The following is a 282,586-nucleotide window of genomic DNA, read 5'->3' as shown; positions in this document are numbered from 1 at the left end:
TTTCCAAGTCTCCTTTGATTGTGTTTCTTGCCAGATCTTCAGTGGCACCCGGCACTGGTTTTGGCTGGGATACGGTTAATTTTCTTCCCAGTAGCTGGTATGGGGCTGCGTTTTGGATTTGTGCTGGAAACGGTGTTGATAATATAGAGATGTTCTCGTTATCACTGAGCAGTGATTACATGGAGTCGAGGCCTTTTCTGCTCCTCGCCCCACCCCAGCGAGTGGCTGGGGGTGCACAAGGACTTGGAGGGGGGGAGCACGGCCGGGACAGCTGCCCCCGCTGGCCCAAGGGATATTCCATACCATACGGCGTCATGCTCAGCATATAAAGCTGGGGGAAGGTTGGCCGGGGGGGACCGCTGCTCAGGGACAGGCTGGGCATCGGTTGGTTGGTGAGGAGCAATTGTTTTCATTTGCATCACTTGTCTGTCTTGGGTTTTATTTCCTTCTCTCTGTTATTTTCCTTTTCATTACAATTTTTTATTATTATAATCATCATCATTATTATAATTATCATTATTTGATTTTATTTCAATTATTAACCCACGAGTTTTCTCATGTTAACCCTTCCAGTTCTCTTTCCCCCATCCTGCTGGGGGGATGTGAGCGAGCGGCCGCGTGGGGCTGAGCTGCCGCCTGGGGTTCAACCACGGCAGCCGCTGGCTGTCAGGGACAAGGTGCTCTTGGCGCGTATTCTACTGATCCAAACTGGAAACTCATCGGCGGAACTGGGCCCACAGCCATGTGGTAGAAGAGAGAACAAACCTACAAGAAAGTGGCATTTTTTTAATCTCAGTAACTGGATTTCTGACTTCCACCTGAAGGTAGCTTCTAAGCTACATCTGGCATAGCTTTTTGGAGAGGTACAGATTGCTGTGGTGCATTCCGTGTTCATTTTAGGAGCATTTCGTGTAGCCTGGGGATGTGCACTTTTCCAATTTCAGACCCGGTCTTCACAAATTTAATACTTGAAAAACTCATTTTCACAATTAAAGCTCAGGGTTTAAATTTAGTTCTAGTTATTAATGTTCGCTGTCTGTTTCTTTGGTATTGCTCAGGATTTTTAAGTTAAACAAAATCTTTGTTGTAACAATCCATACATAGTTGGTATTAAAACATCATCAGCTATAGAAGAGTAGTCTGGTAAAGAAGAGATGAAAATAGTCTCTCTGCACCCAGGTTGCCCACAGAAATGTGTAGTTTTTAAAATGATGGGAAATAATTATCTGCGTCAACAAATCGTCAAAACCGAATTGCATAGCGCTGCTTAACGTGCCATTTAAAAGAAGCGTATCTGAATCAGGTTATTTTTTAAACACTAATCTTTGTCTTTCTACTAACAAGTAGGCATGTTTGTATTATGAGTAATAATTCACAGCATTTATGTTTGTAATTTTGTGAAAATTCAGAGATCCTTGGGACATACAATGAATGGGTGTAATAGCCAGGAAACATTCCCTCCGTTTCTGGTTTATGTCACCTTTTACATTAAGAATTGCCTATTTTGTACAGCCCCCCATTGTCAAAAACCACTAACTAGGACACTTCAGCTGAACGTTAATTAAATTCTTAACAAATGTTTGTAGGATCCAGATAGCACCGATTGTTCCCTGCAGGTTCTCTGTGTAGGTGAAATAGAACCATTCGGCATTAAAAAAAAGAAAAAAAAGAAGAAAAAAAAAAGGTTTAACGCGCAAGGCTGCGCGGGAATTTTTCGGTGAATTCCGCTTTACCTGCACGCTTTGCAGCCGGGAGAAGCCATGCCGTGTTCTGGGGCGACGCGCTCCAGCTTAACGCCCCGGCAAGCGAGCAGCGAGAGCAGGAACGGCGGGGGGGCTCTGGGCAGGGCCGCTCGGCTCGGGGCGGGGGGGGCTCACCTGATCGGCCCCCCGGGGCCTATGTCCCCCGTACCCAACGGGTTGCGGGTTGTCTGTGAGGAGGAGCCGGGCTCGGCCCCGGCCCCCGGGGGGGTGACGGACCGGCCTCTCACGGTGAGGTGGAGCGGGCGGGGCGGGCCGGGCCGAGGCGGGGCCGTGGCCAGCACCGTCCGGCGGCGGCGCGGGCGCTGCGGGGCCGCTGAGGGGAGCGGGCTCTGCCCGGGGCCGCTGAGGGGAGCGGCGGCGGGGGCCCCGCTGCTCCCCGGTCGGGGTTTGTCAGCGGGAGAAGGCGCCGGCCGAAGCGGCGAGACATGACCACCGCGGCGTAACTTCGGCTGCCGGTTAAGACTGCGGGAATGAAGCGATATAGGTCGGTGAATTTACTTTCTCTTTTTTCTTTTTTCTTTTTTCTTTTTTTTTTCCTTTTCCTTTCCGCTTGTTTCTTAAATTTAGGTTTCTAGACAGCGGCGGGGCTGGGGGCCCCTCCCCGCTTCCCTCCCTCCCTTCCCTGCCGGCCGGCTTGGCGGGACGCTGCCTTCCACCCGTGGCCGGTCCGTGGGGGCGAAGCGCTCGTTCCCCCGGCGGGAGCGGGGAAAGGGGCGAGTGGGGATGTCACACGTGAAAACCAGGTGCCTGTTGCTGAAATACGCCCCGGGAACGGAACGCAGTTGCCTGGTCCTTTGGAAAGCTGATCTGTGGTGAGTGTGGTCTTCTGCCTCACGGGCCAGCTCTGGAAAGGACCAGGCAACTTTGGAGGTGGTTGGGATGTATCAAAAGCAGACTTTGTTGTTGTTGTTGTTTGGTTTTGTCTTGAGGCTTAGTGTCTGAAGCAAAAGAAATCTCCGTGACTGTGGGTTCTGAGTCACTGATGCTGCAGAAGCCATTCTAGTCCGTTCTGATAGAAGAGCACTTTGGAAATTTAATGTTAATTATTGACACAGCGTTTATAGAGCCCTTAACGGCCAAGTGTGGCTATAATATGACGGAGCTTTAAGTGCCAGATAATTACAGGAGCTAAGCTTACAGCTGCATGTAAGGAAAAACAAATGTATGTTCATCAGGGACAAACAATGAGGGAGGGTGTTTATTAAAGACGCTTTTCTCTATTGCTGACTTAAGTTTCATAAATATTTCTGATTTTAAGTCTCTCGAATTGCGCGTCACGAGTGTACGCAAACTTCAGTGCTGCAGGCAACGCTGTGGTGGTGGAGATGCAGAGGAAATGCAACTGCGGTGCTGCTGGATCCCCTGCCTTCTGTCACTGGTGAAGGGAACCTGTCTTGGAGCAGGGTTGGATGTGTGTGGAATGAGGGGCTAGTTTCAGTACCATCAAGAGAAATTGTACCGTCTCCCAAACTCTCTGGCGTTTTGGAGGTTTTGCTGGTGAGTTTCAGAAGAGAGGCTCCATCAGCAGGCTCGGAGCCTGGTTTTGGAGCTGTGCTTTCTTGGCCAAGAGCCGCGCAGGAGTGAGACCAGGGTAGCTCTGCTGCTCCTTCTACTGTACCGAGCGCGTGGGGAGATAGGCAGCTTGGGTTGCCTTGGGTCAAGCTTTGGTATTAGAAAGGAAAATTGTCCAATGCAAGTCATATTCATTGCTATTTCATAGGTTCCATTTACTCAGAACTCTTTATTAATAATAACATTTACTAATATACTGAGTGACAAACAAATGCAATGAAATTCCATGCCCAAGAGGGCTGACCAAGAACCACTGGTTTTGCCAAAACTAACAGGACTGGAAAGCCCTCGGCACCCTTAAAGAGCGGGCTAGAAGGTGCTGTGCGTAGGCATTATTACTAAAATATTTTTATGCTTTATAGAGATCTTTAAAATATTTAAAAACAGCTGTAGTGGAGTGCTTGCAAAGGGACAGTTTGTATGCTTGTGGTATTATGTTCCTGTTTCCCATTAACTAGCAGCTGTTGTTTTTTTGGGAGGGTGGGAATAAGGAAAATTTAAAAAAGAACTTCAGACCCTGTATGTGTGTGGAGTACATTACTGGAGGAAAATATGAGACCCTGGCAACTGAGTTTCTATAAATTTCTGTAGGCTTTGAAATTGCTTGTTGGAAATCATTAATATGTAAGGTGCTGATCTTGCAACATTTGCTCATCTAATCTCTTTGTCCCTGTAAAAGCGGGTGAGAATTTTACAGTTGAGTTTAGCAGTGTCAGGGTTGTGCTACTCCGCTGGGTCCGGGGCAGGTTGTAGAGACTTGGCACTCTTAGTCACCAGTGCCCCCCTCTGTTCACTGGTGTTCAAACTGGACAGGTGGACCCACCTCATACTGCAGCCTTATTTTCTCATCAACCCTTTTTTTGTAGTTCAGAAAGGAGACATGCAGAAATGTAAGTTGTCAAGACAAGAAGCTGAGAGGGGGAAAAAAAAAAAAAAAAGGCAGCTCCAGAAGGAAAAAGAAAACTTTCAGTGCATGTTCCGTGCCCAGCGAACAGGTGTTTGTGGATCACCAACCGTGCTTGCTTCAGGCTGTGCTGAAAAAGTTGATGCAGCAGCAAAGTTGATGGTTTCAGAACACAGGGTCTTAAGATAGATGCATTAAAATGGGCCCCGATTCCTTCCATTTGTATGGATACTTCCCCAGCCAGGCGTAAAACCATTTGTCCTTGCTGTGTTAACTTACTCTGTCTGGGCTAGAGCTATAGTTACAAGTTTTAATTATTGTCCTTTATTTGACTTCCTGTTGCCTGTAACTGTTCTTATAAAACTTGTATTCTTTCTTACAATGAAGTAAGGAATTCTGGTAAGTTCAATATTCTCGCTAGAAAAAATATTGGGTAGTCCTGTCTGGTACGTTCATCTTGTCCTGGGGGTTATCTGCAGATATCTCTTTTTTGCCCAATTCCTGTGTAAAGTTTACACAAGCGGTACTGAACTTTGAACAGAAAAGGAGCTAATGCTGGTGACATGTAGCTTGTGTGGCTTTTTGATCATGTACAGCACTATTTTTTGTTCATGAATATTGTTGGAACCAGGATTGAAAAATAACACCTTTGTAAAAATCAGCCTAGATCGATGTAATAGAAACAGGAAAGGAGGATGTCTTGAGCTGCTCTGAACTATACTTTTGCCTTCTGGTCCAGATATTGTTAATTATGGTTAAACTAGTGCTGATATCAGAATCTCTATGATTGCTCTATGTGGACACTTATATGGCAGCAAGAAGTGAAAATGCTTTTATCTTCAGTAGAGTATGTAATTATAACTTTCCTTCTTTGAGGTGTATGTGGTTCTGGGGATCTGCAGTTGCTTTCCATGCAGTCTACGGTAGGTATCACATCAGTGAAACCAACACTGAAGCTGCTGTTAGCACGATTTAACTATTTGTCTTCTTCCTTCCAGGAACAAATTAGAGATGGTGTGTCACATTCTGCTTTGATATAGTACAATGAAATACGTACAGTTACCAAAATAGTGGTTCTTTCCTTCAAATATTTAGGAGCAATCGGGCTAAGATGCCCGAGTGACAGCTTTTACTTCTTGCAGTGCGTATGGTGGGAGGGCAGGTGATGGGCCATAACTTTATGGATCATTTAGAGCTTTTGATGGTGGACGTATTTTACTAGTTTTGACAGCGAGAGCTTTAAAGCATTTTCAATAACATCCATGACATATGGATAACTTTATAAGCCTTTGAAATATATGTCTGGTTTTCTTGTACAACATATGGAAGTGATCTCTGCCGGTTTCCTACTGAGAAGTGGTTGAGCTATGAACAGCGAATTTTTGTTGCACCTGTAAAAGATGAACATGGACTGTTTTTCATTAAACCATATGTTTAATAGTATGAATAGTGTACGCTTATGTCAAGTAAATTATTTTAAAAGGTTTTTTTTTTCTTCTTTCAGTCAGAAACTTGGAAAAAAAACTAGGTAACTTTGATCATAGGCTTTTGGAAATAATCCCAGCCTGTATCGTTGTGAAATGATAGACTTAATAGAAGGTTGTAGCTAGATAATTCCTCTGGCCTTCGTGGCTCACCTATTAAGAACTAGACTAATGGAAGAAGTACAGGTAAGGTTGGCCTCCTAACAGCTGTGCTGAGAGGCAAATTTTCCTCTGAAGTAGTGGTTGTGAAGCACTGCCTTTGAAATTTTGAGCTTTCCTCTTTAATTGCTCAAAATGTAGCTTAAAATGTACTCTGATTATAACCTGGGTGAATGGGGAGAAAAGTGGATGGGACTGACTCATCTTGCAGACCAGAATGAAGATGGTCTGTGCTGAAGAAATGGCTTGGCTCCGGCTCCAGCCCCAGCTAAATTTGCAAGGGCTTTCCTTATGGGGGAGCTTGCAAGGAGACGAGAATACTGAAATCCTGTAACATCGCTGCTCAGTTGTCTGCTGCTCCAGGTAGACAGCTATGCCTATGGAATTGCTTTTGCTTTAAGCCATGGTCAAGGTTTAAAGCAGCGTCAGGGTCACTGGGTGATCATATCAAAGTTTCTGGTGAGGACAAAAGGGAGAGGAGGCATAGCTCTGAGCAGAGGGTGACTTTCCTTATTGTAACCAAATTCTTTGGGTTTATTAGAAGCTACTGGTTCTTCTGCGGGCTCACCCTCTTCTTGAGGTGCTGCCCTGGGCAAGACAAGGGGGATATACTCAGGCTGTGCACTGATAGGAGTGGTAAAAACCAGGAAGGAATTACTCTGTTGTCTGATCTCCAGTGTCCGCATACGCTTTCCTTCAGGCTGCAGAGCCGACTGCCGTGTAGCCAGTACAGAGACTCTCCCACCGCAGTAGTCTGTACGTATCATACAGTGTGTGTGGATGCATAGTACAGTACCTGCACCCCCAAACTGAAAGGCCAGAGGATTACACAGCATTGGCACCAGTTCTGTTGGCAACATAGATGTTCTCAAGGAAATTGTTCTCAGAAATATTTAAGGAATGAGAATACTTTGGGGGGACTCCCCAAATCTTTTTTTTTGCCCCAGCATTCTCTGTCTGACTTGATATGTAAATTTTACTAATCATCCAGTTCTGGTTAACTACAAAGGCAACCAAACTCCTTATGTTTTCCTCTGATATTCTCTGCTGAGTCCTCTTTAAAATATAAAAATGCCTATATTTGGGGTTTAACAGAGTTTATGTGACTATAGGATGAAAATCAAAAAGAACAAAGTATCTCAAATGAAAGAACAGTATTGAAATATTGCTATAAAGTGCAGTGAAGTCTTCACTGTTGAAACGGGTGCCCGCGGGTTTTTGTCTATGCTGCACTTTGAAAATTGAGTATCTCTTGGGCGTTTTCATTGTTCGGATTTGTAGTGCCTTTCAGATGAGCAAACCTAGAAGGTGAACTATGATCAGCAAAAGCCTGGATAAATGAGGTACTATATAGTTGTAATGATGAAAGAAGAGCCTTATTAGTATTTAATTGATGTTCTAAGCAATGTGGTTTTTTGTTTTTGTTTTTTTTTTCTCAAATGACATTCTGATTTTGTTCTTCCTTTCTGCTTACAAAGGTGTGAGTATCAAATTAACTGACGTGCACCAAAATGGAACCCTAATGAAATAACAGGCTGATAATTATCAGCTCTCAGTTACTTTTTCTATATGTTTTTCAGATCAGCTCTACAAAACAAGATGTATCAGCAAATCATTCTGACCATGTTTGTGCTATTGGGTAAGTTACTACAAAAATAAGTTGGAAATTATGTGGAATGAGGAATAATCACCACTTCTGTTTTTCAGTGGTGTTTCAAGTCATGCCACTGGATTAGTATCTTATGACAACAGGCAACTAGAATATACAAAGGACCCGATGTTATCATTGTGCGGAATTGAAATGTTGACACTCTCGGGGTCATGCCTATGTGTCTTATCCCAAAAAGCAGTGCAACTGACTTTTAAGATGAGGAAACATCAGTAGAAAGTATGTGGCAAGTCAAGACACGTTCAAATAAATGCCCCAGTCAAAAGTTGAGAAGATAGAAGTTCATGGGCAATTTGTTTTGTTCCCCTAATAGGTCCAAAAGTGGAAGGGAAAATCTGGTTCCCTCAGAACTGCAAAGTTTCTGGTTAGTTCGGTGTAGCCAGGGTGTCGCTTTGAGTTTGAGCTCTCCTTTTTTCGGTAGCTGACATTCCTGCTTTCATGTGCACAGTCCTGTGAAAGGGTGCTCAATTAACTGCAAATGTTGAATATAATAAACTGGCTTTCTAATTGGGAAATGTCTGTAACAATATTGGTGTATGGTGTTCAGGGACAGCTGGTATTTGGCTTTCATTTTTTTTTATTAAAATAAGAACTATTTAAAGACTTTCGGTCATGATGCTTAGGGAGAAAGCAGATGCTGTAATCCAATGAAATTAGCTTCAAAATTTGTGTTGTCTTGTATCTTCACAAAAGATGAATAAATCATTAGATTTCCGTATCTTTTCTATATACGTATACATCTTTATCTACATATGTACCTTTATCTGCTTAGTATCAAACATTGCGTTGTTGACGTTCTTCTTTTAAATACCTTACGTAATCTAACCGATCTGTACCTTTTAATCAGAAAACCTGGGTGTGTCGGGGAGTCTTCGTTAGGCCTCAGAGCAGTTTGTCACTGTCTGATGGCCTGCAATGACTGGAAGTCAGTGTATCTATTGAGTAGCCACCTTGGCCTGTTTCCAAATAAACTAATAGCCGCGGCTGGCATCTTTGTAGCCCTGTTAACCCTGACATGAAGCAAGCCGCTATTTGAGGGACAGAACTGTAAGTGATGGTCTGTGTCACGGGCAAACTGCTGCATTTGTACCAGGAAAACATTCTTAATGCCCGTTAATAAAGCGCAGCATGCATTTGAGAGCCATAGCAATCCTATGCTGAATGTTCTGTATTGTAATGCAGTATCTTTTTTTAACACTTCTGCAGAAGCGGTACGTAGCTGCGCACATTTTGACTTTATAGGATTTAATTAATCCTGTGAGATCGTCTGGTGTGATGTGCGAGGGGGGAGTCTATTTTTTAGGAAAAGAGATGACTGGCAGGAATCTCTGCCCACCCTGCGATTGTCCCTGTGAATTGAGTAGTACGTTAGTTATCTGTCCTGCTTCATAGGCAGTCATGTCACTTACTCATTTGTCCTTTTTTTAATCATGTATTATGGACTAATAGTCTGTTCGGTCAGCTGAATCCTCCGCATGGAGCCAGGAGGCCTAATGAAGCTGATATTTACAGAGGCACAAACTCGGTTAAATGAGAGACGAGGAAAGAGCAGAACCCTTCAGGAGTCTGGCACGACAAAATCTGTGTAAAGAGAAAACAAAACACTTTAACACACTGCACAGTAACACAGTGTCTGCTTTTAAGGTAGCATGCACCTACTTTTTTAAAAAGCTTTCATTTTGTGTTTTTATATTATTTAGCTTATGCTTATGTGCTCTTAATCAAACAGTGCTAGAGAAATTCTATTTTTTTTATTTTAGCTATTGCAAGGCATAGAGCATGAATTAATTTCTATCTAATGAACTGCTTAAAATATTTATGCCCTTACTGAGCGAAAAGCTAAATGCAAAGTGCACAAATGACCCACATGCCTTTCTGTAACTAGAGCTTTAATCTTTGAAATTCATGCAGTGTTTTACAGTAAGCTATTTCCAAAACCGACATGCTTATCATTCTCAAAATCGTTGTTAGCGTAATTCAAGCTATGACTTACCAACAAGAGCTACAAATGTGGTCAGAGTGATTTTATTTTGAAGAGTCTAAGTCTGATGGAAAAGATTATTCTTTTCGTACATCTCATTTCCCAAATAATGCCCTGGGGTTGCATAGTTACGTCCAGTGGTGTATTCTGGTAATAGTATTCTTTGGTATTTAACAGTTACAGTGTGACTATTTGTTATATTTACAAGGGGATTATTTTTTCTACAGTAGCGGAGCTGTGTTATAAGAGCTGGATTGCAAGTTTCCCAGCACTGCAGGGGGAGATGAAACTCATACCTGTATAGTCTGTGGACTTGGATTTAGGATTCACTGTATTTTGAATTAATATAAGCCAATTTGCCCCAAAGAGATGCTTCCCCTACAGTCTTGGTCTTGACCTGTTTCAAGAGGTTGAGAAAACATAACGTTAGGTGTAGTGACTCTGGGGGAGAGGCTGGCATCTGTCAGTTGTGACACCAGTGCAGAGGGAATGTTTTTAGTAATTTTGCCTCCAACTCAGAACAGCCCCTGGAAGCAGTCTGATTTTTATGTAATGAATTTGTTTCTGTATAACATCGGCCACTCTCTTTTCATTGTCAAGTAATACGAACTTTTTCTTTCATTTCTGAGATCTTTGCCTTTGTGTTTGCAGACCTTCTTCAAATGGCAGTTGCCCACTGTATGGTCCATCAGATTCCTCCCAGGAACTTTACGTTACCCTGTATGCTGCTGAATGAGACGTTTCTGAGTCCTTTCTCTGCTGGCGTTGTAGAGAGCTGGTCTGGTTTGAGGAGAGCACCCGAAACCAAGCCTTCCTTGCTAATGAATGAAGAAAGCTTTCTATGTTGCCTTTGGAGTGATAACAACATTGATTGTTCTTTGTACAGAGCAAGCATGCAAGCAAGGAAGTTTATTCCTTCAGAAATAAGTATCTCTGCTTCTCAGGAAATAGGTAAGTTTTCCATTCAAGGGCATAAGAAGCTGCTACTTCAAAAAATGATTGGGGTTGTTTTGTTGTTTAGAGGGCAGGTGGGTGGTTGTATTAATGCGTATTTGTTTTTTATCCAGAGCAGACAACATAGTATGGTAAAATCCTTCTTCACAGAAGTTTGTAGTGGAAGGCAAAAGAAATTGTGTAGCACAGATTCAAAGGTGAAAAAAAATAGCTGGCTGTCTCTCTAGGGGAATGCTGAATAAAAATGTAGCACTGTGTATGAGGATATAAGCCCGGATCTTCAAAGGTGTTTAGATGCTGTGAGAAATATTTAAAATATTTTTGTGGATATGGGCTTCAAACTCCCTCAGGAGGCGGGAGAGATGGAGAGCAAGTGCCATCTTTTCTGCCTGGATTGTGATGCCTTAGTAAATCTCTCTCCATGGATTAGATTGAATTCTTTTTTCCTAGGCTGTTTTCTCCTCCTGTAAACCGCAGTCTCTGAGCGGCATACTGGCCTGCTGGCATACTGCTGTCAATGGCAGGAATCTCGTTGACCTCAGTAGAGTAGAATTTCATTTTACAAGAACTGTCCCATGGAACAAATAAATCTCTGTTAAAGACTGCCACACTAAATTTGCTGCTGTTGTGTATGCAGTGCAGCTGCGTATGTGTGCACAAAGTGTGCGCAGTACAGCCACATAGACGCTGTACCGGTTAACAGTAGCAAAACCTTCAGCCAGCAGCAGCTTAATTTCTTTCTTCCCCTTGCGGCCTTGTCTGAAAGCCAAGTAAAATACATTCCTCCTTTAGTAATTAGGACACAGCAGTATCACATAGGTTGTTAGCCTTTTAAGTGTTGAAGGGCATATATTGGTGTCCAACTCAGCAAGAATTATTCACAATCGTTTGCACGCTTGGGCTCCAATCTCACCTTGTCCTCTCTTTGGCTGAATTTCATCCTGGCTCTTTAGTTGGGTTGTTTGTTTGGGGTTTTTTGTTTGTTTTTGTTTTGGTGGGGTTTTTTTGTTGTGGTTTTAATATAGTTCAGAAATGTTTAATCTGTTTCTTTTGTTTAGATTCAAATTGGAACATTGAATGTTGGATTGAAGGCAAGTTGGACCTGTTAGTTTGTAGCCTGCAGTTTGTGAAGTTGCACTTGAGAGCCAACTTGAAGGTTAATCTTTTATATGCTGTGTAAGTACAGACTCTGTTAAATCTGTCACTGTTAGCATTAGAAATCTGAAAGCATTTTCTAAAACATCAACACTGGTCTCTCAAGCTTGCACACAGCGGTAGCATTAGCTTCGCAACCAGATGATATGTTATGTACCTTTGTCTCAGCTAAAAGTAGTCTTGGACAGTATGGAACGTTTACGATTCTGTCTTTGAATGAGAAGTGGTTGGACTGGAGAGTCCCCTTCCTCTGTCCTTTCCATGTTTCTTAAAGTGCTTTAATGAAATTAGCGTTGACTTACTGAAATATCTTTGCTGTGACAATTGCTTAATGTTAAAGGTGTTGGTTCTGCCTTTTTAATGCTTTTGACCATCATGTTCTCTCTCTTGAAGTAATTATGTTACGTAACATTTAATAGAATGCCAAATGCTACTCTAATCACATTGTTGCCTCTGAAAGGCACCTGCCTGTGCGGTTGCTACCGCGGTGAATATTCTCTGGAATGGTAATAGATGGTAATCCTGACTGTGGGCTGGGCAGGTCTGGTATACATGACCTGCCTGATTTCATCCTAAAAAGGTCTATTTGGTTCCACTTCTGAAAGCACACTGGTTTGGGTTTTTTTTTCTGTGTTACTGACAGCTTGGAAGGAATGGCATGAACACAAAGACTTAATTTCTGTAGGAAACAGTCTAAACACAAATAGTTGAATTAGCTGAATTTACAGGTGATGACTTCTACTTAAAAAGCCAGAACTGGATGACAGATAATCACTTGCCACAAATTATCCCTGTAGTCGGGGTTGAAAGCAAGTGTATTAACTGGTAGTAAACATGGTTGTTTAGTTGACATAATACTTTAAAGCTGGAATCAGATTTTGAGTGGGTTCCCATTGCCAGTGTTCCTTATGACTTTGATTTCTGAAATACCATTACGTGTGTGTTTGTGGGAGAAGTTCTGCCTCTGTTCCATCCAGTCTCAAGTGCAATAGAAAAATCTTTGCCGGTAATCCTAGTGTAGTAATCGCTATATTGAATTTTTTGGGTATGCCTAACATCCGTGGAACAACAGATTCAAGTCCCAGCTGGAATGAAGAGGTTCTTTGTATTGCAAAGGGAATTCAGTAAGTGTCGTGCAATTTATGAGAGCAGGCCCTATAGACTCACTAGAGTCCTTGTGGCATTTCTGTACTTGATTACTTTTTGCTGCAAAGGCGAGATGCAGTGCAGTCCCTGACATTGGAGAACTTGTTTCACTCTCCAGATTTCATATTAGTATTTTTCTTGTAGGGTCCCTATGTTCAGGGGGAACAGCTAGCAAAGCATTTCAGATTTTAGTAAGGCGACAGCTTTCCCTGTTGGCTTGCCGATACCTTAACATTTTATTCACATGAGCCAAAATACCTTGAAAACGTTCCCAGTTTTAAAAATATGCATTCCTGGCATGTGTTACTCCCTGGGAGTCTGGAGATCAAGCCAGAATTCTCACATATAGGACAGGCAATGTACAATAATAATGACCTAGAAGAACCTACAGCAAAAAAGCTTGGGTCCTCAGCAGCTTTTAAAATTTTCAGCATTAAAGAAGTATCCTCTTATTTTACACATTCACAGTTTGCCTGCTTGTAAATGATATCAAGTTGCTTTGAATAGAAAATGTTCTGTTCTGTCCAAAACAGTGCTATGACAGTATTCTGTAAGAGGCTCAAGCAAGGGTAATAACAAGGCTTTTACCTTCCCTAGCAGCATGTCTTTGGGAGGAGAAAGATTATTCTGAAACTTAATTAGACAAATTAGGTTAATTGTCTACCAAAAGTGAATGATCTTTCCAGTTGTATGTATTCTAGGAATGCTGTAAACCCTGATGGTTAATTACATTAACTGAAATCACTTAGCCTTAAGGATCCTTTTGTAGTGACACAGATGAATGCTCCCTATTTAATTTTGGGCACTGATTATAATTTGCCCTTTCAGCAGATGGTGATGTATAGGATGTACTCATATTTCTGACCTATTTGAAGTACCTGTGAGGCTCTCCTTTAGTTCTGGGCCTAGGCTCCCATGTTTTTAAGGATAAATCATGCAATTTGCCTCAAGACTGGTGGTTTAGTTGAATGCATTGGTTATACCTTGAGCCTTCTTCAGCTGGAGAACATTAACCGTTCATTAGAGGCTTATCCTCTCCTGAGCTAAGCAGCCATCAGAGGTTCTGCAGTGTAAAGGGGCAGTTTGTTCAAATAAGTATGTCCTCGAGCTACTATATATCAAATACATTGAGATATAATTATTGAAAATCCTTAGAACCCCAGACAACCTTGCTCTGTCAATTCCTAATCAAGGTAGCACTTGCACAAATACAGTATATAGAAATATTGAAAGCAGAGTTAAAGTGCTGACCTTATTTCTGATATGCCTCAACATAGCTACCTAAATGTGATGATGTACCTTTCCTTGAATCAGAGGAATTGTAGAAGTTCATGTATCTCTTCCTAAAACAATGTTGACCTTTTGGTTTTGGTTAGGTGTTCCAGTTGCAAAGAATTGTTTAAATTCAGTAAAGACATTCTGCAACTTCTAATTTAAAGTCTAAAAGTTCACCACAGGGTCACAGATTAATTTAGCATAAATAACAACACCTTCTGAAGTAAGGTTGAATTGTGCATGAAAATACAAAACATTTAGGAGGTGTTAACTTACGTTGTTGACTTAAAGAACTATCTGTGCACAGCTGAGAAGTGCAGTGTTTGGAGAGGAGAAGAAAAGCAAGCTTTGGACACGTGCCCTTGCTGCAATGTTAATTACTTCTGTGGTTCAGGGCATGCAGTATTTATTCCCCCCCCCCCTTCTGCACTGTGTTATGCTTTAGTCCCATGTTTCCAGCTTAAAGTCACATTGCCTTTGCACACTCTCCCTCCCTTCTCTGCCAGCCATTAAAACTTAAGTCCAGTTCACTAGTTTTCTGTTGAATCTCAGAGGTGGGCTCCAGCTCTGAGCTCCAGTGGGCTTCAGAGAAGTTCATATGCTTAGTACCTATCTGGTTTTTACTTACCTCTCTGTGCCAAGGCAAACCTCTCCAATTCCAGCAGCCAGCACTATAAAACCGAATGGGGACATAGTATATACTCACATATTTTATAAGCCCTCTGTCTTTCCTTCCTTTCCCCCTCCAATTTGGATGCAGCTTAGATCTGCTCGCTGTTGCATGATGTAAAGTGCTTGTTGAACCAGGATTTATAGCTTCTCTCAGCGTGCTGCAAGTCTGATGGAAAACTGCAGGTTTTAACAGCCCGTTGCTTTAAGTTTACCCAAAATTTCTCTTCTCATTCTACTGAATGAAGGCACTGAGCTCTTCTGAACTTGTGAGGGCTTTGTAAGCATCAGCCCCTCTAAAGTCCATAGCTACACTTTGGGAACAATGGTTATTCTGTGACTGGATCCATCTGCAGCCAAACTGAAGATGACAGGCTGCTTATGCAATCCCAGGCTGCGGCAGTTCTCCAAAATACTTTGGCTTTCCGTTGTTTTGCTTGTAGTCAGGTCTCGTACATTTAGCCCAGGCTTGGCAATTTCGAATAAGTTGATGTGGGGGCCCCTCGTGACCACGTCCTCTGTTAATCTGTTCTTTTATCCCAAACTCAATTTTGTGAGAGAGTCCCTGTGTCTTGCCAGTTCATGGAAATGCAAAGCTCATTACCCTGTTCTTTAGCACCAGGATATCTTCCTCCAGGCGCGGACGTGGCATCTGATAACGTACCTTGCTCTTTCCCCTTGCCTTGCCCGAGTTGCCTGCAGAGGTACTGCCTGTAAGAGGAGTCTGCAGCACAGAAGCGAGATACTGGTAATTCAATTCTCTGTCACAAGAGGTGGAATGAAGCCATAGGGTTTTCCTCCAGTTACCCTTGCATTCCTACGTACAGCATTTTATACAGTAAACAAATGAAAAGGTGTGTGCAGTGGGAGCAGGGAGAAATAACAACCTGTGCCTCTTGACTCTGAAATAAGTGGCCTTTGAAACACAGTACTGGCACAACACAACATGGGGAGGAGCCCTCTAGCATTTTTTTGCCCTGTACATGGGTCATCTTCTGGGTGCAAATGAGCTCAATTTGGTTACAAATTGAAGTAATTATTTTGAATGTTTAGGAGAAAGATGGGGCGTGCTGGTGTGGTGGTCACTGCTTTCCGGATAGATCAGATTAAAGACATGGTTTGATGAAAAGACTACATTCTTATGGATCAATTGTGGGGTTTTTGAGACTAATAAAATCTGTGAGCAACAATAGAAGGCAGAGGAACTTAAAGGAAGATTCTGCAAAGTCTTTAAAAGGAAATTGAGGAGAAAGAAGTGGAACCACAACTATAAAAACAAAAATATTCCAAGTAATTTAGAAGTGGTGTGTCTGCCAGATACCATCAGCATAAGGTTCCATAATTCTTGTATCCTAAAGTCTATGAGTCCTGGTAAAAATTATTTTAGGAATGTCAGTATTGACAAACTATAAGACTAATAAACTACATATGCATATGAACCTGCATAGCTTAGGGGATCATTACTGCAAAGTACAAGTGCTATGAGGGCATAGTGTTATTGAAAATCCTTGTGTTACCAGCTGCAAAGAGTATCCTAAAAACAAGGTGGATGCATAATGTGTGTGTGTTGATCAGTGAACGATGAGGGTAGTGGGGCCCTGATTCAAGGAGATCCATGTGTGCACATTGCCCTGAGGAGAAGGACTTCGGGGTGTTGGTGGACGAGAAGCTCAACATGACCCAGCAATGTGTGCTTGCAGCCCAGAAAGCCAACCGTGTCCTGGGCTGCATCAAAAGCAGGATGACCAGCAGGTCGAGGGGGGGGATTCTGCCCCTCCACTCCCCTCTGGTGAGACCCCCCTGCAGTGCTGCGTCCAGCTCGGGGGTCCCCAGGACAAGAAGGACATGGAGCTGGTGGAGCGAGTCCAGAGGAGGCCGCGGAGATGATGCGAGGGCTGGAGCACCTCTGCTATGGAGCCAGGCTGAGAGAGTTGGGCTTGTTCAGCCTGGAGAAGAGAAGGCTGCGGGGAGACCTTAGAGCCCCTTCCAGTCCCTGCAGGGGCTCCAGGAAAGCTGGAGAGGGGCTGGTGACAAGGGCAGGGAGTGACAGGCCAAGGGGAATGGCCTGAAGCTGCAGGAGGGGAGATGGAGATGGGATGGGAGGCAGAAATCCTTCCCTGTGAGGGTGCTGAGGCCCTGGCACAGGGTGCCCAGAGAAGCTGTGGCTGCCCCTGGCTCCCTGGCAGTGTTGAAGGGCAGGTTGGATGGGGCTTTGGGCAACCTGGGCTAGTGGAGGGTGTCCCTGCCCATGGCAGGGGTTGGCACTGGATGGGCTGGGAGGTCCCTTCCAACCCAAACCAGTCTGGGGTTCTGTGATTGGGGGTTCCCTCGCAGTCCCAGTCAGCATCATTTGCACATGCTCTTCCCTGTAATTCATCAGCCCTTTGTTCACTTCCAAATTCTCCTCAGTTTCTGACCTTTTCTTTTTTAAGTAGGGCAGATTACGGTAAGGTGATCAGTGAATCATGCCCATTTCCCCTGTGCTCTGCAGCGATTAAATGTACTAGATCCCAAATTGACTAAAAACAAAGCAGAAAATCTTGTCCTTTCTTCTCCTCCAACGTTTAGTTCTTTCCCCTCCCTGAATTCAAGTGTTACAATGAGTCATACCAACTATAAAACTATTTAAAACTTCTACAGAAAGGTTCTTACTCTATTCACTTCAATTTCTTTCTCTGAATTAGTAAAACAAACCCCTTACTATACAGAAATAATTCCAAAATTACTTCAGAACAATTCAAAACATAAGCTTTTATTGTAAGGATGAAATGTCAAAAGCAGGAAAGAATCCAGGAGGGTTTAACTGTCAGATTTTGTCTTGGCTTTTCTGCTGTGAGAAGTTTGGCCACAAAGCATTGAGACTATTAAATTCAGTACCTTAAGGAGGCCCGTGGCACTGAATACCTGCAGTACACCATAAACCTGGTAAATCTGTGTTTGAAAGAGCCTGAAGAATATCTGTGGAATAGAAATGAGAAGGAAGAATACTTTGGGAACTGCTGGTTGCTCTCAGAATAGAAGCAGCTTTGTGCCCACTTGTGCTATATTTATTTCATAAATCGAGAATAGTTTGACTAAAGTCAATAGAGATTGAAAACATTTATAAGAGTAATCATACACATGAGAATTGCTCTAAAAAATGCCTTTAAAACATACTTTAAAAGCATCTGTGTACTAAATCATACACATGAGAATTGCTCTAAAAAATGCCTTTAAAACATACTTTAAAAGCATCTGTGTACTAATGTGTACATGGGAAACAGTATGGGTCTTCTTCATGCTGCTTCTTGAAGTTGACCCAAGGAAAATGTTATATTTTAGAGATAGAAACTAAATGTGATGGCCTGTATTTCAGTATGAATGTGCATAAATTTTTTGTATGTTTTATACATTTGTTAGCATCAAGAGATGTAACGCATGACTACTTGTATCAGTATATGCTACTTTGTCATTTATTTGAAGTCTATTGAAATATTACTAGAAAATCTGATTAAACTGTTCATGAAACATATATTATGCCCATGCAGCTATTAGTTGTTTTAAACTTCAAAAGTTTATCTTAGACCATACAATTTTTGCAGTGGATTATGCAATCAGAAGCTGTGTATGTTAAACTCTCAAGGAAGGAATGTTAATAGAAAGAAAATAAAGGCAAAAAATACCCCTTGAAATGAAATCTGAACATTCAGTCAAAAATAGTCCCATGAGCTTTACTCTGAGAAGCAATAAAAGCAAAATGCAGTAAGTTACTTAATAAATACTTTCCACGAACCTGTCCAAGACAATAGTAGCAATGCATGTGAATAAATAATTTGCTTTCCTAGGAAACATCAGACACGCTAATAGACAAACATGCTGTGCATAAACATAATTAAAGCCTTATCTTGGAATTAACTGCACAAAGGTAAGACAGGTATCTATTTTTTTTCAAATCCTATAAGTTGTTGAAAATGAGTACTAAAATGTGTTCTGATGGTGGAGTTCTTTAGCCTTTTGTTATTCCAAAACTTGGTGTTGATTATTATATTACTTGTAATGCTTAATTGTAGCAGAAGCTGGAAGGAATGATAAATTGTTTAGATTTTATTTCGGTGCCTCATGAATAGGAATCAGAACATAATCTCCATGGGGGTGGCAGAGGGCTGCAAATTAGTCCACTGTAAAGTAAACTAACTTCGTGTGCCTAAGAAGTATCTAGTAGTAGTTACCATCAGGAATCGGAAACTAGTCTGACTAAACTACAGGTGTCATACTGTAACACATCTGTTTTAAAGTCAAACCTTAGGAATATTTTCATGAAATCATCTTAACTACTTGGAAACCATTTAAAAAGGGAGAAGCAGCAAACTGAAAACAATTGGTTACAATTAGTGCCTTTTTTACTTTTTTCATTAATTTTTTTTTTTTTTTGGTAAATAAACCTTATCCAGATGGACAAACCTGCTCTATTGAGATAGAGTATACAAAGAAATACCGGTTTGTTTTGGTTTATGGTTTTGGTTTTTTCCCCTGTAGAACAGAGCTGTCGCTGGGAGATGTACCTACGAGCTCTCTGAAGGGGACTGTCATGGTTGCTCGGTGTGACTGTAGTGAGTATGACAAGTGCGAGTGCTGCGTGCCTTCTCTGAGACTCAACTACACTTACATCATGTGGCTGAAGATGACGATGGGTGTAACGCCTCTGTGGTCACCTTTGATGTCAGTCAAGCCCATAGACATAGGTAAGTTTGACCTACGTTTTAAACCTTTTTTCATGGAGAACAGCAGCCGGATGTCTCTTGGGGAGAAGGAGGGCGCAGGCAGAACAGGCAAAGGCTCCCTGGGGCCGTCTCACTTGCTCAGGGTGGTGCTGTACGCGTTTTTTAGCCACCTAACGCCTGTCTGGGCTCCACTGCAAAACCGTACTGAGCAAAGGCCAGGCTGTCAACAGACGTGAGCTTTGGACCGCTCTGTGCCCAAGTCTGGAGCAGTGGTGGAGCTTATTTGTCTATGTTTATTGCTGAGGACTTAAATTTAAAAGTGAGTGGAAAAAAAGCTGTTCCTAAAGTTACTTAGCAAATAAAACTACCTCTTTTCTCAGGCAGCTCTGTTGTCCTGATGCTTTCTTCCTTACCACACAGTTCCAGCATTTTCCAAGTTGGAAAACATTCCTCTGTATGTAATCAAGTTAAAACTGTACTGACATTATGAATTTGATATGTGTTGCTATCCAGTATGCACAGTTGCTGCAGATCTTGGCAAATTTTGAAAAGGCAGGGACTCTGGCAGCTGTGGGGAACAAAATAGACGTTTTATGAACTTCTTTTGAACTGATGTGCTTTGCAGACAGAATCAGTTAAAAGTCTCTGGGTGGGCTAGTTCTGAAGATGACAGGTTGAGTGTATCATCATGCTGCTTTTAATGCATGCTGCAGGAAAAAACTAAAAATTCAGAGTTGCATCTGCCAGTGTTTAAAATGACATAATTAGTTTGTTCTGCTTAATGAAGTATATTTTTAAAATGCATAATATTAATATATGTTCTGCCAAGATTTAGCTCAATTAAAAATTATTTTGAAAGTAAAATTATGAATACTTGTGTAATGTAGAGTTGTACTTGCTTATAGATGATACTAGTAGAACAGGTGGCATTGGTAGAACAAACATCATTGTATTTTAAGGTTCATGAAAGTGTGATGTAGAAGTTACTGACTTTTGTTTTAAAAGCTATGCCTCCTCCCAAATCATTTCCTGCTGGTCTTTGTTAATTGCTTTGAGATGGTGTGTAAGTAAGATCTGACTTAGTGTAGTGAATCTATGATGAAAATAATAACAGGTTTTTGGTAAACTGAGTGAGATTCCAGTAATACCACTTAAATGAGACACCTTGAGGAGCTGAGAGATCAATGAAAGGCCATTTTATATTTAATCTGGTGTTGATAGAGGCAGACTCTCACTTGAGTGGACCCCAGGGGAGTTGCAGGAGGTTCTGGGTAAGACTAATGTGTTGTGTGAGCGTATGGTTCAACTGATAGGAGACAATTCTTCTGGTTCTCTGTGGCACTAGCTAAGGGCTGCTGGAAAAGGCTGGGAACATCCAGTGCAGAAGTGAACGTGTGCCCACTGCCTAAGGCCCTTGGAAATGTTTCCTCTTCAGCTTTGGCACGTGCTGTTTACTCTGCAGTGGTTTTTAACGGGGTGTTACTCTTGCACAGGAGAAACTCAGAGCTGTGAATGAGGACAAGGTAAACCAAAAGACACTGTGCTTACACAGTGATTTGAAAAGGTCTCAGTAACAGGTAGAAGTAGGATCTAGGTGCCTTGCCTTTGTTCGAGGAAGAGTGAATGTAATCCTAATCATCATTCTAAATTGCCCATCCATTTCCCTCTCCAGAAAGTTCTCTTCATCCTTGTGGGAAATTTCTGAAACCCTCCATTTTCACTTTGCCCTATTGTAGCTCTCCTGGAGACCTTTCATAGACATAATCACTCTGGAAAGGGATGGGAATATTTAGAAAATCTTTGTGTACAATATGAGGACATTATCTTCTGTCTCTTAAGGAGCCAAGCAAATTGCTTTGCTCAGCACTTCCATCCTTGTCAATCCTCTTTTCAGTAAAACAGGTCAGTTAGTGCTTGGTTACTGGGAATAATCCCAAGGCAAGAAATTCATGTGGTTTTAAGGCAAATGTTAGGTCAAACAGCATGTCCTGATAAATAATTGTATGACAGTGCCAGGGTGCACTTTTCCAGTGGTATTACACAACATTACTCTGTCATACATTAGCTGTAGAGCAGTTCTTGAAAACTGAACTTAAATAAAAGGTGTGAAAGAGACTTCTGAATCAGTAAAAACCTATTACTGCCAGCAGTCACAGGCAGTACAGTTAGTGGAAAAATTGTCAATTAATTTGTCCACAGTAAAGCCTGAACCTCCTTTGAACCTGCACCCAGAAATGACAGAGAAAGGTCAAGTGAAGATCTGCTGGTCTGACCCTGTGCTGATGCCCTACCCGCTTCAGTATGAAGTGAAGATCTCCGCAAATTCAGGTCAACGTGGTTGGCAGGTGCGTCAGCTCTACTTGCTTTGTTTTACGATGGAGCAGTGCAGGTCGGTGGGTCTCTTCCAGATCTCAGGATTTCTTACCACCCTCCTTGTCCTCAGGCAGTGGCTCTGTTGAGTTGAGCCACATGGCTGGTCTGGTGGAGCTGGGCCCAGCATACTGGTTTCTCCTGAGCTGGTGTGTCCAGAAGACCCTGGTAAACGTCAGCAGAGTGTGTGGTAAAGCTGGCACGCTGGGCTTTACATCTGTTACACAATGATGAAAGACCTGTCTCCTGTTGGGTCTTACAAACAAACTCCCATCTTTCTTTTTGGATGAAATGCTAGATTCTGTGAAGTCTAAAGGCAAAGCTTTCTCCTTTCAGCAAACCCCAAATTCTGTGATACATGGGTATATGTTTAATATGTACAGCTTTTATTAGTGAATTGTTTTTTCTGTTGCTACTACGCAACTGACTCTGGAGTACAAAGCAACTGTTAATTAGCAGTCCATAATGAAATAACATGTTTTCCACAGAGGTATGCAACCTCTACCATATTGAAATGTGCAGTAAATTTAAAGAAGAAAGCTTTTTTTACCCAACTTGCTACCTAAAAACTACTCTCTAGATGATTTGTTTTGGTTCCCTCTGTCTCTTTCTTTTTCATGTTTCATTATACAACAATAATGGCTTCTGATAATCCAACAGATGGTTCAAGTTGCTCTAGAAACCTCACTGGCCATAGACAATACACTACTTGATTCTTCATACTCAGTTCAAGTGCGGTGCAGGAATCGTCATGGTCCGGGGTTCTGGAGTGACTGGAGCACACCGTACAACCTCAGCTTGGGAGGTAGGTCATGTGCAGCCACTTGCGGGCAGTACGTGCTCTTTTGGAATAGAACAGGTTTCCCAGTTTTTTGGTAGAACGTATTTGAGAGCATATGTTATCCAGGGAGGTACAGCATGCATGAGTTGGGCTGAAAATGCCCGTGGAAGTTCTTTCTCCTTCTGCTTCTCTTTCTGCATGGCTTTGTCTGAGATTCTGCTCTTTCCTTCGGACAAGACGTAGAATAAAAGAGTTCTCGACTAGTGCATGTAGACCGCACAGTCAGTTCCATGACGCCTCCTTGCCTGGCCCGGTTGCTTGCTTACGAAGCACCTGTTCAGACCCAAAAAAAGCGCTTTTTCTCAATAGTTTTTCCATTTCAAAAGACAGTTGGCAGTGTTTAACCTCCACTGAATACCAGATTTTTCCTCTAATGCTTTCTCTAACTTTTACTTTAGCGTGAGGCTTCGTAGCGGAAGTAAAAGCATGGAACACAGTTTGGGGTTTGTAGATTTAACATCCATCTTGTTTTGTACTGCTGAGCCCCATTCATGAACTGCGTAATAGCCCCAGTCAGCCAGTTTTGCTGCATGTGGCTTTAGTGTTAAGTGTATAATCTTATATACTGTCATCAGTTTAGCACCCAAATAGGGCGAGTTCCTGACATGTCACTCTCCTGGACTTCTGATTTAACGAGGTCCCTTGTATCAGCATAGCTCCTGCTAAAATGATAGAACATAATGGCTCTTTATTTCATGGTCAGAATACATAGGAAGGGAAAGAAATTTTGTTTGGCAAATCCTTGGTCAGTTATCAGGATTGCTGATTTGCTTTGCAGATTGAGTTGTTTTGATCAGCCAAAAGAATTCACGATTTTTTGCGTTGTATTTTTCCACGCTCTGCTTATGGTTAACTGGAAATGTTTTCATTGCTGTTGTCACAGGTTTCCTCTGAATTATTACTTGACAGTACTGCTGCTTTACCTAGGCACATACATGTATGCCTGCTTACTGTATACACGCACACACACACACAAAGAGGTGCAGTAGACACTGTCAGCTTATTTTTTATTAATCCTGTTATGGGATATGTAATTGTATTATACATCTCATTGGCAAAATAATCCCGTTGTGACAAACCTGATGGCAGTGTAGAGGGATTAATTCCTCCACTGCAGGAAGCTCACATTGGCATTTTCTCCCAATGGCCAATGTTAGTATGAGCCGATGGAGGAACAGCGGGGCGAGCAGCAAAGCAGCCGGTACAGAACGCTGCCTTGCTTTCAGGGGGGCACGTTAACACTGGAAGAGTAAATGCTGAAATCAGGCAGTTGTATTTTTGTACTTTTTGAGGCTGAGCTTATACACATTTAAATGCTTTGCAAAATCAGTGTCTTTATGCCTAAGTGAATTGCTTACTGTGTCACTGCTACCAGCTACACTGCTGAGATTGTAAAACAAGTTTTTGAGACACTAATCTCCTGCTGACTTCAATAGGAGCAGGATTAGTAACTACTGGAAAGCTTGATTTTTTTTTTTTTAAATGTTTTTTAAATTTATTTTTTTTCAATCCCTTCTCCCCCAGTTCTAAATAGCAATTCTCTCAAAATCTGTGTTCCAGTATTACAGCAATGCTTCAGCTAACATACGATTTCAACATCCTTACAGGGTTCAAAGGGTTAGATTGTTTGGGTTTGGGAAAAAAACATCGCTCTTCTCTTATTTGGATCTTCACTCACTTTTACCTGAGGACAGTTTTATGATTTTAAAATTTGCGGTGTACGTGTCTGTGACCAGTTACAGAAGCTAACCCTTTCTAGATCACACGTACTTGTTGCAGTTTTTAAATAGGTTGACCTGATGCCTTAAAAAAGTGGGCTGAGTAAAAAGCAGCGGTGTTCATGTAATTTTCCAAAATTTAATTTACAGGAGCCCGTATGATTCTCTGTTTCCCATGTGCTGCTGTGTATTGCTTTCACTGTACTCTCCGGTGATTTTCTGCTCATTTAATTCCTGTTTGCCTGGGGATATTAAAGATAATTTTTATCAGAATTTACAAACGTCAGTTATGGAAGGAGACAGTCAAAGGCTTGTTTCCGCCCCTCACCACTATAGTTGTTAATACTAATTAAGAAGTAGGAAATTTAGAAATACAACTGAATGATAATAATAATATTTTCTATTGACATATGCTTTTAGGTTTTTTTTTTGTTCAGATTCTAATCTCAATGGCTTTTTTTTCCTTTTTTCCCCCTTCTGTGTAGCTGAAGTCCTGTACTTCCCTCCTAAGATACTGACCAGTGTTGGTTCTAATGTTTCCTTTCATTGCATCTATAAAAACAAAACCAAGATTGTAGTATCCAAGAAGATTGTTTGGTGGCTGAATTTAGCAGAAGAAATCCCAGAAAGTCAGTATACACTTGTGAATGATCGCGTAAGCAAAGTTACTCTTTTCAACTTGAAAGCAACAAAACCTAGAGGAAGTTTCTTCTATAACGCATTATACTGTTGTCATCAAAATAGGGAATGTCATCATAGATACGCTGAATTATATGTAGTAGGTAAGATTCCAGATGATTTTAAATTATAATTTTGGTGCATTTTTAATAGTAAGGTCAGAATATTTCCATTTTAAACTCCAGTTAGCTTTTATTGAGCAGTTATGACTTGTAATGCATGGTTTTTTTGTATAAACAATTATATCTTTACTAATAAACTTTCAATGTGTTTTAATTAGATGTGAATATTAATATCACATGTGAAACGGATGGGTACTTAACTAAAATGACTTGCAGATGGTCTGCAAACCCAAACACATTGCTCCTGGGGAGTTCCTTGCAGTTAAGATACTCTAGGTATGTATAGCTTTTAATGTGCTCTTTATGCTTGGAAAGGGTTGCTTTGGAAATACTATTATAGCAAAGAATTCCGAATAGATGTAATTGTAAACCATGCTCAGTTTCTGTAAGCTGGACTTTGCCTCAGCTGGAACTCCAGAGGTATTAACTACGTGCGCAGAAAGAGGACCATAGGTACCCGAGTATGTAACATTTACAATGTCTTTCAGCGTTTGTAAAACCTGTAGATGCTGTTTGGAAAGCAGATGTGTTTGCATCTATGAGGTATAAAAATTATTCCTCTAGTTGCTCATATCTACAAATTGTAAGGAAATAATGAAAAAACCCACCTTCACAGTGAGAGTGACTGAGCACTGGAGCAGTGGCCCAGAGAGGCTGTAGAATCTCTGTCCTTGGAGACTTTGAGATCTCGACTGGACAGGACCCTGGGCAACTTCATCTGACTTTGAATTTAACCCTGCTTTGAGTTGGAGGTAGGACTTGAGCCCTCTTGAGGTCTCCATTCAATCTTTGATTTTTCTGTAATTCTGTATCTTTTTTTTCTATACACAGACGGTAGATAAGAATGCAGGGATGGAATTTAATTCATTCCAGATGAAAAAATCTTGCTTATAAAGAGAGAATCAAATCTTAGTTCATAAAGGGAACACTGCTTTATGAAGGTAGCATCTTTGGTGGCTAAAGCAATTCTCAGTTTTCATGGTTTTGGTCAGGTGTTTTGGCCTAGTTTGTGTTCAGAGAGTTGGTTTAATTTTGTCTGTCTTTTGGTCAGAGCAGAACTGGGGTGTGGTGTGGAGCAAACGTTATTGTTTGCAAAATAGAAAACTGATTATTAAATCAGTGGTATGATCGTCCTTATCTTCATTCATGTGCACAAATATTGGCTGTGATAGTATGGTTATATTATGAAACTTAAAAAAATCCCTTTGAGTTACTAATACTTGAAAGTTTCCTAGAACTGTGTTAGTCTTTATATAAACAAGATAGACAGACAACCCTTCCTGAGAAAAAAAAATCTTTAGTTTTACTGCTCTGTTGGACTGGATATGCAAAAGTTGTGGCAAACAAGCTTAAATCAGCCCTGAGGGCTTAATCCTTTGGAAAGCTGGGCTGTCTTCTCTGTTGGAGGTGGATTGAAGTTTGAACTATCATGGTACCAAGGTGAATATTTCTCAGGATTTTGTGGACTAAAGTAATAGCTGGAATGCTTGAGATTTCAAGTGGAGGCTTTTAGGGCAGGATTAGTGACTAGCTGACTGCTAAGGTAGGTTTTATTTCAACTATCTTCACAAATATGAATATAATGAGTGTCCTGCTGAGCAGGAAGCTTGAAATAAAAACCATGCTGCTCTTGGCATGTGTTTTATTCCCACTTTTTCACTCTTCAGGTTTAGCTAAAAATGTTGTTTTCTAATACGAAGTGATAATCTGTACCTTTGTTACAGTGTTCCTGCTAGATCAAAGAGTGAACATTAATACAGACTGAAAATGCTTCCCAGCTGCTAGAATTTATTGTGATCTTTCTTTTCATTCTTTTTTTTGGTTGTTGTTTTTGGTTTGGTAACAGTAAGGTCTGAAAGGGGGGAAGGGGAAATCATGAGGGACCACATGAATGTACTGACTACCAAAAACTTGAAGCATAAGATGTTTAAAAATTTTATAGTTATGAAAACACATTTGCATAAGATTTTATTGCGTATTGGGAACTAAAATACAAAATGAACTCAGATGTTTACAAGCTGGAAACCAAATGAAAAGGTCGGGTTTTTTGATTGCCCGAGCTTGATTGTATGAGGCACCATAAAGACGCCGGAGTTGCTGATACTTGCTTAGACGTAGACAAGTCCACAGGATGAAAGTTGGAAGTTAGATGTGTCGCATCGATATCAGGCACGTCAGGTGTTCCAGGAGCACGCAGCCATTCTTCTTAGTTACTGATGCAATCCCATTTTACAGATGAAATCCAATGCTCTGTAGTAATGTGGTGTGATAGCATTGCTGTTGGTGTTTTGTTTTGGTTGGGTTGTTACTACATCTTCCTCTACAGTCAGTGCTGCCAACAGAAACAGCACAGAAATGATCATCCTGTAAAAACAGAGAATGCTAAGCGAAACCTTCAAAGCACAAGGCGAGAGTTTAATCGGTGTTAGCTGTATTGACAGGAAGAGGAGAGATTCAGCTACGTGTAACTTTTGTGGTTCAGTTGAATAACCAGTACCCTATCTGGCCACTCTCACCACGCGTCTGAGCTGTGCAGAAGCTTAGGAGAAATTGGAAAACTTTCCTTTCCATCACTGAAAAGACATCCAGTGCCATTTTATCCCGAGTCCAGGTCTCCTCACTTCTGTTGCCAGATGCGATACCGATTACATGCGGGGTTTTAATACCACCCTCCAGAATTGATATTTTGTATGGGATTTCCATCTCCTGGAGACTGTACGTGTCTCATTGGTCCACGTGGCAGCCTTCCCCTGGACGCCAGTCGGTATTTTGAAAGCCATATTCTTGGCTGGAGATCTGCCTTGCTATGTCTATTGCTAATACATAGCACTCAAGTAACATGATTTATGAGTATTTGGAGATGCCTGATCTTGTCGTACCTGTTTCTTCCTGTTGTTAGTCTCTTATCAAAAGGTTTTACACTGGGGAGGGCCTTCACGTCCTGCTTTTTTCAGGCTAAGAGCCAAAGCTTTGAGGAGTAAGACTGCAGTGTTATTTATCCATTTAGTGCAGATTCAAGTTCGAGATCTGTCCAAATAATCATCAAAAACCCCAGTGTTCCAGTGGCACCATTTGCTTTAATTGCCTTCAGAGTTCTATTTTACTGATGCCATGAGCAGCTTCTAGTTGCAGTGTATTAACTGAATGGTTTTTTTTTTCCTCTCTTAAGGAGCAGAATTTATTGTTCTGACTTTCCAAGTACTTCTCCAAAATCAGAGGTGAAAGAATGCCGTTTACAGAAGAATCATTCTTATGAGTGCACATTTCAGCCTATTTTTCTTTTATCTGGATATACCATGTGGATAGAGTTTAAGCACTTACTAGGAACACTTGAGTCCTCACCAACTTGTGTCGTTCCAGCAGATGTGGGTAGGTCAAGATTCGTGCACGTCTTTCTTCACTTGTGACCTTGGATTTCATTCCTTATATGGTGTAGGTAAAGTACTTCTTCATAGCATTTTAAATAAATTCGATTGTGGAAAGAACATAAAAACATAAGAGCTTTGATATTCTCTTCTAAAAGACATTGAATTAAGTGTTATTTCCATACATTTTGCTTGGCACAGGAGCAGATTGTAACTGCAGCTAATACCTATAAAATGAAACATCCAGTTTTGCATGTTTAACCTCTCAGGTGCTTTGCAAAGACATCTGCAGAAAATGCAAGTATTGTATTTTAAAAGGCAGTCTCATTTTTAAGGTTCTGGGTTATCTAATTTTTCTGAAGTCTTCAATTAGTTGTTAAGTTTATACTTTGATACAGTGTAGCACTATATATTACTTACACAGTTATATATTTGTTTAAAATCATAGGGACTGTTCATGCTCTTGCATGCTTTTGCAAAGTTTCTTTTGTGACATTATAGAGCACTTAAATTTGTGTATAAGCAAGAGGCAGGAACAGTGAGTGTTTTCAAACACTGCAAAATGTGCAAAGCACGTCTTATCTGGTCTATGACTCAGAGCGTTCATTGGACTGGGTATTTTTTGGACACAAATGTGAACATATGTAGAGAGAATACATGGCAGCTAAACCACAGAAGTGCTACATGAAATAAAGCAGAATAATAAAATACATCTATTATGTGTGTGGGGAAGCATGCATACAGAGAACATAAATGAAACCAAACTACCCTTTGCATTTCAAAGTTTATAAATAGAGTAAGCAAAAAAAAAAAAAATCAGTGCATTATAGCAAAGTGGAGTACGGGAATTATTATTATTACTATTATTACTATTAATTTGGTGGCCTTGTGGTTTTCATGGTTGCTCCCGTCTAGCTCAGAGAGGGCTGTCTGTGCCTTTTTGACAAGCAATTTTGTTGATTATCAGAGAACTCTTGGGAGCCTTGGGCATCAGAAAGGAGGGTGGCGTGAGGGACGGCGGGTGGAGACCCTGCGCTTCTGCTGCTTGGACAGTTTGCCAGGAGAACCTGGCAGCTGGTCAGCACGGCAGCCGTAGTGTTGGTCGGTGTCAGGCACGCCTGTGCTCGCACTTGGCAGTGCTCTCTTGGGGAAAGGTGGTGGCTTTAGACGATGCTGTCCAGCGAGGGATTCGAGCAGAAGTTTGGAAGTCTGAATTATTCAAGTCATCGCTTTAAATAAAAAGCAATGAATAGAATTGACCTACGCTGGATGAAAGGTGTTCTGTATCATAGTAAAATAAAACATACTTATTCTAGCACCACCCCGAATTTAAAGCTTATTTCATTTTTTTGCTATTGTTTTCTCTTCACTCACCATCTGATTTGTCAAAACAAGTTTATTGTAACTTTGTTTTGTTAATAAACTGGGGCTTTGTGACATTTATGTGCAGTCTGCTGGAGAAGCTCAATTTTGGTGGAATTTCCTATTAGTAAAATAAAAAAATCACGTAGTACTGCCATTAATCATTACATAATGTCTGTCACTGTCCTTGATAGGAGCTGCCTTTCTGGGCCATGTGTGCCGCCGCTTTCCACAGCGGTGCACCCCATTAGTGCCAGGCTGCGTCTTTTGCTGTCTGTACCTGGGGAGGTCCCGGGTGCTGGCACCAATATAAGCTATTGTTGTTTAAATTAAAATGAAATGTACTGAAACTTGCCCAAGGATTTTTTTTTTTTAAATAAAATGTTTATTCTGTAAGAAACTTTGATTTTGATATTTCAACTTAAGATTTTTTTTCTTTTTTTGGTGATTTTTAGCTTGGGTCAAAATTGGAATGAATTTCCCGTTAGACAAACATTGCCTTTGTCAGTCAGCAGTACTTTTGTCTGCAGCGAATGGGCCAGCCTGGAGTGGTGAATTGTTATGTTTGCGTTACAGTCCAGCTTGACTTGGAGTAGCAGAGGCCCCAGTGTGTTACCTGCCACCCTCAGGACAGGAGTAAACCACGATGACTGGGTTTAATGAGAAATGTCACTGCAGACATTATCATAATTTTTTTTTCTTTCCATTTTCTAGTGAAGCCGCTTCCTCCCTCCAATGTTAAAGCAGAAATCACCAGGAACGTTGGGCTGCTGAACGTGAGCTGGACAAACCCAGTATTTACCAACAATGATCTGAAATTTCAGATTCGGTATGCTGTGAACAGGAAAGAAATTACATGGGAGGTATTGTCTGTTTTAATTATCTAGATCGAAGCATGAATTGTTGCAGTGTCGTCATTTAGTGCATTAGCTCGGTGTTGTGGAATTTGTGGCGTGCAGTGAGTCATGGTTTTAAGCATTTGTATTATCCAGAAAAAAGCATATGACTGATTAGGCCGCTTTCTCATTGGATTCATTTTCAGGAGTTTTGACTGTAACAGATGCCTAAACAGACTTCTGTTCTTACTGTAAATAATTTGACTTCCGTTACAGCTCTATGAAGTTTCAAATGCACCAACAAGATCAGCTGTGATAAAAGTTCAGAAGCTTTGTGTCGAGTACGTTGTTCAGGTCCGGTGCAGAGAACTGGATGGATCAGGCTACTGGAGCAACTGGAGCAGATCAGCCTACACACTTGTAAAAGATATCAGAGGTACCTGGGCTTTCCAAGCGCGCTCTGATGGTCTGTCCGGTTTCAGACTGAGGTGTGACACTGTTCTTTCAAAACTGTCTAATATTGCAGCTCCTGTACAAGGCCCTGAATTTTGGAGAATTATTATTGAAGATCCTGTGAGGAGGCAGAAGAATGTTACCCTCTTGTGGAAGGTGAGAACGATTACATTTTGGTCTTTTCCTTTGATCCAAAACCCATTGGTAGAATTGCCAAAAAGGGAGTGTGGTAAGGACGTGCTGCCCCGGGAGGCAAACTTGGGTTGTCACTGTTTATGGGACTTCGTACGCAAGGCACTTGGGCCGTGACTTCCTTTGTGTTCCTGCCTCTTGCTTGGCTCATACTAGAGGCAAGTAGAGATTGCTGGTGAATGTTGGAATACTGTGATAGAGCGGGAGATGGTTCTGCCGCCTTTGCTCTGTCAGCCTGTTGCACTTTGCTCCCTTCCGTTGCAGTCACTTCCCCCCTTCTGTTTTTATTCTCTTTAATAATCTGTCCTGCAGCTAGCTGGCACATGTCAAGCTGGTTTTGTACCCTACTCACTACTGAGTTTATAATAATGTAGTAGGACAACACCTTTCCTAGCGCTGTGTGGTTGCTCTGGATAGTTGAGCGGCCGGTGAGGCTCAGCACGGACGCACGCTGCCCACAGGGATGTTGCCAGGCTTAGGACGCTCACAGGCCAGCCTTTGGAAGCGAGCTGAGTTTTGCACAGTGGACCCGTCTGAGGTCAAATTGTTCTTGCCTAGGTCCAGTTGCATGCACTGCAGCCGTGTGGAACTGCAGGTGGGGCTGCACCGCTCCCGTGTGGAACATAAGCTCTTCTATTTGTTTATCCTGTTATTCCCAAAGTCTTACAGTCCTTGGTGCTTTAGGAGAGCCCTCAGATCTCTGCGCAGGCTGCAAGCCTCCTTGCTTATGTGCAGGGACCAGACCTGCTGTCTGAGCTGTGCTAAGGCAGCTGAAGCGTCGATGCTGCGTGACGTTCACGGCAGCCTACACTTCGAGTGTTGGTTATACAACTGCTACGAAACAGAGACTTAAAATGCAATTTGGTCTAAAACTCAGAAAAACAGACTAAGATGGAATCAAAGACTGTAAGTTTTAATGAGATGCAGTCTTCAGCTGCCAAGTTCTGCTGACCAAGATCTCAGAGCAGAATGTGCCACCGAGTCCTAGACAGCTGCCTGTATAAACACCACCGCAACTGCCTGTGGGCTGGGCAAAGCTACGGTAAAAGGTTAATGCGGGACAGAGGAAGAAAGTACACCAGAAGCTGCCCACCCCTGTTTGCCCACGGTTAGTATGCAAACAGTCGTCTGTTCTGGTTTTTCAATCCTGAAAAATACTAACATAGACCTGTGAGTTACTAGAGGAGTCTGAGAATTTGTGTTTCCTTGTCCCTCCCTGCCCTCCCTTCACTGGAAAGATTGTGAGTAACTGTGTCAGCTTGCAGAGAGAGAAGCAATTCAGTCTTTAAATGGATACAGTGCCTTTGCGAGAAGGACAGTAGCCAGTCTGTAGAATATCTTTATTGGGTCATGTTTTCTTAAAATTGGAACAGTGCCTTCTGCCCAAATAACAATTGCTTTTGAAATCAAAGACTGAGAAATTAATTAATGCCAATGTTTGCTGCAGCCACTGACGAAGAATCACTCATTGTGCAGTGTGAGCCGATATGTTATAAAGCATCAGACATCAGGAAACACCACGTGGTCAGAGTATGTTGATAATGGCACTACCTGTTCATTTCCATGGACTGAGCACACACATACCATTACAGTTTTAGCCATGAATTCAATTGGAGTTTCTTCAATTAATTTTAATTTAACTCTGTCACAGCAAATCAGCACAGGTAAGAACACCAATTAGTAACCATTGTGAGATGTGCAAAATGCTAGGAATCCTTGTGATGCTTTTGGACAAAGCTTTCTTTGTAATAAAATTCCCTTGGTTAGAATTAGAAATGTTTTGTGATGGTATGTTCAGCTGTGTATGGGAGACATATTCTGTATCTCGCCAACAGAACTATTTGAAAAATGAAATTTCCATCGCATGAAAATCTCAGTGATCTTTTGGTTGGGAAGAGAGTTGTCTTTAACTGGGCTGTCTTGTTCCCACTAACAGAATATAAAGTAATTAATCAAAGAAAAATAAAATCTTACTGTAGAACTGATCTTTCATCTGCTTTGTCCTGGGAACACCCAACATTCCTGCTGGGGAATGTGGTGTTGTTTCCAACATGAAATACGGTCTTGTTTCTCTGGCTGCTCACCTGACGGGCTGCCAGAGTACATAGTTTTCAGAGGTTTGGCTTTACTTCCTAGGCAGCCTTTTCATTGATTCGGCTGCACGCTGCTTTATTAATAACATTTTCATTAATAAAATGAAGGCTATTGCTTTTGAATACTTCAATTGTGTAACATTCCTATGCAAATCAATGCTGTGGAAACATTACTGCTGTCTATTCTTGGAACTTTCCTGCTGTAATGCAATTTTTAAAGCATTTTTATGGATAAAATGCTTTCTGATATTGTGTGTAAGCGTATTCTGGAAACCCTGTGGTTGGTAGCAGATGTAACGGGAAGTGTTTGACTGGATTGTTATCTTGGTGTATTACTTAAAGAGATTCAATAGGATTTAGCTTACAAAACTCTCAATGCGTGCTTTACTAGCTAAGTGTTGACAGTTTAGTAGTTGTTGATAATTTTTTGGTTAAGGAGTGATAATTAAGGAGGTGCAGGTGAGAATCAGGATACTTGATTGATGTCTGCTAAGAAACTTGATCTATTTAGTGTTGGGGACTAGTTGGTGTAAACCAAGCTTTGCTGGCTTAGAAATACATTTGCCTATGTGAACTAAAGATCAGGCTTTATTATATAGAAGATAAAAATGAAATCGGTAAATGATAAAGTGCTGAAAACATAGCAGTCGTTCATGTGCATGTAGTTTATAGTATTCACCTCTGCTGCTAACCCAGCTCTCATCTCGCCTCCGAGCTCATGTAATTCACGGCTGTTTTCTCCTTGTTCTGCCAGTGAACGTTGTGCAGTCGCTTAGCGCGTACCCAGTGAACAGCACTTGTGTGATTTTGATTTGGACGCTTTCACCTCAAATATATGTGATAACATCTTTTATTATTGAATGGAAGAACCTTAACAAAGAAGAGGAGATGAAATGGGTGCGAGTTCCTCCAAATATTAGTAAATATTATATTTATGGTGAGTGTGCACTTAAAAATATAATACACTATGTTAATCCTTATGGAACAGAAAAATGTAGCATTACTGAGCTCTCGGATTGCTTTTTCCTCCCCTCTCTGTTTCTGATGGCTTTCATGGTAAGGACCGGGAGAGCAGTTCTTGATTATATCATTGGAGGACTGACTGTAAAGGATTGACTCTTGCATTAATAATCAGGTTAACAAAGAATGAAGCTCAGGAGTACGTTCTTTTTTTGACAATACAATAAAATTAATTCTGGAATATTGACTACACCAGCTAATTATCTAAGTTAATATATGCATTCTGTTTGCATTTTGGCTTTAATCTTAGACACGTTTACAGTAGCTCCAAAAAGGTGTTAATTCCATGTCAGAATAATGCTAGATTATCCATATAGATTAATAGTTTTATTCCTCTGATATTAAAGTATGTATCTATAAAAGATGGCTTTCATTATTACTCTCTCTGGGCTGATCTGAACTCTGATACATGACCAGAGCGTCTGTGGAGGTAATTGTTTAAAAGCAGGATAATAGTTTTGATTCAAAAGGCTGATTTCCTCTTTCCAGATCACTTTATTCTGATTGAGAAGTACCAGTTCACCGTGTACCCTGTGTTTGCTGGAGGAGTTGGCAAATCCAGAGCAACGGATCACTTTACCAGAGGTGACTTACAGCATCATTCTCCATGTTACTTTATGAAATAGGAGCTTGTAAAAATAAAATTTAAATGCAGGAGAAGTCTGTATCTCACCAGAAAAAAATGTCAGTAATAAAGTAATTGTAATATAACTCTAAACAGTGATTTAGACTTCAGTTGTTTTAATTTGAAAACTCTTTGTGGGGTTAGTTGAGTGAGGGACCTGAATTCCCATGCATCGCACTTAATAGCTGAGAGCCTGGGTCCTGTGATTCTTCACTCTCCAGGTCTGGACTATTCTCTTATCTAATGTGCTCTGATTTAATTTCTTAATAGCAAGGGGGTGGAGGAGTCACCTCAGTATTTAAAATAATTCCTTCCTTTTTGTCTGTCTGTTCTTAAGGTAAAGGTTTGTTAATATAATGTAACGGGGAATGGCCTGAAGCTGCAGGAGGGGAGATGGAGATGGGATGGGAGGCAGAAATCCTTCCCCGTGAGGGTGCTGAGGCCCTGGCACAGGGTGCCCCGAGAAGCTGTGGCTGCCCCTGGCTCCCTGGCAGTGTTGAAGGGCAGGTTGGATGGGGCTTTGGGCAACCTGGGCTAGTGGAGGGTGTCCCTGCCCATGGCAGGGGTGGCACTGGATGGGCTGGGAGGTCCCTTCACACCCAAAACAGTCTGGGATTTCATGTGCAATAAAACTGTTTATCAAGGGTTTTTGTGTTTGAGCTGTTGCTTCTACTGTTTGTTATTTTCCTATTGCAAACCATTTGTTCACAGACAAATTACTGCATTATTATCTGACTTCCTTTTGTTTCCAGGTGAATATGAAAATGAGAATAATGCCAGCCTCTACGTGGTTCTGCCAATAGTTATTTCAACTTCAGTTTTGTTGCTTGGAGCGTTGCTGGTTTCGCACCAAAGGTAGGTTGTTCATTGCCACGTAAGCCCCAGGAGGCCTTTACGAGCGGGTGATGCAGCTTCGATGCTGCCTGTCTGCTGAACCAGTGGGCAGGTCTCCCTGGGGAAAGCGAGGAATTATTTATATCGTGTATTTGATGTACTGTACTGAAAGGCAGTGGAATAGAGCACCAAGAATTAAAGTGTCTTGAGTGCGCAGGCTCGTTTCCCTGTGAAAGGCAGACCGTTGTCCTTTTGGGTCTGGTGTCCTTGCAGTAAGCTGAGGATCAGCGCTGTTCGCTTTCACTGGGAAGTATCGCTGCAGCCTGCACCTCTTACTCCTTACATCTACAGAGTGATTTGTGGGCAAGTTAACGAGCGTCACATGCTTTGAATTTGTAAAGCACTCCAAGTTCCACATTTTAATTGTCATTACAAACTAAGGTCTGAAGTAAAATCTAATTGGGAAAAAAAAAAAAAAATCCCTCTGAGTTTTCTGCGAGGTGGGTTGGGGTCATATTCAGCAAAGACTGCCTGTACCTGTTTTATTTTGCAAAAGTGCCACCTTCTTATCTCACTTCTTTCTTTTCTTCTATTAAATTTTGGCCATCTATAATATCCAAAATGATTGTTTCATTGTCATGGTGTTCTGGATAAATAAAATTGCAGAGATTCCTTTTCTGATATAGCAAAGGTGAATGACGACAGTATGGAATATACGAGAACAGTACCAACTCCTGAATTTACCTAATATTTCAGAATGAAGAAACTGTTTTGGGAAGATGTTCCAAACCCCAAGAATTGCTCCTGGGCGCAAGGAGTTAATTTTCAGAAGGTGTGTATTTCCCTGGCGATGCCTCTTCCCCCGCCCCAGGGCTCTGACTGCTGTTTGCCGAGTGCTGAGCTCTACCTGTGGGTTAGACCAGACCCTTCCTGAACTGCTGAACAAGCAACTCGGCGCCTCTGAAGTTAGCGACACAGCGGTTCTCACAGCTGCAGAAAGCAAATATCGGGAAATGGGCCAGGACCAGAGACCGACACCTCTTTTGAACGTAGCGGGTGTTTAAATTTCAGGGCAATTAGCAGATCAGTTGCAGAATGCCTTAGGCGTAATGCTCGTGCGCCTCAGCGGGTGCCACGTGTGCATCAAAGGCCAAATTCTTTGCTGGGGTGAACCGCCTTCCCGTTTGGCGTGTGGATCGGGAGCTGTGACGGGATGAACTGCGACAAGGAAGAGTCTTTACGCTGGCTTGGCCAGTTTGCACCAGCAAAGTCTCTCATGGTGCCGCAGTTTGACAGTGTGTCATCATTGAGGCAATAATCTAAATTCAGGCCTGTTATTTCTAAAAGAAAGAGTGTCTAACGGCAGAAGATTTTTCAGGTATTTAATTTGTGTTCCCAGTGAAGGTTTCTTTTCTCATCGTTTATTTTATTTCATTTTATTTAAACAGAGAATGGACATTCTTTGAAGTCTAATCATGGTCACTGCCTGCTGAACCATTGGGCCAGCTCCCAGGCTTCCTTTTACAGAGTTGTTACAAGATTTTTCTATTTATATGCAGAAGACAGGAAGCACAGATACAATACAATGCTGATTTGTTTAAATATAATGAATCCTGGAAGTAGCTCTGTTAAAAATCTAAAATGCCCTCGCAGGAATTAGGAACAAGTGCCGTGTTACAGACCAAAACCTGGTTTGTCACTTGCCCAGGCAGCAGCACTTACTTTAGATTTGGTGGATTTAACTTTTGTTTATTGCCCTGCTGACTCAAGGCTGTGACTGGCAAAGGGCTGAATACTTTCAAGCCCTGGCTTTCGAAAGGAGTTGAAAGAGCCCAGCCCTTCCCAGCATGCAGCCGTGGAAGCAGAGACATCAGACTGCTTTGGGATTTATCCAGCTTGAGTGCAAGATCTGCCCAGTTATTGACTTCACTTGAAAGTGGGTTTTAATTCTAATTGAGTATTTGCTTTAATTGAGAGCTAGCTTGGGAGTTTCCACTGACTCCAGGCACATTGAAGGGATCAAGTCTCTTATTTGCACAAGTCCTTGGTTGGCCCATTACGGTCTTTCGAACTTTTTAATGGAGTTGGGTGCAGCAGCAGCTCAGAGAATGCAGAAACTGGGTGTGTGTTGTGCCTTACTGGTTTTTTTTTTGTTTGTTTGCTTGCTTGCTTTTTCCTGAAAATACTGATGTGCATGTTATTTATATGGCTTCTTCATTTGTTATCATTTGAACATGCAGCCACATCAGTGCAGATGCCTGAATAATCTCTAACATTAGATCTGTGTTTGACAAAAGAAGCCAGAAATCCTTAAGGAAAACTTGATTTCGGTGGCGTTAGGGCAGTTTCTGCTTATTTTTTTTCCTTATAATTTTTTGTGTCTTTTTAATGCGCTAAAGTCCATATTTCTCTGATGCGCCGTGCTGTGTGTTCCAAAGTTAAACGAAGCTCCTGGAAATCCTTCTGTTGGGGAAGGTGCAGTCATGGTCAGGTGAAGAGCGGGGGCTCTCCAGCCTCGTGGCAGCAGTCACGCCACTTGGCATTAGCAGAGCCTGCGCCTCTGGCTTGCTATAGAAAGCTGAAGTGCGTTTTAATTGAGCAGGTCATTAAATCCCAGACCAGTCTGACATGTCTGCTTCCAGGGCTGCATCCTGGGAAGGGCTGGGCTCCTTGGATAGCTGCTAATTGCAGGAGTATCCGTTGCACTGGTGCGCCTGTATTTTCTATTTAATCTTTTCATCTATAGCAAAAGGAGCTCGTGACAATCCTCGCTGCCTCCAATTGCAACGGTGTATGAAATTTGCGTATTGGATTTAGCACATTGGAAATGATTCTCCTTGCCGACTGGTAGAGCTGAAATAAGTGTATTAAAGGTGATGAAGTTTTACGTAGGAAAGGAGGGTAAAGCCGCGACCCTGCTGTTGCTGCGTTGTATTCATATGCCTTGTTCCATAATTGATGGCAAAGAAACGATGCATGCACGTATGAAAGAAATTGAAGTTTGACAGCTCGTGATGCAGCAGAAAGCATGTCCCCTCAGCACGTTGTACTGATCTTACCAGGAATTGTTGCTTCATGTTAATTGCACTGAAGGTGCACTGCCTGTCCTCGGCTTAGCATGATCATCTCTCGCTCACCTCATGCGTGTCCAAGACCAGAAATTGTGTTGTGTTTAGGGCCAAATCCTCCTTTTCCATGTGTGCATGAAATTTCCAGTGGAAGAAGCAGTGTACAGTACTTGTCTGGGATTTTCCCTTAGTTGTGATAAGCATTGATTACACAAATAGCCTATATACCGCTACCGGAAAGTTCTGATCTCTTTCTGATGACGTTAGATGTAGAACTCCTGTCTTGTCCTGGTACATATCAACATCAAATCCTTGAGTTTACATCTGATCATTACTTTGTATATTCAGTGTTGCACATTTGGTACTCCAGAACTGCACTTACAGAGTATTATTTTATCCCAATGGTATGGCTCACAGCAGCAAGATGTTAAAATTGTAATCTGAAACAGGCAAGTCTTGCACTTAGACTCCGTCTTGCAAGCCTTTACATGTATGCATAATGTCAAAATCATAAAAATTCCTCTTATTTGCTCAATAAAATAGTAAATAAAAATTTAAAAAAGCCTTAGGGACCTAATGTTGGAGAAATGAGTTAAGCACAGCTACAGGTATTTTACAGGGAAATTGATGTTCATCTTGCAAACACTCATGCAATTCTAAATTACCCTACTATGTCCACGGGGTTATTTGCAATATATAAAGTTAAATTTATGTGAATGTCAAAATCTGGTCATGGCAGAATTAGGCCAATAGCATATTTTGATTTATCTGTGTTTAGCAACTAGAGTGCAAAAGCCATTTCCACTTTAGCCTGTCATGGGCGTGGAAACCGGCTGAGAGCTCGGGGCAGCCTGGTGCTTTTGAGACAAATAGAACCTAAAACCTGGAGGGAACAGGAGAGCAGAACACGACCTTGCTTGAAGTGATGCCTTGGGGTTTTGGATCTCGTTTCATCTGGTCAGCAGAGTTTGGGAACTGCTGACCTGAGACTATGAGTTTTCTCCTGAGTTTTATGGAACTACTTTGCCTGTTGTTTAACACAGTTTGTGCCAAGTTATACCACACGTGCATACTCTGGGGAAATACAGCACTATACTCCTGGCTTACTCTGTAATTGCTGATGTGCTGTAGTTTCACATTTGCCCAGGACGTTGGATTATGCATTGTTTTTGATTAAACAGCTGACGTTTTAATAAGTGATGTGTCTGAGTTGACAGATGGTGCCCTTTGCCAAACAACATACCTGTCTTTGAATGTGATGTGTATATAAATACAAACCGCCTCTGTTCAGGATAAACCAGCCGCTGGCTGTAGAAGGGCAGGTGCATCAGGAGGAAACATGGTTTTTTGGTTGTTCAAAAGATAATACGTGTCTCCCGTGGGCGATACATGCTGAACAGCCTGCTTTGGCACAGCGGTGCCTGTGCTCCGGTGCAGCTCTCAGCAAACCTGTGAGAGGGAAGACAGCTTTCATCGGGCAAGATAAGTTACGATGATTATGGCTTGATGTATACAGTGTAGTAGCAGCCTACAGCCCATTCCGATAGCCGGTTAATTTAATCTGTGGTTATTGACGTTATTTTGAAGGCTAGGCAAGATTCCGGTGCGCAGGTTGGTTTCAGCGTGGGAAGGTGATGGATTTGTGTGGGGCGAGCACCGAAGCAGTTAGAAACCAGCCTGGAGCTTTGCCGCGAGGGCACAGGCGTTACTGATAGCTAGTCCAGACTAAAGTCGTAGCCTAAGATATGCGAGTTAGTATATGCTTTTCTGTAATTGTATACTAGTCGAAGTATTTTGACATGTTCCTAGTTGTTTTGGCAGCTTTCCTGCTGTAAAATATGGTTTGCTAATATACACAAAGTCTGTTTTTATCTATTTGTTTTGTCTTGAATTCATTAGGAAATACATGTTTTTCAAGTGAATCTCCCTTTGTAGCTAGGAGTTCCAGGTCTGCTGTTCTGTCGGTTCATGCTGTTGTGTATTTCACATGCATATATATTAGGTGGTAGTAAAGCATACATTTCTTCAAAATAAATGTGTGTTTCTCTTCATGCAGTTCAAACATACAGCTGCTACTCAGATGGGAATGCTCCAAAAGTACTACGGAAAGGCTGAATTTGACCCTAAATAATACAGTCCTAGCAGGGAAAGTTACTGTAGTTGACATGTAAATGATAAAGACTGGTTTTTATACAATCTAAATAAAAAAGCCAAGGAAATCTAAGGGCAGAAGACCTTTGCCTTGCCATGCACTTGCGAGTGTCTTTAACAGTACGCGCGTGTTTGTTAATGTTGACGCGAACGGGACCGTTCAGCCGCTCCTGTTTCAGCTTGAACGATGCGCTGCCTTGGCTGGAGCACTCAGCACTGCACGGAGCGCTTGCTTTGCCGCACTTGACACACAAACCGGTTCTTGCTTTTTTGTCTTGTCCCTCCATCTTTACCTACGCACAGACAAAAGAGAAACTGTGTTTTAGAGGATTTTCAACATATACTCTTACTAGAACTATGGGGTTTTAGTCTGTGATTCGTAAAACCTGTAGCTTCATACTGAAATAAAGCTATTAAATAAGAGATGAGCATTAAAATATATCTTTTTTTCTAGCCTGAAACTTTTGAGCATCTTTTTATCAAGCACCCTGAAGCAATGTCATTTGAGCCTCTTCTTCTGGAGCCAGAAATAGTGCTGGAAGACATCAGTGTTACTAGAGCCTTGAAAAAAGAAGACACACAAGATTTTTTAGTAATGGATTCAATGTTTACAAAACTGCCAGACCCTGAACACGACTCTGCGTGCTCGAGCAGCCATTTCAATAGTAGCAGCTTCTCTGAGAGCTCCCGTGATGACCAAATCAGTGGAGAAACGACAAGGCAGTCCGATATAAAATACGCTACTATTATCAGTAACTCCAGATCTGGGCTTTACGACCAGAAGGTGAATCTGAGAAGTTGTTTCGATAGCTGCTGCTTAGCTGAAGATTCCCGAGTTACAGGCACCTTCTCAGGTGGCTCCTGGGAGGTGGGAAATGGGACGTTCCTCATCCTGCCTGACCCGCCGGGCAGGCAGCCCAGCGCGACTCTTTCCCTTTCCCTTGTTTCTTCAGAGGGATTTTCAGAGCCTTCAGATCAGGATGACACTTTCGCAGATGGAGATAGTCCTGAGCGGAGCCTGTGTTACCTGGGGATAACATCGTTGGAAAAAAGAGAAAGTGACATTTTTTTAACAGAAAGTTCCGGCGTGATGTGTCAGTTCCATACGACCGATCTACTCAAAGATGTGGGGTTTCTTCAGCACACTCCTCCTAATTTAAATGCATTTATCCAAAGTAGCCTTAAGTATAAAGCCGTTGTGCCATACGTGCCGCAGTTTCAGATGACTGCTGCCAAGGTGCAAGAGACCACAGAGAAAAACTCTTCAGCCGTCACACCATAATTTAATACTCTTAATGTTGGGTTTTTTCAGGTGTTGCTACGTTCCCGTTTTTCCCTCTCCTGACTTATCCCAGGAGCTCTCCTGTTTTGAAGCTGGGTAACTGGTTCTATATTTGAGTGCCGGGATTTTAGCAGGAAGAAATTCCATTTCTTGTCAAACAGGACCACAGTTTCCACGGGGGTGAGCGCAGGGTGTCCCTTGGCAGTACAGACCCATACGCACATTTCTTCTCTCTCTTCGGGAGCGAAGTATCTCTTCTCTTCCGACACGCCGGCAAACTGCGTTCAAAGAGCTTCTTCTTGGTTTAGGGTTTGTTTGGGGACTGCAAGAGCGAGATAGGAAGGAGTGGCCCAAACGTACATTGAAATATGTACGGGTGTGGTGTTTAGAAAGGAGTGGCCCAAACGTACATTGAAATATGTACGGGTGTGGTGTTTTGCGGGGGGAAAGCTCCAGTGTGTCACTTTGCTGGGAATGATTTGGGACACTGGAGTGCTACAGACCAAGCGGGCCTGGATGCGGTGCGGCCACCGGACTCAGAAAGAGTGCCGGGTTATGATGCATCGGTGTCCGCTTGGCCTGGTGGTACGTGGATGTGCTGGACAAACGCCAAATATATTTGTTGGGCTTTTTTGTCTCCAAAATCCTGATGTATTTATTGCTTAACTGACAGCTGTGTTAAATTGAGCCTGGGAATACACACATGGGCCACGTGAAAGAGCAGTCGCAACGCTGTAGTTCAGTTGTTGAGAGGGACACCCTGAGCAGTGATGTACTTGGAAGTAAAATGTCCATGCTTTTGTTGTTGAACGTGAGATTCTAGTACAAACGGTCCTGCCGTAAAACTAACGTCTGCTCCAACCCCCTTTCAGAAGAACCCGCAGTAGAAAAGCATCGGTTTGGTCCGAGGATCCTGTATTTTCGATCCTGTGTCTGTGCAGACTCGGAGAAGTCAGTTTGCCGTCACAAGCCCTGCTCCGCTCAGCTGAAACGCTTCAGGTGGGAGGAAAATGAGATCTTGCATCTCAGCTGTATCTTCTGGGATAAGCAGGCAAGGAAACCCACACTTGCAAGCCAAATATATTTTTTCTACTTCATAGTTAGTAAATATTTTTGTATACGTGCCTTTTCAAAGAACTATTTTGAGGAGCTAAGGAAGATGAATATATTGTGTATTCCAAAGCTAAATTTATGTAAAACTTACATAGGCAATTAAAAGGGCAAAACCCAGCAACAATAGTAAAAGTTAGGAGAGGTGTGGAAACACTTTAATACATTAGTGATAAGGAATCCTACGGAGGAGAAGGGACCAAAGCAAGTATTTATCTGCACTTTGAATTTAAGTCAAGCTTTACAAAAAACCGACCGCTTTTTCTCAACCGAGCTGCTAACCTGGCTCTTGCTGGGTCTCCCCGTTTCTGGATGTTGAACACGACCCAAATCTAATGTACTTGTTTCACAAATACTGTGTATGGCAGGGGGAATTAAAACATGTTTCATGTAAGTATCCAAAGTATGTCACTTGAAAATGTGATTGAAGGCTGCAAGGACAAACCTGAAGTCTTGAAAAGATTCCTGCGGAGTTCCGGGGCTAAAGCTGTGATAAGTGCTCAGGTGAATGCCAAACCTAGAATTAATCTGAAAAAAGAAATTCACTCCCGCCAGCGCATGAACTTGGTGTGGCACATCATCCTTGGAGTGCCCCGGGAACGCATTTGGGTCTTGGATTCTGCCTCTCCTGACAATTTGGTCACCAGATTCAGCACGCCCCGATACGGAAGGCTGAAGACGGGGGAGGCCAGTGTGGGTCTGCCGCCCCTCAAACCCGCCCCGGGCATCCCTCACGTGGTGCAGCGGAATTTGGGGTGGAAGACCTAGATTAGATCGACGTTCTCTTCCCGTTCACCTCTGCACCCCAGGCTCTGTGAACTGTTGACGTGCAGTTTTGTGACAGCTGCCGTAGCGCAACCGTGTCAGCTGCCGTTCGGAGGAGAGCCTCCCCTCCCGCTGGCCCTGCAGCTCTCCCCTCTGCTGGAACTAATTCCTGTTGGGAAGGGGAAAGGGCAGCGCAGTTTTCTGTAGAAGGGAATAATAAACGCATGGTTCATCATGAGGTTTCGGCTTCTTTAATTACCGTGTCCAGACAAATTCTTTAGTTGCGTTTGAAGATTGTCTTTCTCAAGAAATGAAAAGCTCACATTGATTTTATCATGCAAAGTCCTCATCCGGTAACTCTGCAAGGAGAGGAGGCCGAGTGACCCCGTGAAGCTTTCCTGGGAACACGGGGAAAGGCTGGAGCTGATCTGTCCCCGCTGTGCGGGGCTCTGCCGTGCTCCGAGCGGGCGGCAGCAGAGCGTTTGCAGCCCGGGCTCCCTGTGATGCCTGCGCTGTGCCAGAGGGTCATCTCTTAAAGTGCAGAACACCTTCCCTCGAGGGAAGCTGGTGCCAGCCTGTCCTCCACGGGAGCCCCTCTGCCACCCCCATCAATGGCCAGAGCAAGTGGTGCTCCTTAGAAAAACAAACCCATGTGGTGGTTACAAAAATCCCTGCTGACAGCGTAAGAAATACTGCAAATATGAGCTGATCTGCTTCAGCCGTAAGAAAAGATTTTAAGAATAATTACTGTAGATCCAAGCAATTTAATCCTTTAGTGTAGGTGTGCCTTTTCTGAACAACCTCCACCCCCTGTCTCCAACCCCGGAGTTCTGGGGAGCGCAGGTAAACCAGGGCCCTGACGCACAGCGAAGGGGAGGCCGCTGCCGTACAAGCTTAGTCAATAAATGCTTCCTAACCCTGGCGCTCAGGCGTGTTTTCATCCCCATCAAACGGACGTTCAGTCCTGCTCTTCACCTTTCTTCCCTGTTGTGTAAAGCCAAAATGTGCGTGTCCTGGCCCCAGCACCTGCTGCCCCTGCCCTCGGCTCCGCTTGCGTTTTCAGCTCCGGCCGCTCCTGGGGGCAGCGTCTGCCTGTGGGGGAGGAAATCGAGAGCTGATGCCAGTGACCACCTTCCTTTCTCGCTGTTATTTTGACTTTGTCTGTTTAACAAAGCTGAGCATTTCCCAGCCAGGTGAGATCACAGTGCTGCCTTGTCGGTGGCTTCGTGCCTGGCGCTCCGTGTCACGAGAGGGGCTGGAGCAGCAGGCGCCTGGCCGGCCATGTGACTCAAGCAGCTGGTCTTACGTCAGGGTTGGATGTCGGTTGTTGGAGACCTGGGGCTCAGTTCCCCCTGGATGTTCTGGAGACACGCTCCGCCTGCTGCAACGGAGCTTTGTGAGTTCAAGCACCGATTTTTAAGAGCAGATACATCATTAAGTACACAGGAACTCTAAATGCTATACAGCAATGACATCTGCAAGCACAACCCTCTTTCAGGCACGTTTCTTATGAAAGACATTTAAATATGCTATTGCACACTTAGAATTAAAGTCGTCAGAGGAGAAGAACTTGCGTATTTACCCCCCCCAAGGAAGATTTTTGCTGACAAGCGGGACTGCCGCAGCCGGAACAGGAGCTCCCACTCACATCGAAATGACCGTCTGCTGAGGCAGTGGGTGCCGAGGGACCGGCGAAGGGCTGGAAGGAGAGGGTCACCCTCGGGAGCTGGGTACCTGAAACTGCCCGAAACAGAACGGAGCCGGGAGTCCAGGCTCGGTGCCTCTCCTGGCTCCCCACCACACGTTGGCAAGAGACCCGGGAAGCCCCCGCCAAGAAACGGAGATACCAGGGAAGAGGATGAGGCTGTGATCTGCATTGGCGGCAGAGGGCTGCTGGGGCAAAGCGGGTTTCAGCTCATGACCTTCGTCAGGCCCAAGCCCTGGTGTGACGTGGTCCCCTCCAGCCAGAGCTGCTCCTGGGCTGGCTGCCTGGGAGAGCTGATGGGCCCCAGCGAGGGAAGGGAAACGCATTTCGGAGTCCCAAGAGCACCGTGCCACTGTGAACGCAGGGCTTGGCTGTGGGGGTAACCCACACAGTTTCCGTTTGCTTCTAGTAGTGCAACAGTTAATGGTTCCCCGTAAACATACAGATGCCTTTGCTACAAATAATTCGGTGTTAATTCCCAGTAAACTTGGTCATTTTGCAGAGAGATGGGGTTATTTTTATTCTTATTTTTTTCTTGGCCATGGCTCCATACCCAACAGGAAAGGCCTTTTCAGTTTAAACTGGCCAAGCAATGAGGAGGAACCATGTGCAGCTTCTGAAGTACACATTAAGCCCTAATATTAAGCTCTTGCAAATTAATTTTGAAGAGCATTCAGGAGTATAGCTCATTTATCTAAGAAAATTAATCAAATGTGTCATTATTCCCTTTACATGTCACTTAGTTGAATGTCCTTTTTTTTTTTTTTTAACCTGCAATTGATGTTCGAAGCAGGAAGAAGCTGGTTTTCACATTTTGTACACGTGTAGGTTGTCTTTGAGCAATCAGCCTTGGGTTTGAAAGTCTGCAGTAAATTGGGATTTGTGGCTTTTTCCCCCCCCCCTTGCATAAACTGTGAACTGATTTCTGTATGTGGCTTTTACTTCTGGAGCATTTACGGTAATTATTTCCCGCTGATGAGAGTGTAACCTGAAACACCGCTTTCCTAACAGCGTCAGAGTAATTTTGTAATTAGGTTTGTGAATAAAATGTCCGTTGTCGGTGTTCCTGTTGACTAGGTGTTTGCCTGTTGTGGCCAGCCTTTGCCTAGCGTGGGAGCCAGCGGTCTGCGAGAGGCAGTCCTGCCACCCAGAATTCCCCACCCATGCACTCCATCACTGACGTGTTTGGGTTTTGGGTATTTTTTTTTTAAAATTGGGAAAATCTTCAGGGTTTCACTTTGCAGTTTGCTGGAACCGGAGCTTGCAGAGGCCAGAGTTGCTGTCTAACGCATGATTTCTATCGGCTGGCTCTTGAAATGTGACATACTGTTGCCCTGCAGTGCCCCACGCTGCGCAGCCGGACGCGGGGCAGAGCTCAGAGGAACCGGGGCGTTGGCTGGGATGGAAGAGCTCACGGGTCTTTTCCAACCCAATTCTATCAGTCCATGATCTGGCTCATTTGTCGCACACACACCCCCCACACCCCTCCCCGGTCCTTCTGCATCTGTGCTCGCAGGCACAGGACTAACTGGTGTACAAAGCAGATTTCTCGTCCGCGTCCCTGCCTGAATCCCTCCATCGTTAGTGCAGCTGGCGCAGCCCACGTAACCTGCTCGGTGGCTGCTCTGGGTTCTGGCATCTCCCTCCCTGCGTTGAGTGGACTGTTCTCCTGTGATGAGGCGCTGCAAGGTGTCTGTTCCTTTGAGCTGACAAGGTATCGCTGTGAGCAGCTGGTGAGCGGCTCCCTCGGCCCACAGTCACAGAGTTCAGGTTGATTTGGGACAGAAATGGCAACGCAAAGCCCTCGAGCACCCTGAAAAGCCACCGAGTCCCCATGTCCCCTTGCCTGTCCTTCACCCGAGGAGCCGTTGCCACATGCCAGTCGCTGCCCGGCGTGGGGCTGCGTGGGGAAGGAGCCCCTGCACCCCCACCCCAAATTATTTTCCTTTACAAGCCCCTGGCCGTTTCTTTGCCCTGCGCACTCTTTCTTTGCCCTGCTGCCGTGTCCTTGTGGGCAGAGCCTGGGGGGGCACGCCGGGCAGGATCAGCCCGGGCAGCACCTCCCTGCCCCAGGAAGCATGGGGATCAATGGATCACCGATGTCCGGACATGTAAGGAAAAGCCCTGTGACAAGCAGGATTTGCAGCTGGATGCTGGAGGGGAAGAGGGACCAATGGAGGACCATGGAGACATGGAAAGTTGTTTTTTTCCATAGCTTTTTCAATAGCTTGTTGTGGGCCAGTGGGGTTTTTTGCCTTTAAATAAACACAGAAGAGGTAAAATTACCTCTTCAGGTATTTCTTTTATAGCCACTGTCTCCCTGACAGCCCCAGGGAGAGGACTGACACCCACACCTCCCTCCTCTGCATCACCTGCTGCTGTGCTCGCCCAGCGCAGCGCCCGGGGAACCTGCTCTGAACTAGGTAGCCAGTGGGTAGACGGGTGGGGAGGCAGGGCAGACGGGACGCGCTCCTTTTTTGTGTGTCTGTGTAAAAAAATAACAACCAACCCAATGTGTGTGCTGGGGGAGAAGTCATTTTTGGGGATTTCTGGATGGAGGTTTCTGTCCCCTGGGAAGTTAGGCAAATTAACCTGCGGGTACCAGGGGAGACCTCCCCACCCCTCGCTGAGCATCCCCGTGTCTCTCCGAGACCCAGGGGCCAATACTTTCTGTTGCTGCTACCGGTGAGATCTGTTCTGTCCTGTTGGATCTCAGTGTGCCAGCTCAGTGAGTGTTTTATGATAATAACACAAAACTACTTCCATCTAATAAAATCACTGGCCTCATAGGACAATCCAAGAGCCTTTAGCCCGTCAGTGAGCTACTAGCCCCCCAAATCTGTGCAGGGCAGGAGAGACCCCGTTTCTCTCTGTCTGCAAGAGCTTAGCAGCTCCATTGTACAACCTGGTCTCCCACCGAACGCGTGCTCGGGGGTGGAGGAGTGCCTGACACACTGGACAGGCTGGAGGAACAACGGGAACCTTGTGAAGTTCACAAAGACGACTGTAAAGTCCTGCACTGGGGAGGAATCATCCCCAGCACAGGCGGGAAAGCAGCTCTGCAGAGAAGGCCCTGGGCGTCCCAGGGGACACCGAGCTGATGGTGAGCCATCTGTGCGCTCCCGGGGCAAAGAAATCCCCTGGCACCCTGGGCTGCATTCAGAGCACTGCCAGCGGGTCGAGGGAGGTGATTTAAAAATACAGAAGTGATTGTGTTCCCTATCGCAGAAAAAGTAATTAAAATGCAAGTTTCTGCTGTGAACTTCTGCAAGAGCAAGGATCCCATTCCTCCAATCTTCCTTCTGCTGGGAAAGCAACAGGAATTAGTTTTGTCAAGGCTTGAATGAAATCCATCGGCCCCGGTGTGCGTACAGATTTTTCCGACACGCAACAATAAACCGCTGAGGTTTCAGCCCTTGACCCGGCGGCCAGATGCTGCTGTTCACAAAGCCTTGGTGGCAGCTCTGCGGCTCTCACAATAGAGCCCTGCGCCACTGGCACACAGCCCCAGGAAGACCAAAAGGACCCACAAAAATAATTTCCTTTCAAGAAGAGCCAAACTGGAAATATGCAGCACCCTTGCGGATGGAAAACCGCTTGGTTTTGGCAGGTGTCATTCTGTTCGCTAATTATCCTAAACAAAAGAAAAGTGAATTGTCTGTGTGAGATTCTAATTAATTACCACCCATCAGGAGCTTCTTATGCAAGAGCTGTCATCAGCAGAGCAGGGAAAGGCACTGAGAAACTCTCACTGGGAGATCTGAAAATCAGTCTTGATGGTTTATGAAACAACGCAGTGTCCTGCTGTTAGGGAATGAATGGAAAAACAAATGGTGACGAGAGCTGGAGGAAAGGAGATCCAGGGGGGGCTTTTAATGTTGATGAAAAGCCTCGGACAGTGGGTGTCCGGGCTGTGTGGAGCCTGCGTATGATAAAGGTCACAGCAGCGCACACCTCTGTATTTCAGCTGTAATTACAGTGCCTTGTCTCGCCTTTCTTACCACCAGCAACGCACAGCACCTCTTTGCATAGTCCTAGGCGGGTCCTTTCTGAATGCAAACGACGCTCATTTCCTATCCCTGAAAATGACTTTTAAAACATCCATTTACGTCTTTAAACCTGAGCGCAGCATTAAGGACAGATAACAAACGCAAAACTTTCTGGTGCTGCTTTTACAAAGCTGCTTCTCAGCAGAGAAACTCATTTCAATATTGAAACCAACAGCTTGTCGGCTGTGTCACTTTGTGAGGAAGAATGGATGTGATGGGAGAGCCAAGGAACAGATTCACTGTTAATTCTCCCAAATCAATGCTGGCAAAAAGCGGTGTGGGGAGACTTACACATAGGTGGGCACGAGACACAGCGCAGGCTGGAACTTGTGCTGGAAAGAAACATTCAGAGACTTATTTCAAGCTTCAAATGATGATTAAAGATCTGGGCCAGAAGAGCCTGGCAGTGAAATAATTATTTAGTCTTCTGCCTGCCTAATGTCAAAAGCGAGTTGCAGAGACCTGATGCTGTTTTGCTAGAACAGCTTGCCATCCCTCTGCTTTCAGTTGTGTGGCCGTGAAAACACCAGCTGAAGAGCTGTGCAGCCGCTGCTTCTAAGTGGGGACCAACTTGTTGCTCCGCTCTGGGACCAGGAGAGTGTCCTGCTGGGGGCTCGGGCCTGCCGCGCACCATTCCGCACTCTCCGGCAATTTCTTCTGGCTGGAGCAGGAGAAAAGATGGCCACAGAGAGATTTCTTCCTCCAACCGTATCTGAGAGATGTTTGCTGGATTTCTTTTTGGTTTTGATCCATAGGATTTTGAAATCCACTCTGAAAATACAAGCGACATTTTATTTGCATCTTGTCTTATAACTGTGGGTCCCTTTTGCTCTTTTTCCGATCAGCTGGATATGAAAATAGATGTGGAATTAGGAGTCCTGTCCTTATCGCTCTATGATGACTAACATCCAATTTCCTATCTGGGGTTTTAATAGATTGCTCTCTAAACCACTTGGAGCTATCTAGCTGAAGCAGCCGCTCCTACATTGTTGCATTAGCAAGGTTAAAACTGCACGAGCTTTTGCAGAGATCTAAATTCAGCATATCTGAAGATTTATTTCAGCGCCAATGCTGCTTTGTGACACCTTCACGGTGCTGCCCAGAATCAGCGAGTAGCGACAGCGACCAGAAACACAAGCCAGGCAAGCGTCGGTGGTGGATGAGAAGGGCCAAATGCCAGCAAGAAGCGAGCTCTTCACAGCCTGCCCGGCTGTCATGAGCAAAGGAAGGAACAATTCTGCTCTGATGATGATGAAGCAGATAGATAGCATGGGTTTGGAAGAACAGATGTTGCCCCATGTTTTCTAAGCTGATCATGCACGTTCAGCATCCATTGCTAAAACCCTCCATCCTGTTTCCTCCATCACCAGCAGATAAACCAGCTGGCCCGGCACTTAGCACTCCGCTTCGCCACTGTTAAATCTACGGGAAAACACAGGGGGTCTTCAGAGAGCAAATATTTCCACTGCTGCCACGTACGTTAGCAAAACAAATCATTAGAATGGAGTTTAATGCACACCACTTGGATCACAACCTGAATCTTGTCTTGCCTGCCATTAAAGTGGTCAGAGATACAGCTGACATTCATTGCTCTAAACAAGCTGTTTACTTCATCTTCTCGTGTTCTAACTTCTTCTTCTTGGATCAGTTATTGTCAGGCTAAAACATAGAAGGTCTTCTTGTTTTAAAAATTTGCTCTATTTTTTGTAGGCAAAATGTAGTGTGTGAAAGACAGTGGGACTTTTCTTGCCAATTTGGGATCCTTTTTCATACTCCAAAAAAAAAAAAATCACAGGATTAGGGTCTAAAGTCTAAATGGGTATTGCTTTGGTATGTTTTTAGAGAGCTGACATTAATTAACTGAGCCTAGTAAATTATTTGTTTTGTAAAATGGGTTACAGAGCTGTACCCTGACTGAATTAGACACATTTTTGGACATGATTTTCTAAATCTAGTGAAAAACCTAACTGCAAACAAGAAAGCTAAGTAAGACCTTATCTTTGTAAGCCTCCTTCCATGGAGAAAAATTACTTCCCCGTGCATTTACCAGATTAACCCTACAGACGTGTAGCTGCCCCCTTTAGCCAGCGTGTTAGAGCCGGAGCACTTGTTCAGGCTTGCTTGCTGTGCTGACACAGAGCAGTCACCCAAGAGAAGGCGGCTGGGCTACAGCGGCTGACGCTGCTGTGCAGACGCTGCGTGCCCACACGTGCCGGCGGCTGTGGGTTATCGAGGGCTTCACACGTTTGTGCACGAGATGCAGCTTACCTGGTCTGCGCTCTGGATGTGTGAGTTTGTGTGTGCATGTGTGTGTGTGCACACTACAGGCAATGGCAATAAAACTTTGTACTGTAGAGCAAGCTGGAGATGAGCTGCCGAAAAGGAGTGAAGGAAAACACCTTGTGAAGAATGTTGGGTGATAGTGATGGGTGCTGGCAGTCTGCATACAGCACTGAACAAGCCAGAGGACATGGGTTACAGCTACAACTGTTCTGAGTCCTATTTACAATGTATAGTGACCTGGAAGAGAAAAAGCAGAAGGTTGGCTCAAATCATCAAAAGACTATGATTCCTAAGGAGAATGATGTCATCAGTCAAGATGAACAACTGGGAGAAGGGACGAGAACCGTGGGAACACTAATAGCCAGGATAAAGGGACATGTTCGCCCTGCTGCTGAATTTCTCTCAAGAAAAACACTGCGATGTACAAATGGAATTGTAGCCCTTACCAGGCAGTTCAGAGCCATCCATCCTTCAGGGCTGACCAAAACACATCGAGAGCTGAAGGAAAGAAGTGTGACGTGGTAGGGACCTGCCATCTATGTCTAGTCCACCGTAGGGACTTCCAAGACACAGTGTCACAGGCCAGTTTACAGACATTTGTCTAGACTCAGACTTGCAGATCAAGACCAGAAAAAGGTGAGGTCCATGTTAGAACCAAACAGACAGAAATCTCATAAAATGCAATAGCTGGGGTTTTTTTGATCACTTTAAATGCTTTCTCCTAAGCAGCTGTAAGGAAATAGTATGCAGAATAGATTATTTGGATGAGCATATATCCAGCTTGGGTGGGTGATTTGCAAATATCCTGCCAGAAAAACTACAGCGTGAAGAGAATCATGGAATAATGGAGGTGGGCAGGGACTTCTGGAGATTGTCTAGTCCAAGCCGCTGCTCAAAGCAGGGTCAGCTATGGCAGGCTGCCCAGGACGGCGTCCAGTTGGGTTTTGATAGCTGAACAAGTCTAAGGTATAATTTGCAAAAGCATTATTTTCCTCTGTGGAGAATGGGTTGTGCAGGACTCATCATTGGGATTTCCACAGTTGATGTGGGAAGAGGAAGGCCCGCTGAGCGAATGGCTTAAACCTTCATTGAAATTTGTGGTTGTAAGTATCTGTTAAGGATAAATGATCTTAAACCTGGATTTCATAGTAGTGTTGAGCCTTTAATATTTGTTTTAAACTAAACCTATTTTCCTGTTCCATGTTTAATTAAGTGGCTGGATTACTGGCACTTTATGAAATCAAGCATCTCCCAACAGATGAAGAATGCTAGTTTTAATGTCAGGACTTAATTTCTTGTATTTGTTGCATGTATTACTTGTAATCAGATCGGTTTATTCGATGGAACTTTAGCTGGTTTCTTCATAAAATACAAGGACTTTCCAGCCTTAGCTGTTATGTAAGACGAGAGCTGAAAAATATTGTTAGCGGCTATTTTTTCACAGAATTCATCAACATCTAGCCAACAGACTAGCCCTCCCTCCTACAGTTTTATAAACAGGGCTGGATGCATCAACACTTGGGTTTTAGGCTGCCAGCCAGTAAGCCCTCATGGTGAGGATCAGAATTATTCACCAGCAGGTTTCTCTGCAAGTGTCAGCTGTGACCCTGACCACCACTTTCCACTTTGACCCTCTCAGGGATTTAGATATTCATAAAAGGCTCAGTCGAATGAATCAGCTCTGTGTCTGACAGCCCTGTCAACTAATATTGGGTGGCTGAGGGGGAGGAAGAGGAGTGAAGTGCATGTACTGAGCAGTGTACACAGCCGAGGCTGCGGAGAAGCTACAGCGCACTAGCTACGTGACATAAGCTCCTTCCTTTCCAAATACTTTGCCTGAAAGAAACAGCCTTGTCCTGTCCTCCCTGCTAAAACCAATGCCTGATCCCTTGGGGGCAGGGTTAAGGCAGTATCTTTTGAGACCGTTATGAAAGCTCTCGAACCCTGAACAGAATCAACAGGAACACACAGCTTTTCCAAAACAGGGCATAAAATAATCCACCTTCCTGCTGGTATTTTTTCTGCTCTGTTACATATATTTTACATGGCTTCCAGCACTTCCCAGCTAATGTCTGTGATGATGCCCCAGGGCTCAGAATTCCCCCTGATGCCCGGCCTGCCCCTTACAGCCCGATCTACAGAGAGAAATCTGAGCCACCTCAGCCTCACATCCCACGAAGTGCTGCCATGTTACTTCTGCTTGCTGTTGTCTTTAACCAAAATATTCTGTTTTTCAAACTTATTTCAGAAGGAGAAATCATCCATGGAATTATCCTCATTGGCTTTAGACTATGACAAAACCTTTCATGCCACCACCACTTCCCATCTCCTGACATTCTGACAGCTGCAAACTACACTTGCATACTGGTTTATAAATGAGAAATTCTCACGGTTGCATACCATCCTCGGCTTTGCTTTGGGGTTGCGTAGAAGTAGGCTATGTTTAAAAACTCAACTGCATTTTAGAAGATTTTAAAATTAGTAAAATGAGCTTCAGTGGTCTAGTAAGCAACTGCCCTTCTCATACGGAAAGGTAGCTGATCTTTTCTAGGGAAGCTAGTCTGTTAGGTGGTGGGGCTGCCTGGATTGCTGTATTTATCCATTTCCACGCTTGATTTGGGAATCAATAGCAGTCTTCTCATCCATTCATGAGAGCGAAAAGACTTATTAACAGCCTCCCAAATGAACTTTTGAAGGCACAGGAAATACATCCTTCATAGCACAGCTGTTTCATGCATTTCTCACAACTAATAACACTACAAGGAAGCTAAGCAGGGACGGAGTGCCTGCCCTGCACCTCATCCCTCGTTGCTCAGTCTATCTTCTCTCAGCTCTTGAAAGCAAAACCAACAGTTCTCCTACTTCTGGTATTAAACATGGAGGGTAAATTTCATTGCCTGATCACAGGAGCACAGACAGCATCTGTTATACCCCATTTCACTCCCCTCTATTTGATATATATGAGCTTCTTCAGCTATTTCAGCTGCAGAGGAAGGACAGAGATGGGAGCACAAACATTCATTAATTCTGCCCAATGAATTAATTCATTGATCTCTTACAGTATTCAGGGCATTTGTTTCCTTCCTCTATTTCCACACTGTCCTATTAATTTCCTAGCAGTCTGCAGCCTCCCGAATTCCTTTTTCTGGTACCAAGGCCTTTATGGAAAAGGAGAGGAAATGACAAAGCCATTTGTCATGTAACCAAAGGGTTACATGAACTGAGTGCATAGAGGAAAGAAGACAATTGTGGGGAGAGGTACCGGCTGCCCTGTTTGGTGTTGGCAGTACCAAGAAATTTCCTCCTGATCCTCTCTGAAGAGGAAATGGGGGGGGGGGCAAGCAGAAACAAACCAAGAACAAACCCAAAAGATTGTGCAAAATACCACAAACCAGCAACCAATGGAAGTTCTGGGACAGCACTGCCTGTTGGGGGAGTGGTGGAGGGCATAGGAACTGCAGGACCCGGGAAACCTTTCTGCCAGTGGTATCCTTCATGGTGCAACCCCAACTAGCTCACCAGCAAGGAAGAGATTGGGGAGGGAAGTAATTTCACCTTAGAGACAGAAAAATTTGCCTTTTTCTTTTGGCAGTGAACAACTGTGTTCCACTTTGCTTCCCCTTATTTTTAGCATCGCTAATATCAGCCATCCTCATTCAAAACACATTTGCTTTTACTCACATTCTATTTTAATAGGAAACATATCTTCTTTTTATTGTTTTGACAGTACCTCACTGAAGCCATTTATTCTATTCTGTACAAGCTCTCCTACCACATTTATCGCCAAGGTATCTGAGTGCATTAAGCAAAATGACTAACATCTGCCAGGTTGGTTTTTTTTCTCTCAGTCTCCTCAGGGAAAAAAAAAAAGATGCAATAGTGTCCTATTTTGGTAAGTGAGACTTTTTCCACATCTTCTTTTGCATATACATTGCTCTATTTTTTTATAGTAGAGAAAGCAAAGCCCAAGAAATGTACACTTCACATGGAGCAATAATTGGCAGCACATTTATTAATGATATTTACTTCTTGGTTCACTCCATATCCTCAGATTTTATCCCGAGATGTTTCTACTTCCCAGCCACAAAGCTGTCCCATCCCTCCACTGACCGGCAGTAATGAAGGTGGCAGCAATACTCCTCATCCTACTGGGCAGCCTTTTGGCTACGGTGGGCTAGCAGTGTGGAGGATTAGGAAGGTGAGAACCCTGCACTTGATTCTGTTTTACGGGGAACTCGAGTAGAGTCCAGGATGGTTTCCAGTGCTGCTGAGGTGATTTCTGCAATGTCCTGTGTACTAGCTGGAGTTTCTGAAGTGCTGTGAGCTTCCTTCCCAGGTGCATTACACTGCTGTACTTCAACTGAGAGGTGGTGAAGGCATGAATAATTGCAGTCAAGTCATGCACCAGGAAGGGACGGAAATGGTAAGAAGTCACCTGGAGATGATGAAAAGCATTACTCAGACTGGTAAGTGAGAGCTCGGTGTTAACAATGCATCCAGAAATAGTCCCGAATTACTGCCTGGACTGACCACTCGTGCATCACCTCCACACTGTTGGCACTTGAGTGTTTATCGCCAGAGGCCTGTCCACTGACTGGTGCAGGAGCCCGTAAGGGAAAGGTCCAGCAGTGGAGGAACACTGCCAGTAAAACTGTTTCATCTCTACGCCTTGGCCTAAATTTGTGCTGAGCTGTGAATATTAGCTTCAGAGAGATGCACTTGGAGGTGGCCTTTGGGCAGCTTCTCTGAGGACTCTCACAGGAACAGGGAGGTTTGGCCATGAACAGATAAACTGATGTGCCACATGTGGGAATCTTCAGGATTTGCCTGACTACTGTGTGTTTGAGAGGTAAATAGATGTCTGTGGGGAATGACAAAGGCATCGATCATGGTCAGTGTCACTTACAACCTTTTCACAAGGCTGGCAAGGTATCAGCCAGATTTATGGGTATTAAGTCCTTCAGGATGTTTAGAGCTTCTTGATAATGAAAAATTTGTGCTCATGAATGGTATTTGGTAAATATTAGTACAGCAGTGTAAGAACAGTAAGCTTTGCAGCTTTCAGGATTCAGTTCTAGCGCAGATTATGAGCACTCAGGATCGGTGGAGTATCTTAATGCCACGGACGACTTCTTGAAGTTGACTTGGCAGATTCAGCGGAGGAAGAGAAGAGTAACGCAGCCTGTGATACGATCACAGTGTGAGCTCTATGGAGTTTCTTAATTTCATCTTCCCTGTATCAGCCTTTGCTATCAGAATTCGAGTTTCCAATAGGACGTCAGAAAGCCAGAGAGCTGTGAAGAGAGAAGGATCGTTGGAGTCTGCTGCTGCAAGCTAACATGCAGCAGTAACAACCAGGTCCTCCTCCTGTCAGGGTGAAGCACCGCTGCCTGTTATTAGGCTTCGGAACTTTGTGAATTGTTGACTGAATCAAGATTACTGATATTTCTTGTTGCCAGGGAGTTACAAGATAGCATGTGCTGCCTGAAGGCTGTGGGGGACTAAGAGCAAGATTTTAATTTTCTTGGCCTTGTAGTCTAGAAGATAAGGGTTTCTTTTAGCCATTTGAGAATTTTGTGTCCTGCCACAACTTATATATGGTCAGTACTTACAGTTCAGAGACAACACTCCTAAATACGCCACACCCAACAATCAATGATTTACCTGGACCTAAACCACAGAGATTAAATCTAGAATCTAGGGAAGGGTTGCTAAGCCTGACCTCACTGTAAAGTTTCACAAAGTTTAACACCCTCGCACACCAGACTTGTTGAGGAGTATTAGTTGTTTAATGTAAGTAAATAGGTTTTAATTAGAATAAATTACTTAGGATTATAATAGAGCTTGATTTGTGCTGTTTGCTTCAGCACAGCAAATGAGCGGACAGATTTGCTGAAGCCTTTAGGCCGTGATAGAGGTATTTTTCTCAGTAATTTTCCTAACAGCTAGTACAGTGCTGTGTTTAGTCTTTAGCATGGGAAAGTATTTTGGTATCACACTAATGTCTTGGTAGTGTTTTTTCCAAGTCTGGGACTCTTCAGTTCTCCATGTTTCACCAGCAAGGGCAGGTGCGCAAGGAGTCTAAACCAGAAGATAAGGAGGCTCCAACCTTCGGGGAAAACTGCGGAAATTGCAAGTCAACAAGATAAGAGCCTGCCTGCCTGGACACAGAAGAAGAATCCAATTAGATATTAGAAGACCCCAGACCAAAAATCACCATTGGACTAAAGGACAGGTGGACAGCGCATGAGGGGCGGGTGTATGGGACCCAAGCGTGTAACTGCCCCGGGATTTGTTCTGGGTCCCTCTCTTTGGAGGCACCCAGCCCGGGCTGATCCTGCTGCTGCACCTTGCAGTTGAATTAATTATTGTATAAAATCGATGCCTGAGACTCTGCTGCAGGAAACCTAGGGGCAAGCCAGAAGAAGGAGGAAGCGCGTCCAAGTGTGTGTGTGTGTGTGTGTGTGCATGCGTGCGCGTGTGTGTCTGTGTGTGCGTGTGTGTGCGTCCAACACCATGAACGCTGTGTGAACGCATGGGCAGCAGCTACTCCTTTAACAAGACTCTTGAACTGATTTCTTACATGTCACTGTCTGACCAAGGCAGCAGACAGAGGAGCAGCAGAGGGAATCACCTTGTTTCCTACTCACTGTTCCTGCACACTATTGAAACACTACAAATGGTTTTGCAGCCCAAATTTTGTAAAAAGTATTGGCATACTTTGAGAGGCCTAGAAAAAACCCTGCAAAAATGTTAGAAGAGTGAAGAAAATGTCATGTATAATGAATTTGAAGAGTTTGATCTACTTGGCTTATCAAAAAGTAGATTAAGCAGTGACTTGATCATTATGTAAAATACTGTAAGTTCTTGGTTTAGGAGGGGAGGGCATAAGAACCACTGTTAGAAAGCTGAAGTCAGACAAGTTCAAATCGGAGTGTTAAGTACATATTTTACTGTTGTCAGTGAGCAACCAGAGGAATAGCCTGCTAAGCGGTGACTTCTCTGTCCCAGGCTGGGTGACTTTGGAGGATGAGCTTTAGTCAAATATACAATACTGAGCAGGAGGCACCTAGTGAAATCTAATGGCCTATGAAGTACAGATGGTCAGACTAGATCTGGTGCTGGTCTAGCTTGCGTCTTTTGGAGGCACTTAGGACCTGTGTGCCTTATTCTTTCCCAAAAGCACATCCTTCACACAAAAATGAAGGTGTTCCTTACCTAAGGGTGAGGTTTGGGGCAGGGAAATTTGGGGCAGTGTACGGGCCACCCCAGCGCTTTCAGACCTACAGTGCCATCCTGACCAGGGCTCGCAGAGGCTCACAGCTCCGTCTCAAGCAGGGCTCCTGCGCACGCTGCCACACAGCCTGTTTGGGCCACTGTTGCTTTGCTCAGGGGTGAGCTATCACCGAACAGCTGCTTACTAAAGTGGTATGGCACCAGGTGGCCTTCCTCTGCACGGACTGGAGATGGTCACAGCCTACCCGATAGCTCCTGTTTCTGCCAAAACTCAGCCGGAGCCTCTGTTTCCCCAGTGTCTCTTGCTTTTGCACGAGACAACAAAGTTCAGCTACTGTGACCAAACATAAGCATCCTTAGTTCCACATCCAACCATGACATTTGGAAGAGTTGCCCAAGACAGTGGTGCATATTTTTCTTTTATGGGACTTCGGACTTGACGGCCTAGTAAATGCCTAATAGTGGTATTTTATTGGCAAAGGAAAGGATGAGGTGGTAAGTTATAATGGTGCAAAACATTCTAGAGAAATGCTTTTCAGTTGCTTTAAAAATTGTGGCAGTACAGCATCATGTATTCATGGAGGTTTCATGCCTTTCTTCCGTACCCTTGTTTGCAATATGACGTAATGAAAGAAATACAGCATACACCCGAAATCATTATTTGAATTACAACTGTTAGCAGCTTTACACTTTTTTTACGCTACACATACAGAAACAAATTTGCCCTTATTTGGGAGAGAGGGAAAAATTGAACTTTTGTTGATAATTAGTTTTATATTTTGTGTATGCTAAAAAACAACTTCTACATATTATAGAAATCTATCAAGCAGTTATTAACTCTCAGTTTTACCACAATGTAACTGAATAGCTATATAGATGATTTTTTTTCCTCTTTATGATTATGTGGTACAAAACTTTCATTCAATATTGTTCTTTTAAACTGCACTGCATAAAGACTGGTTTATCAAGATCTGGTATGGTCTGTACTGTGGGATACTAGGCTATGGGATGGTACTCGAGCAAGAATTACAACACAGCAGCCTTCTGTTTGGTTTTCAAGGGCTGTAGTCATTAATCCTTGGAAAAAATCAAGGGTCTATGTGTCATCCACAAATAGCGAGTTTAACTTCTAATTCAAAAGGTTTCATAATGAATACATTTTATTTTTGTATTCTGGATTCAGAGGTTTTGGGAGTTGGAGCGGGTTCTTTAAGCTTTTCAAATGCTGTTCCTCAACCGTGAAGACTAGAAACTTCCTCTTTTAAAACATGAACCAAGTTCTTCACAACATTACTCCAGAAACTTGGCCTTTGATAAAGACATGAAACACCCAAAGATCTCGCATCACTGTTAGGATCAAACAGAAGTTCCTACCGTAATGAAACCATATAAAATGAGTTATCCTTACCTTCCACATCATGGGTGTTTGGGGTTGGCGTGACGACCACCTTTAGCATACAGATGTGAGCCACTTTCCCATTGCACCTTTAATGTAAGCAGCTGCTTGTTTGCCAGCCTGGCCAAGCTCCGCTGGCGTGGCTTCCCGCGCTGTACAGTTGTGCATACCTTCCAGGGGACCGGTGGTGCCTCTGCCACGGCCACGCTGGGGTGTCCTCTGCTCCACGCCTTAGGCTGCTGAGGGCAATGTTTCCTCAGGCAAGTCCTCAAAGTGCCATGAGCTGCTTCCTCTCCTGCTCTGCCCCTACGGATGCAACGATACATTGGCTTTCTGCTTTATTGCTGCGTAACTTGTGGCAGACCTTCTCTCAAAGCTCACCTTTGCCCAGCAGGGTTGTTGGCCAAGCCCGGCTAGAGAGGCCCGAAGGCTGTGGGTGCCGCCTCACCGATGGCTGCCCGTCCCAGAGGGCTGAGGTGGGGGGGACACCCTCATGGCTCCCGCGGCGGGCGGTGCTGGGCCTGGGCTCCCGCCCAGGACAGGGCCGAAAGCCCCGGAGGGCCCCCTAGGGCTGTGTCCGTCCGTCCCCCCCCGCTCCCCTCCCCGTGGCCGCTGCGGCTCTGCTTGGCCGCAGCTCCTACCCGCCTCAAGGCCGGCCCGGCCCGCCACTGCTCGCCCCTCACGCCGCCCCCGCTCGGCGGGCGGGAAGCGGGGCGCTGAGGCGAGCCCGCCCCGCGCCCACAGGGGAAGGCGCCGCTCTCTCCCGGCAGCGCGGGGAAGGGAGCGGAGCGGGGCGCAGCCGAGCTGAGCTGAGCCGAGCCGAGCCGAGCCGCCGGCGCAGCCCTGGCAGGTGGTGGCCCCGATAGCTCCGCCGCGCTAAGCTGCTGCCGCCGTTCCCTGCTCGCACCCCGCTGCCATTGCCGGCGCCGGCTGGGGAGAGCGGCGGAGCCATGGAGCGCTGAGGAGCGGCGGCGAGCGGGGCTGACGGAGAACCGCGCCGCCGCGGGGAGAAGAGCACGGCCCCCGGAGACGACGCCGGGTTGCCGGCGAAGGTAAGCGCTCCTCGGCTGCCTGCCCGCCGCTCCGGCCCGGGGCGGCACCGACGCTCGGCAGCCGCCTGCGCCTCGCCGCCGCTCGCCTCCCCCGACCGCCGCCCGGGGCCGGGTTTCTGTCAGCCCCCGGCGCGGGAGGGACGGGGAGAGGGCCGTCGCCCTCCGGGGCTCCGTTGGCCGCCCTGCCCTGGGGTGCCGGTGCCGGAGGGCGTCGGGGTGCCGGAGGGCTGGGACCCGTTCCGTGCCCGCGGTTAGGCAGGGTGCGCGGCGCCGCCACCTGCGCGCAGCAGGTTCGATTGAGGAAAACATCTTAGTCACTTGTGGGTTGTTTCGGTGGTTTCAGTAAGTTTTGTCGTATTGAATCACATGGCAGTAAGAACTGATAGTTAATAAAAAAAAAGGGAGGGGGGGAGAGTTGGTTTTCCAAAGAGCGAAGATGTACTTTAATTGTTTTGGGTTTTTCAAATTATTTTCTTGCATTTTTTCTTAATTTCTGTTGGAATTATTGATTTTATTTTGGACCTTTTAAGACTGTCTTGGTGCAGCATCACGTTTCATTTAAGCATGGGTCCAGCAGTCGTATTGTCCCCGCGCGCTGGGCTGGGGGCTTGCGGTGCCATGCCTGCGCCTCCGAACCGGCTCAGACACTGCTGTACCCCCAAAGCGATCTGCAGCCGCGGGTCCTTGTCCCTTCTCATCGGGTCAGCCCTCCCAACCTTAATTTCTCCGTGACATTTTCCCTTCTAGGCTTTACAGCTATGCATCATGTTCGCTAACACGTGGTTTGAGTCAGTTTGGTTTATCTGATTCTCCTTTTCTCAGTTCGGTGCCTGATGGGAGTTGGGAGTTTGGAGAGGATCTGGAAGTTGAGTGTTTCCTCTGCGTAGCTCCACATCAGCAACACCTGCCTGCGAGCCCTTGGGGAGAGAGCAGAGAGGGGTGCTCCTTCTACCTCCGTGGGTGAAGGCTGAGGAGTGATAAATGGGCTCTGATGTGCAATGAGCTATTTACAGTAGATCCCTTGGGGTGGGACGTAGGCACCGAGGTAAGGAGTTGTTTTGTGTGGTGCTCGGCATCTGCCGCAATAGGAAATATCCCAAGAGGTCACTAACACTGAAGAGAGAATTCCCGATAGATTTGTCAATTTTCTTAACAGCAGAATTCGTACAATGCTTTTTATTTTTCTTCTGAAATTCTGATGTCCAGAGGAAGCAGCAGTGAATAAGCTGAATAATTACATTTGCATGTTTTAAATCCAATGAGACGGAGAACTTTTTATACCACTTTGAGAGAGATGCTGGTGTGCTGTGTTGCTCACTGTCGGCTCCAGAGATGGTGGCCAGATTGTAAACAAATCTCCGATTTATAAATCATCTAGAATCTAAAGCTCTTCAGTACAAAGGGTGCTTTTCCAGCACACTATTAAGTACACTGGCTGCATATACCAGATTATTCATTGTAATTATCCATTTCTCTTGTCATCTAATCTATTTTAATATGTTTCCATGTGCCTGCTCAGGTACTCCAGGTACCTTATTTTATCTTACTTTATTCTCATCTTTAGGCACTTTAGATTCCAGTAAGCCATTTTTAATGTAATGCTTACATGTGAACCTGAAGTAAAATACAAGATTCAACCTTGTTGGCTGCTTCTTCCAAAAACATATTGAGGTTGAATTTGCATCCAGGTGCAAAAATTCAAGTGAAGTCTACTCTGTGTCATGGAGATAAGTGATTTACCAAATCCTGATCCCATGCTATTTTGATATTTGTAGGTAGGACCCTTTTCTCCCTTTCTGGTAGTAAATAGGGTGCTACCTTCTGTGAGTACAGCCTCTCCTCTTCATAGCCAGGTTGCAAAAACTCTTCATTGATCTTTGTGCCTTCTGGTTACTGCAGTTTCCTTTGCACCAGTATGTGCCCTTTGTATATTTGATGAAAATCTCACTGTCCAAACCGTTTTGCATATCTATTGGTCTGACCATGCTGAACTAATCTTTAGATTCTCCTTCTGCATCCTGTCGTGCTGCTCTGAAGTACCGTGAAAGTCCTGTAGAGAGTTACACAGCTTTGTTCATCATCTTTCCTCTCACTTTTCCAGGCGCTCACCAGTCCCTCCGTTTGCCCGGTGCTGGCAGCTTTGTGTCCCAGACCTTCCTGTTCTTGCCCAACCACCCCTGCACTTACTTCCCAGCTCTTACCACCTCGTGTGGAGGCCTCTTTTTATTCAGCATTCACATCCTCACTCAAGAGTCTGACTTACCTATCAGGAAGTTTATAACAGGTTAGCTGACTAATCGTCTCCTGTGAACAGTAGTCTTGTTTAAAAAAAGTCATTACAATCAACTGCCTTGAATTTCGATATTTGAAATGGATAGCCGTGGATAGATTTGTAAAATCCTTCCTAAAATCGCAATTTTAAGCACTGACAAGTTGGACCGGTTGGGATGATTTGTTTTACCCAAACAACCCTGCCCTGGAGCAATCCCGCGGTACAAGCTGTCCTGGTATAGATGTGGGTAGTTCTTACACATTGAGGAAAAATAGTGTCAAAACAGTGCCTACAGACACCTTTATTTGTTTAAATTAAATACCTGTTATGCAGCAAATAAAGCATGTAAGTCTTTACACTAGTTCTATCAGTAAACGAAATTGTATAATTATGGCAGTAGGATAAATATAGCCTTAGCAGATGGAAAAAACCAACTAGAAAGGCGTAGAACAAATGACGATCTGAAAGAACTCCCCTAAACTTGAAGGCTATTGCAAATGAATGTGTGTCTACATACATTAAATATTGCTTCTAAAGCAAAAGGATATTAATCTGATGTTACTACTCATGCTCTGGTGGTTCCCCCCCCCCCCCCTTGCATTTGCCTTAGTTTAAAGAATTAAAATAATTTGTCAGCTTCACTTTCAGATTCTTACTGCTGCAATGTTTTGGTTTCAGGCAATGCAGAGGAATGGTTATTTAGCTGTTTTAGGTAAAACATTTTAGCTGAATTCCTTTAATTATGAAAATAGTTTTCAGCTTTAAAAACTTGTTTTTATTAAAAAAAAAGAACAAATTCATAGTATCACGTTGCTTGCTAAAGACATGTACGAAAGGCTTGCTTCTCTTTTCTGTTAGTGCTGTTCCATGAGTGTGAAATGCCTTTGATTCTGTTCATCTGTAAGCCCTACATGCCCTCACACCTCAAGTAGTTTAAGAGTATACCCCTTAGGTTAACATTTAGAGAGAGTATGATGAATGGTGTGGAGAAGGTAAGTTAAGAACCTTTTTCCTGGTCATAGAATATAAGAACAAGTAGGCATGCAGTGAAATTATAAAAAAAATTAAGTTAGTACTCTTGAATTTTTCAATTAGATGTAGAATTGGACTGAGGGACTATTTGCCAGAGTGTTCCTGAAGCACAGAACTTGGCTAGATCGAAAATAATTTCTGTAAATCACAGAAGTATTCAGAAGTATGAAAAACTTTGTGAATACTAGAAAGACAATTTTGGAGAGCTGTAGGAAAGCCGTAAATGTTTATCCTTCATAACTTAAGCCAGTCTCTGAGAAATAAGGCTTGGAGGAAACTTCTAAGAGAGCAGATTATTCTACTTCTGCCTACAGTGGAATTTCTTGCACTTTCTGTTGAAGCATCTGGCGTTACTGTCAGTGATGAGAAAATAGATTAGTGGATGAGTGGATGATGATGGATTAGATCTGTGGCTATTCAGATGCTTAAAAAGTGTAATTCTGTAAGTGCACATGTGCATTCTGCGTTTGGCACTTTCTCATGTTTGTGCACTTAACGATACACTTTATTTTATTAATAAGTCAGGGGAAGAAGATCCAGAAATTCTTCTGTAGTTGTCTTTGCTTCTCCCTTTTCTTTCTGGCTGTGTGGGTTTTTTGCGTGTATCATTTGTGGGATTTTTTTCCTCCCCTCCGTTATCTCTCTTTCCTGAATGTTCTCTCCTCTTTGGAAGCCAAGCAAAGAGTGTTATATATATTTTTGCCAATAGGGAATGAGGAGGCAAGTGGAACCAAAAGCTCTGTCATGAGCTTTGTGCACGTGATGGCATTTGACTGCCTCCTTCCACCTATGTCTTCTCTTATCACGTGCTGAGAGGTGGCCAGCAGGCAGAGAGAGGGCAGGGAAGATGTCCCATTATGGGGGGAGGCATTACCAGGTCTAATACATTTCCATGAGGGCAGCCAGAGTTGCTTACCGTCGGTACAGGAGCCGTGAAACCAGGCTGTGAAAAACCGAGATGTAGGATTGGGAGGGGTCTGTGCAGGTTCAGGGCCTGGAAGAAGTAAGGACAATCTTGGTGGTACTGCAAATTTAGGTTGGGAATTTGGAGGGTGTAGATGGTGTAGGTGTTGTGTAGAGTGAGTTATTTTATATAGAAGAAAAGGTAGCTTATTTAGGGTAGAATTATAAAGCTTGGTACTTTATGGGCTGAACATCTTTACTGTTAAATTGTTAAAGAGTTGAGAGACAGATAAGAGTTGGTGCTAGCACAAACAAATGGTTTATGATGGGCTGTTGGACAGTGAAATGAGGCTGGATTGGGTTTGGCATTTGGGCTCTGGATGACGTGGGTGGGTGATACGGAGTTACTGTTGGCTTATGTGAAGTTGCAGTAGGCTCTGGTGGGGTGGAGGTAGCTGAGAGCTCGGAGCAACATGGCATAAAAAGCCACTGGAAAAGGGATGAGATCTGTCATGAGCTTAGGTGGTTTTCCCCGCATGTAGAAATGCTACATGTAGTAGTATGACTAAAATTAGGGTTAGGGATTGGCAAGCTGTGTGTTGATGACTGTTTCTGTAACACCAATAAGGGCTGATACTAATGGGGAAATTTCTTGAAGGACCAGTCTTAACTAGATGGTGGTTAAGGCCACAGATAGGGCTAGGGTTGAGTTTCTGAGCTTGGATTTGGGAATGGGAGCAGCTAACACACTAATGCTGAATTATGGTCCTTAAACTTGGAGCCAAGTAGGCAAATGTCTTTTGATGGGCTCTGAAGATGGGCAGCCTTGCTGAGCTGGAGTTAAGATCCACCTATGCTTAGGTGTTTCCTGTTAGGCAGTCACCCTGGCCAGCGGCAGTATAGAGACTGCTTTCCTGTCCCAGCAAGTGGAGCCAGCTCTAAGGTTTTACAGCCTTCACTCCGTGAAGGATTCCAGCCAACCCTTGCTGTAGCCATACTGACCCTTCCTTGCCAGCAAACCAAGCCACTTGTCCCTTGTCTCACTGGCTTTAGTCTTAAGAATAAACATAGATATTCCTTTCAGAGACTTAAGTCACAGGTTTAACTAGAGCGGACGTACTCCCGTGGGCCGTTCACTATCCAACGTTAAACATAGTGTGTCAGCCCCTTTGGTGCCCTACACCGCAGGTTCCTTCAAACCAGGCTGTGGAGGCTGTCTTGGGGAAGCTAGAGCCTGAGGAACGTCCTGTCCGGGCTCTTACGGGAAAGATGAGCTTGATCAAAAAGAGCGGCAAGCTTTTTGTATCATTGAAGACATTAATTCCTTATTATTAGTCTTCAGAGGTATTTTCCCCACTCTTTGCATTCCATTCTCCGAAAATGAAAGCACTAAGCTGACCGAGTCTTTTCAAGTTTCTTTTTATAATCAAAACACTAGTTAATTCAGAGGACCTTTCCTCAGGTGGTTGATTTTGCTGTTGGTTGACCAAGAAATCTTAGACCAGTTCTGTTTTCCTGTGGGCTGTAGGTAATTTGATGAAATACTGGTATTTCAGCCTATGATGTACTTTATCGTATGTTAAATGAGTTTCTGGTAACAGAAAAGCAGTGGAAGCCACCAGAATCCTTTGCAATGCATCAGAGAAGTTGAGGTGACTGAATTTCTTGGAGTTTCTTGGAGTGTCATGAGTGATGCCTGGGAACCATGGAAAACCTCCTCAGCCATTTTGCATTATGTCTACGCTTCAATGGGAGCACAAGCACGCAAACTATCAGATGGCATTTTTGAGAAATACTTTGAATGTCATTTGCAGAAATACGCTTCATTTGCAAACAGCTGCCTGTTGAGAACATTAAACTGACCTGACTTAGCTGCTAAATGGTTAATGTGTGCTCATTCGCTCTCTAATTATTTGCAGCCCAGCTGATAATACCCTACTTTTGACCTGATGATAAGCAGCAGATTTTGCAGGGAACAGCAGCTATTTGTGGTAAAATGTGTGCTTTCCAAGCATGAAGTGTTAGCGAGCGGCAGCAGAACTAGCATGACCGCAGTTAATAGATAACAGGTAGTAAGGGGTTGACTAAAAGGGTAACCAAGCAGCAGGAGCTAATACCTTTTTTATCAAATATTTTTCAACTTGCACTAACTAGGACAGGGATTGTTGGTGTGATGTTTGCAATGAAAGAATTATTTTGCACAAGATAGTCAAGGTGTGTGTTGTAAAAGAACGCACAGGGCAGAAGCTCTGTTCTACAAGTAAAGGAGTAGGAAGAGAGAAAAGGGGAGAGAGAGATCATCTAAAATAAATTCAAGGAAACGATGTGGTCTTGAAGACTACAGAGAGCTGGGCAAGTACAGCAAAGTGGGGAGCAGGTAGGGGGGGTGGCTTTTAAGTCATGTCTGGAAGAGAAGTCATCTCCTAAACTCAGAAGGAAACCTGACCTATTGGCAACATTTTAGAGACAATATTCTGCTGAGGTTGTTACGTGTTTTTTACGGACAAAGATACCTGAGGGAAGCTGCAAAAGATTGCTAGAGGGAGAGCTCAATGCCAGGATTTTCTCCTCAGTATTCTTTCAGATGTTTTCCTTTTATAACAGTGTTTCTAAACTTGTAAACAAGAAGTTGACCCTTTCCTTTGCTGGAATAAATAAACATGATATTTTCATTTTTTGTTTTTGCCTGGGGTCCCGAGTGAACTCAGGTGCCACTGACACACACAAGAACCAAGTTTCTTCTGGAAACTAATCCAAATGAAGTCTGGGAGTTGTTGGAGCCGCAGTGCTTTCTCACTGACCTGTAAGGATCAATTTTGGGATGTAAACCATGAAATGTCAAGAAAAAAGGGGAGAAATTTCCCTTGATGGGGGAGAACCTTCTCTAACCTTGTTGCTAAACAAAGCTTAACATTTGAGTCATGCAGATTGATGTGGATCGGATGTTTTCTGCCTGCAAGATGGTCACCAAGTGAAAAACTACTTCAGAGCATTGGTTGAAGGAACAGTACTATGCTCAGGTTGGAAAATAAATTCTTGCGATTGATTTTTGTTTCATTCATGCTTTTGTAATTCAGTAATTGCTCGAGGAAGCAATAGATCGCATCCCACTTGAAGAAACAGTACCAAAAAAATCTTCTGAAATTGCCAGAGCACTTGTTAAATGTGAAAGATAAATCTGGAGCGGAGCTCCTTGCAACAGGGATACTTTCAAGAGTGCTTATAAATAGTGAAAACAGGAGCTTCAGGAAGAGAGGAATCCGTACTGATTAATCCTCGGTAGTAACCATTTCTGAAACTACATGCCCAAATAAGAAACAGAAAATGATCCAACCTCACAAGAGCTCTTGAGAAGAAAATAAGTATAAAACATATGGAAACCTTCAGGGTGAAGCTGCTCTGTTTGATGGGATTCTGTTCAAAGAAAATCATATTCTCAGGATGCACAGTGTGCTCAGGAATACTAATCATCAATCTCACAGCGCCTGTGTGGTGCAAGAGCTAAACCCACTATTGCCTATTTTGGTCATTCCACTTGAAGAAAAGGCATCCGTGTATAACATTTGCAGTCGCTGTAGGCTTCAGCTTGGAAAATTGTCGCTGAAAATGCACAAGATTCTCTATCTTTCATCTGAGAATGGCTAGTGGTGTTTTGGGTTCACAGTAACACTAGCCGTGCTTGGGCGTGAGATGACGACCGTTTGGAAGCAAGGTGTGAACTGTTATTTTGAGAGCTGGGATTCAGATCACCGCTTCTGCCACAAGTGCTCCTCGTCCCACTGGAGAAAACTCTCAGCGTACCTAGGGTATATCTTTTGGGATCCTCAAAGGAGAGCAGGAAACGTATCCCAGCATTCTGGTCCTTGAGAGTGCTGGAAGCTTCTCTGGGAGCCTTAGTGGTGAGGTACAGTGCAAGAAGAACAGGGTTGGGGGGTCAGATTGGGTGTAGCAGCATCCTTGCCTGCTAACCCCGAGGGTTTCATGACAGATTCTTGCTTGAGACAACCCCAAAAGACGTACATCATCGAGAAGCCCTAGGCAAATGGTCTACTCCTATCACAACAATTAATATTCTGCCGTGATGGTTCTTAGGATAACCCTTCCCCACTGTTTTTCCCCAGATATGCAGGGTTGGGAGAAGTTGCATATGCCTCAGTTTTTTGGGTGGTTTTTTTTTTCTTTGTTTCTTTTCTCTGTCTCAATTTTGCATTTCCTTTCTAGAATCCATTCAGAAATTTCTATTATAACCCCTCTTACTGCACTTTCCTGATGAATTATGTATATATATAACTTACAGACCTTTGGATGAAAACCATTAACATAAGAGAAATACTTGGATAAGCAGGATGATTTAGAAGCCCAGCACTCTTACAAAGCTGGTGATCGTCTTTTCGCATTCTGAGCTTTTCATTTGCTTTCACCTGTAAGTGAATTGGGCTTGTATGCTTTTTCATGTTTTTCATTCATTTTTATTCATTTCTGTAATTTTTGGAGGAGTCACAGGACCATTTTTTTTTTCCAAGCTGCTTGTGGGTCACTGATAATTCAAATATAAATTGAAGATTTTAAATGCCTTTTCTCAGAAAGGCAAGAACAAGGCAGTGTTCAAATGAAGTCAGGCATAAGAACTATAAAAATAAATATTTGTTTACCTGATGGTTAGTTTTCTTCTGGAGCCTATTGGCATGTTCACAGAAAAACATATTTTTTAAAAAAGGAAAAATAATCAGGTCACAGGCGAGTAGCTAACTAGAAGGGAGTAGAAAGATACATTCTTTAGCATCTTTGCTTGTTTCTTAATTGTCCACTATCAGTGTAAAAACTATTTTATACAAGTACTAGTCTACAAGACTAGTAGTCTCTACAAGACTAGTACTGTTCTGGTGCCAGGCTCCTGTCATGTAACATAGTTGTAATGAAATTAATTCCTCAATTCAGTTACGTGTAGTAAAAGTTAGGAAGTACTTGGTAAGCAAAAGATAAGGTATTTATTTAGACTCATGTAAAAATAGAGAAACTTTGTGATAAAAAAATAGTAACTTAGCCCTAAGCAAACCCTTATTGACTTTGTGCACATCAGTAGAAATCTCTGATGGATTTTTCTAGATTAAATATTGCTTCTCCTCTTTGACCTGAGGTATTACTGTTGTGGAGTTTGCTTGTTGCTCTTATTACCAGGAGGAATTGATTCTAGATGCTTTTTTTTTTTTTTTTGTGAGCACCGTTGTTTTATAAATAAAAAATAAACATATAAACATTATAAAATTAAAAAAAAACAACCCCAAGCAGGAGACATCTTCCAGACTCCTCTCCATGGAGTGGCTGATGCTTCCACTCACCTCTTCACCAGCAGAAACGCACGTGCTCCTCTTCTGCTTCACCTTAGGGTAGCAGTAGTGATATTTCTCCTGTAGCACTCATCTTTTAGGAAACTCCTTTTCTGTGCTGGGGTTGAATGCATCAGAGAAAGCATTTGCAACCAGCCTCCCAGTGCCCTTCTTCCTTCCCATAATGTGCTGTACGATTAGACTGCAATAAGGTGCAATCCCTGGAGTAGCTACTGCTTTTTCCATTTTAGTCTGCAGAGATGTCTAATTGCTTCTTTATTAGGTAGGTCTTGTGGCTGCTTAATGGATCAAAGACCTGGATGTTGGTAGGCACCAGCGCCCGCTTTCCAGTATAACAATGTAAAACCAGTAAGGAAATGGTGAACTGAAATGGAAGCCTCTACATCAGAGCTGCAGTGCTGTCAGGTCCAGGCTCAACTTTTTAAAGTTCACCTGCATGGAGTAAGCTGGGCAGTTGCAGAGCTTTGACTTTAAGAGGTGGATCACAGCCAGGTAAACAGGGTGGATCCGTATGGCGATGCAAGTGGGCGATGGCCCACGGAGGCATCTGTACGTCGCCTGGTTCAGAAGGCGACATGCCACACCTGTAGCACTTTTAACTTCTGTCCACTTCTGTGCACTGAGCAGTCCAGGGGATCCTTCCAGTCTGCAGGTTAGCTCTCGATTTGGGAAAACACAAGTGATAGTTATAAAACCATCTTAAGGTCCGTGTGCTTCTTCTCATAGCCTTGGCAGTCCCATCTCCAGTACTTCAGGATAAACACATGTGCATTTGGTAATTATTCCCGTCATTGATCCTGCACACATTCATTCTATTTCTACAGGTTTTCTTCAAGAAAGCGTATGCTTTTCAGGACACCAAACCTCCTTTGCTTTTCATTATTGATATTGTGTCTTTGGGACCAAACAAGCTGCACCTGGATTAACACCGTGCACTCGTGTGGCGCGCACAGCTGCTTCATCCTGGGTTTTTGCCTCAGACACACACTTACAGTATTGTTTTAAGTATGGTTACAGTGATAGGTTTTAAAAGGGTATTTGTAGGTGTCTAACAATGGTACTTTATAATCAGAGTAATTAAATTAGTAGAAATTAGTCGTTTGAAATTAAAAAATTGCAGCATAAATTGTTCGCCCTGTGTTCTCATAGTTATCATTGCATACTTGGTGACTAAAATGTCATGCATGTTTTTACACTGTAAATATAAGCAACTATTATTATAATTTCCATGATTTTTTTTTAAATTTAAAATAGCTGGAGAAGATTTTTTTCCCCGTTGGAAGTCTGTAGGATCAGATCATCTTTGCTTTTTCTGCAGAGGAGGGGGAAAGGAGTGTTCTCCATATGTCTGTGGGGTTAAAATTATCCTGAGCACTGTGTGCCTGTGGTTCTGCAGATGAATGCAGTTCCACACTCTACAGCTAAAATGGATAATCTAAATGGAGAAAGTAGTGGGAATGTTTCATTCCAGTGTTGTTCAGGCTGTAGGAAGTTCAGGTTCTCCATTGCACCCAGGTGTCTCCATACTTATGGTTTGTCCCTTTTAAGAGGACTTCTTTTTCTTTAAGTAAGCAGTAGACATTTTTCCCCAAATAAGCGTATAATGTGATATTGTAATTTTAATTGCTGAACTCCCTGAGTATCTGCCCAAACTTCTATCGCAGAGACCTGCAGTCATTTGTCTCCCAAGCCAGGTTAACTGAGTCGGGTGCTGAGACACCTCTGCTGCGGGAGGGACGCAGCGTGTGGCTCCCCTTGCTCCAAGCTGCGGAGGAAGGAAAATAGCCAACAGCTAACGCGTGCCCCTGGACGGACATACGGCAATATATACTGAACGCTGACATGCTGCAAGTGCCCCTCTACAGACCCCCACTGACTGATTTTCAGTCTTTTCCAGCCTGTCGCCCTCAAAACGGCTGGCAGTCATCTTGTGGCGTGCCAGGGTCCCACTGTCCTTCAGAAGAGGAAGGGATTTGGTGTTTGGAGCCTTTCTATGTTAATTAAACACTTTGCAGGTCTGAAGTGGCAGGAGGCCGGTGCAGGTTAATGCCAGGCTGGGGAAACTTGTCCGCTCTCCCCGTCCTGTGGCGCTGCTGAGGGAAGCAAAGTCTTTGTTTTTCTCCTCCGTTTCTGTGCTGGTGGGTAGAGGTGGTAGTTCTGATCTCCGACTCTGAAGCTGAAACAAGTAAAAATGAAGGGGGCTAATTCCGCACACCGCAACGCTGTTGGGCCTTGGGATTTGCCTCGAGTTTCTTGCATTTTCCTCCCATTTCCAGCAGCAGAGGTCTGCCTGTTCATACCCTGAGGCTGTAAAATGTAGACCTAATAAATTAGATTCTGGCTGTTTCTGTGCTTGGGCTCTCAGTAGTTTTGCTTGCAAAGTGCTCAGTCTTTCTCTTCTGGGATGTATTATAAATGCCACTTTCAGCCAGGTTACAAGCTGTTCTGTGCACCATGTTTACTGTAGAAAAACAGCTGAGGGTACATCTTTCACAGATTTATTTTGGGCATCTTATTTGGTTTCAGGAAAAAACAATTTCCTTCTATTCTGAGTTCTCAAAGGAAGGAATATGAGCATTTCCTTATCTCAGTGGAAGGAGATTTATGGGGGGGAGCACCTGAGTGTTGGAGCGAGTTAAGAATGTAAAAGCTTTTTGAAAGGAGAAGAGAAGCTATCATATAGTGCCTCCCCCCAAATCCTGTATGAACAGATTAACCTGAATGTAATTAATAACATCAAGAAGAAATCCATTAAGTTGTTATAGTAACTGGGAAGCTAAGGTTTAAAATGTATGATCTGAGTGACTCAGCTCTGGGGGAAGGGATCTGAAAGCCCACATATGGAGAGCTGGCAGCATCCTATTCCCTGGTCTCGTCTCTGTCCATGCCTGGGGAAGCTCCGCTCCAGGCATGTTGCATGGTTAAGACTCTCACCAAACCCTGAGAGAAGGATCTGCCGCAAAAAATGCGCGTTGTTTTCCTGTGGTGTATCTGCGTGACGATTAATGCTTGTCTCTCCAGCGTGTCTGGTGATCCTTGAAGAAAGTTGGCAAAACTCACCCGAAATAAGTTGTAGTGGTGGCAGTGCTAGGGCTTTCTGTGAGGCTCTTTCATGATGGGTAATGCGGAATCTGTGGGTTCTTGTGTCCTGCAGAGTAGCACCACCTTGTTTCTGGAGGTCCCCTGGAAAGAGGATATCTGCTGAGGTTTCAAAAAAGGGAATTTGTTTCCCATAAATTACTTGGGATTTGCTTATAGATCTAGAAAGAGGTGCATTACTTTCTTTGACCTCGTGGAAAATACTTGTGTTGAGTGAATGTGGGAAAGGATTGTTGTTTTTGCACATGTACATACTTTCACTATTGGCACTCCGTGTTTTTTCAGGATGCAGCTGCTATCAGAATGGTACATAAACATTTACCCACCCCTCTGCAAGTGTTAATGTCAGGTAATGGCATGGGGTGTCTGAAGAAGAGAGTGCAGAAATCTGGGATGCTTCTTTCAGCCTGCTGTGAAGATGTTTTTTGCTGTTGTAATCTGGTTGGTTCTTAGTATGTAATTCTGCATCCAGAATTAATAATAAACCTTTGAAATAGCAAAGGCCTGCTGTTTCTCAGTGTAATTCTCATGACTGTGTGTAGCTTCTGCCTTAGGAACAATGCAGTTTTTGTTGAGCTATTGATTGCATAACGGCAAGCTCTAAACCTAGAAGTAATTTGGTAGTGTAATGGTCTATGGTGATCTTAGAGTATCTAGACAATATATAGAGCTTTATCGCATCTTGTTCAGCTAAAAAAAAGCTAGTAAAAAAGCTCGTCACTTTATATAAGAATTTGGATTTATTTTAAAAAAATCCGCAGGTCAGAGGCTGTGTTGGACAACCTGTGTAGACGTCTCGGTATGTGTTTGGTCTGATTTATCAGCTGGCCTAGTGTTGCAGTTACTTCAGGTATACGTGGAATTCACGTGCTGTAGGTAGACATTCATTTCTGATGAAATGTAAGGGTAGCCCAGTGTTTAATTTTTGGTCCAAACTTAACATTTTGTCTATCAGCAATGAAGGTGAAAAGTAATCGGGGTCCTTTTAGTCAATAGAAATGTTTATTAAGAGAAGAAAAATGCACGTATATTTAACCGTACAAAAGTTGCAAGTGAGTGTGTGGTTGTACTAAAGGCCCCAAGGAAATACTCTGCTACTTGTGTAACTCGGGATTCTTTCATCTCTCTACTGGGGTGACGACAACAAGGTGTAAGGCTGATTTTGTTTTCTTTTTTATCGTTACATTCTCCAAACTGTAAGAAAGATGTTGATATATTGCTTTAGATTTTGCAGGGAGAGTAATCCCTGTTGTAAAATCCATCTAATAATTTAATACTGCTGTTTTACTATGGGAATACAGGTGCCCTTTAGCTTTTCAGTCAGGTAACCCTGAAAGATGAGAGTTGTAAAACCCCTCTGTACTGTTTATGCATTGGGGATTCATGTAGCTGGGTGGTAATTTAATGATTTGGTAGGGCCATAGTAAGTCATATATCCTCTTAATCTGCTATTCAGCTTTGACAATCCTCACCTTTATTTTCATCCAGTAATTTATAGAAATGAAAGAAAACATGCAAGCAGCCCTAAGTCAGATTTTTTTCTTAACTGACTTAAAATTCTTGTTAGCCGTGAGTGGTGCGAACGCTCCTGGTTACCCGACGGTGCTATAAAAAGTTGGTGCGTTTGATGATTTTTTCCATACTGGAGAGGTGAGCGCGGAGCGCACGTTGCCATGGCCGTCACGGCGTTGCATGGCTGAGACAGGACTGCAGTAGCTCCGCAGAGAGGCATCGTGTCCGCACGCAGACGCTGGACGATCCAGGCAGCCTTGACAAGCTTCTCTGATGCTCAGCGCAGCAGGGCTGCCGTGCCAGTGGGAGTTTTGTTCTGGAGAGCGGCAGCGGCAGCAAGGTCGGGTCTCCAGTGAGTGATCTTGCTCGTGGGAGAAGAATATAGGACGGGCACAACATTTTTTTTTTTTTTTTTTTTTCTTGAAAGCTGGTATTTCTTCTGCCCAGATGAAAAGTCTGCTTTGCCATCCAAAAGAGCGCATTTTTTTTTTTGTCTGAATAAAGCACGTCACACAAACAAAATGGGAAACCTTGCAGAAATGTTAGGCCACTCTTGTGGCTTACAACATTTTGTAGGCTGATATCTTGTGGCATAAAAAGGTCATTTTGTGTCTACATCATGCTGTTGTTTTGACTTTTTTGCATCGGAACAAACAAAAGCATCATATCCTTCCACCCTTAACATAAGGTTATTTTGAAAGAATGCTGTACTGATAATACCTAAATATTTTATTTCTGGAAAAAAGATACATGAGGTAGTATGTAATCATCTCTGGTCAATAGAATTACCTGTTGTAAAAAGAACTCAAATATTTAAAATACATTCTTTTGCTTCATTGCTGCAAATGTGGGGAACTGCCTTTTACCACCAAGTTTTCAAATCTTACTAGAAGACCCATATTAATTGCAGTTACTAGCCTCTTTAGTAGTAGTTGAATATCTCTTACTTTGTAGGCCAGAGGTTATTGAAATGGTACCAGTTATTGCATTTATAGATACAAATGTTGAGTTTTGACACCAAGACTCCATTTTCAGTTGCTGTGATTTCCCCGAGTTACTGTGCAGAGCAGTTGTCATCCTCTTGGAGAGGCTGGATCCAACCAGGTTGGCATTCCTCCGACCGTCCTTTGAACAACCAGGGACTCTCATACATCCCTCTGTTTTGCAATTTCCAGTTTTGCGATTCCCTTTGCAACTTCAGCGTTGAATAACTTGGACAGAAGAGCCAGAAATTTCCCGGTGGCGCGCACCAAAGAACCGTGACACGAAGCTCGTCCCTGTGCGATGGTACGTGCTCTGAAGCACGGGGATGCTGCAAGTAGAGGTTACTGAACAGGGTGCTCCTCATTAATTGCACTCTTTGAAGTGACTGAATTTGATCAAAACTTTCTAAAGTATGCATGCAGCATGAGGCAGACACTGAGCGTTGGAAGTGTCACCCCACATAATTAAAGGTTTGAAGAGTTTTAAATAACTGGAAAAAAAATTACAATGAGGAGTTTGAGGAAAATGCTGGTGTTACCACTTTCACGGAACGTAATAGCACTTGATTTCTGAGGAAATTGCAGTGTGATCTAAAGTATTGTTTCATTTAAAAAAAAAAAAAATTGCTGAACATTTCAGCCTGAAATCTAGAATAATGCAAATATTTACCCAACAAGCAAAATATCAGATATTGAAGGAACAAAATAGCAGTAGTATAAAGAAACAGTAACATCTGTTTTGGCTAAAAGAAAAATCCTGGAATAAGAAAGCTTAAATGTTCTCTTAAATCAGGCTTTTTCTAAATCTCTTGTTATAAATTAGTTTTTCAGCATACAAAAATGTTGTCATAGATGCCTCTTAAAATATATGAAGTAAAATATTTTAATGGCAGTGATCTTAGCTAGTCATTGGTAGAAAACATCTGCACATTTGAAAAATCCCAGAGGCCTTTCCTTTAATCTTAATTTATTTTATTTTATTTTTAATTTTTTTGTGCAATGGACAGACAGAAATTTCATTCTGGAAATTGCTAGTATGGAAGAAAAAGTGGAATAAATCAGGTTTGTAGTTGACCATGCTAAGCTAATGCAGTCATGTCCTCTTTAATACTCCGGATGCCATGCTTTGCCTTTGCAGATGAGATGTGAAATTTAATTTTTAGTTACTCTGTTTCTGTATGAAAAGAGGACTTTCTGAAAAGCAGAGCCATTTGATGAACCACTTATCCTCCAAAGTGAGAGCGTTACAACAGGTGCTTTTAGGCATGAATTTTGGAATGGGGTTGACTTCTCCTGACAAGCCTCAGATCCTACATTTATGGAATTTCCTTAGTTCTAATAGAACAATTAAGTTCTTTTTGAATCCTTAGAATGTAACTGGATTTTGATAGTATATAGGGGAGTTAGGCAAAGAACAGGAGTTAAGAAGAGATTGTCTTTTCTAGTCTGTGCATACACAGCTTGTGTACTCTTTCCTGGGTGCTCTTGTGCCATGGTAAGCGTAGCTGGTTCTCCGTCGTTTTTCTGGCTCTGCTTTGACTCAGAAGCGATTTTGAGTCACTCACTTTTTTTTTTTTTTCCCCTGTGCATTTTTTCTGTGCTTAAGGCTGAGCACACTTTGAGGTCTGTGGGTGAAAAGTGGTGTAATGATTTTAAACGTATCCAAAACCTAGGTAGGAGATGCTGAGACAACAGTTAGCTTTACTGTTGATACATGGCTGGTTTTTTTATTATGTGAGTTGCTGTGCATGTTCCAGTATATTTTATAAAATTTTTGAGACAATGCACTGTAGCACGGAATGATTTTTCCTGTATTCAATAATAGAGTAAGAGCAGCTACTGCTGCACAAAATCTGTGATTTAAAAAAATAAATCCATCTTATTTCACTAACAAAAATGATGCTGCAGACAGGCAGCATTGTAAGAAACAGTATTATTATCGTGTGTGGCTAGATGCTGTTACCCTAGAGGTAACCTCATTTTGTACTCATTTAACAGTGCGGAGAGGTCTCTCCCAGCCTCTTCCTTCTCCTTCCTTGGACTCCTTACAGGATTGTCTTTGATGAGTAGTCTAGGATGCACGATTTATGGAAGTGCAATGTATCAGCTGCAGAATCCTTCTTCCCGGTGAGGAGAGGACACGGGGGGCAGGAGAACAACGGCAGCAGCTGGTTGCCTTGGCACGGAGCATCCTTTTTCCTTTTTGTTTATTTTCTGTGCGTGGCTGTGGTCAGAGAAGCTAGTTACCTGATCTGTGGAAGCATTTACCCTAATTGGCCATGGAATAGGTTTTGCCTCCGGCAATGGAATTGTTTTGTTGGGTGGTGTTTCGAGCTGGGCTGTGAGATGAGCAGGACCTGTCTGAGCGGGACTGTCTGGTACAGAAAACCACCGTGCCTCATCGCCGAGAGCTCTGTCCCCGGCTGCCCACTTGTGCCTTCTGTTTGAAGATGCTGCTGGATATCAAATCGTGCTTGTTCAGCCCCTCGTCTCCCACTTTATAAGCCATTGGCAAATAAGACAGAACAACGAGAAAGGTTATGGGAGACTTAAGGGAGATTCTTGTTAATTTTTATGGGATTTTTACCTGCCTAAACAGTACAAGAAAAAAAAAGAGGAGGCTGCGTGCCTGATGGGAGGGACTGAGGTGGTGCCTGGCTGGTTGCAGGGAAGGCTTCTGGAGCAGCGTGGAAATGGCATTTCTAGCAAGACTCTTGTTTGCGTGGAGCCTCGCCAGAAGGAGCCACCTTGGCCGCAGCGTCGCACCCCAACTTCTCCCCTCGCCTGTGGACCTCACTGGCCAGGCACGGCTGGTTGGCAGGTCAGAGATCTGGGCAAAGCACTGGCTCCGGCATGTGGGGTGAGCTTCTGCCCTGCAGATGCAAGGCACAGATGCAGCGGTGATAAAACGAGTAGCTAAGCCCGTCTCTTGCGTAACAGGCAGGATTTGAGGAGTCTGCTGTTCACTGGGCGGTTGCATTTCTGTAGGTGCTTTGAACGTTCTCCTTCAGCCTCTTGCTCTGCAGCTGATGTACAGTTAAGACTTCTTTTGTGGATCCCCTCCTTTGCGGGTCTCGGCTAGCTTTATTTTCGTTCTCCACGGACCTCTTGCAATTCTGATTTTGCATTTCATCTTTCCCCGCTATTCTTCAGTGTTTTTTTCAAAGGGAAAAATTGGCAAGGTTAGGAACGGTCCTCTTACGAGAGTTCTGGAGGACGTGTTCTTCTGAGGATGCTCTTTATTTGTAGGCTTGACTGTCTACTTCTGTGCTTAGGATCGTTGTGTTGGTTGCTTCACAGCTCCAGTATTTAAAAAAAAAAAAAAAAGGGAAAAAACTTCTTGTGGGCTGTTTGAACTTGGCTCTTTCCATAAAACTGTAGGGGAAAGAGAAATCTGAAGATTTTAGAACTTTTCCTCTTGGATTAGAGCAGTGTCTGGGTGAGTTAGGAAGGTAAGAAGTAAATCAGTGGCACGAGGGAAGTGCCGCATTAGCCGGCGGTGACACAGTAAGGTTCCCCCTGCTGCTTATCCAGCACATGCTAATCCTGCCTGATCTGCAGCGTGTCCGTTATCTGTGTACACCAGCAAGGCTTAGTGCTTTCTGCTCCCTTCCCTATAAACAACACAGGGGGTACAGCAAGTCTATTTTTTACCTACCAGTCTAAAGGGGGAAAATTTGCATTACGTGCGTTTTCTGTCGCACTGTTTTTTGTTGTATTTTTAAACTGAAGTGTTGGGGTTTTTTTAAAGCATAATTAATAATTGTTCTTTGTTCTCTGAATGCTGTTCAGCTCTGCTCTGAGTAGTGGGAGGCTCTGCTAGTCATTTGCACATGGAACAAGAAAGGTATAAATTGCATCTTTTAATAGTATGCTTCACTTTCCGAAGTAATTACCTTGAAAATCCTGTATCTGCTGGTAGGCAGCATTATTAAACTGGATCCTTTGTTGCTGTCAGAACTGATTTTTAAATTAATTGCATTTGATCACAACAGTGGACAGACTGCTATAGAAATAGAAGATTTAAAAATCATTAACATAGTAAAGAAAACAGAATAGTGCTTTCTGCGATTCTTTCTTCTGCCCAGACTATTAACATTTGCCTGAAAGTTTCCTGAAAAAAATATGGTCATATTTTCTCAGCAATAATAGTAAAAAATATTGCTTGTATTTCACGGGAGCTCTGCAGAACATGTTAGGCCTAATGACAGCAAGCAATGTAATGATAGGTTCAAATCCGGATTGATTTTCCTATCGTAACTGAAATAAATGAAGAGCAATGACAACCTGATTGTACCCTCTGCTGGAAATCAAAAAGTTACTGGAATTTCTGCAATAGACCGACTTGTTATTCTCAGCTTAAATGATTAGGTTGCCAGAGAAAAGATGAGTCTTTGCAATCCTCCTAATCTTGGCGGTATCTCAGTAAGAAACCTCCTCATGGAAGTGAAGACACTGTTTTAATGAGGGTAATTTACCCAGTCGCAAGATGGGAAGAGAGAGTTTGTTGGTTCTTTTAAAGTTTTTTATTTGACCCTGCACAACTTTGACAGAACTTTCTCAAATATGTACAAGGCGTATAATATGTACAAATATGTACAAAGAGTATAGCGTTCACCCTCTGTAATAAAAGAATTGGTTTAATTTATATCGTAGATAAATTTGCAACATTAATACATCGCACAGATGCCCAATAGCTTAAAACCAGCAAACTAATTTAGACTTGGTTTGCATACTCAGCCTTTAATTCACAGGTTGGCAATTATGAGAAAGCTTAAAGCAGCCTTGGAAGAGGACAAACTGAAGTAGTCGCTTCTCTAGTTGGATGATATCAGTAGATCCTTCTCACATAAACTTGGTTTATGTGAGAACTGCAGTGATAAGAAATAAAGCTCGTTTTACCTCTCAGGGCAAATCCTTCTTTTCTGAGTCTGTTTATGTAAGTTGCAAGCATTTGTCCTAACAGATGCCTTTGTTTTTATTTTGTGTAGTGCTCTGAAATATTCTCAGCATTTTATGAAAATTATAATGGATTGACTTTTCTGAGGAGGAGTGAGTTTCTTGGAGCTGCTATAAGCTCTGCAGACCAGTTTAGTTGTTGCTGTTCACGAGAAATAGGAAAAGACCACTGAAAAACCCAACTTTTTGCTCTCTAGATAAGTAGAGAAAAGGGCTGTTTGGGACATTCTTAGGTATGTGTTTCTGGGAGGCTGTGTCCAAGCAGCTGCACGTAATAGTAGTCACAGGGCTGAAAGTTTAGGGCTCAATACAGAAAAAATAGTAGCCTAGTGCCTAAATTGGTGGAAGGGGAAAAAGTACAGTTAATTCTTCCATGGCTCCTGACTTTTGTGTACGTGTGATGCAAAAATAAAATGGTAGAATTCCTGAGACTCTTTTTTCAGGGGAAAGTAATTCTGCAGAAACATTTGCCCGATATTTCTTTGAAGTTTTATTAGTTGTGTGTACAGCTTGTAAACATCCTGCCGGGTTGTTCCTGCTGTAGGGGTACAGCTCCAGTACCGGCGGTGCTGCTGCCATGCTGTGCACCAGTTGGCCATGACCTCCATTTCCATTTCTGTAAGCAAGCTGACCTTCTTAGCAATTCGAGGACGAAGAATTGCTCGCACATTTTGAAGTTGCTAGTTTTCTCTAAGGTGAAATACAAAACCATCACTGTTCAGGTACCGATTGCTATTTATACCTCAACTTGCCTTTGACCAATGTTAAATCCAGGTAGGGTTTATTTTTCTTACAAGGAACGGTATGCAATTTCTAAGCCTGAAGTAAGAGCCTGTGTGTTTTGTCTGGGAGAGCTACACCCAAGATTATAACTTTTTTTTTTTTAATTTGGTGACTGTCACCTGTCTGAGTATATACTTCACCCTGCGAAGTTCCGATGATCTTCAAGGAGAATCAAGTCAGCTCACAAATGATGCAATTATCTGTGTGATCAGATAATCTCCTTCATCCCAGCTCTTTCCTTAGTAAAGCTTCTCTAGTAATTCACCATTAGGGTTTCTGTTTTTATCTCTGATCATCTTCAGGTTCTGCAGAACCTGGAAGGATCAGCATTCTGTTGCTAGGAAAAATCCTGCCCCAGAAATGTGTGTCGTGGCCCTGGCAGCGCTGCTGGCAGTTGGGAACAAACAGGTATGGTACTGCAGAACATGCTGTATTATCGGAGTTTCACCAGGGTTTTTTTCTGCTAACTCTCAATCTTTGTGTCTTGCCTTCTTGAAAAGTGGGAGGAAATGAATTTAGAATATGAAAGCAGCCAGATAAACAGCTCTGCTTGCCAAAACCTTTTGTTAATCCAAAGAACTAGCACCGCGTGAACCTCAAAAATGTAATCCTCCTGGCTCTGCCTTGTCTGTGTTTCGTCGGGGAAGGGAGTATCTCTAAGGGTGCGAGGGTTAATCTGCTTGTCTCGTAACCCTGTGGCTTTAAACCTGCCCATGCAGAAGCCAAAATGTGTGGGAAAACAGCGACATTGTGAAGTTTATGTCTTGTGTTCTAAATCTTACCAGAACTTGCACGTTAAGATGCATTTTAAGAATTTCTTTAAATAGTGGATTTCACACGGGATGAGTTGAATAGCTATTTTTGAAAAAGTGTGTAGGAAAAGCCGGCTTTATCACACGCATCCATGTAGTTTTACCCTCACCGCTGCCAGTTGCCAGTTTTGAACCCTGTTAATTCATACCTTCGCTATAAGGCTTTATCCCTCTGAAATTGCTGGAGCGTTTACTGTCGTTTCTGAAAAACACGGTCATTGAACACAAAAAACTTCAGGTGGAAGAACTAGGTCAGCTTGGTGTAAAAAGAAATCTCATACCCTCCCAAGAATATATTCCAGCAGAGTGGATTAGACCCAGCTGCAGCACTGAAAGAGTATTTTTCTTTGTAGTCTAATATCCAATGCAAAACCTTGCTGCTTTTAGGCACCCACACTGAACCAGTCTGCTGGGATATAGTTTCTTGTTCGGGAATTTGGGTAGTGGAGAGAAACTCTTTGCTTGTAACAAAAGATTGCATGAAATAGCAATTGTGCTTGGGAAAAATTTTCCAGTAAGCCTCTCTGTGGTGTTTTTGTTTGGGTTTTTTTCCCTAGATGTTCGTCCCAGGTGTCAGATCTTTTATGTAAAAACACAAGAAAAGAGTGACTCAGATTTTAACAGTAATTTAGTCATGACTAACGGAAGCCTTACATTTTCTTGGTAGGCTCTTCAGAAACGGAATCCAAATTGAACAAAATATGTTTTTTACAATTATTCATGTTCTGGTTAAACTTAACTTTGACAAATTGATAAATATTTATAAAGGAAAGGAAGTTGAGGTATAAGAGGACTCAGGCTTCCACAGAAAAGATCTGTTAGTCAGTCTGGTCCATCTCTCCATGTCTCATCTCTTAGTGTCGGTTCTGATTCTAAAGTTCAGTAAAATTTAGGAGACGCCCTTGAACTCTCGTTCTTTCAGATTTTTTTCCCCCAGAGATTTTTTCCTGGATTTATGTGTGTGTTCATTTACTTTATTATGTAGTTACTTTATTTATGTCGGTTTGTGAACTGACATATCTTCAGGAGGGAGATGCATTTTTTAGTCCCGCTGTGGGGTGTGCCGCAGTGTGAGCTCGATTGCGTTGGGCATCACAAAGTCTGCACAGCAGGACAGTAATGCACGTCTCAAACTTGTCCTTTACTAAGCACCAGTCTGTACTTTATTAAACTCAAATCTGTAGTCTGCTTAGTTCTGCTGCTTATGCAACTGCTTCTTTCTTTTGTTCGTTCTATGAATTTTGTCTACATATTACAGCAGAATATGTATTTATTTCTGGCAGCAAATATTACTCCCAGTCTGTGCGTACATACCACTGTTATGGTCTTCTCTACCTGCATAATATCTGGGACAGTATCATCTAATTTTCTGTCTGCTGTCAGTTTTGGATTCTTTTTATAATAGGGCTTTTTAGTTCCTCCTAATTGTTGAAGATTGAAATTGTTAAACTTATTCTAGAATTTTATTCTGATACTGTAGTATGACTTTTATGCTGCTAATAGGGTAATGTAGTGGTTTAACCTGGCCGGCAGCTAAACCACCCGCACAGCCGTTTGCTCACTGCCCCCACGGTGGGATGGGGGAGAGAAACGGGGAAGAAAAAGTAAAACTCGTGGCTTGAGATAAAGACAGTCTAATAGGACAGAAAAGAAAGAGAATAATAATGATGATAAAAGAGTATACATCACAAGTGATGCACAGCACAGTTGCTCACCCCTCGCAGACCACCAATGCCCAGGTAGTTCCTGAGCCATGGTCCCAGCCCGCAGGCAGCTTCCCCTCAGTTATATATGGAGTGTGACGCCACATGGTATGGACTATGCCTTTGGGCAGTCGGGGTCAGTGTCCCGGCCGTGTCCCCTCCCAGCTCCTTGTGCACCCCCGGGCTCCTCACTGGCGGGGCAGGGGGAGAAGCCAAAAAGTCCTTGACTCTGTGTAAACACTGCCTAGCAACAACCAGAACATCAGTGTGTTATCCACAGTATTCTCATCCCAAATCCAAAACACAGCACTATACCCGCTGCTAGAAGAAAATTAACTCTATCCCAGCTGAAACCAGGACAGGTAATGACTCTTGGACACAAGAGGGAAATTTTTCACAGTGAGAATAATCAGCCGTTGGAATATCTCCCCAGGGAAGTGGTGGATTCCCCAACATCGGACGCTTTTAAGATTCAGCTGGGCAGGGTGCTGGGCCATCATGTCTAGATCGTGCGTTTGCCAAGAACAGTTGGACCGGGTGATCCCTGAGGTCTCTTCCAACCTATTTTCTGTGATTCTATGACTTTTTTCACTACTAGCCTGCTCATCTGATTGTAATATGCTAGACCAAAAGCTAGGTAAGGTTTGCAGAGAGAAGTAACGTTGCCACACAACCATGCTGCCAAGCATCTGGTTTTTAATAGCCATTTCACTGCTGTAATATCTAAACCCACCCCGATTGCTTAGCTGGTCACACATGTGGCAGTTGTCGTAAGAGGAGGGGTTTTGATCAGGCCATAAATCTGTTTTTCTCACCGGCCTGGCTCTGGTGACAGCCAGCGATGGATGCCGAGAGCAGAGCGAGCCTGGGGGGAGGCGTTGCAGAGTGCTGTTTGTTGTCTTCTGTCCTTTGCTCCTGGACAGTCCTGTTCATCCTTTCCTGGAGGGAAGCTGTTTAGGTGCTTTAGAAGACAAATCCCTCTGCTCTTTTCCAATGCTGCTTCACACAGGATGAAGCGTACAGCCCTATGTGCTGGCACTTGTGCTGGAATGGCAGTGAGTTATGTCTGGCATGGATCTGAGCACTCCAAATGCTTTGGCTGGCGATGAAGGGATAGATGTGTGTTGGATGTATGAACCCGAAGGAAATGCAAACAACTGGAGGTGCCTGTGCCACAGCCAGAACTGCAGGCAGACTCAGCTACAGTGCTGGCATGGTGCGTTAGTGTTCTGTTTGAGTTTGGTTTGTTCTCCTTCTCTCTTTTTTTTTTTTTTTTTTTCTTTTTTCCCCAGTCATCTGGGTTAGAGGGAAGCAGTTTCGTTACAGCACTTCTCTTGTGCGGGGAAGAGCAGAGGAGCAGTTAGCTCCTGGAGACTGTGATGCCCTTAGACCTCTGTATTCAGACCCTATGCCTGAGAGTCAGTGTGGCTTTTTTTCTTTAAGCTTTTTTGATTTAAATAGGTAGAGGTGCAAGCTAAATAGCATTTAACCTGGACATGACGGTATTAAACTGAATCTGAAGTCTTGATGGCACAGTTGTGTGGTGGCTGTAAGCCAAGCCCAGCTGCCGCGCTTGAGCGTTCAGACTTCTGAATTTACTGTGGGGTGGGAACCGAAGAACAGGTCTGTAAACCCAGCAGTTGCTGCGTGAGATGGCTTTCAGTGCCTGCTGCCGGGGTTTGGAACCTCCCAGTAAAAGTGAATAGTGCAGGCTGCCTGCTTTCTGGGACCCTGACTGCTGGTAGTGGCAGGGAAGAGAATGAAGTGCCTAATTTTGATGCCACGTCTGTTCCTCATCGGCTGGATAGATCACCAGGGTCTGGCAGCCCTTTTTTGCAGGCAATCTGAATTGCTTACTGCTCTCCTGAACTTGAACTGCATGAACAGCGGGTCTGAATCCAGTTCAAAATCCCTGATTTCTCAGAGTCCTGTTAGAGGTCTAACATCACCAAGCCTGAAACCATTGCACAGCTTTTCGTGGTGGCTTGAGCACCAAAGTTTGAGCAGTGGCCCTTCAGCAATCTTCTACCCCAAAGATAATCCTTCCAAACGGGAGAAAAATCGTCAGCACACCAAAAGCGGCACTCCAGCTCTACCTGTTCTTTGGGGAAAGAAAAGAAAAAACCCACAACCCTCAGTCTTCTCTCTATATAATCATGAAGCTTTTTTTTACGAGCGCTGAATCCACAGCGAGAAGGAGTAGAACTCCAAGGGGGCTGTTCCATGTGCTGGTTTCCCCTGCTGCTGCAGCTGCTCGCCTGTGTTTCCTTCCCCGTAGCACTCCGCGCGGTTCAAAGCGGCTGCAGTGTCACCCTCTACAGAGGGCTGTAATTTAGTGGCTGAAGTGGTGTGTGCGTGCCAGTGTAATAATAAATAATGTTTGTGAGTTATGATTAGATCTTAGAGTCGCATACATATGCAATTCTTTATTTCTGCGAGAGCCAGCTCAAGCCGCTCCTGGGGACCTTCTGTACTGTACCTCTGAAAACAGCTCATTTAAAGAAAAATTCTCTGCAAGTAGAACCTGTTAGCTTTGATCCCATATTACTAGATGTGTTTCAGGGCTTGCTTAGATTGCAGAGCCTTGTGAATACCGGTTACTTTTAACATGATTTTACTAAATATTGAATTGTCCGTTCACTAAGAGAGAGCTACACTTGCATAACATCTGCTGCCAAGTGTTTTATGAAAATAGACAGTAAGTTATAACTCAGCTGTGATGTTAGCAGTTAGCTCCATAGTTTGTTATCAAAAGCAGTTTGTTATTCAAAAATACAATTTTTTTTTTTCAGATTGCCTGTCTGAAGAAATTGGATTGAACAACAAGAGTTTTTTATAACAAGGTGCACTTTAATCTCAATAATGAAGAAAAGCAGAAGTGTCATGACGGTAACTGCAGATGAGGTAAGTTTCTTCATGTTTTATTTTCCCTAGTACTGCATGAAAACGAGAGAAGAAGTTAGTTTTGTCTTATTGTATCAGCTGGTTTTGCTTTGGTTACTCAATGATTTGCTTAGAGTTGTTTGCAGCTCATATAATAAGCAGAAAATAAGCCCTGCACATTTAAAACCAAACAAAGCAACCCCCACACCATGAGAAGTTTTGGGGAGTCTTATGCAGAGCATATACATTACTGTTCTTGGGTCAGGGTACTGCTGGCAGGCAGCGGGGAGCATTTCCGTGCCTTACAAAGCTCCGTACTGGATCCCAGCTTTGCATGCGTTGTACTTGTGTACTTACAAGTGTTTCAACATCTCTCCCCACGCTGTCATTGCTGAAGACCTAATGTGATGATGCATGTGTTACTCCATTACTACACTTGCTAATCATCATCATAATCCCCTATTAATTAAACTCCAGTTCCCATTCTCTGGAGAAATGTATCAGTTTGTAATGATGACTTGATAACCCCAGCCGTAATTGTCTTGTTTGTCACAGCTGAGGCTCACCAGAAATGGAAAACCACGTGAAATGTATATGAAAATACAGTGGAGGAGTAGAACCTAACAGTGTATCCTATAGCCCTCCTTCAATAAATGTTTCTTTTACACCCTTAGGCCACGTGTTGCACTGCTTTGTAGTCGGTTTGCCTGAGCACGGTGCTGGGTCCGCTCAGTCCTTGCTGATTTTCGTGAAAGCAGGCGTCTGAAATCTGACGGGAAGCTAGAAAACTCTGCTGTACACTTCTTAAATAATAACAAAAGAAGTAAATGGTCTTACAGAGATTATTAACAAAGGCAATTTAAGTCAGATCTTCATATAGAAAGCAGGCTTTCCTTTCTGGGGTTCCTAGGAGTATCACAGACCTGATTTTGTGCTGTGAAAGAGTAGGGTTTGGATCACTGAAGATCTCCAGTGTATTTTTGGAAACACAGTGTGCCAAATATTTTACACTTCTATCTAGGTCATTATGATGTTGATGCCTTATTAACTTCATGGATCTGCACCAGCATGCCTTATAGCGCTTCAGGCTATATGCAAGGAGTAAATTAGCTGTGGGCCTTGTTGTTTCCTGTCTGGATGCTTCACGTGGTTGTGGGACGGGCAAGGAAGTGGGGAAGGCTGAGAAAACTGGTAGTATGCCTTTTTCCCATCAGTTTTGTTTTTCATTCCCATGTTGAGATTCCTTGCTGAGATGAGAGAGTAGATGGTACCACAGAGTTGTTTACTTTCATAGTCTCATGGTGATGGAGAACATACTTTCCATTAGATACTATGAGACAATGGAGGACTCATCCTACTTTGCAGTTGTTCATGAAGGACCTAATAACTAATCATGGAAAATTAAACCACTCCATTTCTTAAGTCACTCAGTGCTGGCTGGGAGAGCGCAGTGGTAGCAGTTTGTAGGGAAGGTGAACCAAGGGATGTGAGGAGGGCTTGGAAAGGTCTGCGAAGGGTGGAGAGAGCAGGACAGAGATCAAAATTCAGGAGAGGGTAGAAGAAGAGGAAGAGTGTAGAGAGGTTGCCATAGATATATATACTGATTATAATAACCCTCCAGCTTCTACTGGTAGCTCATCACACGCAATAGAGAAATATTCTCATTTATATTGGACAATTATATTTGGCTAGCTACATTGTCTGAGTAAGAGCAAAACTGACAACCCTCTTGCAGTGCTGTTCCGCTGTGGGAGAACTTCTGGCTTGAGTTTGAGAAGACTGACGACCAGTTCTGTAATCGTGGTGATGTTTTTAAATGAAAATCTGTATAAACCAGAAGAGGAAAAACTGTTTCAACTGATCAAAACCTTTTTTGGAGACTGTTTCTGTTAGGAACGGCAGACATAGGGTAGGGTAGCCTAGCTGGGAGTTCTTCTCACTCTCTCTTGGATAATTCAGGATGTGTCTAAGTCCAGTATTCTTGGCACCTTTCTTTGCCTGGTGATTCATCAAAAAAAGTAGCAAACCAGTATGTTTGTGCTGTGGAGATGAATGATGCTTAAGATGAATGTTGACGGGAATGATCTGTGAAAAAGTTCAAAATATTAAAAGTTTAACATATCACTGAAGTGACCTGGATTATTGAAGCGTTCAATTGGATTAGAATTAGCTGTTGAATTTAGCTTTGACAAGTTATGAATGAATTTTCAAGTTCATTCATAACTTGATAAAATAACAATACAGCGCAGTCAGACTCTGCCAAGACTTCATCATACAATTATCTTTTGTGAGTAGCTATGACTGTAGAACAACAATTGAAACTGTTTTATCCACATGGAGGAAGGCATCTCTTTGCAGAACTTCATTGGCTTTTCTGTCTTTGCAGAATGCTCTGGACTACCTGGAGTGTGGGCTGAGTAAGTCCTACAGTACTTCCAGCCATGCTCTGGGCATAGACCTCTGGAGAGGAAGAAGATGTTGTTCTGGTAATTTGCAGTTGCCACCACTATCCCAAAGACAAACAGAAAAAGCAAGGACACCCGACAGAGACGTTGTCTGTAGACCAACAACTCTGCCTTTGTTGACACCTCCAAGTATTGCAATCACCACTTACCAAGACTGGTAGGTTATTTCCCTTTGTTACGAATCTCACATGGTTGGGTTTTTTAGGGGGTTTTGTTATTTTCTGGTGTTGGGTGGGGTTTGTTTTGGATTATTTTGGTTTATTTGTAAGGCACTAGATAATTATCTTGTATATACTAACCAGTTTCGTTGATATCTATCAGCTGATGTGTGAGGGATGTAATTTTACAAAGTAATTGCCGTTTTTTAAAATTCTACCTCTGTTAAAACCTCTTCTGTCCACTTTTTTTGTGCATCTTCATTAAACTCTGGTGTTGTAAATTCTGATCTCGGACAGGGGATTTGTGTTACTAGCTTTCCACTCGCAGAAGAGTTCAGAGACGGTGGTAGACTCTTCTACAACAGATTGAGGAAAAAGGCTTTAGCTCTCAGGCTATTTCCTGTCCAAGCGTTAGAAGAAAGGCTTGGAAAAGTGTTTGAATCTGATGTTAACCTCAAGAAAAGTCCCAAAGAAGCTATCAGGGAGCTGATTAAAATGGGGTTGCTAAGAGGTGAGTTCCAAAACAAACTGAATGCTAAGTGTCAAACCAAGGAAGTTCATCTAAAGGGAGGAGAGGAAAACAAAGCCCTGAGTGTTCTTGTGTTGGAATTGCAATGGTAGATTTTAATGGCAAAATAAGGTTAGATGTCCAACTTGCCGTATGAATCCTGAAATGGCATTATGATGCATCCTTAAAACCTCTGCTCTCAACTTCAGATTTCACTGGTGCTTTGGATTCTAGTTTTTAAATGCTCCACTCTTAATTTCATTTGCTGGCTGCAAGACGTGTTCACGTCATTATTCTCAAGTCTCAATCTGGTTTTAGCTTCTGTTTAGCTTTTCTTCAGAGCTGGTGTTTCAGTTTGCATTTGAACAATTGTAGAGGACATCCTAAACTAATTTGTTAGAGTCCTTTAAAAACAGTTTTCCTTTTGAAAATACGATTTTTAAACTGCACTTGAGATAGATGAGATACAGAAATCAAAGAAGAATTAGCAGGGGCTTTTGTTCAATATTTGCATTTAATTGCTGTGGATAAATTTAACAAAATAAGTTATCTAATTTGAGATGGATTGTAAATTTTGACAATTAAAGGGTTGGTTTACCTTTTATGAGCATTCTAAGAATGTTCCCTTTTGTGTATGTGCAGCAATTTGTAATATTGTCTTGACTGCAAGACAACCGAGAGCCTATTCATAAGGTGTGCTTTTCAGAATGAATTAGTTCTGGTCTTTGCTTATACCTTCATATGCGATTTAGGAAAACGCAAGGAATTGCAATGGATTTATCGTTAGTTTCCCTTGTAACACAAGGGGGCATTGCCGCTCCTCTCTTCCGTTATAGCAGACTGTGCACGCGTATTGCGTCGCACAGCGTGTATTTTTCTTGAACAGTATGCCAGTCAAAGAGAAAACACTTATAACTGATACTCAGGTTGCTGTTATTTCTCTGTTGCTGTTAATCTCTTATAAGTGAGCAGTTACCCTCCGACTGCTCAGTTTCCCTTGAATCTATCCTATGTGTTCACAGCCATATAGCAAGGTGGGTGTTACACAGGCATCTTTGCACCCCCTCACCTTTCTGACCTGGGCACCAGGTAGATTGCTCTGACAAAATTGGTCTAATCTTTCGCATTTTCTGTTTAAGTTCTAGTCATCAAGGGCTTTTGACTAGGTTAGCGCTGTTCTCTACCCCATGCCAGGCAGCTCCTCACCGACGCAATTTCCAGTTACTCAGAGCCTGACCGTGCTCTCAGGGAGCAGAGTCGTGCTCGAGATGTTCTGCGTAGGAGCAGTGCAAGCTGGATCTGGTCCCCAAGCTCTTTGGGCTCCTACATTGTGGTTCATTTCTGCATGAAATATACCCCGGAGGCAGGTTATATTTGTGTAAGCCCGGTACGTGCCGTTGTGTTGAAACAGCTTTGGAATGATATGAGCATTAAGAGACTCAGTGAGCGGACAATAAAGTGATAGGAAAATTTCAGTGTAGATAAATACAAAGTGATATATCTGAGCATGAAAGAATTGTAGCTGCAAAACAATGTTACTACTCAGGAGCGAGATCCTGGATATAGGATAGAAGTCCAATAAAGTTGCAAGTTCAGTGCTTGTTAATGGTCAAAAAAGCAAATTAATTGTTAAAGATTTGAAGGAAAAGAATATAGAGGATAAAACATAGAACATGAGGAAGCCATGGTTGAAACCCATTACACGGTCAAATGTTGGATATAGTGTACAGTTTTGGTCCTTCCTCTCAAAAAAGGGTATAGCAGAACTAAAAAGAGGTAAAGGCCTCTAAGATGGTCAAACACATGGAACAGCTTCTGCGTGGGGATTGAGGAAGGAGGCTGGAACTTGTCAGCATGGAGAAGACAGTTGAGGAAGGGGATAGGACTGAGATCTTGCCAGTGGTATGAAGATGTAGTTGATCTGTTGCTTATTGTCTCTTCCAGGATGAGAACAAGGGGCCATCAAATGAATTGGTACGGCAGACGTGAAGCAAGTGCAAGGAGGTGGTGGTTCCTTGCACAATTTCTAATTACGCTGTGGAACTTTGTGCCGTAGGGTACTGTAGATGCTAGGAGTTTGAGCAGGCTCAAGGGAAAGCCTAACAGATCCTAGGAGGAGTAATCTGTTGTGGTTTCCTTCTGAATACGTAAAACCCATCTCTTGTTCAGCTTCTGAGCTGCAAGTTGTCTAGGACTGGGAAAATATTTGAGGGGTAGTATCAGATAAGTTTGCCTTCTGTTCCTTTCTGTCCTGTGCTTTTAGTCTCGTGGGATCATGGGCCAGATGTACCATTGGCCTGACCAGTAAGACCATTCTTACATTCTTAGTCTGTTTTGTTGGGTTTTTTCCCACCTCACTTTATGGGTATCTTTCCCTGAAGCTTTAACGAAAATGCTGAAGCCACAGGCAGAAAATTAATGTGTGTTAAGCAATTGGTGGGGGGGAAGAAAAAGGCTTTAAATGTAGGGAGCCTAATGCCATTAAACAGTGTAAATCTCAGACTGGGAGAGGAAAGAGGATTTTCCTTGTGAAGAGAGTAAACAACTCTTAGTTTCATAAGATTATAGGGTAATTCAGACTGGAAGGGACCTCACTAAATTTATTCCCTCGACTCAGCTTCAGGACACAGACCTATCCTGACCTCTGTTTATGTTCCAGGTAGACAGTCTTGCTGTAGCTGGTACAAGATCAAGTTCATTGTTACTGTTACGGCAGCAAAGCATCCAAAAGGAAGCTCTCTACTGAAACTTAAATGTAAATGGCCCTGGTCTAAGGTATTTGGGATCCACACAACTAAAATGCAGAAATAATGAAAGGTCCAGATTTAGGTTTTCTGTAAGATAAACAATCATAACTCTTATGCATCCAAAATAAATTGTTTAACATTCACTTAGTATGGTTTTTTTCCCCCTGAGGGTTCGTAGAGTTGTAGCTTGGAGACGCTTTCTGCAAGAGATCAGTAGGACTCATCCAGAAGCGTGTAGGTTTACCTGAGCTTTCGTTAATCTATTTCTGTGCATATGAAATCCCGAAGACAGATGTGAAACACCTCGTTATTATTACATGAAACATGATTTCTAGAAATAATGTCTTTATTTCATTTGTCTAGTGTGCATAGTAGCTGTCGTTATTTTTTATTGTGAATTTTTAATTACTATGATTGTGAAAGAGCTTCCTAGGGATATCATGATGATAGTGAACTTTTCATGCTGATATACAAATTCCTCATTACACTGTTATATTTAGTGTATCCTCATGAACGCATATGGAACTTCTATAAGGGACATTGTCTATTTTACTAGGGCAGGTAGGGTGGGAGTGAGGGTTTCCATGGGCGTTTCACACAGAACAAAGAAGTCATTTCAGTTTGGGGTTTTGTTTCCTACTTGTGAGAGCCATTGTAGTCTGTGTAGAAATTTATCATCTTACCCAGAAAAACGATAACGAAGTTTCTGGAGAGGCAGGGCTAAATCAAAACCCGATCACCGGAGGATTGCTCTGAGCTGTAAGGTGCAAAAGCTCTGCCTCTGTTGTGGTTATTTCTCCTTTCTCCTCTTAACTTGATTAAATCCCTGGGGAAACTCTCACTGGGTGTCTTCGGGGTGTGCATTCTGCTGAGCCATTCTTCCAGTTTTCCCATTTCCTGTTAGCACAAAATCTCTGCTATACACTTGTTATTTATTTTTTTATTTTTCTTGTGTTGGACTACGGTTTCACTTTCTTCTGGATGGTTTATTTAGGCTTACTCACTCCATTGGTCCCAAGCATTTCACTGCGTGCTCTGTATTGAGCAAAACACCAAATGGCAAATATCTCTGTTACGAAATGAGATTTCTAAGCTGAAATCCTGGAAGAGAGTTTACATATAATAATATATCTGTGGATCTTTCTGGAGCAATTTAGGAGATGCCACATCTGTGAAATACAGTGCTTCCCGCTACTACCTATGCATATTGCACAGCTCTTTGCAAAACCTTACCTATCAATGGCGAATATAGTCAGATTATATTACAGCAGCTTCAGTACTTTGTTTTCATTTAAAAATATTGTTCATTATTAGTTAGGTGAAATTTGCTTCTATCATCACGGAAATGGTACAAAAATCAAGCTGCAGCGTCCGCGCTGTGCTGCAGGCTGTGTGCTAAGAATACACAGATCGGGGAAATTTGGCTGTTCCTGGGATTGCAGTAACTGTGGTTTGAAGAAAAGAATAACAGAGTTCAAATACAGAACATATTAGTTGGGAGGGGTAGAGGAAGGTAAGCCTGTTCCTTCTGTAAGCAGATTTTCTGCAACATTTTTTCAGAAATCACCTTAAATTTACCTTCCAGTGGTAATACAAAAGGAAGAACCGTGAGAGGGTGAGCCATGACTTATATAAATATTTTAACTTAAGGTACATGGGAACCTAAAAAATAAAGCTGCTCCTGAGTTATTGTTTTTTTCTTATTGAAACTGTGGTTTATTGAGACTGCTGCTGTTCTGACAAGATCTGTGACCAGCAAAGAAATAATGGGCAGGCTGACACCAAAACAAGAATTCTAAGCTGGCTGTGATGTAATAATATTTTGTGTGAAAATGGCAAGGCAGTGCACATAGGAAATAGCTTTCATGAATTGTGCAAGGGAAGAGGTATATGGGATATAGATCTTCAAGTGGCAATCAGAATGCAGAAGTCTTATAAGCTTCTTTTGCACAAATTTTGTCCGTATTTTCATAAAAGTTGTTAAAACGTTTTCCACAATCCTGCTTCATATTTTATAACTAAAGCTTTGTGATAAGAAATCCAGGCAAGAGGGAAGATTGAGGGTGTGAAGAATATATTTGTAGCTACACTTGCAGCATCCAAAATAGTTCTCTCATCCTATTTTTTGATACTTCCCAGCTCCTGGGTTAGGCTTGACAGCTAACTTCTGATTTACACCATTTCTACACATTTGACTCAAGTCTGTGGAGACTTTGTGACAGTTTTGCATCAAGTTTCTATGTTGAAACAAAAATAAGTTCTGTGATAAGTCCCAAAGTGTAAGGAAATAGAAGCCTTAAGAATTCTACGAAGAGTTGATGTGGTTAATATTAAATTTAGCAAGGAGTGCACTTTTTCAGGGCATAGAGATTCTGTTAAACATTTAGACTCGGGTGTTAAATGCTGTATTGAAATATGTGTGTTGCTAATTGTCCAGTGCAAAAGCTACCTTGCTCTTCTGCGAGAGCGAAATGAGAACTCACTAGGTTTGAAGGGATCTGTCTGCTAACAGAGGTCATTGCTATTTGAGTCACATTCTTGCCACTTACTAAAAAAAAAATTAACCATTAGTCTGTGTTTACTTTTTAAGATTATTTTTTTACAAACCGTAGTGTTTTGTGTGTCTGTGAGCTTGCCGTATTATTGCCAGTCATTTGTCGGTGACCGGGTCTATAGCTTGTTTACTTCTGAAAGAATTCTGTTGTGCAGGTTGGAATCTAAAAAGGAAATATTAAGGGATTTATCCTATTTTCCATGATCATCTGAAAATCTTCCTGAAGTCGGGGCATGCAAAGAAGGATGTGTGAGTGCATTAAAGTTATGCTTGTAGTACTGCACGTTGTTCTCCAGATGGTGATCGTGGGCAGCAAATTAGATGCAACATGAAAAACAAAACAACAACAACAACAAATCAGTTTAATTTTGGGCAACTGAGTCTGAGACCAAACCTTCGGCAGAAATGGTGACTTCAGCGAGGGGCAGCTCGTAGCCATCGTGAAGCTGTTAGACTGGTAGTAATTAATTGAGGGATAGATAGAGAAGTTAGAACGATCCAGGCGATGGAGATTTGCATGGAGGATTAAAAAGGATAATAAAACTGTAGTCAGGCTTGTAAACTAAGCAGAAGGTAATATACCCGGTCATTCCTTTACATATTTGAAATCTGTAAATCCCATGGAATGAAAGGAAATATTTAGGGTAATAGGAAGCTTAAGTAGGAACAGTGGGATAAAAACCAGAATTTCAGAAGGAGTAATGCTGTTTTGGAGAAGCGTGGGGCTTTTTGGTTTGTTTTTTTTTTCTTTTTAAATGTTGTTTCAGACTGTGGGATAATACCATGTGAAATAGGTTGAAGTCTTCTTTCTTAAGTCATTTCAAATTCAACGAGATAAGAACTCAAGAAATATGCTGCAAGCTTGGAATAGAAAAAATATAGATGAGTTGGCTTCCCATATGATGTGAAAAATAAAAACCTAGGAGGAAAAACCCAAAACTTAAAAACAAATTTTTGATTTTTATGCCTATATTTAAAATATTTACATCACAGAATGGTTGAAGTTGGAAGGAATCTCTGGACATCATCTGGTCCAAAATGTTTATTATCACATGGATTTTTGTTGTAATAAAGCAGGATCAATTATTTTGATTGAATGTGCTTCCTGTATTTCAGAAGTCTGTACCACGTTTCTGTGGGGCATATACTTGCCTCGAAAAAGGAGGTCAACTGTTTTCGTCATAACATCTCATATATTCTATGGGGAAAATAGTTTTTAATTACACTGTGCTGTTTCTGGAAAATGTATATGATAGCTTAGTTTTGAAAATCAGACTTAATAAGATTTGTCCTAAGCTTCCTAATAATATGAAAGATGTGGCGAGTACTGAGGAGCGTTAGATCTGCAAACAGTCCTGCAGGATTTTGTCTGCTCGGTGATTTTTGTTCTTCAGTAGGTAGAAATATTGTCTGGTCCATTTAGGGATGGTTCATTCCTGGTGCTGAACACTGGAATTGGTAGGAGCTTGGAGTGCTGGGGAAACCCTCAAGATAGCCTCTGAAGAGCTGAAAATGTTCTGTTGTGATGTAGTTCTTACGTTGTCTACAGCTGGAGCGTAAAAATGACAGAACGAAGTTCACTAAGGCTTAAGTCTGTCTGAGCTTGCCAAGGTGGGAGGCAGGGGCTGCTTGTCTAGTATGGGAAGAGGAAATTCATTGAATTTGTTGTCTTTGATTCCCCCCCCCCCCAGCTTGATTGTAACACCTCACAGAGATGTGGAGGAGGAAATGTAGATAGTGAGATAATTTAGGGAAACGTCTTCTCTACAGTTTTGCTACTTTCTCCCTTAGTAAGATGTTTCCACCAGAAAATATCCCATCCTCGCTGACTTGGTTGGGGGGGGTGGCGGTTCTTCCTGGCCAGGAACTATGTAGAGTAGAGGATCGGTCCAACAAAACACCCCTAAACCATGATGCTGTGTCGGGACTCACAGTTAGCCTGCCCCTCTGGTTTGTGGGGTCACTGGTGGACACCCGTCCCCGTCTGAAATTACGCCACAAATCCTGGAGATCTGCTTATAAAAATAAATCACAAGAATTGCTCATAATGGGAAAAAATGGTGGGCAAGTCAAATATATAGGGATCATTGCTTGCTCGTTTTATACATAGTCGGTACAAGTGCAAACCCATCTAAAAAGACGCTGCTGCAGAGATAATTTGTGCTCTGAGTTATCACTGAAGTTATTTTCTCAGCTAAAAATATACAGATAAGTGTTTTGTCTGCCTATATTTAGACATTGCCTGTTGCTGTCAGTTTTTGAAGCTCTTGGATCTTCTTGGTTGGAATATTTTTTTATTTTTATGTTTTCTAGAAGGCCTAGTTAGAATAACTATGGTTTGTGTGTAGTGTAGCTGGTATAGAGGAATTTTAAGAAGAAACATAATGTTGGATTAGTCATAGGTTTTGAATTTAAAATGTCATCATTTTATAAATGTCTTTTTGTACACAATTTGTATTTTGTTATTGCAATATAATCTTTTTCTTAGTTTGCATTTATTTGATTCGTTGGATTTTAGTCTGCTTATGTGCTCAAAATGATAGCATCCCTTTTTCTCTATGAATTGCAAGGTAAGCCCAGTAATTTTATTGAAGATGATCCTGAAGTTTGGTGCTGCAAGATTTGCCCAGAGATACTAGTCATTCAAAACAGAGGTAGCTCTAGGCACACAAAAAAGGCTTTTAATGATTCAATTATAATTATATACCTTGATCCAGAATGAAATAAGACAGCTGGAAATGTATCTAGAATGGAAAGAAATGAGTCACTGTTAATTAGCAAAAGACAATGAAGCTTCTGAAATATTATGTTCAAACTTCATCCTCCCAAGAATATAAAATAAATGGAGATTATGGAAATACAGTTGATATAAAAGCTGAATCAGACAAGAATTTGACAGAACTTTCTTTTATCTTTAAAATTCTGACTAATGATAACTTCTGAAAGGAAAAATCAAACCCAGTTTGCTTGGCTACCTGGAGAACTACCTTCTAGCTCTCGGCTGATCCATGGCATGCACTCAACCAAGTCCACTTACAGATCACACTTACAAATACTTGTATCCAAGCTACTGAATCTGTTTACTGCCAACACTCCATTATCTCCGATCTGCTGTGAGCGGTTCCTTGGAGTGGCAAGTCTCCCTTGAGATGGCGGTACTTCTGTTGTCAGGACGTAACCAGTCAAACTATTCACTCTGCCAGTGATGTGCCTTGTGTTTGTGACTGGTGACTTCTGTCTGTGGATGTAGGAAATGTGTCCTGGATGATTCCTCTTGGTTTGTGTTTGCCAGAACATCTCCAAGATAACTGGAAATCAACTCCTCCAAGTGCTCACTAATCTCGCTGAATTCCTTGTGGTCCATATCCGCACTGGTGGGTGTCCTTTAGACCTTCTCATACATTTTTTCGTTAGCTACGTCGTGACTTCCAGGAATCTTTTTAACTTATTTTTTGTATCAATTCCTTCCTGGGTCCTTTGAACAGAGAACCTGATACCATTGAGAGTGTCATCGGAAAGGATTAGAGAGCCGTTGTCTTCTGCTGCTGGCCTCAGTCACGTTCTGCAGGTTCTCACCCAACTGCTGCTCTGGGAGGCTTGTTACCCATCACTGGACACTCTTTCCATTAAGAAAAACATGAGACTTCCTACGTACTCGGACAGGCTAAAGCCACCTCCTCTCTTTAACCCTGTTTTTGTTGGCACTGGCACTGCACTGGTCTCTAGGTTTTTGGCTCTGAATTTATTCCTCTAATCGGGCCGTAACGCACAAAGCTGAATGTGAATTCTGACGACTGCGCACAATGCATTTTGTATTGCTTCCTAGCGCCAAAACACGAGGCACTTGGCAAAGCTGGAGGTTACAGCCATGCTGGTCAACAGTCAATGTAGTGAGCTTTACCTGTCTGTGTTGTTTTTTAGGGAAAATAGCTATAAATAAAAGCACATTGTAAACCTGATACTGTTTAATTTGAGAGAGCTGCTAAGGTGTAGATGATCTGAAACACAAAGTAATTGAAATAACTTGTATGGAAACTGGAATGATGTTTTGTCAGTCAACTGCTGCAGAACTAAAAATCTGGAAGAGCAAGAGTAAAATACAAGAACAAAGTAGACTCAGGTAAATAATGAAGTTTTCTGTTCCTGTTCAGTTATCAGAGGCGAGGCCAATAACAGAGAAACATTTTTGGTCATGAAAAAGATTTAAATCCTTTCTTTGAAAGCAGGAAGAGGGTTGTCCAAGGCTAAGCAGTCATTTTTGTACCTTTTTCATTGCTCATGTGGGTGGAGATGTTGCCAACCAAACCAAACTGTAGTTTTTCAGAAGAGCTTATGGCAGGATGCAGAAATGACCTGACAAAGTGGGTGCCTGAATTGGTTCCATAGGATTTTCTGTTATCAGTAAGAACTTTGCTCTGACAGAGCAATAGTGATTTTTTTTTTCCATACTATTCATTGTATTATGTCATTTTCATTCTCGTTACATGGAAATTACAGACAGTAACATTTGTTTGTGTTTTGTATTTAACGAGGAGGTTACCTGTGACTGAATTACAGCGGTGATACTGGCCAGGAGCTATGGTGCCCATAGCCTGTCCAGGCAAATATCTTTTTGAAGACTCCTTCATACTACGTCTTTGTAGTAGCATAGAGCCTTTTCTCATCACATCGGGTGTAAAAGATGTGTGAAATCATAAAACTTCTATGCATTGGCTTCTCTTTTCTCTCAAGTGCCCACAAAGGTCTCTGCCTATGAAGAATAAGTTGGCTTATGGAATTAATTTCTAAAATATTAATCTATAGCTCTGAAATGAGAATAGAATCGCAAGTAATACAGATTGGTCTGACATATGTGATTACTCACTATGGATAATATAGAAGGCATTTAAATGTTCTCTGAGAAATACTCTAAATCCAGCACAATCAAAGTTGCTAGGGAAATTACCACTATGAATAAGGTATCTTACATCATGCCCTGAGGGCTTATAGTATATAAATTTACTGCCTCATATGTACCTACTAGGAGATAACAACGTAAATACCTGCCAGAAAAAAAATGGCATTGTAGCATGATACGAAATTGTACTTTTTTGTTTAAATACTAAAAAGTGCAAGGAACTCAGATAAATTGTGTCTCTGTCTTTCTGTGTTGTGGTTTGGTACAGAAACAAATGTGCCAGATCCTGTTTAGGACTAAAGGGCAGGTGAAAGGCACCAGGCTTACTGTTACTGCTGACTTCTTCATCCATGTTCTGAATGCAAATAATTTTTCTGTGACAAAGGAGACCTTGTAGTGCTCTGCTCAAGTGGTACAATGACCTGGTTGACGTAGATGAGTAATTCAGTGTGAACAGTCGAGCGTCCAAGCCACTCAAAACTCTCAAGGTATCTTTCTTAAAGATGGAGTACATTTATTTGTGACTAATCTGAGAAGTATTCTGGTTCTTCTTGACCTTGTTAGAAGTACTAGATGTTTTAAAGACCTATGAAATCATATAGAGAGGCTGCAATTGTTGGGTGCTAAGCCAAAAACTAATATACAAGCTGCTTATTGAATGAGAAATGGCCTGTTTGAAAGCAACTGAAATGGAAAGCTAATGAAATGGGAAAAGCTCAAAAGGTTGCCTTTTATACAGGATGGGCCCTGTTCAACCTTTGCTGAGCTCATAGATGTGGGTAGTTTCTCTGTGCTGATGTCTTGACTCTGAAATAAAAAAGGATGGACTTTTCCGGTTGTTTCTTTCTTTTGCAATTGGCTCAGCTCTTACACTGCAAACCGAAGGGTTGCTAGGTGCTGTGGTTCTGTCTTCTGTGGCCATTTATAGCGCTCCAAAACGTCGCTTCAAAGGCCTATACAAGAATTATTGGTGTCTGCCCTTCAGAAAATTTCAGAGGCCCCTAAATCTGTGGGGATGGAGATACAGACTATGCCATTTTAAACTAGAAAAACTTTGTCTTCCAGTGGTAATATAAATTGCAGTGAATTGTTGTTGTTATTTCTTTTGCCTCTCTAATGTGGGAAATTTGTCATGCAAACCAGTAATTAGGGATGTATTTCTGCCTCTCATTCATCATCTCAATTCTGGAAACTTTCAGGAAAGTATAAGAAAAATCCTCAAACATGTCATTTAAAGTTTTCTGTCATGGAGCTCTAGCTTGTGAGGCAGCAGTCATTGCAATTGAGCAAAGGCAGGCATCTTTTTTTTTAATTTATTTTTATTTTTACTTAAAAAGATACAAACCAAACACCAAAAAGCCTCCCACTTCTGAGCCAAAGAGACTTTGCCGCATTGGGCTTTGCTCAGCCGTCTATTAAAGAAGAGATTATTAAGGGAGAGTCGAAGAAGTTTACTGTATCAGCATCTCTTCACAGCTTCCAGATAATAGTTCTTTGCTGTTACATTTATATTATTTTTAAGCACTAGGTTTGTACTGCATGTTTGGGGAGTTTGATCACTGGACTGTGTTGTGGCTTTTCTTTATTGTGTTGTAGGAAGATGTGGCTGATCAAATGCATCTCAAATTAGAATGGTGAATTCTTATTATTCAGGCTAAATTACTATTTTAAAGCATCAGAATTTGATATGGTGGTTTAAAAATGTTAAACATAGGTATATGTTTAAGTAGAGGCTATCATCAGATTTGCTCCTACTCTGATGGAGATAAAAGTAAATTTGGGACTAGGATGGGATAGAACTAACTAATACTGATTCTGCCTCTAGTGTAACCACTGGAATGGACATAGCGTGCCTCTTGGTCGTGATAGAAAGGAAATAAAGAAGGCATGAAGTATGTATTTTATCATTTCCTCTCGTGTCAATCTCTTCAGCTTATACTCTTTACCATCTTTTCCCTTTTTTTCCGCTTCTGTTGTGTCTAGAGAACTAACTCCATCACTGGAAAGACTTAAGTTCACCACAAACACATTCTTATGTGTAACACTGGCTGTACAGCTTTTTTTTTTTTTTATTTTCTTGGAATCTTTTCCAGGTTTTAGCAATGCTGCATCCAGCTCTTCCTTTTGCATCAGTCACCTTCCCAGCTTTTTCTTGCCAGCCATTGCTCTGACTTAAAGCCTTAGCTGTCGTTTGCTATCCTTACATTTTCATCCACAGTGACTTCTATTTTTCATGTTGGAGCGCTATTGTTTGGCATCTGTTTTCCTGGCCACTTACCTTTCTACAGCTTCCAGTTCACTGATATGTTTTTTTGTCTTGCTCTGAGTTTCCTCCTAGACATTTCTCTTTAGTTTGATTCACTTACCTCCCCCTCGCATCTTTGCCTGTCTCCCATTGCCTGGGTTGCTCTTGTTTGTTCTCAGTGCTGGCTCATCTCGGCAATTACATCTTCTGCCTTAGGTGTTGAGCTGGAGATCACATCCATGTCAGTCCTGTGACATTTCCACCGAAAATTTATTCCCTCCTCTACTGCAATCATTTTAACTGAGTTCTTTTCCAGTACAAGTGACTATTCCCATATTCTTGACTCGCTCTTCTACCTTCTCATTTCCTCTGCTTTCTCTATTCACATGTCTTTATTGGTTTAGTTTAAGAGAAAATTGTCATTTTATAGCTTTTTTTCTCCCTTACCTTGGTTTACTTTTCCCCTTTTCCTCAAAATCTTGTTCTTCTGTCCTTTCATAAAAACAGACGTTCCTCAACTGCTCTGTTCCTCTAAACCCATCACATGCTTCAATGACCCAATTCTAATTCCAATTTCTAGTCTCCTGCGTGATCACTCCTACTCTCATCAACCTTTTTCTTTTATAAAGGAAATATGATTTAGCTGACCTGTTAGATGGGGACGGTGATTTCACTGTCTCCTACTTAGGATCACATTGCCCGTTCCTCTCTCTCTGAGCTAATGGAGCTAATGGGCTTCTAGAGTTTCTCTTCTGGAAGTCCGTCACAGATCCTCTCCCAACCCTTCTTCTACCCTGTACGTTTGGCAGAAATCCAGATGTTAAGTATGGAATCTCAATGCTGTTGAGATTCCATAATGTCACTGGCCCAATAGGTCTTTTTACATCAAATGTATTCAAATCATAGTCTAAAAGAAAGATACTGGCTTCTGAGAGTCAGATGAAGTCCTTCCCTTGTGTATCATCAACTACTAATAAAGGTTCCAGAGATGGCCAGCTCTCCTGAGTGACCTTTACAGTCTGTGTTTGCAGAGATGCCTGACTTAAACCAAGCAAACACTGACATGTATGGGGGACCATCAGAGTCCTTCCAGGGCTAACAAGTACAAAGGAACTGGCTCTATTGCTTCGGGAGCATATATTACATATATACATTTAGACAGCAAATGGCTTGAACAGCAATTAAAAATATGCAGGGAGGATCTGTGTTTTATATTTTATAATGATTGGCACACATCATAGTCTTAACTTTCAATTTGTTTAAAAGCTTGAAAAAGATCTTTATTTTTGCTTTTAAAGACAGAATACTTAAAAGCCAGAATTTCTGAAAAGGAGACTCTGTACTTACTAAAAATATGTTTCCCCTAGGTTTCCTTCCTTTGAAAAGAAAGTAAAACTAGTACTGGCAAACTGCAATCCTTTGAAACAATTCTTCTAATTAATTTACTGTCAGGTTAGCATTATGTTTTTGGGATGCCTTGCTAATGTGTATGGATGGAACAGTGACCTAAGTAACAGAGGGCAGCTTCCTAACTGTTTTTATCTAAATGTGCTTCTAGAGAGTGTACTGTATGGAAGAATTATCCAATTACTCTGCCACCAACCGAAAGTGCTGCGAAAAGTCAACTAACCACTCTTCCTTTCCTACTGAAGCATGCAGGACATTTCACAGTTGCCTCTTCCCTGGCATTTTATTTTATCCTGGCAATTATGACTTAGAAACAGGTAAATAATAGTGCTGCTGTAAGGAAAAAGTATGTATTCTTGTTGCTTAGCAATTGCTCTCAACACAATGAAGATCAGCCTCTGATGAGGAATTGTGTGCTTGAAAATATTGTTTTCCACCTGTATTGGTTATTCTAATAAAATATATTAAAATATATCAAAACCTTCTGCAATCCTAGGCACTTTGGTAAGGTAGGAAGCTTGTATGAAAACTCCCTCCAAGCATATTTAAACTTTCGAAAATTTCCCTAATTGTCCTTGTTCTTCCAAGCAGTTTTATTTTCCTGCCAGCACTACCAGGCCCTTTAATCATCTTCTTCCCCTCCTCACCTCTTCCTTCGTATTACTGGCCTCTTTTCTGATGAGCTGAAATTATATATTACTCTTGGACTACTGATCCTATTGCACACAATAATCTGTAATGATAGCCAAATTATTGTATTACACTGTGTTACTGGGACATTATAGAAATTCAGGTTACAGTGAGATACCTTTTGACCATTTTTGCTTGTATATTAAGGGAACTTCAGTAAACTGAGCCTTGTTACCCGGTAATCTCTCCTGGTGCTCTGGTACCCTAGGTGTTCTGTCTACCATTGCCTCCTCTTGCTGACGGTAACCTCAGCAAGGATAGCAAAATTCATTTTTCAGAATTATTGCCAAGTTTGTTCTGATACCAAGCTTTCCTGCCAGTTAGCTCAAGTCACTCGAGATGTTCTTGTTTTCACCTCTTCTTGGCTTATCCTGGAGTAAAGCAGCATGTCTTGACAGAATTCCAGTACTATAAATCCGTAGAGACTACATAGGCATTAGCTGCACGGTCCTCTGTGTGTGCAACATCAGAAGTTGACAGCATGAAGGATGATAGCTGAAACAAAGAGATGTTCTACAGCCTTTTCAGGTAACCATTAGCTCCCATCGCCACCAAGATCTGGAAGATATTTAACAGAAGAAATACCCTGTGCTAGTGGTCAGCCTTCAAAATACTGTGGGGTTGTGTACCAGGCAACTAGTGTCCCAGACCTCAGCTTGGAGAAGTACCTGCAGCGCCCAAAGCAGTGGGTGGCACTTTGTCTTTTCATTCTTTAGGCTTCCACAAGGGAGAGTGGAGGCTTGCTTCCCCCCACAGTCTCCTTTTCCCATCTCATTAGTTTAGTCTTTCTTGCATTTCTTTGCTCCATCAACAACCTTTGTACATCTTACCACAGTACCTTCTGCAGGCTGTGGGGCTGACATCTCGTTACTAATTTATGAATGTCCAAATAATGAGCAGCACTCCCTTAATGGACACTGATTCTGAAACATCTCTGAATCCAGGTAAAGAAAGTACGTACTCAGTACGAGCAGCATGCCGTTATACAGCATGTTTTATTGCAGAGTGCTTTTAAAAGGTGAGTTTCCCTTTATTCTCCCTGCCATTTAATAGCTTTATGAAAAGGCATGGAAATACTGCTTCTCTAATATCGGATGTATTCTCACAAAGCCCCTCCAATATCCCATTTTGCTTCCTGGTGAGTTAGAAAGTTCATTTTTTCTCTTTGGAATTCCAGATTCTAAGCATTCGTGTGGATTTTATTTCTCATTCAGCATAGCTCTCAAGCTTCCCTTTGTCTTTCACCGGCTGTCAGTACAGTCGAGATGTAGAATAACAGATCACAGTCTAACACGTCATAATTCCTAAAGCATTAAATGTGCCTGTTCTGCTACTGCGTGAACCTCTCAGTATCAGATAACACTGCCATTTCCAGTATCCTTAGGTTAGGCTCAGGCAGGTGTCTCTACTTTTTTTTCTTAAAAAAAATAAGAATTGTGAATGGTGAAGAGCATCGCAGCAGGTTAGGTAGAATGTCCCCTGTAGTCTCAGCTATAGGGAAGCTCTCTGTAGCCGGCCTTTGGCTTGAAGATGAGGAAGGCGCGCTAATGTTTTTGTAAAGTGTTTTGGGATATATGGAATGTAGAGGGAGCGATGGGGATTCGTTGTGTAATTCATGCCTATACTGTGCAATCAGCCTCTTGCATGTAGATCAGAGCACTTTCACTGTCGGCTAGCTGAGTATACTCTGTCCTGTCTCCTCCTTTAAAAAGAATTATTCTATTTATGTTTAAGGTCACCTACTTTTGACCAGTTAAAAGATGCTCTGCCACTCCCTGTAGTATTGAGTAGGTTTAGTGTCAGCATTGAATCTTGGAATCTCTTCTTTAACTTCCTTGCCTGGATTTTTTTTTTTTTTTTTTTTTAGCATTACAAGTGTAGAAGTTGGTTTCATGCTGTTTATGTCCAGAGAAAAATCTTGGGTTTTGTGTTTCTAAATACATATATTGCTTAAATCAATGTGAATTAATTTACACTGTCTTTGCAGGGAAGTGCCAGGACCCCATCCTTTGGTGTTTCCCTCTATTTTCTCTCCCTGTGCTGGCTTCTCCAGCGCTGGCTGCTGGGTCGGGGCTGTGCAGTTATTTTGCCCTTTGACCACACGTAGACCCCAGGACAGCTAAGCCTGCTGCTTCAGCAGTCTTCGGCTTCATCTGTGGGGTGTGCATTCTTGCACACTTTGTTCTCACAAAATATTATTCCTTGCTTTTTCATTTATTTTTTTTTTTTTTCCTACTAGACGTTTTCTTCCTGGCCCACCCCGAGTGCTGCGCACATCTCTATCAGAGCCAGCGCTGCTGCCGTCCCGGGGGTCGCTCCGGGTGTGCCCGGGATGCACTCGGCGATGCCCAGGAACAATGTCATGGTGTTAGACGGCTCGTTAAAATTTCATGAGAATCCGACACGCTCATAACACAAGACAGAGCTGAACAGAGTCCACTTGTCAAAATAATATCGAGCCAATAAGCATGTCATGGGTGGAGCTACTGCAGTACGGGTAAAACTAATTCTGAATGAAGACCTTTTTATTAAACATACCTGAATGAATCAGTTACTTGGCCTGTGACAGGCTGGGGAATTCCTTGATTTTATTAGTGCACACTGAAAAATCCAGTGTTTTTCTGTTAAGTCTGTGTAGCCAAAATGCTATAGGAAAGGGATTGATCGGGAGCCGGCTGTTATGAATTTTTCATGAGCTGGTGTGCGGGGCTGAATGGCTCCGGCGCGCGTCGGTGTGTAGCTGGCAGGCAAGCCGCATCCACACAGAGGCTGCTGACACAGAAACACTTTGGCGCATTTTCAGAGGGAGAGCTGGGCTGATAAAGGGTTTTCTGACAGCCCTGGCTTATCGTCCTTCGATTTATGCTGCTGTTGCTTCAGGCAGCCTTTCCATTTGGAGCCCAGCCTTGCGAATGAGCGGGGTAACCTCTGCCGATTTATCAGCGTTTTTAATCTGCGGCGATGTCTGCGTGATGTGTTTTTGTTACGTTTTCTGAATGGTGTGAGAGCTCACATAACGTCTAAGCTATGACAGCAAAAGATTCTTCTAGGGAACTTGCTACTCCAGAGTCAGAGATTTACATAAGGACTTTCAAAGAACAAATGCATTTAGAGCTCGAGCTTCCCAAGCTGCCTGGGAACAGACCTACGTCTCCAAAAATTTCTCCTCGCAGTTCACCGAGGAACTCTCCATGCTTTTTCAGAAAGTTGCTCGTGAATAAAAGCATCCGCCAGCGTCGTCGCTTTACGGTGGCACATACATGGTAAGATCTGCTGGGTATCAGTGCGGGTTTACAAAACAGTGTGCGTAGCTGTGGTTTTAACAGGGAAAAATGAGCTGAGATTCATTCACAGTACTCCCTGCGAGTGTTAAATGACTAGAGCAGAAGGCAGCCAAAGTATGTATAATGCAGTGCCTCGACAATTGTCATTCAGCTTCTGTTCTCCGGAATAAATCCAGCCCATTATTCATGTGTGCCATGGTTAATCTCTGCTGAACAAAGGCAGCAGCCGGTAACTTTCCCAGGCGTTATGTTGTTGTAGGTAGAACACACGAATTGATTTCAGAACCTTCAAGACATGTATTGTTTTTTTTCTTTGCCCCTGTCAGCTCCAACTGCAGATGACAGCACAGCACAGACCGGGCGATTTGGGCAGGGTACTTTTGGGGTTAAAATGCTGGAAAGGGCTTTAACTTCACTGTCAGGAGCTTTTAAATAGTTTTTACTGGCTGCAAATATCCCTTCTTTCAGTCATTTTTTTAAGGAAATTCTGGCTACGAGTCGTCTTTTCTCTCCCTTCAAATTACTAACCCCAAATAGTCAATTTGCATGCCATTACAGTTGATTGTGAGCTGCCTCTGACTGTCAGTTATCCTGGTTAAGCCATGCCATAAACAGTAATCAAAATACATACTTCAGGAAAACCTATGAGAATCTCATTGGTTCATTTTCTAAATTTACTCTATATGGGTCTCGTATGGTCCACCTTTTAAATTCCAGAAGTCTCTGTAAATATGCACTAGTTGACTGTGGGAATGAAACCAGAAAACTTTCAGTAAAGTGAATATTTTTAAACCCTGCTCACACATAGCCACATCCGTTACTTCCCTATTCCATGGATTGAGTCGGAGGAGAGAGGATGAGGCTGTCCCATTTGTGTCTCTGTGGGCCACTTGTCTTGGGGTATCTGAAATACCCATCCTTGTCTGCTACTTTAAAAAATAGAACATGATTTTAAGATGGTTTATTTGAGTAATGCTGAAATATTTCAAAGCTGTATTTACTTCTGAAGTGATTTACTAATTGCTTAGAGTGGATTAGGAGCTCTTACAGTTGTTCTGTGCTGTTACACAGTAAGAAAAATAAGAGGAAAACCTGTAAACTTTGATACCGGGGGGAATTGTACTGAGTAGGACTGGGATAACTGACTTTTAAATTTTTTAGACACAGTTTGAAATGCATATGGGGTGTAGCAGCATTCAGTTCAAATTACTGTTCAGAATTCTAGAATCATGCAGACTTTTCTTTTTTTTTTTTTTTGTTTTAATCCAAGCAGTAATAACAGCCACCCAAACTGGTTCCATGCTGTAACGGTTTCGGTATGTTCTTTAGCTTCCTCTAGAATTTTAATTGGTTGTAGTCAGTAGTATTTAGGTTTATACACACTAATTCCCATGGACATCTGTCATATCTCTCAGCATCGAAACAGTGGGGTGCTGCTCATCTTACCCCCACTAGCATGTTTTGAGAAATGCGTACTGTGGAAAGACGGTACTGCTGGGAATTAGTAGGGCAGAATGTGGTCAGACTTAACACAGGCTATGTGTATTGTTTGGTGAAAAAAAAAATCTATATGCACACACACGTATTTATAGATGCCACTAATTATCTCTACATGAATCAACTTGTAAAGGAGGTGGGATTACTCTAGGTTCATTTTTTTTTTAATGGAGAGATGGAAGGTTCTCATACTCTTTCCATTTTTTAAAAGTTTTTAATATCAGGTGGTTATGAACTGCACAGAAGTGTTTTAACCTTAGGTAAGAAGGGAACTGTTGTAGAAATGAAGAAAATCACCCTTGCAGGGTCAGGTTTCCAGAGTGTATGAGCTTGAGTACATGTTTAATGCAGTCAAAACATACAGCACATCCAGACATATTTTCAATTTGCTTTAGCATGTTCTAAAACAGGGGGGAATTTAAACTATTGAAGTGTGATACAACATTTCCTTAGAATGTCTGTACAGCTGTTATACGTGTGTTGTAGCTGGTATACTTTCAGCTATGTAACCGCATTTGCTTATTAGTTGGAAATTTGTTGTGCAATGCATGAAAACATCATCACCTGTGGTAAGCAAAAATGCCACTTACGTAAGGTGCTCTTTTGTCTGCAGCTGGGAAGTAGTGTCTGGGTAGCAAAGGTATTACCTCAGGAGTAAATGTACAAGAAATATCAACTGTACAGTAATATTAAGCAAGGAAATTAATTCATGCTGCGGGATATCGTATAATCTGTAACTTTGATAGCCTCGTAAACAGTAAAATTCCTCAGTTTGGGGGTTAGTGGCATAGTAAATTATGATCTTTCACCACCTTTATCATCATTGCTAATGTTGCTACTTGATAAATCTTCTGTTCACTCTTCTGTGCCCCTTATTTTCGGTTTTCTGTCTTCCCTTGCTCTTCTCCTTTCCTGTTTAACTAGTTGCCTTTTCTAGGTATTTTCCTTCTTTTATAACTGAATACATTTCAGCTTCTTTCTCCTGATTATGCTGATGAAATCTCTGTTATCACCAGTCTTCTCCAATATGCAGCCATCAGATCTTATCCAAAAAGATGAAGGGGAAAAAAAATTCAGATTTTTTTTTTAAAAAATAAGGCCATGACTCAAATGCTTCTGTACTCGGAACCTTTCTTTTCCTCAGGATCCTTTTCTCACAGCAGTTTGTGACTGACATGGCAGCACAGTTACCTTCAAACATCTGTCAAGCTGATCCCTTCCTGCTCCAAACCCCTTAAACAGTTTTCCATGGCTGCTGTTGCTGTGTCCAGTCTTCAAATACCTCATTCGCATAAAATAACAGCACCAAAACTCTTAAGCCTTCGGTCTTTTTCCTCCCCTAGAATCCACAAAAGTCTCCTTCTTTTCTTGCATCTAGCATCTTGTCCTGGAGATCCTGAAAGCCCATGTCCTATTTCTTCCTTTCCGATAGTTCCCTTTGTATCAGTTGCATTTTGGGGCTTTTATGAGGAGAAGAGCAGGCAGTAGGTGACATCACTTCATACCTAGTAGCCATCTCAATTTTGAACATGCAGTGCAACCTCATTGTAGAGTTTCCTCTGCAGTCAGTGGAGAGAGGACAGCATCTACAGAAGACCGGGAGATACGTGGTCCACAGCGCTTTCTCGTGCGACCCAGTGCTAACACAGGAACAGCACATTCCTTCTCCACCGCTCACGGTCTGTTCTCCCTTGCCCTGGCCTTAGCCTGAGGACTTTCAAAGCAATAGTTTTAAAAATAAGTGTTCTTTTCTACACGTCTGCCATCTTATTTTTGGTCAAGTGATACTTTTAATGTCATTGGGATTACACCCAAAACAAGGTCCTTCTCAGCAACATCTTGCAAGATCCTGAATGTCTGCTAAAAACCAGATATTAGTGCACGCTGCTGCTTATAATACAATTTTATTCAAATATTTACCTTAAAGGTTTTAGGTAGTTCTTCAATAACATTTATACAAGCTAGATCACTTAGTTGCTTAATGTATAGACAGTCATTGGCTATATTGTGTAGTTTTTTAATGAAGTGATTTCTAGGATATGATGTTTATTGTAGCTCTTAACCAAGACTTTTGTGGTTTTTTTTTTCAATTTAATTCACATTCAGCTTTCATGTAGTGGTTTTAAGCCGTTTTTTTCTTTATACCTGTTATCTATTTTATAAAGAACATAAAGGATGGAACAGAAATGGTATACTAGTAAACATTGCTCTGTTTTTTCTTTTGGTTACCCTTTAATGCAGTTGAAACACAGACACATCTTTGCTTTTTAAAATAGAATGTAAAATGTAAATCAGATGCTAGCCTTAATTTTTTGAAAACATGATCTGTTTTCATTACACAGTAATCTTCAGTGGTGAAATTTAGTAAGTTAAATAGTATGGCACAATCCAGTCAGAGGGGTAGCATTTGAGTTTTTTCCAAGCCTGGTGAATAACAACCGATCTCTTTAATTACTTGAAGCTGCACAATGTACTGTAGGCAAATCAAAGCTATCAAAAGATGTCACGTTTTATTTTGCTTTCTGATCGTTTGTGCTTCTAGAACCAAATAAGAAAGACTTACCTGGTGGCAACCCACACTTGGAATAGTGTTTCAGAAAATTCCATTTTTGGAGGCTGCCTGTATACTTCAACTTGCTGAGGATAACAGAAATTTATACAATCCATTAATTTCTCCAGTGATTTGGTCATAGTATGGTGGTGTGTCCAAGTCGCAGGACAGACCTCATGCCAGGGAGTGGTGCTCCTGGTGGGACCTTGTCCCGGTTGGAGGCCCTTCAGCACCAAACCCTACCGCATCCAGCTGCAGTGGGGTGGGCTCTGCCCTGTGCCGGCACCCCGTGCACCAGGGCCCCTCATCTGAGACCTCCTGGCCACCTTCGTCTCACACTTGGGCTAGAGGAACTGACTTTTGCTTTGAGAGAAAGCTAGTGCCTCTCACCGTAGGCTGTCTCCCTGGAGGTACCATATGATAGGCTTTTGGACCCGTTTCAACTCTGCTATATATATAGCGGGATGCATTTCCATAGTTCCAGCGTTGAATAACACACTTGTCTTTACTTCCATGAGCTGGTCTGTTTGTGTTTCTCACTGAGTGTTGATGTGATTTCAAGCTTTTTTGCCTTTTTTTTTTTTTATTTTTGAGAAATGGAATGATTCTCTTGCTTTCTGGAGATTCTCTTTCTAACCGTGTCTGTTATTGGACACACTGTGTTGCTCAGTTATCTACTGAAACTCTTAGGAGAAACAATCTGAAGTGAGTAGGGAGAAGGATGGGGAAAACCCAGAAAGTTCCCCTCTTTTTTCTTTGCTGAATACCTTCTCCCCTCTGTCCTGAGGAGAGTTCCTGAGCACTAGCAGCGAGTGGCGGGAAGGGTTCCCAAAGACGTGAAGATGGGGAGGGGAGACTTCTTCAGACAACAGAAATCAGCTCACCCGGCAAATGCAGAACCAGCTGTGTAATCTTTACATCTGTTCTGACTGTGTATCTTGCCTCTCAACCCTGTCTGCAACTGCAGAGGACAGAAAGCAGAAACGTCTTTCATCCCACAGCCTCTTATGTGGGGGAACACGGTGTTAAAATACTCAGCAGTTCTTAAAGATTCAAGCAAAATACAACAGATTAACAATGATAATTTGATTGTGATAGATTCAGCCATTTCTCTGAGAGGAGGAGATAGAAAGGGAGTGGATCTGTTCTCAGAGAATTAAACACTATTTCTGGAATTTGTAATACCTTTAAGTAAGTTTTTAATGTTTACAGTGTGCTGTAATTAATGCTAATCTATGAGGAATATAGATTCGGAGAGATTTCATGGCTTACTGTGATGGCTGAGACCTGCCTAGAGAATCCATGCCCTCCAACTCTCATACACAGGCTTAACTATCAAGTTAATGTTTTCTGTACCAGAATGGTTTCTTAAGGAAGCTTTACTGTCAAATGTAGCTTTGTTGAAAGCTATGTTGATGTGTGAAACTCACCATTGTGATAGCATCTACAGATTTGTGCTGTATGTTTCCAGGATGTACAGTTTGCTGCTTACGTGCTTGAGTTGGTTGCCAGGACAGACTGATAAACCACGAATGTGTCTGCCACATAATTTATGCAGTGTAGATTAGCTTCACTGCAGATCTATACGTTCTCTGCTCCACCATTGGGTTTTTTTTAAATCTTTTTCAGCTTTTTTCTTTCTGAATAACCACGGCAAGCTCTCCTCAATGTTCTCCGTGTTTTACTTGTATTGCCCGACATTACCTTCTGAGAACATCACAGGGGTTCCACAACGACGGCGTGTTTCTGTGCCGCACGACGTGAGTTTGGGGGTAGTTTGACAAGTTGAGTTTGTAGGTTCTTCCATAAAGATCATAGTATGGGCATTCTGTGATAGTCCAAAAATTAGTTCAGGTTAAAACATGGATGATGTTCTTGGTGGAGGTGAATTAAAGCAGTGCCACAGAAAATGCTCTGCTGATTCTGTGATGGGTGGATTTGCAAACATGGATTTGGAGAAGTAGAAAGAAGAGAGCAGATTTGGGAAGCTAAATGTGAAAATTACAGTTGCTCTCAATTTGCTGTTGGTCTACCTGAATGGGTATAATATCCAAAATGTAAATAACAAACCTGAACTCTGCTCATGGGCTGCTGTGACTTTTACAAAGTGTATGAATCAACAGGCGGCATTGTTTGACATGCCTGAGTTCCTGCCTCAGCACAATATAAGACTATAACTGGTAACAAATAATAGACATTTCTGTAATGTATGGAAATAGTGACACACAAGCATAATGCTAAAGTAAAACAAGAGTGGTGGTGCAACAGCAGCTGATAATGTTTTGGGGTAAAATATTGCCATAGCTACCCAGAGAAAAAATTATAAATATGAAATATGGTTTTATTTTCCAAGAACTACGTGCCTAGATCCAATCTCTTCTTTCAGATAAACCTCTACCACTGGAAGCACTCGAAGAAAACTTAAAATTAAGTTTTTAAGTTTCTCAAAATTTTTTGTTTTCTCAACACTACAAATAGATATTGCTGAGGGTCAGAGCAGATATTAATAAAAGAATAAGACCCTGGAGAAACAACAATATATTAGCTGATATATTTTCTTCTTATGGTAAAAAAACCTGTTGGTTTTTTTTTTTTTTTTTTGTGTTGGACAAAGCACGTGATCAATCTGGTAGTATTTCCTGATAAACATAGACCTTCCTCGTGGTGTGGTAGGCTGTAGCATACTCACATTTTCCATGTCGCTAGGATGGTGCACTTAAATAGGAATCAGGTTTGACCCAAGTTGCTTTGAGTTTTGACTCTTTCCAATAAAACTGATTGACAAAAGTGTAGGAAGAACCTGGAGTAAGGTGGCTGACAAGAGTGTGTAGATTCAAGTCAGCCATTGAATGAGATGAGGAGGGAGGAGAGACATGCAGATGGGAGGAGGGAGCAGTGCTGAGGCACCAAAAATGTGCAGCTCAAGGTATTTTTTGACATTACAAACAAGATCAGAGTAGGAAAGAGAACTGTTTCAAAACTTCCCAGTGGTGCCGAGAGCCTTGTGTCGCTTCAGAGATGGAGCCCTACCGGGAATGGTGGAGTTGAGATGGATGGCCAGAGTTGGGCAAGGGGGTCACATCTGCAGGGCTGGACTGACCGACCCTGCTGCAGTCGTCTCTCAGCAGCTCCGCTCTGCAGCAGCAGCCTCCAGCTGGCTTTGCTGTCAGTGGCAGAGACAGCACTGGCAACAAGGATTTATTTCTTTTTTATTTTTTTTTAATTGCCATAATCATCTGCTACATTAGGAGGCTGCCTACTTCGCTGCTCTCTAGAACTTGTATGGACTGGAAAAGGAGAGCTTTTATGGGTAGAATTAGGATGCCCGCACTCACTAGAGCTGAATTTACCTTTATATATTCAATGCAACATTGTGTAAAGACCTTCTGCTTTTTTTTTTTCCTAAGCCAGCAAGTTGCATTTTATTATGACAGAGCAATTTATTGCAGCTTTCTCCACAACAGATTTAAATGCTATGAAGGCAAAACATCTGCACGGCAGTTAATGGAATTAAATGGGAACCATTTTATCAGTTTGCCCTGAATCAATCTGTGCTCATGTGGAGAAAGAGGGTTTTGTTGCACTTCCAGTAGCTCCATGTGTCCAGCATTATGTAATTCAGTTATTGCTAGGATGATGATTTTTCATGGTGCAGTTGTGTACGGTGTATGATGCATCGTGACGCAGACCTCAGAAAAGGAGTCTTACTCTGAACAGAAAGGTACTGCATACCTGTAGGTACTTACATATTCATATACTCAATAATTTCCATTTTGTTGCATATTTGTCTTGGTACAGGAGCTTCGTCTTGGTACAGGAACTTCTTGGATTCCTGTTTTATTGATTTCTGACATAGCTAGCTATCTAGACATTGGCCTGGAAAAGCAAGCACGTACAAGCTGAAAGCATACCTCCTGAAAGGAAACATAAGGAGACGTTAATCTCATTTTATCAGTAAAAGAAATCAATTGATTTTTCTCTCAGCTCAGGCATAGCTTTTACACTGATACAGGTTGATAAAGTGCAAGTGCAACAAAAATGTTTCAGAAATTACCTTCTTTTATGATGTTAGCATGTAGTTTTTACCATAGTATCATAGTACTGATTGTATATTCTTAAAATGTGCAGAATGTAGTTTGTAAATTAACAGTTGCTTGCTGCCTTTTCAATATATAAAGAACCGTATAAAGAGCTATCTGAAAATGAGAAACCTTTTGTGCTGCTACTTCATTTCAAAAGGCTTTAATGAACCCCGCTGACATTGTATGTATGCAGGTAATAATTGTATAATGATGGATGACCTCATTAGGTTAGAGGGAAAGTTTTCTTTCATAACAATAATGCAAAATCAGCTCTTCCATTTTATTGGATTCCTTATTGCTGAGATAATTGGAGAGTCTGAACCTGTGCTGAGCTCAGTGCCACAGAAATGAGGTCTAAGGGAACTCGGCAACGTTCAGAAAGCATTCAGTCCTTGTAGGTTCAAGGGTATTTTCAGATCTCTGTTCCTTAAAATGGTATATTAAGTCAAATTACGTATTATTGATTAAAGTTAATGTTTATCAGAGACCTAATCATCCAGTTATGACTGAAGTTCTGCTTGTCAGGTGCTGTGTACTGCAACATTTCTCTTTTTTTGAGCACAGAAGACAAGATGGGAGGGAAAAGGGTTACCGACATGAACAAGTTAAAAGCGTCCTATCCTATATTGCTTAGATAAGCAATCCTCTTGCTTATCTAGGGGTTATTTTATTTTGTATTTTTTCTGAGGGGGATGGGGAAAGAATGAGAAACAATCAAATATGACATGTGGAAACTCAAGAAGAGGTTGACATGGGGCACAGAGCCAAGACAAAGAAGGGAATGGGAGAGGAAGAAGAGCTGCACAGGAGGAACTGGACAGCACACTAATCCTGCGGGAAACGGTTTCCAGATGACTCTGCATCGATTCTAATTGACACAATCACTGTTTGTCACTGGCATGTCAGGCTGTCCTTTGGCAGTTACCGCTCCGACAGCCAGCTGCTGGAATTAAAGAGCAATGCCGTTGGAAGAGGTGAGTCTTTGAAGACCTGAGCTTGAGTCCTTCTCAGCCTTCCAAATCTGACCGTCACCTCTGAAACTCCCTTCAGATTCAGGCTTTCGGGGAAGTTTTGTCTGTTTCAGTCAGGTGAGGACCTGAGGTTAGTAACCTACGTGCTTATTGCCTCCAGGGTCTTTGCATCTGCAGGTGGTTGTGAATACCTGATGAATACACTGCCAGTCTCAAGGTGGCTGCTAATACAGCCATCTACTTTTCAGTTAGACTTCAGTGCCAGCTTTCTAATCTCGATTAAACCATCCTTAAGAGATTTGAATTCGTGTTTCCCGAAGACTCGCAAACATATATGCAGGCTATTACTGTTCAAATGTTGCAAAAAGCAACGTGGGGACTAATTTACCTAGCTAGGAAAATAAAATCAAGTAAATACAGGTCCTGATGCTATTTGTACAACGTTGTAAAGCTTCTGGGAAAATAAGCAATGTTCACAATGTGAGACACCTCTGTTCCTAACCCTACCTTATCTTCAAAAACTAGGATTTTATCCTGAAAAATCCAAGTTCCTGTGAATTTTCATATCAATAGCATTTGCTTCTAAGAGGCTTAGGTAGCGTGCTCTGGCAGAAATACTTGCTTAAGACATAGAGGCCCATGTTGTTGAGAAGCTGTGCTGGAGAGCCTTAGAAGCATCTGCTTCTGGTGGCTCAGTGCTGTAGCTCTCCCCAGGCACTTGGTGCAGCATTTAGAGTTCCTTCGCTGCCCAATATTGTAGAGGTATGTTATAATACTGGTGATTTCCTGTGAATAGGCTAAAAGCACAGAGTAGGTAATACAACTTTTCTGACCTAGATAGCTCTGTCTGCATTGGCATCTCTTCTTGCAGCTTCAGATAACCTTAGATTAGTAGATTTTACTCATCTGGGCATATGCATTTCTATGGGATTCCCTTACCTCACAACCTGGAATGTGTTCCTGTGTCTACCAAAGACTGTTCATATTGCAGCTTTCACAGAAACAGAAATAGCAGTGTAATGACCATGAATATGAGTAGACTGAGTTAGAGACTGTCATAAAATCAAGCTGTTCTTCTGCACCACAGATGGAGACACCTCTCTGCTGATGGGTAAATGGCATGGCACTCAGTGTGAGATTTGCACCGTTTCTATTAATGGCTGAGCGACTGGGAGTCCCACTGCAGGAGTTCATACACAAGTGTTTGATCAGCTGAGGATCTAGTTCCTGTACGTTAACACGTGAATGCTCGTTTAAGAGGTTCTCGGCCCATTTGCCTTATTCTGTCCCCTCTCAGGCAAGTTAGATGGGTAGGAAATCAGAATATTTGTATAAAAAACAGACGAGACACCTACTGCTAGGGATGCTCATTTTCTGTAAGTATTCAGTTATTACAATCATGAGCACTTTCAGAAGGGCTTGATTTCCTGAGGGCTTCACAGCTATAGAGCTCCTGGCATCCTTCTTGTGCATCCTTTATGGTATGCAGCACCAAAGGGACCGGTGTCTTCGCTGAGTCCCAGCCGTCGGACTGGGCTGGGGCTGCCTGGATGCTGTGTCTCTCCAGCCATGCTGCCTTCCTCAGTTGCTACTACTGTGGTAATTTACTCTGCAATCATGTGTTCGGCTCTGTCCTTATCCCAGTTGCCTGAGTTCTGTTTTTGGGAGGGGTGGATGTGGGATCACAAGAGTGTTGTGCTTTCCAGTTTGAAGCAGAGAGTTTTGAGTTATCCCATTGCGTGGGTGGACTGTAGTACTCTGGAGAAGAACTGGGTTTGCTCCTGGTTATCAGAGTAAGCGGATAGCATTCCTTATTTAAGTATTTCTTTAGTGGTTGACTTAAGCAGGGAAGTTTTCAAAGCAAGTAGTAATTATACACATCTCTTAACTACAATCACTATAAATTAATGATGGCAAGCCACAGCCACTCTTAACTTTTGAGATGTGAATATCAGTCTGTTTTCCAAAGCTATCTCTTCCCCCTTAGGGAATGTGTCCTTTTAGATCTAGTCAAGGTCTGCATCATCAGACTGGATCCCCTTAAACTATTCTGCTGAGCTGCTGGAGGTCAGAGGTGGAGCAGGAAAACAAATGGCTCTTGTGTTGTCCCTTCAGTCTTTGTAGACTGGGCCTTCCGCCATTGTTGGGCTTGCTGCTTACTTTTCCAATGGTTTGCTGTTAGATTAAACCAATGTGTACATTCAGTAAACATACTCATCAAGAGGTCACAGTGTATTCATAAATTCTTACAAGACAGCCCTTTTTATTTGATACTGAGCTCCTTCAGTTCCAGATTAAATTGATGGAAGCTGCAAATGTTGCATATTTCTGAATCATAGCCTCTAAGACATTAATTACATATTTTTGCTCTCAAAGGCAACTGGTAACAAATGATAAATGATGGCCTTACCACAAAAAACCTCACACCTCAAACGCCCCAAATCCCCAAAGAACTCCATTGTCATTTAACTGGTGTTTGCAAGACAAATATCCTTAAATGTTGAGAAGAATGCGTGAGGAGCAATCCTCAAGAGATCTCTTCACCTTCGTATTGGTAATGAGATGCAGGTGATTACATTGGCATTGTGGTAAAGAAGGATCAACAGAGAGAAGGTGGTACGGGATGGAGAAGGTAACACTGGAAGATGCACATGGAAGAAGAAGTTGGTGTAATGAGAAGACCCCACTTCGTACCAACATGATCTTGAAATGGGCTTCTCTGGAGTACAGTATCATGACAATCTCTGGGAGTCTAGGATCTTGTAGTCAGCTGCTGCCTTTTCTTCTAGCTCACAGAAGTGTTAGGGTATCATCTCCATAGACGTAAGGATGTGTTCTCCCACCCTCTGCCTACAACAAAAACACCTTCTTAAATCACCAAGACCTAAGGCTTTGCCCTGTTTTCAAGAAGGGATTGCTGAAAATCTGCACTTACTGTACTTGAAACCTGCCTCCATAAGGGGAAAAAAAAATCTTTAAATGTCAGACTTTGCTATTTTTACAGCATATCCCAGAAAGCAGCTCTTGCGTTGCTGCATGCCTTCACAGTTGTGATACACTGCATCCCCGCCGCAGACAATTATTACCATTTGTCTTGTACTTGTCAGTTGTTATTTTACAATGAAAAAAAATTTTGTAACAAGTTGTAAATGTTTTCAGTTGGTCAGCCTGTTGTGAGCTGAATGTGAATCTTCTTCGACTGTGTTTGGAAGGCATTGAAGGTTTTTTTGAGAATAGTCTGTGTACTTTGAGTTGGAATTTCATTTACTCAAATTCTGGAAACCAGGACTCTGCAGGAGGCTAAGAAAAAACATCAGAACTCTGCTCTGTAGGATAGAGATATTTTCTGATAGGTTGTTTTATTGTATTTGGAGCATATTTGTATTTTTTAGGTTTCACATAATATTAACCACTAACAATATTTGACAGCGTACTCCCTTTGTAGCGTACTCGCTCAAAATAGCCTCAAGGTGGACTTGAGAAATGGGTTTGGTTTTAATGGTTGGTTAAAATAATTTAGAATTAATTAAAAGGACTTAAATGGATGTTATTTCAGAAAGTGAAATTTGAAAAATATTATGAATTAAGATCACGGATCTATTCTGTAATAATAGATGTGGAAGAAATTACAAATTCTCCCTGTGGCCTGAGATGACAATTGCGTTTCTGTGTCAGAGTATTCCTGTCGATCCTGATCTGGATCACTCACTCGCTCACCATCACCTCTATCACTTGACCGGTCATCATTCAGGCTCAAATATCAGACCTGGCTTTTGACTCAAGTCTTTTGCCTTATTCTCTCGCTTGTTAGGTAAATCTCAAGAGAACGATAAAATTGAGAAACCATGATCTTGCTTCTGTGCTGAGGGGCTGGGAGATGAGGCAAGAGAACGTGGCAGGAGACAGTCAAGCGCCATGTTGAAGGTCGTGTTATTAACTGAGTAAATAATGAGCATGGAAGCGAGCTCAAAAATGTAAAAAATTTTAAAAACTCATTTAAAGTTGCGTGCATGACAATATAAGGCAAATATTCACAGATCTTCAAGTGATGCAATTTAGCAGTCACATTGGTCAAAATTTGCAAAGCCAAGAGCATAGCATTAAGTTTTGAAGTTGTTCCTGAATTAAGTGACTAGACATTCGAAAACGCTGTGACCAGGAGAGCAGCTCACCCCCAAGCTGGGGAAAGTTGGAGCAGTCAACCTGGAGGCTTAAGTTCTAGGCATTTAGTTGGTTGGTTGTTTTTTTATTTATTTAGTGATTTTCATCCAAACACACTATTTCAGTGTTAAAAATCTAATTTCCAAGTTGTTAAAGATAAAACTGCTCTCATAAGAAAGGTCGTGGTTAATTTCTGATTTCTCTTGTTAATGTGTTATGAAGGTAAAGAGAAATAAATTCAAATTATTTCAAGACTTTAGGGAAAATATTTCATAGGTAATAAACACCACAGGTTTGTTCATTCAAATGTACTGGGGCGGCAACTGATTTCTTGGTGAAAGAGCAATTGCTCGTTGTAAATGAGTGGCAGCAGTCATTGTCAAATCCAATTTTTTTTTTCTTTGTAAACTGAACGGTCCTGGGTAGTAGTGATACAAACTTGAAATGGCATTGCCTGAGGCAAATAATACCCTGTCTAATGTATTTGATTTTGCAAAGATAACAAGCTGAGTTACATTTTTGCTTTCACTTATATTAATGGTTCAAGGAAAGGGAAGCTAAGAAACTGAAACAGATTATTAAATCTGCCTTTTATCGTGGTATCACTTAAGGTAAAAGCTAGTGATGCCTTAAGGAATCTTTTGGAAAAAAAAAATGTAGTATTTAGTGCTATATAGAGAAAAATAGAATATATAATGGATTTTTGTTAGATTTACAGCAACAGGGAGTTTTGGTAGAGCATTTGGTTAAATACCTAATGAATAATTCAAGGTCATTAATTTATGAACCTTGTCATATAGACTAAAAGCCAACTTTCAGGGCCTTAGACAAAGAGAATAAATACACAGCGTTTAGCTAAACAACCACCAAACGGGGAAGTTAGTGTGGTGGGAGAGGATGCTGTGATAAGCTTATGAACCTTTGAAGGGCATCAGCTCTGGGCTGAAAGGAGGAATGATTTAGTTCTGATGATAGATTTACTTTTTTTTAATAGTCAATATTAAAATCTCTCACCAGAAGCGGTAAGCCTGTTATCTTGATAAAACACTAAGTTATATGAGCAGAAGCAGTTCGATATAAGCACACAGGTGGACTTCAGGGCCTTCACGGCTATACTCTCTAATTCTGTGAAATGGTTTTGTTGAACCCAGTATCTATCTGATGCATTTTTGATGCTGTACTTCTGCCAGACGTGATACGGAACTGGAAAACAAAGGGGAGGATGTCTCCCTGATGAGCTTGCAGTCTTAATTAACAAGACTTAACAAAAACAATTACCACAGATAAAGGTTAAAAAGAGATAGGAGAAATAAAAGTAAATCTCAAATAGGGAGAAGAATTAAAGCAGAGACATTAATGTTCAAGAATACTTTGCCTCCACTGAGAACAGCAGACATTAACGCAACTGCTTTTCAGAGCTGCAAACGGCCTATTTTCATCCTGGATCTCTCCATCTACATGTGCAGGAATTAAAATTTTGGATTTCGAAGCCAAATAAAGAATTTCAGAGACTTATAGAACAGTTCATTGTAACATATGTCACCTTTCCAAGCAGACACATTTTGAAGGCATTTGCGGTTTAAAGTAATACAGAAATCTCTAAAAACAGGAGTATGTTGCAATTGGAAATAACTTTTTATTTTTCATTTCGGTACGACCCTAGTGCAGGCTATTATCTGATATTCCCCATTTGACATGAAGGCCCTGGGCTGGGAATCTTGGAGCTTGTAACAATGGAGTAGATATGCCTACTCTAAGGCAGAACTGTTCCAAAAATTGCAGGTAATTTTTGTCTGAGTGAAAAGAAATAGCAATGATCACTTAAAGTTTCAGAGCTGTTCAGCACCCTTCAGTCGGCTTTTTCTTGTGGCAGATATATCCTTCTAGTAACTTGCTGTTGATGTGTGCTGGTACATGATTTTGGGGTACACCTTTGTTTGTTTGTTTGTTTATTTACAAGAGGCAAAAGAGATGTGGGGTTTTGGGGCGTTTTTTTGATGGTAATCTGGTCTTTTATAGGGCTTATTGAGTCTGTTAGGATCTAGGAACCAGGAAATTGTAATGGTGAGAATTTTGTGATGTTGAAAAATTGATCTCTGCACCTTCTTGCAGCTGAAGTGGGTTTGGCTTCGTGCACTGAAGTTAAATTGATGTGATAACTGTGACTGGTTTTGTCACCAATAATTCTTGCCTTGAGCAGGATATTAAAAAGGGCAAATGAATTAAAACCAGAACTGCTACTGACTACGCATTTTATTTTACTTTCTTAATGTTAAATTAATTGTTGACAGAGATTATTTGGGTAGATCGCTTTTGTGCCACAGTTTAAATTAAGCCATTGTGGTATTACTTAGCATGCAGAAAAGATCCTCCCAAATTTTGAAAAGGTCACTGCTGTTAATCATTTCAGGAAGGCAATAAAATATTCTAGTAATGACTCAACTGAAAGGAATAAGCAAGATTAAAAACTTCTTAGTGCTTAATAAGTGTAAGTGTGATATAACGGAGCATACCGAAGAGAAGCCTTTAGTGTAATAATAGTTATTTATTGTATTTTTTGAATGTCTAGCCCATGTTTAATTGTATTGTGTATATACCCAATGATCATCTATTTGTTATTGAGCATTATATCCCGCACAAGCTAAACAATGCTCCGACGACGCACTCGGCATACTCTGTGCTCGCAGTCTACAGGGCAAGAGGAACTCCTCATCCAGCGCAGATCCTGCCCAAAAAAGTGTGTGGTTTCCTGTTCTTATAACCTGCTCAGCTGTGAGGTACACGGATGAGTATTCCTGTGGGTCAGGAATAAATTCTCCCTAGTGTCAGAGCTTCAGCTCCTTGATGGGCTATTCATATTTTACTAAATATTGTGGTCTAGAAGCTTCTTCTAATTGCCTACACTTTTATTCTGCATTTCATCCCATTATTCATAGCAATGCTTTTATCTTTTACCAATCTAATATGTTTTTTCCTTCTTGTATTAATACCTGGAAACAAATGTTGACAATCAGCATAACTGTATTAACTATAACGTGCCTGAAAGATGAGTGTTTTCTTATTTTAATCTTTATACTAATCCCACAGGGCCTTTTATGCTTGTTTTCTATTTCCTTTCAAACCTATCTAGTTTCTCTCTAGCACACGCTGTGATTTCAGGTGTCAGTATTTCTTATTCTATGCCTGGAATATCCCTATTGTACTATTTTTTTCTGATAAATGAGGGAATTTTTAGTGTTTTAGACATACAATCTAAAGATCCAATTTTATCCGAGTGTCCTGCTGTTCTTGCATCTCTCGGGCTAATGCATTTTCCTGTAGACAGTTTGTTTAGCTGAGGTTTTAATCAGCTGTAGTATCTATTTTTTTGTTCCTGCTTTTACCAATCTGTACCTTGTAGGGAATGTATGAATTGGCATTCAAGCTGAGGTGGAATATATTGACTTCATGTTTCTAATCTTGCATTTAATTTTAGAAACATAGGAGACACCTTCCTATCTTTAAATATTTTTTAAGATACTGGCTAGCTTTTTAGCTTTTAAAACATTTTTTTTTCATTCCACTGCAGTAATCCTTTCCTGAACTGGTTGGGTTGAGCCGTTTTGATTGGTGTGACATGTGGGGGCCTCCTGCTGCTATACTTGGATTTACATTATATGCAGAAGATTAATCTCCAGGTCATCAAGTTTAAGTCTTCTGAGGACAGACCAAGAGGAATTTTCTGTACTGAATGTTTCTGAGTTGCTGTTTGTACAGAAAGTGCCTCACCAGCATCCGGATAGTTCTCCTTCCTCTTCACCCCTGTCTTTTGATTTGCAGTAGTCGGTCGTTGTATGCGAACGCCGGCCTGCACGGGACAAGGCTGTGGCGTTTTGGTGTCCCACTGGGAAGCGGTAGCGTTGGTCTGCGCTGCCGATGGAGAGCAGCAGGAATGGAAGTGGCTCTTCACCCCTGTGGGACTTCATCTTGCAGCTTGGAGCGTGGTCAGTGGATATCGTGGTTGGGTCTGAGGAGCAGAGTTATCACTCGGGTTCACGCTTTGGTACTTGGGGGGTGTGGGTGATTTCAGGGCCTTGGAGACCAGAGGTGAGACCTTTAGTCCCTCCAGAAGGTCAGTGTGGAGCGGGTGCTAGTGGCAGACCAGCTCTGTGTCCAGAGGGACATCGGCAAGAGGAGATGTGCTGATGGCAGGAGGAAAGAGCCAGCCATTTTGTACATAAAGCGTCAGGTTTACTTCTCTAATTTGGAAGCAGCACTGCTTCTGCTTCTCTAGCCTGAGAGCCCCTCCTGTGCAGTGTGTCAGAGTCCGTCTGCCAGAAGAGCCCGTCGCTGGCCCGTGCCTCTGCACCAGCCCCAGCACCGTTCCTGCTCCCCGTCAGACCGCTTGTGCTGCTGCGATCAAACGCGGGCTCTCCGTCACGGCTGAGATGCTGTGGGCTGGCTCTGCAAGGCACCGTGAGACACCCCGGCTACTCTCCTGCAACATCATTTTTAAGGTTACAGTAATTAATCTACAAATTCTCCTGTAGCCAGGGTAAGTCCCAGAACGCGAGAGGCAGCGTTGCTCTGGGACGTGTGCATCTGCAGGAGCATGTGTTTTGACAACTCCCGTATGCTGCCACCTACATAAGGAAATGTAATTTCTGCCTGATCAGCCTTAATCCTTCCTCGGTGAGAACGCTAATGTTTCACAAGGCGCTTTACTATTGACCAATCTTCCACCACTTCATACATCATCGTTCCAGATCTGTCATCTTCTTCCTAGGGTCTGTTGATATATTTACAGGATTGAAGCCTCTGCTATTCCCGACGCACCAGTACCGCGTATGTTTTCCAGGAATGTTTAAGCGGCAGCGTGTCGGAGGGGGGCTCGGGAAGCTCTTTGGAGAGGGAGGCTCTTTGGAGAGCAGGAAACCATCCTCTGGGGAGTACCTGAGGAATACAGGTTGTCTCCTCATCCATCCCCTTCTCCCGCACTGAAGGTTTCATTTGGCCATCACCAAGAGATTATCCCAAAGTACAAATCAGATTCATGAGAAGAGATTAAATTTACTTTTTTTTTTTTAAGCTGAATTCATCCCAGGTTTTGTTTGTGGGTCTGCTTTTTTCTTTTTTATTGGCAGACCAGTATTGCAGGGCACCATGCTGTGATTGAAGCAGTAGTAGGCCGAATCCAGTAGTTACATCAATTGCTGTTTAGGTTCATGTTCTATTTTTAATTGGTCTTTTGTCCCTTAATAAGCTATCTGTTGTCCTGTGGATCACACTGTTAAGTAGTGCAGTGTGTATACTTTATTTCTTCATTCTCAAAATATCTGTGTATAAACAGCCATGGTTAAAACCACAGTCCCTGACAGAGCACCAATGGATTGTGGAGAGCTGGATTTTATGAGTTTTGGAAAACAATTTGCTTTTCAGTACAAGGAGTCCTTCAGTTAATGCATTAACTTTTAAGGGCTGAAAATACTGATAGAGTGTCCAGATGGAGTATAAGTGAAAATTGTTTCAGTTTTCTTGTTGAAATAAGAATTGGAAATTTGGCAGGTCCAAAATGTGACTTGGTGTATGATTGTGGGCAGTTGATGATCTCCGGTAAAAATGAGGCTGAAAAACAGAAGGTTGCACCATAAACCACAATTCTTTGTTCTGCTTCCAACACAAATTAGCCAAACTGCTGCCTTGTTTTGCTCGGGTTGTTTTTGGTGCCTGGTGGTATGCTTTTAACAGCACAGCATGCGAGGTAACTTGCAGTTTCCATGATGTTTTTTATTTGTACATTTTTTCTTTCGGAGGTTCATAGTCATCCCATAAATTCTTTTCTGGATTTTAGTAGTTTTTCATTAACGGAATTAATACGTATTGCAGATACAAATCATTCATATCTGTATAACTTGTTTTAGTGAATGTTGCGGTCAGGATTTATGGGCATCAAGCATACCTAGTTTGTTGACCTCCAGTCAAAACCATGGAAGAAAGATTTGGTGGAAGCTCACTTTGGCATAACCACAATTAGCAATTTCCACCAGGCTCCAGTGTAAATTAATTCACCATACACGATGATGAAAGAGGGGGGGGGATGCGAGTACAGTGTATTGGAGACTTCTGCCTCATCTTGGCTGCTGACGGACATCCAGCGTAGGGGATTTCCTCTCTCGCCCTCCTCGGTGGAGTGACCATCTCGTTGTTGGTTTATGGCTGCCTTGGGACTGCAGGATTTGCAGATACCAGGCGAGGAAAGACTTGTCTTGATGCAGCGCTCTGCAGAACTGGCTGCTCTCTCTGCTGGGTGAAGTTGGTTGTGTGGAACATCCAATGTCACCCAGTGTCACCTTCTCTGGCCAAGGAGGAACTGACACTCTGACAAATCCTGATGAGTCTCCATTGCCCACCCCAAAGTGGCGGGGCATTCTGGAAGCAGAGAGTCACGAGAGATTTTTTTATTATTATTATTATTATTATTTAAATGTATTCATGGATGATTTTTTTCCCTTTGAGAAGCATGACTGTTCAGATGATTCACCATTGTGTTCTTGTAGGAATTTCAGCACCACAGAATAAGCAATCACAATAGCATTGCACTCGTGTTGCAGCCTGTTTACTTGAGAAAATATTCATAACACAAATTGTAATTCATTAATCCGTATGCATCTTCTCAACTATAATTGTTACATTAATTTTAGAATTTTTTAACCAATTTCATGGCTATGATCTGTGTGTCAGGTCCGTGTATAGACATCACACTTGAAGAACACTTCCACTGGAAAGCTTGTACTTTTACTGAAAAGCTGAGCTACTTTAGTATTAGAATTATTGATATTAGGCCAACAGAGTGGATAGATACTTTTGCCTACAGCACTAGAAGCATATTGTTTTGTGCATTGTAATCTGTTACAATAATAATTTTCTTGTTCTTGCAACACATATTTCTGTTTGGCTGGCTGAGCAATATTTTTACTTGTAATCTCTATGTCCAGAAGGGCAAATATAACATCAGAGAAGCCTGGGGAAACATCCTCGGCGCAAATCACTTGCATTTTCACATGTTAACAGAATTTTACTGTGAGAAAGTGTGGTAGACAGAAAGAAGCAAGGTAAGATATTCATCAAAGGTGTTAGCTTTTGTGGTTGTTTTTAATCTATATATAGAATAGCAACAAAGCAAAGAGTTGCATTTCTAGCAGTCATCCTAGTGGTCTGGAGATGGCCAATGCAGTGTTGTCAGATTGAAAGCTGAGTAATGACTGATGCTTTTTTCAGACTTTAAATAATACTGTTCTGAGAAAACGAGTCAGTTATGAGATACTCTGCCCTACCACAAGTAGTGACGTTATTGCTGCAGGTTTGTGTCCGGTTCAGGGACCTCACTTCAAGCAGAATAATTTGAGAAAATCTGAAAGAAAACGGCAGAAATAGCAAACATTACCTATCCGGAAAGATTAAAATTTGGTATTATTTACTCTAGAGGCAATTACTTTCTTTTAGTTACATAAAAAGTTTCAGGAGAAGGAGTCTTCTTTCCGTGACTGCTGCAGATAATGAGCAAGTCCTACAGCGGGGTTGATTATCAGGGTATAGGCATTCAGACCAGCTTTGGTGGAAGGATGACGAAGAACTGAACGTGCCTGGGCAAGCTCTAAGGTCTTCGTCGCTGGAAGAGCTGAGTCGTTTGTGGAATGCAGCTGGAAGGTTTTGGATTTAGTTGAACTTTGGACTGTGGGAAGAGACCAGATGGCTTCCTGAAGTCCTTCACAGGAATGTCTTTCTGCTCTGCTCATAAAAGAGGTATGCTAGATGTTCAAGGGAACTTCCCTGACAGCAGGGAAAGAGATCTTCTGTGACAATGTAATATGTATAGTAAAATAACAGGACTGAACACAAAAGAATATCTTAAAAAATACTACTCAGTTATCTGCTTAAACTCCCTTTTTTATGCAGGCATGTAGGTGAATACAAATCTCATTCTACTACATAAAACCTAGAGAAATGAGACATCTGGTAACACGACTGCTGTGTGACGATGTTCTCCGCTCTAAGTCATCACACGAAGCCTCCCACCTTTTGCCTGTTCGATGTACGTTGGTACAAATGGCTGTAGGGTGTAAAGGCTGCGTCTGCACTGCAAAGAAGCTGGCAAGGGTATATAATGCAGTGAAAAAGGAGGGTTGTAGCGTTCACATTACTGCTTTGACCTAAGGTCTTTTCCTTAAAAATCTCTGTTGGAGGCACCGCTGGCCTTGCAGTTACCCTGCGCTCAGTACAGTGGCTTCTATATAATTGTAATTAAAGCATATCCCTCCGTACTCCCTGTGAAGGCGTAGGTCACCTTACATATGCATCTGGTGTTTGGAGCCATAGGTCAGAGTGGAAAATAATTGCTGGAAAGATTGATGATTGCAGTTACGTAAGACAGTGCAGGTCACGCCCCTGCGGTGGTGTTAAACGTGTTGGAGATGTTACCAGGATAACCCTCCCATCCTCAATGTGACTGTTCCCTCACTGTGCAAATCTCAAATCCCCTGGGTCTCTCCAGTGGGCTCATTTTATTTGTTGGGGGTTTTCCCCTTTTTACATAGAGGTGCTGCTGTGAGCTCTCCTGCCTCCCTTCTCCAAATATTTATCATCTGTATTGTTGGAAAAGTTGTGTTCCATTAGCAGCCCCTCCACGATGTGCATCCTCTCTCCCTGATGAGACCAAAGTCCTCTCTCCAGAGGAAAGAGATGATCTGTGAATTATTTTTTTTTAAGTGTAGATCCTTAATTAGAGAGGCAAAAAAGAAAACATACTTGAACAAGACAGTGCAACATCTGCTGTGGACTAACAGCAGTGAAACTGTTATCAGCTTTTTAGGTTTTCCATAAGAAAAAAATATTATTCTTCTGCAACAGGCAGAGGTACGCAGACTGACTTAGTTTGGTCTTTAAGGTCTGCCACCTTAACGGTTATAGGGAAAGCTATGGTTGATACAGTCCAGTTTAGTTCACGTTAGCAAATAATGATAACAGGAGGCTCAGTAAGAGCAAATCTGGAGACAAAACCAGTGGTGAGGAACCAGTGTCCGCAGACATTTGTGCTCAGGGTTCCATAAACCGAGTGTCCGTTAGGGGTTGGAGAGCCCTGGGTGCACCTGAGGTGTACCTTCCAGTTTGGTGTCAGCTGAGAAGCTCCAGTTTGTGTACCTCAAGGCTGCCTCAGATCGCAGCCAAAACACTGTTAATGGGAGAGTTGCTTCACAAGTCCACTTCTGGTGTGAACGGGATCAGGAGTGTGCACACACACCTGGTGACACCCGTTGTTGGACATTGATTGTGGTCCCTTCCAGCAGAAGATACATTTATCTTCTGCTTCAAGCAGTAGTGGTAGAAACCACAGGACCTGGTTGTCCAAGTGGGGCCAGTGGGTATCCGTGTGCCTTGCGTGGTGGTGTCCACCATCCGTATGTCTTCTTCCTCACTTACAATTAATGGGAAGGGTTTTTTGCACGATACAGAATGTGGAAAGTAGTGTCGCAAATTGCCTTTATACTCTCACCTCAAGAATAATAACTGAAATAAAAATAAGATGAGGTAGTTGGCTACAGATCCACTGCTGCCTGGTTCCTGTGGCAGTTCATCAAGGGCCCATGGAAACAATACAGTCCGTATTTCGTGGCTGATGCAACCACCTTTAGATTGGGTGAATGAGAGTGAGGAGGAGCAGAGGGTCTGGTGGAAGCCTGTATACGTGGAAATGCTTGTCACTGCGTCTGTAGAAGCATACAGAGAGGAGGAAAAGCCACGGAGTAGTGAGGCATGAAAGGGATGCTGTGGTTAATGTAGAGCATGGCATGTACCATTATTTAAAAAAACCAAACCAAAACTAAAAAGGTCCCCCAAAGAGGAAATCTTCCTAATAGTCTTCTGCCCCCTAAATTACATCCAGGTTGTTTATGTAACAGAAATGGATTTTTTTTAAAAAACCCATTGTAACTCTGTCTTGCCTAGCGCTTTAGTGAGAATGAAATTGCTTTATTCAAATTATTTAAATAATGTCCTGTGAAATCCTGATAATTATTATTTAAATACATATTTTTAATTGAGTTGAGAAACTGGCGAGTGGTACAGCTCTCCCACAGGAGTTTTCACCTATTTTCATTATTGGTGAATGATTTTGGTTATTGCCTCTATCCCCAAATCTCATTCGCATCCGACCGTAGAGATGAAAATACTGTTAGGAGTGCAGTGGCTGTTTCTATATAATCTCATTGAGAATCTGAATAATACGCATTTATATTCTGTTCTGTTTACCATCCATGCCAGAAGGTAATTTTTTTTTTTCATTCTTTTTTTCGCTGCTGTTGTTTCAGAGAATGTGCAGTCGGTTAGGGACTTACGTACGGCTGAAAGTCTGGCCTTCCGACATCAAAAACCACCAAGATTTTCACGGGCAGGATTTCACTTCATAGTTGTCTTTCTGACTAAAGTATAAATCTTTGTATCGTTAATTCTTGGGTCTCTTCTTGTCTTACAGAATGGAATAAAAGGCTGCTCTTTCTGTTAGCCAGGAACACGTTGTACAAGGTGAATTATAATTTTGCAGGTAATCCCTTACTCTGATGCCAGCTGTTCTGGACAGAATTGGATATACCTACCCAGGGTTTGAAATACAGCAACGTTACATCCTTAATAAGCTTTTATTTTGCTTATAATGCATCTTATGTGGCAATTGGCAGCCTGGATGAATGCATCCGCTTAGGTACCAGCCTCAGTAGTGTATTTCTTGATTGTTTTATTTTTAATTCAGTAGAACTTGTACTGTGAACCCCAATCAAGCCATCCTTCTTTTGTATCGGTGGCACTCATGTGCTACATATTTTATTATGAACATTATTTTCTGTCACTTAGGTTAGTAGCTGCTTTGCTTCATGTGACATGTTGTATGTTCCCTCACGTAGGATTTTGTTCAGTAAGATGAAGTCATGCAATTTTAACGAAGAAATTATATTTATTTTTTAATTAATTAAGTTGTGAAAGTCACCTAACATTTTCAAGGATTAAAATGAAGATTATTTCTTTTAGCTGTCAGCATCTCTTCTTACAAGCCTCTAAATGTCATTTATGTTATGCAGAATTGTAAGGATATAGTATAGCCCTCTAATCAGAGGGCCACCTGATGGAAAGGGTTGCCACGCGAGGGTGCTTACCCTTGGCAAGGCAGTGTTTGGTGGGGGTGCTCTTCATAAAGAAGCCTTGCGTGGGGTGCAGGTGCCCGCAGTCAAGGGGAAGGGAGACGCGTCTCTCGGAAGCAAAGGTGCGCCTTGACGTCATTCCCAGCTCCAGTGGTTTCCCTAAGTACGTCAGCGCAGCACAGGGGACAGACGAACGAGCGTCAAATAATCATCTCCTCTGCGGTGGGTACTGCTTCAGTGCAATTAACCTTCTGATTTCACGTTCAGGATGAGATGACCTAATGAATTTATAGATGGAGAGAATTCTGCCCTGTTCCTGGGAGATTCTGCTTTGCTTCGAAGCATGATTGAGCGCTATCGAATTGCTGTCCCAGTAACGGGAACCCTTTCTGCTCTGCTCTGTCCTTGTGTCTTTGCTGGTTGTGAATGGAGATCCTTATTTCTAAACAAATTCCATCATTTTCAGACTGGCAGGATCCTGTTGCCTGCATATGTAGTAAAGTTTAATGCAAACAAATCACGAACATTAGCAAATGGTTGCATATTTCTCTGGGTTAGCAATAACGAGAACTAATTCAGGGTATTTGTTTGTATTGGAGAATAAATTATGATTTGTTCCCTTTCACCGGAGTGGATTCTCTATTGGGAGCAATTTCTGAACGTCCCTTTCTTCATTAAGCAATAATTCTTTACCGTGGGCATAGGGAGAATGCTTAAGACACCTAAAACCACATACACACAAAAAAGGATTTTTAGTGTTATTTGTAGTGCTTTAGAAGAGAGAGCACTGGGAGCTTTGACCTTTAAATATACATTTGGTCCCTTTTTGATATTTAAATTGAAACAGTGTTCTTCCTTTTCATCTCCTTCAGACTTCACAATAGTTTTGTGAGGCATTTAAATGAAAGCTTGAATGGCTTTGAATTTTGCATATGCTGACAAAGAAATTGAGAGAGAATGTGGAAACGATGCTCACAACAGAGGCAGGCAGCGTTGAGGTCTGCAGCCGCAAATAAACCAGGGAAGTCTGACGTAATTTGGGACGGTGAAGGTTTAGAGAGAAGTTACAAGGGAAAGGTACTGAAACTTGGCTAAAATACGAAACAGGGTCGAGTTGGGTCAAATAAGCAGTAAGAAGGATGTTAAAAATTTGGATTTTCTGTGTTCTGTAGTCATGCAGACACCAAACGAGGTGCCAGCACCCAGGTACTGTTAAAATGCAAGTGCTGTGCGAAATAAATACTGCCTTCTCTGTCGAGTTATCCCGAGGAGCGTAGCGCGTACAGGGAAAACATCCTTGCTGTTGGGGGCCTGGAATCAGCAGGGGGTAACAAAGGAAAAGAAATGCCTACCAGTAGAGAATAATTCTTTTTTAAAAAAGTATTTCTTCAAGTGGAAATTTCCGTTCTGTCGTGCAGTTTGATGTGTTTGTGTGCTCTCACTTTCAAGTCAGTTTAGTGAAATGCCAGAAGTTCTTCAAACACTGAAAGCAGCAGGAGTTACTCCTCTTTAATCATCAGAAATCAGTAGATGGTACCTTGTGGTAAGACTTAAAGTCTAACAGCATTAATTTCTGGCAGGTATTCTCCTTGCATAATATCTGATCCTGCTGGAATCTTAAAATACGGTTTTTTTAGTAACTGTTGAGGTTTAGAGTGAGGAAGGTAGCAATGTTAAGATGTTTCATCTTCAGTGAATCTGACTTTTTTTGGGTTTATTTCAGTAGAAAGTGTTGCTTTCCTCATTGCATACCCTAATTTACTGATAAACATGAAATCACAAAAGGAAAAAAAAAAAGTTCTTAAAAAATCTTGGAAAACTTTCAAGTCAAGTAAATATACCCATGTAGGTCATGAATCCAATTTGCAGGTAGGAGCAAAGCCCAGCAGCGTTGCAGCACCGACCAGGCGTTAAGAGTCTTGCTGTTGGGAACCTGCTCCCTCCAGCGAGGCTGTCCTTGCCCGCCTTGCGCTCCTAATTCAGATGGACTCAAAGGATCTCGTGATGTACTTACTTCAAGTATGTCAAGTTCTGGTGGCTGTCTGCAAGTTTGAAATTCAAGCAGATTTTAACAGAAATTGAGGGGTTTTTCTTTGGGCTTGTTTTTCTTTGGGCTATCATGCCAAAGCATGAGCATCTTTGAACGCTAACATGTGCCAGGCTTTCAGCTGGTTGATTAAAAAAAAAAACAAAAACAAAAACAAAAAAGGAGGGAGAAGGCAAAAACCAGCAGAAAACAAACTGGCGTGGATTTTGCCGTTTTCAAACTTATTTTTAAAATAATTGGGTTTAACTCTGTTGATACTGTGTCAGAGGGGGTGGCCAGACTTACAGAAGTATATTCAGTCACAAGTCATTCGCCATCAATCTGCCAGTTTTAATGGCATTTAATGGCTGTCAGGTGCTCATCGTTTTAAGAATAGTGGTGGAGGGAAAAATGGTAGTCTGATAATGGGAAAGCAACCATTATGTCAAGAAAATGTTTGAAATTCTTCAATTTAATTACTGCCTTCTACCATGAAAGACACAGGTGGGTGTCATTAACTCAAAAATAACCCCCCAAAAAACAATCCAACCTAAAGCAACCTCCTCTTCAATTCTGGTTTGAAAACAGAGAATAGTGAAATTACAGTAGTAATTGGTAATGCTAAAAATGAGAAAATCGCATGATAAGGAAAAGATTGACCAGAGTAATCTTCTTCTCGGGAAGGACCAACAGGTAACAGAAAAGGGGATATCGATGAAATTCAAATGAAGACTTGAAATTGCAGACAAGAGGCAAGATATAAGCAAATATTGTGGGGAAAAACATACTGCGAAGCCCAGCTGATGAGATTTCTCCCTGAATAAGGTTTACTTAGAATCATAGAATCATAGACTGGTTTGGGTGGGCAGGGACCTCCCAGCCCATCCAGTGCCACCCCTGCCATGGGCAGGGACACCCTCCACTAGCCCAGGTTGCCCAAAGCCCCATCCAACCTGCCCTTCAACACTGCCAGGGAGCCAGGGGCAGCCACAGCTTCTCTGGGCACCCTGTGCCAGGGCCTCAGCACCCTCACAGGGAAGGATTTCTGCCTCCCATCCCATCTCCATCTCCCCTCCTGCAGCTTCAGGCCATTCCCCTTGGCCTGTCACTCCCTGCCCTTGTCACCAGCCCCTCTCCAGCTTTCCTGGAGCCCCTGCAGGGACTGGAAGGGGCTCTAAGGTCTCCCTGCAGCCTTCTCTTCTCCAGGCTGAACCACCCCAACTCTCTCAGCCTGTCCTCATACTTATCTGTCATTATACTTATCTGTACTCAAAATCCTGTATTTGGTTATTAAGCTCAGTGATGTTTTGGCGACATGAAAAATTAGTTGCTTTGTATTTGTAAATGGGGAAAAACAGTATGTGAACAGGCTTAAATTACACCTCTCAGGAGAAAAGGTTCAAAGACCTCTCCGAGAGCCTACGGAGATTACTGAGTGTCCATGCAGCCAGGAATATTGCTTGCTTGTTCTTTGTTGCATGAAATAGGGACTTTGAAAAATTACAGAATAATAAGCACAGCTCGGAGTCAGCTAAGGAGCCTTCGCAAGTGCTGACTAACTTTTTTAATAAGCAAAGACCATTAAAATATAATGAGGAAATGAGGGTTGTGTACCAGTACATCCTGTTGTTAAATAATCCTGTACTGAGCAGCACTGCTCGGTGCAAATTTACCTTCGATTCCTGCCCGTGCCGGTAAAACAACGACCGGCTGCAGCCCCCCCCCCGCCCCGCACTGCTCGTAGCATCCCTGCGCGCCGGCTGGATGCGGGCGTTCGCCCCACGAGCCGGGGGCCGGTCCCCCATGGCACGGAGCGGGGGGGAGGGAGGTGGCGGCGGCTCAGCTGTTGCCAGCGAGCTGTTTTATCGGCGGGGAGAGGCGAGAGCGATGCTTTATGCGGCATTGTTGTAACCATGACACTAAGGACGTCATCCCGTGAAAATAGCAGTTGGAACATTTGTGGAACAAAGCTGAAGCGGCTCCGCTTTTCCGTGCGAGGGGTCCTTTAGCCGAGCGATGCCATATGCGTACTGTTCATTTACATTTAGATTAACTATCCACTCTCAGCTACTTTCTGGCTTTTTAAAAACACGCTAAGAATTAAGATTGGAATTGCAAACCAATCCACAGGCTTGAGGAATCGTTTTAGTTTTCAGAAAGGGGATTCTCTTACTTGCAGAGGAACGTTGTGCGTTACGGGGGTGAGCAGGCTGCTCCCAGTGCTGCCGGGTGCTGGCGGAGGGGTGGTGGGACAGGAGGGGGGTGGGATGGGACCCGGCACGTTCCTTCCCAGCATTGCTTTGAGTGGCAACTCTGCTGATTCAACAACCTTGCGCTTGGTCCTACCCTCAACTGAATAAAAGTGATGAAAGCCAGGGCTGGCTGTGCTGGAAGGGAGAAGCGTTAGTGGGCTGGAAATGCTCCTCAAGTGATTGTTATGGTTGTGTCGAACCCAGAGCGAGCCTGTAAATAAAAACACAGGGGAAGGGAGGGCAGCAGATGTAAAAACAGCCTAAAGGTAGAACAAAGGGATGAAGTCATGCCAGCAAAGAGGGAAGCACGTTGAGGGGAAGGACAAAGGGATGGAGGCTGGAGGAGGAGCGAGGAAGGAGGGAGACAAAGCAGGGCAGGGGGTCAGCGCGGCTGACGTCACGCGCCGGCACTGCCGCAGCCGCCGGCACCGGGCTCTGGTGCTGCGGCCTGACGTTCCTCCTCTTTCCCCATCTCTCCTGTCAGTGCTTCATGCTGCAGCAGCACGGTTTTGTGTCTAAAAGCTGGGAAGAGGGAGGAAACACTAAGCCGACCCCCGTGAAGTCCCTCCACTCGTGAGAACGCAGGCCATCACGCTCTGCGGAGCTGCCGTCGCCTCTCAGGGCAGAGCAGGGCTGAAGGCACGCTCCTCTTCTTCTTCGGCCACCTCCATGCCACGGCTGTGCTATTTTCCACCTGGGAGAGTCGAACAGAAAGTAGAGATTGCACCTGAGGGTTTTCATGCGTGTTAGCGTGCTGGTCTATTAGAGGTTGTTACACTCACAATTGAAATTTTTTTGTTTGTTTTGTTTATACCAAGACCTGTCAGTTCTGTTTGTTTCCCCTGGAGTGGTATGAAAAAAAGAATGGGATTGTAAAGGAATCATCACATTTGTAATGCTAGAAAAGTAAATCCTTCTTGGTTTATAATGGAGTTGTTTGACAGGAGGCCGTATGCAACAAGGCATGAGAAAGAAAGGTGAATAATTCCCAAGGAATCCCAGGGTGCTTCCAGGCTGACGCCGCCTCCCTGGAGATTTGCAGGATCTGCATCCCTCTTGCAAGGAATAGGGTTTTTCCCAGGAAAATTAAAAGTTTACCAATGATTAACAAAATCAGTGAACAGGAAGGTGAAATGCTATTTTGGACACTTGACCTGCTTTTTGAAAAAAATGAGTTATTTAGGCTCATAGATAAATATTATTAATCGAAATCTTTCCTGCTTTAAATAAATTGTCAGATTGTAAAGTTGATGTTAAGCATTTTTGTCTCCAGTATGTAGTGAGAGAAAAATGAGCTGCAAGTTTTGAATAATTTTCAGACTTTTTTTGTATTGAGAGAAATAGAGGAAAATTTTACTTGACTTCAGGGAATAAATTCAGCAGAAATGCGCCAGAAATTAAGATTTCTTTTAATTCCTGTGGGCTTTTCAACTCTAGAAACTGGATGTCTTGTATTAAATGTTCAGGGTTGTGTAATGATTTGCACGCTGCCTTTTAAGCTAAAGGTGTGTTTTCTTCCATTGGACGTATGTTGAGAAAATAGAGTAAATCGTGCGAGGAGCTCTATACCACGTTCTACAAGGCTGCTTCCAGTGCGAATCTCCCAGCTGAAAGACGCGTTTGGATAAGTTTTTCCTAGTGCACTTGAGGGCTTCCATGTCATCTCCAGTAGTTCAAAGCCCCACTTGCTAACTCTTCCTTGAGTGATAGGTCTGACTCATCTTCATCTTTAGCTTACTCATACTTAATATTGAAGCCGTCTTCAAAGGAAGGAGATCGAGAAAATTTTTTCACTGCTGGCAACACCCACAACAAAGACTTGAGTCAATATATTCAACACAAAATAATTGACATAAAAGGAATCAAAATGTTATTTGGCAAAAGGCATTTCAACCTGAAAAGGAAGGTAAATCCCTTAACTAACAGCACAACCAAGACAGCATTGCCAAAAACAATCGATCAGCTGCATCAAAGGCACTGCCAGTGCTCTTGTTCTGTGTCCTCGGATCAAAGTTTCCTCTATCCATAAATTATCTTCACTACAAATCGTTGATGAGTTTTCCATCAACTCCCTCGCACTCTGCAAAACCCTGAAGGTGATGTTCGGAGTGAACCGCAGGGAGGAAGCAGGAAGAGGAGACAGAAGGAATGAGCTCACCGAGCAACTTTCTGAGAGCAAAATAAGTGGCTGCTACATCGATTCTGGTCTGTGGGTCGCTCTAATGCATCCTGGCATTTGTATTCTGTATTATTGTCCAAAGCAATTACTTTCAGTCCTGTTGCAATCCGACAGGAGGCTGTTAGAGTAAGGAACGTCCTCGGCACAACTCTAATGTGTTTGAGGTCCTTGTTTTGAGTGCCAGGACATAAAATGGTGGAAATGCCTTGATGACGTCCTTGTCATCAGGACTTTGGAGCAAGTCCAAACCTCAGAAGTTTTCTGAGCTGCTGACATTGTTTAACTGTATCTAGATTAGATATGGTATTTAATAAAGATAGCAGTTCTTCATATTTAGCTTTTAGATTAACATCTTGGGTTGGAAGTTTCTCTTATTTTCTCTCAGTGTTGTATATGTCCAGTCTAGGTTTTCAGCTAGGACAAGCCCTTCACCAAAATATGATGTATTCATATGAGTTGATCGAGGGAGGGGATTCTGCCCCTCCACTCCCCTCTGGTGAGACCCCCCTGCAATGCTGCATCCAGCTCTGGGGTCCCCAGGACAAGAAGGACGTGGAGCTGGTGGAGCGAGTCCAGAGGAGGCTGCGGAGATGATCCGAGGGCTGGAGCACCTCTGCTGTAGAGCCAGGCTGAGAGAGTTGGGCTTGTTCAGCCTGGAGAAGAGAAGGCTGCGGGGAGACCTTAGAGCCCCTTCCAGTCCCTGCAGGGGCTCCAGGAAAGCTGGAGAGGGGCTGGTGCCAAGGGCAGGGAGGGACAGGCCAAGGGGAATGGCCTGAAGCTGCAGGAGCGGAGATGGAGATGGGATGGGAGGCAGAAATCCTTCCCTGTGAGGGTGCTGAGGCCCTGGCACAGGGTGCCCCGAGAAGCTGTGGCTGCCCCTGGCTCCCTGGCAGTGTTGAAGGGCAGGTTGGATGGGGCTTTGGGCAACCTGGGCTAGTGGAGGGTGTCCCTGCCCATGGCAGGGGTGGCACTGGATGGGCTGGGAGGTCCCTGCCCACCCAAACCAGTCTGGGGTTCTGTGATTCTATGTTGAGCGTTTCCCACGACTTGAGGCACAACAGCAAAGTCAGTAATCTTCACCTTACTCTACACAATGTGCTGTCATCGTGCTGACTGTTTTCACACAAAGGCTGATTTTCCAGTGGGATAAGAAAAGTATTTATTACTATTATATATGCCTATACAGCTGCATGCCATTTGTCATCAATTCTTAAACTATGTTTTTACTAGTGCATGCCCGTCAGTATGGTACATGTGTGCAGCCATGTTTCTCCTCATTTCTGGTATCTAGAAGCTTTCAAAAAGAGCTATATTTATTAAAATTATTTCCCAAGGATATGTTGAAGTATGATTTGTACTACTCCATCTGCTACCTGAGGAGGAGGAAGAGAAATGGGCTTTAATAATGAGAACTTTAAGAAGACAAGCATACGTAGTTCAGAATTTTTGGTTGGGCTTTTTTTTTTTAATATTGTTTCGACCTGTCAAAGTTGGGCCAAAAATATTAGGGTTCTCAGTAAAAAAGGGGAACATCTCTCTAAATGAACCCAAACAAGATCACGTTAATATAAAACAGGGCCTACTGAAATAGCTTGCCGTGGTAGATTCTGTCATCTAAGTGAAGTTTGACAGGAGTTCTTCCCTCTTAAATCATCAATTTAAGATAAAACCATACTGTTGCTTGGCTGGCTTTTTAAGTGTAACATGATTGTATAAATTTGTAAAAATGGAACAACTGGGGGCTTCCAGCACTGGTACAAAACTATCACACTGTGCTATTTTTATTGCATTTCTAAGTGGAGTGAAGCGCACAGCTATACCGAGTATTTATTTTTTGTTACGGAACAGACCCATTGGGTATTTTTATTTGTTTTTTACAGCTGTAGTTTTTCTCTGGATTCCACCTTTCAGAAAAAGTTGACTTTGGATGAGGTCGCACACAGCAAATTGCATCTCCGCCGTGCTCTCTCCTCTCCCTTCTTCTCATCAAAGAACTAGTGCTTGCCATCTCAAAGTTTCCAGTTTTTTCCTTCCCTCCTCTGGATTTGATGCAGAAACTTCTGAGTTTCTTTAAAGCTTTTTAAATGAATTTTTCATCATAAATAAATCACGCAGAAGAGTAAATTTTCATTTCGATTGCAAGAATTTAGAATGAAAGGATTTAATTTTAGAATGAAACGGTACGAGGGAAGGACACCTGCATGTTTGTTGGGCTCTATAGCGCATTGGGGGCTATTAAACATTTAAAGGTCAATTTTGCTGCCATCAAAGCCAATGGCAGAATCAGTGGGAGCAGGATCAGGCCTGTAGCGGGGTAGAATATGACTCCTTTAGTGCACTATCCCTTCCAAATATAGGAAATACCACAGTGCTACTGTCACGGTATTTTAACGGGTTTCTTTTACATATTTAACCTGTTCCAACCTTTATTTTTAAGGATTCACGCACTCTCTGCATCCTGACCCGTAGGCACTAAACCAACTAAACATCAATGTTTCATTCCAATTCCTAGAGTATTTAAATGACTTTTGAAAATAACTTTGCCATAAATAATTCAAGTCCTAGAATATACTTGGTTAAATAGAGATTTTGTGTTTTTGTAATATATGTGAAATATGTGTTTTCATTGCTTTTATATGTTTAGCATTTTTACAAACTCCCTACGTTTATGGAAGAGTTTCCAGTTGCCAGCCGTGGGACTTGGTACTTTCCTTCTTTGTGCCTGCGTGACGAAGAGTTCCTTCCCAAAGTAGTCAGTAGAGTTACAGGGTTTTTTTAAATATAAGTATAGATATATAGATAAATATATATATATGTGTATATAGGTTTTTATGTAACATATAAAATACTGAACTGGAAAACAACTCGAAGTATTTCCACTTTGCACCAACGCCAGGTTGCAACTGTTTCAGAAAAGATGGTTCTCAATCACAGAAGCAGTTGAGAAAACAAATCGTGTACCATTTTTAGCGTATTGTCTCAAGAGACTGGCTCATAAAATGTGCATGAAGCTAGCCGTGAAAATGGCTTACAATTTTCCTCCTGCCCGCATCTTTTTTTGGTCCCAGCGTTGTGTTCTGCACGTTGCAGGAAGAGTTCAAAAGGGTCAGCCCGTACAGCAGGCTACACCGTAACACGGCGCTGGCTGATGTATTGGACTTGGCAGCTCCGTGTCTTCAGGGGTTCCTCGGTAACTTCATCGTTGCGGCAGGCGACCTGTTGTTAAAGCAGAATTAGCCTTTTTCTGCACCTTTAGGATTCTCCCGTTGAAGCTTCCCTCGCCTTTGCATTTTTACAGGTTAGCTATTGATTTAAAACATTCGTCGTCGTTTTAAAGGGATGTAAAACGCAGAGCGACTGGCGCCCTGCTTGACGCATAGGGTCAAACATGTCCTTGCACCTACCTACCATCTCTTGGAGAGGTGGCACCGAGGGCTCCTTTGGCTCATACAGACACATTATTGACTTTCCTCTAACGTGCTTTAGTCGGAGATAGCCGGCCCGTGATTTGCGTGGTTCGTGGTTCAGAGGGGACGTGAATGCTGTCTGGGTGCTCCCTCCTGTGCCTCTGCACTCTGGCTGGCAACTGAGAGCTGGTGATGCCACCGGTGATGCCACCAAGCAATCCCTGGTGTGACCTCACGTTAGCGTAGGGTTTAAACCTCTGGGCTCCTTTGGGGAATTTTGTGTAATGCAGAATATTACTTAACCAAATAGATCCTGTCTACTCTTCTCCCCACCGCGTATGCTGTGTTTTTTCTTTTTCTTTTTTTCATGATTAAAAAAAAAAATTAAGACGTAGTGTTGAGGCTCAGGTTTCTGTGCCCTCCTTCCCTGACAGCAATGGGCTGAGCTCTTTTCAGAGCAGAATGAGCCAACGCACGCCAACAAACGTAAACTTTGGCTGGTGAAATAAATTTGACCGTTTTTTTTTGTTTGTAGAGAAGGATCCAGCCAACCTGGAGTTTCAGAGCTGCGGCAGTTTTATGGCAGAGGTTTGTGAAGGGAGCGCTGATACAGTTCCTACCGCCATGGGAACAGCTCTTGTATAATGCTTTTTAATCCACAGTAATCAAGTACATAATCAACATAATTAATTTCTATACTGTTGCTCTCTCGGTTCACATGGAAAGCTATCAGAAATTGCTAAATTGGTCCTAATTCGGGGGGAGTATTTTCCTTAAGTATTCCAGGTAATTTCCTTTTTAGCTAGCTGCTAATTGCTAATCTTTATATTGATGAAATTTGCTTTACCTGATGTTACCTTTACCCTAGTGCTTTGAGATGCGGCTCTGTGGAAATACTGCTTTGGGAGGGATGTCTCTTTCTTTGCAAAAGGCAGTAAAATTCCTAGCTCCAGTTTTTAATGGACAGGACAGTAAGTCGAGGCCAGGATGAAAAATTTAAAACCAGAAAAGAATTTTACTGAAGATCTGACTTTACGTGGCCATGTCGGAGGACCTTCTCACTGCTAACTGGAGCTGAAATACTGACCTGTGGGAAGCATGGAGTTTGCATTGTCATTTCGTTTTATTGTTTGTTTTAGTTGAACGATAATGAACATTTAAATGATCATTTCTGGAAGTTAATGACTGAAATAAAGGACTGAGGGCTGTTCTCTGCGGTGCCCCACGGGTGATACGCAGCATTTCTGTGTGTCGCCTGGATGAACAGGTTGGATGCGGGTCCAGTGCGGAAATAAAACCCTCCTCTCCCCCAACTCTGTGTTTGTTTATTTTGTCACTAATGGTTCGTCCTTTGCCGTTTCTTTTGTCCCCGATGTTCTGGGCTGGCACCTCGTTCTTGTCCCTGTGCATATCCCATGGGAAATCAGCTCTGAGGGCTCCCCGGATTATTTTTCTCGGTTTGCTGAACTCGGCTGCACAGAATTGAGCCCAGCGCTGGGCAGAACCGACTTTGCATCCTCATCCTCCGATTCCCTACGAAACTTCACCTAAACTGTGAACTCCAGCTGGGTTAATCACAAATTTTTAAACTCTTTTCATCAAGACAAAGGAGCGTGTTCTGCTGTCACTGTTGCAGACACAGTCTGTGTTTCCCAAGTTGTTTTGGTTTTGCTTTTATACATTCCTATTATACTGAAAAGGGGGATTATTATAGTTGCAATTTCCATGGAAACAATTACCATAAAGTATTGATCGACCAAGATAGATTAGTAAGCACAAAAGGATAGAGGTTGTCTCTATGGAAACATGGACATTTAGAGCTTTTTTTTTTTCCCCTTAAGAAAACAACTATTGTTTCTTTCCCTTGAACAAGTTTCTAATCCAGTTTAAAATCTCTTTTTAGTTTTAATTAAAATCGCTTATGTAATCGATCCTGTGTTTTAGTATCATTCATTTTCTTCTTATCTCAAGAAAATCTCTGAAATAGACCTTTTTTTTTAAAAAAGAGGACTTACATCATTTGCACAGCATTTTTTCATATTAAAAAGCAGCTGAAATGTATTGTTAATTGTTAATGAAAAACAGGTCAACAGAATAGGCCATTTGCTTCTGAAAGTTAGCATTGAGTAGGGTTTTGTGTTAACGGGCTAACAAAGGAATAACTAACCTGTTAGTACTTTGAGTGGCGCGGGGAGCTGAGCGTTCAGGGGGGTGTGTTGTAGCTGGCTTTGTTAGCTGCTGGTCATCGCGGCTCCCGCCGTCAGGTCCAGGTGAGCGGCTGTATCCAGTTCCCATACGAGATGGAACTGAAATACTTCACGCTGAGAAGCAGGCCCTCCTCGTTTTCTAGCAGAAGTCGATCGCATTCCTCCCAGTGGCTGCAGTGACTTGAGTTCTTCTGGTTTGGGTTGGCACCAACGTGAGTCTCCTGTCAAGTCCTGTCTTCTTTAGTAAGAGCTGAAGTTGGACTCCTCCTTCCAGTATAAAATATATAGTTACTCATCTTGAGAATACGTAGCACTTGAGTAGCTGGAGATTTTTTTAGTCACTTATTAAATTCCTCTAGCGAAATGAAATGAGAATGGGGCCCGTCGTTGTTTTGTAAATAGTTTTGATGCTCAGACCTCCAGTGGCAATATTTATTTCTTTCAGCAAAGAGCAGTTTCGTTAAGCTTTATTCTATGTATTTTACTGCTTGTATTTGCTTTTTTAAATTTTTCTGTAAGTCAGTTTTTGATGATGCTGCAACTGTCGGGCACTTTCTGTTGTGAAACCATCGCTCCCGTGCAGATTTACCCGTCCTCTGCCTGGGGTACGGGTGCGGGTTTGGGAGCGGCTCATCCAGGACGGCTTACATACGCCTCTGCTCCTGATCTGGAGCTTAGCGTGTAGAAATAGGTCTTAGCACCGTGGAGATGGGACTTGAAAATAGGTGGCAAAGGAAGACAAAAAGGAGGAGAACTTGTAGAGTGACCTGACAAACAAGCGAATTACGTCATTTTATTCTTTGCTGTTTACCCCCACTAAAGCATTAAGGAAATCTTACTCTTTTCCTTTCCCCTACGGGGAAAGCCGTATGAAGAGATCGGTATTGCTGCTACTAAACTTGCTGGTACAATAGTCGTACTCTCTGCTTTTTAAGAAGTGGAATATAAAGCATGTCGTTTGCCCGCGTTCTCCCGTTTGTTGTAGTATGGCTGCTTAATGCCGTGGGAGAGGTGCCCGCCGTGTCCACGCTCGCTCTTTGCTAATTAAATTGGAGAGGACGGCTCTGTTTCAATGGCTATCTTTTGACTTGAGCAGACATAAAACGTTCGATGAGCAAACCCGTTCTTAGGGGATGTCATTTGCCTGGCCCACTGAAAGGAGAAGTGTCGTCGTGACGGGAGACGCGGCAGCGTCCTCTGAGGGACACGTGTTTTGCCGGGTACGAAGGGAACATGTTGTCATCGTACTGAGTTACGTGGTCAGGGGTTCTTGTCTCAAGCCTAATGGACATGACGTGAAGCTAGAGCCTCATGGGGTCGTTAATTGATGGCTAATTCCCAGCAACTGTGGAGCCGTGTGCTATGCAAGCGTCATTCTGCCTAAGTGCTCACTCAAGTTGTAGTGGTCAGATAATGAGATTTAGCGTAAGCTGTATGCTAAAGTGAGAAAATATGGAAGTCCTTATTCCTGTAACGTCCTGCAGTTCTCGTGTTCCCAACTGCAAAACTGTTTTGGTCAGCCTGTCCCGGAGAAGGTGGAGGTAGAGGAGGCTCACCGGCCGCAAAGGTGGGCAAGGGCAGCTCCATCAGCCCGGCGCTGGCGAGGTTGGTTTTACCAGAATTGCACCTTCTGTTATCACTAATTAGTACAAGTTTCTGAGAGCAGGGGTTCTCTTTACCAGTGAGTTTGTACCGCACCAGAAAACGACGACAGCTTGCTCCACAGATTGAACAAAACGACGACACGTTTTTGGGTTTACCGTGCATTAGCACAATCCTGCAAAGGGTGCAGGGCTTGTCGTTTATCTGTTCCACTGTGCTGCTTTCTCATAAGTACTCCATTCATAAAATACAAGAAAAGGGGTTATATGTAAAGATAGTAATCCAATATAAACATTTTTTCTGTGTACTAAGAGCTATAATTTAAAAACATCGTCATCCTATGCTTATACATAGTTGAGCCTTCATTACAAATGATGCAATTAAAGGCATAAGATATTTAATTCTGTGTCCAATTTTTTTACAAATAGCTAATTTCGGTAGTGCAAGTGGTTTGTGATGTTTCTTGCCATAAAGTATTGCTGGAATTTATTTTTTCGAGTTGTTTTTTGTATAGGTTGATGAATTCAACAGCCATATGTAATATTTGTGCTCTTTCAGGGGAAGTGGAGATTTTAAGTTTTATAATAAAAATGTCAGTGTGTATATAGCACCTTTCTTCATGAGAAATTCCATGTGCCATCTAGATGTGAATTACTGGAATTTCATGGCAATCTAAAAATATTTAGCATGAAACACAGAGAAGGGGCAAATGCAAAGAAAAAAGAGAAATAGCCAGACTTCTGCTGGGTAGCGAGGTTCAGCGGTGGAACAACTGCTGTGTATGAGAGATGTAAAAAGGGAGAGGTGTCCTTACGTTTGAAAAATACAGGGCTACGTTTTACTCCAAGACATTCACCTGACTTCTCTGTTCACTAGTCTCAAAAGAAGTAGGATGGAAACGATCTCTTACCCGGTGAGAAGTGGGGCGGAGAGGAAAGGAGAGGAAAAAGGAGAGGAGAGGAAAAAGGGAAGGAGAGGAAAAAGGAGAAGAGAGGGAAAAGGGAAGGAGAGGAAAAAGGAGAAGAGAGGGAAAAGGGAAGGAGAGGAAAAAGGGAAGGAGAGGAGAGCCCCATCACACAAGACACTGCAGCTGCCTCCCGTATATGTTGTGTAACACACTGGGGTAGACTGGGAGCGTTGCGCTGTCAGGTAAGGGAAATCTCATCACATTTCTGCATTTTCTGCATAACGCTTTGCTGCTAGTGATTATCAGCACAAGTTAAATGCAAAAAATCCTTTCTGCTATTAGATTTTCCCTGTCTTTGTCCTGGGCTATCTGGATTGCATCTCTTAGACTTTTGAAAACTTTTATAATTTTAAGCTTAGAAAAAAATCTAAAATAAAAAAATCCAGATGTCCTAAAGGTTCTCCTTGGTCATGGAAAATATTTTTAGTATATACAATGGCTGTGAAAATCACTTTGATAAATTTCTGTAACGTGGACATTATGCTGTTGACTCAAACGTGCTTAAGAATTTAAAGAATTACTAATGAATGTTAATTAGGTTTTGATTAAATGAATTCTGCGGACAACACTTTATGTTTCCTGGGGGAAAATGTGCACTGGTGATACCAGCACTGCTATATATTTAAAGGTTTATTTCTGTTTTAAAATGTACTTTATGTGCAAATTATGTTATAAATAATCAGACTGCATTTTGAACATTGGTTTCATGGAAATTCTTGAAATTACTAGGCAGCGTTGCTTATTGGAAGTGCAGGCATGGATGTTGGAGCCAAGGAAACGCATGATTAAATCATTTGTGCCCTTTGATTGGCACATTGGATTCACGTAATAATCTTTAGTTTCATTTCCTCCTTCTAATGCATTCAAAACAATAGCTCATTTTTCTAACCTGAATGTGTATTCTAGTGGTTGACATTATTTGTCAGGAGATAAATACTTTATAGAGTCTTCTCTGTCAAAAACTTATAAGGTCACCAAACGCCAAGGTGTGTCGTCCAGATAAACTAAATTCAAGAAGTTTATAACCCAAAGCTTGTGACATAAACAAGCTTCATTATTACCGCAATATTTTTTTGCCTCTAACATTTGAGGGCATGTTAAGAGGATCATTTCAAGAAAGGTAAATTCAAGGGGTGGGCTTCGCATTGCGTTATGGATGAGCTGCGGGTGGACTTGTGTTCGCCTTAGCTGACAGTTAATTCTGGGATCTGGCTCTGCCTCCACCCAGCCTGCATCCCTCCTCCTCCTCCTCCTCCTCCTCCTCCTCTTCCTCCTCCTCCTCCTCGTCGTCCTCCTCCTCCTCCTCCTTCTTCTCCTCCTTCTCTTCCTCCTTCTTCTCCTCCTCCTCCTCCTCCTTCTTCTCCTCCTCCTCCTCATTGTCATCCTCCTCCTCTTCCTCCTTCTCCTCCTCCTCCTCCTCCACCTCCTCCTCCTCCCTGCAACTGCGTGAAGTTTTGACATTAAGGTAGCATAAGGCAAGAGGTGAAACGCAGATTTCTGAAAAACAAAAAACAAGTAATGGGTTGCAAAATTGATTCTGCTGGATTTCTGGGTGCATGGTGCAGCGTTCTGGTGGTTAGAGAACTTTGTGGTGCTAGAAGAAACCGTTTCCTAGAGGGAACATCACCAAAGGAAGCCACATTTTGTGTAATCGAACACATAGGGTTAAAATAAACAGTGACAAAAGGGGCTTTGCATTAGAAAATTGCAAGAAGAATATAACCAAATACTAAGAAGTTTGTTAGAGCAGAAGGAGAAAGCTAGGCTGCTATGCAGTGAGCAGGAGTTAAATGCTGACTCAGGTACAGGTCCAAAGCTAAGAAACCAAGCTGATTTAGTCCAACAGACAAGAATGAATTATTAAGAACTGACAATGTAAGCTGAAAAATGGAAGAATTTAGTTTAGTACATCAGTAAGTGAATGGGGTTGCGTGTTCTGGTTGCTTGTGCTGTCAAGGCATTGGATTCCTTGACCTTGAGCAATGTCTGAACCTTTCCTCTGTCTACAGACGGCTCCAAAAAACTGAACGTGGAAGACAAGAATGGTTTGTCCAAGTTCTAGCAGAGAGACGGGAAAGGAGGTGGGGTTTGGGGTTTCTTCCATTTTATGGCTGTTTGCTTCAGCATCAGCATATTTGAAAAGGGCTTAGTCAGCATCTAGGGGTGGCCCATCGGTCAAGGGAAGGGAGCTGGCTAACGGCACTGCCCAAGCATGAGAATATCGGGAACATACCTCCTGCCCTGGCCTGGAAGTAGGAAGTGTTGAAGGGCAGGTTGGATGGGGCTTTGGGCAACCTGGGCTAGTGGAGGGTGTCCCTGCCCATGGCAGGGGTGGGACTGGGTGGGCTGGGAGGTCCCTGCCCACCCAAACCAGTCTGGGGTTCTGTGATTCTGTGATTCTATGATTCTTTTCAGTTTCTGTGGGGTGGAAAAGGACCAAACTGGGCAGGGTGACACTTACATTAGTCCGGGCTCCTGTCAGATGGGATTCGCACCCTGATTCTGTTCACGTCCCCGGCTCTTAGGAGCTGAGGGTACCCAGGCAAAGGCACCAGAAACCTTCTACAAACCAGTCATGGAAAACCTCGGCTTTCTTTCCAAGTGACGTGCACTGACCCCATCGCTACGGCTTCCCCACATCGGTATTTCTAAATAATTGTTTTGGAAGCCAGCTGTAAGCTGTTCTCACATTCATCACTTTAATCTGTACCGTGGCTTTCAACGTAGCGGGCTTGAGACAGATGTATCCTTATAAAGTAATGGTGCTCACCTCTGATTAAATGAGTGCCTCTTAATTGTAAAACCAGAAATTCATCCTGGAAATATTGCATAGAAATTGGTTTTTATATTTAGCTAAATATTCTTAAATGGTTATTTTTTCTTTTACGCAATTTTATCCATTTTTCAAATGTCAGAATGTGGTGATTCTTTCATGTCTCCCTTTTTAAAATCAAACGTAATATAGTCCAGAGCTGACCTTACTGACAGATGCTGTTTCCCATTCTGCTCTGCGTTGTTCATTATGTTTATATCTCAATTATTCCTAGCAGTGTACGCACAAATACAATATTATTCCTGTTTGCACTGTCACAAAAACATTTGCTTTCTGTAGTGTGTCTTTTTGTGGTCTGGTTCCCTTCATTAACACAAGAGATGTTAAATATTTAGTGTTACATAAATAAGTACCTTGATAGTATCTTAAACATTTCATCAATTAAATTTCATAGTGATTGAAGAGAGCTTGCAAAAAAACGTCAATCTGAAGGAAAATAAGTCCATTAAGGTAAGAAAAGTGGCATTTAAGAGAGAATGCAATGTCCTTGTCAGCTACAAAACAATTGCAGGCTTCCAGATTGTATGTAATTATTTTCAACTTTTTTTAAGCTCATCTCCATGCAAAGTCAGGATGATAACTTGCTGGGGATTCCCCTGCCAGCATCCCTGAACAGGAATGCACAAAGCTCCTCCTTTTCATCATGAAACAATCAGGCTGTTGAGACAAAACAAAGATTTTTCTTTCTTTCTTTATTTATTTATTCATCCCAGGGTGTCTTTTTTGCCTCTTAGACTCCCGTGTCATGTAGTGTCATTTTTCTTAACTTGGAGTCATTTGAAATAATTTCTACTTGTACTCAAATTTGTGTAGTCAATCCCTGCTTTAGCTTGACGACTTGTTCGAGCAGGTGTATAGACACATGTTGGTCCAGATGTGGTGCTCAGATCTCTTGGGGAATTGTGCTTAATATTAAGCTTCGTTCTGGAAACCTCTTCCCAGGAGGCAGGTGTCAAGAGCAAAAATTTCTGCTGCCTGTCCTTGATCGGGGATAAGACAGACCCTCGGGTGAAGGCTGGGTGGCATGTTACCTGTACGTGGTGGAGGCTTCAGAGGAGAAAGCACTGTAAAGTTGCTGTCCTCCATAACTGTTGTATATGGAGACTGATTCTGATGAATCTAGTTGTAAATTTGAAGTAACTATTAATGTACGGAGCACCCCTGTGATGGAGCCAGGCTGAGAGAGTTGGGCTTGTTCAGCCTGGAGAAGAGAAGGCTGCGGGGAGACCTTAGAGCCCCTTCCAGTCCCTGCAGGGGCTCCAGGAAAGCTGGAGAGGGGCTGGTGACAAGGGCAGGGAGTGACAGGCCAAGGGGAATGGCCTGAAGCTGCAGGAGGGGAGATGGAGATGGGATGGGAGGCAGAAATCCTTCCCTGTGAGGGTGCTGAGGCCCTGGCACAGGGTGCCCAGAGAGGTTGTGGATGCCCCATCCCTGGCAGTGTTGAAGGGCAGGTTGGATGGGGCTTTGGGCAACCTGGGCTAGTGGAGGGTGTCCCTGCCCATGGCAGGGGTGGGACTGGATGGGCTGGGAGGTCCCTGCCCACCCAAACCAGTCTGGGGTTCCGTGATTCTATATTTACACAATGCTCAGCACCAGTCATCAGAATATAACCAGTAATGTTCTGGCTCTGTGTTTAATTTTGGAAGTTAGGAAAACAAGCGGAAATTACTTTAAACAGTAGAGTGATCTGGTAGAGCAAGAGGAAGGGAGTAGTGATACGGTACAGGAAAAAGCTGAATATCTAATAACAGATGAAAGCCAAGATGGGTGTACAAGTGAGCACAGAAGACGACAGAAGATACGTTAGTGTGTGGGCTGCCAGTACATGTATATTACAGAATACTGTCGTCTGGGGCAGGGGTGGCAGGATGACAAGGCAGGTATTTAAAGCTGAAAGGGGAGACTTGTGTAGAGATTTTCTTCCCAGATTCTTGTTTTAGTACACTGTTGGCATGAAAAAGAAGAGCTGCTTACGTGCAGCTGAAAGCAGAGCTTGTCCCTGGAGCTCTGCACGCAGAGCGGCAAAAATCAGCGTCGTGGCAAGCAGGAAAAGTCAGAAAGTTTGTGATGGGGATGGAGAACATGAAGCGCAGTACTTGGAGATGACCAAAGAAAATAATGGTGGGTCAAACAGTACGAATTCATGTTCTTCTTTCTAGAAGAAATTATACAAATCACTTAAGGGAATGACCCAAAAGATTTTCTGTAGTGGGATACAAGATTGCTTTGGGCTGATGAGTTAGTTCATGTTGAGTCAGTGAAAGCATCAGCCTTAGAAAGCAAGATGTTCCCGCTGCTCGTTTGTGCGGCTGTCGCTGCAGATAACGAGCTCAGCCCACACTGCCACTTACGGGCTCCGTATTAATGTGTTTGTTTCCTTCTGGTATCAAAACAAGGACAGCGAGAACTGAACCTCTGCCCACCACAAGAAATGGAGGGAAGAGGAAGAGCACTAGAAAATCTTCAGGCTGGGATTTTGTAATTTTATCACTGACATTACCCTTTTCAATATTGTGCATTGAGTCTGGTCGTGCCTGGGAAGGACCTGTCGGTAACTCTAGATATTCTCATCATGTTTCTCCTCCATGTTTATTCTAACAGTATAGGGTCACAGAAAAATGAGGTCCTGAAATAATCACAGAATCTTAGAATCGTTTGGGTTGGAAGGGACCTCAAAGATCATCAAATCCATCCCTTGAAGGTGAAAGAAGTATAATGAACTATTTATGCTGTGTTTGTAACAGGAGCCTCTTCAATGCCGTTGGTTGTACCCTGAGTTTAGCGCGAGCTGGAGCCCTGGATGGTCAACCACCCGCACGGCTCAACCTCCGGCCCCATGGCACTGCTCTTGGCAAGGGTACAGAGCCGGAGGGTCCTCCCTGCACAGAAGGACATTGGCCACCCCAGAACTCCCCAGGCTGGTGCCTGGTCAGACTTGACACTGAAGTGAACCAAGAGGAGCAGTCCTGTAGGGTGTAAGGGCATCTCAGCCCTGAGCTGCGAACTCATCCGACACGTTTGGATGACGCAAAAGAAGCAAAGTTGGCCAGCGCTTGGGTGCTTCCTCAGTGTATTTTGGTTTTAACAAATCAATGGTTTCTGCTGAATGTTTTCTGATTTTTTTATGTAGTTCTTGGGAAGCATCTCCTCTGCCTCCCCTCTGGAAGTTGGTGCAGATTGTGCCTTTCCATCACCTGAGCCTTCTTCCCACGGGTTGCGATGTCTCACCTGTGGCTGCACGTTCTGCTGCTTGTCCCAGCACTGTATCGGATGACCATCTGAATTAGCTTTGTGCTGTTGAATTTCAGGAAGGTGATTTGTGGACGTGATTATTTCACAGAATCTGTAGCCATCCGGGTCCTGCTATTATTTTTTATTCTTGTAACTTGTGCAGGAGCTGTAGGAGCTGGTGCAAGATTTTGGGTTCAGGTATGAATTGCTGGTTCTGTCGGTCAAGATTTTAGTGGGTTTAGTTAGGACAATACCAATGCAGATGACTGGATCTTATTTTAAATTTTTTTTTTTTTACTTTTTTTTTTAATCTTTGGCCCTTTTGCTGCTTTGCATGTGGGGAACCTGAGTCCTCTTTTGGCTGGGATGCCACCAAGTAGAGCCTCCACCTCCATTGCTGGTTGCAGAAGGGCTGGGTGTAGTTCTCCTTACCTCCCTCTCGCGGGAGCTTCAGAGGACCCGAGGCGTTAGTTTCCACATCCGTAGACGCGGTGTTTGCTGAGGTCTGATCGCTGTCGCTGTAATGAATTGTTCCAGGGCGCTCCCCATGCCTCGTCCTGACGTGGCGTGAACTGAGCCGGTGGGACCGTTTCTCGCAGCGTACACTGCGCTCGGGGACGTGCGGAGCTGCTTTGCCACAGGAGCAAGTCAACGGATTGCAGCCGAGCTGTCGTTTCTGGGTTTTCTCTATGTTATAAACATAATTTTGATGCTATCTAAATCAAGTTAGGGTACAACAGAACTGTATTTCTCATGGTGGTGGCTGCATTGCCCCTGTAAATCAGTTTTTTACAAAGTTAAACATATTCATGTTGTCCGTTATGAAAAAAGTCTGGGTTGAGTATTGCAATAATCAGAGAAGTAACCCATTTTCTATTTAAAAATGACATATATCCGTTATCAGGTTTAGCAGAATTCCGTGATTAGAAACGTTAGGTAGAAAAGATACTTTTTTTTTTTTTTTTTTGAGGCCTTCAGTGAAGTTTTTAATCTCTAGCTGAAGCGCTTTCATCTTTTATGAAAAAGATGTTTGTAGATATCCCTGCCAGCTGCAGAGCACACCTCAGCCTTGACGTCTCTGCTCGTCTCCACACCAACCCATCAGGTCACTACATTGGAATTCCAGCCCCCTCCCCACCAGCCCCGTGCTGCTAAGAAGCCCTTCTGCCGCTTTTTTTTTTTTTTTTTTTTTTTTAATTCAAAGCAACGCATTTCATATATAAGCGTTATCAATTGCTACTTCCACTTCAGTGGAAGTCGAGGGGTTATTTTTGTGGTATTTCAGGAAGAATCTTTTTAAAAATTACAGGATGCTGTCCGTCTCTGACAGTAAATTGAGAAAGCCCAGGAGATGCAGGGTAATACGGTTCAGCATATGCAGATTGTTTAGAAAATCTCCTCTGCTTACCCATTTTATACTCGCCTCTGAAATCCTCAAAGAAAAAACACATCACAACTGGCAGCCTGTAAATCTCTTCAAGATTTTCAGTTGATGGTATAAAGCATTGTTAATGGATAGTTTACCCGAGTTTTTAAATGGATTTTATAAATCTGAGAGCGTAAAGGAGGAAAGCCCTGATGTATACACGTCCCTGGCGGGCAGCATCACCGCTAGCCGTGAGTTCTTGCTGCGAGAGGAGTAGGACGTGGGTTACGTGACAAAAAGTTAATAATGCTCCTCAGGGACTAGTTTTATGTTAATTTTCCAAAGTTTTTCAGGGGACACTTTATAATCTGAAATGTTCGGATTCAGGAAAAGCCTGTTTATGAAGAAATTCCTATTGTTTTATGTACTGTCTTCTGACGGTCTTGTCAAAAAGCGAGTGGTAGATGGGGCAGGTTCATAGATAGGAAATGCCAGGAGCAAGGAACAAGAATTACTGAGCCCTGATGCGTAAGGGAGAAATCATATTGACAAATGTTTGTGCCTGATACTTGCTGTCATGTGAATCAAGGATGTGTTCCAATAATACCTTCTGTGACGGTTTTCTTTTCTCCTAGCCTCTTTAGTTCAGTTCTTACAAATAAAAATGGCTTAACTTTGAATTATGGAAGTAGTATTCTCTGTTATTATTCCAAACAAAATGCCTCTTTCCTGAAGAAATGCATCGCAGCCTTTTAAAAGTAATAGTAGAGATCTGAATTTCAGATTTTAATTTGTTGTATTACAGCTATAGGGAATAAATTTCATAAAACGAAAGTTTACTCCTGTGAAATATTTACTTCTTTTTGATCCATCTCTTTCAACTGTAGTTTAAATGCATTGGGTTTTTTAAAACATCTAAAGAAATAAATATGTTCCCGCTCCAAAGAAAATAATATTACTTTTGTATAACATCACTTAATTTATCTGTCTGTTTTATTAATTAGTAGGTAGACCAGGGACATTCCTGGTTTCTGGGTAGTTTTGCCTGGTTGCCCATCACCTCTTAAAGCATCGTGATAAACTTTACCAATCCTATCTCATTAGCAGCACTCATTGCTCATGTTTCTAAACAGATTGATAAATACGTATTTCTCTGCCATCAGTTCAGACACAAATCGCACGCGTTCGCGTGCACAAGTGAGGGCAGTTTTGCTGGATTCTGGGTTTGCCCCTCCAGCTGCCCCATGAGAACTCGGGGGAAGGAAAAGCATCTCCTGCGACAAAGTGTTTGCCGTGTTTTCTTTATTTTTAAACCATACTAGACTCAGTGCAAAAAGAGACTTTTCATTGCATCCATATCAAATAAGGGATATTTTTAGAGAACCGCTAGTTGACCTTTGGGCTTAAAATATAAATTCTTATCTTTCTAAGTTCAAGAGAATCTTCTGTCTTCCTCGTATTTTGTTCTGAATAGCAGCAAGACGTGTTAAGTAGAATTTATCCGGGCGCAGCAGGAGCTAACCTAAGTTCCCTACATTCAGGGTGAATAATAATAATTCATGCCAAAAGCATTAGAGATCTAATGGGAGTGCATTGCAGAGGGCACATATACCTCCTCTTTTCTTTTTTTATACATATATGGTATTTATCTATATCACAAAGAATTCCACATGCTTTACAAGAGTAGGATGAAGAAATGACTTTTCCCCAATTTTTATATTATTGACCTGGGGTCATGGCACAAATCACGTGATTCATTCACTAGAGTTTCCCAAATCACGATCTCATCTGGTGATCAGGTATGAAAGCAGTGAACCAAGACTATGGAAGGTGTGGAGCTAAGGGCAGCTCTTGCAATCCATGCGTAGGCGCTTCTCATAGAATACACGTCTCTATCAGTGACACCGCAAGTGGTGTATTGCACGCTAAGCCTTGTAAATTTGATGGTTTGGGTCAACCTGATTATTTGGTATATTCAAGGGGCAAATAACCTCTTCCCTTCGTATTGATAGATTATTCATACATCCTTCTTGGCAATACCTTGTGGCAGTACTAGAAGAGTCAATTATATTTTTTCAAACAAAATCTTCCTGTTGTGTTTTTGAAGGGTATGTATTTTTTATAACTGTAATGTGGATGGTCACTAAGCCATTAGTATTTTTTAAAGTCAGTGTTTTCCAAGATGCATACTTTCCTCATGAAAAATGCATGTGTTTTGATAACATAAATTATCCTTATGCTTCAGTTCAAATTAAAATCAATTCCGATGATGTAGTGAATATTTTAAGTCTGTTGTTGTTCATAAAGAGCTGATGGGAATGATAAGTATACTTTTAAAAACAACAACAATTTCTGGAATGAAAACCAAATTCCAAGCAAAGGCAAAATAGCATAGATTTAATCAACAACTAGAAGAAGAAAATACAGACATCTCAGCTAACTACTCTAGGAATGTAATAATAGGAATGTGATAATGGTGACAGGTACATCAGCTTACCCCCTGCGACAGTCCCGGCTGGGTGCGGAGTCGGTGGGAAGCAGCTTAGCAGAAAAGATTTGGGCATCCTGGTTGAGAAGTTGAGCTTGAGCCAAGAGTCTGGCCTTGGAGCGAGGGAGGCCAGCCCAAACCAGGTCTCGATTATCGATAACCTAGCCCAAACCGGGCTGGGTTATTGATAACGTGGGCGGCAGGTCAACCTGGTGTATCAGCAGGGGCTGAGGAAACTGGGTTCGCTGAACCTTAGGGAGGGAAGGGAAGATGTCACTGCTGCCTCTGGATGTCCGGTGGGAGGGTGTAGAGAAGACAGAGCCAGCCTCTTATAACATGGGAAATCCTGACTCACTGTATGGTAAAAACGTTTTCTGAGAGTGGTCAAGCGCTGGGACAGGGGCCAGAGAGGCTGTGGGATCACCATCCCTGGAGATGCTCAAAATTCAACAAGGCAAGGCCCTGAGAAGCCTGGTCTACTTGGACCTGCTTGCAGCAGGGTTTGGATGAGGTCCCTTCTCACCTAAACTGTTCTGTGAGTCTGTGATTTCTGTGGTCTAGATGGATTAGAGACCTTTCTTGCATATTGGCCAGATATCTCAGGAAAAAAACGTAGATACCTTGCATCTATGGAACAATCTGATTTCTTACTCAAGTCCAGCTGTGACACTTGCAAGTTCCCGCATATCGCTGCTAGGAAAAATTTTCTTACAGGACCACTATGAAAAGAGGAGGAGAAAATAGAGGAGAAAAGGGGAAAGTAGAATGATGAAGCAGAAAGCAGATGTAAACGATGTATAAGTATTACGCACCAATATCCTGCATCTCAGCTATGACCCGCGTTATTCTCTGTTGCAAACATTTCAGTTGGGTGTATGTCAAGTGCAAGTGCCTCCAGCAGGCAACGAAGGAGTGAATCTTGGTAAAAACTAGCCAGAGAGTTGATTAATTCCCATACTAATCTGTTCAGGGAGGCTTCCTGGGGTTTCCTCCATCCAAGGTATTCCATGGTGTCCTGGCAGCCCCGTGCCTGGGGAATCCCTGGGCTACAGGATAGCGCATCTCCATCTCGCTTCCACCTTAAATCTGGGAGGCAAAGCACAGTAAAACCCGATAGTTTTAATTTATGCACAAAAAGCAAGATTAATAATATAGTCCTACTGTTACATATGAAGCTAAATTTTATATAAAAATTACCATTTAATGTAAGAATATGTAATTATTTATAGGATCTTTCAAATTAAGAAAAAGAGACCTTTGTTCAGGTGGTAAGTGATACCTCCTTGGAAAAAGACAGAAAACAGAAAAAAATCTCATCCACTTTAATCATTTATGTTATTTTAATTTCTTTGTGTTCTTTGTGAGAAGACTGTTTTCAGAGAAGCTTTACAATTTAATTTGCTGACTCCCACACACGGCACAATGCTATTGCCTCACAAATGCAGCAGGTTAATGCGTAACCCGGAGCAAATCAGACCGTAATAAAAAAAAATGAAACATTTTGTTTTGCTTGAAACCTAATGCTGTTATCTGAGTTGGCAGTGAGGGTATCAGAATGTCTTCCACTGTCTTTTTACTTCTGTATTAGATTTGCCTCTACTAAGGGGATATAAATAAATTTTATATGTTGGTTCCTAGAAATTAATATCTTTTTTAAAGCCTTCCTTCTGCCACCTGGGCTGCAGCCTATGTGAAAATAACTTCTGTAGCTCATGGCAACAGCATTTTAATGGTTCCAAGCCTGTAGTTTGCCCAACAACTTTTAATTCAGAGGTGACATTGTGTTTAGCTGATGGCAGCTCTTCCTCTCAATTCACGTGTGTGGCAACCGGGTCGGTGAGTGACTCGGTGTTCTTCCTGCATCCGTCGGTGACCTGGGGCTGGAGCTGCGTCATGTCCTCTTCTCTGAAGGCAGGCAGTTTTCCTTCCTGCATTAACGGCAGTAGCGAAGAGCAGAGCTCGAGTCCCATCCTAGCCGAGAAGCCATGCTAATGTAGTCTTGATCGGCAGGGCAGCTACAAGAGAGCACTTGGGTCATCACGTTTAGTCCTCTACAGAGACAATCCAAACGTGCCCACGCACCACCACTGCATTTTCCAGCGCCCTTCAACAAACTTAAAACTTGCTGTAAAGGGCAGAGGCTGTATTTTGCCCCAGGAAGAAAGACGATGACACTAAAGATGTCATCAGCGTCCTCTCTGCAGGTGCAGAGCGCTTGTCCGTGTAACTTCTGGACGATCCTATGGTTGGTCACTGTACAGAAGAATTTAACTCTCTTCTCCATGACACTCCTTGCCGGTTGAGCTGGTAGGAGAATTTCTCCCTGGCTCCAGGGGTCATCCGTTGGCTCCCAGCAGGGCACGCTTACCAGCTCCTACAAATGCAACGGTCCTGAGCGCAATTGCACTATTGACATCTGTACTGCAGAGGGAGCAGAATGCTCTTCTTGGCTCCCCCCGGAGCATTACCTGCCTTCCCCGTGCAGACCTAAGTAATCTGGTGTTCTCTGGAAGGCCAGCCTTATAGATGCTTGTGTCCAGAACTACCGTCGTTGGCCTTGCCATGCTTACACATTGCCAAATCTTGCTGGATTTGGACTCTTAATATAAAATTTTGGAAACCATCTCAAAGGAAAAAGACACGCTTCCATAGCTGCATTGCCTGTTATGCATGGTTTAAAAAGGAAATATAAGAACTGAGTGTTTTTCAGCCCAAGCATTATCATGTATTTGGGGAAAAAAAACCCTGAATACATTTAATTCTCGTTTTTGAAAATTTGCAGTCAAGTGGAAAAATAAAATCCTAGAGGGGATATTAAATGACTGCTGTCAAATACTGCTGTGTACAAAAAATGAGAGGGTATTGCTATAGAAGTATGCCCTCACCTTGCTATTTGAAAAAGCAGTCCCTCATTTTGATAAATGTTACAGCTACGACAGGGGACGGAGTCGTTTCAGTCTAGCAAGGGACTTAGTTTGCACCTCTTCCCCCAGAAGAAGGGCTGGCGTGAGAATGTTTTAAGCTCTCAAAGCGGCACAAGTCCTTTTGGAATAATGCGAGGAACAGAGTTTATTGACTCTCCTTTCACAGATGTAGGCAATCGCGCAGGTTCGTGCTCGTGGTAAGCCAGGCTGAGTCCTCGCCGGTGCCAGACCATCACATGTTCCCGGTGCCGCCCCGTGGTCGGCCACACCACAGCCCATCCGGTAGAAAACTAACTTGCAAACCAAACAAAAATACCTATTTGTGTGCAGCTCAGCAAAGTGAAATGCTCAGCCAGCGGCAGGAGGGAGAGGGCTGAAACTGCACCCTGCCCTCCCTGTTTTGGCACCTGAAGTGGACAGTTTTGTGACTGCACCCAGGTTGACATACCTGAGCCGGGCGGATTTAAAGGCAGTTTAGGTACTGCTTGTGCTGCAAGTGCTAACGGGACCGGGCATCTCTGGTTTCTGTTAGGCTTCGTGCTTCTGCAGCGCGTGGTTCGGGCAGCGCTAGCTCGCTTCCAGCCAGTGCCTTCCTGCCCGGGTGCAGCCCGGAGGAGACTTCAGCAGCTGGGAATAAACTGTGCAGATCTAGCGAAGGAGGAACCGATTGTACCTGTTGACTGCACGGCAAGAGATAGAGGAAATGCAAGAGTCTGCTGTAGCTGGAGTCGTTGCCACGGCTGTACGGAAAAGTTCTGTAAAGCGCCCAAGTCCCATGATGAGCACACTCAGCCTGAGATCAGACCAAGGACTTGTCATCTTCCTCTCTCCTTAGGTCTTATATTTCCTTTATATCAAGTAAAATTTAGTGGAATTACAGTTTTTCAAATGTTTCATCCCCAGTATCATACGGATTGGATTTCTGCCTTACTGAATTGCATTTAACAGTAAGCTGCCAAAGGTGAAGTTTCTTTTTCATCTTCATGGTTTTTTTTTAATTCAAGTTTTGGTATCTGAATGTTGTGAGTATTGAGCTTTGGACCAGCGGAAAGATTCATGACTGTATCTTGATTGTATTGAAAACTATGATTTTTATCCATATTGTATAATGCAATGCCATGGACAATGCAGTAGTTTCATGAAAAAGTAATTACAAAAATGAAGGTGTATTCTGCCATCTCTTCTGGAAGCTCCTTGACGTGAGGCTGGAGCCCTCACGTTGGCAGTTGAGTTTCTTGTGGTTTTATCACCATAGTATTAATTCCAATTCATGCCAGTTGCTTATTTTGCTTTGCATTTCTTTGGATTTGAATGAGGGGAAAAGAGGCATCAGCTCCGAAGGATTTTAAAAAAAAAAAAACAAAACAAGCAAAAAAACCAATTCAGATTTTCACTGGAGACTCCTGGGTAAATCTAGCCACCGCCGCTGCTCAGCAGTGTATTTTTATCCGAGAGCTCTGTCTCTGCAGGTAGCTGCGGGGGTAGGCACTGTAACACAGGTTTTATGGTTTCCTGGTGGAATCCCACCGAATCTCAGAAGCCGCTTCCCGTCAGCAAGCTCCCCGTTCAGCAGTCTCCGTTGTAGACATTTGGAGAGATCTTTTGAATGCGTTTTATTTACCAAGTGTATTAAAGCTCCCACACAGATGTCACTGTGGGTTTCTCGGTGAGCGCTGTATTTAAAATGTTTAGACTGTGTGTTCCTTGACTGATGGGGTGCAAATGGCTCGTTTTCAGCCACTGTTTCTACTCCTTGGATTGTACCAGTCACTTTTTTAAAACTTTAGAGGCTGTAAACAAAGATGCAAAGATTTTATGGCATGGTTTTGTAGGATGGACTTAACTTCAGGGGTTGTGATGGACACACGAGCTGATCATCTTGCCAATGACTAGTGCTATCATAGAATCACAGAATCCCAGACTGGTTTGGGTTGGAAGGGACCTTAAAGCCCATCTAGTTCCACCCCCTGCCATGGGCAGGGACACCCTCCACTAGCCCAGGTTGCCCAAAGCCCCATCCAACCTGGCCTTGAACACTTCCCTCAAATGTACAAAATTTAATGGGACTAACGCTGAGCCATAATGATGAATAATTATGAATCTATTTTAAATTGCATTCATTAATAGAATAAAACTTCATTTGAAAGGGGATGTTGAATTCATTGGCAGGCTGGATTTCCTCAGCAACTCCTCCCTCCTCACGCAGCGCCCATCGTGTCGGCATCCTCCTCTTTGGGGCCTTGGGGCCGGTAATTTCAGATACCTTTCGCCAAGCGAATGCAGTGCTCGGAGGTACGCATCAAATGGGAGGAGAAGGCTGTAGGTATTCACCTGGCGCTTGCCCGCAGCTTTTTCTCTCAAAGATTTAACTATTTCTGGCGCATCTGCAGAACCGCATCTCCCCTCCACAATGCCTGTGTCCAGCATTATTGCTCACTGCTGCTTCGGAGGGTTTAATGGTTTGCGGTTCTTCGGATTTGAACCTCTCTTCTTGGAAAATGGGCTGGTTCTTCTCCTGGCAATTGGGAGGTAGAGATTTTCCAACAACTGCTTCACCTGTTGCTTCTCCGAAGCGCTGCTGGTATTCCCTTTGAGCTGCATATTTGGGACAAGTGCTTCTATGCTCTTCCCAAAAGCTTCCTTCGATTTATCTCTGTTGAAGACCAAGTTGAACACCAGCGCTGTTTCTCTTTTGCCAAACAGCCACCGGACATTGCTTAACATTGCTAGCAGTACTGCTATATTTAAAATGAAAACTTCTAAGGCCATTGATCCTTCTTTCTTTCTGAAGAGCAGTGGAATATATAAATAAAAGTTTGATTTTTTTCTTGACCTGGGGAAGTCTAGGCACCAGTCTGGCCTTATGATCCTTAATGATGTTTTCTACTGCTTTATTTTTGTTGCAGTAACAGAGATGAAAAGTATGTGGTTCTGCAGAGAAAATCCTTCCTTTGTAAAATCCCATAGTGTTCCGACCTCCGAATTTACTGATTAGGTATCAAATACAGCAGTCAAAGCCAGAAAAAAATTGTTTGAGAGGTCTGTAAGCTTTATTTTGATTCCCTTTTGAATTGGCTCGATGTACTGAATCCTTGCTCAAGTCCACTGTTTCTTCTTATATGATCTGTGAATGCTCATGAAAAATAAATATGAACCGTAACAGAGCTCTGATTTTTTCTAAGTGTCTTGCTCAGAATAATAATGCAGTGCCATGAACTCAAGAGCAGCAGGGACATTTGGGAAAGTTTAAGGACGTTGATGGATATTATTTTAATATGCAAGAGGATGCTGGAAATTACCGTTATTTCCACTAAAGTAGGATACATTTATGGTTTTCCCGAAAATCACTGGGTTGCCTGTTTTCACTATACACTGATAAAGTCTTTAGTTTTTCATTTTGTAACTCTCATTAGGTGCTGATTTGGAAATAATTTGTTACTATAAGGTAAACTATTCAACAGATTTTTCCCCTCCTGTATAAGCATTTGTAGATTTGCGCTCCAAAAATTTAAAATAAAGATGTGGGAGAGGGCAGGAGGAGCCACCCCAAACCTTTTTGTTTCAGTTTGCGTCTGGTCAACCCTCTGGGGATCAGGTTTTATGACTGCCTGCCAGGAGCGGATCGATCATACGCAGGACAGCTTCGGGGCAGGGGCTTTTTAAAAATTGGTCTTATGTGACTAGCTTGGTCATTGAACCCTACAGGAATTAAGTTACTTTGGATTTTTTTATTATTTTTTTTTTTTTTTTTAAATTTGTGCTTGCAGAGCAATAGGGCATCGGTGGCTTGGGCTGTGCTCTGGGTTGCTGCGGCTAGATTGCTCCTCAAGCATCTCAACGGAGCTCGGGTCCAGCCGCCGGCTGCGGGGCTTGACAGGGAGAGAAAAAAGCAAACTCCCATCATTTACAAAAATATTTTTTGCGTTTCTGAATATCACGACTCTAATCTCTGACCTCTGGCCAAGGCCAAACAGAGGTTGGCCACCTTTGGTTTTCATCTGTCTTTACTACTACCACCATCTTCTGAATTCTCATATATTACTTAGCTGTTATTAAACAGGATTGCCAGAAGTTCTGGCTGTGTTTAGTCAAAGATATTCAGTAAATTTTATATGCAGCACACATTAGGATAGTTGATTTTTATTCCGATAAACCCGTTCCACACCTTACATCAACTCGCATCCCTGTGCAGTTCCAGACGTTCTGTCTATTAAATCTGTGCTTGCATGGAACGTGTAAAGTTTATTGTAAGCATGAAAATGTTGTGTAATTCTTGTTTTATCGCACACCTTCCAGTTCACATTAAATTATTAGTTTACATGTTACTTTGCTGCAATGGAAAAGAGCTCTACTTCATCATAAAAGAGTAGAGTCTAATTTTAAAGTTATGTATTTGCTGCTGCTGTCATTTTGATGCTTTCCTAGTATGTGATTTTCATATTTTTATATTACTCATGTTTGAAATAATGGCTGTTAATGCCAATGAATTGTCACAAACAAAAAATAGAAAAGGTTACAGTTTATTATTGCATTTGTTTGACTAAAGATTTTGTTTCAAGATTTAACTTAAAATATCTTTTAATATCGTTAAAGTGTAGCTATAGCAAATTGCCTTTCTAGTTTTCAAGGATTATCTGATTAGGATGCCGTGAGCTGATCCCTGTTTTGAAGCCTGCCATCACTGGCGTCGTGGCTCAGGCAAGTTGCTCTCCGTGCCTTGGTTCCCCCACATGTTCGGGGAGATTTGTGCAGGTGGTCCATGCGGAAGGTGCATCTTGCTGCCTCCAGCTCTCTACAGACCTCTTTCCCAAGGGACAGTTTGGGCATACTGGTCTGACCAGTGGGTCTCCAGCTCCAGGCTTGGGATTCCCTGCCAGGAAAATGCATCTCTGTCCCGAGCGTGGGTAGCTGCCAAATTCCATGGGATTCGTGTGCTAAGCTTTCCCGCGAGGGGCTGCCAGATTGGAGAAGCCTAATTTGTGGATCCCAGCAGCTTGGGGTGGGAACTAGGTGCAGTGGTACGACGGGACTCTTGGACGGATGCAAAAATGGAATATTAAGCACATGAATAACCATCCTGGTGAAAGAGAAATTGCAAATTGGCAGATTTGTGTGGATCATTTTCTTGATTTGCCTGAATTTACATCCTTTTTAGGATCTGTTCTTACTCATATTTTTAATATTCATATTACATTTCAGTATTAAATCACTACAGCATTCTATGTATGCTAAATTTTTAGCTTTGTGAAATTCATAATGAACTTCATAATGAGCTACCAGGACAATTAGCAAAAACAGGGCTTTAAAACGATTAGTGTGTGTAGCGCACGGAAAGATCTATTTCATGTGAGTGGTGGTGAAGCTGGACTTGTTGAGTTAAATTTTCAAAAGTAGGACTGGATTTTTGTTAACAAGTATTATCATTGCTCCAGTGTGCCCTACTTCTGCTGATCGGTGTGCTGGAGACATGTAACCAGTTATGTTTAATTATTTGTTAGCAAAATATGAGTTTATCCTAGTGGTTACCTTCAGCAAGATCTCCCAACTATTGCTGATAGATCAGTCTCTAATTTGTTAGTCTTTCTGGGACAGATTTCTGGATATTCGAACAAGATCTCATTGAAGTGAAAGGCAATTAGATGTACTGGCTGCCCTCAGATAAAGAAAGAGGTAAAAATCGGTGCACCATGAGACGAATACAGCTGAGAGCACAATAAATTACTCTTTTTGGTTTTGAAAGCAGTGAGCGCAGGGAGGAGAAAATTCATAATGAAAAAGTTGGAATAAAATACATATTAAGCTGTTTTTTTTAAAACAAACTGAATTATTCATGTGAAGCTGAAATCCCATGGAGGGGCTACTGTGAGATTAATAGCCCACTCAGCCTTGTTAAAGTCACTTGAAGCCCCCTCGGTAGAATTACTGTCATGTACAATTAGACAAACATTAATCTATATGTTACTGTTTTCTTTAGCAGAAATTACATTCAACTTGTTTGTTTCTGATTCTATTAACTAGATAGAATTTTCATCTGATATCAGACATAACACTTTTCAGTTGCTCTCCAAATAAAAAAAACCCCACCAACATTCACTGGCCTAGAAACCATTTTGTCCATGTCTAAACACACCAACATAGGAGGCTAATGTCTTCCAGATGTGCTTCTCACATGGGGGACTTGGAGAAAAATCAGATTCAGTCCAAGTTTCCATTCTTGGAATGGAAGTTCAGGAAAAAATACATCTTGCAACTGAGACTGCTCCCCACTGGAAATGCTCTTTTGAGTTGTGAAGCCTCATAGGTTTTCAGATGTTCACGTTTGAGATTTTGGAGGAGCTTTCGATTCACCACAGAAAAATTGGCGAGTATTCATATGCGATATGATGCGAGAACAGAGGCAACTGTAGTTGCCTAATCTTCTTGACGCAGGTTGGTCTTGTAGCTTGTGCTCCCAATGAGGGATGGTTCCGCGGTCAATATTGCCGTCCACTACATTTATGCATATTGATGACCTCATCTGCCATACAACATGACCTACCTTCTTTGTCATCCACAACGTTAAGTCATCTGTTGCAGAGCAGAATCGGATATACCCTAGAGACTGGAAGAATGAAAAACATTAAGCAGCTCAGCTTCCCATCATTCAAACCAAGGTAGTTTTCACCCCAGGTGCTTCCCGGTATATGTATTTTCTGTGACAACTGGGGTGGTTTTCTGTCTCAGCAGGTAGGATGTCTCTTTGCAGTATGTAGAGCTGTATACAGCCGTTGTTTAGGAGGAGCTGAAGAGACGGAGGCATGCTATTAGCGTCCAACGCAGCTCTAAGGAAGAGGATCTTTTCTCTCTGAACAGTAGGGGTTGAGCTACACTTCTCATGAAGCGTTTCCTTGGCAGACAGAGAAGTATCATTTATCAGCCGTGAATTGCCTCATTTAGGGGACTAGATCCATCTCTGAATTTTCTGCTGTTGTGTCAGTTGCTTTCAGAATAGAGAGCGAATTTAATATCTAACCTGATCTTTGGGGAAAAGTAGCAATACATTGCATACTGCAGCAATAATTTGTATTTCAGCTGGCCAGCCTTCCTGCAGTTGGAAGCGTGGGGCTTGGTAACACCCAACCACTCACACCTTGACATTTGAAAAGGTCATCACTTTTCCGTTAACTACCACTTCTTGCTTCAAGCAGTGAGATCCCGACACACTGTATGTAGAAGAGGATTGTAACATGAACGGAGAAGGACGTTTCATCGATGCCTGTTGACGATGATTGCAGACTGTGCTAAATCTGCGTAGCTTAGTGGCAACTCAGGGTTGTCTATTTGCTGTCGGTCATGAAAACATGGGTAAGAGTTCTGCAATGATACACTATTCTTCAATCGCTGTATGAATAATAGAGCACCAAAGATGCAGAAGCTGTTAGGCTGCATGTAGTCTCTGTTGGAGTCCTTCAGCTCTTTCCTTTGAAGGGAGGCACGAAGCACAACTGACTGAAGAAGGGAGAGGATATATTCTTCTCAAATCAACTTAAATAGAAAAGCAAGTAATGCTTATCTTGCAGGGAGTGACTTCTGTCCACAAGGTAGGAAACCTTGCTCAGCCTGGCCCTACCTATTACATTTGTAATGTCAATGTAACTCTAAATCCTGGTCTTTAATAGGATGAGCTTCTGTAGAAGTAAGAGCAGATGTCCTCCCTGCTCCCCATCAGAAAGATGAGTAGATTTCTTTCCAGGCCCTCTGTGTTAACCTGTTGTACGTTGTGGTAGTTTTAGTCATCTGAACCAGGTTCTGACTTCCAGAAGCAGTAGACTCCATGACTTTTCCAAGCAGACTACAATAGGATCTTCAGCAGAGCGTTCATTGTCTTCTTTTCTCCACAATGATGTTTCCTCCCAAAAGGCTGTTTAATTATTGTCCTAAATATAGGACGGAGCTAATTTCTGGTTAATAGAAATATCAGATTTCCTGCTGTTTGTGATGATATGTGGGGGTCATCTGTACACGTACCTCCCAAATCCAAAACACGACAGTCTTACCTTGCTGACTCAGCAGCAGTATCTACGTACACACCTCTATTTGTGTGCGCTAACATGAAGTGAAATTTAGCCTGAAGTCGCTTTTTCTCCTCTTGCCTTCCCTGCCTCCCATTACTGAATATTCTGCTTTCCCCCCCACTACTTCCCCTGCAAAGGACCCTACCATAGGTTGCCCCCTCCAGTCTAATGGATTATCAGCTTCTGGTTTTGTGCGAGTCATTTAAGGCCATACGGTCCAGTTACAGCACATTAATTTCCTTTTGAAGTATAATCTATACACATATGAAAATACAGTATTTCAGTATAGAGCTTTACGTTCTCCGGTGGTGATTCAAGATTTGTCTCTGTACTGATTCTTCTCAGAAGTTGTGATTCTTCTCAGGGCAGTGCTTTGGTTATGTAGAGATTAAAACTCTGTTTCAGCAAGAAACTTAAGCACATCTCCAACACTAAGCACAATAATCTTTATCCATAAAAGCATTCACATTCCCTTCCCTGTGATTTACCTCTGTTTGTTCAACTGATTCAACTCACAAGTGTCATGACGCTTCCTTTTATTGAAAATCACTCTATTTATTGTGGAAAAAAAAGTGCAGTGTAATGTTTAATCAAAAAGACGTGATGGTCAGAGAATAAATCTTTCTCATTTTAAAACATTTATACAAGGAAAAGGAAAACCTATCAGAAGCAAGTGAGAGACTCTCCAGAGAACGGCAAATACAAGTTAAGGGCTGTGAAACAGTTTCACTCCCAGATTCGGTTTTGCTGTATGAAACATGAAGTTATAATTTTGTAAATCTTGTTTTTCATGATCCATTCCCCTAAGTAGCCTAGAAGTAGAATTTAACAGAAATAAAAAGAATGTTTTGACACATTATCATTTGTTCATTATATAGCAAAAATACCCTATAATTTCTAAAAGTCTAAAAATTAACAATAGAGAATGATATAAAACTACAGATTTATGGAATAAGTAATTCTACAGTTCTTCAGGGAATTATCTTTAGGGAAAAATATCAATTTCGCAGTAGAAGTTAACACAATTCTTTTCATGGGATCCCAAACTGGTTTGGGTTGGAAGGGACCTCACAGCCCATCTAGTTCCAACCCCCTGCCATGGGCAGGGACACCCTCCACTGGGGAAGGTCGTGCTGGTGAGCATCCAGAACTCTTTGGACCGTTCTGTATTCTGACTCCTCGTCAGTTATAAAATAGAATCGTTCGGGTTGGAAAAGACCTTTAAGATCATCGAGTCCGACCGTCAACCTAACACTGCCAAGTCCACCGCTAAACCGTGTCCCCAAGCGCCACATCTACACGTCTTTTAAATACCCCAGGGATGGTGACTCCACCACTTCCAATGATTGACAGCCCTTTCGGTGAAGAAATTTTTCCTAACATCCGATCTAAACCTCCCCTGGTGCAATTTAAGGCCATTTCTGTATATTTATGAATTTAAAGATTTGGAAAGTGGGTGTCGTGAAGACCAGGATACCCGTTTTTCTTGATCCCGCCGGCTGAAGCAACCATTGTACAAGTGAATCTCCGGTGGTCCAGCATCTTCCTGGGTTGTGAGAAAGGATTTTACTCCTGACTACAAAAATTTTGTAGCTAAGCCGATCAATCAATCAATGTTACGTTGAGTTTTATACAGTAGTTTATTGCGGAGCAAACAGTATTTGGCTCAAAGTCGGTGCTAACGATAGCGCTTTGTATTAGAACTGGAGTGAAGTACAGACGAGGTACACGCGGGTGGTGGTACTCAATAGTGCTTCAGCCTTTGTGGCCAAATGTTGTTTACGACAGGCGCTAGCAGCAGCGCGGTGATGGTTATTCAAGGTTTTAACGTCTCCTAAATGAATAAATGCTACCTCTTGATTGTTTCAGGTTTGTTTGTCACTTAAAGATTTTCTTTTAATCCTGGTGCACGGCGTAGCTAAATCCAAATCTACCAAATTCTTTTAAATGGGCAAGCAATTGTATTTCTCAGCATAATCCAATGGGTTTATTGTTTTGGTTAATATGAAGACTAACAACTCCGATAATTGAGATAAGTGCGTTTTCATTGTGTTCTATTGCTAATAAAATAGTTGCAATTTAACATCTTGCTGGCTCAAAATAGCTAGACCTTGGGCCTAATTACAGAGTTTTCTTTTGCTTAAGATTGTGCGCGATGGAGGTTGAAAGAGTTTGTTTCCAAGGAAACAAATGCACTGCACTTGCCTCGCATCAAATGTTTCCTGTAAGAAAATGCCATAACCAGGCTCCCGGGAGAGAAAAGTGTCGGGAGGTAACGGTGGCCTGTGCGGAGCCTTTTTCTAAAAACATCTGGATTTGTGTTTTCCTGAAGCAGGGACTGTATTTCTCAAATCGCTATTTGGGTGCGTGAAAAAAGCGGTGTAGTGTCAGCATCCTAATTCTGGCGTCTCAGGCTTTGTGTCACCCCGGCTCAGCAGGTTTTCTTCTGTTCAGGTGTCGTAAGTGCTCTTGAAAGAATATGCAGTGCTATAGGATTATCCTTTACGGTTAAAATAATACACCCGCTGTTTTATATTCCAGCTCTACTTTTACGTGTAGCTTTTATTTTCCATGTTAAAGAAAGTCACCCTAATATGGGTAGACATATTTTTGTCGGGTTTATGTATCGCCACTGTCAGGTCTACAAAACCTTTTGCAGATGCGACGTGCTTTGGGCTGAGGAGTGCAGAGGGGAGATGTTTCTCGATTTCTTGCCCTTTTCTCTGAAATTTGGTTTTGTCAGGAAAATTGGAACAATAAAAAAATTGTTTTAAAATTGTAGTAGAGGGCAAACAAATTGGAAAGAGTCCAGATGCCAAAGTTAAGGTTTTTTATGTGCGTGGGTTGGGTTTTTTCCCTGCAAAGTTGGAAACATTTAGGAAGCGCGTGCCTTCTCCCTGTTCCTGAGATAGTGGTATTTAGAGGGTAGGGAACGTAAGTGATAAGGTATAACAGTTAAATATATACACTCACGATGCCGGGCTGCGACGTGGACTATTCTGAGATGCATGAGTAAGTCTCTCGAAGGACTTAAACTTCCTCATGAAATCTCTTCTGGGAATAGTATTTTTTCATCATCTACCATAGGTCATCCCGAAAGGCGGACCAGAGCAGTGCATAGAAAAAATCATTGAGGCCGGTGGGAAAAGCTCTTCTGAGGTCACCTCTGCCGAGAGACTTTGTGCAGAACAAGTCTGTCCTTCTTACCAAGTCCTGGGCTAAACAGGACTGAGAACCCTCATTTTAGCCCTGGTGTCTGTAGAAACTCTTGTTTCTACCTACAGTGTTGAACTGCACAGTCAGGGTAGATTAATCAGATTTATCTATTTGAAATTCATATGTACGTGTTAAATTATGTGCAATGTCATTTCTCTTTCAAAAGGTTGCCATCATGCCAAACTTCAGGAAAATAGAGGCGTGTTTTCTGTGGGGCTCTGACAGAGCTCGCACTCTGGAAAAGCGAGATCTCCGGTTTCCAGCGAAGTCTTTGCTGGCAAAACTGGGAAATTTCACACAGCTGAGAGATGCTTGGGGGGGGGGGGGGGGTGTTAAATCCCCTGGGAGAAGCAGTGCTTCCAGCGACAGCGGGAGAGGTCTGTGGGTGCTGTAAGACACAGCAGCATCGCCCGAGGCTGCCCTTCGCTGGGAATTAGGTGCTTTTCCCCCACTGGTAATAATGGCAGGAAAGGGGCGTTATCTGGGCAAACATTTTCTGTACTGCTACGTGATACAAAGCCCTTCAGTGCACGTCTAAATGACAGATGGGTACACGAGCTCACGTGAAGCCGATCCTAATGACGCTATCTTTGAAAGTGCTCTGCCTGGAACAAAAATAGATACTCCCTCAAATTCTATCTGGGTATACCCGTTCTCTGATTAGGTTCAACCCAGACAATAAACTTAGAAAATAAAAAAAAATAATAATGGCTTTAAGAAGTCCTTTCCCTCCGTGTTTCTTCATGCCCACCGTTTTGTTTGTTTTTCAAAGCTGATTTCCCACCAGGGAAAGATGGGAAGATGAGGGAGATGGATTCCTCATGTATGTACCTTGAGAATAACGGTTCTGTGTATTTGGTGAGGACAAAATACAGTGGTTAGTCACATAAGTGGCAAGATGTGTCGCTAATACATGAGGAGAGCAGGTTTGCAAAGAGCACATCATTTTTATTCAGTCCCATTTCAGCTCACCTGCGTTGCTGCTGCACTGCGTTTGAGATCCCTTTGCAGGGTGATCCCAACGGAAAGTGTTCGGCTGGATGTTTAAATACCCGTCTAGCTCATACGTGCCTTAGTTTAAAGGCCACAGGATAGCACAAGTATTTGTAAAGAATGAGGATTGTGTAAAACCAGTAAATGTTATGGCCATGAAGCCATTATCTCCTTGATATAACTTCCACGTATGCTTCTTTATGTTTGCTAACCTGTTTGCTAAGCGTTGGTTAATATTCTCTGGGTTTCACCTTGCTTGGCCGCTGAAGGATTCGCGTGGGGTTCCCCGTGCTCCCCGTGCTTCGGGCTTTGCAGTTGTACAGAAACAGAGACTACAGCTCAGCCAGCGTAGCAAAAAAGGAGAAAACGTCCTGCACTCAACAAACCACCGCCACTTCTGTCATGCCCCCAAGTGAATGAGAATTAAAACCAGATACCAGCAGCGCCAGGAGCGCAGAGAGGAGGTGGAAGTACCCACAGCACGTCCAAGCCGCCCTGGAGCTCACCCGCCTTGGACCTGGTTCAGAGCAAATTATTGCCATGTGCTGTATGTATTTCACAGCGTGCTGCGCTCCGTGACGGGCATTTAGTGACAAAGCATGACTTACTTTGTATAGCTAACTCTGGGAAATGTTCTGGGATAATGACGGCGCATTCACTGTTTTCAAATTATTTAAAAATTATTATTGTTCGGATTTTTCACAGTTTTAGCACGCCAAAATCTTCTGGCTTGGAGGAATGCATAGAGACGTGCATATTATTCTGCTGCTGGATGTTAAAATGAGAGTGATTTCAATATGAAAAAATAACTATCGTCAATATAAGTTACTTCTTTGTTACAGAAATATATCAAGAGGGAGGTTTCAGTATGCCAAGGAAATGATGTATTAAACAAAGTCTTAGCATTGGTAAGTTTTGCGATACTGTCTTAGACTTTTCAGTTTTCCGAAGGGGGTCTGAGAAGCTGAAGGTCCCCTACGTTTCAGGGTCCAGGATATCGCGTGGTCTTCTTTAGAGTGAAAATCAGGGATTGCAATATTCGTTAAAGGTAGATGAAGCGCCTTGTTCCTAGACTCGTAGGTAAGAGCCTTCTCTCTGCCCTGCGCCGAAGGACGGTTTCTGCAAGGCACATGGTACACGTGTTCTCGCTTCCCATCTGGCTGCGGTGAGGATGCGGGATGGGGACGGGGTGACGGGCTGTGTTGGGACCAGCCGCCTCTCAGGAGCTGGTGGTGGCCATTTCGTGTCCAAATTCGTGGTAAATTTGCAAAGATTTGGAAGCTTCTCCTCTTGGGGTTCACTTGGGATGACCGTGGCCATGGCCAGTGGTGGATGTTAAAATATTTGCTTGCAACTGAGGAAGCATGTGGAGAACGTGATTAAATTTTCCTGGCTGTTCTGGGGCTTCTTCCATGTCACGAAGTCAGATGAAATAGAACATATTTTAAAATATTTTCATGCAGATGGATTTGTACTGAAAGGAAATTGAGAGCATGACGGGAGTTAACATCACGGGAGAGCAGAAAGGAGCAATCTGAGTGCCTGAGGAAACTGCTGCTTTCCTCCGCTCCTGTCAGGAAATAGCTCCTTAAGTACTGCGCTCCGAAATTGTCATCTGCTTGTTTTAACACAAAATGCCATCGCGTAAAAATACCCCTTCTTCAGTCAAGGAGATATGAAAGCTAATGCTCTTGAAAACTACAGCTTAAAGGGTTGAAGACACACAAAAAAGAAAAAAAAGAAAGTGTTGAGGGTTATAAGTCACAATATTGTGACCTACGTTAAAGAGGCAATTATTTTTTTCACGTATAAATCAGTGCTGTAGGTGAGGTATTGTAGAAGCCAGCAAAGCTCGTTGCTGCTGAGCGCCTTCACGCCTGCCACCCCGGTCCTCGTGCTTTATCACGTCTAGAACTCCGGTCCCTTACGTAGGTACCTAAATTGGAGTCCAGCTTTAGATGCTCGAGTCTGCAAACGCCAGGACCACGTCAGAGCCCGGGGCTGTGTTTGTGGGGTTTGTTACTCATCCAGGAGACGGCCAGCCTGGTGTGGGGCTCGGATTTTCTTCCTGGCCTGCAGCAGGGAGTGGGAAGCTGGAAGAGTGCGCCGGCGTCGGGCGTTCGTTCGGCATCTGCTTTTCCAGATGGCTCCGCTGATGGAGGGGGGACCCAGAGTCACGGCTTGGAAAGCTTGGGAAGCCTCACGATGCTTGATACGTTACCGCCTAACTACTCTGAGCTGCCTCATCTCTAATTACTAGTCTGCTTACAGGTGATGGTATTCTGATAGGCAAGGGATTACAGCACTTTTTTACTTCATTTCATTTCATCCGGAAAGCAGCCATCAGTGTTTCTCCCCTAACCGAGGTGATACAGCAACTGCGTCTCCAAAGAAGCGGAGTATAGAGAGCAAATAAATTTCATCTTACGCGTAAAGCTCATTTTGAAAAATTTGTGGTAGTTTCTGTTTCCATCAGAGAAATGATGCTTGGGTTCGGTTTAGTCACCTCGCACGCTGCGGTGGGAACTCGCATCCCCTGCAGCATCTCTTCCACAAATTGGTTTGCGAAAGCTTTAGAGGTTGGAAGTAGCCAAAGTGGAACATAAAATTAAAGCTCCCTAAAGATGCAATAAAATTGTAGATCAAAATAATCCAGATAGAAACCTGCTCAGTGCATGTACTCCTTCTGTATACAGCACATTCCCAGCTTTGAGATTTTGGTGTGCTCTCCCCAAAAATGTGCATTCTAAGGATGTCATCGTATATGCTGTTGACATAAAATAGACAAAAACTCCCCCACTAATTAATTGCAAGCTAAGTCAGTACTAAGACCCCTTGGAGATGGTTATGAAGAACGTGGCGCTCGGTATTCACAAACCAGCTGCCGTTGTTGATTCATTATATTATTTTCTGTTGGAAGCTTTTCAGAAACGTTCGCTGGGAAGCTGCAGGGCGGATCGAGTATCAGTGAGTTGATTTTTTTGTTTTCGTTTTGGGTTTTTTTTTCCTCGTTTTAGTTTCCTCTGTTCCTTGTGCAGGCTCTTTCCGACTCTCTCCCCCTTGCCCGCAGCAGCCTGGTGCATCGTCGGTGGCTCGCCTGCTCTGACGTCTTCTCCCAGCCACTCCTCTTTGCTTTCTGCCTCCCGTATCATCTGAAACCTGCCGGGAAGGCGAGGCAGGGCGAGGGACCATTCTCCGGGACGCATCTGGGAGCGCTGGCTTCCACGTGAAGTTTTCCCAAACACCCTCGATAGCACGACAGCAGCCGAGCGCTTGTGAGCGTGGCTCTTTGACGGGAGCTGTCGTTTGTTCCTGTCCCTGCCCCATCCCGTACAGCCCGCTCCTTGCTCTAATGCCACACCAGGCGCTCAGCTCAAAGGCGTCTTGCACGGTTTTTTTATGTAAACGCTGCTTTTCTGGGCTGCGGTACGATGTAAGGGCCGGGTCCGGCACGTCGATGCAGACTCTGCAGCGCAGGAGGCGATGCTCCGCGCGTCGCTCTGTGCCCGGGCACGCTTTGCCCTGCGCGGCGGCCAGCGGCAGCGAGGTCTGGGGGCTTCTCCTGGGGAAACAGGCTGTCTCTGGTCTGGAGGCAAACACCGTCTCTCGGATTTAGCCCCCTTTGTGCGAAGGGTTTGCTCTGAAACCCCTCCTCCTCCACGTTAAGTCACTTGGCTTGAATGTTACCCGTCTGAAAATACAGTTTTATTTACGGGAAGAGGGGAGGGAAGGTGTTGGTGAGAAAGATGGAGGTGATGTATCCGTTTTGAAAGGATGAATTGTCCTGGGGGGCACTTTGGTTTTGCATTTGTGGAGGAGAGATTCAGGGTATATTGATAGCACCGCTCCAGAAGCTGAAGTTTCCTGCTGCCAAATGACTTTTAGCGATACCGCTTTTGGAAAACAGAAGGTGCTTGTGCCACCTCCCGCCTGTATTCATCCGGAGCTCTGCGCAGCGAGTTCAACGTGAGTGTAAGACGATGAGAGGGCCCCCATCCTTCACGGTCAAGCACCTCTTAAACCCCCGTCGCAGCGGTGTAAGTGACTGCACCAGCCGCGGAGCAGGGGAACAACCAGCCCCGAGCACCGGAGTTGACAATTAAGCGGTCATCTGCAGTGGGAAGAGATTTCCGTGAGCCTGTCCCTGATGAACACGTTACCTGTAATTACGCTTTGCTGCTTTCTGCAGTCCAACACTCGGCTTAGCTCAGACTTGTGTTCCTGCGAGGTCTTTGGCAAATGCATTTTGCAGAAGAGTCTGCGAGAGATCCAGGTCGGGTTTTGGAGCCGGTGATTTCCTGGCACGCCAAATTACCTGCGGGTTTCAAGTCAGCTTACAGCAGGTATAGCTTATTATTTGGTGAAGAGAATTCCAAAATTCAAGAAAAATAGATTATCTGAAAATTATGTTTGATGAGCTAATTATTTTGAGTGGGTATATGTTCTATGCTTGCATATCTTAAATAAGCATATTTTTCAGTATTTTATTATTCAGTGTTATTCAGTATTTAATGTAAGGGTTATTGAGGTATTACCTCATCTAGGTATTACCTTCCTGCAGCTCTTGGGTCAGTCCTTGGGCAGAGGACCATTTTGAAGAAAAAACAGAAATTAGAATTGCAAATCAGTATTTCATCCTTATGAATCAGCCTGGCCAGAAAGAAAGAATGAATGAAAAGCTTCTGCGTGGCTGAGCGGTTGGTTTGGTGCACAAGCAGTCGCATCCTTTCCAAATCAATAGATAGCTTTGTACTCCGCAAAGCAGCCTGTGGCAGCGGCGTGTGACAAAACCGAAAAAACCGACCCCAGCAATATAAACATTTGCGAAAGGGTCGATACCGCTCTGCAAAACAGCTAATAAAATACCGGGGAGCAGCGTTGGAGCAGACGTTCGTTTCTGAGTGGGTTTCATGCTTTTCGATTATAAGCTCGGATGTTTGCGTGTTACCCTGATTATTCCACTATTAACAACTCCAGACATGTTCAGTAGTTTGTTTATTTATTTATCTGGGGCGAGAACCCCGGTAAGCTCTTGTGTTAGCACACGCCCTTTAATCTGGAAAGAGAGAGCATCAAACGCGCGCATTTTTCCAAAGGCGCTGCGCTTCTGCTTTGTCTCAAGATACCCAAAATATCAGCTGATTTTTTTTCAGGCTGCTGTGACTGTGCCTTTCGAGGACGGAGAACATTCCTGAGCCTTCGCAGCAACCTGCTGTTGATTGAGGGAATAAAGGTAACGAAGTGCCGAAGGGCCTGGAGCGTTTCAAGGCAGCAGGATGACGGGCCAGCTGCGCGATAGCTGCCTTATGTAACTTTTCTGAAAAACGGGGAAAAAAATGTTACGTGCTGGTTTTCTAGCAAATGGTTTTGAAGAAGCCTGTGCGTTTTTTCACAAAACATTTGATGTTTCCCCGGTGGAGCATCGGTATTGGGGCTGCCAGGATGGACCGATGGGACTAGGACTCAGCAGCAGCAGGGCTTGCGAAGCCATTTTATCCTCTAATTAATAAACATGTTAAGGATGTAGATGTGGCACCCAACGGATAAAGATCAAAATGAACGATTTGATGATTTTTTTAAGTGTGTAGGATTAGGAGGCTGGGCACTCAGCGGTGCTTAGACCCAGAAGTGAGCTGGAAGTGGGTTCTGCTCATAGCCCTGAGAGTTACATTCGTTTATGTCATGTTGATACTGCAATTGCTAGTCTTTCATTTGGGTCTTTAGTGGAGGATAATTATTCAACTGTCTGAGAAGCTACAGGAGAAAAAAACCAGGAGAATGACTTATTATCCTTCCCACCCAGCCACCGTTTGATTAATGCCATGTTCCCTGCAATTATCCACATCAAGTTCAGGATGCTCGATGAAGGGAAAGGTTTGGAACGAAAAGGGAGATACCCTACAAATGGGAGCAGGGAGAGAAAACGCAGAATCTCGGTGTGGTAGGATAGAAGAGAAGCAACAGCGCACAAAAACGTCTGTTACCAAATCAGCAGTGAATTAATTTTGTCTTTTTCACCAAGAATAACGTTGAAGGCCACCGTGGCAGACTTGCTGTTGGAGAGGGACACGCTGGTGTTTTGTCCCAGCCCTGGGGGCGGAGGGCGCTGCCCTTTCCAACCTGGGGATGTTTTCCTGTACCAGCCTGAGAGCTGGGGGAAAGTTAATAGGGCAGAATCACGCAGGGATAGAGGAGGACACTGCAAGTTCATTTCCTTGAGTCACGTGAAATCCTGAGAGTTTTCGGCTCGTTGGGTGCGGATTGGATGCGAAGCCAGCGGAGTGACGGGTGGGAGATTTTGGGGGTGACAGTGGTTTGTTGCTCCCCAGGCCCACAGTGTCGGCATGTCCGTTGGGAATGGTCCGGAGGCTTGGGTTAAGCTCATTATGTGAGCCGAATTTCTCTTACTTCGTAGCAAATTTAATTTCAGCCTGCCCCACGGGTGGAGTTCCTTAATTTAACTCTCACGCACAGTGTTTTTCATCTATGAAAACCACAGGAGGTGTATCAGCGGGCTCGTGATGCTGGGTTTTGCCAGCCTGACTGTAGGGACCAAGCGCGTACGGAAGAAGCCTGTGATGCTGGGCTTGAGTTCACCGAGGAAACGGAAGGCACGCTCATCTCGAAATTCCCGCATCATTAAGAAATGCCTGAAATATCTTCTGAGCCGAGTTTTGAACTATGTCCAGACCAACGTGCGTTTCCAGCGTAATAAACATCGCCTTTGAAAATGTAAATTCCCGTTTTGAAGTCAGTAAGAGCAGAATTGACGTCTCTGCTGGCTGTGTGTAAAAATGGCCACTTGTACAACTACCCGTTGTACCAGTAGTACAATCTGCAGGCTGGGGTCGAAGGCGTGCGTGTGTCGTCTGTGTAACTGTATGTTTATCTCCATCCATATATGTTTGTGGGCTTTTTTCATGGGTCAGATGTGTAAGTCTGTGGTCTATACAGATTTGAAAGCAAAATTATTTGCCGCTGCGTGTGAAACCGGCTCCTTTCAAAACTAACTGGCAAAAGTGGAGATGCAAGAAAACAAATGCAAGGTGCAAACTGTTTGCGTATTGATTATCCGTCCTCCACCTTTACAGGCACACTTTTTATTATACTTTTAAGTTGTACCTACATTTTTACAAAATGCTTCTTAATGTCAATAGGATAAAATATGGTTTAATGTTTCATCCGACAGTTACAGAAGAGAGGCACATAGTTCTTCCAGTCTGGGTTTTTTTTCTTGGCTTTGATGGTGTCAGTGCAAACTGTAGAGTTGTGACTTAGTACGTAATGACATTTCCCGTCTGCCCCTGCCTGTGTATTTTGAAATTGGATTTGAGACCCTAATGAATAAAGCAGTTATTCGTTCACCTTTCCAGTTTGGACCTACCGTGCATGGGCAGGGTGGTCCGGCAGGTTTCGGGTCTCGGTGTGGGGAGCGAAGCCGTGGCGTGCGATCGCCTGCACAGTGCCCCAGGCTGCTGGGCTCCCACGCTGCCCCCTCCTCCTGCTTTGGGGACGGGAACATTTTGCCTCGCTCAGGCCTCTGATGAAACGTAAAGCCCCTTTATACATCACCTGGCGTAACCCCCTTCCTCGCCCCCGCGTTGGGGCGGACGGAGGCGCTGCCTGGGCAGGGACGCGTGGGCAGATCCCCGTTCAGCATTCCCAAACCCTCGCGCCGTTGCTGCTGGAAGTGCCTTAAATCCTCCCGTGTTTAACCAGCCCTCCCTTTGTCCCCAGATCCCCTCCCCGGCTCTGCGGCCCCAGCACCGACTCCGGCAGAGGTGCAGCCTCGCCGAGCGCCGGCGGCAGCCCCGGAGCGGGTGCGTGGCGGGGGGCTGGCAGCCAAACCCCCAGCCGCGCTGCCGCGGAAAGCCCTGATTTGGGGAGCTGCTCCCCACGCGGCTCCGTGGCGGCTGTCTTCCCACCACCCACCCCCTGACGTCTCGATGCACCAGGGAGCTGTGCTGGGTTTGATGTTTAGCGGCGGGATTTAGATGTAAATCTTGTAAAATTCCATTTTATGCAGAGACACGCGAATCTGCTCTCGCTCGCAGCTTTGTACCTGCTCGGAGGATTTTCCTGCAGGCAGAGCACCTCTCCAGCCAGGCGGAGGGAGAGCTGGAGAGGCAGCTAGGGATCCCGTCCAGAAACACAGACCCGTCCCCGAGTGACGGGAGTAACGCAGAGCACACCCCTGGTTGTGCAGAATGACCCCTTGCAGGGAGCCTGCAACCCTCCGACAGCTTTGCTGGTTCCTCTGGTTTGGTGGGATGGGTAAGCCGGGCTGTTTGCTGTAGAGACGTGCTCCCCCCGCCCGTAACCCCGAACCTGGACAGGGATCTGGATGTCCCCCCGTAGCTGCCTGCACCCCTGTCACCCCGGGATCCTCATCCCTCGCATCCACGGTGCGGAGCGGGTTACGCGGGAGAGACCTGGCAGCGGAGTTTCTGCAGCATCAGAAAACTTTGATTCATCTGTGAAGGTGGCGAATGAACGAGGGATATGACCTGGAAAGGATAAACAGGAAAATGGGGATGTTTCTCCAGTTTGGAAAAGGCTTTCTTCCCCCCCCCGCCCCGTCTCAGGATCACTGGAAGGGATTACACAAATGAGAGCAGGAAACCGCAGTCAGGGCTTTGCCAGAAATAGATTATTTATTTTATTTTTTTTTCTTCTGATATAAATGAAGAAATATGGGAGTCCATAGAGGCTGTTCCACATGCACCCTCACATTTTGATTGCCGAGTCATTTGCATTCGTATATAAAGTGACATCCACCCTGCAATGGGAGCTGACATGTAATCAGAAAGAATAAAAACTCCTGGCAACATCTACGTGCCACTGATACAACTTCAGAAAGAGAGAAGTTTGGAATAAGTGGAAAACGTACTGAATAGTTTCGGACGAGTGGAAGAGAAGTTTCATTTTGGAAGATGTTGAATATTAATTGTTTACCTAATCGCCGTCATTCGTGGATTTGGTAAGTATTCTTTGGTTTTGTGCGGATCAGAGCAGTTCTGGTGGGCAAAGGAGCTTGGAAGTGCACGGGTTTACGTTTGCAAAAAGCAGCTGCTAAACAGAAGCGCTGATAAGGATGTACGTGTTCCTCACGCTGTAAAATTGTCACGGTGCTTCCTGAATGTTTTCTTTTCCTCTGTCTTTCCTGATCAGATTTTGATCTCACAACGCACCCTCACGACACCTGGTAATTGGGGGGGGGGGTGTGTGTATGAAAAGGATGGAAAATTTTGCATTGTCCTTAATTTTATTTTTTTTATACGGTGTGCCTGAACATAAATTTTCATTTAAAAAAGTAATGAGTCACTAAAACGTCTTTTCACTTGGGCGATTTCACGGTGTTACCTCTGTACCTTCTCGCGTCTGTTGTCAACTACTGTTGCATTTTAATAAGCAGATGGAGCTGCCGCTGCTGCCTCTGCTCTCGTCTGGCATCATCACCGTGTCAGGGCAGAGGGAGCTGCGAGGGGGACCGCAGGGGCACGTCCCACAGCGGGTACGCGGGTCCCGTTTGATAGACTGCACCGAAACCGCGTGCCTTGCTATAGGTAAAGCTCCGCTCTTGGAGTTAAGGTATGAAGTCATTGGATAGCGAGATATATATGTTCTTATGTGTATTCTGTGTAGTCTATACAGCATCTTGTAAGAATACAGCATACAGAGAGAATTTGATATTCTAGACATTCGAATACTGTGTTCTGTAATCTTACCTCTACACGTAGATATTCTGGTCTTACATATAGAATTTACTCTATGTGAACTTATTATTGCTTATAATCGTTTCATGGTGGCTCCTTCTGCTTTAGGCTCTGAGATGAACCTGTCGCTCAGTATTCGAGTGTATTAATAAAAATATCGAGGCTCTGAGTCTTTAAAGGGTGCTGTAAAGGTCCGCGGTTATCTTTCCCTCTCCAGAGCATAGAGGCTGCTCACCAAGAAGAGCCGTGTGTGGTGTTCCAGGGACAGGGGAATGGAAAGGTAAATATTTAGAGAAAAGGAAAAGCACACTATTATATTATCGGAAGACCTCTGGATAAAGCAAATGTTAAGAAAGGAAGAAATGGGCCCCTATAGACAAGGAGGCAGCAAGAAGGGGAAGGACGGAGGGTCCCACCGGTTGCTTGAGTTCTCCATGCGAGGTGCCGTGTGTCCTCGCTTCCCAAGGACCCGTTCACATCAGCGTGAGGTTTTCTTAATTAAAAAACCCAACGGCATCTGTCATTACGTTGCATAAGCATTAGGGCTGTGTCTTCTGCACTCACCGAGGCATTGATGAATCAGTTCTTAGCTGAGATGGGAAAGATTGCTCTTTCTCCGCTGCGCTGTGGGTTGGGATGGACGGCGCGGTCCGTCTCCCTCCTGCTGCCACCACGGCGGGTGGCACGGTGCTGCCCAGAGACCCCGTCCCTCCTGCGGGACAGACCTGGTGGCACGTGTCACCTCACCCCTTCACACGTGCTCGGGAGGGCGCAGGGTGCTGGTGGCCGAAGAGGTCCAGCACGTGCTGCTCGGGTGGGCGTGCTGGCGACGTACGCGCTCGCTCTCTGCGACTCCTGTATTCGTTCCCAAGCAGATGTAACGCTTGCAGAGAAATAAGGACCGTGCAATCGAGGTGTCAGACAGACAATTGTAGTTTCATCAAGCATTCGTCATCTTTGTACCAAAATACTTCAGCTTTCCTTTCTCCATACGTGCCTGGTCATCTGCAGTGGTAGAGAAGAGTTTGGGTGTGACATCCAGGCGTGCGTGTTGAAGATCCTAACAGGATCTCGACAAGCAGCGGCCACGGGAGTGTCAAAATCCGTAAAACATTGCCCCTGCAAAATTGCTTTTTGTGCGTGAGCAAGCTCCGAAGGCACCCGGCCGTGGGGGATGCGGTCCGGCGCCGGCGGATCGGGCTGGGGAAGGAAGAGGCGCCTTCGCTGCCAGCGCTCAGCGACGTGCCAGATCTGAAGGACGGAGATAAGTGAGGAATCATGTGGCTGCGCCTGACGCAGCGGCAGGTGTTGCTGCGCGTTAGCAGAGTCCGTATTAGACCTGTCGTGGAATTGTTACCGCGGCTTCCCCTTGATGTTTTGGCAGGGAGAGTTGTTGGCTTGATTTAGCAAGTTCCTCTTGAGGAGAAACCCTACTCAGCTAAGATGGAGGAACATTGGATCGGGAGGAAAGGGGATGGGAAGCGTTAATCGATTTGCCAGGATTACAAATGCCAGGAAGAGGAGAGACGGCGTGCATTAGTTACGGACAGTGCTAATGCCTGTGCAGGGCGCAGGGCGTCACGGAAAAACACGTTTCATTTGAGAGAGGAGAAGTACGTGTCTGTAGTTGCGAGAGCAACAGAAGTAATTTGAGCTGTAGGAAGCGTAGAACCGAAAGAAACGCTCAACGGCACCGTAGTCCAAAGAGGGAGGGTTGTCAGAGATGGGTCCTGGAGACAAGTGGGGCCATCGGAGCCGATCTGATCCATCAGCAGAGTTTCCGGTAATTTAAGACTGTCCAGCTCAAAGGGAGCCCTGTCAGTATATTGATTTACAAAGGAGGAGACAGGGGTTATCCTGTAAAAATTCACTTAACCCGTGCACAGCAGGGGAAATGAAGCATATCCCTCGCCCCGTGCTGGTCCAGTGACAGGTTCAGACTGAGTTTTGCTAATCACGACCTTTGTAACTTGTTCAGAGCACGCACTGGGGATGAGGTGCGTTAGTTACTGATAGCCATTTGCACTGTTTCTTCAGGCATTTTGTTCCTCATGAATAAATTTTTGGTCCTTTTCTGAGCTTCCCTTTCCTCTGTCCCATCATGCATAAGCAAACTCTTTAAATAAACTTAAAAAAAAAAAAAAAAGCGCTGTAAACGTTGGTGCAGGCATAACTGTTGGCTACCCTGAACTATCCAAAATGTATTAATTAAATTAAACAAATCAACCAAGTAACCGTCCCCTGCCAGGTGGGTATGCGAGTGAACAAACAACCGCTCCGTATTGCAAAGGGGTCGTTAAAACCAGACGCTAACGATGCATTGCAGAGAAGCTGTTTAAACTGCGGCCTGGGGCCAGCCTGGGTGGCCTTTAGGTTCGGAGCACCGTGTCCTTCACCAGGTTCAGGAGAGGATCTGGTGGCCCCCAGCCACACGTGGATGATGCGGGCATCGGTCGCTGCCGCGTTGTGCTGTGCTGGGGGATGCTGCCACATGAACGTATTTATCACGGGGGTGATAACCACAGGATGCAAAGTAGCCGTCCCGGCGGTAACGCTTTCAACTCGCATGATTCGAGCTGAGGCGTTTGCCTGCTGGATGCGAGGCGGGAAGTATTTTTCATGATGCGGTAATGTATACCCTGACTCTGATTTTTAAATTGATTTTTGAAGTGTGGTCTGGGAGTTAACACTCTCCAACGTCACGGGTAAAAATCTGCCCTACCTTCAAGTTCTCTTGCTTTTTCTGGGGCTTAGCTGTAACTTTAGACATACTTAAAACATTTCGGTTGTCTTCATGTATTAATTCTGTAGCCTTCTATAAATAGGTAGTATCTTCAACAAAGAAATGATTTCTATGCAGAGGGTAGGTTTGAGAGACATAACTCAGAAATCTGTAGGCACAATTTAGAAAGAGAAAGCCAAATATTTCTCTTGTGCTCACAACTGGCTGTAGGAAGCATAAAGAATACGCTGCTGAGACGTCTCTGCGGCGAAGACAATGCCTGGCTGAAACGGGATTTTTAAACCTAAAATAATGGGGATTTAATTGGGCCTGAGCAATGCAGCGTTGGCTTTCACTGTTGGAAGGTTGCTGGAGGGTTCTGGTGGAGGAACGGTGCTTGGTATTTAGTGACCTTTCCCTTCTCTTCATGCTGTAGCTTTTCAAGTTGTGTCTGGCTGTATTTTCACACTGGTGTTGCAAGGCAGAAGATAAAAGTTAGAGTATTTGATGCTGCTCTTGTCTTATTTACATTATCATATTTACATTAATTATCTAAACTTCCAGTGGAATAATCTACGTAACTTTATTCGGATGGGGAACTCTTTTTAGCCAAGTTCATGTATATCTGTCATGCACATTATTTTTTGAGTCTTTTCCTCCTCCTCCTCCTCCTTGTTGAGGACGCGGAGGTCTAAGTCCTTGCCTGCTGCAGACACCCCTCGGCTGTCGGTCCCATCGGCAGGTCGGGGTGAGCCGGGACGGAGGAGCTGCGCTCTCCTTGAGTGCTTTTAGAGGGGAAGGCAGTGGTCTTCATCTTAATGGGGGGGGGGGGGGGGTACCACTGGGTGCTCCGCTGGCTTGCAAAGGTCTGCTGGTTAGCTTCCCCGCTCCAGCCTCCAAGCGCGCTTCTACATCTCTGATTTTTATACTTCCCTCATCACCAACGCGTATAAGCTTGAGCGATTATTTTTAATAGCGCTACAGAGAGTTAAGATAGTTTTACTTCTTCCCACACGATCCCTCCCCCCCCCCTTCCCTGCTATTGCGGCCGTGTCCTGAGCCTTCGTCCTGGCCACCGCCACGTTTCCACCGCTGACGCCCATTACATCTCCCCATCACGTGCTCTGCCTTAGGAGATGCTGTCCGGCTCTCCAGACGAGCGCCACGCGGAGCGGTCCTGGGCCGTACCGTGCTCACGCAGCCAGATGTAACGTCTCAGACGAGAAGGGCTGGATGAACTGGAACGATCCCTTGATAAACCGAAGGCGCCGGGAAACGAGAACACGTGGCTTCGCAGCACACGGCGGTAATTCATCCGGTCAAACAGCATCATGGGCCGACTTCTTACTGAGCTTGTTTTCATCTTTAACACTTAGATTGATAGAATTCACACTTTTTCATATGCTTTCCTTTAAAAAAAAAAAAAAAAGCTAAAAAAAGATAAACTGTTATTAAAGGCTTGCAGTCAGTTTATTTTTGAGAATTTATAGTGAGAGCTACATGAAAAAGCAACAGAACCATACAAGTAATTGGGGGGGGGGGGGGGCGCGAGAGGAGAATATATCCTGTAAAATACTTATTAAATCCCTTTATAAGCCAAGCAACAGTTCTGTTACTTTGGAATTTTATTTTTCCTCCCCCCAAAAATTAGAGCTTGCAGAATTTAGTGGAGAGCTTCAGTGCTTTAATACATTCACCATCTGCAGGTTTCAGTACCATTTTCATTGTTAATTGTACTGAACCAAAAAAAAAAAAAAAAATTATATATATGTTCTCCAAGTAATGGGGAGCGTTTGCTGTTGTAAATGCTGAAGCAGCTCTGGTGCAGCGCCAGGAGAGCGTGATGGATTGGCGCTGCGAGGAGCAGCGGACCCGGGCAGGCTGGGTGCGGTGCCGCTGTCTCGCAGAGCTCTCGTTTCCTCATTTCTCTGCCCCATTGACGTCACTGGGAGGTTTCGAGCCAGCTCGGTATGTCTAGTAAACTCGCACATAAAAGAAATCATGAAAAACCAGAAAGGCACCGATTCCTAACGCAGATTGTTGAGCATCGGGAATCTTTCTCTTTTTAAGAATATTTTTTTTAACCTTTTTGTACCTAAACGCAGAGAAGTGCTTTTAAGAAAGCAGCAGCCTCATTACAAAGTGATTCTAAAGATGCAAACAAGGGCTTTGTGGTAAAAGAGTCACGTTTCCGAGAAGTCTCTGCCTGCCGTGTCCTCAGGCCAGTGTCGGACGTGGGCTGTGTGAATAAGATGTGTGAGCTCTCATACCAGAACAATATTGATTTACAGGGATGCATCGCTGGTAGCTAATTCACACGAATAAAAACGAGGGTTTTTTTTTTTCTCTTGGAAAACCTTTCCTGTTTTGTTCTACTTTCACATCCTTTATCTAGTTAGTATTTAAATAAATAAAACTGCAATTATAATAACCATGGGGGATCATCTGTGATAAATGGAACGCAGACTGTCAAAATGCTGAGAAAGGGGAGGGGGGGCTGCAGGAGAAGACCTGCTGTTGCTTACCTGCTACACACAGCCCGCTCTGCCCAAAACTGCTTATTATGAATAGCGCCGTCCTGCAGCATTTTAATAATTTTGCCGGGTGTCTGCACAAACCAGCTGCAGATTTGTGAGGTCTGTGATGCTCCCGCTATGTCAGATAGATCTGCTGAAATGAAGCATAGCTCATTATAACATCGCCTTGCTGAGAAATCCCGGCACCTCCGCTCAGAGGGATGCTCTCTGTTCTTCCAGAGGTAACCAAACACCGTAGCTCAGGCAGTTTAGAACATAATTTTACAAGGCTCGTAAAAAATAAACGTGCTGTCGGCATTGTTACATTACGTGGAATGGTGACTTTCTGTGTTCTGCAGTGTAAGCTTCAGGATCTTTCTTTTGTTTATGGTTGCCCTCAAAATTGAGAAGGAAGGACGGCTCACTGCGAAGCAGGGGGTGACCGGCGCGTGGTTCGGGACGGCTCTCCTCTCGTGGCAGCCAGACCCTGCCATAAATCTCCCACAATCCAGAGTTTCCCGGGACAGAACCAGTCGGAGTTGCATAATGATTATAGGTTTGCTTTTGCAATGTGGGGAAAAAGATTTTTAATCGCACCTTATTTCCTTTAAAAAGTCCTTCTGAGGAACCTCACCTAGATGAGGAATAAATACCACAATTACAATTCCAAATCTGCGTTACCCGGCGCTGAGCGGGATGTAAGCGACGGCAGGGCTGCTGCCTATGGGAAAATACCTGGTTTAGTTCTCGGGGTTAAACTCAGGCTGAGCTTTGGACCTGGGGAGCAGAGGGCAGTGCCCAGCGTCCGGCCATCGCGTTGGTGAGGGTGCTCCTACGCAGGGTGGAGGGGCTTTATTCTGCGCAGAAACAACTTCAGCAGGAGAAAGGCGAGGGGAATGTCACGTTTTCCCTGGAATAGCTTTGTCCTTTTTTGCATCAGCGAGAGAGATAAATTGTAGGGGACTGGTTCATTGGTACTGCGGAGCTAATCCCAGGATGGCAGAACTGGAAATCACAAGCTGTGGGAGGGTGTCTTTACAAAACAATCCACTCAACTTCTGGAATTCTTTGTACATAAGAAAACCCAGGTCAGTAGGAACCCAGAATTTCACTCATTCTTTCTGCAGGATCCAGATTTCAAACCCGTAACAGCCCAGAGATTGCTTTACGTGCCACTAAGTTTGTAGCTAAAAGAAATCTTTATCCCAGTTATTAACCTCTGTAAAAGAGGTTTATGAAGGAAATCCTGATAAAGCTTTAGAAACAAGAATCCGCATTCCTAAGCCTGCTAAGATACAGGAGTGGAAGAAGCCCCAGAACCGCCGAGACACGTTTGCATTCCCCGGTGCGGCGGCACGGGGAGCAGCGGCCCGCGCGCTCAGCATCTCTGCACCAATATTCCCGCAGCGAGGACCCCAAGCAGCCTGGGTCAAGGTCAAGACCCCGCCACGTGGATGTGCTCTAATAGTCCTTAATTACATTGCCGGCTATTTTTTTAACGGAGTTTCTCACCTCGTTTGCTTTTCGAGGCAGCGTGTGACTCCCCAGCTGACCGGCTGGGTGCTGCAGGCAGCGAGCAGGCAGGAGCTGCCTGACTCCCACCGCGGCTCCTGTGCCTGTCGCCTTCGGGACTGCTTAACAGCCCAGCGCTAAAAAAGGCTCCGATTAGTGCATGTGCGCTAAGATTTGCTTTCAAAAGACCATCGGTGAGTCAACCTGTGAGTGTTTGTCTCAGGGAAAGGCTGATCCCTGACTAACGCTGGCCGGGCACTCTTGCCAAGTTTAAAATTAAACCTTTAAAGCAATAGCCTGAAACAGAAAAGAGAGAAAAGAAAAAAAAAAAATATATCAACCCCAGCAAGCTCCAGCCAGCTTCTGACAGACCATTTGTTATTGCGGGCAGAACACAATTTCCATAATTTTATTCTTGAAAACAGCTCAATAGTTTTTGCAGGAACTTTCCAGGCAAATTTCATCCCGAGCAAGTCAAGCTTGGCGAGGCCGCAGCGTCACGCTGAACACAGCTTTGGGCCGTGGGAAGGTTTAAGCAATTCTTGCTGCGCGTCTCCCCCCGAGGTGTTTATACCTACTGTGTGCAACTGTTAACTCCAAATAAAGTTTAACAATTAATGTAAGCAGTAACAACAAAAAAACCCCCTAAACCAGCTAATTCTATAGCGGTTAACGTAATTCTGAAACGTTATAAAAACTCTCATGATGCCTCTGTTATGACGGAAGACTTCCCATATTTCCTTTTTCTTTCTGTTTCTGTGTTTGCCTGGATTATACATCAGCGTGGAACTCGTGTTTGTGATACAAGCCTCAGATGTGGACTCTGGCATTAAGAAGATTCCCTTCAGCCTTCCCCTTCGCTTTCCAGAGAGCTGCTGGACCGCTTGCGGTATCTGTGACAGGGAATGGGGGCCCCTCTATTAAATGCCACGTGCTGCGCCCCCAAATTCGCTATTAAATGCGACAGAGTGATGATGCTAAGGTTTTCTCTAGGAGCTAGTCCCTGAAAGCCAGGGGACACGTGAACCTGCCGTGTATTTCTATGTTTTCTTAGGTGGAGGCAGTAGGTGTAGTGAAATGACAGTGAATTGAATTAATCCAAAGGGTCCGATTCCGTTATAAAATACTTGTGGAAGCCATGGATAAAACATGATAGGCTGATAATATAAACTAACGGAATAAATGCATTATTTGATGATTTAAGTAGTGCAGTTTTGGGATGGGAGTACGGAAAAAGCGAAAGACTGGAAAAAAGCAAATACAGAATGTGTTTGTAAAAATGAACAGGTAATAGTCTAGGCAATTGCTTCCGCGGGATTAAAATCTGTCTTAGCTAAAAGCCCACTAAAAGCAGATTTGCCACATTTAAAGAAGCGTGTATTGTATTGCCTACCCTGGCTCAGAACCTCTTTTGATTTCAATGGTTTGGCCCACTGTCAAAAGCACAAGCATGAGCAAAGCGCAGCATATGTGATTGGTGGGTTTGTTTACAGAAGTAAGAGAATTAGGAGAGGAACTGAATTTGATAGACAGTATATATTTGGCTTTTAGGAGAGCATGAAATACAACTTGGAGTATTCAAGTTGACTCTCATAAAGGGAGAGCTATAATACGGCCAGAAAATTGGCTGTTAGCTGAAGATGGGAGTGGGCGGTCCAGGGAGCATCAGCCGGATCCTGCAGGGAGAGGCTGCTTCAGGGAGCCTGCCCTTCCCTAGCCTGGAGGAATTCAGATCTGCAGAGGAGTGAGCAAACCCCTTGTTGTCTAAAGGCTGAAAAAGTGACAAATAAATACTTGGTTTCCTGCGTATTAGCCAAAGAGAAGGGGAGAGGAGAGGGAGCGGGGAAGGGTGCACAGCGGCGTGGCGGTACTTGGTGGAAACGAGGATGAACCGGAGGATGCTGAGAATAACAGGAGAAGTAAGTCTGCCAGCGTAGCAGACTCAGTATCTAGGGCAGCAGCTGACGTATTTCCAAGGAAGTCACAGCAGTTATTAGGAGGCGAGGGGTTTAAAGCAGAAGACGAGGCAGCTTCAGCACGACACAGCAGCGAGCGGGCTGTGGGGTGACCCGCCGGGGCTGGATGGACAAGGTGCCGCGTCTTGCTGCCGCTGGTTCAACCCACTTCTCCATCTCGGAGAACCTCAAACCTAGTTTTTCTGTAATTTTGTGTGCCTGTTTGGAGGGCAGAATAGGAGATCTGTTAAGAAACCAACATAAAATAAAAATAGCTAGTTCCCTAAGAAGGAGGCCTGAAGAATTAGTGGCTGGCAAAACCTGAAGGCGCGGTTCATGTAAAAAAGCCAGAAGCAAGTACCTTGAGGTGGTAGCATGTTGATAAGGTTTTATTGTACGCTGAGCGCTGGACGTTGCTTGGGGATTAAAAAAAAAAGTGCTTTCACTTGTAATACATACTTGATCATTTCATAATGCACAAGGAGAGGCTTTTATTCAGCCAAACAGTAGACTTTGGATGTCCCTAATGTTCTGTCCAGTAAACGTGTGGTGAAGGTAAAGGATGCAGACATACTTAGAGGTGTGCCCAAATCCCAGAAGATGAAAGAACAGACCATGTTTGGAAATGAGGTGGTGAATTGGGGTGGGAAAAGTCCTTTCTCAGTGCCGTCCTACCGACGGTCCCTTCCACGGCTTCCGTGGGGCTCTGCCCTACCCCTCCCAAAGACCGTGGGTATTCCCTGCAAATGGCCAGCCAGGCACCGTCCGGTGTGGCACCGCAGCACAGACAACACCTACATTATGCGATGGAGTAGTTACGCTGCCAGACCCAGAAGGGTATGGTAGGGAGTCGTTACCTGGAAGCCCATGGAGTCCCTATGCAGATGCTAATGCTGTCTGACGGAGAGCAGGTACCTTCGCGTTCGGCATCTAAAATTCACTGCAGGCAAGTAAAACATTTAACAGCTTTTGTTTTTATGATATGACCGCATGAATCCTAAACCCCCAAATCTGTTTCATTTAATAGTAAGTCCCTCATGGCTAATTTTGTATGCAGTACACAGAGTAGCATGACTATTCTGGGATATGATCCCAGTAACAGTGGTGAGTCATCAGCCGCAGCAACAGTAATGATATGAGGATCTATTTATTACTGCTCTTCTAAGCTGTGAGTTCTTCTAAGCAGTGAGTTCATCTAGAAATTATGTAATTATTCCTCCTGGATGATTTTTCTTATTGGTTTGTAATTACAAAATATTCTCAGAATACTTCTGCATTTTAAAATTAAGTCCTTAGAATGATTTAATGTTAGAAGAACTAAGAGATTAAATCTTACCTTGTTTATCTTAATTTTATTTGACTTTATCAATAACACAGCTTTCTAGATGTTGTTACACAAACTCCACCTTTTTTTGCAAAAGCGTCATTCACTGGTTCATAAGTTTATAAACAAATATTTGGGGTAGAATCATCTGGTCTTGGAAACCGGTAGGAGGGGAAATTCCATGTAGGAGTTCATGAATCGTCATTTCTTGGGTGGGAGAAGGGCTGAATCTGTAACGGTTGGAGGAGTTGTCCTCATCTCCTCCGAACTGCTGGCTCTCCCTGGAGAGGGTTGAGGAGATCCAAAAGCTTTTAGGGCGCGTGTGCTGCCACCCCAGTCCTCCCCCAACCGGTACTTGTTTTCATAAACAGCCGTTGTTGCCAAGTGCTGGTCCGTAGTTGTTTATCCAAGAAAAAGCAGCACCGCTACGCTGCAAAAGTGAGAGGCAAGTTGTTGGCAAGATCTTTTTCCTAAAAAAAAAAAAAAAAAAAAGGAAAGTGGGTGTTAAAGCGTCTCAGAGGCCCCTGGCATGACCTGGGTGTCGTGGGAGCCTGGCATGGAGAGCTCGGGGATGCTGCTGGCCCTGGACGCAGCGCTTGGACCCCGGGCTGGAGCTCCTGGGCAGCGTTCCCAGCCTGGTGTACCCCTTTCTAGCAGTGCCTGAATGCAGATTTGTCTTGCTGGTTTACACCAACTTGCACCCTGCTTGTACAGTTCCTTTCTAGATACCTGCAATCTTTGGGTTTTGTGTTCTGCATCGCCAGAAATCATGGGGGAGCCCCGCACCTATTCTAGGTCACCTCCTTAAGGTCTCGGTCCATCAAAGCATTGCTGTGCCTAGATGTCCCCACATCCTAGGGGCAGGATACCCCAGGTTACCCCTTCAGATGGCTCCTGCATCCCGTACCTGCACATGCCATCATGGCTTACTGAATTTCTGGGGACCGTACAGACAGTACACCCCTGCAAAGACGTGATTCAGCAGTGCTTCCGTGTCATGATTTACACCAGCAGAGGAAATCATCGCAAAAAATGTATTCCGAATTAAAACGTCAGGTAGTTTTTTCAGACTAATCATTCTCCGCTAGCTGTGGGTCTGCTGCACTCATCTCTGCATGGGCCACCTCATCCCGGTGGCTTCAGCAGCTCAGGAGGGCTGCTGAGTCCTCCTGGTGCCACTGGAGGAAGCTGCAGATACGCTTCGTGATGTTCTCCAGCCCTCAGCACCAAGGAGTCTGCCATCCTCCCCCAGTGACACTCTTTGGGAACACAGCTGGACGTTTTTACAAACATCAGAGAACAGCTATCCTTCTTAGCTTTCTGGACAAGAGGAGCCACGTGCCATCTACTGGAACGGGACCTGTTTCCACACAGTACCTGCCTTGTTTCTGGTCACGTCAGCCAAAGCCTGTTAGCAGAGACTTTAGGTGAAAGGAAACCAAGACATCAGGATTCTCTTGGGTAACGTTTTGGTTCCCTGCTGCGTTTCTAAGCCTGAATCCTTGTGTTTCACTTGTTGCTATACATTGATGCATAGGTATGCTGATCCCTACGCTGTCCGTCATATTCCCACCAGTGTTTCTGCCCACCTGAAATGTCGAGGTACACTTGTCTATTTGTAGGTAGGTGACAAGTTTGTCCATGGAAAGTTGCCATAACATTGAGATTACTTTTTTTTTGTCTTTGCCTAGAGCTGAAAAGAGAAAAAACCCCCACCCTTATCATAGACTTCAAAGCAGCCCATGTTCCCGTTGGTACCTGTGGGAACAGAAGATGCTTTCATGTTTGTCCCCAGTTGAAATCCCTTTGTGAGCTGAGCCACAGCATATCCCAGAAGTACATTTCGGTGTGTAGATAGGGACCTTCCCAACCAAAATGTTAGTGGCAGCTGTGTCACCCACGGGCGCAGATCCGGGGCATTCTGGCATAATCTGACCGGAGACAAGATGGAGCATGAAGCAGTTTCCCTCTAGAGTTGGGGGATTTGGTACTGAATGTATTTTGCAGCGGTTTCAAAGGCTGTTGATTAAGAAAACAAAGAAACAAACCTGTTGTATCTCGCCACGAGTGCTGTGGGGAGCGGAGCCAGAGGCAGCAGGTCTGCTGGGTGCCAACAGGGCACCGAGTCAATGAATCTGCAGAATTCGGCCCCAAAATTCCCTTTTCTCAGCACAGAGGAAGGAGCCTTGATGCAGCTCTCTGTTAATTAGAGAAGCCTGCTCTCTCTTCAGCAGTTGCCTACTATTTCCCAGATGTTTGCAGTCTTCATATGAACATATAATACAATAATTAATTTCAGAGGAACAAGGCTGCGGTTCTCGGTGGGTGCCCGGGGAAGTCACTTCCCCGCGGCTGCTGGTGCAGGCGATGAGCTGGCGTCGGCTGCGTCGACGCGATGGCAAGTGAGGACGATGGGTCCTCCACCGTGACGCTTAATGGAAAGGGGTGCCTGCTCCTTGGCATCCAGAAGAGGTTAAAGCGGGGAAATACGGATCTGTTAAACTGCACTGTGCGCATCGCCGAACTGCTCACTCCTGAGAGGCTCGACTCTTCAGGTTTTCTGAGGAGTTAGATTAATATTTCTTAGATTTAATTGCTATTTAGAAAGAAGAAAAAAGTTATGTTCTCCTGTTTATAATCTATTCCTTAGAACTGTGCTGTAAACTCAACACAGCCTGAGAATTTAAAAAGTTGTATGAAGGGCAAGCTAGCAAGGCTCTTGAAAAGCTCTAACTCACATTTTATTGTTCAGTTATCTTATGAAAGTCTATTATTTTTACACTGATCATATATAATTTTGTTTTAATCTTTATTATGTGCCATATTTTGACATTTCTGTTCAATTTTTATCACTTTCTTAGCATAAGAATAGACACTTCAAGATGGTTTAGCAATTAGTTTTGAAGGAGAGGTTAATTAAAAATACAAAGGCAGTGGTGAAATGGGTCTGTCTTAGGTACAACATTCCCAGTTCTAATGGGTGCTTCTAATTAGACAACTTTTATTTTTTTTTCCCCCAGATGAAGTAAATGCAGTAGATTTCTCTCTTAAAGCATTCGGTGTGGTGCCGTATGTGCGATGGTGAGATGTACGCTGGAGGTGTGGATTGCAACAGGAGCTGTAAGGTGGATAAGGAAGGAGCTGCAGGAGAAGCGCACTGGAATTGGTGGTACGGCAAGGACAGCTCGTAGGCTGGAGGAAGTTAGCAATGGGGTTTCTCAGGGATAACTCCTGCGTCTGATCTTCTGAGATATTTTCATTGCTGTGTTTGTGTTGATTCCATCCTTTGATCTTCCGTGCACCCACTGTTGAGCATTGTGGTGCAGCACTGGAAGGGTTGCCTGGCCTTGGCGAAGTTCAACCGTATGGAGCGTAAGGTCACGTACGTGAGGATTGGCAAGAAAAGCTTCAGCTATTCTCTGGAAACTCATTAGCTGAAAACAGCTGAGGAGGAGAGCCAGCCTGCTGACTGCAGGATAACTGCAAGCCATGAGCCCCGTACGGCTTTGCAGTGGGCGGCTGCAGTCCAGCTGAGATGCTGGTGGTGAGACCTCGTGGTGGAGCACTGCCTGCTGCTGTGCAGCACCCTGGGGCATCTCCTCCGGGGCAGCTGGGGAGGTCTGCTAGAAATTTGAAGAAACCTTGTACTCCGGAGAAGGCTTGGTAAGTTTATGGAGGAGATCGTCTGGTGCAGAGTCTGCAGTAGCAGAGGACTGGACGCAGGAACCCACAAAGTTTCTTCCAGATTTCTGGACCCGAATCTTACTCTGCCACGTCATTGCTTCCATGCTGTTAGGTGGGACAGGGTATTGGCTCGGGGGGGAGTGGTGGGTGAGCTGAACTTCCCATTGAAGTCCGTCCCAGTCCCGATGGTCTCAGTCCCCATTCCTGGCTCTCGGTCTTTTGGGAGCCATCCCAGCGTACAGAGTCCAGGTGTGGGGTCAGTGGCTCGGTGTCACCTGCTCGCCCGTGACCCTGTGGTGGGCCAGCTCAGCTCCATAAACCCGCGGAAAACTCGCATTGCTTTGCCTGGGGCGAGCGTTGTGTCGGGGGGGAGCAGGGTGGGGGGAGCGGGGCCACCCCGGGCACGCTGAGCTCTGCAGAAGCTTTACGGTGAAAACACCAAGGGGATGATATTGAAGCCAACTGGAGGAAGTGCCGTCAGGGATTTCTTATAAATCATCTCTAGCTAAAGCAAGAGCAGTTCCCGACTCTGACGAAAGCCCCGGGGGCGTTGAAGCTGTATGACATCACGAGGAAAAGGAATGAATTCACACGCAGGGTGACGCCAGTGAACTGCATTCCTGGGTTTGCCGGCTGAGTTGTGCCTTGCAAAGCAGAGCAGGGGAAGGCTGAGTACCCAGAGAGGTTCAACGTGTGTCTTTCTTACTTGAGATCTGAGTTGAGTTTTGGGACCGAGAGCCTGTCGGTCTCCTAAACAAAAGTTTCTTGTTAACCCTTTCTGATGCCAAGGAGCAGAAAAGAACTGGTCAGTTCTGCGTGCTGTCCGCACCAACGGCCAGTGAGTGTGAAGTGGGGACCACAGCCTGTCTCAACCGAGTGTCTTGGGTCAGCGAATCCAAGAGAAGAAGCTGTGTCCTGCCAGGTTGTGAAGAACCACCGCCTGGACGCCTACAGACTGCACAGCATTTGGAAGGAGGCCCACTGCTCAGAGCAGACACAAACTGGTCCCTCTCTTGCAAGGAGCAAGGCAGAGAGGATGCCCCAGAGGTCCCAGGATCATTGTGCTGGGCCGTCCTGCGTCACCACGTCTCTCTAGCACGTGCGTCTCCACCTCCCAAAGGGCCAGCTGGCTGCAGAGCTCCGATGCCCAGCCAAGAGAAGAAAGGGTTAGGAACTTCTTCATTACACGTTGCTGCTCCTGGAGTTACAGATCTCTTGAGATCAACGTGCTTCTTGATGCTGTCTCAACAAGGGTACCGGTTTGAGTCCTGGTGTTGGGCCAAATTGTCGAGTCCCTCGCGACCACCTTGGTAGGGCCATCGAGCTCCCAGCGTTGTACGACCCCATAACGCTGGGGAGAGCGAATCTGCCTGGTTGCAGCTTGATTCCGTCCATGTGCAGTGAGAGACACTTATGAGAACAGAGATTTACTGGAGGAGAGTAGGAGTGAAGGAGATGCTGTGTCTGTATCTAGCCATGCTGAGTGCATAAAATCCTTTCTTGAAAGTCTAAAGAATAAATATTACCTGAAGGAACAGACATCTGTGAGTCAAGTTTTGAAGCGGGTATATATTGAATGTCCTAGTTTCACCCGAATCACAAAAAGCTGCCTACATTTTTTTTCATCTATAAAGACAGTAAATTGTCTGGAGTGGAGACTGGAAGAACAAGCTGACCCCCTTTGCTTTACTGCAATAAAATTAAACAGTGTTTTAAAAACTATTTTATTAAACCCTACACTTGCTGCTGCTTTCCAAGACCAGTTTTAGCTCCAGTAGGACAAGCCCAGCTAATGAGGTCAGGTGATGACTGATGCAATATTATATATTTATTTCGGATTAAATGTGTTAAGCAGTGGATTCTGGCCAAAAAAAAAAAAAAAAAATCCATTCTCAGGAGGAAACACAGAAAATTGCCAAAGCTCTAGCAAATCTATCGCCTTCAATCAGGTCTGACATGTTAGTACAACAATATGTGGAAGTATAAATAGTGCGCTGCTAACGTACGTTAGCTGCGTTGCTTCATGCATAGCTGGAAGGTGCCGGGCTGTAGCACTGTACACGCAGAGGAGGAACATTTATAGAATTAGGGACGGAGTTTCTAAGTATCAGCCAGCCCCCTCACATAACTCTTTGCTTTCCTTGTTAGCGCTCCCATGCATCTGTAAATAAACTCTGCAATTATATCTTCTTCTTCAGAAGAGGTGTAATTCTGCGGCTCCGGTGGTGCGGAGCTGAGCCCGAGCAAGCGAGCTCCGGTGCCGGTGAGCCAAGGCCACAGCACGGCTCCTGCGAGCTCGCAGCTGGGTACCGAGCGAGTGGAAGCCGAGATTTCCAGCCCGAACGCTCTGTCTCTTTGCATCTCTGAGTTTGAGTCATGAACTTAACCAGTCACACATTTTTATGCAATTTAATATCTTTTACGTGGCTGCATTTTCTCTTCTGTTATTAAAAAAGAAAAGGAAAAGCTCTCATGGGCATGAATGAGGATTTATGTAATAGGTTGCAATGGCTCCATCAAAGCCATTGTGCTCTATCTTGTGAATATCTATTTAATCAGTGGTTTTAAAAAAAGACCTTATTTGTGCTAAGTGATTTTTCTTTCTTAGACTGCAGCAAGAATTTCTTACTCTTGTGAAGATGGAGTGCAGCCCGTCCAGCTACTCTAGGCTTGAATGCCGCTATTGAACCGCCTTTACGCTGGAAAGAGGTTCAAGTACTAAAGATGCTACTCAGATGATTACGGAGCTGCTACAAGAGTCTAGGAAGGAGCATTGCTAGGATGTTACTTCTGTGACGAAGTACCGGCTTTTATTAACTAATCTGTTAAATTCAAGACGATAAGCGACTCGGTTATGCTCGCGCACATTTTCTACACCACAAATTGGCTTGAGAAGCCGTATGGGCGGCCACTATAATTTAGGCCGAGTTGCGATGTCTCGGGGGCACGCGGTGGGTTTCATCCCTGCTCCCGGAGAGGATTTCGCTCCGTCCGCCCTCGCCGGAGTTGCCCTCGCCGCGCAGGTAAGAGCGGTGTGTAGCACCGAGCCAGCGTGCGGGAGAGTCACGGCGGGGATGAGATCTACCACCGTGTCCGTGGGTATGGCCTCGGGCTGTCGCAGTGGGCAGTGGCCTTTTGCTTCCACCTCACCCAAGGAAATTAAAAGGGGTGGGAGTTAATTCTGGCTTTGCTTACGGGGACTAGTGGAGCCGGTGAGTACACATGTAGACAGAATTTGAACGGTTTCTGTGTGGGGCTGGTTAACAGCACGCACAAAAAAGGTTGCGTTGTTAGTTGAAGTCATGGAGAACATTTCTTAGAATAGCGATGTAAAAAGCCACGATGAATAAGATGTGCTCCTACCGGTAATAAATCTTGGCACGTAAGCAGGGTGACTCCTGCGTGGCTCCTCGGCCTGGCCCATGCCATTTTCCTCTCCGCTCTGTCATTGAATACGTTCAACGGTCTCCCTTGCCCAATTACAGCAGTACCTTGGCAGAAAGCAGAAATCACATACCATTTAGGGCTGGCTCCGCTAAGAACAAAAGGGCTTGACATTAGGGTTTTGTTCCCCGCTTGCATCTCATGCCACCCAGCTATCTTGTTTGCTCTTCACATGACGTGCCATCGGGCCCTCGATATCTGCATGGCATTTTATGTTCCCCTCGGTCAGATGTTCTGCCGGTTGACGCCAGGTTATTAATATAGCGTGTCACATTTGATTCTGGCCGGGCGGTGTAAAGGGAATACCTGTTGTTTGTCTCCCACCCTGGGTCTGTAATCTTGATCTTTTCCAGACGCTCTGGCAGACAGATAGCAACGCAGTCCTGCTCGCCCCGGGACTGATTGGTTTCTTGGCCATCGTCCAGTTCCAAGTACATCAACACATTTGCAGAAAGGTTTCCTAACCTGAAAACTCAGAACTCGGTCTCTTACGCGAAGGAAGGAAGGAGCTGGATTTTAGCTGGAGTTCGGCAAAGGCACAGAGAGCAAGGGGAAAAGTTTCAGAAACCGCATCTTGGCTTGGGCTGGGGAAGACGGATGCCCGAGCTGGGGTGGGAGCGTGTGGGCTGGTGCTGTCTCCTTCCAGCTCCCTGCCGGGATTTAATCTGAGCTTGAACAGGCTAATTTTAATCCGTCTTCCCAATGTAAATGATACGGCTAGCAGCGATCTAGCACATGCAGCTTTTCTGCAAGCAGATGAAGGGTTAAACACCCCCGTTCGGCGCTGAGCTGCAGGAAGAACGCTCACATCTACAGCCCGTATAATTACTGGTCTGAAAACCGGTATTGAGCACGTACCGCTGGGCTCAGCCCTTGCAGGAGGTGGTGGTGCGTGCCGGGGCGTTTGCTCGGTGCCGGACCCGCTGCCTGCCCTGCCTGCCCTGCCTGCCCTGCCTGCCCTGCCTGCTGCCCCAGTGTCCAGCCAGCCAGCACCCCCCCCGGGGGCTTTCAGCAGCTCCTCACTAGTTTCAGGTGTTTTCTCTCAGGTGAAATCAAACATTTCTTTCTCTCCCTTGGAATAACACATCTGTGCAACTATCTTCAGGTTTTCCAACGCTGAATGTTTTCACACAATTTGTCAGGATTTTTGAAATGGATCTGGTTGGGAGGTTGATTGTCTCTGCCCGCTCGTTCTTCATTAGCTCGGTGCAAACCTTTATCAATACAATAAAATACTCGGGATGTCTAAATGCCATTAGCTCAAGAATGAAGCTTTTACTATGATGACGTGAGTCTTAACCTGCAATCAGATATAATGATTTTGTGCCGTGCCTACACATTTATGCTTATTCACACTGAAAACTTCACTTTCTGCATTATTAAATGGTAATCAATTATAGCAAGTACTCCGCTAATATTTCTTCTTAATCTCCAAGTGTTTGTGGCTGTATTGCCACCTGGTTTGCTGTTACCGGCCTTGATGACTTGTAGCTGCATTTAATAGATTCATAGGTTGGGGCTGCAATGTATTTTGTTCTGTGCTCCCACACCTCTATTTCTTTTGAACAGTGCAGCTTTATGATTTGTAGTATGTGACTCCAAAATAGTGATTCCTGCAAGTGATTTTCAACATGAAACAGAGCTTCTAAGGGATCGCTAATTAAAGAAGATCAAAATGAGCCCTGAAGCAGGGAAGATTTGCAGGTCTAGAGAAAATAACAGTGTTATTAAATGATATTTTGGGTGCCAACAGTGCGCTATCTGCTTTCACATCAGAGAAGTAATTCCTTCCCAAGAGGTTTTTAGAAAGGCAGCGCAGAGGGGTTGGTTGGGATGCCGCGCGTGAGGAGGCTGGCAGGAGCTTGTCTGAAGGGCTTCGTCCAAGGCGATGATCTGAGGTAGGACTTGAGCAAGGAGATCATTTGGCAGTAAGACGACGCAGACTGTTGCAAGCACAAACATGCTGTAGAGGAGTCACGAGACGCTTGTGAAACTGCGTGGAGAGGAAGTGGCACGCGGGGAGTTTCAGCCCTGCGACGGGAGCCAGGAAGCGGAGCTGAGATTCCTGCGCCGTCTCGGGGAAAGCAGGAGAACTGGGACGAGAATTGCCTTGGTCTGGGCAGGAACGGCACCCGCGGCGGGGGGCTGGTCTGTGCGGGGACACACTGCGGTTCAGGAGGCTTGTTTTGGGTGGAGAAGCGTTCTGTAAGGACGCTAGAGAGGCTGAAGGAAAAACCCCACCAGATAATGGATATCACATGTAATGGGTAATGATGTTTGCCGCCTTCCTAAAGTGTTTTGCTATCAATAGCTGGCAGGCCTGCAAGGACCGACATCCTGAGCTCCTCCACACCTGGAAAATCCAGGCCCTTGTTTTTACTGTATGAGTTCACCATTTGGCATAAACTACGTGAAACGTGCTGCAGAACATTCGCTCTGCCTGGCTCGTTCGGCCCGCAGTCATTCCTATCGGTGGTTTTGTTCTTCCTGCCCACCACTTCTGTCTTCTCTCCTTGTTGTAGAAGGTTTTCCTTCTGCTAAATCCAGTTTGCTGTCCAGAATTATTAAAACTCATTTCAGAGCATGTGATTTAATAGCAGAAAACAAAAACCTGTGGTTTAAATTCACCCTTTTTCCCCCCCACTTTTGTTTGCAAACAGCCTGAGGAAGGAGAGAGGCGGTGCGTGTCGCCGCCGGTCACTGCCGAGGCCGCGCTCGGGCGTCCCTTCCAGCTCGCTGTCGTTAGGAAAAATGCGAATGTATGGAAATACACTGTTGTCATGCCAGCAGATGGCACGCTTTGTATTTACTGCCTGCGCACGTGCTGAGGTACGGGGGTTATCTCGAGCTACGGTTAATGACGTCGGTGGCAGAGGCGACGCCGGAGGTGTCCCGTTTGGGACGGTGCAACGTGTTTTTGACACCAGCCCCTTGCTTGTGCCTTGCTTGTGTCTCCCCGCACCGCCTGCCTGCTCGCTGGCCGGGCTTTGGCTCGGTGCAGGAGAGAAGGGGCTGGTAGGCGGCTTTCTGCCTTCCCCGGGCGGCGCTGGGGAGGTGGGAAGGGGGCAAGGAGACCCCAAACCCGGCAGCTCGTTTCTGCCAGGTCTGTCCGTGCGACATCCCCCAAATAAGCGTGCTTCTAGAGAGCGGATGGATGTTCAGCGGGACGCGGCTCATCCGCGGTGAGTCACAGGCACCGATGGGGAAACGGGGGCACCGCAGGAATCTGTGTCCCTCCGAGTCAGCGGGGACGGGGGGTTCCCTCCCGTGTCCGTCAGGGCGAAGCCCGAGCGGCAGCTGTGGGATGAGCCTCCTACGCTTCCCTCCCGCAATGTTGTAGTCAATTATGCCATAAATCCCACCAGTAATAACATCAAGTTGGTGTTTACCCCCATCACTCCTACAGGAAAGCTGTTCAGTGATCTGTTTGCTCTCGAGGCAAAAAAATTTTCCTCCAATTTCCAGCCTCAATTAATTCCTGTCTGTTTTATACCCACTTGTTCTTGTGCCAGCGATGCCCTTTAGCTTAAAGATCTCGTCTCTGCTGGCCGTTGCTCCTGGTACGCGTACGGAAGCCGAGCATCATCCCGCAGTAGGCCTTTCAGGAGGGTGAACGAGCTGAGCCTTTCCGTCCAGACCCTGAGATGTTAATGGGAATCAAACAAACGAGCAGCGAGAAGCGCGGTGATGGCTGTGGCCGTCACTGACCAGAGCGAGTAAGGAGCCGCAATGTAAAATCGTACCTGTGAGCCATTTCCCTGCCTTTGCTTAGCCGCAGCCATGACAGAAGTACCGTGATTGCCAGCAAAGGAGTTGCGGCAAATACTCAGTTTTGTGTAAAGCACAGGGTGTTGGTATTGTTCGTTAGTGCGGTACCCTGGAAGAGGGTGCCGTTCCCCACCGTCCGTTCGGTACACGTGCCAAACCGCTTAGGCAGAGTAAACATGCGACTTTCGGCCAAAGGGCCAGGTTTTTCCATCCTTAATATTTTGCCCTCAAATAGCACCAGTTGGCAGATGCTCATGATTTGGATGAGGCTACTTTTGCATTAAGCTTCTGCTGGGCCTGAAATGATCAATAAGAGCTATAAAAAAGATTGCCCTTGAAATCCCATCAGTATACTTTGCCATTTGCTATGTACAGTGTCTTCTCCTATTGATATAAAAGATGAAGAGTACAGACATTTGAAAGATGTGAAGCAAGTAAAATTTTGCTGAAATGTACCCAACCGGATTAATTATTTTTGGGAGGGCTGAGTCTCCAAAGGATTTAATAATCTGAATACCATTTTAGGACATTTCATTGTCTTTTTGCTGGCAGGGAACACAGATACCAATTATGGAGATAAATCCAAAAACCAGGTCAAATAATTATTTTATGAATCAAGTGGAAAGGCTCAGTGCATTTCTCAGTGCAGCAGCTTTCCACACATCCACCGTGGGACTTTTGGGTGTTGTAGATGGGCTGAGGGTAGTTTAAAACATTAGTGCAGAAAATCTGTAAATCTTCTGACTCAAAGGCTGTCTGTCCTCCCAGTTCAGATTAGCCAGGTAAAATGGAAAAAAACCCCGTGGTCTCTGTAACCTGTTAAAAAATTATTGTCACTTCATGCCTGTCTCCAGTCTGTCTGACAGCGGATCAGAACAGCTATTTGATTTGTGGCCGATGCCTTCGTGCAGCCTGTGGCAGCCGGCCGGCGTTACGGCGGAGCGAAGCGGCTGGCTGTGAGCTTGCTGGCCTGTTTGAACAGGCAAAAGCGCCTCTCGGAGTCCTGCCAGCCTCTTCTGTAAGGTCAGGATGAAACAAACCATGACCCTGGCCGGCAGCCTCCTGGTGCTCCGGTTCCGTACAGCTACGGGAACGCTTTCCTGCATACTGGAAGCAGAGGTCGTTTGCTGTATGGGACCCTCGAGACTCGTGCTGCCGCCTTGCGTTTGCCGTTAGTGCACTCTGTGCTTTGGGGAAGTGCGGATTACACTTAATAGGTGTATGAGATACTTGAAGATGCATTGACAATATATGACTGTAATTCCCTTTTCATTGCCACAAATACCTCGGTGGGGAACAGGCGAGGCTGGACCCCGTGTACCCGCTTGCTGGGTGGAATTACCCACCCCAGGCTGGCTCTGCGGAGGGAGCGGGGCTTGTCACAGCCAGAAACGCTGTAAGGTGGCCCGGAGCCCTGCCAGAAAGCACCGGGCTCAGCTGCAGCCAGGCGCCGGGGTCCCCATCACACGAGCCAGGCCACCACGGGAGGCAACATCCGTGTCTTGCGTGTTGGGAAAGAGAGTCTGTAAAATGTTACGGTGCTTAGATGCAGCGGTAAAAGCTGAACTGACACTGAACAGAGCGTAACAGCCGGGCCAGACTGGGATAAATACTGTCCTGTAACTTGAATGTAAACATCTGCACTGCAGAACAGCACCGTTTCGCAGAGCGGGTGATGCCAAAATCCAGGGAGTGTCTGCTGAGGAGCACCGCACCCTCCAGCACCCTCCCTGCCCGGAAAAGATGGCAGTTGTCCCCCAGCCGGGTCCTTCAGCGCAGCCCAAGCACAGCCCGTGTGCCCAGGCAGGTTTGGTCCTGATGAGCTGTGCGCAGGTGGAGGGTGCTGGGCAGAAACACCTGCGAGGTGAGAAGAGCTGTAAGTGCTGCACGGGGGGGTAATATCTCCTTAATACCTCCTTAATACCTCCTTAATACCTCCTTAATACCTCGGCTGGGGCAGCAGCAGTGGGGAAGAAAAGCAGCTACTCCGCCGGTTGCTAGCCAGCATATTTTCGGGAGGAAAAAGCCCTTAGGAGTGGCATTGCTGCCTGTGCTAAGAGTGATCACGCTCATGCCCGTCTGCATTTACAAGCTCTGGAAGTGAAAATAGGGAGGGTGTCTGCTGAGTTTGACTGCGCGTTGCATTTTCCAGAGATTAATGGCAGTGAACCATAGTAAGATGATAAAATAGCCCAGGATGTACACTCGGAAAAATAACAACTGGCTTACAGAACTCAGGATTTCTTCTTTGGGGGACTTAAACAACCACATGATGTTAGCTTGTTACAGGATAACGTCGAGCTACTTATCTGCGGTAAACATGAAAAGGATTAGATTTTTTTTGGAACCCTCTGTGCTAAAAGAAAATTCAAACTCAGTTTTACCTCCCTCCTATACTTTTCCGACCGTCTCCCATCGGCTGCTCCGGCACGGCATGAGGCTGCAGCCGGCGCGGCACGGCGTTGCATGCCATCCTGGGGCACGTGCGGCGGCTCCGCAGCCTGGTGGCTTTCACCAGCGCCGGTGAGTGAACGGCCGCGGGGAGAGGTAAAGGCTCAAGGACCTCACGTGCAAGATGCTGAGAGTTTCAGGCAGTAATTGCTGCAGACGCTGAACAAGCAGGTAGCGCAATGGCTTCTTCGTAGCGAATGGGGCTTCAGAAACATAAATGAGCACTTTGCAACATCCCATAAAACCCAGCAGTGCCCGTGCTGAGCTGGTCGCTGAACGGATGGTTGCTGCTGTGCAAACCACGAGCCTCGCTAGGGTACCGCTGACGAGTAACGCTGGAGAGCGGGAAGGGCTCTGGCTGCGGATATTCGGGTTTGTGCTACACTGAAGGTGGACCTGGGCTGCAAAGGGAGCCCCACCAGCTCTCAGGTCTGCCTTGGACTTGGCTGTTGGGATCAGCGATTCCACGCAGTTCGTAAGCACAAGGCAAAAAGGGAATTCATCCTCCACGGTGGCAGACCGGCCACGGGCCATGGCAGGGGGCTCTGGTGATTCTGCCCCCGTGGTACCTGTTGAACAAGAGCGCTGGAGGAAGGGTGAACGTCTATATTCAGAGATAACAAAGTCAAATAAACATATATTTTTGCTTCGCGATACACACGGAGGCTTAATAACATGTTTAGCAGCAGGTGACAGTTTACATTCCAAACACTTAAGTAAGTGCTGCTGGGTTTTCTGTGCCAGGCAGCTGTGATACACGGTGCTGGGGAGGGACCGTACGGAGTTGGGTACGTCAGCGGCACGGCTCTTTAGGCTCTGGAGGTAAAAAAGAGTTAGGAGCCACATGAGGGACAAACCTGGCAGAGCGACTTGAACACTTTTGAGTGGCCCCTAAGAGCAAGAAGATTTTTCCCCTTGGTGGGAGAAGGTCAGGAGGGGAAAAAGAAGTAGTAATACTTGTGGTGCTGAGGGCGGTCAGCCTCGTGGAGCCTTGGGGGACATGGAGTGACAGGCCAAGGGGAATGGCCTGAAGCTGCAGGAGCGGAGATGGAGATGGGATGGGAGGCAGAAATCCTTCCCTGTGAGGGTGCTGAGGCCCTGGCCCAGGGTGCCCCGAGAAGCTGTGGCTGCCCCTGGCTCCCTGGCAGTGTTGAAGGCCAGGTTGGATGGGGCTTTGGGCAACCTGGGCTAGTGGAGGGTGTCCCTGCCCATGGCAGGGGTGGCACTGGATGGGCTGGGAGGTCCCTGCCCACCCAAACCAGTCTGGGGTTCTGTGATTCTGTGATTGTGCCGGTGCTAGGGCATCTGCATCGGCTGTCAATGTGATCAGCTCCGATGTGCCCATGATCCTGTTTCATTAAGCGCTGATGGTTTCAAGCACAGACCTTTCCGCGTGAAAGATTATTTAGAAAAAAGAGCAAGCTGTTCTGATAATGGGAAACAGGTGCACAAAATTAGATAGCAGTGAGAGGCAGTCGTGTCTGTACGGAGCTGAAGATGTAAGAAACAGCATTTTTCATTGCTAATGGTGTTAAAAACCCGGCCGAACGTCTCGGTGAGAAACAGGGCTCTAGTGATTGAGAGAGGATCTTTATAACGAGCGCAGTCTGCCCAAACATCCTGAAATACCGTATTTTGGAAACATGCTGATGCCATAGTGAAGGTGGTACTGTAGTTAGAAGATCAGGAGTAATGCCCTGAGGAATGAGCCTGGGAAGGCAAAGCAGATGGTAAGCCCTCTTGTAAAGTCAGTGCTGTCATCCTCGGGAGAAGTGTAAATTCGTAACATAAACAAAAAATGCACAGGCCTGCCTGGTTTGATAGACTTAAATGTGTCTGTCTTTGTGTTTTGTATTACAGATCTAGTAACAAACTGTGGGGCTGCACAGCTCTCATGGTAACCATTTGATTTGCAATGACTATTCAAATGACTGAATTATATCAAAATCGTGGCGCAGTCCTATTTTTCAGTTTTTATGCCAAATCTTACCACACTCCAAGGCTGCTGGCGGGCAATGCTAATCCAGGGACAATGCGTTCCCGATGCTGTCTCTTCCTTACTGCTACTCCACCAGAAAGTTTTGTGCCAAGACCCCCTTGCAGAGGTAGATCAAAGAGCTCGAAAGCCAAATCGTCGGGTAAGTTGGAGGGAGCATCTTCTGTCGGGACACCTGGGCAGCTGCCGTGTTTTCGTGTGAGGGCGGTGCTGTGCCGCGGGAAGGAGCAGGGCTGGTTTAGGATTGATTTAGGACTGGTTTGATGGGAACGGGTCCTCAGGCACACTGCAGGGAGCTGGCCCCATTGCTGGGTGGGGGCAAAGGCGGCTGGAGGGCGGTGGGGAGACCGGCAGCAGGGATGCCTCTGCCAGCAAAGCCTTGGTTGGACTGTCCCCCGGTGATAAAGGACTGCGGTAGTTTGTAATGTAGAGAAATTGTAGTCATTACTGTCAAACTACAGAATTTAGACAGTTGGGGTTTGCTTTTATTAATTGTCTTTGTTTTGCAGAATGACGCACGAAACCTCGCTGTGCTTTACAGCTGAGCGTGGTTTCTCCTGCCTCGCCATTGCGTATTTCCTCTGCTCATTACCTTGTTACAATCACGTCTTTCCACAGGTCCAAAGCCAGTGCCCCATTAGCTGCTTGTCAGATCGAGCTACAGCTAACTCCTGCCACCTGCTGTCGCCTTCTTTGCTGTTCACTTTATTAAGATCCTGGGTTATTAAAAAAATGACAAAGGAGACGGGGGCTGCAGCTGCCCCGTCGCTTACATTGACCTCCTTGCCGAGCATTGCTCTGCAGCCACCCTGCTCCTCCCGCTGCCTGCCCCACCGCCTCCTCTGCTCCGCCGCCCCCAGCTTTCCTCCCATCCGACCGAGTACGTGGAGAGCCTGGCCGATGAGTCGAACTGCAGCCTGGCTCCAGGAGAAAGCCAGGGGACAGGCCACCTTCCTTCACAGCTCTGGAAAGGGGGCAGCTTGCTGGGCTGCGGTGCTGCCCCTGCCATTGCACGCTTTGCCTTTGCTGCACTGGTGGTGTGCTCGCTGGGTTGGGCTTTGCTCGCTGGGTCTGCTGTTCCCTTTGGCTGGCACTGGGATTTGCGGCTTTCTGCGTCCGACAGTTTCCCCTCGTCATCTGCTGCTGGGTTTCCGCTGGTGGTCAGTAACTCATCTCAGGGGTGCCACTCTCCCATGCTCATGAATTGCACATTCATGAATCCTCCAGTAAAAACAGAAGGGCTTTGTCAAGTCTTTGATTTGGGTTATTTTCTGGCGTCGGGATTGCACCACTGATTCACGTCAGTGGTTAGATAATGCCCATCCCATACAGACGCTGTTAGCTTTCCTCCCGTGGAGCCAGTTTTTGGCTCTGTGCAAGTGGGCTCCACTCCTCAGAAGCCCTGGGTGGGCTCCAGACACACCGTCGCCCCCTGAGACTGTCGCAGCACTTGGAAATGTTGCCTGAATAAACCTGGTAACACACGTTGGGGGCAGGCGGGGAACGGTGTCAGCTCGGTGCGCTGGAGCTCCCAAGACCATAGAGCAAGGGACGCTTTATAGAGAGGAGATCTCCTACGGGGACAGGGATTTCTGGAACTTATCTTGAATGATTTATAGGGACCTTGGATACCAGGCTGGTGACCTATGTGTTTGCGTAACGCAATTTTAAGTCTCAACAGTGCCCGTTTAATCCTGAGCACGCTGGGCAGCCACATGCTTGTGCAGAATTGCCCCTGGGGTCGGCACCGGGGTAAGGGAAAGAAGAGGTACATCACGGAGGATGACTGCACTTTGGGCCAAAGATATTTCATCCATCATCCCTTCGTGTGGCCATGGGGTGGGGAACGACTGTAGAATACAGATCAAGTGTTGGCTGATTATTTTACCTCTGGAGTTTGCTGGGTTGCTTCACTGCTGCGGTGCCCCCATGCTATCGTTGATTCACAAATAGGGCGTCTGGACTGCAACTGCTGTTGCTTGAAGATAAATTCAAAAGCAAATTTTAGCTTTTTTTTCTCGAGGCTATTGTAGTGGTGCTTTGTACTTTGCCATCCTTATTTTTAACTTGACAAATGCAGCTTTATTTTCCACTTACGCGAAGATGATGGGGTGCTGCAAACTTTGGAGAGGACCCTTACAATCTGCAGAGTATTCTGAACATGACACCACACTGATGATTAAATTTTTCCAGCAGAGCTCATCAGTTAACTTCTAATGAAAAAAATTAGTGGAAAATACAGCTCTGAGAGGGCAACTTCACAATCTAATTGCAATTCTTACCAAGTTCAGCAAATGTTTGTTTGAGAGATGTTTTTTGCATCAGGACGCAATTCCAGATGGGCTATTGTACAAACCAAGAGCAATGGGAGAACTTAATGTGCAGCAGAGATTGGAAAAACACAAGGTTAAGCTCTTGCTCTACATATCTCAGGCCCACATTCTCCTAATGTTGGGTCATCTGGGGGAAATAGTTTCCCATATTTGACTTCTTGTAACTATTAAAAAGCCATGACAGCAGAGATTTAGACCCTGGGTTCTGGCCATCCCGGTGAACACCTAGTCCACCCACGTGTACTGCTGGGAGTGCCTGTTCACGTGGGGACACTCTTGCTAGAGCTAACTGCAAACTCCTGGTTAGCTTTCACTTTTTGGGGGGGGAGATTTTCTGTTAAATTAATGGCTGAGTACATGGTTGGCCGAGTGCTGGATCACGCCCAAGGAAAGGAGAGCCAGATGAGGGGGCCAGCATGGCTGCAAGCTGAACTTGCGGAAAGAAATAAAAACGCCTTTCCAGCTGGATTAGCTGCGTGATCCCAGGCGCTGGCACAGGGAGCCCGGGCAGCGTGCAGCCAGGAGCTGGCTGCGTGCAGGAAGGGGGGCTGGAAGCAGCCACGGGACTCCGAGCTGGGTGTCACCTGTGCCGGGCATCTCGCTAACACAGCCTGAATGTCTCTGGCTCATCCCAGCGTGAGCTGCAAGTGCTGTAGAAATCTGGAAAACTTGCACAGTTCAGGCGAACTGTTTCCTTGCCTTTGCCAAGGTTTAACCTCCACCCTCGCCCAGATGACAGAGCACCAGGGCTCCTTCTTACACCTCTGGCTACGACACTGTTCACGTCCTCCGAAGGTATTGAAAAACTTTTCTTCCCAAACCGATCGCTGATGGTACGCTATCAAGCAGCCAGAAGAATCTCAGCTCAGCAAAATGCTCAGATTTAGCTCACTGCTCTGTCTCCCTTTGTGTCAGTAAACTAAATGTTCTTGACTGAAGGTTTTGCAATAAATTTTTTTGAGTAATCAAAGTTAATTTTCTGAATAGGTATGGATTAATTATCAGCTGCCTGTTGTTTGTAGATGCCATAGTTACAGAGCTGAGTTTCTTCTGTTGATTACTTTGTGGCTACAAGTAAAGTATACTCAAGCTGTCATTGGTAAAAGAGCAGAAATAAAGAGTAAAAGAAAAGAATATTAATTGAACCATTACCAGTTTCATGATGTATTTATGCAGTTGGGTAAGTAAATGTTACAGTCAGGGATGGTATAGATGTAGGAATCTCCTTCAACGCGCCCTACATTATACTGGTGCCCTGCCTGCCTTTGGATTTCCAAAGAATCTAAAAATCTTTGCACCTGTGCTTATGCATTTTTAATTGCATTAATTAAATGCATATGCTCATGCATTTTTTAATTCTTGAGGAACCATATGTGGGACCAAATAGCATGAGACGGAAATAGTTACCCTCTATCTGCAGCCATGAGGAACAGGATAAACTGTGAGGAGACCTCGTCTGTTATTGCTCCACCCCAGTAAAGAGGTTCTGGAGACATCAAAAATAACTGAGCACCCACTCCCTCCCAAGCACATACACAACTGTAAATAAATATTTGGTTATAACTGCTCAAGCAAAGTATGCAATCCCTCACATGCCATGTATTATTACTGATATTTGATAAATTGTTCCGGAATTCATCAGTCATTCTTCATACAAGTTAGTCGGTGTATGAAGTTAAAAGCGCCAGGAAGCAGCTTAACGCTTCGAGGTGTCAGGTCACTGTCCAACCCGGGGAGAGGCTGCCTTTGGTCTGAGCCTGCTCGGTCTTTTGTTCTCCACGGCCTCGTGCATAAATAATGCAGGTCGAGTTCAGCGATGGCACCTTCACATCCGTGGTTTTCTCTGAGACTTTCTCTACCTGTGATTCCCTTCCGCAGTGCTTGGTATTTGTTTTCCTCTTCTCATTTAGCCCTCAGTCAACCTGTATTGAATCTCTGTGCTGTACTCAGGGTAGAGAAGGAGAGTAAGCCAACATACATTTTGCAACAGGATGCAGACTCCCTTATTTTTTTCACGATTCTGTCTGTTACTTACTTTCAGATCTACCAGAGGTCTTGCTGGGATTTTTTTGTCTGGCTACTTTATCTGCCTCTTCCTGCAGCAGTGAAAAGCACACTGTGTACTCTGTAGAGCGGAGGGAGGGAGAGTCGGGGTCTTCCCTGCCAGGGAAGGGGGATCTTCTGACTTAATATGATGAGAGGGGGCAGGCAGCAGCGGCGGGGCATGGAGAAATGTACGGCGAGGATCGCAGCTTGGCAAGGATCGCAGCTTGGTGTTGTGGCCGCGGTCCGAGTGCATGCCCAGCTGGGTGGGGTGGTGAAGGGCGGTCGTCAGGCACGATAAATTGGGAGTACAGCAGGAACCGGGAGAGGCACATGCCCTGGTAGGAGACAGGACTCAGCTCCCACTGCAAGTGAGATGAAGCCTCAGGCTTCCAAAGGCAAGAAAATTCATACTGAACGCAGGCGTACTTGGCTTAGCTGGAACGTGATCACACATATGGTATTTATATCAGATCCAAATGCCCAAGCAAAGGAGGCCAACCTGCTTATTTTCAGGGTTTACGAGGGGTGTCACTTGCTAAAGTGTCCAGGGTGACTTCAGCCACGAGTTGCAGCAGCCAAGTTATGAAACTGTAAGAAAGTGGGTGTATAATGGAAACAGTGACAGAAGGTTAGGGGCTTTTTAAAAAAAACTGTAAGCAGTCATCCATTTTGCAGCCCAGCTGTTTGAAATTCACCGAACTAGTATCTTGAATGGCTAAGACGTGAACTGGGGCTGAAAAGAGACTTGGGCATCCAGCTCGCATAAGTGCCAAGTCCTCACCAATCTCACAGGATTTCAAAAGTTTGCTTCCAGAGTGGATGGAGACAGGGCTCAGCTGGAGGATGGTGGCATGTCATGGCTCCTTTAGCCCCTGTTACACTTGCAAGGCTCGGAGTGAGGTTTGGCAATTTAAACCCCCTGACTTGTGCAAACGCTGCGGCGTGGGGAGAGCTGCCGAGCTTGGGGATGGCGTTTGGCTGCTGCGTGTTCGTGCTGAGAGCGACAGGAGCTGCACTGAGCTTAGCAGAGTTCCGGCTGAAGGGGGTCTGAGCAGATGTAGTCAGGAAAGAAGCCTTGAGGGTAAATATTTTCTTGTAATGCAGACTCCTGCTTGCATACAACAGAAAAATGCAGCGAGAGGCTCCAGTAAATGTAGCCCTGCATCTCCTGTACTGAGTAAGTGACACGGTGTGATTAATGTCGACGCGATGCGCTTAGGACAGTCCTGCGCCGTGCACTGAGAAACATCTTTTGGCAGGTGTGCGTGACACACAGTATGTCTTTTGTTCACAGCTTCGATGTGGAAAATGGCCCGTCACCGGGTCGCAGCCCGCTGGACCCGCAGGCCAGCTCCTCGTCAGGACTCGTATTGCACACGACGTTCCCGGGTCACAGCCAGCGCAGGGAGTCGTTCCTGTACAGATCCGACAGCGACTATGACTTATCACCAAAGACGATGTCCAGGAACTCTTCTCTCCCAAGTGAACAGTAAGCATAAATTCAGCTCACATCATATTTTACAGTAACTAAGAGCTTTACACAGCCTCCTGTAATCCTCAGAACTCTGTTAAGAGTGGTACTCACATTTCATCGCCTGAGTGCCCAAGGTGGTCACTTCTACGGTCTGCCAAGGCATGACTTCCCTCTCCCCATCCTATCCTTGAAATATTCCCCTTTTATCCGTAATTTAGCAGAAGAGCTTTCAAATCCATACCCTGAAATAATAAGAGATTTTTTTTTTTTTTCACCTTTCTTGGTACGAGTTCTTCACCTGGGATTTTGTGTTTGTGGTGTGAAGTGCTCGCAGCTAACTGCAGGGTAAAGCCCAGGCTGTGCTCAGGGCAGCGACCGCTGCCCGTGTCCCCGCTGGGCCTGCCAGCAGGAGAGCCCAGCCGCTCCAGCGCTTGGCTCGCCGGGTGATTCTCTGCACTCTCCCCGTTATGCTCTCATCGTGCGTTCTCAGAGCCTGGTTAACATCATCTCTGCTTTTTCTTAAGTAGGTAACGCTCCATTAGCCTGGACAATAGAAATATGACTGTACTTATGTTTACAGTATTGCTCTTCTCCATCCTGTTTTCTGTCATGGGTTGTTTGCTAGAACTGAGCGGAAAATACGACATAAAGCCGAGACAGATGGTTGAGCTTGAGAGGATCAATACAGCACAGAGCAGGGAGCTTAAATGAGTGTCCCAGATTTGCAGCCCTTTATTTTAAAAGGCACAGTTTAAAGTTTTAAAGTGACCATTAAGCTATAAAAAAGTGCTCATAAAAAAGTTTAACTGTTATGAAAGCCCTGCAAGTTTTGTCATGAAATAGAAATCTAAATATTAGCAAGATCTACAAGGAGAATTCTCCTGAAAGAGAACATCCCTCCCTGTTAGTTAACATTTAGTAAATATTTACCAGAGACAAAGTAACCACTCCAAATTATGCAAATACCATGTTTTGTGTAAACGATGGATTTTAACAATTGCCCACTGTTCCCAGCCGTGTGCTGGAGGAGACAGCTGTGCTGGGGTGGGGAAAGCCCCGTCCAGCTCTGCCCAGCACCCTCATTTCCCCCAACTTCAGAGCTGCCTGCAGTTAGAGGTGTCCGTTTACTGCAGGCACGCAGCCTCCTGTGGCACTCAGGGGAGCCGGCATCTCCTCACTGACCTGGGTTTGACACGAGTGTTGAGACAATTTTAATTAAAATGTAGGCTTAGCAGCACTGATACCTGAGTCTGGACAAGTGAATGTGCTTTGTGGAGGGACAGCCAAGGAGAATACCCCTTTGGGGGAGTCCCATGCTGGTGGATGGCTCTCTACAGGTGCCTGCGGCATCATGCAGCCATGCCTGCTTTCCTGCCTGCAGCCATGCCTGCTCGGCCCTCGCTCGGTGCGTGGGGTGGGATGGGAGCAGCCGCACTGGATCGCCTTGCTTTCCAGCCACGATCAGGTCTGTGCTGCGCAGCAATAGCCCTGCGCTGCCAGGTCTCAGTTAGGTAAATCATACCAGATTTTTCATATACACACAAGTGCTATGTATAATACTGCAAAAAAATCCCTCTTATTGACGGTGATGATGTACTTTTCTCAGGACTTGTGCTCAAATCTTCCATGATGAAAACAACAGGACAAAAATCCAGTTTCTGAATAACGTTAAAGACTGTGACAGAGATCAACAAAAGCCAGGAAATTCAAAGCTGACCTTTCCCTGGACTGTTACGGGTTTTTTTCCACTGTGGTGTGAGTGTGCTGCCTTAACTTTTGAATTTCCTGGCTTTTATTGCCTGGTTTTACCAATTTGAACAGTCGCTCCAGCTGGGTTGTTTTGGATATAGACCGCGAGACCTTTCCATTAGGAACAAGATTTTATGTAGCGTTAAATAAACACTGCATGGGTTAATGTTTGGGGTTTTTTTTTGTTGTGGGCACTGCCCAGGGAAACCTCCCTCTGTGAAATGGTCTTTCTCTTACCCTGTTTGAAGTATATTTACACATTTTCTCCATTTCTCCCTAGGCATGGGGACGACCTGATCGTCACGCCTTTCGCCCAGGTGAGTTGACAGCCCGTTGGCCTCTGAAAAGAAAAAAAAAATCTAAAAAACTTAGGTGGCAAAGATAATGGTCTCCGGTTTCCTCCCTCATAGGTGCTGGCGAGTCTACGAAGCGTGAGGAACAACTTCACGCTCCTTACCAATTTGCACGGCACCTCCAACAAGTAAGCACGTCTGTTTTCGTTCTCTTACGGCTCGCACGTAGCAGGGGAACGTGGGGTGTCCGAGCAGGGTCGGCGGCGGCCGGGGAACCGCAGTAGCGGTTCCCCGGCCGCCGCCGACCCTGCTCGGACTCCGCCGGCTCCGGGCTACCGGCCGCGCTACCTGCGGCCAACACCGCCCCTTGCGCGGGACGCCAGGGGGCGCCAGAGCGCAACGCGCCGCCATCGTCTCTCACCTCAGGGAGAGCCCGCGGGTGGGCATCTTCCCTGTGGATGGCTTTGCCCTTGGCCACCGACCCTCCGAGCTTCCAAGCTGTTGTGCTGGCTTGTGATGACACCAGCGTGTCATGAGAAAGGTGGTCATGAGCAAATGGTAGGCGCCGAGGTGAGGGTTTTCATGGCAGGGCAGGCTGTAGCGTACTGAGGGGCTTCCTGCAAGACTCGCCTGTGCTTCTTTCCTATGTTACTTTGAGATTGTAATTGTACTGAATGGGGAAGGCGATGCACTGAACTTAGAATCATAGAAACATAGAATGGCTTGGGTGTGAAGGGACCTCCCAGCCCATCCAGTTCCACCCCCTGCTGTGGTCAGGGACACCCTCCACTAGCCCAGGTTGCCCAAAGCCCCATCCAACCTGCCCTTCAACACTGCCAGGGAGCCAGGGGCAGCCACAGCTTCTCTGGGTAACCTCTGCCAGGGCCTCAGCACCCTCACAGGGAAGGATTGCTGCCTCACATCCCATCTCCATTTCCCCCCCTGCAGCTTCAGGCCATTCCCCTTGGCCTGTCACTCCCTGCCCTTGTCACCAGCCCCTCTCCAGCTTTCCTGGAGCCCCTGCAGGGACTGGAAGGGGCTCTAAGGTCTCCCCGCAGCCTTCTCTTCTCCAGGCTGAACAAGCCCAACTCTCTCAGCCTGGCTCCACAGCAGAGGTGTTCCAGCCCTCGGATCATCTCCGTGGCCTCCTCTGGACTCGCTCCACCAGCTCCACGTCCTTCTTGTCCTGGGGACCCCAGAGCTGCATGCAGCATTGCAGGGGCATCTAACTTAAGAGGAGGATTTTTTTTTATACCTGCTGAACAGGAGAAACCCAACAAACTCCTTTTTACACCTTTGTCCAGAATCACCATTTCCCCTCAGCTATTTATAATGAGCCAGTCATCATCATTTTCTAGCCTGTTTTGCCCCACGAGAGCTGTTTTGCGTGCAACCAGCATCATTCATTCCTGGCGACGTCGGTTAGGCACCCACCCATCCCACTCCGGGACTGGCAGGCGCTGCTCGCTCGAAGCGTCCCGCTGGCTCCTGAAGCGAAGGATGAGGTGCAAAAGTGCAATCTGGTGGGACGCCACGGGCTTGCTGCACTGCTGCAGGCCTGAGCAGCATCACCCAGGTGCCCACCATGGACTCTTCTTTCCGCCTCCCAATGCAATTTTGCGTTTTACATAAAGTCCAGCATTTTATCCAGGCGTGAGGTTTTCCTCCCATTGATTTCTGTTTGCAAATTTTGATGGGAAGGAACCGCTGCATTCCAAGATGGAGGTTAATAGAAAAACAGATGGCTGAAATAGATTCCCTTTTTTAAGCTTTGCTTTTTTCAACAGGTCGAGCATTTCAGCAGTTCCTAATGAGGAATCTGAAATTGGACAGGGCCGGAAGGAAGCAAGGGCGTAACCTGTAGGACACACAGGCATCTTGCAGTGTCCTTTTGAAAACATTCCCAGATTTGATTGAGGTATAAAATCATGTGGCCAGCCAAAGTTTAAGTCATTAAATGTTTAAACCATTATATACCAAACATCCAAGTCCGTGGCGGAATGTGCTTCCAGGCGCTGTGGAGCTTCCCGCACAGTTTCCAAAGAGCTCTGCTGGGTTACAGCCGTGCTGCCAGCTCATGATTTTATCATATGCCTCATGATATGTGGTATTTTACTTAAACTTCTCCTCTGGAGATCATGAGAATCTCAGCTTTTCTTTAGCCCCTCCTCTCCCCTCTTTTTTCCTCTCCTCCAGTCCCTGTCCCCCCCCCCCCCCCCGAGAACGAAAAAGAGGATGCTGTCCTACATATTTACAGAAATGCTGGAAAATATGAATGTTGAGGGCTGGAGGGAAAAAACAACAACTAGAAGTCATATTTTTTGGACTTTAACGTCAGGGGTTTTAAGACAGTTTCCTGATTGGAAAGGAGGAGAGTATGATTAATGGTTTTGGAGTGCCTGAGTTTGGCAGACGTGGCCCCGGACACAGTCAGAAAGCATCCGGCGCCTACTCCTCTTCCTACCCACCGGCGAGAGAGAAGGAGCGGGAAGCAGGAGCCGCATACACTGAGTGTGGTGGTGTCTAAGAAGGGACAGTGCTGTCGAAATACAGATCTCTGGGTCTCCGTTGCCTGCGCCCTGGCTGCCACAGAAACCAGGATGGGCACGGCCAGGATGTAGTTCGAGGATGCCGGGAGCGGTGCCGTTCCCTTTTCAGGCTCCGCAGTGGGGAATACCCTAGTGAATACTAGTTCATCCCTCCCCGCCCCCCCGAAGGCATGTCTGTGCAACTCTGCGCAGGGTTTGGAGATACCCGCAGCACGTCTCCCCAGATACTGGAAGCGCTGCAGCCGTGGCGTGGTGTCCCTATTGGGGAGTTTCTGTTTTTTAGAGATTTCAAGATTTGGCTTTTCAAAGGCTCAGCAGAGGCAGGTCGGGGCAGATTTTCAGAGAAGTCGGCATCCAACATGTGCGCCCTGTGCTGAACCCTTCGAAGAATCTGGGTCCTGTAGCTCCTTCCAGAAAAGCCGAGCCTTTGGAATCCCAGCCGGCGAGCGGGTGCTGTGCCCAGGGGAGCCTGCTGCTCAGGAGCAGGCTTTGGAGCCCCGCCGGCTCCAAAGATCCGGAGGCTGGGGCCGAGGGGTTGAAGCAGGACTGTAGCTGGGTTACTCTTAACGCGGATCTTCCCTGGTTAGCGAGGCCTTCCTGGAGCACTTCTGAAGAACCCCCTGGAGCTACAATTGCAGCAGAATTGAGCCGCTCACTTGCTTTGATTTTAGCTTCAAAGAAGAGCTGGCAAATAATGGATGTTTGAGTTCAGTGGCTGACTCAAAAAATTGGGGTTAGGAGGTTGGCTAAGAGAGAGTGTGGGGAAATCTGGCTTCAATTAAAATGTATCAGAAACTTCTTAGGGAAGCAAAAGGCCAAAGTTTCGGTTTTGGTCAGCCCAAAAGACCACATTCAATCTGAAATGAAGGATCTTGATTTTGGTGTCATCACTTTTTAACTTCTTTAAAAAAGAAGTCTCTTTTTCCCCAAGTAAATTATGGTTTCAACCTGAAAAATGAAGAGTTTTATTTGGCATATCTCACAATGAAATATTTTGACATTTGGAGAAATACTGCACCCTTTTTCCAGTCAGACCCTGTTTGCTTGACTTCAGCCAATTTTTCAAATAGCTTTTGGTCCTTCCGAAATCCAGTCTTTTCTGATGAAATTGTTGCTCCTAGTCAAAAAAATATCCTTCAGCTGTTCCAGAGCTTATGCTAGTGACTGCAGCGTCATCTTACTTCCTTCCAGGTGCAATTCAAGCTGTTAACTGTAGGGTTTGAAGCCGTACATTTCTCACCTTACCTCTGGCATTGCTTTGCAGCCTGCATGCTGGTGTAGTGGTTGACATTACTTCAGGGTCCAGACCTTGTAGGGAAAAGCTTTTCAGGAGAAGGCCTTGATTCTGAGGGACCCACTGACCCCTTTAGCCACAGAGACCAGCCCTTGCTGACTTCCAGGCATATTTTGAGCAGAAAGTTGCAAAGGGAGTGTAAGGTGATGGCACATCTTCCCTGGTATACCTTCTTTTCTGCATGTGTGTGTGCTTAGCCAGGGGCCATAACATCTTCGGGTTTTCCTACCAGATATATTGCTCATTAACTGCCAAATCATTTCAAAGTGTTTTAGGCTTCTTTGTGAGTATGAAAAAGGATTTTTTAACTGTGGGAGTTGGCAGTTTGAACTGCCAGCAGGGTTTGAAATGATAAAATAACACCTATTTATACAGTATTCTCTATCCCTCTTAGGAGATCTCCAGCAACGAGTCAGCCACCTGTCTCCAGAGTTAACCTGCAAGGTACGTGCGTGACTTTGATAATCACCTGCAAGGTCAAATGCAGACGAAGGCTTGTTGCACATCATTTTACTAACAGCTGCTTCTCTGCCCCCTCCCCCTGGTGCAACTCTGGGCTCGTAGGAATTCTTCTGGGTTACTTGTGCAAAACCAATACAAGAGAACCATCAGGCCCAAAATATTGTTATTTTAATAGTTTGGGGTTTGGGTTATCGTTGTATGTTAGCATAAAAGACAAACATGATTTTGGTTTGATAGTCATGGCCACAGTGACTGCTATTCTTCTGAGTCCCTGTGCTGCACAGGCCTGGACAAGTCCCAGCCTACAAGCCTTGAACAGGCTCAGACACAGCTGTATTTTTGTACCCTGTTTATTTCAGTTTGTTTCCATGTGATGTATGTAAAAATTACAATCTCAAAAACCTTTTCTCAGGTGAAACTTCCTCTGCTTTTATTAGGCTGCCCTGGAACAACATTTTTCTGTTTCATTGTTTGCTTGCGGTCTTTTGAAATCTGCATGTAGCAATCAAACGAGAGCAGAAGTCAGTGAGTGTGATGCCTAATCGCATCTTCATTCCTGTCTGCTCCCCCCACCCCCCCCAGTGTCCCTCAGTCACCTTGTCCTCACCCCTGTGTCGGGTCAGAGACCACAGCGAACACAAGTAGGTTTGACTGTGATCATGGAGGAGAATAGCACCGAGCAAAGCCTCCGGATGGAGGGCGCTGGGCAGCGCACTGCGTACAGCCTGCGCTAGAGCCCGGGCCAGCGAGGGGGCCCAGCATCTGCCTGGGGTGCCAAAGCCAGGTGGGGTAGGCAGCAGTGCGAGCCCAGCAAGCGGAGGCAGGGAGCAGCCGTGGTGGGAGCAGGGGGCTGCTTGGGTAGCGCGAAGTACTGAGGATGGGAAGCAGAAGCAACCTGCTTGTGACAAGTTTCTTTATTTTTACACCTGAGTTTAGCCGTGCAGTGCTGAGGGCTTGTGGGACCCCTCTCAAGAACAGAGCTGGCACTACTCGCACTAATTTAAAGGTTACTCCCACAGAGAAGGAGATAAGATTTGGAGGAGTGCCCATTTGTAAGGTTTCATCTCAGCCTTTACAATAATTATGTGCTTGGAGGGACTAATAAAGCTTAATTTTTACAGTGTGTGAAGCCTGGATAACTAACTATCATTTCCTTTCATGCTGTGTATTATTTACTGTCTGGGAACACATATAGTCCTGGAGACTTCCAGATTAGGTTCCTCAAAACTTGTTAATGGAATGTGGAAACCTCTGATGCAGAAAGAAAACTGGACAGCACGGTCTTAAACTCCTTCTCCTTCACTCCCTCTCTGTGAACAGTGTTGAGTCAGGGCTAGCAGGAATGCAACTCGTCACTTTATTTAAAAATCTGTTCTAGCAAGACTTTGATTTTCTGGCCTGTGTGAAAAAAATCATGGAAAATTTCATAAGCTTTCCATGCATCTCTAGTAATCTAGTAATGAGGAGAGAATTCCCTTCCAGGAATTTTTAGATTAATTTTCTTAACACTTTCTGTGGAAAGAATCACTTTCAACTTTTTAACACTTTGTGGATATTTTTCTACAGTATTTCCAACATAGGATACTTGTTCCTTTTTAGCTAACCCAAGCTTCTAATGCTCAAATACGTGAAAATTTCAGTTTCCTTTTTGATTGAAGGGTCTGATGCACATAATTGTAGAGCAAGTTTTGGTTTACCCCGCAAAGCTCAAAAAGAGAAAGCAACTGAGAAGAATCCAACTTCTAGCATTTTTAACCTTGTGATCCTGACTCATGGTTTTTAATGTTTCAGTGCTAGTAATTATAGGTGGATAGGTGGATATATCTAAAATAAATTATATTAACATCTTACCCGAGATGTGAAAAAAGATAATGTCCAGATGTGGAAATGAGCCACGCTGGATGCATTTTCAGTATGCAGATTTTAATTTGGTAACAAAAGGACTGTGGAAAGAAACGGCAGCTCAGCGGCTTGTGGAATTTGTAAAAGGTAGAGAAGTATAGGCTGGGTTCTTGGCCCCTCAAGTAAATGGGTTCTTAACCTTGTAACTTAACTGACTTCAGGTGAGGTCTTCAAATGAAAGAAAAAATCTGAGCTGTGTCATTACAACTTAAGTGAATCGTGACAGTTTGTAGGTAAGAATAAGAAATATTTTTGAGATTGATAGGAAATTGTGTTATTTCCTATGTGAAAGAAGCCGGTATTGACATTACTAGTGAAAAAGTCTGGGGTTCTTAGTTAAATGCAGTTTCAATTTGTGTTGATGAATTTTACCAACTCTCATAGGACCTAGTCTCTCCGCTGAAGCAATCCCTTCTTGGCCAGTGTAAGACATTGCATCTGCCACACAGTCACAGCCCTGTGCTGAGGGTGTCAGGAGTGAGCTTGCTGTGAAGGGATGGCAGCCCTGACACATTGAGGGAAGACTGAAAACCAGCCTGACAGAGCTACCACACTCCCAAATTGTCAGGTAGCAGCTTACAAGGCTTAGGGTCGGAGCCCAGAGAGGGGATGCCCTCTTCTCAGCTGAGGCCAGCACCCAGACACGTGCCTACTTGCTTCCGTGATAGGTGGTGTACCTCCGCTCACATTCTGCCCGTGCTCACGTGAAAATAGAGGTGTAGTGAGGAATGCCGGTGTTATTCTATCCTGCGGTTATTTCTTTTCTTATTCTGTGCTTTTCTAGCACATAAACCAGGACCATTCTGAATTTCTGACCTTATTGTTGCATTTGTTGTCCCCGCTTTGCCGCCCAGAGTGCATTCCAGGTTGCTGTCAACCCTCTCTTGTTTCCCGTGGAGGCTGTAGTCATTCTGTCCAGCGGGTCCCTTGGCCAATTTGGTGATTGCCTGCCTTTGCCTATTTACAGCCATTGGTACCTATTGTAACTCATTTCAGTATAGCAGAAAACAATGACAGCTGTTTACTTTCTAAGGAAGTTTCCATTTAAATGCAGCAAGAACAAAGATTTTTAGGGCTTTTTTTTTTTTTTTTTCAGTGTTTGCAGCTTTTTTCCCCTAGATGGCTTCTGATTTGGATATTATGAAAGGAAGGAGAGATTTTCCTATCAGAACATTTCCAGTTATGTGCCAATGGCTCCTGTGTCTGAAAGGACGCAGAGTGTTTTTCCTGAAAGTTTTGGAGAAGGAAACAGTAATGTTTTGATTGGGACTAGGCTGTGTTACATCCCTCTAGATAAAAGAATGTTGTTTGAAATGAAATGTGTTTATATTCTCTAGATTGGTTAGTCGGCCGAGCTCGGAATTTTATTTTAGCTCTCCCATGTCACACATTGATTCATAGATTTACCACAATCAATTGACATCAGTATGAGCACTTCGTATATGTCTCCTTTTTTTTGTCATTAGTGGAGTGATTTATATCCTGTTATGAAAAGTACAGAACTCAGGGTTTAAAGCAAACTAGCATACATTAATAAAATTACCCTGGAGGGAGACAAATTACATTCAGTATTTACACTGGAAGTAATACTTGCCAGCTGTTTACTCCAGCTAGAATATTACGGGATTTGTCCGTTGTTTCAAACTGAGAGGAGCCAAATCTGATGCTAGTACTCCCAAGGAGTTGCATCACTGAGGACCCAGACCCATGGCAAAATGAATGAGCTGTGATGAAATCACAAAATTCTTTTCCTTTTTTGCTTTCATTGAAAGCACGAACAATTCTGGCAAGGTTTTTCACGGGACAAAGTGCTTTTGAAGCTGATACGGATGTCACTGTAAATTTCAGAGCTTTCTTAACCTTATAACCACAGCAATAAAAGGAAGAGGAATATGTATTGAACATCCTGTGTTTTGTCCTTGGTATCAGCTTAAGTAAATCTGGCAGATTTTTCCTGTTATTTTGTTATAACTGCAGATCACAGGAACGAACAAAATTGCTTTTATGAATTAACTGAGAAACCATAACATGAAAATATGAAGCCATAGCAAAAAAGTACTAAATCCTTAATTGGCTCATGTACTCCACAGCTGGGAAGGACAATGGGAATAGTGCAGACCGGGAGGTTCCTAGGCGGTGTATAGCATTACCCAGTGCAATTGCGCAGGGCCTGGGTTATGAACGGGTGCTACCCAACTACCTTCTCTGGTCTTGCAGAAACAGTGATATAAACACATTGTCTCACTAAGTTCTGTGATATTTCTTTCTCCTGTTCCCCTTTTTTTTTAAATGCAGCCTCTGCCACAGTTACTTTCATTGACCTTTGCGCTACCTTGGGCTCAGCAAATCCATCAGCGCTTCCTCTTTTCGATTCAGCTCTCTCTCCTCCCCTGACTTCAGTGAAAGGTCTTTAGATCCTACCCAATTGATTCAACTAATAAAATCTGCAACAAGTCTGGCAGTTCCTGCTTAGTTTTGTTCCTTCCTCCATACTTATTTACTTCACTGGCCCTAATCCTCTCTGAATTAAATCATCTTTCACTGGCCACCACATTCAGTCTAAGCCTCTCATTCTTCCACCCATTTCGGTACAATCTTTTCTCCATCTGTTTTGCTTCCTTTGTGTTTTTCCCCGGACTTTTTCATATTGTCGTATTCTTTCTCTCAGGGCAGCACAGGGTCGGTGCTGTTTGCTTAGGTTCCCAGTATCAAGGCCTCTCCCTCGCAGCACGACAACGGTCGCGCACCAGTCTGCACGTTTGCCTGAACTAGCACAGGCTCGTCATGGCATCACCTTACCTTTGCAGTGCTGTGTCAAAGCCTGTGCGGTGCCTGCGGGCGCTGCCGTAAATGAACCCCCTCGCTGTCGCAGAGGCTGTGGAGAAGGCGCTGTACCAGTCGTGATGCAATAGGGAGTGAGAAGCCTCTCCGGACGAACAGGGGGAAAGGGGAGAGGTGGCACATTTCTGCCAAAAGATCGATGCCCAGATGGACAGTGTTTTCCTGTGCTGCTTTGTTTGATGGGCTGTTGCATTTCAATGTTACTGATGGCTGGCAGGAGCAAAGCGTAGTGTTAAGGGTCGAACAGTGTTGTGTGCTTCCTGGAGCTGTGAGGGGTTTGCAGAAACTTTTCTCAAGAGCAGGAAACCAAGTGCCCCTTGGATACTTTCAACACTGAATAATTATAGCCTGTCCTCACAATTAATTATATACCTAGCAATACACTATAGCTGATTTGCGTTGCAACCCGAGGCTTTGGGGGGTGTAGCGCTTTGGGATATGTCACACACAGGCTTTTCAGGGCTCATGGGATTAAAGCTTTGTTAAAATTCCTCTCTGGGGATGGGAATGAAAGATTGGTATTTTTCTTGCTTGTGCCTTAGCCTCTGCTTTCCTGTACATCTGCACGTTTGTCTGCACTTCTCACATGCCTTTACACGAACTCAGAACTTGTACTCTTTCATTTTTTATGTGGGTGTAAGATATACAGACTTGTGCACGAACATTTGTATAAAGCATAAACAAAAGACTGGATAATGCTGGTGCTTGTGCTAATGAGAGTCCCAACTTTTTGTACAAGTTAACAAGCCCTGCGCATCAAAGTCAGCTCTTGGATACAACTATCTGTAAACCCCAAATAATCAGTACGGAGCTAGTGCTCTTGCACCATACTTCCTCTTCTTGGCGTGCGGAGAATGGCTCTGGGCATATACGAAATAGAGGATTCGTTTTGAAATTCTGTTGGTCTGCTGTGAGTGTGACTGAAAATCTGGCCTTTTGGTTTTGAGAAAGATCGTACAAGTCAAATAGGTGTGGTGTTTTAGGCTTTTAACAAGTGTGCAAGAGGAGTCACGTATGACCAAATAGCTGAGCTAACAAGTATCTGTGCACAGTAAATTCAGTGGTGCTGTAGACTTACTTATTACCTACAAATGCTATTTTTAAAGGACGCAGTGCTATAATGATGCAGATTATTTAGAAACTAAGCAAAACTGTAAAAGCAATCAGACAGGTATCGGTTTAATGACGTGACTGAGTAAAATTAAGGCTGTTGAATGGTAAAGTGATTCTTACTGCTTGAGAAATTAAAAGTGCGTTTCAAAGTTACCTGCAGAAAAAGCAAGCGTGGCCCGCCAAGCTCCAGACGGTGCTGGGGACGTCCAGCGGCTGTTTCTTGCTCTTCAGGGGTAGTTCATTCCCGCGGAGAGTCCGTTTCGTGTGTTACGCCTGCCTGCAAACACACACCCCCTGAAAGTTGGACTCATGCTTCTTAGTAAGTATTTCAGTTATGCTATTGACGTCAATGCAGTCATTAAATAGATTGCCGGCCCTCCCATCAGTAAACCTGTGCCAAAGACCTAGAGGCAGGCACATTTTAAAAGAAGAACATCAGGTTTTCTTTTAGCATTTGAGAGAATAAGGGAAAAGTTTCTTCTGAAGTCACTATACTTTGCAATAAGGGAGGGTTTTTTTGCTTAATTTTCTAAGACTCATTTACTGCAAAGATAATTGCTACATTTTATTGAACACACTTTTGTTATGTTACCGTGCGCATAACCAACTCCAAATGACACTAAAGAGTAATTTTTTGTGATCAGCTCCAGCTGAAAAACGACACTCATTTTAGGTCTCACAGCTAGATTTATTTGTGTATCAAGTAACAGAAGGTATTCAGGCAAACCTGCTTAGCCTTTGACTCCAGAAATTCTGCAAGGATTGATTTCATGACATCTATATAAGAAAATAGCCTTCATTTCTCCTCGGCAGGCTCTGAAGACATACAAGCTAATCGTGACTCCATAGCAACGGATAAAAACTGTTTTCCCCTCTGCCCCACCTGTGGATGTCACATGAAGATGCTACACGTGCTGCTGCCATCAGGAGCCTGTCACTCCCAGGGCCCAGCTGCCATCCATGGCCGTGGGGCGAACGGCCGTGATGCCAGTGGGACTCCCTACGTGCACTCACGCTGAGTCCTGCTGTATTTCTGAGGCAGGCTGGGCTCTCCTGGGCTGGCTGGAACGTCCATTCATGACTGTGGCTGGGAGATACCTACCTCCTGGAGCTGCCACCCTGCCCACTGCTAAAGGCAGCTCCAGGTTGTGGAATTCTCCTTGCCCAGTGTCAGGAATGGCTCCGGCTGTCAGACAGAGGCTCCAAAGGGCTGCGAGCTTAAAACCTAAGGATGTATATAGATGGCATCCTCACCCAGGTGGAGGGAGTACCTTTCCTTCGACAAGCAGGTATGTTGTAATCGACAGCAGCAATGTGTTTTTGAAGAACAGTTGAGGAGCCAAACCACTGGGTTTTTTTGTTGAGGTTGTCATTTCACTGATGGTACCACACTCTGCTACATAGGATAAAACCATAAAAACAGTCATAGGTTTAGTTAGGGCTTCTCTCTGATGGATGGTTTCTTTCTGAATGATCCAGGGAACTGCAAGACCAAGGTGACAAAGAAGAGACCTTCATAGTGGCGTGCTCTCATTTTGTCCCCATATTCACTCTGCTCTTTAAGCACAGGTCAAGCTCTGAAAGCCTTATGTTGCTTTACTCAGCTCCCATTCGTACTGGATTGCTTAAGGCCTCTGCAAAGACAATAAGACTTTGCCATTGCTAATATCAGAGTTGATAAAATCTGTGTTTCTTTTGTTTTCTGCATAGAATGATAATAGTTGCTGTGGGTGAGATTTTGACATTGCAGTCTTCAGTGTACTGAATCAGTTCCATATGAGTTTGAGAAATGTGTACTTCATCTGAGAAAAAAAACACAAACCAAAACAAACAAAAACACCCAAACCAAACTTCTGGCAGGCCGAGTTATTTTTTTTAGGTCGTGGGCCACAGTTTGTACATGCTTTAGTGATGAATAGGGTTCTTCATTGTCCCGCTGATTTAAGCCCCTTCAGCTTCCATGTCATCAGCATTTTCCAGCCAGTGGGAGCTGAAATGGACTCCTGAAAGCACCCATCAGCTCATCCCCACAGCAGCTATATATAAGTTTCTCCTTCCTCCCCCGAGGTTGAGCTCACTGCTTGCAGCATTGTGTCCCGGACACAGCTGGCCATGGGAGTGTGAGAGGCTGCATCCGAGTATCTGTGCAGAGACGTTCCCAGGGTAATGCACCGCACAAATCCCCAAGCCATCAGCCTCTCCTTGGACAGTCCCAATGTCCAAACTTTTGTCCTCCCGCAGGATCTAATTCCAAGCGTAAGTTGCTTTCTTGTTGTGTTTTAAGAAGTGAGTATTTCTAACTTTGTGTTTTGATTGTCAGCAGCCAAATTGTTCAGTCCATAGTTGGGCAGGAACTCCCTCTGAGTGTTTCGTATTTATTAGTCTTGGTGGGAGCAGCCTTTGATTCTGGTGTGTAGGGGCATGTACAGAGGGTAAAGTGCGGGCCTTGATGGGCAGAATTTGAATTAGCCCGCTGTCCTCCGTAGGGTAAGCATTTTGCCCACCAAAGTTAACTCTACAACTATAGGATAACAATTATAAAGATCAAAACTTTAAGAGCTTTTAAAATCAATATATAACCCAGGTAGATTTAAAAGAGGGAGTAAAGGATTGCTAAGGCACTTCTCCCTCTATTTAGTTACGGAATTGCATCCGTTCTGAGATACAGTTTAGACTCACTGATTCCCAAACGGTGATACTGAACAATGAACGTATTGACTGGTTTCAGTGTTCAAATCACCTAGAAATGCTCTGGTTTTAATATCACTATCTGTTCATCTCCTGATTGACTAAAAAAGATTTGTATAGTTAAGCACGGTATGCTTATTAATGTAAGCATAATGTCATTGTGCAACTGGTAAAGAATGTTACGCTAATAGTTAATGAAACATTTTATTGTAATATTGTTTTCTCTATAAGAAGTGTCTGTAAATGACAGCCTTAAGTATTGTATAATTGCGATACTTTTTTGACAGAAAGGAAACAACTGTTAATTATTTATGGTTATTAATAAAACATGCCAGGTTCTTAAGTTAATTCAGTTCACTGGAAAAATATGTATGCTTACAAAGATTTTAATTTTTTAAGCAGTAGACTAAAAACATCTAAGTGCTTCTGTCCCTGTGGAATATATTGTCATGTCTAAAGGTATCATTGATTGGCTTTGTTGTGCATTCAGGCACTTAACCATTTCAGGAATTCAGAATGTAAAAAAAAAAACCAAAATAAAACCCCAAAATCTAGCAGGGTGTTGATTTGACAATTAATGTATTTTGATTTTGTATTCGATACTGTGCCTGTCAAAGGCCAGTGGCAAACAGCCTTTCATCAGCCAGAAGAGGAGTAGGATCTGACCCAAGATTAGCCACTGTTGTTTACTAGGAGCCATGATCAGTGGCCATTACTCGGTACTAAATACTTATATAGTTAGATTTAATTTTAAAAGAGTTATGCTTTTTAATGTAGATATTCTAGTATAAATATCCTGCTGCCATAAATATACCTTTCCAAGAGGAAATTAAACATCTGTGCGTATGAAAACTCCTCTACCACACCTTCACACTCTTCAAAAAACTTCTTAAACAGACATTTTTGCATTGCATCTAAAAGACTCCAGGTTCCAGGTGTTTAGAGCAAGGCTTTGGATTCAGCTTGCCAGGGCCCTTAGAGCATATTCCAGACACCCCAATGGTTTCATTTAAAATGGGTTGAACCCTCTCTTGAGTTCTATGAGAAGTGACCTGAAATTGTGGCCCTGCTGTTACTGACTGGAGTGCAGGACTTTGGATCCGCACTGGGAGCACTTGCGCTGGTCTGGGGTAGCCCGAGAGGAGGTGGGATAACCCTCTGCGCTGCGGGGACTGTTGTCCGATGAGTTGAGCGCAGTGTGGGGGCAATCCTGCTAACAAAAATTCAAAGAAGTAAACATTCACAAAAGTTAGCAAACATAAGTGCAGAGTTTGTCAATAACAGATCTTGCTAGCATTTGACAGTTGTGAAATGTTTGCCTCCCTTTTTTCCCAAAGATACTTCTTGAAGAAGAGAAATCCAAATACAAATTTCCAGTCTGTCTGGAGTATTTTCTGGTTTAGCAGTAATACTTTATGGGACATGGTCCACATCCAGAGCCTAGACAAATACGTACGGTGGGCCTTCATCTTAATTCAAGTTCTTTGGGCAGGGTATTTCCCGAAATTCCTGTTAGTGAAATGTCACGAACTGTTTGCAGCTTTCCGGGCTTCAACTATATTGCGTGAAACTTTTAAATATTTCCATCCACTTACAGTGGGAACATACCATCCAGGTAAAAGCCAAAAATCTGTTACTCACACTTTATAGATCAGGAACAAAGAAATGAAACACAAGAAGAGATGATGCTCACACCACATTTTTCAGCAGCAGCTGCTCGTTCTGAGCTTGCCTTTGCAACACATCCAAATGTGGTCAATTCAGCATGCTGCTAGAATGTCTCCTATTGCAAATTGCCTTAAATGGAAAGTCCTGGGCAGCTTAAAATCAGATGTTTCACAGAAATTGTATGAATTTCACTGAATTTATTTCACAGAATTAATTACTTTGGAGAAGTAGCGTGAATGACAGTGCAGAGACCTTGGCCAAGGCTAACATGAGGTGCCTCTATTATGCTGCTAAATCTAAGAAATCCTGAAAGGTGCCACATAGCATAAAACTTAAAGCATGAAAAGTAACCACCAGAATAATTTGCAGTAGACCAGCCCATATTTGACCTTCAGTGGGGAACATTTCCATGTCCATTTAATCTGCTATTTAACTGAGATGATTGTTAATAAGGGTGTCTTTACTATAGCTGACATTTTGATTCTTTGAACTTGTTTTGAGGTGCTTAAATTAATATATTCTGAGGGCCTTAATTAAGTGCATTTTGAGAGTGAAAGGCTGTTCTTACCTGTGCTGGCTGTAGGGATTTGACGAGTGTTTACACTTCCAAGTCTGCCTGTTGTTGCTGGGTTTGAGCTTACCCTCCATCTGCCCCTTCGGGGCAGCTCCCTCATGGCTTGGCTCGAGCATAACACCCAGAGTTGGGTCAGGACTGAGACTCCAGATTGAGGGAAGTGGTAATACAGGACTCAGACCTCCGGGTTTAATCACCTTCTGGCCAAAATGATCCAGATGTAAGAAAAAAAAAAAGCACAAATAAATTATTGTCTGGTGTTCTATACTATCTATTTCTGATTATGGATAACCACATAATGAATCTGATGCTACATCCCTAGTAATGTCGGGGAAGATACGGCCCAGTTGTGACTCGTGCCCCAAACACATCTTTTAAAAAGCTGGCGACTAGGGTGTGATGGCCTCCATTTGAAGGTGACAGAGGTGCAGCGGAGATCAGCACGTGAAAGGAGTAATATGGAATATTAAAAGCTGTCAAAACAAATGATGCTAGTTTGTAGGATACTGACATCTCCCTCTTCCTCCCCACCCTTTTACCCGTGGGACTTACTCTGTGATTTTAAACAGATTATTCTAAAAGGCTGTACGTGCAGTTTAGTAAACATAAAGCACACTGAGTCACAGCTACGAACAGCTGAAATTGTTCGCTAGGGCAGATTAATACAGATGATTAGCACAGTGAATATTTTAGCTCTGTTGTCAGCTACTGCAGGTCTGAAGATTTTTTTAGTTTTGTGACTCGAGGATCACTCCGAATGTTCAGAGTTACAGGGTGTGGACATGCGAAAAAAGTGAATCCGTGCATCTCGGGGTGCCACCAGAGAGCTATCTGAAGGACACTAGCTTAACAGGTAAAACATTCTGCGTTTTCAGAAGCTGGAGGATCACGGATTAAGAAACAACTTTTTTAATTGCATGTGCTTTCAGATTGTTCAAGCTATTTCTGCTGGTTCTGCTCTGTGACCGACCCACGATCTGCAGTGAGCAATACTCTGACTTCCCACAGTGTCGTTTGGTACAATTGCAGATCAGTCGATAGGGCTTACTCAGAGTATCACCCGAAAACCAAATGTGTCAAAACAGGTCATTTTTTGCAATGCGCTGCGTACGTGAGTGGCTCTGCTCAGTGCGGAGCAGCAATATCTCCGGGTTTCAGCTGTAGAATGCCAGTCATATTCACTTATTTTGAGAGGCTAAATAAGGGCAGAAAGTTCAAATAAGGTAAATCGGCGAGGTTGACATTATTACCCTTTGGGTATGTAAAATATCTGTTGTAGGAAAACAGATTAAAATTCCAAACTAAATCATTTTTTTAAGCTTCCATCCTAAAGGATAATGCTTTCAAGAAATTACATTTGGCCATGAAAAAAACATTTAATTATATTTTATAATTAATATCATTTAAATAGCTGGCATGATGGCTCAAAACATAACGGATGACTGTACGCCCAGTCTTTCTAAGGCTGAGAGCAAGGCATACGGACACGAAGGCTGATATGTGTCTTAAGGAATTCCTATGAATTATGGTTGGGATGCTTCCAGGAGCCACATTCTTAACTTTCATATTGAAGACCTTAAGGAAATTAAATTGAGAGGAAATGGAGGACAATTCTGTGTTAAATCGTAACCTTTCCAGGAGCCAAGGAAACTGATTTAGCAGGTCTAACATTTTACCAATAGCCTGTTCTACATTGCTATGGTGAAGTGAGTAGCCTTATTCTGACCCTCATTTAAAATTTGGGAATAATTTGCCTCATGAATTGCTGAGGATTATTAATAAACTTTGTCTTTACATCTAATGCCAGTGGCAGAGCAGAGCTTTTCAGGTAGGTCGCCACTGTGCTTTGTGCTTCCAGGATTTGTTCCCGAGGTTCCTCCTCCATTTCCTACTCCAGTATTTGTTTCACCATAGTCGAAGGACTTTCACTCTGACAGAATATTTAGACCGTAAGTTTTATTACCTCCAGGTTAAGCCGGTTCAAAACCTGATTTAATGGCTACAGATGGGTATGTGGATGAAAGTAACATCTGAAGTCTGTGGCAGTTCCAAATGCAGACCTTTTTGTTTGTGGTTTGCAAAACTCTTACGAAACAGTGAGATAGAATACGCTTAGTCCCTTGCATCTTTCACATTTTGGGGTTTTTTTTTCCCCTTTGTTGAATTAAAGTTGTCGCTGTGGTCTGTCTAGGTAGTTCCTTCCTTGTCTTAGGCCTGTTGTGAAAGTCATCTGATGGGTTCTCAAGGAGGAGTTTCCAGTGCAGCAGCAGCAGGGGTGCAGACACGCAGTTTTGCACAAACACACACGCAGAAAGACAGCTCAGGAGAGGAGAGGTGCTGCCTCTGGGCTCAGCTGTGGGCCCACACGGGGCAGAGCCCCTGCTCCAACACACACGTCGTCGGTGCATGGCACCAGGTAGCGAAGTGCGGAAGTCTTCAGACTGGCTGTGGTGAGCCAGCTCCAGAACCGGAAGCCGTCTCGCCACAACAGCACAGGATGGTGCCCCACCTAATTAAGCCTGTTGAAAGGCAAGGCTAATTAGTTTAGGTGGAGTGCCTTGTTAGCACAGCGATGTTGCTTCCAGGATCCAAGTTGGTTTCCCTGCACGTGTAAGCTTACCAGCCCTCTCCGAGCCAGCCCACATGTATCAAATGAGATAATACACTGCATGGCACAGGTAAATCCTAAGTGGGTAGCTAGGTAATTTCATAATCATATCCTGATTTTTCAGTGTCTTTCTCACACTCGTGCATTGACATGCACGCCATGTGCTCAGGAAGAAAACATTTCTACTCACGCAATAAAATGTTCATCTTACTGTGATCTGGCCTTTCCTTGTTTAGCTAGAAAGACAAAGACATAATCTGGGCACCCTGTGATTTACAGGGAGTTGGGACTGGGATTTCAGTCCCTGGGCTCAGCTCTAGGTCTGGGCTGGAGGTTTCCTTCTGTGGCCCATTGAAACTGATGGTCATCTCCGTCCCCAGCCTGCAGCTCTGTGGGCTGTTTTCGCTGCGCTTTGAGAAGCATGTTGATGGGGTGTGATGGGGATTCACTTAGTTAAAAAATTTGTAAAAGCCTTGGTAATTGTGATCTGTCTTCAAAATGTGTTCAAGATATGTGTTTATTTCCTTACAAAACATCATCTGAAAAATCATTTCAGCATTCTCTTTGCAGCTCTGTCCTTTGAGTGCACTGTCAGTCCTTTGCCCTTGTTTTGTTAGACCCTGCGTAGGAGAGGTACTCTCTTGCGTCGTATTTTTCGTCCTGTCTTGTGATTAAGGCAGGAATCCTACAGGGCAACAAGGAATCAAGCCCGGTCAGTAAAACGATAACGTGCCAAACTGTGTGTTTGCTCCCCGAGATAAAGTTGGAACTGAGCAATCTTTGCCGTTCATTCGACAGGCCAAGATTAGATTCTGCCCCTCTTGCCATTTCTGCTTCTCCCTGTCCATGGACTGAGGAATTCCTACTATGCAGGCAAATCCCGTTCCCAGATTCCCCCGTGATATCGCTGCTAAGTGACATCTGACAAGATGCTTCCTGCATTTTGTTACTTCCATTTGGCACCATAAAAGCACTGTCACTTACCCTTCTGATTTGTGGCAGCAACGCTGTATTGTTCACTCCGTGTGCTGCCGTGGGGGGAAGGATACTGCACAAACGGATACTGCCTTGTGGTAAAACACTGGCTCCCACCCCAAGATGAGACGATATCTCCAATCTAAATCCTTCTTCAGAACTTCTCCAGTTTTCCTCCTTCATTAGCATTTCAGATTAAACCTTTAGGCTTATCTTCAGATCAGAAATTACCTCTCTGGGAAGCTTCATAGGTTTCTGTTAGCCACCTTAAGTTGTTCTTAGTGTTTACGCCTCATTTTTGCACCTCATTGTCATGTAAAAGGTGCAGTGTTAACTTTGCTTTGGGAATCTTGATCTTTAATTTGTATACTGTAACATTTTTAAAATTGAGGTTTACACAGCTGTTTCAGAGTGTGTGCGTATCTGACCCATGTAAACACACAAAATAAATGTAACAATACTTTTTTAGTTTAATTCAGGACCTTGACTTTTTATTAGCTAGTCCTTTCCAAGTGGTTTCCAATGCTCCATCTCAGCTGAACAGAGACGTTAGAATTATTTATTCTGTGGGAATGAAGATTCTACACTCTGCTGCAATGCCCACTGAAACTCTGGTCCTTCTCTCTGAGCAACATTTGGCAAATCCAGTTCTTTGCAAGGCAGTACTTGAGTAGCAGTCCTCTCCCCATTTTCCTCATTCTTTTTCAGTCTGTTTTTAAGGTGTCTGTGGGGATATCGCAGGCTTTCCCATCAGCAGCCATGAAAAACTACAGCTGTACCCCTCAAGTGACTCCTTCTTCAGTTCAGAGCTTTAGCTTCTTGTGCTCAGCGGGGCACTACACCCAGGCTGAGATTATCCCAGGAGGGTGTCTCAGCCGTTGGTTGCCTCTTCCACGTCATCATCCTCTCCTAGAAGGATCGATGCTCTTGGTGCTCTCGGTACCCTGCTGCCCAGCCCAGGGGACCCTGTACACTGACGTTAGAGGACTAACTAACGATAAGTGCTGCTTGTGGGCACCCGCAGTTACTGCCACAAAGCCTGGCAAAATCGAGTGACTTCTCCAGCTCCCGCGATAACAAACCGCAATCACCCAGCTCTAGACTAATTGGGAAGCAATTGCCTAGTTACTGCTAACAGTCAGTGGTCTGATCAGTGCGTTGCCAGCCCGTGTGGGTCCTTGGTGACCTGATTCTCATGACCTGGCTGCTGATCCACCCCAACCAGCCTGCACACCAGTACGGGTGGGTATAATAAGGTCTTCTACAGGTTTGTCCAGTTCTGCTTTAACTGGCTTCATCAGGGCTAGGCTCTAGCTCCAGGCTGACCTCTTGGTATGAGTCTCCTTGAAATGTTTCATTTTTGCCTCAAAATGGTGGCTGGGGCCCCATAACTGATCTTCTGCCACTCACCTTGGGGTGGGTTGCAGGAATCGGGATCAAAGCAAGGCCAGGGAGGACGGGCTGCCCAGCACCAAGGCTGCAAAAACTCTTCTGTTTGCTGCCAAGAGCTTCCATTTACTGCTTGGTCTCAAGACTCCGTCATTGTCATAAGATTAATTTCACCTAACTTCAGCCACCTAAAAATTATAGACCAATCTTAAGTAGTGGCTGGTTTTTGAAGAAAACGTATTGCGAGCTCAGGAGCAAACCATCCTGTCGTGCAGGAAGATCAGGAATTTCAGCAGAAGCCAACTAGGTGAAGCAAGGAGCTTCCTAGCGAGTCAAAGTGCAAAAAGAGCAGGCGAAGAGTGAAAAGGACTGGTAACAAGGGAGGGATGTAAAAGCGCTGTTTGGGTATGTGGGGTGAAGTCAGGCAGAACAAAGGCTGCCAGAGCTGTGGCTAGCGAGGGGAGTCCAACGTGGGTACGGAGTAGGGAAAGGAAGTTCAGAAAAAATGTTAATCTGTGGAGGAAATATAGCCTAGCGACAACTGGCACATGAAAGGCTGAAGTACTCAGTGCCTTTTTTGTCTCAGTCTTCGCAGACAGAACCTTGCACCCAGGCCCCAGTGCCCACCAGCCTGCTTGAGAAGGAGAGGGATGGAAAGCAATGAGGGAGCAGCGGGTTGGGGGCAACGTAGAGGAGGTGAATGTGTTCAAGTCCATGGCATTGGACAGGATTCAAGCTGGAAAAGCTGGATGATGTGGCTATGAGGTCACTGTGTGTCCTTCATGAAAAATTGTGGTGCTTGGGAAGGTCTGTGACAACAGGAAAAAGGTCCATCTTTGAGAAACGCGAAGGGGATCTGGGGAACTATGGACTAGTCAGACTCTTCTCGGTCACTGGAGAGGTCACTGAGGGTGTCCACTGGAGTCTGTTTCCAAACACACGAAGGACAAGACAGAAAGTTGGCAACGGTAGACACAGATTTGCTGAGGGCAAATTGTGCTTGAAAAGGTCTGACCTCCTTCTCCAAGGGCTAGGGGCTGGCCTGGCTGTGGGGACACGGAGGGGGGGGAGCTGTGGGTGGCTAACCTGGCTGCAGCGAGCACTTCGGTACTGTTTCGCACAGCATTCCCACTTGGAAGCTGGCATTGGCCAGACAAACGGACTGTTGACAAGGTTGGCTATTGCTGGACCACCAGGCTCTAAGGGCGGTGATGAAGGCTACGTGTCCAGTTGGTGGCCGATGACAGGAAGGGTGCAGGGTGTCTGTCAGTGCCCTGCAGCTACTTGAGCATCAGGCTGTTGTTGTTGATTAGCTGGGGATAGTCCTACTCTGGGTGGGAGGCTGGAGCAGATGACCTCCGGAGGTCCCCTCACACCAGTTTCTGTGAGTGCGGTAGAGAGGTGCCTTCTGCAGTTAATGGAGAAGGATGGGCACCTCCGGAGGGTGATTCAGCCCATCGCAGCAGTCATGCTGAGAATAGACCAGGATCACCCCTTGGAGGTCCCAGCCACTTTCCACTGACTGTGCAGGGAGCTTAGGTGATTAACTTTTAGACAGCTAAAGATAGCTCAGATGAGCCCCCCCCCAGTGACATTTCTCCAGGCTAATATTACTGCTTATCGGCGTTGCTCAAATTACACTGCAGCTGGCTCAGTGATCGAGCAGCGAGCGCGTGGGCTGTTGACTCAGAAACATCACTGCTACTATGGCAGTCGAGTGACTAGCAGACGTCTTCTGTGCTTCGCGTCGCGGCCGAGTCACGCTGCAGGCATTCCTCCTGTCACTGGAAGCCTCTGCTTCGGTGGTTAAATGAGCTGTGGCTTCTTCCTTCTTGGGATGGCTGCAGCATGGCGACGTGAAGCGTTTTGGTCTTGTGTCATTCTCTACAGGCAGGAGGTTTTTCTTTCTCCCTTGCATGTTGGTTTCCACGATCCTTGTGTCTTCTCTTGGTGAGGCATTTCTGCTTGCTCCCTGGAATCTTCCAGTTTGAACCTGGATGTGTCCCCGATGTTCTTGGCGGGTGCTGTTTTAATCACTGCCTTGGCATCTTCAGTGATTTTGGAGCCGTTTTTCTAGGGGCTGAGTTTTCCCAGCAGCCTTTCTGGGCAGCTGAAATGCTGTGTCCCAGAAAGGACCTGTCTTTAATTAGGGAACTTACAATGCCAGACTCCTCAGCAGTGTAACAGAACAGTTCATTTCTTCTGCTCCTTGTTGCTTTGGGGGAAAAAAGAAAAATGCCCCCCAAAATCTTGGCCTTATGTGTTTGAGGTTTTAGTGCATGTTGAACACTTTCATCAACAATGTCAGTGTTACAAGCATTATTCCTGGCAGCAGCATCTCACTCATTTCCTGGCATTTTTCGCAATTAGCAGTAGAAAGCTTTCACTTCATTTTTTTGCCTGTATCTTCCTCTATCATCTCTCAATACAGACTCCATTGTTTCTGCTGCTTTTGAGCCTGTGTTAAGATTTTGTCTGCGTTCCCCCGCAGCTGGATCTGCTCCAGTGCCACCTCTTCAGTGTACCTCTAGCAGTGGCTTTGCCAGTTAATCCCGTTGTCTCTCTTTGCAGGGGTTTCGCTACCCTGGCCTCTTACCACATCTCATCTATTAGAGCTGGGTAACAGAAAAGTCCCCATTTCTAAAATAGCTTTTTTCTAAAAGCGTTACTTCGAGACATGCTGCTCTCTTCATCTGCATGCAGTGCCCGTGCCCACGCCGTCTGCAGCCTGCCCGTCTCCCGCTGAGATCCGGCACCCGCTGGCCCCACTCCACGTCTCTCCCCGTGCCCAGCGCGGCTGCATTGTGCTGGGGAGCAAACGAAGAGCCCTTCGCTCTTACCCACAGCTCCCTTGCACGCCGGAGGGAGGCTTGCAGCATAGCTGCAGGTGTGAGAAATGTGAGAGGGGACAGCTAGAGTTACTGGTTGAACTGGAGTCCCAAAAATACGCTCGGGAGGGGGGAGAAGGGCAGGATCATCCATTTGTTCGCGGAGTTGCTCAAGAGCGTACTGGCTCCACCTGTTCCACAGGTGCCAGGGCTTTGTGCCTTTCTTAGCACATCTGCACTTATCTTTGCAAAAGATATAATTAGTTTCATTGCATACAATGAAATGTTGGGGGGGGGAAGTGCATCTCAATACTCTGTTGTTCCCATGATTTTAGATTACTCTGTAATTCCAGCCCTGCAGTCCAGCGGACTGGGAATGTGCTAGTGGCCAGAGACCTGCAAGAGGGGATGTGGTCGTGCTCTGGCAGCCCTGCCGGCACGTGTGGCATTAGGCTGTTCTGCTGGATACATCTTGCTTTTGAATAATACCTTCTTTTAGGTACATGTCTAGTTTTTATGCTTGAAAAAAAGTTGGAAATCTGGTCCGTAGACTCCCTGAATATTGGAAAAAATACAGGGCATCTGTAAAAGAAACCTGTAATGACAAGATACAGGGGTTTTTTTCCAGTGCTTGCAGTTTGTAAGATGGTTCTATCAGACTTGGACATTTTCAGTGCAGATTTTAAATAAATCACTGCAGTTTTGCTCTGCGCCTTTGATTTTGCTTCCTGTGAATTTTCAAACCCATCTACAGAACAACTTTCTCAAATACATATGTTAGATCTGTTAGAACAATGGTTTAATTCAAGGAAATAGCTCTCTGCTCATGGGTAGTCATGAATGCACTAACAGGATACATTAAAGAAATAAATTATTTGGTGTCAGTTATTCACTCGGCATTGTCAAGGGTAAATATGTAAACATGTCCGCACAATCTGTAAGCAACCACAGATACATTAGGGAAGGCAAAGGGTAAATGGCTGACAGCCTGCACAAGTCCCTGTTCTATCAAGTTTTGGCATGTCGTTTGTTGATAAACCTGTTTGACTGAACATGCTCCAAGCTCCCAGGTTTTAGAGTGATGCTAGGCACTGGCTAGTAATTATTGCAGGGCATAGAACGAATCTCGCTTTCTGAAGTTAACACAGCCGTATTCTTTTGTTGAAGGGAACTGGAGGGAGCATCTTTGGTGGTCTGGATCTATGTGACTTTTATCTAAGCCATGACCACACAAGTACCTTGTTAAATCGTGCAGAACACACTTCCTTTTTTTTCCTTTTCCTTTTTCTTCCCCTTTTTCTTCCCCTTTTTCTTCTCCTTCTCCTTCTCCTTTCTTTTTCTCTCCTCTAACCTGCATCAGGACTTCAAATCAAACGGGTCTGAGCTGAAGCGTAGATGAGTTCTGCTGGTGGATCAGTCTTTCGGGGATCAGATCGTATGTGAGGATCCCACAGGGAGGGCTTCTGCCAGCTTGCTTAGGTACAGGCTCTTGGTCATTAGTAGTCAAGGACTGAGAAATGTAAACGAAGCCTTCAGTGAACATCAGTGATATCCGTACCACTCACAAAATAATAATCTGTCATTCACACGATTAACTAGAGGGTCTCCCTTCTCATCTTAATCTTTTTTTGTCATCTAAATAATGACAACAATTATGATAATCTATAATAAATATAGTATGTTATATAATTAAAAATGGGTTGTCTTCAAGTCCTCTGATGAATTCTAAGTGATAAAGACTCATAATGTATATTGTTACGATTTTCAAGAAATGTCCATACCTGAATGTGCTTTCATTTTTTATTTTTTATTTACTTTGTAAATTATTTTAAATATCTATAAATAAGCAAAATATTCAAATGTGCCTAAAACAGCTGGGACAGGGGTTGTGTCTTATGGATTCACACCGAGAAGTATGTACTTTTTAAAATTGCACTCTTAATGTTATTTTCAAGCATTTCTACAAGTTAGGAGCCTGGGAGTGTGCTTTCAGACATTTCCTAAAGCAGAGTTTTCCGTGCCTGCAAGTGGTTTCATGCACCAGGATAAACATTTACATGTTCCCATACAAGGACACGAGGACTTCAAAAGCCCCAGCTCACCTAAGAGCCGTGGTGGAGCTCAGTTCACCAAACCTACTGATTACTGACCATTTGTTTCCCTGTCTCTAGTGGGAGTTAGTAAGCATTTTCTTCTGCAATACTTGTCTTTTAATCTTTTGTTTCTTATGAGTGTTTGTCTTCAGGTTTTGTTGAAATTTTATTGGTTTGTTAAACATTTGGGGAACTTTTCAGTGCCTGCCTATTGCCACGTTGTACATACTAGATTCGGGAACAGATCCAATAAAGCCTTTCCAAGGCAAAAGTGAGCAACTGCTCTTTTAATTTTAAATGGACAGATTTGATCCTGAGTCTGAATTGTTGTTCAGGTAAGGTTAAGTTAGAGTGATAATACTTTTTTATTAAATCAACTGGAATCACTGGAAAATGGGCACTTTGGTGACCTCAGTGGCCGTCCCTCAAGTCTCAGATGAAGTGCTGCTACGAAGGCAGGCTGGAGCTAAGGACAGAGTGCTTGTGGGAAGGACGGCCTCAAATGTTGAAGAAGTTTATAATTATAAATAGCTCCAATTTATTGCAGTCAGGATGCAATTAAAAGTAAATAACCCAGAAGATGTCTACTGGCACTGTAAACAAGTGGCTTTGCACGTGGAATAGGATATACTGTATTAAAGTTGGGAGGACTGCTGTAAGCTGAAATGCCTTCTTTTTAACCTTTATTGTGAAAGTTTCTCTCTGATTTTCTTTCAGCAGCCCTTTTTGATAGAGACTATTAGGAGTTTTTTGAGTCTTAAACTCTACGTGCCTAAGGTTTATGAGCAAAGTTACAATCCATTAGAAGTAACTGTTTCTTTTCTTTGCAGAATTAGGAATTAAGTTTTTTACCAGTACAGTCAGTCCATAATTTGATCTTTAAGAGTTGAGGAGAGCTGCGTTTGTAAAGATGTCTGCAAATATTTGTATTAAACATTTCTCGCCTGCCAAATTGGTCAATCTGTTCACAAGATAGAAACCCACTAGCAATATTAGCCTGCTAGATCATGGAGAACTTAGTTATTTGGCACCTGCAATATTCTACTGAGCAAAGAGGAGAACTGCAACTCCTCTCCAACTTTTTTTAACTAACTGGGATCTGGTATTTTGGCCACGCTTAAAACTTTTTAGCTTTTACACTTTCTGCCAGAACCAAGACATGCTATGTCTTAATGTATTTATTTAAAAGGGACGAGGGTGACGAGAGAATCATGAGGGAATCAGGAGAGAAAAAAACTCACTTTGAACTTTGGCGTTTGGATCTAGTTTCAAAATGTTTCCTGACTGGGTTTATCTCCTGTGTAAGCCAAGGGCCAAGCCACCGTTCACTCCTGCAGCTTGGGGACTCGGGTCTCTGCTCTCTGCCGCACCGTCCCGCCTTGCTGCCTTGTGGAGCTCAGTGCGTTTGGGTGACAGGATGGGGGACGGCAAGTTTGTGGGTTGAGAGAGGAACCCGACTGCGCAGCTGCAGCTGCAGATAGCACTGGCCTCACGCTCAGAGATATCCTGGCCAGCGGCAAGGGCCGGCGCGGGGGCTTGCACGCCCAGCCGTGCAGCGACCAGGGGCTGCAGCTCTGCGCTGCAGAGAAGCGTGGTACAGGCAGGGTTGGTGGGGGAGCGTCGGGCAAGAGTTCATCATAAAAACCCCCTTCTCATCTGTGACACATGTGCGTAAGTGTCCTTATGCTGAACCACTCCCAGGAAGGAGGATGATCTCCAAAACCTTTCACTTTTCAAGTGTGCAAGATGAAAAAAAGCCTCAAGTCCATATTCATTAGCAGCTCTCACCTTGAAAAAATGATAGCACGGCTAAGTCAGTAAATGTGGAAAAGCTTCTAAAAAATGGACAAAGTCCCTTCTCTAGTGAGAGATACTGTTGTTCCATCATCTTACAGAGACAAAAAAAAAAAAAGATGGCAAAAAATACCAAAAATGCAGTTGTTGCAAAATACTGGCACATAAATGAATTGCATTTAAGTACGTTAGAGTGTTCTAAGTGCCAACGGAAAAATATTAAATGGTCAGTGTGCTGCTTCTGAAGGCTCGGCCAGTCTGTCCGCAAATCAGGTCTGGCAGCAAATCAGGTCTGGTGATGAAATGTCACCTCAGTTTCTGCTAAATTGCTGTCAGGACCAAAAGTCATGCACAAACACCGTGTAATATTTGAAAACTGAAACAAACTCATTTAGGTAATTAGTTCTTTATTCTGTCTCGGAAATGATTTCACATAGGGCACTAGAAAAAATGACGGAAATGCCAGTTATAATTTTATGGGTAAGGGCTCGGTTATGCAACACCCAAATATAAACTGAAACATGATACAGTTGAAGACACATCATATAGTATTCCAGGAGACCATATCCAGAATGTTTCCGTAAATGACCGTGTGCCTCAGCTGTACCAAGAAGGTTATCGAAGTCTGTGAGTGGAGAAGGTTTAAGAGTGTTTCTGGCAGAGGGTGTTGCAATGCTGATGTCAGTGGGACGCTCACCTTGGCTTCATGGAAAGAACATGTCATGTAGCATGTAAACTTCTGTTTACTGGTTATTTGAATCCCTGTAGTGACACTGGACACCACTCGTCAAGAGAATCCCGATGCACTTCATCTTTATTACATTTGTAGAAGAGCAACTTCTTCTAACTGACTTTAAATCTGACTTATCTTACAACATTTCATTGGGGACTTGAAGTACATATTTTAATTTTACATGCTGTTTTTGGAAAACACCTGGTGAAAATTTAGCCTTATCTGTGGAATCGTAGCCAGTGCTTTCACAATTTATTTGTAAGTAGTCGCGAGTTAACAAACAGGGAGTTAGCGGAGTTGCACGTACACAAGGAGGGCTGGTTTGATACAAAATGGGGTTTCCAGGTTGGTTGGTCTCAGACTGGGTCATGTAGAAAGTGGCTTAGGAGACAGTTACTGAGTTTCTAAGAGGGGTTGAGCTCGGGCTGCCTTCCTTCTGTCGAGGACGATAGGGTCTTTTCTTCTACTCGACTGTCTAATTTCTTGAAACTCGTATGAATGTGGTATGTTTGACGTAATTCCTGGCCAAGCAAATTGAGCTAAAACTCACCAGCAGGTTCAGAAATGACTGAGGAAGGAGGGCAGGGAGGGTGGAGAAGCTGAAAGACGCACAGACACCTGGAAGGAGGCACGCCATCAGAACCTCATTTCACAAGACTCATTTCCTTATGAAAATGAGTGAAAAGATCTTTAGATTAGTCAAAACCAAAAGACACTTAAGAATTTAAGAAGAGCTGCCGAAGGATGCGGGTAACGTCTCTTTCCCTGGGTCTGAAACCCAGATGGAGCTGTGGGCAGGCCAGTGGAAATGTGCAGGCGTAGTGTCAGAAAAAGCAAGTTCTGAAAGAAACATTAACAGTGCTTTTATATGGATATACTCTTCTTCTAGACTGGGCAGTAAACAGCTTTTGAACAGTAGCAGATCTCACCTTTTTTTTTTTTCCTTAAAACGATACTTAGCAAGAGCTGTTTACTATCACTTTACTGTATGTTTGCCATTGAAATGACTAGAGATATTTTAAGTGGCAGTTTTCAAAACATCTGCATTTCATAGAATCACAGAATCACAGAATCCCAGACTGGTTTGGGTGGGCAGGGACCTCCCAGCCCATCCAGTGCCACCCCCTGCCATGGGCAGGGACACCCTCCACTAGCCCAGGTTGCCCAAAGCCCCATCCAACCTGCCCTTCAACACTGCCAGGGAGCCAGGGGCAGCCACAGCTTCTCTGGGCACCCTGTGCCAGGGCCTCAGCACCCTCACAGGGAAGGATTTCTGCCTCCCATCCCATCTCCATCTCCCCCCCTGCAGCTTCAGGCCATTCCCCTGGTCCTGTCACTCCCTGCCCTTGTCACCAGACCCTCTCCAGCTTTCCTGGAGCCCCTGCAGGGACTGGAAGGGGCTCTAAGGTCTCCCCGCAGCCTTCTCTTCTCCAGGCTGAACAAGCCCAACTCTCTCAGCCTGTCTCCATAGCAGAGGTGCTCCAGCCCTCGGATCATCTCCGCGGCCTCCTCTGGACTCGCTCCACCAGCTCCATGTCCTTCTTGTCCTGGGGACCCCCGAGCTGGACCCCAGGGGGTCTCACCAGAGCAGAGCAGAGGGGCAGGATCCCCTCCCTTGACCTGCTGGTCATGCTGCTTTGGATGCAGCCCAGGACACGGTTGGCTTCCTGGGCTGCAAGCACACATTGCTGGGTCATGTTGAGCTTCTTGTCTCCCAACACCACCAAGTCCTTCTCCTCAGGGCTGCTTCCAGGTCAACTAATTTACATGATAAAGTAGTTGATAGAGAATATGCATGTTAGAAAGGAAAATATGCCCAAGTTCTGTGTGTTTTGGCGATTTCCACCTGCTTTTTGATGTATGTATCACAAAAGTATGCAAGAACGAGATTATTTGCCATGTTTGGAGCTCTATGAGCACAGAAAAAACATTAACTTTCAATGCCACAAATATTCAGATTTACTGACTATTTAAAATGTGTCTGTGCCAAGTGCTCCTTGCGAGTTCATTGCTGAATTACTCTTTGGCAGCATTTATTTTCTGCCATGTAACTTCCAACATTGAACATACGGTCTCTGTACAATACGTAACGAAGTTCGTTGCTTTATGGATATGGTAAATGATGAAGAGGGTCTGTCCCGACGAAGGCAGATACCAGCACGAGGCGCAGAGGACGCAGGGGGCCGCGGAGGGTGGCAGCCCTGCAGGGAGCATTGCCCGTGCAGTCCCGGCGTGTGTTTGGTAGGGAGGGCAGTGGTATACACATGTATGGGGCATATGTGGATAGAGCATATGTGCTATACAGCAGATACTTTGCTGAGTGTATATCATAGCAATCCTGACCTCTGATGTCACTGTTACCTGCTCCGCCAGTGCCATTAGAAATGCTGAATCCATTAACTTTGGAAGATTTATGGGGTAAGCATATGTCACTGGTATTATGAGAAGCAGTTACATTCATGGGGAGATTTTGTGATTCACTGTATCCGCTTATGTAAACCTTAACTTTTACGCCACGAGCTGCTCAGGAGCACGTTGTCCTGCTGGCAGGATCAAGGAGCAGAGCTAGGTGGGAGCAGGGGCTGGCGGGGTTGGGGAGTAGGGCTGGAGAGGCTGGGGTGCAGGGCCTGCTGGGCAGCGCAGGCAGATGGCACTGGGGAGCACGACCAGAGGGGTGTGGGGCTGGTGGAGTTGGGGAGCAGGACCAGGTCAAGGCTGGTAGGGAACAAGGCCAGCAGAGCTGGGGAGCCAGGACGGACAGGGAGCAGGGATGGCTGGGTTGGGGAGCAGGGCTAGCGGGCTTGGGGAGCAGGGGCTGGCAACAAGCAGGGGTTGGTGGGGCTAAGGAGCAGGACCAGGTGGGATTGGGCAGCAGGGCAGGTGGGATCGGGGGACAGGGATTGGCAGGGAGCAGGACCAAATAGAATTAGGGAGGAGGGCTGGCTGGGTTGGGGAGCAGAGCTGTTGGGGAGCAGGACCAGGCAGGCTGGGGAGCAGGGCTGTTGGGGCTGGGGAGCCGGCTCCGGGCAGGGCGCAGGGGCCCGGCCGGGCAGGGAGCGGGGCTGGAGCAGCACCAGCATCCCGGGCGCGGGCAGCGCCGAGCGGCGGGGGCGGCCCGGGCCCCCGCAGCGGCCGGGCGGCGGGGGAGGCGGCGCTCCCGAAGCCGCAGCCCAGCCCTGCCCTGCCCTGCCCGGGGGGCGCCCGGTTCCCCGTCCCGCGGGGGCAGGGCTGGCTGCGGGGCCGGGGCGGGCCGGGGCGGGGCGGGGCGGGCGGCCGGGGCAGGGGCCGTGCCGGGTGCCAGCGGCGGGCGGGGATTTGCTCGCCGGCGGCGAGGGGAGCGCAGCGGCGGCCGCATGATGAGGGAGCGGTGCGGCACCTCCGGCGGCGCTGGCGGCGGCTCGGGCGGCCCCGCCATGGAGAGGCTGCCGCCGCGCCAGCCCGACTACATGTCCGTCTGCCTCTTCGCAGAGGAGCCCTACCAGAAGCTGGCCATGGAGACGCTGGAGGAGCTCGACTGGTGCCTGGATCAGCTGGAGACCATCCAGACCTACCGCTCCGTCAGCGAGATGGCATCCAACAAGGTGAGCCGAGCGGCGGGGGGATGCGGAGCGGGGGGGATGCGGAGCGGGGGGGATGCGGAGCGGGGGGGGATGCGGAGCGGCGATGCACGGCAGCGGGATGCCCGGACCGTCTGCGCGCCTGTACAGGAGAGCAACTCCCAAGTTACTCCCGGGGAAGGAGGTGCGGGTTTCCCCCACAGAGGCACGGCCAGAAAAAAAACTGGCGGTGGCACGGCGGGACGGCGTGGGGAGAGCGATCCTTACCGCCCGGCTCATTTCTGAGAAGTAAAAGAGGTTTCAATTAGCGCCGGTCCCCTCGGAACCGATATTACCAGAAACGCTGTGAAAACGCCCGCATTTAACAAATTATCACTTCAAAAGTCAATTATCTTTATTGTTGTCTGTCCGTAATAATGGCAAATTCTAAACATTGTGGTACGTTATTTTATTGCTGTTTTGTCTTTCGGTAAGCGTTTAATTTTGTTTTTAATGTGGTGGGCTGGCTCGGTACCGCTTGCCAGCACATGATGAGGGTGCGAAGTCAAAGATCGTGCATAGGGAATGAGCTCCGACAGGAGCTGCCTGCCCGCTGCCAGGGATCTGGGTTGGTTTTTTGGGGGTTTTTTTTTAGTTTTTAATGCGCCGTGAGCGAAAGGGGAATTTTGAGTTTTTCCTGCGGGGAGTAAGGTGGTAAAATAAAGTAAGAAAAGTACGCTGTGCTGAAAGTCAGAGAAGCAGGGGAACGAGCAGAGAGTCCCAGGAGTGAACTGGGAAGCAGGAGAGAGGAAAGAAACCGAAATGCGAGGGCTGGACACCCGTCTCGATGCAGCTTTTTGGATGCAGCCGATGTTCCTGCCCCCCCTCCCCGCGCTGGAGCCGGGCTCCCCAGCTCCGTCTGGCCGAGCCAAAGCATCAGATGAATTTCGCTTCAGCATCTCCCCGAGTCAGACCTTAATTTGCCGGAGCTGGATGGAGACGCTCCCTCCCCCGGGGCCGGAGCCACCTCCCCGCTCTGATCCCAGCCGCTGCCCGGGGCAGCGCTTGGCTGCCAGCGGAGCCTTCACACCTCCGGGACAGGCTGGCTGCTCCCCATCCCCGTGCCTTGGGTTTTTTTTCAAGCGCGGTTTTTTGCACCCAGGCTTTCACGCAGTGTTTACAGCCATGCGTTGTCCGATGGAGCAGGTCACACAGTCCCAGACTGAGCTTGCTCCGTCTTTGGGATGCGGGCTGTGTCCGCTGTGTCCATGCCTTTGACCAGTTGTCGTGGTTAAACCCAGTTCTGAGTTGTACTGCACGAACCCGATGTTAATATTTTTTTCCTAATTGGAAATGAATGAAATCAGAAATGCTGAATCACAAACCGATTTTATGGAAAAAGTTGAGCAAAGAAATCTCGTGTTATTTCAGCTTCCTCCTCTGTTAGTGATTACCACAACGTGCAGGGGCAAAGGAAGCAATAAAAGTTTTATAGACCAAGCTTTCAAGAAAGGAATATTTCTTTTTTTTTTTTTTTTTTTTGAGTTTGTGTTGAGGGAAGCCAGGGTGAAAGTTGAGAGGAAGGTTTAGGCTGCAGAGACGGCTGCACCTCTGATGAGGACACTGATGACCTTCGTTTTGAGATTTTTTTTTTTCGCAGAGTGCCAAATCTGGACTCGTGAAGGTGAAAGACTAAATTGCTTCTTGTAGTAAGTTGTGATCTCTCTGTGTGCAAATGGCTTACAGCTGGGTCGAGCAAAAGGTTCCCAAAACTTTGTTCTTTCATAACCAGTTTCTGAAACGTCTGCGTTTTTTTGGTCAACTTCCAGTATCGTTTTCAGCTATGAAAGAAAAGCATAAAATGGCCTCACACCTCGCTTTCCTTTCCTCCTCAGCGGTAAACATTGACACAAATTAGTTTGGGGGTTTGTGGTTTTTGGGTTTTGGTGGCAGATGTACAATCTGCAGAGTGATCTTACAGTGCAAGAAGCCGTTGGGTTGGAAACGTGCATCTTCAGGAGAAGGCTGCAACAGTCCTTAATTGGTCAGGTTTTTCCCTTCACCAAGTATCCCACTCAACTGCCTGCTTCAGTCAAAGGCATTTAAATTTGTCACAAGTAAATAGCAAAACAGTCAGATGCTTTGAAAACAGGATGCTTTGGCTCCACATTGGTAAAGAAAAACGGAAAGAGAAACAGTATAGATAGGAAGAAAGCAAATAGACTCAGCATGCTCCCAAGTGCAAGAGCAGTATAAACAGTGACCTATCTTCCTGACCTCAGCTCTCGCCGAGTTCCTGGCCCCGCGCCACCCAAGCCAAACTACGTCATTTGAGACTGATAGTAGGCATGGCACAGCTGTTGCAAGTGTGACTCGAATTTCCTGTCTCCTTCCTGACAGACGTAGTTTAGAAAATCCAGAGTTGCAACAACAGCAGGCAGAGAGGGAGGATCTCGGCATACGTGTTTGCAGGGTGATTCTCAGAAGTCCTGCACGAAAAAGGAATCGCTGGGGGGAAACGCCATGCAGGATGGCATCCTGGCTTTAAGTTGATGGTTTTCGGAAAGCATGAGTTAAAACATGTGCGTAGACTTTTTTAAGCTGTGAGTTAATTACAGGAGAAGTGAGGAAATGAGCAGCTAATCTTACTGTGAGCTAACAAGCCTGATTGCACTGACATCAGTGTGAGCCAAGGGAGCACCTTCGCTTGCACAGTGGGACCCTACAGTCCTACGAGTGGGGATCCGACATAAAACTGGCAAAAAGGGGAACTCCATTTCCCGGCGTGGTGTTGGCTGCCGTGAGTCCTGACGCATTACCAGAGCAATGCCTGATCCACAAACGGGCCCGAGTCCCTTGCTGCTCCAGCTGCAGGCTTCTGCTAAAGAACAACTAACTGTGCACTGGTGCCCTTAGCTTTCTAAATTAGAGAAACAACTACCTGGAAGACTACCTGGTTGCAGGGAAAGCAACAGACATGAAGGGAATTTATTTTCCTAACTAATCTTGCTCTGAGCAGAGTATGGCCCTGCAACTTTGCAATGAGACAAAATTACCCGTAAAGTTCTGTAGGCACTCGGTGCTGCCTGTAGAAGCAGACCATGCGTATTTACATTATTGTAACATATATGCTCTTTTTTTTCCTGCATTTATCACCCTGCCCAGCTTCCAGCTTTGGCAACTGCTGTGTCTCAGAAGGATTTGTGAGTCATGGGCCTGCTAATAAAGAGGGGGTATTTTCTCTCTTGGTGGCCACCCTGTAATGTTGCACATGGCATTAGGCAGCTGTCCGCAGCCTCGCTTGTCCTGCAGACGGAAGCGTAGGACCCCCTCGGCTCTATTACCTAATATAGCATTTGGGATCGGGGGGTGGACATGCTCAGTGCATCCCCCAAATCATAAAAAGGAGCAAGTACTTTTCCCAGCTGAAGTGTTGGTCTTGCCAGGTCCAAGTTTGTAAGGGGCGATAATATCAGAAATGAGGGATGGAGAAAATGTATTATTTCTCAAGAAATACCTACCTACCTGTGTGTGAGGGATCACATGTAAAATGGATTTTTCTGAATGAACGTAAGCAGCACCTTTCCGTCTCCTCGAATTAGACCAGTCTTGTTTAGAGCTTTTGGCAGTCCATCAAGTAAGTAAATGGACAGATAACGTAATTTGCGGTCTGTGGGGATATTCTAATTTTGAGTAGACAGAGGCATTGTCATCAGGGTGCCTGCCTTGTGCTCTTGCAACTTTCAAAACCCACTTCTATCCCCAGACTGTTCCCTGGGGGGCCCTTCCCTGCCAGCACTGCCTGTGCAGCTACAAACGCTGCAGAGTAAATCCTTAAACTCTCTTATGTCAACTCCTAAAGACTTCTCCGTTACTACTGAGTGCTGCATAATGCAACTCAAATCTTGCCACTCAAAGCTGTTTCCAGCCAGCAGCTCAGGACGGCAGCACGACGGAGCTCTGCACTCCTGTCTGGGTCACTTACGAGCCAGAAGCCACTAAGATAAACAGAACTGATTTCATTTTGCTTGTATTTCAAAGGGCATTTCAGTCAGAAAAGAGGAGCAAGGCCGCACCTAGCTTTCAGGAGACAGTGGCTAAATAAACATATGGACACTAATGTAAACTCCTGAGGTCCATGGTGGAGGTCGAGCACAGCGCAGGGCCAAGTGCCAGCAGTGTATGTGCCAGGCTGCACAGCCTCCACGCTCCCTCGCCTGTCTTCTGCCCCTCCGTCAGCCCCCAATCTTGTTCTCTTCGTACGTGATGTTTCCCTTAAGCGGTGCCGAGTTGTTTAGTCTTTCGCTTGCTTTTGCTGTAACTTCCTTTGTTTAATATGCTTTAAAATAGCCGACCGCTGCACAAAGAGAGGCTTGTTCGCTTGTGCTGCAGCCAGTGAAACAAAGAGACTTCCACGTCTCCTGTTTTTACAAGCCGGGATGAATCACTGAGCTCCGCACGCGGTTCCCCAGCCGCACGCCGGTATTCCCCTTGCCCGGGGACTCGCCTTACGGAAACAGGGATCCGCGACCGAGCGCCTGGGAGAGCTCTCCGGAGTGCGCGGGCCGGTTGGAGCAGCCCTTGGCATTGCTCCGCAGCGGTCCCTGCAGAGCTGGTCACTGCAGAGCCCTAACGCACGTTGCCCGTGTCGGTTTGACGTCGGCATGCTCCGCGGCGGTTAACTGTTTCTTAGGCGTACAGCTGCTGTCTGCAGAGCAGGACACTAGACAATCAGTAAGCTCGATGCGAACTGCGGTAGGAGCTCTTTATATCTGAGGTTGGGAATATTCACTCCATCTTTGTTTCATCTGATGGCATTTTATTTGTGTTGAGGATGTCCTTGTCCTTGTTGAGGATGTCAGAGGGCACTGTGTTTCTTAAGGCAAAAGCTACGCATGATGTGGGAGCCAGGTTTTTTAACAGAGACACTTGGAGGTGGTGAACATGAGGTTCCAGTGAAGCCTGCTGGGTGAGGAGGAGCCAGCTCTGGATGGTGGCTCTGCCCCAGACTCTGAAACCCCTCAAAGCTCCTCATGGATGTTCAAGACTTGGGGAGCTGGGTCCAAATCAACTCCAGTGTATCAGTTCTCATCACTATCATAAATGGACTTTTAGGGTAGCTGTCTCCGTATCCATCCTATTCCTCCTCCCTTGCTCTTTGGCCTCTAAAATAAATCATTCTGATTATATCAAATACGTCATAAGAGTGGGGTGGAATAGTGGGGCCATATGCGGGTTTATTTAACAATCTAATATTTTGGTCTCGCGAGCCCTCCAGGCTGTCAGTTTCCAGATCTCTTAAACTGATTGAAATATTAAAAATATGAACTATTGGAAAGCTGCACCATTGCCTGTGAAGAGCATCGGTACAGCATTAGGAGCCAATGCCCCGTTGGAGATACCCTCCTAGAGCAGAGTGACTCTGAGTGGCGGATGCTTTCTCATCTTCTGGAACTGTTGCGGTAAACGGGTGGGAAAAGCCCATACGAGGGAGATCCCACGGCCACACACCATGTGTGCTGCTGATGCACATCTGGATAGCCACAGCAGAGATGAAGACTTTTCGGGTTGAATTTTGGTTCGAATCCATCTTCCCAGGAGCCTTTCTGGGGAGCCACCCTCCTTCAGGGCACGATGGTGCCCAGGACCTTCTACCCTGTCCTTTAAACATTTCTGCTTGTACTTGAATGTGATGGGGTTTAAAGTGCTGCATTCTCAGACTTTTACGTTATAACAAATTAGGGTGGGGCTTAAATAAATAATAGCTCAAAGGCAGGTTCAAAATGAATCATGATTTGAGGGCAGGACTAGAGAGTGACTAACTGTTCAGAGCAGTGACCTCTCTGGAATTGAAGTGAGGATACTGGAGACGCATGACATCTCAGAGGAGAAGCATCACTTAGGATGAGGGTGAGCCGTGAAGGATTTCAAGGTAGGATTTAATCCTCGGAGCAGTCCTCATCCTGACCCTGATTTTGTGGACTGGGCCAGTTTCCACAGCCTGACCCCAAACTCCTCATTTTTTACCCCGTTGCAGAGCAACTGCTTTCAGTGGGGCAGCTGGTGATCAAAATATTTGCACTAAGTGAAACTTAATTGAAAGATGTTGCGTTATCAAAGCCAGAACATGTTGTGGAGATGTATTGGTTTGAAGGCTCATCCGTCAGAGCTCTTAGAGGGAGAGATTCCCCTGATTACAGCCTTTGCTCTGTGTTTAAAGCAAACAAACAAGAAGTGCCTCACCTTTCTGGTGGTTGATCACTGCTGGGCAAATGCTACATAAAAATTACTCTGCAAATCATTTGCCTATCTCTATGCAAGAAGAATTTTTCATTAAAATATATTTACATTAATTAGTGCCTTCCGTATGGTTTTGGTGCTTGCATTAGGCTCATTTTCATTTTGGCAGGACCAACTGCCACAGGGGTTTTTTTGGGGGGATAGTGTATTGTAAAGCTACACTGATTCTTCCCAGGACTTCCTATTTAGCCTGTGTTTTCTGAAGCGAACTGACTTCTGTCAATTAAAAGTTGCTAGAGTTTTTCTCATCATGGCCATCTTGGAAAAGTCATCTCAGGGCACAAAGTTATTTGAATTTTCCAAAGCCTGTTCTCCTACTCAGGTAAAAACCCAGCTGGATTTGCCTAAATGATGACTGCAGAGCCTGACTCAAATTTCAATTAAATTTAAATTGCTGCTTCATACGATTAACAAAATCCCATGTTTAATTGCATTGCTCTCTTGTTAAGTGACAAATGCTCTTCCCTCTCAGTTTTGGGTTGGTTGTTGTTGTTTTGTTTTTTTTTTTCCTGAAGCTTGAAAATATAATCCAGGCGTATTTCATCTGGATGGCCAGCATCTCCTTGCAGTTCCCCCCCAAGCCCCGCAGGAGCAGGGATGCTTCTGCCCGCTCGCTGCCTGCCCTGGCAGGGATGAGCGGCTGGGGAGGCTCTGGTTTGTGGGCTCGCTTTACATAGTTGTTCGGCTTCCTTTGCCACTCGAGGCTGCATCACTGTGGTTTGCATGGGTGTGACTGACAGAAGATTTTGGTCTGAGATCTGCAGCCTTCTGGAGCGCTATCTGCTCTGGAGGCCTCAGATGTTGTCAGCTGCAGCAGGTCTTTCTTTAATCAACTTTATGTCAACAAACAAGCTGCTGTAGGTTTTAATTTTGCTGTTGCTTCCTAGCCTTCAGCTCGGGCTGGTACTCATCATCTGTTCTTCCTGATTTTCCTTTGGCAGTTAACACGACAAACATTTTTCCACCTGGTAAAACTCTATAAAAATGATTTTGCAGAACAAGTGTTTTTGCTTGTTTCTGGTTTTGGCTTGCCTCTCGTTCGAGTGAAGAATAAAAGCAGTGCTGGGATGAAAAACTGATATGAATGCTCACCACGCTGTGCTCAGCTGCTCTGGAAAGGGTGGTACTAGTCTCAGGAGTTACCTCTTGCCTGTAATGTACCATTTATGTGGTCCTTCCTTCTTACAGTGCAATTCGGTTTATGTTATAAAATGCACCTTTCAATGACGGAGAGAGAGTGCAGTTCCCAGGGGATCGCTGGTCTGGTCGAGAGCTCTTGCGTGTGCAGTTTGGTACTTACTGGTGAGGAAATTCATACAAAATAGAATAAGCTGACATGTAGATTCCAGATCAAGTTACATGTATTAATTGTCTAGAAGAGACCTGTTCTTAAGTATAGGAAGAGCATTGTGGATGAAGCAGAAACCAACCTGAGCCTCTTCCGAAGGAACCCACAGCTTCAGCTCAAGCTGCAGACTGGGCCATACCCCACTGCCACAGTTTTTCTGCCTGAGGAGACACACAATACGTGCTTCATCACACCACGCAGCGTGAAATCTTAAACTCTCACAGTCCTGGTATTTCATGGCAATCCAAATGTAAATCTAAACCCAGGGCTGTTGGGTACCAAATGCAACGGTATTGGATGCACCGAGACTTGAATTTGTTGGCAATAGATGCTGCAGGACTATCCTGACCAAGGAGGTGGTAAGCAGATTTGCCCCTGCAGGGTACGACAGGCATTTTCCTCATGTGCCAACAAAAACTCAGGCGGGCACACCTTATAAACACATGACACACTCATTTTCAGGAAAGTAAACGGGGTGGTTTCTCCATGACCTTACCAATTCCGCAGCATCGGGTGGAGGGGGGTTTTCTTCTGCCTTACCAGTTCCCAGCAAGTGAGTAACGTGCCCCAGGCCTGCTTTTAAATAAGGAAATTCAGTCTCATTTCTAAGCAGTGCTAATCCACAGTGCTTTCCTTCGGCAGGATCCTATAGGGAGTTTTTCCTTTCCGGCATTTTAATGCAATTTGCATATTTTGAGTCTCATTTGTCTGGAGATGAGCTGGAAATGGACCGGTGGTAACACTTCTGCTTCAGGTTCCACTTCATCACTTTTTAAGCCCCATGTTGCGTAAATATGTCCCACCCAAGAGAGGTTCTGCTGCTTTCAGAAATGCCAAACTTTACGGGTAAAATCTGAATATTGTTCTGTCTACATCAGATATATGTTATTGCTTTCATGAGCAGCCACATGCTGATTTATGGCAACATGCTATTTATTTATCAACATTTACATTGTGGATTTTTAAATTATTCTAATAACATAAGGCCAACAAGTTGGTCATGATGTTACTCCTTTAAAGTCTTCCTTTGAACATATATATAAATCAACTCTCCTTTGATGTGAAATTGGAGATTTCATAACTGTGTGTTTACTTTTTGGTTTAAAAAATAAGCTGAGGGGAAAACAAAAAAAAACCCAACAAAAAACAAATAGTACTTTGTATCTCATTAAAAATAGTTTCTAGTACATTAAAAACTATATTGTTTTAGGAAACAAGAACTAGAAAGAGTTGCAAAAGCATTTGATTTTTTTAATGACTGATAGTTGACTGCAACCATTCCATTTTTCTTCAGGCACTGCAACATGTCTGCAAACTTTCTCCTTTAGTACTGATTAGTGTGAAGTGGATTCATTTTTTCTTTAAACATTTAAATGCACCTTCCCATCTTCCTTCATGTAAGTGCTTAAAAAGGAAATTCACTAGAAATTGTGAAGTAACAAGGACAGCTGCAAATTTGTTTGGCACAGTCCTTTCTGTAAGTGATGTAACATCAGGAAAGCACAGATGAACAATCAGGTTCCTGCTCCTATAAATTAAAGAATTTTAACTCTTTTGACTTGGAAACTTTTTAAGAAGCAACAAAAGAAATGCTCCAGCACTCTAGAATCAGCAGGTTTTCCCAATGTAGATTGAGAAAAAGACTAATGAAGAATTACCGTCAGAGAGTTATAAGGTAGTCATGCCTTGGAAGTGTTCAAGGCCAGGTTGGATGGGGCTTTGGGCAACCTGGGCTAGTGGAGGGTGTCCCTGCCCATGGCAGGGGGGTGGCACTGGATGGGCTGTGAGGTCCTTTCACACCCAAACCAGTCTGGGGTTCTATGATTTGCTGTTTGGCCTGGTTGCTGTATACACACATGAGTAATTTCCCTCCTGTGTGTAAATAATTTCCGGCTGGACTCTTGTTCCTGCTCCGTCACACAGGCAGGTGAGTGTCAGCTCTTCCCAGCTCCCGGTGCTGGCCATCCAATTATTCCCAGGGGAAGAGCTGTTGAAATGAATGGAGTTACTCCAAAGTTTAATTGTGCTTCTGAAACTGAAGTGATTTACCTGGGCAATTAAGCCGAGAAGGATTCAGCCCAGCTGTCTTTGCGTGGAAATCAAAGGCAAAAGTAGCCCTAGTACCCCAAATCCTTTTGTCCTAAGGATTTCTAGGAGCAGTGGCAGAGCGAGGGATGTAATGTTTGCGTCAGAAGGGTGGGTCGCCAGGAACAGAGTTTATAAACATTTTTACACACTGGAGATCTGCACTGAGATTCCTCCATCAAAGTGTGGGGTGGGACCCCACTCTCCCTGGTGGGAGCCCTGCAGCATCTTAGCAGCTCTTTTATCTTGAAATTGCCCTCAGCTCCTGCAAATGACTAAAACTGTTTTAAGCAGCCTCTTTGCATAAGGACTCTTGGCCTCAGGGAACCCCAGCTGGTATAAATCGACTTCAAAGGATTTACATCAGCAGCAGATACATCCTCCTGTCTTTATTCTCCCTGTAAAGCACCGGGAACACCTCTGATGCTGTACTCCAAAGAGGAACAGGAACAGGACTAACAACAGGACTATCGCCAGAGCCGGTGTGGGGTTGGAGAGGCCAAGAACTATGTGTGCGTCTGCATGGCTCTCCCTAACCTTCCTAGGAAAGGAAGAGAGTCTTCCCTTCCATAACGAACCAGAAAGGTGGGATTTTCCACACTCAAGCACCAGGAAGATTTCCCACATGTGGCTGGGTGCTGCCCAGGACTCCACCCCAAATTGCACATGGTGGCCCCAGAGCCAGCGTGCTCCCAGCATGCTTGGATTCCTAAATCTATCATAAACTAGGCCAAATTTTCTTCCTCTGCACAAAAATGAAGGCAAGCAAGCTTTGCCTGCAGAGCCATTTGGTTAGGATGAGGTGAAGGACCAGCCGCCAAGCGGTTGAAGGAGCTGCCGTGCCCTCAGTGCCGACGCCACCACCCTCCCACGCGCCCGCAGAGGTCCCCAAGGTCATGTCCTTGCAGAGCCTTGCGCTGGGGTCAGCGCTCAGCCTCACGCTGCAGCTGAAGAAGTAAAAGCAAATAGTGCAACTGCTGGTGCAGAGAACGTGAGCAGCCAGGATGTGGTGTGGGAGCCAAGAGGGGAACTGTGAGTGAACTTTCCCAATGGTAATCAAGGAAATTACCGCACGCACGCAGGACTGGAAAGCTGGAAAGAAACTGTGATTCCCTCTACCAGAGAATACATGAAAAAGGGTCACTGCTGGTAATCAAAGAATGATTCAATTTCTGGGAGATTTAATTTGGTTCAGATGACTTCTGCAGTTACTTCAGAGCAAGCAAAACAGGAAAACTCCATGCGATGCGATGGCTTTTTCTCACACAACTCTCCAGATGGTTTTAGACCTCTGTGACTTGCTGGGAAGATCAGCTGTACCACCATGTGTATTTGGTTATGAAAAATTTCAGTTGGGGCTTCATCTTATTTATGTTATCTGCACTCTTTTCATCAGTTGAAGGTGTTAATTGCCTGGCCCTGTGATCGGAATTTGGGGTAGAGAGAAGGGAGCCCCAAGCCCGTTTCCTGATTTTGCATCTTTTTAAGGGAAAACCCCCTCCAGTCGGGGTGGGCATCCCCTCCCGTGTGCATCCTCGTGTGCACACACGTGTATTCTTACGTGTGCCTCAGTTCCCATCTGTACAGCAAGGTTATCAGTGCTTATTTCCTTCGTAAAAGGCACCGAGGTGATTATTAATTATGAAAATAACAGCACAGGTCCACATGTTGCTGATAGGCATTATCATAATTGCCGAGCTGAGGGCCATGCTGCGCTCATGCACGAGCTCTTTAAAGCAGCATCACTTCTGTTTGCTTAATGGCAGAGCAGTTGGTATTTTCTCATTGCTAGCGTGCAATCTGTTTGTTTTACCCTTTGCTGTCAAATCGATTTAACGAAGGGATCGTTACAGCGGTTTGCACATGACATCAGTCATTGATCTGTGCAGAGAGGCAGCAACGTGCTTTCTCCTGCAGGCGCCGCAGGCAAATGGCAAAACAGTTCAGAGGAAGCAGTGTCGCTCCAGAGCATCCTGACATCAAGGAAAGCTCAGGAAAAATCCCAAATACCCGCCGTGAGCAGTGAAGACATTGTGATTACCGAGCACGCCATCAGCATGCCTCGGTCCGTGCTGAACCGTGGTAGTTTTAAAAGGGTATCGTGTTATTAAGTAAATCCTGCTTAGGTGCCAGCATCATTCAGATGGTAAATGGCAATAAACTTTGCAAAGCATGTGGGTATTCTCATAGCACTGCGGGTGTCTCGGCCGGGTTTGGCACCCATAGTGCTTTCAGCAGTGCTGTAATATTGCCGTCTGCGTTTATAAAAGGTTGCTGATTAAAAGTCTGGAAAAGCGAGCAAGATGAAGGCTGTTGGAGGAGGCGAAGGGGACAGATTTCTGGTTAAAGATCAGATTCGAGAATCCCAAGGTCTTTTATCTGCCCTCATCTCTGCTGCAGATGGCTTGGGTGACCTTGCAGAGGCCGTTTAATTGCTTTGTGCCTCTGTGAAAAGGCAGCACCTACCCTGTGTACTTTATGAAGCCACTTGTGAGGTAAAGGTATTTTTTCAGATATTCCTCCACCACTTGGGATTATTTGTCTGAAAGGCGTGATTGTATAGAAAAGCCGACTGATTCAACATGGCTTAAAAGTTGTTTGTGTGGTCATCTGATTATGGTGTTTTCCTTGTAAAGATAAAGGTCTTGATCCAGAGAAATGTTTCAGCACATGCTTCACTGTAAGTCTGTGGGAGTGCTCACGTGTTGGTGGCTGGTGCTTGTGACTGGCGAAAGTACGTCACTGTGAGGAATGATAGGGTCAGAGCTCTCCTCTCCTCCTACAGGCTTTCTTTTACTTGTTTTTCATTCTTGCTGCCACTAAGGTTTCTCTTTGGAGTTTCAAAAAGACTTTTGTCCCTCTTGGTTGGCATGAGGTTTTAGCGGAGACCCTGTGAGCCAAAGCCCATGACCATGACCCAGCACTGTGGGATGCCCTCCTGGGCAGCCCGCATCCTTCACATCCCACCCCGCCTGTATCCCATGAGATGGCACCCTTCACATCCCACCCCATCCATATCCCGTGAGATGGCATCCTTCACATCCCACCCCATCCATATCCCGTGAGATGGCATCCTTCACATCCCACCCCATCCATATCCCATGAGATGGCAACCTTCACATCCCACCCCATCCATATCCCGTGAGATGGCATCCTTCACATCCCACCCCATCCATATCCCGTGAGATGGCATCCTTCACATCCCACCCCATCCATATCCCGTGAGATGGCATCCTTCACATCCCACCCCTGCCCGTATCCCATGAGACGGTATTTACTGGTTGAGTAACCCGGAAAGTGAGGCCTCGCTGTGTGACATTCACACTGGCAGGGCAAGGCAGGTTGCTGCAAGAGAAGACAGCAGAGGTGATGGTGGCAGAGTCCAAGCAGATAGCACCCCAACTTTGGTCTGCGCAGATAGCCATGTGGTAAAAGGGAGGTGGCATCAGCTTTCCACCTCTGATAATCATGAATTTAAGGAGAGAAGAAGGTGGGTTCACAGCTTCATTTGCTCTATGGCTGACAGGCTGAGCCAGAGTCCCATCTGGATGGTGCTGAGCGGTGGCTGGAGCTATGCCTGGCCAGTGAGGCGGGATTTTCGTGGTGCTCGGTGCTGGTCTGGCAGCCTGGGCAAGCAGGGAGCTGCGGGCTGTGCCTGGGCTCTGCATGGGCAGTGTGCGGGCTCTGGGTCTCCCTGCCCGTCAGCTCTTGCAGCGGGGACCGGGGCCGTGATGCAGCACAGGCTGTCCCCCATGCCCTGCCTGTCCCGCAGCACGTGAGGAAGCCTCGTGACGTCATGCCAAGCGAGGCTGATCACATTGAATGAAGGCAATTGGAGAAAGGAAATAATTTTAGAGCAAAGATTGCACTTTTATTTTAGGAATCCTGGCCGCTGTCGTGTGGCGTATTGCAGCCAGCAATCACCAAGGACATCCTAAAAGCAGTCCTTTTAGGATGCATCCTTAAAGCAGTGTGAGTGCTGCACATCAGCGGTGATTCCTTGCTGTGATCTGTATCGCATACGCAGTACAGTGTGCTTTTCTTTTGATTTGATGCTAAAAGGACAGCTACAGCTTCCTAATAAAGTGATTGCATTTCAGTTTAAAATAAAAACTAAAGTAATGATTAAATCTTGCAAATGGGATTGTGAATATATTCTTGTAAGAAAGAATTTATTGATTGCAGACTGACATAATAGATTTAAGGTTATTATCAGTTTATACCTTTTACCTGGAAAATATTTCCAGTTTGTAAAGGTACAGTTTGCTACCTTGCTATGTTTTGCCCTTTACCATGTAGGGGGAAAAAATGATGATCACACTGAAAATGTGAAAAATTATGCTTTTAAAAACCTGCACATGAATACTTGCTTTGAAAATCCTCAGACTCTCTAATGAAGAGGATTAAACCAAAGCAGAAATGGAGAAAAGACTACTGCCTACTTTTGACTTATTTAAGTATGCACAGAGCTTCCTCCATTTTAATCTTCCTTATAAAAAGATGGCTGTGTTACTAAAGCTGGCAACCCCTCAGAAACCAGCATCATTTTTTTGTCGTACGGTTCAGCTGAGCAAGGCTAATGTGGAGTGGGGACCCCCTTCAGCCAACTAAGCAACCAGGACGATTCATAATTCATAAGTGCTTCCAGCCATCCAGCTGAATACATTTGGATTAGTTCTCGTTTCTTCGTGCAATCCCTGATTTCATTATTCTCTCCTGCGAGCAAATACACCCACATTCAGCCCTCTGCAAAGATGCTATGCCAAGCTTGGCTTTGTCTGGGATTAGCAACTGCCGGGCTTTGGGGATCTCTGCCTTTGATGAACGCTGATTTTTTTTATTGACCGGGGAAGGGGGGTGTCCGTGTGCCCGAGGAGCTCTCCTGTCTGACCGGCGATTTCTCCGTGAGGATTTGTGGACGGTGGCGTGGAGGTTTCCAAAATGCCTGAAGCAAACTATTTGTTATCTGTATCTTGGGGTTATATTAAGGTGGGTTTAAATCCTGAAGGCTTATAAACGACTGTTTTTTTGTGCTGTATTGCTTGGATAAAACCTCTATAAGGAAAACGTGCTTTTTAAATGGTTATTTATGTGTACTGTATGGCAAGAGCTAACCATATGTGTGTACTGTGCATGCGGCATACATGTATGTAATTTTTTTTTCTCCTTTGGGAATTCAGTGTTGCGGGATAAAATGATGCAGCAATGAAAATGTGTGATTAGAAAATGAGGAGGATCATAGAATGTAAATCTGGGTGAAGAAATGCTTGAATCCTACATTTTACTGTAATGATCCAAGCAGATCTTCAGATTTACGGCTTAGTTCTCCCCTGTTATGTTCTGAAGATCTGCAGTTGTCTTTTACTTGCATAATTCAAAATGGAGCAAACTTAGAAAATTCAGAACAAAAGAAGGCTATGGGATGTGGAATTTAAAATCAATACAAGAATTTGATCTTTCAGAGAGATTACCCAAAAGGTTGTCTTCTCATTTGTTACAGTAAAAACTAATATGTGTCTTTGGAGGAAATTCATTTTACAGTTTAGTGTACTGAAAAGAAATATCTAGTCATGATGATGCTGAACAGTATCTAAGTGAAACCATATGTCGCTGACACCATTGCAAATATCTCCAGAATTTTGCTTTTGACATCTTGTTTGTGGACTTGCTTGTGATAAAGCTTTATTAATTTGGAAAAGCATTCAGAAAAATGCCATGTTTGTGTGTGTGTTCTTCCCCTCCTAGTTCAAGAGGATGCTGAACCGGGAGCTGACACACCTTTCCGAGATGAGCCGCTCCGGCAACCAGGTGTCTGAATACATTTCCAACACTTTCCTGGGTAAGGCGTCGCATCCCAAGCTTTCGCGTGACTCAAAGATAACGATTAATGGCAGCCTAATACCCACCAGTCGATACTTGCACCCAGCTTTCCTTTGGGGCAGAGCATTATTTAAATGTTTTGATTTTTCACTTTTAAAATGGATATGGGGAAGAAAATAATACAGAGTTTGAATAAGTCTATCCACAAAAGAATTCCGTCTGCAAACCAAAAGATTTTTCTGTTCAGATTGAATTAAGCTATTGGTAGCTGCCTTATGCATGATTTGATTTTGTGTTGACCTTACGGAAAGGACAGTCACACAAGCCCAACTGCACACTCTCATCTGTGCAACTACTGCCTCATGCAGCCGCATGCAGAGAAAGGGTTCAGACAAGTAGGTTGAGCCCAGGCATTTCATTTATTATATATTTGCTCATTTTGCACCAGAAGTCAGAATAAACAGTAAAGAGAGTATTTTGCATGTCATTAGTTTTGCAGGAGCTCATAGGACTACTGGCATGAATTAATCCTCTGTGTTTACAAAGTATACTTGTTATGCAAAATATATTTTTCGGTGTTTTCAAGCAGCTTTCAAATTTGTGACCATTTGCATACAAACCGAAGCTTCGCACAGGACCTTCATATATATATCTCTGAGTCCGACAGCTTCAAACGCTGAGTGTATGTGGGATGCCGGAGCTCGTGGGGGACTCACGCCCTGCGGTTAAGATGGCCCAGAACGCATTCACTGTATGACACACAATTATTTCCATTAAGGGATTTTAAAGTGATTTCAATAGCCTGTTGCAACTGGAACTACCGCATGCATTTAGGACACATCACGTCATTAATAATCCATATAAGTCTGTAGCTGCTTTGTGGGAATCCATTGGCCCTGTCTTATCATTCAGCTTAATCACAACATCCAGAACATGAATTAATACAGGGAATAGAAGCAAGGCTGCCTAGCTGCCAGCCAGCAGGCCACTTCTTCAGCTGGAGAGCCTGGAGCATACACAGCGCGCTGGGGAGCATGACCACCATGGCATTTCCAGGGAGTTTGTTGTTCATCAGCTCTTGCCAGTAGGCATATGTCTCTGGAGCAGGATGTGCTGCAGCAGAAATACTCAATGTGGCTTGATACTGTGGACCTAATATAAAACTAATAAACCACACGTACACTCAAGTTAGTGGAGTCTGTATCTCAGCAGGGGCTAATTAGCTGAAGCCGCTGCTGGTGCTAACGGGGCTCTATTGTTCCCTGTAGTCAGGCTGGGTCAGGTAAATGCATTTCCCTTTGCAGGTCTTGACAGTGGTCTTGTTCATTCCTATTCTGCTTCTTCTCACATGTTCTGTAACGGTGACGTCCTCACCGTTTTGTGGCAGTATGAGGGCCACTCAACCACATAGGGCCCTGTTAATGCCAAGTGGTGCAGGGTCTCCAGAATGGGCCAGATTGTGACTTGATTGCTCACATTAAAAAGAAATGAGTAAAGCTTTTAAAAGGAGCTTAAAGCTTTTTTAGGAAGTCATGCTGTTACATTTTTATGAATTACTTTTTCCCTCCTAAAATTTGGTTTAAAATTAAATGAACGCACAAAATAACAGGAGTCTACAACGGAGGAACTTGAACAAACAAAAAAAAGAAATATGTGGATAGAACATTCATTTCTCTCCAGTGTGGGTTAGATGGGGATAACTTACAGATATTAGAACCAAATAACGTGACGCCATTCAGTCTCTTGACTTTACGAAATGAGCTGAGGAAGGCACCAAGAGGTGATGTCCTCCGCAAAGGGGCCAGTCCCACACTCGCTGTTTGGTCAGTGAGAGCAAGGACACCGGCTTTAGATCCGTATGAAGGACAAAGATGAAAAATGGTGGGTTTATCATTGGCCACATCATGTAGATGGGGAAGATCACGATGGCCTTTCAGCACAAGCCCTTTCCTAAGGGCAAGGGTGTTGCTGCTGCCACCACTGTGGGGACGTGATTTAACAAATTAGAGATTTGTTCAAGTATGTCCATGTTACGCTGCCTTAGCGTTAGTCATTGCTAAGGAGATTATATAGAGGAAAGTCCTTCTGTTGTTCAGCAAAGACACACAAGGGAAGCACCATTGATGTCAGCTTGACTGTTGTTGTGAATAATGGCTTCCTTCTTAATTGCAGTGTAGCAGACACACTGGTAGTTCTTATTTCAGAGATTTTTAATTAAGCCAAGGCAAAAGTAACTAACGTCTAGATGCTTAGTCCCTCCAGAGGTCCTCAGAGATGCAAAGGTGCAAAGAGATTATTGTAGCCTTTTCTAAAAGTTCATGAAAAATTGGTTAGTATGAAAGTAATGAGCCACTGTATCTCCATTTTAATGTGGCAAATAAATCAGTTGTAAAGGCAGTAAGTAGCATATGTGGATAGATTTATTTATTAAACGCATCTCCTCAGCCAGGTTTGTGCTCCACTAGGAGCCCACTTCATGTGCACTAATATTGTTACTATCTCTGAGCATGACAACAGAGATATGGCCTGTGCTTTGTATGTTATTTTATACATATTTGTAAAGGGCAAACCTTTAATAAATCAGTGACACCAGTTTGTTATTGGGTTGGTGTTTTAAGAGCAAGGGGTATGGAGATGGGTTTGGCCCTCATAAATATCAATGGACAGAATGTGAAATTATATGCTTATGTACTTTATTGGGGAAAAATGTGTTGTTTGAATATATATTTTAATTTCCTGAACATAGGTAATAAAAATTAATTCAGATCTAGCCATAAGCAGAACCTGGTGCCCTTCAGGCATGCAGAGCTAGCTCCTGGACATGCGCTGTGTCCCCAAGCGATGCAGCTTGAAAATGGCTACGATGAAAGCAGCCTGGCACTTCATGTCCCAGCAGGGCTCCCTGGGAAGGTTCAGTCTTGCAGAGGGCAAACAGGGGTTATGTGACTGCTTTGCTTTGATATTGGTGCAGTTCGGTCCCAAAATCAGAGAAGCCTTTCCCCAGCAGAAACACCTGGGTTTGAACTGGGTTTGAGCAGAGCCACTTAATCAGCAAAGCTAAGGGTTGATGTTGAGGGGTGTGATGGGTGCTCACACTGCGAACGATGTTGACTCATTGCACCTTTATCTGTTACAGACAAGCAGAATGATGTGGAGATTCCTTCTCCCACCCAGAAAGACAGAGAGAAGAAGAAAAAACAGCAGCTCATGACACAGATCAGTGGAGTGAAAAAATTAATGCATAGTTCAAGCTTAAATAACACCAGCATTTCACGATTTGGTGTGAAAACAGAAAAGGAAGACCATCTGGCCAAGGTACGACAGATTCTTGCAGTTCTGGGAGAATCGGTATTATCTGGAAGCCAGGGATGGACTGCCCCCACCTTGTAAAACTGGAATCGGTATCCCTGAGGTGGTGTGGCCATTACAAATGCTGTAATTAACGGTACCAGGCCCTAGCAGCATATTTTATGTTCATAAATTCTTTGCAAATATCCCTAAAATAATAAAAAAAATGTGATGAAGGCTGAGGAGAGCAGTTATCAAACACAGGAATGTATAACAACGCTGTGTCCAGCAAACTGGCTGGGGGGCCTTTGTCTCTGTCAGGGGATTTCTTCTTGCTACCTGGAAACACACATCACAAGTAATTCCCCTGCCACGCTTTGTACAAGTGCTTTGGCATCAGCCCTTCACAGTTACTCTGTGTTCGTGTACTTTATTAGGGACGCATGTTCATGCACTTACATAATTACCATAATGGAGATTGAATTTGCATCTTTTTAAACTTTTGGAAAATGCAGAAGACGTGATGCAAGTGATAAATGCAGAATTGTCTTGGAAAATATTGTAACCGTTCTCTTTTTGTCCTTTCAAAAGGAACTGGAAGATCTGAATAAGTGGGGTCTCAACATATTCAACGTTGCAAGGTACTCCCACAACAGGCCGCTCACCTGCATTATGTACGCTATATTTCAGGTTCGTGATTTTCTGATCAAATTTGATGTTCTTTTACAACACAATTTTAGTTTCTAATTGCTTTCTGTGTTGTTGCCTTCTACAGTATGACATCCTTATTTGATATATGCATGTATGCTTGTACCATTTATTATACAGGAGCGAGATCTACTAAAAACATTCAAGATCTCATCAGACACTTTTGTAACATACATGATGACGCTAGAAGACCACTACCACTCGGACGTAGCTTACCACAACAGCCTCCATGCTGCTGATGTTGCCCAGTCCACACATGTTCTGCTCTCCACCCCTGCGCTGGATGTGAGTTACCTAATTTGAGCTATGTGCTTTGCGTTGGGCAGTCCTCGTGCTTAAAGGTGGGATGGCGGCTTAAAAGCACATAGGAGAGAAACCTTAAGCTGAGTCTATCACCGGTAGAACTCAGACTTGCAAAAAGCAGCGTGGTGCCGGCTCTTTGGAGGGCTCAGTTTACTGCCAGGGAAATCACCATTAAGAAACCTCAGCAGCAGCTTTCCCTGTAATCTCTGTTCCATCATAAAGAGCACATGCTGCTTGTAGACCTTTCTTCTGAATAAATGTCTTGTCCTCAGAAAACTAATTGATAAAGCACTTTTATTTTTTTTCTCTAAAGCAGCCTCCCAGACTGTTGAGAGATAAAGCACAAGGACTTTTCTGACAAGTTTCTCTTTTCCTTCCTAGGCCGTCTTCACTGATTTGGAAATCCTTGCTGCAATTTTTGCAGCTGCAATTCACGATGTGGATCACCCCGGTGTCTCCAATCAATTTCTTATTAATACAAGTGAGTTCTGTTTCAAGTACAATAATAACTTCATCTGAAAACTTGGAAACTAATGGAAATGCATTTTCCATTATAACAAGGTCACAAATTAGGACTTTCGGACTGCATCGCTTTCTGAAAATATTGTGCAGTAAACTAGTTAGACATTTTGAAATAAAGCAGTAATTAAAATGAAATTCCTAACAAAGGAAGCTATTGTAGTACAATTTGCAAAGCGCCCTTGAATCTTGTGAATATTACTACTTGCTAACGCATAATAATTCTTCCAGTCCTGAGTGCAAATGTTATCATTAATATAAGATAAATAATGCTATTGCTATTGACAATGATAAAGCCAAATTTTGTGGTTCATACTGTGTTCTGCAACAGGCTAAGCATGTATCTTGATTCCAAAATATGGCTATTGTTCTTTTTTGGACAGTGTGTTTGCAGAATTCATGCTTTCTGTTGTCAGTGATTCTGAAGCTGGTAACTAAGTCAACCGAGTGCTATTTTGTTCGTTAGAACCGAGCAAAGGGCTGTTTATATTATACACATATGTGCTCAGATTAGAAAACCGCATGGTCTTGGCACACATGAAGCAAAAAAAGAAAACCTTTCCCAATTTATTGCATACAGATAAACATTGCAGTATGCAGGGCAAGCGTTCGCTGTTTGAAATCACACATTTCACATGCTGGAGTCACATATTTGTGTCGCTTTGCTAGATTCTGAACTAGCCCTGATGTACAATGACGAATCCGTCTTGGAGAACCACCATCTTGCTGTGGGTTTCAAACTACTTCAAGAGGAGCACTGTGACATCTTCCAGAACCTGACCAAGAAACAGCGTCAGACGCTCAGGAAGATGGTGATCGACATGGTATGGACTGTGCACACACTGCTGCTCTTCCTAAAGAAAAAACTGGTATGGTTGCCCGTACTGAGATCCTGTTTTCATTTCTGTAAAGGTATTGGCGACAGATATGTCCAAGCATATGAGTCTGTTAGCTGATCTGAAGACTATGGTGGAAACTAAGAAAGTGACCAGTTCAGGAGTCCTCCTTCTGGACAACTACACAGACAGAATACAGGTACGTCAGCCACGTTTCCTGGATTTTGTAGATTTTGTTCAGGATTGAAGAAACTGTGCTCCTGCTTTTGCTGTGGCTTTTAAATGGACCGTATATAGAAGCTACTGACCTAAATTTTCAGCAATCATTTTCTTCCGTTCTGCACCACAAAGAGGTACAAGGTGGTCCCATATCTTTTAGGTAAAGGGGATTATGTTTTTAACACTTAGGGCATGGAGCTGCAAACTTGCACGTTCCTCTGAAGGTAATCTATAAGGCTGAGTTTTTGAGGGCTCCTGAATTTCCTTGCTGCTTTCTCCCATTTGTTTCTCCTGTTAAAAAAGTATAGTGAGGTTGCTATAGCATTGCAAGATTACAAGAATTTGTAACTCCATACCTAAAGAACTCTCTCACTGAGCTGAAATTAGTGCTGTACAATCTGTTCCCTATATAATCTAATCCTTGATTCACAGAAATGACAAAGCAGTACTGGAACAGGGTTACGTAGTCAGTAGGACAAGATACATCCTGATCTTCTCTCCACTTTGATGGCCAATTTCTTAAGAACAGACTCATGGGAAAACTCTCGTGCATTTTTATTTAAGACTGCTGGTGTTAAAACAGGTCACTCTGTTGCTGTCTAAATCCTTGCGGCCACAGTTAGTCAGGCACATTTTTTGTGTGTGTGGAAGGGATATTACTCATTTAATAAAGTAGGAGCATTTAACCATCTGAGAGCATGGAAGTAAATTTTGAATGGTGGGAAGCACCTGCATTCAAAAACAAACCTGCATGATGTAATTAACATTGCCACAACTGCACCCCGTGTAAACAGCGAGTTTTCTGAAAAACGTATAGTACGTTTTACTTCTGAAGTGGACCATAGCAGCTAGGCTCATATACAGAGATGTTAATATTTTTATAGGCTGTTGCATAATCGAAGAGTCTTGTGGTTAAATGTTCTGAATTAAGCAAGCAGATACAGCTTGCAACCGTCCTCTTTTTCCATGTGATTTTATGAGTTTTCTGATTAATGTAATTGCAGGTTCTCCGAAATATGGTACATTGTGCGGACTTGAGTAATCCCACAAAGTCTCTGGAGCTGTACCGGCAGTGGACGGACAGGATCATGGAGGAGTTCTTCCAGCAGGGAGACAAAGAGCGAGAAAGAGGAATGGAAATCAGTCCAATGTGCGACAAACACACAGCGTCAGTGGAAAAATCACAGGTAATTGGCCATAAGCTGCATTTTTGTACTGCCTAAGCTTGTATTTTTAAAGCAGAGACAAAATTCATCTGCTTTCTCTAGCACAATTAGGCAAACAGCCAGCCGTTCAGAGGGTTGGTTCTGATTGACCCTGACATCCAGCTGCGCCTGAAGCTCATATAGAGTGGCGAGGCTGCTCAGACTCCTTTATGTACCCCTCGGCATCTCCTCGTTTCCAAATGCGTGTTCATCTTGCTGTGTTTGTGTCCCAGTTTCCAGAGTGAGTTGGTTTCCTTTTGCTTCCCAGGCTTGAAAAGTGCAATTCTGATCTCCCCTTCCTTCTGCCAGGTCTCTTCTGCCTTCGCACCCTCCAGGCTCCTTAATTAGCACCTCCTAAACCTACTGACATTGCACCCCATGTTAGACATTTATAGCAATGCCCCCCGCCCCCCGCATTGTGCTGCAGGATTAGGAGCTTCTCCCAGCTGAGATCTGCTTCAGGACACTGGAAAAGTCTGGATGTCAGTTGTTACTCAGCCTCGTGCGGAACAGTTTTCCAGTGCATGATCTGGCTAGTTAAGTTAGAGGTCTGATGGAGCTGCTGTGTGCCAGATGAAGTCAAAGAAATATTTATTTATGTCAATACAAACCTTAAAAGGAGCTGGAGATATCTCTTTTTTTTTTTTGAGATTAACTGGTTCATCCCTAGATTCATAGATTAAACAGTTTCAAGGTCAGATTTTGTTCTGACCTGTGTAGTGCAGGCTGTAAAATTTCACCCAGTTAGTCTGTAATGAAGCTGGTAATTTATGTTTGCCTAAACATATTCCAATCTTCATATAATGGTGTCTTGGTTGTTGTTTTGAAATGACTCGAGCAAGTCATCATCGAGGTTTTTCAGCTTGAATAAGTAACAAAATTGATGATAATTATTTCCAAATGTCCTCTTGGGCTAAGCCAAGTGGTTTCAAAATTATTCACTCAACCGCATGGTGATTTTGTTGGAAAAATCTGTCTTATTTGTTAACCTAACAAGAAGTGAATCCTTTGGCCAGGCTTGGCCAGAAAATGCCCATGTGCTCCACATGTGAGCTCCAATTATTTTTTTTTTTGTTTCACATATGCACTTCACAGAGGTTCAAAAATGGTATTTTTGCTATGCGAAAAGAACAGGAATTGAATGGAATGGCTGCCATTGAAATCCCAACTAGTAGCGAAGGAGAAAGGGAAGGGGCATGTCCGTTCTGGAGCGAAACAAGGAATTGATTGGAAAATAGTATGCAAGTATTTCAGTGCTCTCAATGTTACCTCTCTACATCAAAGTATTTTAAGATCAGTGCTCAGCCATCTGGCCAGCTGTTCCATGAAAGATGACCTTGTTAGGAAGTGACCGATCTCTAGCCATTGGTGCTGTGTAGCCCTTGAGCGTTTTGGGTGGCAGTGAAGCCATCGGCTAACCATGCAGAACTTTTTTTTCCACTTTAAAAGTGCTCCGGAACATGTGCTGCAGGAAATTTTCATCACCTTTTTGTTTAAGCTGCCTCAACAGTATGTTACAATTGAATGTTAATGGTTCTATTGACATCCTGTTGTGTCTGAAGGAGGCATGTGTGATTTCCAAAGCAAACATCTGCACGTTGAGTCTGGCCCCTCTGAGAGCCATTTTCCTGCTGCACTGAAATGTTGTCCAGCGGAGCGAGGAGAAAAGTGACACATTCTGCCAAGACGGAAGAATTTCAATCCTCTTTATGGCCATTCAGTTTTCTCCATCCTGGACGTACGTCCTCTTAGTCAGACAATTGAAAAATGATTTAGCTCAGAGCTTACGCGCCAACCGGCGGAAGGACTGATGGACTCAGCCGCAACCCTCACTGTTTCCACCGCTGGCACGTCACTCCATGGGAGTCGGGCAACAGCGGTCTGTCCGCCTTCTTGCGGGAGGAGTAATGCTTGGGATGAGCTGACCTGCTGTCCGTACTCTTTCCAAAACAAAATGAAAGGAAAGGAAATCTCTACCAGGGCTGGCTCCGCAGAGAAACACAGTGGCTGCTTTGGCAGAGTAGAGGAAAAATGCTGAAGTGTTCAAAGTTGCAGGACCACGAAACAGTTCAGAATAGGTACAAACTACGCACCGTAGTAAAATATATCTAAAGGTCAAACTTCAGTCCATAAAAGCAGTGACATTCGGTGTTAGGATGGCTGCTCGCCCTGGGAGCAGTGGCGTTGTCACAGCCACATGCATACCCTGGGGAAACGCCAGCGTTGCCACAAATGCAGCAGCCTTGTCCGCGGTCACCAGGGAATCCTATCCGAGACACAGCAAACTCAATGCTATGGGCAGAGGCAATGATCGTCTAAAACACCTCTCTGCACTTAGAGCTGGTGAAAGGCATCCGTCAGTGGGATGCGCTGTCTTCAAAGTGATGGCTTACCCCAACTTCTGCAGCGCAGGGACTGAGCTGCTAGTCGGGATGTTTAAAAAATCACGCCTGCTGCCAGGGATGAGATCGGCAGCTCTGTCGCTGAGTTTCCCTGTGGCTCCTGCTTTTAGTTAAACTTTCATCCGAGGTTTCATTTTTGGACAAGATATCAAGCCAGTCCGCCCCTGCAGGTGCAGCTTTGGGTATCAGATGATTATGTCTGCAAGTAGATTGTGCTGGTTTGGGGACTTTGGGTATTTTGCTTGTAAAAATGATGTATTAACAGCGTTTGAACATTTTAGACACCCATCTGCTCCTAGCCGTTCCCTTCTCCTAAGAGTGCCTGTTCCTGTGTTTCTCAGGTGGGATTCATAGACTACATCGTCCACCCGCTCTGGGAGACGTGGGCTGACCTGGTGCAGCCCGATGCCCAGGACATCCTGGACACGCTGGAGGACAACAGGAACTGGTACCAGAGCATGATACCTCAGAGCCCGTCTCCTCCGCTGGAGGAGCGGGGCAGGGACTGTCAGAGCCTGATGGAGAAGTTCCAGTTTGAACTGACGCTGGAGGAGGAGGATTCGGATGGACCGGAGAAGGACAGCGAGAGCATCGGCTACTTCAGCAATACAAAGACGCTGTGCGTGGCCGACGCGGGGGAAGAGGATTCACAGCGGGAGGCGAACATAGAAATCGTGACAGAAGATACGTCTCCTGTCGACACATAATGTCCTGTACCTGTGTGAGTGGATTTTCGACACTTAATGAGCATGCAAGCAGTCTGACGGACTAGCCTGCAGCCTGGGTCTGAGGCCTGTGTCTAACATTGGCTGAAAGATCTTCCCAGCTACTTGAGATTGGAGTCAGGGTTAAAGATCGTGTAGTGAATGATTGCTCAGGAAATTAACAGATGATTTACCTTGTGGTTTAAGCCTTGTCAGCTAAGAGCATCGTGTTGTCCTGGAGCTGGCTTGGGTCGTGACTGAAGAGTAAATGACACACAACTGAGAGATTTTATACTGTTAGTTTTGGAATTTATACCAGTTAGACTGATAGAAACTACTGATTAATAACTCTCCATATAAACCTGTCCACCTGACCACCTGTCTGCAGACCTGTGTGCCTTCTTTGTAAACACTTTCATGTCTTTTCAAGAGTCTATTAATTAAGTACATGGAGTTTAGTATAAAAAGCGACACAAAGTGTTTCAAAATTGACGGATACTTTTTTGATTCTTCCTGTTACAAGAAGCAGTCTTCCTTTTTTCATGGGCAATACCTGTCACTTTATTGCAGTTAATCACTTTTACAGGCTAAATAGAAGGGAAACCCTCTGTTTTGCATTACTGCACCTTTAATCGTCTTCTTAATACCCCAGGCGACCCGTTTAAAGTCACTTCATGCCATCGTGCACCATCTCTGTTCGCTTGCTAGGAATAACAGTGTTTTTTCCTCAAAGGGGTTTTATTTTTGTCGTGCGCAGGATAGAGGGTAGTTTGTTTCCATGGCACGGTGCAGTACATATATAAGTAAGCGTGATAAGGCGGCGTGTGATGCGTGTTCTCCCTTGGCAGCTCCTTGGCTCAGTGGAAGTTGCACGCTCGGGTATTTGTGTTTCTCTCGCCTATCGTTCACGTTTCCTAGGTTTAGGTCCACCGTCCTCCTCCTGCACTGCCTTGAGCTCTAACACCTCCATTACTGTTTATAACAGTGTATTTATTACGTAATGTATATACTGTAATGTTTTGTAAGTTATTAATTTATATGAATTAACATCGCCTGTCGGCGGCGGCGTTAATTGTGTAGAAAACTCGGAATAAGAGTTGCCTTTTTTTCTTGTAACCTTTTGTATTGCATAAAATCCAAGAACCTGAACATAGCTGAAGAGACAGACGCAACCCAGGAAGGGCATTTGGGTGGCAGCCGCCCGCGGGGGGGTTTGGCTTCACAGCGAGCCGGGGGGGGAACCGGACACCGGGGCAGCGGGCGAGCACGTGGAAGTGTTGGAAACCGAGAGGGGGGGAACCCAAAAAAAAAAAAAAAAAAAAAACCCCCCCCATGAACGGGCCGGCTTTTAAATGTCACGTTCCAATTTCTGAACAGCCCAATGTGACAAAATATGACAAAAATGTGAACTGATGTAATATGACAAAAATGTGAACTGATGTAATAATTGTGCTGTGAAACTTCTTCTGACAAAGCTTGTCCGGCATCGTGAGCGGTGTCAATCTCAGTTTGTAAAATATGTTTCAAGCTTTTGGTCCAACTTGTGACTAACTAGTTAATGAAAATAGCACAGTTGTGCATGATCAATGGGTTTGTATGTCTGTTGAACACTGCATTGTTCCAGGTGGTTATTTTATTGTTTCCAAAAGTTTCACACAATGTATGTTATAGTATTATATATTGTGTTCAGATGCATTCTTAAGAGATTTTTATATGAAGTGAATAAATGAAAGCATGACCCTGCCTGTGGCTCTTCGTGCCGATTTTTTTATCGGGTCGGCGTGGGCGGCATCTCAGCCGCAGGTGAAGGTGGCTGCGCTCGTTGTGCCGGGCTGGGACCTGGCCGGCACCACCGATGCGGCAAAACCGGACCCTCCCGTGGCCGAAAGCCAGCGGACAGGCAGAGCCCTTCTCTTAGGAACGGGAGGAGAAGGGGTTCTGCGGCCGGAGGCCATGGACGCCCTCTCCGTCGTGCCGGCTGCGAGACCTTCGCCTTCCTGAGCGGCAGCCGGCGGCACAGCGGGGCCGGTGGCGGTGGCAGCGGCGACAGGAAGGCGGTGCAGACAGGAAGGCGATGGCCGTGGCCGGCAGCGCGGCCTTCGCCCGACACGGGGCGGCACCGGGGCCAGCTCGCGGGCTGCTTTCATGTCCTGGCCTGACCCAAAACAACAGACTTTCCAGTAAAAAAAACATCCTGCTGGCAGGCGGTGGGGGGAAGAGGGGACGGCAGAGACCCGCAACACCTCCCGGGGTTTCACACAGCACCTTGCCGGGGTTGTAACCGCTGGTGAGAACTTCTAGGTGGTGCTCGTGCCAGTTTCTCTTTTCCAATGCGTTCACCTCTATGCATCGTTCACACGCGCCGTCGCTGTGGCGGCTTCGTCCGGCACCGTGCCCGTGGCTCCCGGGGATGTGCAGGGATGGGAAACGGCTTATCGGGCTGGAAAAACGTGTGCAGTCCTGGGTGGAGAATGTGGCCACCGAGGACAGACAGCACAGAGCCAAAGTTGCAGGTGAAGCAGCAACCCGGAGCCAGCAGACGTGTCGCGGGGGAGGTGGCGTGCCCACCGGGTGCTCTGCCCCGGCCCCCTCCCCTCGCCCGCCCTGCCCTCCCCTCCACCAGCCTTCCCTTGCTTGCTTTCCTTTCCAGTGACCTAGTTCTGCCAGGCAGCGGCTTCGTCAGTACATGCAAACACGGTGGTGTCGCTCTGGCACTGAAATAACAGCCTCCTTTCACTTCTCCTTCTCAGCAGCAGCAGAGAAAATGCTCCGATGGCAGCTACGTTGCAAAACTAACCCAAATCGCCCGTTTTCCTTCCATTTTTGGGGTGGGAAATCCCAGTTCAGGTGTGGGATGGCTTGCTGGCTCAGTTTTCCTCCTTTCCTCGGGGAACAAGCAACGCGTCTTGGCCCTGCTTTACCGTCCTCGCGTCCAAAACTCCCTCTGGCCCTGAGCACCCCGTGGGGTTTGCATGGTTTCCCTTCAGCATCGGAAGCACGTCCGCACGCAGGCAGCGATGCGGTGCTTCCCCCTGGCTCGTTAGCAGCCCGGGTGGACGATGCAGGTGGGTGCCTGCTCCCCCTCCCCAGCGGTCCTCCTGCGGCTGCAGCCCCGCTGCCTCCTGCTTGGGGCTGGGAATCGCCGCTGCTCAGATATTGGGGGAAAAACAGGATGAAAAACAAAACCTGCAGCAAAAACGGGGCAGAAAGTGTGCCTTTCCAGCGAGAGGGGGGCTCCCAGGTCTGCAACTGGGGCGTGCAACCGGCTGGGCAACCCGGGCGTGCAACCAGCTGTGCTACCGTTGTGTGCAACTGCAGTGTGCAACTGTGCGTGCAACTGTGGTGTGCAACTGTGGCGTGCAACCGGAGACTGCAGTTGTGCAATTGGGGTTTGCTCTGCAGGCTCACTGGTGCTGGGTCCAGGAGGGGCTGGGAGGGGGGGCGTGGATTTGATGGTGCGGGACCCAAGCCCAGCTGGGGGGGCTCAGGACCTCCACCCTGGGGGCCGCAGGATGAGAGGGAGCACACGCTGTCCCCTCCTTGCTGCCCGCGTTAGTGACAGATGTCACCCACAGCCCCCACTTCAGTGGTGGCTGAGTGGCAGCCGTTCTTGAGGACATAGTTTCCCGCTGAGGCCACCGAGCTGGGTTTTCAGGGGGGATTTCCAGCAGCTCTAAACCCACCCTCGGTCCTGGGCACGAGCCGCTGTTCGCTCCAGGAGCGGAGCCGGCGCTTCCCGGCAGCGCAGGGACGAGGGTCCACGGAGCCCCCGCCGCTGCCAGGAAACTTCTGACCCGGAGGTCGGCGTTGTTAATAGAAACCATGATGCAAAGAAATAAAATAAAAAGCCAGCTCTCAGCTCTGTTGCTTTTTCCCATGCCGTAGAGCTCTGTGCCTGCTCTCCTGGGTGTGGGGCTGGTTTTCCATGTTCTTTTTCCCCCCCAGTCCGTAGGACTTAGGGATGAGCGTGGGCATTTCCACCTGCCGTCCACCCCAGCGATGCACGCCGGTGGCTGCAAGCCAGTGCTGGACCCTGCTACGGCCCGAGCCGCTCGTGGTGCTCTCCACTGGTAAAAAGTGTTGAAGAAACTCAGGTTTCTTCCAAGGAAATGCTTTGAGAATGCGGATTTCTCATCCCAGTAACGACACGCAGCAGCAGTTTTGTGCCAAAGCCATCGGACTGGCCTTTTGGGGTGTCCCGTGCCCCTCACCGCAGGCCTGGCTGGGGCCAGGGACGCAGGTCCCTGCGCTGGGGCCACCAGACGCTGAACATCAGGATGCCTGAAGCCACAGCAACCGCTTCGGGTTTGCACACACGGCAAAAACACCTTTAGAAATGTGCTTTTATTGCAACGGGTGCTCGGTGCCCGGAAGCCCAATGCTTCTGCTCACGTTTCACACACACCCCCCTCCCCGCAAGGTTTGCTTCACGTCCGTCGCGTTCCCATGGGGGACGCCCCGCGTCCCTGAGCACACCGTGGCCCACGGGCCTGTGTCGCTCTGTGCCAACCAGCGGGATGGAGCGTTTCCCAGGTTAAAATCCAACCGTAAGGATTTGCAAAGTGCTGGAAGCGGTTTGCTAGCTGAGGAGATTTGGCTTAGAGTTCACCTAAATGTCCTACAGGTGAAAAAAAAGAAATGAAAATCTGAAGCGTTGACAGTTTTATAGTCAAAAACAGGAAGGAGGTGGGGGCTGGCGCACAAAGCACAGATTTTATCGAATCTGCGGTGCTGGAACCGAGCCCGAGGGCTCACGGCACCGGTAACCTCCGTGCGAGGGGGAGGTGGGCGTCCCGGTCCAGCCGCGGGGCCACCGGCCGGGAAGGCCAGGGCAGGTCGTGGCCTAGCTGATGCGCTCTCTGTCAGCTGCGCTGCTGTGCTTTCAGATGTGCTCCCGTGGTTTAACTCTCCCAGGACTCCCCTTCCGAGCCGTTCGGCTGAGCGGCCCCAGGCTCTGCTGCAGCTGGAGCGTCCGTGGGGCTGAGGGCACGCGGCGACACGAGGAGCTGGGCCCCCGAAGGTGCCCGGCCCCAGGGGCTCCCCCATCCCCACCAGGGGATGCACCCCCATTGTGGGGGCAGGCCGGGCTCTGCAGCCCCCCCCTCCCCCAGCCCGGAGTGGGCTGTCCTGGGACACCCGTCGGTGTTACGGGGCCCCGTGACACCAGTGGGAGCGCTGGGACTCGCAGCTTGTGTTGGTGACGCAGTTACGCGCGAGGGGCCAAACGCTGCCTTCGCTCACGGCAGCTGGGCCGGCTGTGGTTCACACCCCCCCCAACACCCGGCTTGGCACTGTTTTGGGGGGGCTGCAAGGGTGCTGGTGAAGAGCTGACCCACGGGGGGACAGTGGGACCAGCCTGGAGACATCCCCATCCCCATGGCAAGCTTCTCATTGCAGAGAGGAGATTGCTGCAATTAAAAATACATATTGCAAAGGGGGTGGGTCCCACGCAGGGTCCCCAGCTCCCCTGGGTCCCCCCCGCCCCCATTGCTGGTGCTGGAAGCAGCTTCAGACGGGGCCGAGCAGAGGGTTTGGGTTACACAAAATAGTTTGGGCTCATTTCTCCCTCTGCCCCCCTCCCGCCGAACTGCCCGGGGTGGGCCCTGCGAGCGGCTGCTCCGGGGTGCACCACGCCGTGGTTTGGGGGGCAGCTTGCCACACGTTGGGGTGCATCACGCTGCATTTTGGGGCTGCCATCCTGACCAGGGGAGGGGGGCACCGCCACGCTGCAGACGGGTTTCAGTCTGTGACAACGGCGGGGCCAAGCAGCCGTCCCCAGGGAACGCGGGTCCCCACGTCACGGGGCTCAGCCCGCTGCAGCGCCTGCTGCCAGCCCCATCCTGCCTGCACACGGCTGCCTGCGCAGCTCCCATCCTGCCTGCACACGGCTGCCTGCTCAGCTGCACAGCTCCCCTCCTGCCTGCACACGGCTGCCTGCACAGCTCTACAGCTCCCATCCTGCCTGCACAGCTCCCATCCTGCCTGCACACGGCTGCCTGCTCAACTGCACAGCTCCCATCCTGCCTGCACAGCTCTACAGCTCCCATCCTGCCTGCACACGGCTGCCTGCTCAGTTGCCCAACTCCCATCCTGCCTGCTCAGTTGCACAACTCCCATCCTGCCTGCACACAGCTGCCTGCACAGCTCCCGTCCTGCCTGCACAGCTCTACAGCTCCCATCCTGCCTGTGCACGGCTGCCTGCACAGCTGCACAGCTCCCATCCTGCCTGCACAGCTCTACAGCTCCCATCCTGCCTGCACACAGCTGCCTGCACAGCTCCCATCCTGCCTGCACAGCTCCCATCCTGCCTGCACACAGCTGCCTGCACAGCTCTCGTCCTGCCTACACGCGGCTGCCTGCGCAGCTCCCATCCCACCTGTGCGCAGCTGCCTGCCCAGCTCCCATCCTGCCTGCGCAGGGCTGCCTGCACAGCTGCACAGCTCCATCTGCCGAGGCCCCAGCCCACTGCACAGCGCAGCGAGCGCGGCAGGACACTGCGCAGCCCACGGGTGGGATGGCCACTGCGGGGGACACGGCTCGGACACCCGGTGGGGACACGCACAGCAGGGACACAGGCAGCAGGGACGTGCACAGCGGGGTCATGCACAGCAGGGACACGCGCAGTCGGGGGCCAGCACAGCTGGAGCCATGCACAGCTGGAGACCCAGGCAGCTGGAGCCGCTCATGGCGGGGCCCCAAACAGCTGGAGAGCTGTCCAGCTGTGGTCCCACACAGCCAGGGCCGTGCACAGCTGGAGCGGTGCAGAGCTGGAGCTGTGTAGTGCCGGGGGGGGTGCGATGCTGGGGGTCTCGCACAGCTGGAGCGGGTCACAGCTGGAGCCCTGCACAGCTGGAGACTGAGCACAGCCGGTGCTTGAGCACAGCTGGATCCCCACACAGCTGGATTCCTGCACAGCTGGAACCCCACACACCTGGGGCAGCGACTCCAGGCCTGCTTTGGGGTGCTCACCTTTGGGGATGTCTCTGCCTTGTCTGCCACGTCGCACAGACGTTTCCCCGCACGCACCCCTGCCCTCTCCCCGCTCCAACGTGCTCCAGCATCGCTCCCTCCTGCTCCGCAGCAGCTCACGGTTCCGCATTCGCTGTGCTGATGTGCAAGTGCAGCTGGCCGGCCCCAAACACACCAGCCACAGCCCAACTTCTTTATCTCCCACCTTCTCTTCCTCCCATCTTACACATACCGCCTGCAGCTCCCACACTTTTTTTTTTACTTACTACATGGATCTTGCAGGAAAAAAAATCTTTTTTTTTTTTTTTTTTACAAGGGAGGGATAAATGTTTCCTCCCTGGAAATGTGGGCCACGTTGCTGGCGGCTGGAGGACGCATTCACATGAGGTGTATTTATGGGTGCTCCACCAAATGTGCCATTGCCTCCACATCGAAGGTGGGGAGTCACGAGGTTTGAGGTTACGCACCGGAGCAGCAATAACGCCAAGCATTTGACTTCCATTCGCCTTGAACTAGGCCGGCCATCGTCTCTCCCCGCAGACCCCGCGCCGCGCTCTTGGGCAGGGTGGGCATCATGCCTGTGCAGCAGGAGCACCCCAGTCCCTGAGCAACCACCATCTGCAGCAAAATACAGGTAAAGCCTTGCAGCAGCCCCAAAGCGTGCTCTTAGGGCTGGGGGAGTGCGCCCCGGGAGCAAAGGTAGGAGGGTTTCACAGTGGTAAGAATACTTTCAGCATTAAAGGAACGTATTTTTTTTCCATAACCTCATTCTCAGCTGAGCTACTTGGGTTGAAACCTTCCCCCAAAAAGAAAAAAAGGAAAAAAAATCAGCCCGAGGCGAGCAACCGTCAGAAAGCGGCAGCGGGACTGGGTGGTGCCCGGCTGCGGCGCTGGGGAGCAGGATGTGCTCCCCGAGGACGCCCATGCCAGCTGCATCTCCGGCTGAGCTGCACCCACCCGCGCAGCAAGGGGGGGTCCCGCCTGCCCGGGGTTTGGCCGGACCCGCGTGGGTTGTGCCGGTTCGGGTCCCGTGAGGATACGGCAGAGCCCTGCTGCTCCCAGGGAGGAGCGCGGGTTTGCTCCTGCGTGGTCAGGGCGGTTGGGGGTTTTAAACTAAATTAATAAGTCATCGCACCTAGAGGGAAAAACGTGTTTGGAATATAGTTGGGTTTGCCGGGGGCTCCCAGGGCTGTGCTCACCCGCTCCCCCCGCACCGCGGCGAGAAAAGCCCCGCCGAGCCGGTGCCGGAGCAGAAACCGGGTGCTAGGCTCCTTTGGTTTTATTTTGCTGTGGATCGTAGGTAATCCCGGTCTTGTTCTCTGATTTTTTTTTCCCCTTGCTAATTGATACTCTAATTAAGCTAATGCTTAAACTACGGGGAAGAAGGGAACAGCGCAGGAGCTTGGAGCCTTTTTATTTGTGCTGATGTCTACCGAGGCAACGGTGTCCAGCCACATGAAGTGTCTTTGAAACGCCCGCAGCCGACACCGTCCCTGTAGAGTTGATTTTACCGTCGACAGCTGACGCCCGCTTGGCCCCCCGTGTGCTGCTGAGCCTCCCTCTGCACCCCCGGGGTGCAGCATTTCGAGTGAAATGAACGCCTCTTTGGGCCGAATTGGGTGAAATGGTATTTTTGGGGCGTGCAGTGGGGTCCCCATTCCCGCACCCAATGGGGACCCTGGCTGCAATGCGGGGCGGTGGGGTGTCCCCAGCCCGGTGAGGTGCGGGGAGCCGGGGTGCGGTGGTGACCCCCCCCCAGGCTCGGGGGCACACGGGGAAGCCCATTCCCACCCTGGAAATGTACTCGAGGTTGATCAAACCCAAAAGGGGCTTGATAATATTTAGGACCAGGTGTGTGGTGTGAGGTGGGGCTGCTGGCTGCAAACCCCCGTGTCTGTGGGGTGTGCCAGGACTTTTTCAGTGATCCGGAATGCCTTCTTTTAACAAAAAACCAAAAAAACCCAAAAAACCCCAACCAAACAAAAAAAAACCCAGTTAACAATACTCCGCAGTTGGGTGGTTCGTCCCTTTCAGGCCCAGAAACGGTGACAGCCTGGGGGTGTGCAGGGCTGCGGCGGCCCCAGGGGCAGGGTTTGGCTCAGAGCCCCCCGTGTGCCGTGTGTGTCCCCCCTCCCCGTGCAGGAGGGTGACAGGGCTGGGGCATCCCCCCCCAGCAGCCCTCAGCTGCGCCTCGTCCCCAGCTGTGGTGCTGGGGCAGCTGATTAACCTGATTAGCCCCTGATAAGGCCCTGATTAGCAGGGGGGTGGGCTCCTGGTGTAGGGCAGGTTGCTGAGAGGAAGAGGAGGGAGCAGGTGAAGGTGGGTTTGGTGCGGTGTGTGCAGAGGGTGTCCCTCCCGCCCGGGGGGAGGTGGGTTTTGGTGCTGGTAAACCAGTAT

The 282,586-nt window shown here is 44.7% G+C and overlaps 2 protein-coding genes and 1 long non-coding RNA gene across 13 annotated transcripts; 2 read left to right on the top strand and 1 right to left on the bottom strand.

The window, feature by feature from the left end:
* Positions 1-2,033: 2,033 nt before the first annotated feature.
* On the top strand, positions 2,034-42,809 carry LEPR (leptin receptor). Of its 6 annotated transcripts, none has more exons than XM_075759166.1 (19): positions 2,034-2,247; positions 7,468-7,521; positions 10,184-10,483; positions 11,545-11,662; positions 19,247-19,452; positions 21,631-21,776; positions 22,462-22,606; positions 24,846-25,142; positions 25,319-25,436; positions 28,330-28,529; positions 30,602-30,750; positions 31,000-31,159; positions 31,250-31,332; positions 32,816-33,032; positions 34,216-34,398; positions 34,971-35,066; positions 35,859-35,961; positions 36,697-36,772; positions 41,614-42,809. In XM_075759166.1, the coding sequence occupies exons 2-19, from the start codon at positions 7,482-7,484 to the stop codon at positions 42,439-42,441; spliced, it is 3,465 nt and encodes a 1,154-aa protein (XP_075615281.1). In that variant the 5' UTR covers positions 2,034-2,247; positions 7,468-7,481; the 3' UTR covers positions 42,442-42,809. The 6 variants fall into 6 exon arrangements, with proteins under 6 accessions (XP_075615281.1, XP_075615280.1, XP_075615283.1 ...); XM_075759165.1 differs by having other exon boundaries at positions 7,463-7,521; XM_075759168.1 differs by lacking the exon at positions 41,614-42,809 and adding an exon at positions 40,371-41,468 and having other exon boundaries at positions 7,463-7,521.
* Positions 42,810-56,391: 13,582 nt separating this feature from the next.
* Positions 56,392-61,717, bottom strand: LOC142602712 (uncharacterized). Its single transcript, XR_012836474.1, has 3 exons — positions 61,367-61,717; positions 60,998-61,291; positions 56,392-57,647 (listed from the first exon to the last, which is right to left on the bottom strand). It is a non-coding gene; the product is annotated as an uncharacterized LOC142602712 (long non-coding RNA).
* Positions 61,718-61,893: 176 nt separating this feature from the next.
* Positions 61,894-274,963, top strand: PDE4B (phosphodiesterase 4B). Of its 6 annotated transcripts, XM_075759159.1 has the most exons (17): positions 61,894-62,037; positions 88,236-88,347; positions 90,713-90,948; positions 214,215-214,409; positions 216,424-216,460; positions 216,554-216,624; positions 220,674-220,723; positions 247,416-247,528; positions 262,962-263,055; positions 266,173-266,351; positions 266,916-267,014; positions 267,153-267,317; positions 267,717-267,816; positions 268,524-268,678; positions 268,767-268,889; positions 269,914-270,096; positions 272,858-274,963. In XM_075759159.1, exons 2-17 carry the CDS (start codon positions 88,306-88,308, stop codon positions 273,221-273,223), a joined length of 2,208 nt encoding a protein of 735 aa, XP_075615274.1. In that variant the 5' UTR covers positions 61,894-62,037; positions 88,236-88,305; the 3' UTR covers positions 273,224-274,963. The 6 variants fall into 6 exon arrangements, with proteins under 6 accessions (XP_075615274.1, XP_075615276.1, XP_075615277.1 ...); XM_075759161.1 differs by lacking the exons at positions 61,894-62,037; positions 88,236-88,347; positions 90,713-90,948 and adding an exon at positions 109,010-109,260; XM_075759162.1 differs by lacking the exons at positions 61,894-62,037; positions 88,236-88,347; positions 90,713-90,948 and adding an exon at positions 181,405-182,433.
* Positions 274,964-282,586: the final 7,623 nt, after the last annotated feature.

The sequence above is a fragment of the Balearica regulorum genome, chromosome 8 (genome assembly GCF_011004875.1).
Source record: "Balearica regulorum gibbericeps isolate bBalReg1 chromosome 8, bBalReg1.pri, whole genome shotgun sequence".
Classification (NCBI taxonomy): domain Eukaryota; kingdom Metazoa; phylum Chordata; class Aves; order Gruiformes; family Gruidae; genus Balearica; species Balearica regulorum.
The sequence above is the reverse complement of the archived record's forward strand: the minus strand, read 5'-3'. Positions and strand labels throughout refer to the sequence as shown.

Excerpts from the sequence above, each read along its gene's own strand:
- LEPR (XM_075759165.1), top strand. Across the intron at positions 22,607-24,845 it reads GTACAACCTCAGCTTGGGAG|CTGAAGTCCTGTACTTCCCT; the intron begins GTAGGTCATGTG and ends CCTTCTGTGTAG. Across the intron at positions 34,399-34,970 it reads TAGTAAATATTATATTTATG|ATCACTTTATTCTGATTGAG; the intron begins GTGAGTGTGCAC and ends TCCTCTTTCCAG.
- PDE4B (XM_075759159.1), top strand. The coding sequence starts at position 88,306 with ATGAAGAAAAGCAGAAGTGTCATGACGGTAACTGCAGATGAG. Across the intron at positions 88,348-90,712 it reads TGACGGTAACTGCAGATGAG|AATGCTCTGGACTACCTGGA; the intron begins GTAAGTTTCTTC and ends CTGTCTTTGCAG. Across the intron at positions 268,679-268,766 it reads GGAAGATGGTGATCGACATG|GTATTGGCGACAGATATGTC; the intron begins GTATGGACTGTG and ends ATTTCTGTAAAG.